At 48.6% G+C, this 288,358-nt stretch overlaps 3 protein-coding genes across 4 annotated transcripts; 2 read left to right on the forward strand and 1 right to left on the reverse strand.

Annotated features, from left to right (window-relative positions):
• Nucleotides 1–40,800: 40,800 nt before the first annotated feature.
• Nucleotides 40,801–168,534, forward strand: LOC149326077 (uncharacterized). 2 transcript variants are annotated; one of them, XM_089562369.1, is made up of 6 exons: nucleotides 40,801–41,134; nucleotides 68,388–68,610; nucleotides 83,486–83,626; nucleotides 88,343–88,405; nucleotides 143,770–143,980; nucleotides 167,975–168,534. In XM_089562369.1, the coding sequence occupies exons 1-6, from the start codon at nucleotides 40,967–40,969 to the stop codon at nucleotides 168,393–168,395; spliced, it is 1,227 nt and encodes a 408-aa protein (XP_089418495.1). In that variant the 5' UTR covers nucleotides 40,801–40,966; the 3' UTR covers nucleotides 168,396–168,534. The 2 variants fall into 2 exon arrangements, with proteins under 2 accessions (XP_089418495.1, XP_089418496.1); XM_089562370.1 differs by having other exon boundaries at nucleotides 143,803–143,980.
• Nucleotides 168,535–177,395: 8,861 nt separating this feature from the next.
• Nucleotides 177,396–179,935, forward strand: LOC149326078 (uncharacterized). Its single transcript, XM_089563845.1, has 5 exons — nucleotides 177,396–177,661; nucleotides 177,738–178,062; nucleotides 178,438–178,611; nucleotides 178,693–178,767; nucleotides 179,186–179,935. Exons 1-5 carry the CDS (start codon nucleotides 177,559–177,561, stop codon nucleotides 179,421–179,423), a joined length of 915 nt encoding a protein of 304 aa, XP_089419971.1. The 5' UTR covers nucleotides 177,396–177,558; the 3' UTR covers nucleotides 179,424–179,935.
• Nucleotides 179,936–233,486: 53,551 nt separating this feature from the next.
• Nucleotides 233,487–237,589, reverse strand: LOC149326079 (sulfotransferase 1A3-like). Its single transcript, XM_089564468.1, has 3 exons — nucleotides 237,276–237,589; nucleotides 236,175–236,466; nucleotides 233,487–233,783 (listed from the first exon to the last, which is right to left on the reverse strand). The coding sequence occupies exons 1-3, from the start codon at nucleotides 237,587–237,589 to the stop codon at nucleotides 233,487–233,489; spliced, it is 903 nt and encodes a 300-aa protein (XP_089420594.1).
• Between the last annotated feature and the right edge of the window lie 50,769 nt (nucleotides 237,590–288,358).

Here is a 288,358-nt window from a genome sequence, read left to right on the forward strand (position 1 = left end):
GTTGGCTGAGGTGGTATGCTTAATTTCTGCAGAAGCTCATTGATAATGTCATTCTTCTCATTCACCATCTTTAACAAATCTGCCATAGAAGGCGCACTCTCTCCTTCAGCCATGCCTCTCCTTTTAACTACAGTTCAACAATCAGCAATTTACATCCGTCACACTCTGATTCAAACAACAGAAAACTCTCAAAACACACGTTAAGCACACAACAAAATGAGGCGATTTGCACTAGCTCGAGTAGAATTAAAGTTAAAACAACAACGAACATAAAGAGGCGAAACACAAAGCAACAAGCAAGATTACGCACAATTGTATCTCGTCAACTTAAACACTGGGCAGTTCGACAAAATTAGGTACACATTGGAATGTCTGCACAGTTATTCTTGAAACAGAAATTTCGTTCACTAGTTAAAATCGTTCATTTTCGGCGACGAACGTGATCAGTCCGCTCGGAGTAATTTCGCTTAGTTCGCACACTCACGTCCCGCTGTTCCGTAGAGCATCGTCGCTCGTCGAGTTTGGGGGTAGTCGATCTCGTCGTTCTTCACGCTTGCATAGGTTTGCTTGAAGGTTGAAGATCCCGTGAAGGTTGAAAATGTCGTGCAGGTGGATAATGCCGCGCAGGTCGAAGAATGCCGTGCAGGTGGATAATGCCGCGCAGGTTGAAGAATGCCGTGCAGGTGGATAATGCCGCGCAGGTTGAAGAATGCCGTGCAGGTGGATAATGCCGCGCAGGTTGAAGAATGCCGTGCAGGTGGATAATGCCGCGCAGGTTGAAGAATGCCGTGCAGGTGGATAATGCCGCGCAGGTTGAAGAATGCCGTGCAGGTGGATAATGCCGCGCAGGTTGAAGAATGCCGTGCAGGTGGATAATGCCGCGCAGGTTGAAGAATGCCGTGCAGGTGGATAATGCCGCGCAGGTTGAAGAATGCCGTGCAGGTTGAAGAATGCCGTGCAGGTGGATAATGTCGCACAGGTTGAAGAATCCCACTTCTGAAGTATGTTAGCTTATTCAGCTAACTAATATACAATGAAGGAATATTTATATATGTAGATAGAAACACGGACTATAAATTACACTTAAGAATATGCAAGTTTAATATATACACAATGTACAAAGCCTACTTATACACACACTAAGAACAACGTTCCGCTCAACGAACCGCACGCGCACACGCTCGGACACACACTGCCGCACTGAAAAAACCCGTCTCGCTCGTTTTCCGCTCTTCTTCTGGGCCCCACAAAGGGCATCTGCTCTGTATCAAAGTTGACACTCTCACAGTTACAAACACACAAATACGCTCAGAAAACACTTAAACACACAGAGAAAAGATGAACACGTGCGAGAGCCTCTCTTCCAAGAAACGCCGGGGAGTGGGAGCGGTCCAGCGTCCGAGCCTCGACCGCCCCTCCGAAACGGGAACGCTGCTTCGGGGCACAGCGCGCACCGCCGCAGCTGCCGCCCACCGACTCTCGCACGGGGGTGTAAGACACGCACCACGTCGCTCGTAAAAAAAAGAAAAGGGACGGACGGTCCTCGCAGAAACAAATAGAAAACACGTCAAAATGGCGCCCGCTAACACATGACTGAAAAGAAACTCATTTAACTTATCGAGAAAATCGGGTGAAGTATTCGGTGGCCTGTAAATTGCTCCTATGACGTACGCAGCACCAGAAAACATAATTTTACACCACACTGACTCCGGCATTTCGCTCGTAATCGTGGAAATTGAGAGCGATGACTTCACAATAATGGCCACACCACCCCCACGGGAATCTCGATCCCATCTGAGCATTGTGTAGCCTGGAGGAACAATGCAATCAGAAGAAACATCACTGTTGAGCCATGTTTCGGTTATGCAAACGACATGCGGGTTCTCTGAGAGCAATAAAAATTCCAATTCTGTGACCTTGTTAAGAATGCAGCGAGCATTCAACAGAACTATCCTGAGCTATGAATTACTTTCACTTCTGAAAGGTGATCCATTATGGCTGCCATCTGCTGTCTCCGATCCGTTGTGGGTGTTTCGAGCACCCTTACGTTGGGTCCGGCAGAGCAAACGCTCGTGTCGAGTGTCGTCCCAAGAGTACAGACGGTCATCTATCTTCAGTTTATCGTGAACCAGCGATACCTTTTGTCCGTTAGATCGTTCGACAGCAGCAGACTGCCACAAATTCCTCCGAACTTGTACAATATCTTTTGCGTAGTCATTGCTGATGCTAACAGACGTGCCTTTAAGTTTGTGGCAGTTTTTAAGAACGCTGTCTTTTTCCCTGGAATCATAGAATTTCATAATTACTGGTCTAGTAGCTCCTGTTTTCTTTCTTCCTAGGCGATGAATTCTTTCGACTGAAGTAACCTGGACACCAAGATCCTTGTGGAAAATATTGTCTACAACCGCTTTTCTCAGATCTAACTCTGACTCAGTGGCTTGTTCAGGGAGCCCAAAAACTAAAAGATTGTTACGCCGGCCACGGCTTTCAAATTCCACTAACTTTTTAGCTTGCTCTTTGATGATATACTCAAGGTTATCAATTCTTGTGCTCATTTCCTTGAATGCCGCTAGAAAGTCCGATAACCCTTCCGTCCTTGCATTCAGCTCACCGATTTCGTCTTGAATAGCTTTCAATTTGCGATCCGTGTCTGCCTGATTCTTTACAATCATCTGCAAGTATTCCTCTTTTGTAGGCCCCGGATTCTCCTCAATATCACCCGACGTCAACAGCAACAACAGCACTGTCCAGCAATCACTCAAAATTGCGCGACACCTGCGAGGGCACGGCAGGACTACTACAAATCTATTGTCATTTCTGTTAGAATGAACATTATGCCAGGAACTAACCTGCAAAACCAGCAGAAGGCGTTTAGCCATGCTGTCCCACAGGCGAGTGCCGTGCCCTCTGAAGAGGCCCGCGCAGGACTGCCGCTTTTGTCGATCCGCTGTAGATGACGTAATTGTCCGGTGGTGTTTCTTCTCGGCAAAACGTAGTTCCACCGTCACGTTTTCCAGATGGGCAAGCGGGAATGCGTGCACGGGTAGTACGCAGGCAGTTGCATCTCGTGTCACACTGCTTTCTAGATGATCCGGCAAGTTGAATGGTAGCCCATGTGAAGTGTTCGTTGTCGCATCCGAAAACCACGACACGACCTGCAAAACCAGCAGAAGGCGTTTAGCCATGCTGTCCCACAGGCGAGTGCCGTGCCCTCTGTCATCTTGCACAGCTTTGACAGCTTGTGAGGAGCAGAGAAGACGACTTGCACGTCGTACCGCTGCGCTACCTTTTTCAGATTGTGTGACAGCTTGTGAATGTAAGGTATCACAGCTGCCTTATGCCTACGCTGCGCGTGGGCGTCACACTTACTCACGTCAGTGCGTAACTTGTTGAGCAGGCCTTCAGCAACCGAAATGAGAAGGTGCTGCGGATACCCGGCACTGCTCAGCCTATCGGCTTGATGGTTGAACGCTTCTGCGGCGAGATGCGGGCAACTTTTGCGAAGGGCGTTTTTAAAGCAGGAGGTGGCGATGGCTCGCTTAACGAGCTTTGAGTGCGCAGAGTTGAAAGGCAGAAGCGATTTAATGGCGCGCGGATCATAGCCCCAGCAGACACCATCATCTTTAAAGTGAAGCCTAATATCTAAAAATCTAATTTGGCCGTTCACTGGGAGTTCGTGGGTTAGGTCAAGAGGCCTCATCACTGTTCCAAAGGTGCCCAATATCTCTCTAGCAGCACGTTTAATTGCCTGCCCTTGTCCTTGTCCTTGTCCTTGTCCTTGTCTCCTTGCGCTGCTATTTATTTATTTATTCAAGTCATGTACCAACACGCCCAATTTTCCGCGTTAATCATGCTTTGTTATCCTGTATTGAAGAATGTATAGACCAGCAAGGGCCGATTGCTTTTCAAAATGCTTCTGGCATCTCGGTGAATGGATTTTTAGAACTTTTGAAATTATATCTCTAGTCAACGTTCATAGTATGGGATGAAAAACCTTATCTTCAGAAAGATGGCATCTGTATAGGTTCATGCATTGCACCCATCCTCAGCGATTTATTTTTAGCCCGTTTGGACAGGTCTTTTGCTGATACTGTAAAAGATACCAGTGTAATCAAGATTTTTAGGTACGTTGACGACTTTCTGATTGTACTTAACAGTAATGACAGTTCCTTTATGGATGACGTTCTTAATGTTCTCACTCTTTTTCGTAACCATTTTAGTCCTCTTGAACTAACGTTTGAACTACCTGAAAATGGGGTTATCCAATTCCTTGACATCAGCATCACAACGCATCATGACCGGACGTTCTGGACGTTCAAGCCTCGTGGCGAAAAACCATTGTTACCTTTTCATTCAGCCCATTCTAAGCTCGTAAAAAGATCTATTGCTATCCTTTCATTTTTTTAATTGTTTGAAGAAGTCTTGCCCGCACCTCATGCATGAAAGTTTTTCTCAGCAGTGTAAGAGGCTTGAGAATGCTGGATGCCCTTCCCATGTCCTGTGGCGGAAGGTGTTTTAAAGAAAGTCGGCAATAAAAAGGCCAGGATACCCAAGAAACCATGAGTAAGAAAGGAAAAGTTGCCGTCATTCCTTATTTTCATAAGCTTTCTCATAATCTAAAAAAAATAGCGCCGAGTTCGGGAGCCAGAGTGGTTTTTTCGGTGCCTAAGAAGTTGTGTCATCTGTGTACGAAACATTTCAAAAAATCTAAAAAGGGTGTTGGTTGTACGAAAAAACATACGAAAAATTTTGTGAATTGTATTGAAAATGTCATTTATCAGATTCCTCTTTCCTGTGGCAAGGAGTATGTAGGGCAAACCGGCAGATGCCTGAATGATAGGCTTCGAGAGCATGGGCGTGACGTAGATGATATGCGTAGAAAAGGGTTGTCAGCCCACTGCCGTGGGTGTCACTGCATATCGCTTCTTGAACAATGCATGGTTTTAAAAGTGCACAATAACCGGTTGACACGAGAAATCATAGAAATCGAGAAATCAAAAAATTAACTCCCAAAAATTGAACTGAACCAATGTTTTACTTGAAATAGTTGGATAAGTTGAATAAAACATGCTTAATCAGAAAAAAATGGTTATTATATAGTTCTGGCTGCTAAATAACAAAAAAGTTTTTTAGTGTATCCTCACTTTTCAGTGGGGTTGAGATAGCTTGAATTGGCTGTAGCACAAGGTATAAATTGAATGTAAGAATAGTAATGAAATAATAATGCGAATCCTGACCGAAGTGACTGGCATTTCAAACCAACTGCGTACAGTTGAGTCAGAAACCTGATGGGTGTGCATTCAGATTTGTTTTTACTACTGCCCGTATTTTTCTTCTTTTTAGGTAAGATAATGTTGCCGTGAAGCGAGCACGAAAACACACAAAAACACGGGCAGCGCTGGCCATGCCTCCAATTTGTAGTCAACAGCAATTTCCAACTTTAAATGCAGTAAGGCAACACGAAATATCGAACGATTGAAAAATATGGAATTCTTAAATTATATCTCACTTACGTTCCCAGGACGTGACAAGCAATATCTACAAGGAGTCTAGGTTAAGGCAGATATAATGTCGTGGATACGTGTCCAGCTTTTCCACGAAAAGAGGTTGGTAGATAAGACGTCTGAGAGATATTGCCTCGGTACATAGCCGTTCAGACCTAATTTGGACATCTCTGGGAGGTTTGTGGTTTGCTGGTGTTAGCAAGAATTGGCCGGATTCTTCTCGAATAAAGCAAACTGGTTTATTTAAGGATACAAGACTGAGATAACTGGATCACAGATACGTAGGAGATTCGGCGGATCTGCAGAGTCGGGAGGGCTTTTCCGTCGGCGTCTCTCGGTCGCTCGAAGCATCGGTGGTCTCCCCGGCGCGTCGGTCGACGGCTCACGTTACTCCGGCATTCTTCGCTTGCGACTTCGGAAATTTACGAGTTCGGAGTCCGAATGCGGGCGCGGACACGCTTCGTGAGTGCGTGGTTTACGCTTCACGGCGCCGAATGTCCCGGGCCGCGGGGTCTGTGTTTAGACAAGCTTGAGAACGAATGTGCCGCCCATCCCCACTTAGCGTGACTCGAGGGCAGGATGGTTGTTCCGCTCGGCGCTCACGGCTTAAACATCAGAGTTGGATGCGGGGCGTTTCGTGGATACTGCGCAGGAGCGCCGTCTTGCGCGGGCGTGTTGAGACCTCGTGGCGTGTAAGTTATGGGAGCGCTAACACGGCCCTTCCAAAAATTTGCTCCTGTCCTCAGGTGCATGTTGTGGATACTACTTCCTCGGTGTCCAAGGCGCGTTTCTTGTACCTTCTCAGCTGTTCGACGTTCACGGTTTTCTCGTTTAACTTTCCAGGAATGTGAGGGATCCTGCTTATGACAGCCATGCTGGGCCCGGTCCATGCTGTTATTTCGAACGGCCCTTCATATCTGGGATCTTATGTAGATCTTGCGCCGATTTAGAGAAGAGCGAGATCTCCACACTGGAAATGCGGCGTCTGACGTCTTTCGTTGTAGCGTCTCGTTGTTTCCTCCTGGCTCCTCTCAAGAGAGTTTTTCATGTCCTGGCGCCCCTTGGCCATTTCATGGAGTCTTTGTGCGGCGTCGATTTCTTCCACAGTGGTTCCAATGTTCAGTTCTCCGGGCACCTTCGGGTCGTAACCGTGCATGAGGTAAAATGGACTTTCGTTGCTGAGGTGGTGCTTTGTGACATTGATACCGAACGTCGCCTTAGGCAGTTCCTTTTTTCCATGATTCAGAGTTGCTGATGACCTTCCTTAGTACTTGTTTCAGTGTTCCCACCATTCTTTCAATCAGTCCGTTTGACTGCGGCCAGTACGGAGGAGAGTTCACGTGCTGAATTCCAAGTCTGTGGTGAACTTGAGATGCTCGTTTGTTTACGAAGCTTTTTGCTTGATCCGTGATGACGATGCTGGGCACGCCGAATCGGGGAATCCAGTAGTGAGAAAATCCAAATAGTGCTTCGAGGAGGTGCTCGGCACTGCTACCGCGTCCATGTACCTTGTTGCGTGATCGATGCATACAAGTACATATCCTTCGTTTCCATCCAGGGGGCCCATATGATCGAGAGAAACGACCACATTGGGCTCGCTCGGAATTTCTGTGGGGTTCAGGCACCCTTCGGCCCGCGTCGTTCGTGAGTTTACGACTTGGCAGGTGTGGCATGACTCGATGTAACGGCGGATGTCCTTCGCTATAGACGGCCACCAATACTTTCTTTGCACCAAGGTCTTTGTTTTCTCGCTTCCAAGGTGCCCGTTGTCGTCATGAAACACCGCCATGACACTGCCTCGGAGCGCCGCGGGAACCACCACTCTTCTGCAAACACGTCCTCTTTCGATAGACCTGTTGAGCACAATGCCATCTTCGACTACATAGCTGGAGCTGTTCGTTCCAGCTTCGGCACGGAACTTTTGGCATTCGGAGTCACGCTCTTGAAGTTCGCGTATGCGGCTATGCTTGCTCACGATTACGGCGAGGCAGGTGAGGCCGTCGCTGGTCACTTCGTTTTCGCTTGGTTCAGCTTCCGGCGTTTGTCTCGAGAGAGCATCAGCAGCAACATTCTGTCGTCCAGGCCGGTGCCTGACGTCGAAGCGGTATTCCGCGAGATCTAGAGTCCAACGTGCGAACCGGCGGTTCGTCGCTCCCTTCTTCACTAGGTAGGATAGACTGAAGTTGTCTGTGCACACTGTGAATTGCGGGCCTCCCCGCAGATAGATGGAAAACTTCTCCGTGATGGCCCAGTGCAGCGCCATGCATTCCAGCATGTTCGAGTGTAGACCTCTGTCATGCTTATTCAGTGATCGGCTTGCGTACTCGATCACCCTTTCTCTTCGGTCTTGCGTTTGGCGCAGTATCGCTCCGAGCCCTGTGTAGCGAAGCGTCCTTCCGTGCCGGGACGAGAGCTCCGCCGCATCGAAGAAGGGGACCTGCAGGCGTCGATAAGATGCCTTGATCAACTTGATTTATTAAAGGTAGATGCGAATCACTGCTCAAACTTAGAAACTGAGGCAAAAATATCACAGGTCACGTAGTAAAACAGTCAGTCATACCCCGGGGCGTGCAGAATCTTTGGAGCGGAGGTCCCGAGCAGCAGCCGGGAGGCAGCCGTTCCTCTCTCGAGTCCCCTTGTTGTTCAGAAACCCGCTTTTAAATACACTTCACCAGCATTCTGGCGACCCGTTTCTTGGCCAATCAAAAAAGCCGTTACCGCCCAGTAAACCATAAAACGTAACATAGACATCGGCGAGATATTTACGCTGGACATTAGACACCTCCATTAGACATCCATTTTAGTGCCGTTTACGAAAAATCTACGTACCTACAACATGAAAATTGGGGTCCAGTTCACGTTGTAAGTACGTACTGCAGACATCATGCTCGACATGTATCAGATATTTGTGAACATGTAAGTACGCCCAGTCTACGTAGTCTAGACGTCTATATAAAGAGAATATGACTATACATAGATCAATACCCAGGTGAAAATTTCTAACTGGTTCCAGTCCAACTGTTTTAAGGGACACATTTCCAGTTGTTGCAACTGGAAATTTGTTCCTTAAACCAGTTGCGACTGGAACCAGCTGCAATACGAGATGCAGCTGACACCTGTTACAATTCCAGATGGAACGTAGACCTACTGCATCCCAGCCACAGACTTCCCTATGGAGTCGTCGGGACGTCCAAGCACTCCAGCTAGCTCAAATACAGTTGAGTAAGCGAGTATATGGCCATCACGGGAGCCCAAAACACTGCAGATGACTTCCGAGTGCGTCAGTATTTTATTGCGCTCGGCGCTTTCACTGAATCTTCTCGTTGAGCATAATCGTCAGGTTTACAGCTGCGGTGGCATCAATACTCTTCTGCCGAGCCCAATAAGTCAGGGTTGCTGCAAAAGAAAGCATAATTGTTAACTTTTACAGATGACAAGAGAATGGCACAGCAACCACAACAAACAAACCCAGTAATTTACGCCACTTTTACCGACGCAAGTCTATGAAGCGTGTGGGCGATTCTTCTGCGCGGGGACGCACAGGCAGTGACTCGAGGCAGATCTTTGTATGAAAAGGTTTAATCTCACATCAGGGGGGCCGGTCGTCGTTGGGGCAGCGGGGTCAGGTGGTCCTCTGGCAGGGCTGGTCCAAGAGAGAGAGAGAGAGCCAGCCTTCGCGGTCGCGCCTTAAGAAGGCTTCCTCCTAGCCTCGCTCCCCCCGCCCCACCACTCGGGAAAAAGGGGTCGAGGCTACCCGCGGTGAGCGGCGCGGGATTTGACCTGCCCGCGAGCAGACCCTACATCTCCCCCCCCCCCCCCTCAAACGTCCGTCCCGGGGTCCGCCAGTAGGCGTTCGATGACCTCCGGGTCCGGGTCGTTATCCATGGAGTCGTCGCAGGGGGGAGGGGAGCTCGCCGGGGGGCCGCTCACCGCTAGCTGGATGGGCTCCTCACTAGCCGCCTGGGGGAGCGAGGCGCCTGGCTCCACTAGGAGCCCTGCCGGCAACGCCCTCCAAAGCTCCTCGGCCGCCGGGGACAGCAGGTCTGGGCGGCTGGACTGGAGGATGCGGAGGGCCGCCTCCTCCGGGCTGACCCTCTGCAGTGGCGCAGCGGGGAAAGGTGCTGCAGTCGCCGTTATGCCAGGTATGGAACGCACCGGCCTCATGGCGGAGCCGGTGCACGACAAGTGTGCCGCAGAGCGAGCACAGGCCGGCCCGCTCCTCGTCGTTGTACAAGCGGCCGATGGCTCCTGGACCGCCTGGGTTGCGGCTGCTCGGCGGCCGAAGCGCCGGCTGGGTGCTGAGGGGTGCCCTGCGCTTGATGATCCCTGGCGCCCTTGCGTTGGCCTGCACCACTGGGAGGTGCTCTCCAGGGGTTAGGCACGTGGTTTGGCTGGCGGTGGGGGCCACCGCGGCCGTGGAACCTGCGCCACTCGCGCGGCTCCTGCCGCCAGCCGGGTGGCGTACCTTGATGGCGGCCACCTTTCGACGGTGGAGTTGAGTTGCCGGGGGTTGCGGCTCAGGGACCCGTTGCGTGCGCACCCCGAGGCCGGTAGCCTGGCCCCCTTGGTTTTGTGTGTGCGTTAGCTGTTTGTCGGGGCTCCTCGAGCAGCCGCCATCCCGGCGCCGCCAAAATGGGTTTGTTTTGAGACAAACGCGGCGGATGGCGGCAACGACGGTTAACCGCAAAGGGGGAGGCCCGTCCTTGCAAGGCCGCGTTCGGGCCGCAAGACGCGGCCGATGCGCGGACCCCTGGGGCTTCGAGAGGGGGTCGCGTGCAAATTTATTGCTTTTGACTGCAGACCGCGTGACGGACGGGATGCCCCAAAGACGAGCAGCGAAGGGGGGAGAGCGCGACCGGGGCAGTGAGCGCGGTCCGGGCTGAGTTTGCCTTCCCTGTGCCGCCGCTGGTGTTTTTGTGTATTTGTGTGTGTCGGTGCTGTAACCAAGCGGAAATGCGTAACGTCTTCGTGGAATTCGCGCGGTGCTCGCGTAAACAACAACCCCGTGAGCACTGCCGTGCTATTGGCTCCTTCAGTTTGAACAAAATTCTCCTGATTGGCTCTGACAAGCGCATTTCCTATTGGTTACAAAAATGGTCCCCAGAATTCTGGGAGAGTGCATTTAAGGGCGAGTTTTTGGCGCGAAACGGGAGGGGAGATCTGACAGGGGACTTGGAGACGTCGAGGAGAGAGATCAGAGATTGGACCGGGGGAGACCGGCGGAGATCGGACCGGGGGATCTTGGAGGTCGGAGCTCGAGAGAGTCCGGAGAGACCGGCCGGCACCGCATTGGAGACCGGGCGAGGTCTGTGAGAGGGCTCGGAGAGAAGTCGCTGATGAGCGCTTGTGAATAAACTACATCGTCCCGAAGAAGTGTCCTGTCTGTTCCGCAACGTGTCGCCGGATCACCGAACCATTAGAAGACTTCGAGATCAACTCCATCGATCATCACTGCAAAATTAACTGGTGGTCTGCCTTGCCTTCTGGAGTCCGAGCCACGGGCGTCGGTCCGCTGGAGCTTCCTACAAGACATACTGAGAGGGCGAGAGCATTGCGAGTGATTATTAATCGAGAGACACGGGTGCTACCTGGTCCTCAGGTTGTAGCGTCGGTTGCGAACCGCACCGCTACCTGCTCGTCCTCCCGGGGGTGAGATCGCCGCATCGCGCTGATTTTCCATCGCTTCGCAGCCATCGTCCTTGCGAAGGTGAAAAGCCTTCAAATCAGCGACATGCACCGGACCGGCGGTTTCGCCGTTTGTCAACAACCGCAGCTGGTAGGTGAGCGGCGTAGTCCGTGCCGTAACTTCGTACGGCCCAGCCCACTTGTGCGCTAGCGACGCGGCGAAACCGCGCGCTGCGTTACTAAGTGGGTGCGTTCTCTTGAGTACTAAGTCGCCCGTGTTGAAAACGACGTGACGGCGACCTTTGTTGTACTGATCCGCCTGCTCCATGCGCGCGACATCGAGGTTTTCGCGGGCTGCTCGCTGCGCTGCCTCCAGGCGCTCCCGGAGCCTTGCCGCGTACTGCGAAAGCGGAGGGGGCGCAGGCCCCGCCTCGTCGAGTAGGGCATTCTCTAGCGGAAAAGCGATCTCTCTCCCAAAATTCAAGTAAGCGGGTGTAATACCCACTGACCTGTTCACGGTTGTCCTTGTAGCGAACGCCAGTTCGGACAGCCGCGCGTCCCAATCTCTGTGCTGCTCGGTCGTCGCGACCAGCATGCTCTTCAGATTTCGATTCACCCGCTCGGTTATGTTGCTCTGAGCGTGGTAGGGACTCGTTCTCCTGTGGCGGATTTGAAGCGCCCGACAAGAGTCTACAAAGACTTTGCTTGTGAAATAAGAAGCATTGTCTGTAATCAGGTCGGAAGGGAAACCGAAACGAGTGAAAGTCTCAGCAAAACGGAAAGTTGGGCAAGTTGGATAACGTTCATGATGTAAAAAATAGCGCACAGGGTTTTTGTTTTTAAAGTGACTACCTTATATTGCGCGCGTCAGCAATAAACCTCAGTTGCGAGTTAGCGCTTGTCTGCGTCGTTTACTTTCCGTCCCGTGTGTTCCCTGTGCGCTATTTTTTACATCATGAGTGAAAGTCTCCAACAGTTTTTCCCAAATTCGTTCCGACACAAGCTTCCTAAGGGGGAAAACCTCAACCCACTTGGCATAGTGGTCCGTTATTACCAGGATGAATTGGTTTCCGCGCGCGGACCGAGGGAGGGGTCCCATGATATCGCACGCGACCACTTGCCACGGGTAGTTGCTAACTACCGCCTTCATCATGCCAGCGGGCTTGCCCGCCCGCGGCTTGGCTACCTGGCATACCGGGCAGGTACGGGCGTATCCCAGCACATCCTTTCTCATGCCTGGCCAGGTCGCGACACGGCATAACTTGTCGTAAGTCTTACTGCCGCTGCCATGGCCTGCCAGCGCTGAGTCATGGAAGTACTGCAGGAACCGTTTCCGCAACCTTCTCGGGACCACGACTCGGAAAGGGGATGGTATCGCCTCTTCCTCGTCAAGTTGGGGAATATAGCGGAGCAGCAAGCCATCATCGACCAGCAGATACGCGTCGTACTTGCTCTCAGCGTTCCCGGTGCAAGCTGCGCTGCTCGCAAGCTCCTTCAGCACCCGCTGGCAAAGACCGTCTGCTTTCTGGGCCTCGATCAGCTCTTCTCTACTTACCGCTACTCCCCAAGACAGATTTCTTTCTGCCTCGCTCCTTGGCAGGCGAGCGGTCGCCGCCACGAGCTGCTGTGCTTCCCTTCTCTCACAGCACCGTGCGGGACCTTTGTCCGCCTCCTCCTTCGCCAAACCAGGCGCGACACTCCCGTCCGCCCTCTCCTCCTCTCTAACAGCGGTGACGCCGCTTTCTACCAAGCTGGGCTGCGCCTCTGAAGCGCTTCCGCCAGCCTTCCACGGTGCGCGCGATAAAGCATCGGCCACCTTGTTCAAGCTGCCCCGGCGGTACTCGATGGCGTACGCGTAACGTTGCAACGTCAGCGCCCATCTCGCGAGTCTGCCTGCGGGGTTCTTGAGCCTCTTTAACCAAGACAATGCCTGATGATCTGTCTGCACGGTGAAGACCGCTCCGTCTAGGTACATGTCGAACTTCGACAATGCGAACATGATCGCCAGGCATTCCTTTTCGGTCACGGAGTAATTCCGCTCCGCCGATGTGAGCGTGCGACTAGCGAACGCGACAGGGCGCAGTTTGCCCTCGTGTTCCTGCAACAAAACAGCTCCAACACCGTAGTCACTAGCGTCTGTCTGCAAGACAAACTGCTTGTTCAGGTCGGGGAGGCGCACACTAGCGGTATTCGCTATCGCGCGAGCCAAGGCAATAAATGCGTCACTCTGTTCCTTGCCCCAGACCCACTTCGAGCCTTTACGCAACAGCAGGTTCAGCGGCCTTGCAAGCTCCGAACAGCGCGGGATGAACTGCCTGTAGAACGCAACCATCCCCAAAAACCTCTGCAAGCTTTTCACATCCATGGGGCAGGGGTAGTTCAGAATTGCCTGCAGTTTGTCATCATTCGGTCTCAGTGTGCCATCATCCACGACAAAGCCCAAGAGGTTCACTCTCTTCGATGCCAACTGCACTTTCTTTGGATTGATGGTTAGACCAGCACGTCTCATTCTATCGAGAACGGAATTCAGGTGAAAGAGGTGCTCCTCGAACGACTGTGAGAATATCACAACGTCGTCGAGGTACGCCATGGCGTAGTTGAACCTTGCATCGCCCAGCACGATGTCCATCAGTCGCATGAACGTGCTCGGGGCGTTAGACAAACCAAACGGGAGTCGAGTAAATTCGAAGAGCCCGCGGTGGCAGGTGAATGCGGTTTTCTCAATGTCACCTTTGGCCACCTCAATCTGCAGGTACCCTCTGCTTGCATCTAGGACTGTGAAGAACCTCGCGTTCCCTAACGCGTACATCACAGCCTCGATCGACTGAAAAGGGTACGCAACCGTAGGCGTCAGTGAGTTGAGCTTACGATAATCAACACACAGCCTGACCGATCCATCTTTCTTAGGCGCTAGAACCACTGGTGACGCCCAGGGACTTTGTGAGGGTCTCACCGCACCGGTATCAATCATTTCGTCAAGGGCACAGTCGAGAAGCTGCCTCTTATGCGCATTTAACAGCCTCAGGGTACACCTGAAAGGGCGCGTATCACCCGTCTGAATCTCGTGCTGAAGCAGGTTGGTTCTGCCCGGCTTCTCCGTGAAGCAATCCGAAAACGGGAGTAAAGTTTCCGCTGACTACTGGGCCCTGAGAAAGACGCAATAATCGCTTCTAACAGGCCGCCGTCTCTCAGCATCTCGAGGGAGCTCACCTGCCTTTCTGTCGCACAGGTGTGGACACCCACCTTTTGTGCCGGACAGCCGGGCAAGGATGCGCTTTCGAAGGGAATGAGGGGGGCGAGCGGGCTGTAACGATAGCCATTCTCCCCCATGTCGAGCACAATGCCTTCGCTCGAGAGAAAATCCCTTCCCAGAATTACTGGTATCGACAAGCCAGGCAGATAGACGAAGCGATGTCTCCGCTTTCTGCCGTCAAAGCGCATCGTAAGACGCACTGCTCCCTTTGCCTTTGCCGCCCCAGCTGCTAAGCTTAACGGGGTTTCGGCCGGTCTGACACGGATGTTACCTATCCGGCAGGCCTCGTACACCTCGTCACCGACCAGTGACAGCGTTGAGCCCGTGTCTACGAGTGCGGAGTAGCATCGACCAGCTAACTGCACTAGCATAAATGGGCTTGAGCCCGGAACGACTCCCTGAGCTCTACAGGCGAGCGGGACAAAGGCCTCCCCGTCGCCGGCGCGGGAGTTCTTTTCCTGACTAGCGCCTTGACAACCATGAAATTCGCCCGCTGACGGTGAAAGGCCGGTGCCACCAGACATCACCGCCAGCGTCTGGCGTTTCCCTGCATACGCCTAGCTTGGAACTCGCGTGCCATGTGGCCGGGCTGGTTGCAATTCCAGCAAAGCCGGTCGTTCACCCGCCGCGTGGACGGAGGACCCCTCGTTTCACGAAGCGGTTCGGGACGACTCTCCCCTCAGGCATTAATTTGCCTTTACGTCTGCCTCCTAGGCACCTATTACTGCTGCCTGAATAAAATGACTTTGACTTTGACTTTGACTTTCTCCGCGCCTTCCTGACGCTCGCTCGGCGCGCGGCCTGTGAGGCCGGCACGACGCCGCTGCTCGAAGGCGTACGGGTCCAGCGCGCGAGGGACAACAGGGGGTTCCGCCAGCCTTTCCACGGCCATTACCTCGGCGCGCCGAGCCCTCATCGCGCATTCTCGGCCTCCATCCCATGCGCATCCCGGTTCTAGCGATTCGGCCGGCCTGGGGGGCGGCTGGTAGCGCAGTTCGGCCAGTAAATCCGCCTGCACGGTCTTGGCCTCCTGCGCTAGGGCCTCGAGGTTTGTAAAACTGCGGCCCCGCAGATACGGCTTGAATCGTGGATGGCACTGCCTGATCACACGCGCAACCTGATCTCGGTCGGTTGCCGTTGGATCTGCCCTCTTGTACAGCTCTTGCATTGCGCGTACGTACTCGAGGAGGCTTTCCTCTGGGTGTTGGGTGCGTAACGCGAGCTCCTCCAGCATCCGGCGCTCATAATCAGGCGGCAAGAACTCGGCGCGGAAACGGTCTTTGAAGTCCTCCATCGACTGGAAAGTCGGCTGGCAGCGCCTCCATCGCGCCGCGCTCTCGACGAGTGCTACAGGCAGGACCTGCCCTAGCATCACGTCATCTGGGGCGCCCAGAGCCGTCTGGTAGTCGTCCAGTTGTAGTAAAAACTCGTTGACTGATTTCGCGTCCGTGTACCCGGAAAAGGAGGGGACCTCCATATTTATCCGCGGGCGCGATGTTGTCGCCGATGCTACCGATGCTGCGGCCTGGCTGGCGCCAGCCACCGAACCAAGCTGACGGGCTAATGCGGCAAACATATCAGTCACCTGCCCCATTACGGCCGCCGCGTCGGCCGTCTCACTACCGGCTGCCCCGCCATCCAAAGCCGTGGCTGAAACATCCTTTCTGGGAGGCATAGTTCGCGCTAACTGTCCGGCCGCACCGGCTAACTGCTCATGGCAACAAGAGCATTCATATACACAACAATCTATCTACAAACACACGGAAATACACAACAGAAAACGCCCGAAAACTACATAAATAACACAAAACACACAAACACACAAATAACACAAACGCCCAGACGAAGACAAGTCCCCTTGTCGAAACGTTGGCTCTAGCAAACTGAGGTTTTCCCCTCTGTTCATTTTGTGATCGCCAAGGACCATCTACCGCACCCTCTCTCTACCACAAAACCCCTAACAAATTTACAACACTACACAAGTCGCTACCCCGCGAACATTCCGCCTGACCCGCTCCTTAACCCTAGCGGTCCGGCGTGGCCCCGAACAAAGAGGGCCTGCCACGAGTCTGGCTGCACGTCCCAAAATCGGCAGAGAAATCGTCCACAAGGTGTTAATTAAAGCCGCACGCTGGGCGCCATTATTTGTGGGCGATTCCTCTGCGCGGGGACGCACAGGCAGTGACTCGAGGCAGGTCTTTGTATGAAAAGGTTTAATCTCACATCAGGGGGGCCGGTCGTCGTTGGGGCAGCGGGGTCAGGTGGTCCTCTGGCAGGGCTGGTCCAAGAGAGAGAGAGAGCCAGCCTTCGCGGTCGCGCCTTAAGAAGGCTTCCTCCTAGCCTCGCTCCCCCCGCCCCACCACTCGGGAAAAAGGGGTCGAGGCTACCCGCGGTGAGCGGCGCGGGATTTGACCTGCCCGCGAGCAGACCCTACAAGCGTCAAAGGTTGCCTTTGCAGCACTAAAAGGCAGTCGTGCTGAGCGGAATGTGCTTGCACACGCACTTCGGCACATAGAGGCCAGTTGCATACATCACCAGCCTTTGTTTCAATACACAGCGAGTTTGGCAAAACAGGCAAACGAGTGAGCCGATAAATATAACGTGCGGATAAATGCGTTAGAATTTTTTCATTACGAACGCAAAAAATAGCATAAAATACACTTCAATGAGTAAACTGAGACTGAGTACGCACCAGGAAAGGTCACGATTCCAGCCGGTGAAAACTTGTAGTCCTAATTCGTACTGACGGGTCCACTTCGCCGAGTAGTAAAAGCAAGCAAACTGTCTTCCTTCAGCTCCATCAAGGAAAGAACGGTTGAACAATCTCGCAAGCAAAAATAAGGGAATAATTAATTCTGTGTCGAGGTTCTTCAAACACAACGTTCCCACGGAACACGATGAGAAATCGCACACGCCGTGCGCTCTACCACTGCCGCCATGGCTGAACCTAGCCTCGTGCGAAACTGACACATATTTTGTATGGCCTCTTTTTTGTACTTAGTCGCAGGCTCGCTGTGGCACGAAAAATAAGTTAATAATTTTTAAATTGTAGCATATTACTTTTTTCACAGCTGCAATCGCCATACGCAGTTTGCGCTATTATTGATAAAATACGATACGAACTACAACGCGTTGGCGGCGTACCCCGCTTTCCCCGCCGCCGCCTGTCCGCGGCATAGAACAGGCATATGGGCAGCGCATGTAGCATGAAGTCAAGATAACCAATTATCATTAGGGTAACGGGCTGGATTCAGAGAGAATGCAAGCACAGCAGAGAGGATCAGGGCAGGTGGGCAGATGAGGTTCGGAAGTTTGCTGGGATAAGGGGGCCGCCCCTGGCACAGGGTTAACTGGAGAAATTTTTGGCCTGCAGTGGACATGATTACAGTGTTGACATGATGATAAAAAGCGGGACTCAAGAAGTTTATTCTCAAGAAATATGAGGTCACACATTCAGCTACACAAATGCCTAAGCTTTCCTCAGTTCAACATTCCAATAGTTAGTTATCATTGCTAGCGCGATTAGCAGATTTAACACGTTTTTGAGAAAAAATTACTCCCAAAAATTGAACTGAACCAATTTTTGTACTTTAAATAGTTGGATAAGTTGAATAAAACATGCTTAATCAGAAAAAAATGGTTATTATATAGTTCTGGCTGCTAAATAACAAAAAGTTTTTTAGTGTGTCCTCACTTTTCAGTGTGGTTGAGATATAGCTTGCAGGCTGTAGCACAAGGTATAAATTGAATGTAAGAATAGTAATGAAATAACAATGCGAATCCTGACCAAAGTGACTGGCATTTCAAACCAACTGCGTACAGTTGAGTCAGAAACCTGATGCATGTGCATTCAGATTTGTCTTTACTACTTCCCGTATTTTTCTTCTTTCTAGGTAGGATAATGTTGCCGTGAAGCAACATTATCCCAACGAAACAACACAACCCAACGAAACAACACAAAAACACAGGCAGCGCTGGTCATGCCTTCAATTTGTATTCAACAGCGATTTCCAACTTTAAATGCAGTAAGGCAACACGAAATATCGAACGATTGAAAAATATGGAATTCTTAAATTATATATCTCACTTACATACCCAGGACGTGACAAGTAATATCTACGAGGAGTCTAGGTTAAGGCAGATATTTATTTATTATTTATTATTAGTACCAAATGCCCCTTGGTGAGGGGTATTACATGAGGGATGGGCATAATGTTCAAGTGAAGAGTGGTTCGATGGCAGTCTTGAAGGAATGTGGGTCGGAGTGGTGCACAGCGTCGACAGGCAGTTTGTTCCAGTCCCGAGAGGTCTGGACAAAAAACGAAGATGGGCTGTGGTCTGTGCTGGAGGCGGATGGACGGCTTTAGGATGGCTGGTGCGGCTTGACTGTCGATGAAGTGGTAAGATTGCTGAAACATTGAGCGGCGAATGGTAGAACTTGTGAAAAAGGCACAGCCTGAAGATGCAGCGTCGCTTTTCAAGATTAGTAAGATTAACCCGTGATTTGAGTGCAGTGACACTGGAATGATAGGAGTAGTCTGAGAAAATAGACCTGGCAGCGCGATTTTGTAGAGCTTCGAGGGTGTTAGAAAGATTAGCTTGATGGGGATCCCAGACTGAGCATGCGTATTCTATTTTAGGTCTGAGTGGGCGCGGCGAGAGCTTTGGAACTATGCGTCTAAAGAATCCCTTCTTATTCTTGATACAGGCCGTGATTTGCATCAGCCACAGCGATGCGGCTTCAGCTACTGAGTGTGACCCAGCTACGGTGAAGCCGACGGAATTGCACGACCACCAGCGCAATGCATCGACAGGCTTTCCTGCTGACGACACACCGGGTCTGCGCAGCTGGACGACGCACTTGGACCGACATCGAGCGCCACCATCCGCTACGTCACCACTGCCAGAGCGTATAAAAAGGACTCAAGCGTGGCAGGCGATCAGTGGGCGCGGCGAGAGCTTTGGAACCATGCGTCTAAAGAATCCCTTCTTGTTCTTGAATTCCCTTCAAGAATCCCTTCTTGCTATCGTAGTGATGATGTGTGCCTTTTGCTCTTGCCGTGCCCACGGCCGTTTACTGATCTGCTAAAAAATGTATACCATTGTTTTGTTAACTTACTGGCTTCCTGCGGGGACGTTGAATTAAATCCAGGCCCCTCTACCGAAAGCATGCTGCAGGCAATTATGAATGACTTGCGAGAGCTCAAAGAAAGCGTGGCCACAACAAACCGACGCCTAGATGAAAGCATTGATAAGTTAGCTTCCATTGACCGAAAAGTGGAGGATATTTCGACCACTGTTAAGACCTACACAGCCAAGGTGGACGATCTACAGGAAACTGTTGACAGCCTACTGTTAAAAGTAGATGATCTAGAAAATCGAAGCCGGAGGAACAATTTAATACTTTATGGTTTACCGGAACCAACGGAAGAACCGTCCCAATCTTTGGAACAAGAGGTTTCGAAAAAAATCTTTCAGGACATACTAAAAGTTTCAAACGTGTCAATGGAGCGCGTCCACAGAATACGGAAGCCTAGGGACGGCAAATGTCGTCCAGTAATACTCAAGCTTTTGGACTACCGAGACAAACTAAAGATACTGAAGGTATGCAGCGCCTTCAAAGACACTGAATATAGCATTTCTGAGGACTTCTCTCCTAGGGTCCAAGCAATAAGGAAAAAGCTTTGGACTTGGACCAAAGAAAATCGAGACAGAGGAGACAAGGTGTTTCTAACCTTTGACAAAGTTAGAATCAATGGCAAGACTTTCAGATGGGACGAAGCATTGGATAAGGCAGTTCCGTCTGCAACGAATTGACATACCCGGTCTATTTCCAGTCAAAAACAGCGCAAAAGTAAAAGTAAATCTCTTTCGTTGGAATCACCCCATGCGTTCAGTCCGCTATTTGTGTTAACTGTTAACGCCCGGAGCGTCGTGAACAAGTCTGACGACCTTGAAAGCCTTCTTCTTAGTTACAACCCGGATGTCACGCTACTAACGGAAACATGGCTTCATGATGCTATTCCTGATTCCGACATAATACCCAGCTCATACAACATACTTCGCCAGGACCGTGGCTCGAGAGGGGGTGGTGTTGCGGCCATAATAAAAAAGGGCATTCCGTTCACATCCATTGCTCACAATACTTGTACTGAGATGGCTTGGATCCTTGTGCCGTCGTTCAGGTGCAACGTTCTTATTGGTGTAGTATACAGGCCTCCGAATGCAGACACCTCAATTTTAGAATCGCTGCACGATTTTCTTTACACCCATAGTAAACGCTACACTCATATTATCTTGTGCGGCGACTTTAATCTGCCCATGGTCAACTGTGATGATCTCTGTGCTCGACCTTCTTGCCAGCACGCTGAATTGTTACTCGATTTGGCATTTTCTTTTAATCTTAAACGGGTAGTAGGAACACCTACACGTGTTACTTCAAACCCCAAACTATCCTCTGAAGCTGTCAGTGAAACAGGATTTACTGTAGAAGTTTTGCCAGGCATATCAGATCATGGTGCGGTCCTGTTTAGAAGCAATCTACCGCAAAAAATGATACGTTGTCCAGACAAAGAATTCATGGATTTTAGGAAAGCGGCAGATGAAAGTGTACTTAGAACAAGATTTCGACACTTTTTCTCAAAAATTTATCCAGGGTGATTTTAGTGTTAATGATTTATGGTTGCATTTTAAACACGCAGACCAAAAATGTATGCACAGGTACATTCCAACAAAACGCAAGAGAATGGCTCGCAACAACCCTTGGATCACTCGTGACATATTGCAACTAAAGCGCCGCTTAAAACGCCTTTCACGTTCCAATTCATCTGTCGACCGTTCTCTGCTACAGTCAATGCGCACAGAACTTAGGAACAAAATAAAAGACTCAAAGTATCATTTCTTCAATGTTAAGCTACATCATTTTTTCACTAACGCTCCAAGGAAGTTTTGGATGCACATAACGGAAAAAAAGGATCCGGTCACCAAAGTTAGAGTGAATGATACCGAGTCAAGCGATAACCAGAATATTGCCGAAGCGTTCAACGAGTACTTTGCCTCGGTATTTCTACGCGGTAGTGAAGACAATAATCCAGAATTTTCAGGTTCTGGCTGTGAACTTCCGGACCTTTTTGTTTCTGAAGAAGGTATTCTTTCGTCCCTACTAAGCATAGATATAAAGAAATCTGCTTGTCCCGATGACATACCAAATAATTTTCTTTTTAGGTACGCGGAGTGGTGCGCAAAATATCTGTTTATAATATTTAATGAAAGTATAAAGCAAGGAGTCCTTCCTAATGATTGGAAAGCTGCAAAGGTAATTCCCATTTATAAGTCCGGAGATAAACTCAGTATTACTAATTACAGACCCGTCTCTCTTCTGTGCACCGCTAGTAAGGTGATGGATCACTTTGTTTTTAAGCACGTGAGTAGCTTCCTGGAAATTAATAGTTTCTTTTCCGAAAAACAACATGGATTTCGGCGTGGCCTATCCACAGTTACACAGCTTCTACACATTACCAATGAAGTCATGGCAGCGCTGGACCGGGGCGGGCAAATAGACGTGATTTTTCTTGATTTTCAGAAAGCGTTCGATCGTGCTTGTCACAATAGACTAAAACTGAAGCTATAATGTGTGCTAAAAAATGAACAAATTCTCCGCTGGCTTGACTCATATTTATCTAACCGAACACAATACGTCCGTATAGGAAACTCAATTTCTCCACCTGCTCCCGTACTTTCCGGTGTACCGCAAGGTTCAGTACTTGGACCCCTTCTCTTTTTGATTTATCTGAATGATTTGACCTTTGATTCCCCGGTACGATGCCGGTTCTTCGCAGATGATTGCATTGTGTATCATAACATTCGATCATTGCACGATCAGACTGACATACACGATTACCTAACTGCAATCAATGATTGGTGTCAGTCCTGGCGCATGAACTTAAACGCCTCAAAATGCACACACATGGTCATTACAAGGAAGAAAAAAACCATTAATTTGTACATATAAAATCAACAATGTAGCAATAAAGCCGGTTGACAAATTTAAATACCTGGGTGTAGTAATCGACTCGAAGCTAACCTGGAGCGCTCATGTTCAATACCTCGTTTCGGCGTCGCTAAGGAGGCTATGCCCAGTAAACCATAAAACGTACCATAGACATCAGCGAGATATTTACGCTGGACATTAGACACCTCCATTAGACATCCATTTTAGTACCGTTTACGAAAAATCTACGTACCTACAACATGAAAATTGGGGTCCAGTTCAAGTTATAAGTACGTACTGCAGACATCACGCTCGACATTTATCAGATATTTGTGAACATGCAAGTACGCCCAGTCTACGTAGCCTAGACGTCTATATAAAGAGAATATGACTATACAGAGATCAATACCCAGGTGAAAATTTCGAACTGGTTCCGGTCCAACTGTTTTAAGGGACACATTTCCAGTTGTTGCAAATGGAAATTTGTTCCTTAAACCAGTTGAGACTGGAACCAGCTGCAATACGAGATGCAGCTGACACCTGTTACAATTCCAGATGGAACGGAGACCTACTGCATCCCAGCCACAGACTTCCCTATGGAGTCGTCGGGACGTCCAAGCACTCCAGCTAGCTCAAATACAGTTGAGTAAGCGAGTACATGGCCATCACGGGAGCCCAAAACACTGCAGATGACTTCCGAGTGCGTCAGTGTTTTATTGCGCTCGGCGCTTTCACTGAATCTTCTCGTTGAGCATAATCGTCAGATTTACAGCTGCGGTGGCATCAATACTCTTCTGCCGAGCCCAATAAGTCAGGGTTGCTGCAAAAGAAAGCATAATTGTTCACTTTTACAGGTGACAAGAGAATGGCACAGCAACCACAACAAACAAACCCAGTAATTTACGCCACTTTTACCGACGCAAGTCTATGAAGTGTCAAAGGTTGCCCTTGCAGCACTAAAAGGCAGTCGTGCTGAGCGGAGTGTGCTTGCACACGCACTTCGGCACACCATCCGAACGCATGCCCACATTTCGGTAGTAGAGGCCAGTTGCATACATCACCAGCCTTTGTTTCAATACACAGCGAGTTTGGCAAAACAGCCAAACGAGTGCCGATAAATGCGTTACAATTTTTTCATTACGAGCGCAAAAATAGCATAAAATACACTTCAATGAGTAAACTGAGACTGAGTACGCACCAGGAAAGGTCACGATTCCAGCCGGTGAAAACGACTTGTAGTCCTAATTCGTACTGACGGGTCCACTTCGCTGAGTAGTAAACGCAAGCAAACTGCCTTCCTTCAGCTCCATCAAGGAAAGAACGGTTGAACAATCTCGTCAGCAATAATAAGGGAATAATTAATTCTGTGTCGAGGTTCTTCAAACACAACGTTCCCACGGAACACGATGAGAAATCGCACACGCCGTACGCTCTACCACTGCCGCCATGGCTGAACCTAGCCTCGTGCGGATGTGTGAAACTGACACATTTTGTATCGTCTCTTTTTTGTACTTAGTAGCAGGCTTGCTGTGGCACGAAAAATAAGTTGATAATTTTTAAATTGTAGCATATTACTTTTTTCACAGCTGCAATCGCCATACGCAGTTTGCGCTATTACTGATAAAATACGATACGAACTACAACGCGTTGGCGGCGTACCCCGCTTTCCCCGCCGCCGCCTGTCCGCGGCATAGAACAGGCATATCGGCAGCGCATGTAGCATGAAGGCAAGATAACCAATTATCGTTAGGGTAACGGGCTGGATTCAGAGAGAATGCAAGCACAGCAGAGAGGATCAGAGCAGGTGGGCAGATGAGGTTCGGAAGTTTGCTGGGATAAGGGGGCCGCCCCTGGCACAGGGTTAACTGGAGAAATTTTTAGCCTGTACTGGACATGGTTACAGTGTTGACATGATGATAAAAAGCGGGAATCAAGAAGTTTATTCTCAAGAAATATGAGGTCACACATTCAGCTACACAAATGCCTAAGCTTTCCTCATTTCAACATTCCAATAGTATAGTTATCATTGCTAGCGCGATTAGCAGATTTAAGACATTTTCGAGAAAAAATAACTCCCAAAAATTGAACTGAACCAATTTTTGTACATTAAGTAGTTGGATAAGTTGAATAAAACATGCTTAATCAGAAAAAATGGTTATTATATAGTCCTGGCTGCTAAATAACAAAAAAGTTTTTTAGTGTGTCCTCACTTTTCAGTGTGGTTGAGATAGCTTGCAGGCTGTAGCACAAGGTATAAATTGAATGTAAGAATAGTAATGAAACAACAATGCGAATCCTGACCAAAGTGACTGGCATTTCAAACCAACTGCGTACAGTTCAGTCAGAAACCTGATGCGTGTGCATTCAGATTTGTCTTTACTACTTCCCGTATTTTTCTTCTTTCTAGGTAGGATAATGTTGCCGTGAAGCGAGCACGAAAAAACACAAAAACACAGGCTGCGCTGGTCATGCCTCCAATTTGTAGTCAACAGCGATTTCCAACTTTAAATGCAGTAAGGCGACACGAAATATCGAACGATTGAAAAATATGGAATTCTTAAATTATATATCTCACTTACATGCCCAGGATGTGACAAGTAATATCTACAAGGAGTCTAGGTTAAGGCAGATATAATGTCGTGGGTACGTCTCCAGCTTTTCCACGGAAAAAGGTTGGTAGATAAGACGTCTGAGAGATTTTGCCTTGGTACATAGACGTTCAGACTTAATCTGGACATCTATGGGATGTTTGTGGTTTGCTGGGTGGCTACTTAAACACCGGCTGAAACATTGCACTAGTAGGACTAAACTCGCTGCCTACACGACACTCATTAGACCATTGCTCGATTATGCCGATGTTGTGTGGGATCCCCACACAAAAAATGACATCAGTAACATTGAAAGCGTGCAAAAGAAAGCCTTAGATTTATTTATAATACTTACAGCAGAAGAGCCTCGGTCACTGATCTCAGAACACGGTCTGGCCTCCCAACATTAGAATTTCGGCGTAGACTCCATCGCCTTCAAACTATGTTTAATATAGTTAACAAACTAACAAAAATGGATTCCGACATCTACATCAATTTCAATAAAAGAAGAGAAACAAGAGGCAAGCACAGCAAAACAATTTTGATGCCACAGGCTAAGACTAGCGCCTATCGCTTCTCGTTCTTCCCTTGAACTATTGCAGAGTGGAATGCTCTACCGCAAGAAGTCGCCAGTCTGACCTCGGTCGAATCCTTTGCGTCTGCCGTGCACTCTTTGCAATGAAGAAAAACTGTAGCGCTCGAGACGAGGACACCACGAAGACGACAACACATGCGCTTCGTGGTGTCCTCGTCTCGAGCGCTACAGTTTTTCATCATGAGCAACCAACTCGCCCAAACATTCACCCTTTGCAATGAAGCGCGTTAGTTTTAGAGTGTCCAGTTCTCCTGTATGTGCAGTTTGCAGATGTGTGTTTTTTTTTGTTCTTTTCAATGACGTCAGTGTCCGTCTTTTTGTAATTTTGTATAAGCTCAATTTACTCACGCAGTAGTCTGTATTGCAAGCCATTTCCTTATGCTTTCTTGCCACTTACATTCTTGTTTACCTTGATTTGTAGTGCCGACTTTGACTTGTCTTTCCTGTACTTACTCACTCCTGCCTGGACTGCCAAGAGGCAGTTGGCAGTATCAAATAAATAAATAAATAAAGAAATAAATTAATAAATAAATAAATAAATAAATAAATAAATAAATGTAAGATAAGTAAGTGTTTTCACGGATGCAGAGGCTAGGTGCAAGTTTCGACGGAGGCAACCAAGAGTGCGATTGGCTTCGTTAGTAATGTTTATTATATGCTCTGACCAGGTTCATGTATCTGAAAGGGTGACGCCAAGGTATTTGTAAGAGTGGACAGATGAGATTACCGAGCCACAAATGGTGTAACTTGATGCCTGATAGTTTTTCCGACGGTGAAAGGAAAGCAAAGACGTTTTCTTAGTGTTTAGGCACATTAACCATTTGTCGCACCAAGTTTCAATTCGTTTAAGGTCATCCTATAAAATTCTAGAGTCAGAGGTGGTGTGGATGGGGCGATAAAGTACGCAGTCGTCTGCGAAAAGGCGGATGTTAGAGGATATGTTACTAGGCAGGTCATTAATATAAATTAGAAACAGCAATGGTCCGAGTACTGTACCTTAGGGGACTCCGGAGAGGACTGGAGAAAAAGACGAGGAGCGTACACAAATTGCTTTCGGTTCGTAAGGAAATTAGAAATCCAATCTAATACAAGGGGGTTAATGCACAATCTTGAGAGTTTAAGTAGTAGTCTCTGATGGGGAACTTTATCGAAGGCCTTTTCAAAATCTAAGAACAGCGCGTCTACAGGTATGTTCAGGTCTAGGTTAGAGCTTATGTCATTTATGAATGAAGCAAACTGTGTATCACATGAGAGGCCCTTGCGAAAGCCATGTTGTCTAGGATTGAAAAAATTACCAGATATTAGAAATTTTACTATGTGAGAGTAGAGGACGTGCTTCATTACCTTGGAACAAACACTTGTTAGTGAAATGGGACGATAACTGGAACATAAATGTGAAGGACCTTTTTTCGGGACTGGAACTATTTTGCCCACTTTCCAGTCTTCCGGCACCACTCCTGATGACAATGACTGCTGAAAAATATTGCATACGATCACACTTACAACAGTTTTTGTGCTTTTTCGTACTTTAGTGTTGATACCATCAACTCCAGATGAGGATGTTAGCTTATGGGGGTTATTCTTGTAGTAACGCTCAAAGGGCTAGAAGCAGTTGTCGCTTTCTAGCACCAGCGTGCCAGCCCTAGCAGTCAGAGCTGTGACCCCCAACCCGCGGTGCGGTGAGTCGCAACCACGGCGGGTTCGGGCCAGAGGGGACAAACACGAGTGTGCTACTCGGAGGAGCATTTATTGCTCCCGAGCAATACAATGCAGCAGCAACAATACAACCGCCGTAACGAGGGAGAGTGTTCCGCTCGCGTACGGGGGTGAAAAACACAAAGGGGCAGAACGCACGCAAAAATGTGGGGGAAGAAGGTTCCGCTCACCTCGCGTGGTTCCTCGCTCACGGCCCGCGGCGGTCAAGTCACACGCGATGGCCGGGCGATAAGGGCAGAGCGTGTGCACGGCTCCCGCCAGAAGACAAGCGAGCCTCCGGAGAAACGCGTCTCCTCCCGGGCTGTGGAGAGGAGGTCTCTCCGTTGTAAGAGGGGAAAGAGGGAAAGTCTCCGCGGCGGCGTCGCCGCGGGGAGCGAAAGGAAGCGGGGGTGGCGAGAGTGCTCTCCCTCGCAAAACCTCCCGAACGGCGCGCGCATAGCATCGCGTGATAATTACGCGCGGCCGCTACAATGGGGCAGGGGATTCATGTGTATCCCCACAAGCTTTAGTGATTCAATTATTTTGGCTATACCGGAGGCATTAAAAGTGATGTCGGACATGAATGAATGGAGGCACTGGGGAAAATCTGGTAAATTATGATCAGGTTCTTTTGTGAAAACAGAGCAAAATGCGGTTAAGTTCTTCGGCTGCTTGACTGTCTGGAATCGGACAATTCTGGCTGTCGTACAGTTTTAATGGCTGAGAGCGGTTTGGGTTAATCGTATTCCAGAATTTTTTAGGATTAGTTTTTATCATGTTCGGAAGAATTTCGGAATAAAAATGGCGTTTTGTTTTGTTTTGTTTTGTTAGCTTGTGATTCGAATTCCTTTTCTGCAACGTAATACTTTTGCCAGGTGCACTGCGTCTTAGTTCGTTTAGAAGAGCGAAAAAGTCTTTTCTTTTTATTATTATGGCGTTTGAGCGCATGGTTGAACCATGGTGATGACTGTTTTTCTGTTACAGTGATAGTGGGTATGTGTGTTAGTACCAGGTCACGTATTTTATTCTTGAACAGCAACCAGTTAGTTTCTACGGAGCGTATCGAAAAGTCACGAAGAAGCCAGATGGCAAATTCTTCGAGTGCTGTGTTAATTGCAGAATAATTGCCTTTCTCATAAAGTGTTATCGTTTTTGTTATTTTCGATGGATGCAGTAAGTTAGAATATAAAGAACCATGAACAAGAGAATGATCGCTAAGACCAGGCAAGTATGTGATTGGGGAAAGCTTATCAGGATGAGTTGTAAGTGTTAGGTCTAACGTATTGGATGAATTTATGCCAGACCGCGTCGGCTGTGAAACTACTTGTGTTAGTCCAAAGTTAAGGCATGTGTTTACGAAGTCGCTTTCAGCATTGTTTTTGGATAGGGTTGAGGCGGGATTTGACCAGTTAATGGAAGGGAAGTTAAAGTCACCGAAAATCAGAATGGGCGATTGATGATAGTTTGCGGTAACAGAAAGAAGCACCTCGTGAAATTCAGCGACAAAAGAACTACTTGCGTCTGGGGGACGATAACAAGCGCCGATTACTAAGGGGGGATAATAGGAGTTGCTGAGAACGAATATTATTTCCAGTGCGGATGAAGTTTTAATTTCGATGCATTGAAGGCTTCTCTGGGCAGCAATTAGAACGCCACCTCCCCTTTTGTTAGTTCTGTCACGGCGAAAAATATTTAAATCGGAAGAGAGAGAAAGGATCTCCGAGTCGGCAATTGAAGAGTTTAACCATGTTTCTGTGAGAATAATGAGGTTAGACTCTGTGGTGTGAATCCGATTACGAAGAGCATCAAGTTTAGACAGGAGGCTTCTAATATTAGTGTATAAAAAGGAAGTGTTGGAAGGGCTAGAGCGGGGACGATTGGCTTCTACGAGTTATAATGTCGTGGGTACAATGTCGTGGGTACGTCGATATAATGTCGTGGGTACGTCTCCAGCTTTTCCACGAAAAAAGGTTGGTAGATAAGACGTCTGAGAGATTTTGCTTTGGTACATAGACGTTCAGACTTAATCTGGACATCTATGGGAGGTTTGTGGTTTGCTGGGCGGAGCCAACCAGAGGAGCTCCGGCAGCATTCTGAGGACACTTTTTGGGACCAATTAGACCAATCAGGAAAGCCGTTACTGGAACCAACCAGAACACATCCTTTCAAGACGTGCCGACAGCAAACTCGTACACTTTCTCAGACTAAAATACACAAAAACACCCAGTGTGCGCCAGCTTGCAACCTTATACGAGTAGGGACGGAATGCGCGCGCGTTTGTGTATGTGTGTTGTGCGCAAACCGGGTGATGACGGAATTAACTGCCCAAACGCATACCGCGGAACGCGGGCCAGAGAGCCCCCCGCGGCAAGACCTGGGAAACGGCGCCAGAAAGCGGTCGGGAATCCACAGCAAAACACCGACTCTGTAACCTGATCCGACCGCGCCTAGCGAAATGAAGTGGGGGACGCACGCGGGACCGCTCCACAGGGGAGCTGTGTCTTCCTCGCAACAAGAGGGCCGCAACTATACGAAAACCGATGGCACCAAGAACACACTCTTCTCGTCGGCTCCCGGCTCCAGCAATTGGCGCGAAAAACTCGAAAACTCGCTATGCGACAGCTGTCTGAGATGCGTCGACGTGCACTTGCGTTGGGCAGTCCGAACGGAAGTTTGCCAGCAGCGGGGGATTCTTAAGTGTGCTCTTGGTTTTGTCCACGATTTCTTGGTGCGCGCTCGTCCAGACGAATGGCGCTTCCTTGGAGACGAGTTGACGCAGTGGGTACGTGAGTTTCGAAAACTCGGGGATGAACTTGCGGTAGCGGTTTGCGAATTGCAGAAACGAGTACAACTTCTTCGCGCTTTTCTCGGGCTCAAACTTGTCGACGGCAGTGACTCTCGCTTCATCCAGGGTTCGCCCTTCAGCGGAGATGACGTAGCCAAGGGATGAGATGTTGTCTCGCACAAATTGGCATTTCTTGATGTCCATCTTCAGGCCATTGATGACGACTCTTCGTAGTGCCTCGTCGAGCAGTGACAATGCTTCCGGAACCGCAGCTGCTCCCTGGCCGACGTCGTCCATGTACGTGGATGTTCCCTTCAGGCCATCAAACGTGTCGCGCATGACTCTTTGCATCGTCTGCGGTGCCTTGCGAAACCCAAACGCCATTCGTAGGTACTCATATTTTCCGTTCGGCGTGACAAAGGCGGTCTTGTGGATATCGTCAGGCTTTACTCGCACTTTGAGAAAGGCCGACTTCACGTCCAAGACAGTGAAGTACTTCGAGCCGTCTCTCATGATGTCATCGATGACGTCTTCCATAATTGGCATCGGATACGGCGGATTTATGATATTCTCGTTCAGTTTTCTGTAATCGTGGACCATCCGTCGAGGCGTGGTCGGATGGTGAGGCTGATCCACCACAATGGTAGGAGCGCTGTACTGGCTCTGGCTGGGTCGGATGATCCCTTTGGCTAGGTAGTCGTTGACTTGTTCCTTCATAAAGTGGCGGCGGTCAGCGGGGCAAGATCTGTACGGTCTTGACGCGACGGGAATGTCGTCCCTGAGTTCAATACTGTGCTCAGCGTGTTCACAGAGCCCCAGAGCATCTGTCTTTGTAGTGAATGCTTTATGGTGGCGCTCCAAATTGTGCGGAGCTCATTTATTTATTTATTTATTTATTTACCCTCAGGGCCGTTAGGCGTTACAGAGGGGAGTGGGAATAACATGCAAGTACAAAAAACAAAACAGCAGCTAGAAAAATTGAATATAGTTACAGCACACACTGGTATAAAATCAATAACAGAATTAACAAAAGGCAGCATTTCACAAAACAAAACACAAAAGAAAACAACAGCTTATAAATTAACAAAGTTGTGGACACATACTTATATAAAATTAATAACAGTGTTACGAAATGCAGCAGTATCAGTAATTACAGCAATATTGTGGGGAAGGTGATTCCAGCTGACACAAGTTCTGGGTATGAATGAATCATGAAAACATCTTGTGTGACACGGAGGGATCCAAACTTTGTGGCGGTGATCAATGCGTGCTGAAATATAGGGTGGTCTTTTCAATAACTTCTCTTTAAGATGGGGATTATGATAAATTTTGTGAAAAGTACATAATGAAGCTATTGACCTGCGATGGGAAAGAAGCTGTAGGGAAAGGTGAGCTTTCATGGCAGTTACACTACTAGTACGATGATAGTTGGAAAGAATGAAGCGACAACCGCGGTTTTGAATTGATTCTAAGTCAGAAATGAGAGATTCGACCCCAGGGTTCCACACCGATGAAGCATATTCCAATTTAGAGCGCACCAATGTTTTGTAAAGTAATAGTTTTAATGAACTCGGTGCACATGAAAAATTTCTACGAAGGTATCCAAGCATGCGGTTGGCGTTATTTGTAATGTAGTCAACATGAGTTTTCCAGGACAGGTTAGAAGAGACGTGAACACCCAGATATTTATAAGACGACACAGTTTCAAGAGTGATGCCATTAATGCAGTAGGTAGAGGGTGTATTAGATAGGCGAGAAATGGGCAAATGCTTGCATTTAGTAATGTTTAGCTTCATATTCCACAGGTTACACCAATCCAGTACCTTGTTAATATCTGACTGAAGAACACATACATCATTATCATCATTAATTTCGCGGTAAATAACACAGTCATCGGCTAAAAGACAAATGGAAGACGATATATTAGTTGGTAAGTCGTTTATATAAATGAGAAAGAGGAGGGGCCCAAGAACGGACCCCTGAGGCACGCCAGAGCAAACAGGAGAGGAATCTGAATTGACGTTATTTGCTGTTACTAACTGACTTCGGTTTGAAAGGAAACAATGCAACCATGCAAGCACTGCGGAATCAATGTTAAGGCTGTTTAGTTTAAGAAAAAGAAGCTCATGTGAAACCTTGTCAAATGCTTTAGAAAAATCCATAAATATAGAATCAGCATGGGACCCGCGATCTAGAATGCAATGTAAGTCATTTGTGAAACATATGAGTTGCGTTTCGCATGAAAACGATTTACGGAAGCCGTGTTAGGCATTAGTGAAAAAGCAATTGGATTCTAAAAAGTTAGCAAGATGAGAGTAGATGACATGTTCCATGATTTTACATGGTATGCTGGTGAGCGACACAGGGCGAAAGTTATCAGGGCAATGTTTATCGCCAGACTTATGCAGCGGAATCACCCTCCCAACCTTCCAGTCATTGGGAATACAGCCTGTTTCCAGAGACTGGTCAAACAGTTTGGTGAGGATAATTGAACTGTACATCTTTGTATTAACCAGAAATTTCGAATTACTGTTATCGACGCCACAGGAGGAAGAAATCTTAAGGTTTTCAATTATTCTCAGGATGCCAGTTGTGTCAAAAAGAATTGGATCCATGGGAAAAGCATCCAAGACCGGACACTCCTGATTGGTAAGGGAAACATTGCCAGAAAAAGCAGCAACAAAAACACTATTAAGGACACTAGCGCATTCATTAGGTGAAAATGCAACGCCGTCAGAAGATGTAAGTAGTACTGACGAACTATCTTTCATGTTCACAGTGTTCCAAAACTGTCTAGGATTATTAATCAGCAAAGCAGGCAAAGTACTGTTAAAGAAAGAGTCCTTAGCATTTTTCAGAGCTAATTTGTACTCAGCGGCCGCAGAAAGGTAACCGTCCCATCATTGTTGCGAATTCGATGATTTCGCCGAGCGAAACAAACGCTTTTTCTTATTGGATAGCCTTTTTAAAACATTATTATACCACGGGGATTGGCTATTACACCGCAAAATTCTAAGCGGCACAAATGTATTAGTGAGACGTTCAACAGTGTCCCTAAACATTTCCCAGTTAGTGTGGACAGAACGGTGCGGAAAATCTGGTAAATAATTGTTTAAGAAAAGAGCTAATTCACGATTAATGGAATCATAGTCCGCCCGTTTATAATCTCTAATGGACTTGAAGATGCTCCGGCGATTAGGAATATTAATTTTTACATCGAAATGAAGCAAGGTGTGATCACTAAGACCAGGTAAGTACGAGATTGAAGGGATAAGATCCGGTGCGTTGGTTAGCACAAGGTCTAATACATTGGAAGATGATGGCGTGACTCGAGTTGGCTTAGTAACTAGCTGCGAAAGGTTGAAGTCCAAACAGGTTCGCAAAAAGTTATTGCATTCGGTAGAAAAGGGGCGAGGATACGGCGATGTATTAGCCCACACGATACTGGGATAATTGAAGTCACCAGCAAGAAGGATTGCCGCACCCGGATAACGTACTGAGATCATGTTAAGAGCATCATGCAAATCTTCAACGAAAGTTGCACACGAAGACGGGGGACGGTAGCATATGCCCAGAATCAGTTTCCTGAAATGAACACGAAGTTCAACCCAAACCAACTCTAAAGTGCTAGAAAGACTAATAGGTGAAGACACAACATTATCGGCGATGGCTATTAAAACACCTCCTCCACTTCTGTCACCTCTATCAGAACGATAAACATTGTAGAGCTTCTTGCAATCAAACAGTTCCTTGCTCTCTATCTTTGCAGAGAGCCACGTTTCTGTCAGCAATACAACATCGGCATCACATGAGTCGATGACAGAGTTTAGATCTTCCCGCTTTGGTATTATGCTTCTTATGTTTGTGAAAAGAATTGATAGCGCTGTCTTATCTCCAGTCGCCCGTCCACTGCCCCTCCCGCACCTCTATGGTGAAGCGTGTGGCGAGCCAGAAGCAGCGCGACAAGGGGCCACTGAAGATCCCGGTGGGCCAGCTAGCTCGAAAACGCTATCGTGAATAGGGTCATAGCCGTAGCATCCTTTTCGTCAGCGTCTGCGTCGCGGGTCATTTTGGATACGGCCTCTTCAACCAGATAAGCGAAATATTCGTCAGGACCGGGGTCTTTCGAGTTCATCCTTACGAATCCGATGTCATTTGCTGGAGCTTCGTCTAGGATCTTGCGATTGCTGAACGCTGTTATTAACGTCTCTCCAACACGGTTCGTGTCGTGTGCGCCTGTCACTCACCGATGGCTGTACGGGGACCAGGGTGACGTCGTTGGAGGGGTGGAACGTGATGGCGACGTTCGCAGCACGGCGCCAATCCGAACCCAGAATGCGCATGGCACTTGGCAAGGGAGCGATCACGACCTCTTCGAGACGCACGGTCGATGATCCGACGGTCACTTCCAAGGCTGCCACGCGCGCTGGACTGATGCATCGGTCAAGCACTTCTATCTTTTCGGGAGACGTCCAGGGTCGGGGTCGAACGTCGGGTCCAACAGAGCTCTCGTTGAGGACGGACACGTTCGAACCGCTGTCTATGCAGACTCTTACCGGTCGGTTTTCGACGAAGCCCTTAACGATGGGCAAGGTGCCGCCCGTCGATTGCAGCAAAACAGTTCGTCTGCCTGTTTGTCGGCCCGATATTGAGGGCTTCGTTAGTTCTGGTTCCTCGCCGTCGTTCTGCACGGATCGTGGCCTCCGTTTTCGGCCTTGTGCAATCTCTTGACAGGTGCCCAATGTTGCCGCAGTTGTAGCAGGCTCGTGCTTGTATGGCTCCTCCTGGTTCTCGTTGTTCCCGCCGCCTTGACTGCTCGCCTGGATCACTGCGTCTGTCGTCCGCCGCAGTTCTGGATTCGTCGCGGCTCCTCCCCTGGTTGCGCTGCCCCAGTGCAGATTGTCGGAATTGCGCCGTTTGCGCCGTTACTGCCTTACGCCGCCTGGTGTCGAGCAGCGCTGCGCGGTCGATCACTTCGATGACGCTAGGCTGTGCAGCGAGGGGATTAGCCCAGGTGTCCTCGTTGATTCCGCTGAGAATCAGCGAAATTCTTTCTTCACTCGCAAGCGGGTAGGGGGACTTGTCCAGCAGAGCATTTTTGGAGTACATATACTCGACGAGGGTCTCCGAACTGCGCAGTATTCGAGCAGCCTGCAGGTCTAGAAACTCCTGCATTGTGAGCCTCCGGTCGAAACGTATGGCGAAGGCATGCTTCCAGAAGTCCCACGTTTCATAAGTCATACCGTAAGAGCTGTGCCAGTCCTTCGCAGCTCCTTGCAGCCGGGTTGCCGCCGTCGCGAGCGTCAGCGATGGGCACCAGTGGGCCAACGCAGCAACGCGCTCCACTTGCGAGATCCAAGTCTTTGCGTTTCGTTGAGCGCTACCGTCGTACTCGGGGATGACGGACGCCGTATCGTTCGTAGACTGGATCAGCACGGGCGAAGCTGGCGCTGACATTCTCGTCAATGCCTCCGTCATCTGTAGCTGTGCACGAGCGAACATAGCCACAACTTCGTTCAGGCTTGGCGTACCCTCGGGAGCTGTAGCGGTATCGTGTTCCGGTGAGGACTGAGGAGGTGTGCCGCGATCGGTCTCTGCCGGACGTTGGTTTGCTGCCGCGGTAGGGGCGCGGACTCCCTCGTGACGTTGGGAGTCCGTTTCGTGCCCAGTTCGTGTCGGCAGCTCGTGTCGTTGTTGGGCTAGAAGCCTTCGTATTTCGTCAACCTCTGCTCGCAGCATATCGATCGCAGCCGGCGCTTTCGAGTCCGCTTCTCCGTGGTCATCGCCATCTGTTTCGCCCTGGCTGGTCGTTGAGTCGGACGTGGTCGGCGGGGCCTGGAGGCGAGCGTTGTCGTGGAGACGAGTCACGAGATCGCCTTTTCGGCCGGTGCACGGAAGTCCACGGGTTCTAAACTCGTCTGCCAGTCGCTGCTTCTTCAAGGCATTGAGAACGTGGCGGCCAGTCGATTTCGCCGGAGACCCGATGAATGTGGACTCAGAGCTCACCGACGGCGTTCTGCTGCGCTCCGCGATGTCCACTCTTTCTTCGTGCACGGGAGGTTCCTCTGCAGATCCTGTCGGCTGCGCCATGTTAGCAAGAAGTGGCCGGATTCTTCTCGAATAAAACGAACTGGTTTATTTTAAGACTTAAGGATACAAGAATGAGATAACTGGATCACTGATACGTGGTTCGGCGGATCTGCAGAAACGACCGAGAGAGGCCGACGACACGAGACGCGTCGGCAAAGCCCTCCCGACTCTGCAGATCCGCCGAACTTCCTACGTATCAATGATCCAGTTATCTCATTCTTGTATCCTTAAGTCTTAAAATAAACCAGTTCGTTTTATTCGAGAAGAATCCGGCCACTTCTTGCTAACACTGGGATGGTAGTTCCATGAAACTGAGATATGGTAGTTGCGCGCAACTACCATATCTCAATATTCACCCTCGCTTTTAAAGACTTTTCAGTGGCTCATACCGCAGGGGGGTCCTCTGCTGTTTATAATATTTATTATTGATTTACCAAACTGTGTTTCTTCACAAATTAGACTGTCTGCGGACGACTGCGTTGTGTGCCGAACAATTGAAACCGACGCTGACCGCCAGCCTTTGCAAACTGACCTCAATTCATTTAACAGTTCATCCAGGCCAATGACCCTAAACCACTCGAAGACAAAGCTCGTCTCTTTTACAAGAAATTCTTGCCGCATCCCAACCACATACACTCTTAATGACCCAACTGTGGAGACAGCTCCCACTTACAAGTATTTAGGAGTTAACCTACAGTCTATCACACTGGCTTGATTCTAGCAGCCGCGTATCTTGGCCTCCTTTCGACATGCTCCTGCGCAGCTGCCTTAATTAGATTCAGTACGCTCAGCCACATGGGACCAAGCCTACCTCATAGACAACATCGAATCCTTTCAAAACCATGCTGCTCGTTTCATTTTTTTTTCTCAGATTACTCACGTTTCACTAGTGTCACAGCGCTAAAAGCTCGTGCTGGACCTTTCCCATCGTCGCAAACTTGCTCGCTTAACCTTTTTCATAAAATTTACCGTCATCCGTTGCTTCATGACGATGTCTTTCACTAAGCGTCAGCGCACTTCCCACGCCGTGACCATACTTTCAAAATCAAATGGATCACATTCTATACATATCATCATCATTATCATCATAATCAGCCTGACTACGCCCACTGCAGGGCAAAGGCCTCCCCCATATCTCTCCAATTAACACTGTCCTTTGCCAGTTGCGGCCACCGTATCTCAGCAAACTTCTTAATCTCATCCGCCCATCTAACTTTTGCCGCCCCCTGCTACGCTTGCCATCTCTTGCAATCCACTCCAGCGGTTATCTTGCCTTCACATTACATGCCCTGCCCAAGCCCATTTCTTCCTCTTGATTTCAACTAGGATGTCATTAACCCGCGTTTATTCCCTCACCCACTCTGCCCGCTTCCGATCTCTTAACGTTACACCTTTCAATTTCCTTTCCATAGCTCGCTGCGTTGTCCTTAACTTAAGGCGAACCCGCTGCCCCATAGGTGAGTAAAGGTAATATACAGCTGTTCTATACTTTTCTCTTGAGGGGTATTGGTAGACTGCCATTCATGATCTGAGAGAACCTGCGATATGCGCTCCACCCCATCCTTATTCTTCTAGTCATTTCCCTCTCATGATCCGGATCTGCGGTAACTACCTGCCCTAAGTAGACATATTCTCTTACTACTCTGTCTCTCTCTCTCTCTCTCTCTTGAAGAATTACCGACAGATCAGCTTATTGTCCGTTGCCTACAAGGTATTTACTAAGGTAATCGCTAATAGAGTCAGGACAACCTTGGACTTTAGTCAACCAAATGATCAGGCAGGCTTTCGTAAAGGATACTCGACAATAGACCACATTCACACTGCAAACCAGGTGATAGAGAAATGCGCAGAATATAGCCAACCCCTATATATAGCCTTCATTGATTACGAGAAAGCAATTGACTCAGTGGAAACCTCAGCTGTCATGCAGGCATTGCGGAATGAAGATGTGGAAGAGTGTTATGTGAAAATATTGGAAGATATTTACAACGATTGCACAGCTACTATAGTTCTCCATAAAGTCAGCAATAGAATTCCAATAAGGAAAGGTGTCAGGCAGGGAGACAGGATCTCGCCAATACTCTTCACTGCCTGCTTACAGGAGGTATTCCGGGGCCTGAAAAGGGAACAGTTGGGAATAAGAGTTGATAGATAATAGCTGAGTAATTTGCGATTCGCTGATGACATTGCCTTGCTAAGCCACTCAGGACAAGAACTGCAAAGCATGATCAATGAGTTAGACAGGCAGAGCAGAACGGTATGTCCCTCTCATGATTCGCATCGGCGGTCACTATAGCTACCCTAAGTACTACTTCCAGCACCTCGCTACCAATTGCGAACTGCTGTTCCCTTGCTAAATCTTTCATTCCCAAAACTATTAATGACTGCCTTCTACAATCACAAATGAAATTAATCCGACAGTGTGTCATGAACCTTTAAAAAGTGAAAGGGATGTGTAATTCCTTTAGTTCTGCTCTTTTCACCCTAAGCGTTTGATTTTTGTGCTTTGCACTATTTATTTGTTGTCATTATGTTATTTTGCGTCTTGTTGTTCCGCCTCATTTTGACACTTGTTAAATGCTCAACGATTCTGCTTTTCTAGTCTTGTTAACTGTTCAGTTTTTTTTATGTTTGAACTTTTGCCCCCCCCCCCCCCCCCCCCCCCCCCCCATGTAATACCCTCGCAGTGAGGGCCTTTAGCGGTTTGTGGAAATAAATACGAATAAATATACCTAGCTGTGCTATTAATTACAAAAGTAACTTACATTTTTTTTGCTATTGCTGCGTCTTCCTTGAAAAGTGGCCTACATGAAAACAATTGTTTTTGGCCATTCCACTATTATAGAGTGAAAGTTGTTGGTATCATAATTATTTTGGTTCATTGCACTGCTCCTGCCTGAATCGATAAAAAAAAAAGTCGGATATTCGCATCGCCTGTGCCGACGATCGGTTTTATGTATATTAACTCTATGGTTTTATGTCCTTGAAGGAATTGGTGAGCGCTAAAAACAACGGAAAAAGGACGAACACACGGGATGAAGCACTTGTTGCTAACTTGCTCAGGCAGCGTGCGTCCCGAAAGATTGATTGCTCCGTGATCATTAGACATACATTTCTTTGATTTTTTTGGAAGACTAGCAAAATTAGTTTTCCATAGCTGTTCACCGCATGCTTCGCGTGTTGGATGAAATACCTTGTCATCTGTCGCGAGGCTCCTTCGTCCAGGAAAGTAGTGCATATCACGTTGATGTGTATTCTGAAGAGCCGTATTTTTCTCCAGCTTTCTGCTCGAAGAATCTTGCAGAGCCGTCTGGAAGTCTTTTGTCCTCGAGGAAATAAAACCAACCGTGATGTCAGCGTTTCCCCGGTGGCGTCATCTCGTTTTTAGGTCGTGGAGATTCGGCAAAGGAGCGGGGTGTTTTGTGGGAGGTTTGAAGACGCCTTTTCAAATGCTCGATTAATGACCACAGTAAACTTGGCCGAAACTTCATTATACAGCATTTCAAGTTGTTCGTGAAAAAACGTCTTCAAACCTCTGGCAAACACCTTCAACCCTCTTACTTCGCCCAATCTCCATGGCCGAAAAACGCCACTGGTGCAATCGTTAAGACTGGTTTTGTTTCGATGCGAATATCAAGACGATGCGAATATCAAGACTTCTGGTCGAATCAGACAAGTGCCCCGAAGAAATGTGGTATAAAATAATTCTGCCGACCATCTGCAATTTCAGGAGGAAAACGGCGCAGAAAAAAAAAACGTGGACAAAAGAGAGACAAACACGACAGGACCAGCGCCAACTTGCAACTGAATTTTATTTCGCGCCAAACCCGCCTTTATTTAAGCCAACACGCCGTTACATCCATGTAATCACGCACACGCAGTATAAATAGATAATTTCCGCAACAGTCTATAAACTGTAACTGCAAAGCAAGTTGCTTTAATACCTTGATTAGGTAAACCAGTATGGTTTTTAAAATAGGCCACTAATTTGGTGTTTGTATCCGGTAGTAAAGTTTTTTTCGCGCGACAATTGCCGCCTGGCTTTCCTAGAATGCGACTGAACCATGCATGGAGGAAGGAACTTCCTTCAAGGAACTATTCAAACAAGGGGAATGAGGGGCTCATTATAAATATGAGAGAAGCCAACAGCCACAGAAACCAAGGAGCACAGGGGAACATAAATACCCCCGAAAGCAGAAGGTTTGACAGCCGTCGCCGTAGCTCAGAGGTAGAGCACCGGACGCGTAATTCGGAGGTCGTGGGTTCGGATCCCACCGGCGGCATGTGGTTGTTTTTTCTTCTGCTTTCCTAATCAATTGGCTTTAAGCGACAACATATTCAGTAATATTCTTACTTGATCAACACCACAAAAAAAATTAACTAATTAAAAAAAAAATCCCCTGTGCTCCTTGGTTTCTGTGGCTGTTGGCTTCTCTCAAGGAACTATGTAATTCCTCGTCTGAGGAACAATTTAGTGCGCAGTAGCAGGCATAGTAGCTTCTACTTGGACACGAGTACTGTAAAACGCGGTCAGCACTTCCGTTTTCTCATCGGCGCGCTCCACGACTCGGGCCGCCCAGGCGTCGCCGCGACGGCCACTCGGCGCTGAGAGGGAGAGGAGGTGCGGTTGCCGCCGCCTTCCCCTGCGGCGGAGGACTGGAGAGGGAGGGAGGAGACGCGCGTGCGCCGTGCCCGGGCCTGTGTCGGGGGGTGCCTCGTCGGCGGCGGCGGCAGCAGCCACCGTCGCCCAGGCGCCGTCGCCGCATACATGAGCGCGTCGCCGCGGAACGGAGGCTTGGCTCGCTTTTTCGCGCGCGCGCTGAAGCACCAAGGCGTGCGCGATGCGATGCGTCGCCGTTGGTTGCAAAACCGGCAGAAAAAGCGGCCTGCGCATTCATTCCTTCCCGCGTGATCCCAAGCGCCGGCTGGAATGGGCTGTCAAAGTGAACATTGCAGAGAACGGCAAACTTTGGGTGCCTCCCAAGGACTGCTGCTACGGTGTCTGCGAGGTAGGTTCCTCGCTAGTTTTTGATGCACTCTGCTCCTTATCGTACTGTTTTTATGCATAGATTGAGAAAATATTTTTGTAACCGTCTCGTTTTCGCGGTAATTGCCGAAAAAAAAAAAAAAACATGTTTCAGTCGTAAATTGGTCAGCGTCAGTAGCCATCTTGTTTCCCGGCAAAATGGCTGCGTACTGCGCCAGGCTTGTCACGAGCCCTTCGAACGGCGCGCTGAGGAGCGAACAGAGCGTTCTCTGACCATCGCCTCTGGGTTTTAGTAAGCGCTGTATTTTTACGTGATTGCAGCCTGGTGGGCATGCAAATCGCGCAGGCATAACAATGCCACGATGCTCTGCTTTGTTCCGCAGTGCGCGGTCCGAAAGCCAGTCGAGATCCTGACAGGCAGTGTCGCATCACCGTTGTCGTGCGCTTGTGCAGGACCTTTTGAATTGTTCACAGACGTGACAGCGGACTCCTGTAGTGCACTGCGATAAGCTCGGTTTCTTCCACCCCCGTGCCTCAGGCTGATTTTGGCGTGGTGGCTAAAAAGGGTTCGTTCATGCATTGTGCCGAACACTGCCTGTATCGAAACTTACGTTGTGAAGAACAAATTCAACTTATTTGACGGCAGCGACTAGCCGCACCTGATGTGCCCCTACGCCCCGAATGCACTTTGGAGCTTAGTTTTATTGAGAGTTGTGAGGGGAGGCGTGTGTTTGGGGAGATGGGTTGTGTCGTAACTTTTTTGCGTGTTGACCAGATAGACGCGGCAGCATTGCATTTTAGTTCGCCTGTCGTGGCTGTTCCATTGCGGGGTGTGCTTGCTGCAGTTTGCACTTAATGGCTTAACCTGAGGTGTATCAGGTGCCACAATATCAGGGTCATGTGACCCTGATGTTGTGGCAACGTCTTTAGTTTAAAAAGGTTTGCATTTGGCATCTGCTCTGACATGTTCTTTAGATTCAAAAGGGCTGCATTTGCTTCACGAGTTGCAGTTGATGGCTTCTTACTGGTACCCTTTGCTTAATTAATGTTAGTGATTTTTGCCTGCCAAACCTTCGCTGTGGGCTGTGAAGCATACGGTGGTGAAGGGCAATGGAATTGTTTTGATGGCCTGGGTTTTTTTTTTTTCTTAATGTGAACTGTAGCTGCAGTACATGGGCATTTTTCATGAAGAGTGCTTAGCCTCCATTGAAAAGTGGCTGTGTTTGAAGGTGTCACATCCTGTTCAATTCCAGGGTGTCATTTCATTGAGCCTATGGTGGATAACACATTTTCATTGCTGCTTTGCTTGTCGTACCGTTCTAAGCTGTTCCGATGTTTTTGTGCAGGGTCATTTTGAATTGGGACATGTTTGAGGGTTTACTCTGTGAGGAGCAGAAAATTCTTTTCTGTATGCATGAGATCAAATGTGGTCTTTGGGGAAAGTTTGGTGTACGGAGTGATAAAGGTGAGTCTTGTGTTTGGACCAAACTCCTGCCTCTTTCCCAACTGTGGTAAATGTTCTCCCTGATTCATTGTTCAAACTCAGCTGTGCCCCAAAAAGCAGCTCTCAGGTTGGAGCCAATGCAGCATGTCATTCAGAAATGTGGGAAAATGGGTGAATAGGGTCCAACTTACCAAAGCAACACCGTAGTGGAGGGCTCCGGGAATTTCAACCACCTGGGGTTCTTTAACGTGCACTGACATCGCACAGCACATGGGCCTCTAGCATTTTGCTTCCATAGAAATTCAACCGCTGCGGCCGGGATCGAACCCGCGTCTTTCAGGTCAGCAGCCGAGCACCGTAACCACTGAGCCACCGCGGTGGCACCATTCTGAAATGTACTCAAGCTTGGTCCTTCATTGTGTGGCAGCGTCTATGAATGCTGTTTGTGTTTTGCTTTTGTGGTATTGCATCCTACTCTAGCATTGCAGGTGTCTGGTACAGATGTATAAATATTGTTGTGTGGTGGCCAGGCGAGGAATGAGACGGGTTGACAGATGGCTATGAGATGATTTTAATGGCCGCTGGCCTAGCGCGAGCGATCGGTCCCGTGCCACTGCCAGCTTCGTCTTCTTCGTCACACTTACAACCTAGGTGTAGCCGTACTGTAGTGCTAGTCTAGTCTGCATTTACAGTAGTCAGAAGTGGAGAAACTGTCACTGATCTGATCTGAGCCCGCATACTTTGTTGTTAATATCCTGTCCTGTCGCGCATCACACGCAAGGTTACTGGTGAAGGCCGCTCACATGTTGCTTCATTCTTATTTTTTGTGATCGCTTCTCTGCTCCTGGACACCTCACTGTTTCCCTGTTTGTCCGGTCCACTGAACCAACCCTGGCCCTCCTCATCAAGGTCTGCATGGATGTACCCATGTGCTGGGCTAGTTGGTAGGACAACTGGGCTCAGCGCAAAAGAAGGAAACATGCTTGTTAGTGAGTGTGACATTGCAACTAGCGCGGAAACACAAGGAACCGACGGGACAGCACGCTAGTTTACTTCAACTGACGTTTTAATGCACACATAACAGATTTTCACACCTGTATTCGGCGCATGCCCAGGAGACTGTACCCCCGCCCCCTTCTCTTTATCACGAAGCAGGTTGTCATAACAAAGAGTAAACATTTAAACCAAATTGACGTGCAAGTTTTTTGACAGATAGATTATCTCTTTTCTCGTGAGGGCTACTGAGGGTGTGCTCACACACTTGTCCCCTGCCTTATCAATGCAAAATGCCTCAAATATCTCCCTATCACCCTGCCTATGAAGCCGCCTCAGCACTCTCGTGTGACTAAAGAGTGGAACGCATTCTTCTTCATCACCGCCTGTTGTTTTTACTTTGCATTTGCGGCAATGTGCGGCCAAATGGCCCCCCGCCATCAGAGCTGCGACTGTAGTCCGGTGTTTTCTTAGCCTGTCATTCAGGCACTGGCCTGTTTGTCCAATGTAACACTTACCACAGGTCAGTGGGATAAGATACACCACACCGATGGTGCAGTGCACAAACCGCGTGGCGTTTTGTTGCGTAGGTTTCTGCCTGGTAAGCATTGTTGACCATTCGGCACATCCTAGACAGCTTTTGTGGGGCTGTCAAAACGACAGGGATGCCGCACTTTCCCGCGGCCTTTTTGAGGCGATGGGACAAGTTGTGCATGTAGGGCACAGGCACCGGACGTCCCCCCAGGCTGTCATTGCAGCAGCCTGCTGTCTTGCGTCCCTGTCGGAGCTCTTTAATAAGGCTCTCAGCGACGGACGCAAGTATGCTGTCAGGGAAGCCAGCGCTACGCAGACGGAGGACCTGCTGCTCAACACTCACATTCACTTTGTGTTCACAAGACTTCTGAAGAGCGGCTCTTAGGCAGTTCAGTGCTATCCCTCTTTCTACGGTTCTCGAATGGGCAGAATTATAGCTAAGAACAGGCTTTTTTGAGCGAGGGAAGTATGTCCAGCATAGTGAGCTACTACTAACGCTAATGCTGAGGTCAAGGTAACGTAAGCAACCCTCATCAGGAACCTCACGAGTAAAACTCAGACCCTTACCACATTTTTGGAAAACACTAAAAACACTCTGCACAATGTCATCTCTTCCATCAGGCGTCACACTTTTTAAAACAAGATAATCATCAACATATCTAAAAATTTTGGCAACAAAAGTCGTGTCCAGACGCGAAAAAATTTCTTTGTCAATAGACGCTAAAAACAAGTCGCTTAAAACCGGTGCAATACGCGAACCAATACATATGCCTTCCTTCTGCAAGTAAGAAGCATTGTCAAACTCAACAAGTGTAGAAGAAAGGTAAAAGCTAAGCAATTCTAAAAAGTTATCTACTGAGATCCCAGATGAATTTTGGAAGACAGTCACACCCAGCGCTTCAATTCGCTCTCGGACAGCTGTGCAGAGTTGTGTCTGTGGTATAGAGTAGAAAAGATCTACTACGTCAACGGAAAAGGCATAAAACGCATCACAGGTTTTTTCCTGTCTCGAAAGGAAGTCTATTACCTGATTGGAGTTCCGAATTAAAAACGGGTCATCCGGAGTCAACAAGTTAAGGTGTTTTTGTAGAAACTTGGAAAGCTCTCCCTGCCAGCAGTGTTTTTCAGTAACTATCCCACTGACCTGTGGTAAATGCTACATTGGCCAAACAGGCCAGTGCCTGAACGAAAGGCTACGAAAACACCGGACTACAGTCGCAGCTCTGATGGCGGGGGGCCATTTGGCCGCACATTGCCGCAAATGCATAGTAAAAACAACAGGCGGTGATGAAGAAGAATGCGTTCCACTCTTTAGCCACACGAGAGTGCTGAGGCGGCTTCATAGGCAGGGTGATAGGGAGGTATTTGAGGCATTCTGCATTGATAAGGCAGGGGACAAGTGCGTGAGCACACCCTCAGTAGCCCTCACGAGAAAAGAGACAATCTATCTGTCAAAAAACTTGCGCGTCAGTTTGGTTTAAATGTTTACTCTTTGTTATGACAACCTGCTTCGTGATAAAGAGAAGGGGGCGGGGGTACAGTCTCCTGGGCATGCGCTGAATACAGGTGTGAAAATCTGTTATGTGTGCATTAAAACGTCAGTTGAAGTAAACTAGCGTGCTGTCCCGTTGGTTTCTTGTGTCTCTGTCCTTGTGCTTTCCGCGCTAGCTGCAATGTCGCAGTCATTAACGAATTCCCAACTGTCTTCCATGATCTCTGCTTGTGGGCCAAACATGACAGCAGATCTTGTAGCCAGTATGGAGTAAGACTGAGTGCAGCCATGCATTTGCCATGCCAGTCACGCTGTACCCACGCAGGGATGGAAGTGCTGCTCCACTTGCACCAGGCTTGCGCCAAAGGTAGCTAAAAAAAAAAATTATGCATTGGATGAATGAAAGGTACTGTTGAGAGGGTGAGGTGGTTGAGTCATGACGGATTTGTGTAACCTTTGGAAGCAGACAGGTGTGGCACCTGGCACATAATTCTCATGGTGCACAGTTGAGATGTGTTCAGGCCCGCTGGCTGGGATGTGCTAGTACAAGTACTCCAGTGCCAAATTTCGCTGGAAACAGTCTGTCACACACCAGGCACAAGTGGCCGAATGTATTCACACGCATATCATGCTGGTATTTACAGCTCACATTGCATACTCTGGTGTCTTTACTGGTGGTGGCGCATTGCTCATCCCACTAGCATTCGCCCCGCCGCAGTGGCTCAGTGGTTATGGTGCTCGGCTGCTGGCCCTAATGACGCGGGTTCGATCCTAGCCGCGGCGGCCGAATTTCGATGGAGGCGAAATTCTAGAGGCCCGTGTGCTGTGCGATGTCAGCGCCCGTTAAAGAACCCCAGGTGGTCGAAATTTCCGGAGCCCCTCACTACTTCGTCCCTGAGTCGCTTTGGGACGTTATACCCTATAAACCAAACCAAACCACTAGCATTCGTCATCTCCTTCTTCCTGGCGCTTTCGACGCTCTCATGGCTCTGCAGTCTTGCAGGGACGCGTCTCGTCATTGAATGATTTTCTATGCTTACCTGCTGCTCAACCATGGCTAAGGCCGACAACAAAGCCTCTGCTTTCAATGTTGGCTTGTAGCTGGGGACGATGCTTGGTCTGGCCACTATGCTGATCAGCATCACCGCCTCTCGCGGTGGGATCTTCCCTGCGCTGATGCATGCAGTGTCGCTGCAGAGCACACCACCAGCTAGCGAGAGCTGCTTCCTTCGTTGGCGTCTCCCACCAGGGCATTCTTCCAAGAAACTGCTCTTCATCCGGCAGTGTGCTGCATTGAAGTGGGCAATGCAGCTGGACGCGGTGTAGTCATTCTGGTTTCAGTGCCCACTTCAAAAGCCGAACCATAAAGACCTTTGCAGAAATCAGTGTTTCTACTAAAGGGGGCCTTGCTGTTCATTGAATACCTGTCATTATTCCAGTGAGGTGGACCTCTGCATTATGTTGTGTAAGAAGTGATGGCACCTTGCTGATCAAGTTAGCTTGAGAAGAGTGGCTATTTGGCCTTGTTGGCACATGATCTATGAACAAGAAATGTGAGCTGTGTGTTCCCGTGATCTCAGTGTTTCTTTTAATGATGTCACGTGGCATCTTGTAAGATTCTCTCCTTGCCAGCTCTGTAACATTGGACTGTTGGCGCACGCTCGTGTTTTGTCTCCCATACACTGCCCTTTTTTTCGTGCTATTTCTTGTTTGTGATTGAGGTAATTCTCCACCACTTTATGCATGTGGATGTTTACCGTGGCCTTGCAATGCAGGAGAAACAGTGAAACACCTTGATGTGGGGTGTTTGGCTACCTAGAAAGTGGTGGTTGAGATCAGTGGAGACACCAAAACTGTCAAATTGGATGGGTGAAGGAAAGAAAATGATGACATTTTAATGGTGCACGGGCAGCTTTTCGTCAGAGTTTAAAGGGCCACTGATCACTCTCTGGTTGAAAATATTTTCTACCTCTGTGGTCGTGAGGCATCGTCCCCAAAATGCGTGGCTGCAGACATTTGTTGAAAAGACTCACTAATAGCGGAGTTACAGCCATTGCAGTCAAGCTACTTTGCTGTGAACGTCTGAGTCCCTTCTTTCTCGCCTGCCTGGTTGGCTAGCCTCCGCAAGCGAAATTCGCCCTCTGGTGTGAGCAGGAGGAGTCTGGTAGGGAAAGTATTCTTTTCTTCCTACCCAGGGGAGGGGTTCTGTGCCTGGTCCTTTTCTTTGATGCCTTCCCTCTTGTTCAAAGCGGCCAAGTGCGGAACTGTTTTGTTTTCTTTTCTCTGTTTCCAAGTTTGTGGCTTTGAGTGGAGCAGAGAATGAGCCAGGACCAGAGGGATGAGTGAGAAGCAGTCTGTGTGGGACAGCTTGCAGGACGCGCTAGAGACACTTTAATGGGGACGTGTAATGGAATGTAAGCTTAATGTAATTTTGTGCGGAAGGCGCAGTGGAAAAGCGTGCTCGCACGACTGAGCACGTTGGCTGCAGCTTCACCCTTCAGTCAGAATGACGGACCAATGGAATGGCTTTCGCTAAGATGAGGTTATCTCCAAGGCTCAGATGCCAGCGTAGGGTAGGTTGGCTTCCCAACGGAAAGCACAAAAAGGCTTGGATTTGAATTTTTACTGCCTTTCAGGGCGCGTACGTCTCTCTTATTTCGTGGAGGCTATGTTCAATGCATTCGGCTTGTTTGCTTAAAGTTTCCACACCCTTGTCAGTGGCCCTTTAATTCAAGGTGGGCTCCAAGGTCCATTTTTGAAGCAATGCACACCAGGGAACATAAGATAAGAGGAAAGTGTGTGGCCATTGTATCGCCAGTGGGTATCAAACCTCCTGCGTAAGGTGGTGCTCAAATTACTCGGCCACCAATGCGGTATTGAGTGAAGGAGCTTCCATGGCAAGCCCCCTTGGTTACTGACTTTCGAAACTGCCCTTTGATTACATTTTGTTGAGGGATTGCAAGTGTAGGTGAAGGAGACTTGTTGTCATCAGCAGCAGCAGCTTTACTAAGCAGGGCAAAGGCCTCCAAGTGACTGTTTGCCGGTCATTATCAGCATACCATCCTCACCTTTAATCATCCAAAGGTATACTTAGCCGACTGGTCATTCTTTCGAGAAAAGGCCAGCCCAGGTAAAATATTTTCTGATATTGTGATAATGGACACATAGCGTAATATTGCCCGCAAACCTCATCCACTTCCGCCTTGGTACGGCCTGCTCTGTGTGTGTGAATTCCTATTAACTTCACATTTTCAGGGAAACCGGTATTCTTCAAAAGCTGTAATGTTCACAGAACCTTGAGGTACTCCAGAAGTTACGGAAATAAGAGGCGAGTCGTAACCATTAACTGAGACATATTGGCTTCAGTTAGAAATATCATCATCAATATTTAGAGCCTTGAGTTTAATAAGTAGCAATTCATGCGAAACAGCATCAAATGCCTTGGCAAAATCTAAAAACATACAGTCCAAAACAAAGTTAGCATCCAGAGCTCAAAATAAATCGTTAGTGAAAGAGAGGAGTTGTATGTCTCTCCAATGAACCTGTGCCAGCCACCTTTCTTCTGCCCCCCTGCTGCACTTGCCTTCTCTTGGGATCCACCTTTAATGATCATCGGTTTCACACTGAATGCCATGCCCATGCTTATTTCGCCTACGATGTCATTGACGTGTGTTTATTCCCTGGCCCACTGTACTAGCAGTCTTCCTGTCTCCTACTGTTGCACCTGTCATTTTTGTTTCCATAGCTGTCTGCGTTGTCCTTGACTAAGTTGAACCCTTTTCGATAGCTTCCATGTTTCTGCCCTTAGGTGAGTACCAGTAAGGTACAGCTGTTAGCCCCGCAGGGGCATCTGCTTCGTGCAGATGTTGGTGAGTTGCGACACCATGGGTTCCTGAGCATCCGCAGGGGATGATGGTGAGCAGTGTGCCACCACGGACCCGAGCATCCGCGCTCAGCCGTGCGTGGCATCGCCGTGTCCGGGGAAAAGGGGATCCTGGTGGTTGAGCTGATGCCGAGCGTTTGGACCCTTAAGGCCCCTCGGCGGAGGCAACACACCACTTTGGCCCCAGCTTCCTGTAGACGGCACCTCCGGCCTGACCCGACCGGGGGAAATCGGCAGTCGCCTTTTCCTGTTCTCCTCTCCATCTTTCACTTTCCTATCTCCTTTCTAACAACTTTCCTGTATCCTCTCTTCTTGGTTTTTCCCTTTTCACGGTGGCTAGAGTTAACCTTGTGTGGAGTAGCTACCCTGAGTTGCCCTATACTGGGTTATAGTTGGGGTGTACAGCTGGCGTGGGCAGGTCTTGTGAGTTCCCGTCCCCTCATTGGGCTCCGTGGTGGGCGGCTGCCACCGTGGCTGAACAATGTACATATTTCAGGGCTCCCCCTTCCCAAAAAAATCATTGCCCTCACAAAAGAGGGCGGACCGATGTCCGCCCTCATTATTACCTTTTACATTCCTTGAATCTAACAACTTTTTCAATTCTTGTCAACATAATTTTCGAAGATCTTTTTCGTGCGAAACACAACTCCTCTCTTTCACTAACGATTTATTTTGAGCTCTGGATGCTAACTTTGTTTTGGACTGTATGTTTTTAGATTTTGCCAAGGCATTTGATGCTGTTTCGCATGAATTGCTACTTATTAAACTCAAGGCTCTAAATATTGATGATGATATTTCTAACTGAAGCCAATATGTCTCAGTTAATGGTTACGACTGGCCTCTTATTTCCTTAACTTCTGGAGTACCTCAAGGTTCTGTGTTAGGTCCACTCTTGTTTCTAATTTATATTAATGAAGTTCCTAACAATGTTTCTTCCCACATTAAACTTTTTGCAGAAGATTGTGTGCTGTATCGTATAATTACTAATCCCTGTGATGAGGCATGTTTGCAGACGGACCTGGATGCAATTTCTTCATGGTGCAGTGATTGGCTTATGAAACTTAACACTACTAAGTGCAAACACATGTGTATTTCTAGCCAAACTGATGATAACACCGCTCTCTATCTTCTTAATAACACTCCGTTATCACCTGTTTCATCATGCAAATATCTCGGTGTTCACATAACTCACAATCTCTCCTGGAAAATGCATGTGAACTATGTATCTAACCAGGCTAACCGCACACTTGGTTTCTTGCACCGTCATTTCACAGCTGCAGACAGTTCCATTAAGCTTCATTTGTACAGGACGTTAATAAGACTGAAACTAGAATACGCATGTTCTATTAGGGATCGTAATCAAATATCTCTAACACTTTAGAGTCCGTTCAGAACTGTGCCGCCCGCTTTATTGTTTCAAATTGCTCACGAACAGCAAGCGTATCTGCACTAAAGTCAACCCTTGGTCTTCCAGCTCTTTCTTTGCGCCGTAAATATTTTGTCTTATGTCTTTTCCAATGGATTTATTGTACTAGCCCTATTCCTGCTTCCTCCATCCTATGTATCCTCGCGCACTGATCATAGAGTGATCTGCAGAAGCACCCTTTGCTTGAATTCATATATTCCTCCAACTACAAATGACTGGAGCCACCTCCCTGCTTTCATCGCTGCAGTCACCGATGCCCCTCCTCTCTATAATGCCTCCAGGCCTTGAGAGTATTGAAAATAAATAAATAAATAGCTCAGTTCCTCACGAGAAAAGAAACATTCCCCAAGTACAGGGAAATAACAGAGCATCCAGCCAGAAAGATATCCCCGTTCATAGTGGCTAAGAGTGGTGACAAATGCCTTAAATCTAGCAAGTGGTGACCTACTGCTCGAAATGACGCGCAGCATGAAAATCTCCCAAACATTGTGTGTCCTTCGGAGAGATCCTTGAACACTGTGCAATTTCTCAAAATGATTTTCTCCTTCTCACGGAAAAAGAGATGGTGGAAGAAGGACTGAGTGACCAAGACGTGGTAAATGTGCACCGAATAAAAATCAGAAAAGATGACGAGGAAATAGCAACCAAACACTTAGTACTCACTTTTGCCTGCAGCACACTTCCTGAATCTATTTAAGTTGGCCATAAAAAAATCCGTGTCTGCGTCTACATTCCAAAACCCCATCGGTGTTTTAATTGCTAGAGGTTTGGCCATGGCTCCCAGAGTCGCCATGGCCACCAAACATGAACAAAATGTGCCCCAAGAGAACATAAATCCGAGAACCGCAGTGCACAAACTGTGAACATCCAGCACATTCCAGGTCTTGCCTGTCATGGAAGATACAAAAGGAAATAATAACATTGAAAACAAAGAAAAACATTTCATTCAAAAAGGCACAAACGATTTTCACAGTCACAGCCAGGACAAGCTTCGCGGATGCGGTGCGCAGGGGCCTGCCCAAGCCCCGTTTAGTGGGACACAGGCCCTCCCAAAAAGGTCCGGCCGTCCCTCGAGTCGGCGGACACTGCACATGCGCGGTTTCCTCACGGGCTTCCTCCAAGGTGATGGATGGCATGTCTATCCCGCACAGCTCACTCGAGCGTCAAAGCAAAGGAAGGGCCAGAAACTTAGGTTTCAGCTCTGCCATTAAAAGAAAAACAATGAAAATGGCATTTTTAATCCAGTCGAACTGTAGGGGGCTCATAAATTAACTACGTGATGCAACGGATCTTTTAAATTCACTTTCTCCAGTCATTTTTGTTTACAAGAGACCAATTTAGGACCGCAATACAAAAACATTCTGAAAAAGTATAAAGTATTTTGTTGCGACCGAGAGCAAGCATGCAGGCTCTCTGGAGGTGCTGCTATCGTTGTTCAGAGTGGTATTGCAGCTCGCGAAGTCAAACTGTAGACTAAGTATGAAGCTGTTGCAGTCACTGCTCTTCATTGTAAAACCATCACAGTATGTTCCGTCTATCTTGAACCACATGTAACAGTTACACTTGAGGACATGGACATACTTTAACAACAACTACCAGAGCCACACATCTTTTGGTCTGAGGTTTTAATGTCCAGTTGTACTTTTGGGGAAGTGAACAAACTGACACTAGAGGTCGCATTTTAGATTTTATACTGTGCAACAATGTCTGCCCATTGAATACAGGGAAGCATACCTACTGCTCCCCAAGTACTGGAAAAACTAGCCCCTTAGACTTTTCTTTTAGTTCACCATCAGTTTTTACATATTTTGAATGGTATGTCCTGGACAATCGTTATGGAAGTGACTGTTTGCCGGTCATTATCAGCATACCATCCTCACCTTTAATCATCCAAAGGTATACTTAGCCGACTGGTCATTCTTTCGAGAAAAGGCCAGCCCAGGTAAAATATTTTCTGATATTGTGATAATGGACACATAGCGTAATATTGCCCGCAAACCTCATCCACTTCCGCCTTGGTACGGCCTGCTCTGTGTGTGTGAATTCCTATTAACTTCACATTTTCAGGGAAACCGGTATTCTTCAAAAGCTGTAATGTTCTGACCCTGTGCTTCTCTACTTAGAATGATAAACCTCAGCCACTTTCTGAGCCTCGAGAGATCCTTGCCGAGCTAGGGATGGCTGCAGAGGTTACCCAACCTTCAACCCAACGGACATTTCTAAAGAGTTTGTCCTTGATGAACTAGGTAGCAAAAATAACTTTTAGTCCTTTACACCACTGCTTTTATGCACTTTGTTTTAAAATTCTGCACAAAACAATTTTTCTACACCTTGAGCTTGGCGCATGATAGCCTAAGATGCTTATGTGCCGTAAACCCAACACAATGCAACACTCCTCACATATTGCTTGGACTTGGGCGCCACATGACAACTCCCTCCTCGCCTTCATTAGATCGGCCCACCTTTTCTCATTCATTTAACACCCCCCCCCCCCCCCCCTTTTTTTCTTTCTACCGTCCCAACTTCCTTTATGCCCTGAGGCAATAAATAATGTTACCAAAAAAAAACTGAACTATGGCTTATTCGGATTAATCGTGGGGTCATGAAAATCGGTCGACACTATTAGCTGGACAGCCTTCTTTTAATGGCATCTGCCGCATCACGAGCATGGCTGTGGCCTAATGGCTTGGCCTGGGCCGCACAAGGCCCACTCCCGGGGATGTCTGTGAGAATACATGAGAATCAGCTCACGTGTCCCCTCCAATTTTTGTGTACCAAAGCAGCAGTGTTCTTAGCAGTGACTGTTGTGTGATCTTCTGTTGGTTTAAATTTTGCAGGTGATAAAATAAAATTTGATGCTGTTTGAGGCAGGGATCTTGTATGATATGAAAACTTGTCACTTCAGTGCTGCATCATTTCTGCATTTAGAAGCTTATTTAAAGGACTAATAACCCTGTCGCACGGGTGCATTTAGTGTCACTTTCAACAAGTGTCACACGATGCGCTTTAGGGAAACTCTCTGGATAACCAACTTTCCTCGTGGCGTGTTTGGTGAACTCACTCCACTTGGTCCGGCAAGGCGAGTGTGCATTCTCAATAGCAGTGCTCTGACATTAGAAAAATTTGTTTAGAGACTTAAAAAGTCTTAAAATTTCCATCTTATTTTCTTGATAGTGCCTTTTAATGAGAACTTGCTTTAAATCATCGGGAACTAATCTGCACACTTGAACAGCTATTCACGGTCTGCGAGTGATGACAAGCCCCTTCGGCGATAGGCCTATTAAGTGTGTGTTGGGGATTGTGGAAAGAGAATTCGCAAGTTTTAATGAACGCAAATGGACAGCGAGTGTAGTTTTGACAAAAGTGACCTGAATTTAGTAAGTAAGTAATCTTTATTTCAACATCGCAAAGATGCTAGAGGCGCAGCCTGTTAAAGGTGCACTGAAGAGGAATCTGAACTCATCTTTTTGCTGCGGGAACTCGATCTACATGTTCTGAGCATTCTTAGAAACTGCCATTTATTGCCCTATGTGGCTGATTTTCCTAATTAAATCGAATTAACATTTGGCTCCCGCCTTTATTTTTTGAATTCTCCCCGTACGGTGGGCGGAGTCGACCAACGCGTGGAGTGCCTTGCAGCCAGCTCCGGGGAGGCTTTGCTTTCGCTTTATTTTGTTTTTTAGGTTTCCGTGAATAAATAGTTTCATTCGCAGATAATATAGCCGCAAAATAAGCCCGCAGAAATAAATATACGCACGGACTATTTGCTTCTACGGACTACTACGTATTACTCCACCGATGGCAGAGCGGCAAGACGCCACGGGACTGGGTGAAAGGCACTCCACGCGTTGGTCGACTCCGCCCACCGTATGAGGGAGAATTAAAAAAAAAAAGGCGGGAGCCGGATGTTAATTCGATTTAATTAGGAAAATCAGCCACACAGGGCAATAAATCGAAGTTTCTAAGAATGCTCGGAACGTGTAGATCAAGTTCCCGCGGCAAAAAGACAAGTTCAGATTCCTCTTCAAGGCACCTTTAAGCCTGTTAAAGGCTTGACGAGGGGCTGCGCCCTGTACAAAAACTTTGTAACTTCGGCGTAAGAGTTGGCTCTGCAATCAAATATATTTTTAACAGAAACAACAGGGCGAAATGGCACTTTCATATAATGTTTAACTAAAGACTAGAAAAGGGGACGTACAATTACGGCAAAGAAGAAAAAGCATACACGCTGTGTGGAAAACATTTTTACAGAAATGCACACTTTCAGTGAGGTAAAAAAAATAATTTCGTTATCTGCACACTGTAACTAATCAATTGTGTTTAGAAGAAGAGGCAAGGTGTAACTAATGCTCTGCCGTCTGTAATTTGTTCGGGTTTGCGGAATGATGAAATGATCTTTTGTACGCGTGCTGTAATTGTGAGACTTGCGTTCAAGCCTGTAGAGTTCCTTGAAGAAGATAGCTGTATTTATGGCTGTAGTCCTGTAGCGCCTTAATAAGGTTTGTTTGTATTGCTGCGGGATAGGAGTTATGTTCAGTTTATGAAAAATCGCTTCTGTTGGTGCGTCTCGAGAAACGTTGACGATGATTCTAAGGGCTCGTTTTTGTAATCCATGAAGCTTGCTAACATTCGAAAAGGTGGTGGTCCCCCAAACCAAAAAGCAGTAACCTATAACGGAAGAAAATAGGGACTGAAAGATAATTTTTTTTACACATTGTGGTAAACAATACCGAAGCCTAGAAAGAATTGCTTTCAGGCTGCGCATGCACTGAACAGGAAGCGCCGCTCAGTGTTTTAGGCAGCCAGCAGCAGCCGTCGCTTGTGGGTAACAAATAAGGCAGTTTCAATGAATGAGAACGGTCACCGAATATTTTTATGATAAACTGATTCAAATGAAGTATTCGTCTCATCTGAGAAAGCAGGGACGAGAAGCGCTGGTCCCACGTGATGTCAGCATCCCGGCTACCAAGTGCGCTTCCTACAGAGTTGTTGCACTGCGTAAACAAGCAAGGGTACAAAAATGAGATTTTTTAAGATATCTAATGTGCAGCTTTCGTTTTATGCCATGCAAACGAGCACTTTGCATACGGCGATGTAAACACTGTAGCGCAGTCGGTGCATTCCTGTGGAAATTTCGCACTGATGAGGTTCAGTGGTTTATGATGATGTTCAAGCACTCATTTAGCCTGTACACGAAATATTTTCTAAGAAAGCAGAAAAAGCGAGCAACATACATGCAGGTCAACATCCACAGGACTGAAGCTTTGCGGTGGGCGGGGCGAAGCGGTGGTAGCGGCTGCTGGTCAGTGCCGGTAGTGCGGGCTATGTTCAAGTTTCGGAGGCATCCCAAAGTCTCGAATGTCTTTGCACAACTCCATTGACTGGAATGTATCACAGTTGGATGCTGATAAAAAATTCGTCTAGATGCATAAGGCGGCAGTTGAGTCGAATGACATTTGGTTGGAAGCACGGTGTAAGAATATATTTAGGTGTTGACACTGGCCGCCCGCCGCGGCGGAGAGCGCGCACAGATTGTGTTCGCCCTCTAGTACATGCGCCGACCGCAGCGGCGCGGAGGCGCTGCGGAGCAGAGGCCCTTCGCTTTCGGTGCGGCAAGCGGCGTGCCCAGAGCCGTATATTCCCTTCTCCGGCGTGCCCTGCTTTAGGTGCCCTTTTAGGCTGCGTTGGTCGATGTTTTGGGCTGAGAGAGTGCATCACAAGCTGTGAACACCACGATCTCAGCTTCCACGTCGTCAGCTTCCATCGTGGACGAGCAAATTTTGCTAGAACTAGCTTTTTGTATCGCGGTTTGGCACAAGCCGGATTGACAGTTGTGGAAACGCACGTGGTGGTGCGGGCCGACGCCATGGACGGTCTTCGCGGCCTATGTGCATTGTGTCTGTGATCTGTTGTTTGTTGCTGTGACACACCTGTCAACTTCAGCTGGGTCCAGAAGTCTGCTAGACGCAATTATGGGTAAGAAGTGCTTCGTACCCAACTGCAGTTCGGGCTACCGGAGTTGTCCGGATCAAGTTTCACTTTTTAAACCTCCGTCGGAGCCTGCTCGCTTAGAACTTTGGCGCCGGGCAATTCCCAGAGCAGATAGGATATTGCAACCGAGTGACCACGTCTGCGCGAAGCACTTTCCCGAGCATATGATATCAAAATCGTACTATGCCGAGTTCAATGGCAAGGTACTTTTAAATGTACCGAAGAAGATCCCGGTGCTGTCGGCGAATGCTGTGCCCAGTATTTTTCCCGGGTGTCCGAAATATCTGACAAAACCGACAAGGTCAAGAAAGCCTCCTAGAAAACGACAGTCTACGGCCACGTGTGGCGATCAGTCAAGCAAGCGGCCCGCTCCCGCCGCTGTCGCACTGCCCGTTGGGACGGTCTGTGAAAAACAAAAAGGCACCGATCCATCATCGAGCCCTCAGAAGAAACTGCAGACATGTGAGTGGAGTGATCAAGGAACGTGCCCTTCTCCCACCATGGAACTTGGAGGCACCTCCTCAAGTGCCACCTCCGTCTTCCTTGGCGTTCATGACGTTAAGGTTTGTTCTCTTCTGCACTGCTACGGGTACTTAATATTCTAGGTGCTTAGTGTTCCCTGTACATAACTTTCTGCTAACCGTATCGGTCCTCCCGGCATGCCATAGATACCTATAGGTGTCCCTGGATAACGAGATACAGTTGCTTGCAATACAGGTTAATAGTAACTGCCCAGCCCAGGACATTAAATAATTTAGCTGTTGTTAACATACAGCATGATTAAGCCCTTAGCTTTTGAAGCAGTCCGCGAAACTTTTGCCTGTAGCTTTTTGGGTTTGGCTGCTTTTGATAGTAGCATATGTTTTATAACAATACCTTAAATCCATTTCCACTGATATAATTTCTCTCATTTTTCGTCAGGACAACCGCACGAGTCCACATCAGGGTGGTCCAGATGGATTGTGTCACGTCCAGACTGAAGCACCATTGGCAGCATGCAGCAGCCTCGGATTAGTTGAGGAAAGTCACGAGGGAGTGTCTGTCAGCGGCCAAGATGAAAAGGAACCGCTCACATTTTCATGTCTCTCGAGTTATGTATCCAGCATTCAACTTCCAGGAACCTCGTGGGCAACACAAGTTGTTGATAGCTTTGGTGTGGAGGCTGTAGTCTTCACGGAAGTGGCTTTGGCGAAGAAACGCGACCAGGCACCTTTCCTGAGGAAGTCATTAGATGCTACAGTTTCATCCAGCGGAATGCTGTCACTGCGTGCCTTCATTTATGGTCACCCTATAACTGTCAACGCCATAAGCGGCGATGTTGTTCCATGCGGCCTAAGCGACTTGGAGAGTGTGATTCACAAGTTTCACAACCTGCACGTATGCGCTGGTGGCCCCGGTGGCGAGATGTACCACAACATCCAACCCGAGTGTGCATATATCGACGCATGTGGCGTGTGGAGGCACAGAAACTGCATGTTATTTTCTGAACAAGCAAGTTGCGACCGTTGCGAAAGATTGAAAGACACACTCCGGATACATTACTCCCGTATGAAGAAGAGAGGAGAAATGCAGCACATTCGTCTTTTAAGCAGCCCTTCCAAAAAAGCCCGCATTGACCTTATGCGGAAGGCAAGAATTTCCTGCTACAGGTCCAAAGTGCGACTTCTAAAAGGAAAAAAAAAGCTTGAGGCGGAACTGAGCAAATGCAAAGTCAAGCTTAAACAATTAAGTGATGAAACACTTGACCGCATTTCTCGTGATGCGAACCTTACTGAGGCACAGCAGCTTGTGTTAAAGGAATGTGTGGCTGCTGGCAAGACTGGTTCTAAGAAGGGACGACGATACTCGGACAGCTGGATCCTGCTTTGCTTGCTCCTTCATATCAGGTCACCAGCAGCCTACAGGTTCCTGATGGAAAACGAAGTGCTCGCATTGCAGTCAGTCCGAACAATACGCCGGTATGTCTCTATGGTGGGATTTAAGTCGGGATTTGACAGCAAGTTCTTTTCTGCTCTGAAAAGGAAAATAGAAAAAATGGACGACTTCAAGCGACATGGGATTATCATGTTCGATGAAATGCAGGTTAGAAAAAGTAAACGTGTCAATTCTCGCACGATGACATATGTAGGGCTGGCAACAGACGATGGAAACGCTGATGAGCTCGCTTATCACGCCCTCGTTTTCATGTTCTGTCCTTTTGGCGATAGCTACGCTCAACCTATAGGGGTGTTCGCAGCAAAAAATGCAACCAAAGGCTCCATTCTCGCTCAGTTGCTTCTCCAAGCTATTGTGATGCTCGAAGAAGCCGGTGCAAAGATTCATGGGTTTGTCTGTGATGGCGCGTCAACAAACAGGAGCATGTGGAACATTCTAGGTGTTAATGGAAGCCTCAAGGAGAGCTGCAACTCGTTCACGCACCCAGTTGACCCTGAAAGAAAAGTTTTTGCGTTTTCTGACACTCCACACTTGTTTAAGTGTGTGAGAAATAGACTTAAGCAGCAGCGATACTTGAAAAACGAAGGACAGTGGATCAAGTGGGAGTACTATGCTGAAGTCTACAAGGAAGACGTTGCCAACGCGGGGGGCCTAAAAGTCTGCCCGAAAATAACGCACTCTCACATATACCCGAGTAACTGTGAGAAGATGCGTGTGAAGTTAGCCACCCAAGTCTTTAGCCGCTCCATGGCGGCGGGTATTCAGTTTTATCGGGAACAAGGTATCCGCAAACTCATAGGCAGCGAGAAAACTCAAGAATTCACGTTGTTTTTAAACAATTTGTTTGATGCACTGAACAGGCGATTTCCAGCAGAAGGGATCACAAGGAACAGCCGAGACCTCGCAATTCTCAAGCATGGAATTGACTGGCTGGACAGCTGGGAAAGAGAACTGGAAAGTGGCAACATTATAAAAGACATGTTCTTGACAAAGAGCACTTGCGAGGGGCTTCGAGTCACATTGAAGTCCACTTTGGATCTTTGTGAGGTGCTGCTTGATTGCCACAACTTCAAATATGTCCTAACCAACAAAATGAACCAAGATCCTATCGAGCGGTTCTTTGGCAAAATACGGTTGGCAGGAAGCCAGAATGATCACCCTTCGATGCCCACCTTTATGCAGCTTTACCAGACGCCGTCGATCTACAGTATCCTTAAACCTCCGAAGTATGGCAATTGCAAAGTCGTCGAGGGTGAGGAACCATTGCTGGATGCGTCATATTTCAGGGTCCTCATTAGTACAGACGACAAAGTGGCATCATGCCCTGGATTCATCAATCAAATTAAAGAAAAGCTAGACGATCTAGTTTCAGTAGAAGACTGGGAATGTGAAGATATCGTTCGGAAATACAAATCAGACGGAGGGCAAATTACAGACTGCATACTTTATTATGTCACCGGTTTTTTGTGCAGAAAGATGCGAAGAGTTACCAGCTGCGCTGCTTGCTTGTCAGCCTTCAGCGTAAAAAATAATTCTTTTGCTGAAGCAGCTCTAACAAATGTGAAGACCAGAGAGGGTCTTACCCACCCTAACGTCAACATATTTGACCTTCTAAAGCATACGGAGCGGTTTTTTGTTGACTATGCAGACTGCCACACGGTGTACTGGGACACCATAGACGCAGTGATAGATACATACACGATGACATTCCCATGTGCTGATCACAAGGAAGAAGTACTCGCACAGCTCCTCCACTATTACGTCAGCATGCGTATGAGGCAGCATTGTAAGCACACCAATGCAGTCATGACAAAGCAGTGTCAAGAAAAAAAGAAACAGGCCAAGCTGTGCTCATCCTAGATGATAGAGGATGATTCGCTCAGTGTATCGTCCAAATAAACGAATGCAGTGATGATCACAATTGCAGTCACGGTCTTGGCTCTTGATTACACGAAAGTAGCCCAGTAGGTTGTGATTCACTGTGTTTTGTGCGTAACCTAGTGACTACAGGAAATCACATCTCTCAGAGAGGCTACTTGTAGTAATAAATTTGTTTGTTCAACAGAATGGCTATTCAGGCCGCATTTGAGCAAAAAAAAAAGCAAATTGTGCTGTTAATGTCCCGAAGGGGCATATGGGCATTAATAGATGCCGCAATGGAGGGCTCCAAACTTAGACCACATGGGATTCTTCACATCACACAGCACACGGGCACCTTTTGCGTTGTTTCGCGGCCACCGCAGCCGGCATTACACCTACGTTCTCGGGCCTAGTGCTAGAGACAACCACTCAGCATCGTCGGTGCCGACCTGAGGGATAAGATTGGCAGAAACAACGCCAGTGGCATTTCCAGTAACTATTTGCGTTTCGCGTACCTAATTGTGGACTGCACTTGCTATTAAAAAGCCGCAAATGCACACTTGGATTTTTGTTTTGGTCCCGGCGTTCGCGTGTATAGCGGCAGTGGCGTTCTGCAATACAGCACAAGAGCGCGGGTTCTATTCGTGGCTGCGGAGTAAGTATTTCTGATGCAGGCGAAATGCGGAAACGTCCTTGAGGTTTCTGTGCAAATTAAAGAACTCCAGGTGGCCGAAGTTAACCATGCTCTCAACACGGCGGTCATCTCGCAGCATTGGCGCAATACACTGCTCAAGCAATGTTTGAATGTACGCGTAGGCTCTTCAGGCCAAATGTGGGCGCGTTGAGTCCGACCTTTTATATTTAGGAGGCAGTGTAGTTAACTATGCTCACAGCAGTCATGCGGATGAAGGAAAAAAAAATTTGCTATGAACGCATTTCGATACGAGCTCGGAAGCAGCACAGGGCTGCGTCCTCGCTGCTGTTCCGCCCATTCATGCAGTCTCAGCAAGAAAAACACGAAGTAGCCCAAAATTATTTGGTGTCGACAGCAGTTTCAATCCTTCGTTGTCTTGCCGCACTTCACAAAGCACGCGTACACGCAGCGGCACCGAAAGATCCCGTGGCATCTGCATTACGGCTGCCGAAGCTCGGCGACTAGGGGCCCCGGGTGCGTAGCGCCATCTGTCAGCGTTCGAGAGAAGCGCAGGGAGCGGCGAACAAATCCTGGTCGCACCGCCGAGCGCAGTGTCAACACCTAAATATATTCTTACACCGTGGTTGGAAGGCATTCGAAGGGCTCGTGTAGCAGGGGTATTACCTGTCTCGGAACACGGTGTTTTTTGCAGTTTTGTTCAGATGTGGATATAAAACTTAAAATTAACTCGAGGAGTAATTTGATCTGCGATAAAATTGTATTTTACAAATGAAATTCTGAAAAGTGCTGCAACATCCATCATCTCCACTGCCATCATTATCAAGTGACACTTCTTTTTGCCGTGTGACAACGCGCACCGAAAGTGTCAGGGGAAGTGCACTTCGTGAAAGTGTCACCAAATTCGTGTGTGTGACAAGGGCACCTCATTTTAGTTCCATGGTTTCTTCTCTGTAATGAGCATGCTTCTGACGATGCTGCACCACAGTGTGCGAACTGTGACTGGGAGCACTCCATGTCATTTGGAAAAATGAGAGGTTATTACACTGAAGACCAAGAAAAACATAAAATGATCGATAAAATATGTGATTATCTTTAAATTCGATACTGAGTAAATGAACAAAGTAAAGTAAATCATGGACATAGGAGTGTTCATCAGCTCTTGTAGTGAAATAAAAATGTACATGTCCATGCAGTTAAGTGGGCGTCTCAGCGCGACATTTCCTCATGCTTTAATCACTTTGAAACTCTTTTGTGCCTGCGGTATTATGATTTAAGAACCTGAAATCTAGATGGGAGCTTTCACCAGTGTATGGTTGGGGTCCAAAGTAACAGACCCCCGTGTTCTGTCCCCGTCCTTTCTTAGTCGTTTTGCGCTAAAAGCTCTTACTTTACCAAGATGAACCAACTCGCCCAGCAGAACGTGTTACAGACCCTTGTCCACTGCACTGGTATTGACGTATGGAATGCTGGATTCAGAGGTGGGGTTAGTTACTTTTGCCCCCGATAGTACTTCTTTCTGTGTCTGTATGAAAATTTTAAATTTAAATAACTGCATTACTTTCTTGTGAAGTTATTGCGATTTCATTACTCTTTGTGAGCGATAGCTGGTAATAAACTCATATTTGCGTGATCCTGGGGAAGTAGTTTTCCAAGGGTAGTTTTGCCATCTATGCCTACACATGTCCACGTACACATCCAGTTGCCATGCTTTACCTCTACCACCCAGCCACTTCGTTCCTTCTTTCCTCAACTTTTGATTTTCTTTGGAGGAGAAATTCCGGAGGCCCGTGTGCTGTGCGATGTCAGTGCACGTTAAACAGAATCACAGGTGGTTCCGGAGCCCTCCACTGCGGCGTCTCTCATGGCCCAAGGCGCTTTGGGACCCAACAAAACCAAACCAATCAACTTTTGATCAGGCCTGTTGTTGAAATACTGAAACAGATCTGCTAGGCACATAGGTGGTGTAGTATAGGTATAGGATGCAACACAGGAGGCACACAACTGTATGTAAACAGTAAAAGCCAGCATACTTGTGGTGATATGCCCTAGCTCACCCGCATTTCGGCCAGGCAAACGAACCTGCACACCTATGTTGTGCATAATGCTACGGCTAGATGCTTGTATAGCTGTTCCCTGTGGAGCATCTGTCTCCATTCCTGAACTTCTGGCAGCAATCGGAGAGGCTTGAGGTAATTAAATAACAGTCTGTGATTGTTCTTCAGCTGCATTTCCAGCATACGCAATTTTCAGATGCAGAATATCCGACTTGTCAAATGCAAGTGGATGAATGATGGTGCTTCATAAAAAGCTTACCTCAGTGTGTTCTTTGGAAAGTATCGTCATCACTTGTGTCAGGGTTAGCCTGGAAGCCTCAGGAGGCCAGATGTAAAAATGCAGTATACTATGCATTATGATAAGCTGACACACTGTTTAACAAGCACACATAGATGATGATGCGTGGTGCAACTTACCTCTTCATGTCCTGTGGAAGACTTACCAGCTCACCATCTGTTGTCACCCAGGGTCCATGCGGGTCCTTGAAAACCCTTGAATTTGGAAGAAGTGTTTTCAAGGGCCTTGAGAGTCGGGGAATTTTTGTGGGGTCCTTGAAAACCCTTGAATTCTGGTGTGATGAGGGAGACGGCCGCAGAAAACGCCAGCATCTTTTAATTTCTTTTTTCACAAATTATCTTGTTGGAGATGACCAGAACTCCACCTCTGCAGCTTTGATCGCCGTCCCTTTGGCAAGAGCTCTGCATAAACGCAGACTGCCCGACGCCGCACATGGCTACCCCGTAACCAAGAGCAAGGTTTGGGTGCGAAGTGAAAAGAGACACAGTGCGAACGTGGTTTGGGCAGGGAACCTGGCGTGCCGTGAGCGTAGCGAGTCGGTGCAGTTGCGACTCAAGCAGTTCACCGGCACACAGCAAGCATGCGTGCGTCGCTCCGCTAGCGCAACGTAGTGTTCCTCCCGCAGAGAGCATATACAGGAACACTAACGCAACGCAGGATTCACCTAAAGCCATTCTGTAAAATTTTCTGTCCACCATAAAAAAGCCAAGTTATAGGGGCTTCAGCATAGCCCACAGCTGTGCCGCCATGCAGGAAATTTTCCTTCATGCGGGCAACAGGGATCGAGCACCGCTTGGCCCCGCTGTACATACATAAGGTTCGCACCGGAAAAGTTGAAACAGCTTTGTTATTATAATAAGGGAGTAATTACTCATTGGCATCCACCCGAGCGCAGCCATACGGCTACAAAGGAAAGCTATACACAGCTGTCTCAGAAACTTCGCAGTTCAAGAAAATTCGTCCTGGTCCGGGGTCCGAATTTTTCTTTAACTACGAAGTTTCTGAGAAAGCTGTATAGCTTTCCTCTGTAGCCGTATGGCTGCGCTCAGGTGGATGCCAATTAGTAATTACTCCCTTATTACAAATTTACTCCACCTTGGGGGATTCCCCTAAACATTTGACCAGCTTTGTTATTAGAATGACTTCGAGCAAATACTGAGCATGCTGGCTCAGGTGCCAGTCTTTTTGAAATGATGCCGCGCGCAGGCACGTCTGGCAATGGACTACGCTGCTGCTTGGCTGCCGTAGTCGTTCCTAGGCCTAGCCTGTTTGGCACCGCAACCGCAGCTGACGGTGCGTCTAAAGCAGCCAGAGCTGAATGAAAGGTCTGCTTTTGGTACGGCTAGATGTCAGATCCATCAGCTTATAATAAAATAAAAATGTGGTCAAGTTCACGATGCTTTCAACAGCGAAGCTTGCAGACGCAGGACAGATGTGAGGTGCAGCTGCGGGTAGAAACGACAGAAATTTGTTGGTATCGCAGTTACCGCTCTTACTAGCAACTCTGCTGGAAAACAGTCCTCAAGAGACGTTTATTTTTGACGTTAAAGGTCTGTTGTGTAATAAATGCTAGATACGTGAGATGTAAGAAATGTTTCTTTAATAAAATGCTGTGTTGCTAAGTCCTTGAAAGAAAAAGTCGGGGGGTCCTTAGAAGTCCTTGGATTTCATGGCTGAAAACCAGCATGAACCCTGGTCACCTTAACGTTGGCCTGGAAGCCAGAGGAGCCCAGATGTAGAAACACAGTAGAGTGTGCATTGTACCAGGTTAGCGCACAGCTTCACAAGAACACATGGATGGCAATATCTTGTACAGGTACCCCCTGTCCTTCGAAAGATGTTCCATCTCCTTCATCTGTTGTTGTGTCAACCCTGGCCTGAAAGCAAAATGAGCTCAGTTATAACAACACATGAAACTGTGTATGTCATTACAGATTTTATGAATGACAGAAATACTTCAGCAAGGTGTGTTGCTGGGCGAGTTGGTTGGGATTCATCTTCAGAAAAAACAGCGCTTGCAGACAAAGGACCAGAACAAGAAGGACACACAACTGCGCTGACTAACAACTTTTATTTCGGAAGGGGGCCGATCCGCGCCTTTTATACAAACTAGAGGGAATGGTGCGCACGCGCACAGGTCAGCAAAGTGGGAGCATGGAAAGAACTAATACATAGACCAACTATTCTTATCGTCACTGATAACCAACAACGCAGCCAAAGCAAGCGAGAGAAGAAAAAAGAAAAAAGAGATAGAAACAACGGGGAAACAAAGGCAGGGAGAGTAAAGAAACAATTCCAAAAAGTTCTAAAAAGATCCCGAAGAAGCCAACAACCAACACGGCTAAACGAATGACGATGAAAGGTGACAAAGATGAACAGACAAGCATAAAAAGTGCAGGAAAAGCCTTCGGGATCTTTTTAGAACTTTTTGGAATTGTTTCTTTACTCTCCCTGCCTTTGTTTCCCCGTTGTTTCTATCTCTTTTTTCTTTTTTCTTCTCTCGCTTGCTTTGGCTGCGTTGTTGGTTATCAGTGACGATAAGAATAGTTGGTCTATGTATTAGTTCTTTCCATGCTCCCACTTTGCTGACCTGTGCGCGTGCGCACCATTCCCTCTAGTTTGTATAAAAGGCGCGGATCGGCCCCCTTCCGAAATAAAAGTTGTTAGTCAGCGCAGTTGTGTGTCCTTCTTGTTCTGGTCCTTTGTCTGCAAGCGCTGTTTTTTCTCAGGAGAAATACTTCTGCAGGCAAAATTATTCTCCAGGTCAGTCAACGTGGACAAAAGGCAAGGAGCATGAGGCTTGCTCAAGATGCAGACATATTTTATAAGAGGTGGACTAAGTTTACAAGCTTACTGACACCATCTGATTTCGCTGAAAATGCAGTTGACTTTATTAAACTTGCTACCTGCACTCCTCACTGTGGGCCTTTGGGACCACAGAGAGGAGTCGTATTTGAGGCACATTTTTATCAAAGTGCATGTCATGAAAGGTGTTATGAATGAAACAAACACAGTAGAGCCCACTTATAACGTCCTCAGTTATAACGAATGCTCGTTTATTACGAACGAGGTTGGGGATAACAGTAATTCAAAATATGTATTCGAGCAATGCCACTGTGTCTCAGATCAACGAACGACTGTGACAGTACAACAAAGCTGTGCAACAGCTTTTTCGCCCGGGGGCCTTCCACCTCTAGTTGAAAATGAATGAATTGAACTTGATTAGAGTGAACGTGTAGGTGCTGCATATTCGGCCTCGCAGTCGAAAAACGCGCGCTTCCTGCCAGTGTACGTGGATACCGAAAAGCATTTTCTAGCTTCCGTGACACGCCCACCCTCTTCTGAAACCACGTGTCGACCACGAAAGAGCGATAAAAAGCGCGCATTGACGGGCTGCAGTGTCAGTTGGTGCTTATGCACCTGTGCCGGTTGGCCTAAGTGGAAACAGAAGAAAGAGTGGTAGTGTACAATCACTGACCATCGTGGCATCGTAGTTTTTCATCGACCGTGGCGATCATCTGACTAGCCTTAATAGGCTCCTTCAGAAGCTAACTGGCACTTGTAAATTGAAGCGTGTCAAAAACGAAACCACGCGGGCACGCAAAGTGCATAGACACGAAGCACAGTAGCATACCAAAACTCACTTGGCCGCCTGCGGCACTACCAAGTATCGTTTCTTTTCTTTTTTTTGCTTCCAACATTCGGGTTGTCTGTCTTCATTGTGGGATAAAAGTGTACTATAGATTTCAAAGCAGTATTCAACCGCGCAACCTTCCTTTGTCAGCCTCAGTGATTTGTGGCACCTATTGTCCCAGTGCATGCTTGTGCTTGCGAGATTGGCCTGTGGCAGCGATACCTGTATTTGGTTGCTCTTTTCTACGTTACAAGAGGTTTGTTGTCAGTATGAGTGGTGTTTTTGTAATCAGGAGCTGGTACTCTGCCGATACAAGCCAACTTCAATTTCTCCTCAGTGTCCCTTTGAGAATTTTTCCTTGTGCGCTTGTGCTCTGGTCACAACTGAACACGGTTCGGTGGGATCTGAAAAGGATGCTGCGCTCTCGACGATCTCTGTTTCAGGCGTTACCTCTTCTCCAGCCCTTGCTGTCTGTGTAACCACTCAACGAATAGTAAATGAGAAGCTCACAAACTATTATTTACACAGACTCACTAAGTTTACTTACTGCTCTCCACTCTAGAAATGCAATCACTCCGTTACTTGGTGACATCATACATAACATAGTAATAGCCATAACATAGTAATAGCCACAGGTCAAGGACAAAACGTGACACTCTGCTGGGTCTCGAGTCATGTCGGAGTAAAAGGAAATGAGAGAGCAGACTTCTGCACTGCTCAAGCTCGTGACAAGCAAATCTGAAAAGCAAATATATCGTTAAAAGATTCATTGTAACAAAAGACAGAAATGGCAGTCCGTATGGAACAATGAAGCAAATAGCAAACTACACTTAGTGAAGCCAGTTCCAGTGAAGCCAAAGCTCAGTGGTGAGTACTAGTAAACATGAGAAATTGGAGCGCTGCTGATGATGCTTGGTACAGCTGGGCGATGACTGTGTAGCCATAAATTGGGTCTAGAAGAGCTGAAAAACCCTTCTGTTGTTTCCTCAAGTGTAATTATTGTTTGAGGCATAAAAGGTTTGTAAGAACTCTGCAAGATGGGCACGTGACCGCTGTTGTACCCTCTGTCACTGCAGGCGCACTTTGAAGAAGATCAGTATGAGCCAAGGCGCACAGATCGCAAGCTCAAGCCATTTGCCGTACCCACCCTGTTCAGCCACCGGAAAGTTCCCAAACGGCGCCGGACGCTTGTGCGTGGCAGCCCAGCCGAAAACAGCAGTGATGCCACGACTGTTGCCGCCACTGGAGCGGCCCCTTCTGAAGCCGTGGCCACCAGCCAGCAGGCGGGCGTGCACTCAGGTGGGTTGGTGGGTGAGCCCCAAACGTTGGGGAATTGCTCACTTCAGCTGAGAGCACACACTGGCTGGACTTGATGCAAAGTTCCCTCCTCTGAGCATGAAAGGGCACTGGACCTCCTGGAATTGGTCAGAGCATCTCAGCTTGGAAGTTGCATGTCTATGCGCCAGCATTGCACAGTATTTGCTACGCTCTGCCCAGTTTATGTTCTTTGCCCTGGCACATACCAAAACCAGTTAATGCCAGTGTAGGTGCACAACTCTTCACATTCTCTTTGCCTTCTTTTTGAGCTGACCGAAAACCTTGTGTTGGCGCTCTTTGGCCTTAGACGCCCTGGTGCGAAAAAAGGCATCATCATCATCTTTGCCTTCTTTTGCTGTCACCCTTCTTGCGGTAGCTTGTGCTGCTTTGTATAGTGAATGAATTTAGTGAAATGTACATTATTAGCCAAAATGGCATTCAGAGAGCTGGGAAGAATGACTCAGGTTTGGAACGGCAAGCAATTTTCAAGCGCAACTGTTGATCCTGTGCCATCATGTCATGATCTAATGATTGTCCCTTGGTGACCCATGCATTGGAAGCGTTGGATAAGAGTTGCAAACTTGTAGCATTTCATCCCTCATTGCCCCCTCATTACCAAAATGTAAAAAACTGTAAGATTTATTAAAAAAAGAAAATTTTGATGGTTTTTGAATGTCCAAGGATGATAAAACTGCATTTCAATAAAACTTTGGCTGGGCCTAGTTGGTACATGATGTTGTGAAGGAGTAGGTTGCGCAACCACGGGACGAACCACGAAGAAAAGACACAGAGACACACACAGGCGCTCTGTGTCTTTTCTTCGTGGTTCGTCCCGTGGTTGATAAAACTGCAGGCAAATGCGCAGCTGTATCAAAAGCAAAGTTTAAAACTGCTCCGTCGCCTGCAAACGCAGTGTTACAAACACAGGGAAGTTTAGGCTGTTTTGCCATTAGGGTTAGCGTTTGCATAAATTTATCTTTCAGATTTCTGGCAGTTTGATCTTGCTTGAATAATTGTGTTGGAAAAGGCTGTTTCTGCAAATGGGTTAGCACTTTGTGTAGTTCTGTCAGCATTTTCACTTGACATACCATAAATAGCATAAAATAAATATTGCTGCGAACGGATCAGCTTCGCTGGCCACCCCAGCACATTCTTGGGCGGCTGTGCACTGCACATCGTCGTCTTCTTCGGTTATTACTACTGCTGACTCTATCGCACTGTACACTGCGCATCGCTTTTCTTCAACTACTAGTACTATCAAACTAGTGTCGTCATCATACGACCCAGCAAAGCAACACCATGAGCCAGCCTGGCTAAAGACAGGCTTTCGCACGCCTACTCGGTTTAACCTTGTTAAAACCCTACCACTTTCTTGTACTGTCTCATGTGATATGAGGGGCCATGTTGGGTGTGAGGGAAATTTATGTGAAATGTATGGAATATTGATTAGAAATAATTACTGGTATGTCAGTGCTTTGAGGCCAGTCAAATTAAAATATGTAATGCATAAAAAAGGTAATTCGGAGTGGCTTAACCGTGATGTGGTGATGTAATGTTGGCATCTAATGCTGTTCATCTGTATTTCATGGGTAGTGGCCGAGACTAGCAGGCTTGCGTTGCATGTATCTTAATGACTTGTGCAGCCTTCGCCCTGCATGAACCTTCTTTTTCCAGGGAGCGCAGAAACAGTGTGCAGTGCAGGAAAGTGTGAGATGGGATGGTGAGCATGCCCTGGTATCTGAAAACCCATAAAGTGGTAGTAGCATTTGTAAATGCAAGGTAACATTTCATTTCGTTGTTGGTTTATTCTTTTACTACTCTGGGACTATCAGAAAGTGGTTGCCGTTTATAACAATGCAAATGAATGGTGCAACATAAAGACAGGAGGGATTCTGACCTAGCCTTATTAAAAGCAGAGAACCCCAATGGCACAGAACAGCAGTGAAGACACACAACTATGCGGTGCAGTGAAGTTATCTTTGTACTAAGCCCTGATGTTATTTATTTTATCTTATTTATTTCCACAATACTGCAGACCCTCATTTGGGTCCAGGCAGGGAGGACGGAAAAATACATTCACTAAATACAGCTGCATCGTAAAACACAGAACAGTAAAATTGTCTATTGCAGCACATACTATACAGTCTAAAATAGCTCACAAAGTGCGTTGTCAAAATCAACAGTTGATATCACCTGTTATGATAGAAATTGTGCTAAACTGCTTCAGCACTGTGAGCTGGTTATTCAGTCAGACATAACCTTAATTGCTGGCACCATTTCGAAACAGAAAGGCATTCACTTGTAGGGAACACGACCGTCTCCCGATATTGCACCAACTCGCTCAGTTTGTGGTATTCCTTGTCCCCAAGTTTGTAGTAATTGGACTGATGAAAGACGGCATATCCAATTATCAAATAAGGTGGATTACTGTCATTATAATGCAAATTAATGGTACATTGGAGGGAATTAATTGTGTATTAAATTGAATGCATTGTGAAATAATTGTGAATAAAGGTGAATTATGTGATTAAAACAATTATGTGCTAAATACAGGATAAATTAGTGATAAGTGATTGAATTAAAGTGAATCAGTTGTGAATTGAGGTGAATTAATTATGAATTAATTGCAAATTAAGGTGAATTATGAGGTTCAAATGATTCTGGTTTAAATAAGTGATTGATCTTTAATTAAAGCATAAGATAATTACACCAATTCAGTAGCTGAATTAATTAACAAACAAAAAAGAAATGATAAACAGAGGCAAAGAGAGGTGACGAGTGCCAAGGAGGCATCAGTATTGTCTTTCGCGTTCTCCTGATGCGGGTCGCTGCAGTGATGTGTAATGTTTCCTAGTAGGCGAGCGATGCTGTGTTTGCATTTCGCTGTCCATTTCATTTGTGCAACATGTGAACTCCAGCCCTTTGCCATCCATTAAAGAAAAGATGAAGGTAATATACATTATATAGGGTTAGTGCAGGCGTGCGGCTGGAAGAATTGTCAAAGACAATGGTTCAACCGGGACAGGGACTGATCAAAACTGGTCTTGCTGCAGGGTTATGGGGGCAATTAAGTCTGTTTAGTTGCTTCTGACTAAGGCAAGCCTAGGTATGGACGAAAATGATAGAACTGGCTAAAATAAATGAAAAACTGGAGAAGTTTCAATATGGAGATTTATTGATGTCTTTCAAGCTTTGTAAGGAAGTATGGAGGGCCACCTAACAGTACATGTGAGCTACTACTGTTCTTGCGAATATATGCGAAGTATGTGCTTGGGAAGCTACAAGGTACATGCTCCAGAGTGCTTCAGAATGAATTTTTCATTCCTCTAAAGTGTTACAAATTGGAAATTTTAGTTCTTCAACAAATGCTCCAAATTGAAATTTATTTTATGGGTGTGCAAATATTTGAAATCGTGCATAGTTTCCTCTAAAGTGCTACAAATTGGAAATTCTAGTGCTCCAACAAATGCTCTAAGTTGAAATTTATTATATGGTTGTGCAAATACTTGAAATTTCGCATAGTTTGTGAATGCTATTTGCTATTCGATTCGCACAGCACTTTAACTGCTGAAATTGTTCAAAACCTCTTAAACATTAAGAAATTAGGAATTTTCTGTTCATATAAACTCGTGGTGAAGATTTCCAAACGGCAATATCTTGTCGCATGGAAGAGTCAGTTAACTGGAAGCCTGCGGCAAAAGCCTGTTACGCTTTGCATAAAACCACCGAAGGCCATTGTTGGGCAAGTTGGAAGACAGAGGGCAGCACCATGTCAGTGCGTTGTGCCATGGTGCAGTCGACAGCTGGCTGTGAACCTGACGGGCACAATTTTTTCGTTTTAGACACGTGGCGCATGTGGAAGGGAAAAGCTGCTGTGGTTGTTTTGCAGTCACCGCTTTGATCGCTCACGCTATTTCTCAATTAAAATAGTATAACTGCGTATCTTATTAGACCATAGAGGATTAGCAAGAAACGTTTGACAGAAACATAGGCCTAGAACCTGGAAGCTGTGACTTGCATAATGAGGGGTTTTAATTGGGGAGGTAAATGCGTTCTCCCCGCTTAACCGCGGCTGACACAGTTCGAACCGCATGAGCCCACCCTGGGGTTGCGAGCGCTACCGAGGGCACGCCGACCACGGTGGGCCTTGCTCTGAGGGGACAAAGGAACTGGCTGGCACAAACAAGGCATGTATTGCTAACACAACAACAACGCCAGCGCGCTTCCCCGGTCCCCAGCAGAAGAGGCCAGTCTCTCCCCCGCGCGCACGCAGCAAACATGCCATCCCTGGCGCGACACCGCCCTCCCCTGTTAGTTAAAGTAACACAACTAAAGAGGGGGTGCATCGCGGGGAAGCTAACCACCGGGGACGAGTTGAGGGTTCACTGCAGGGAAGCAAAGCACAGGGGACGAGTAAAGTGTGTCCCCACAATATAGCACGGTTTGTGCGCTTTGGTGTCTAAAAGTATGGTTTCGTGTTTGGGTCTTTAGTTTGTGTCGTGTCCGGTCGCTGTGTTCAATGCAGCGAAAGACGCACACGGTACTTTAAGACGTTGTATATTTAAAGCTGATGAGGGTGCGACCAGCGTCGACCGAGGCAAGAGCCGAACTGGCCGCCCGAAGAAAGGAGGGAGCGGAGAAGCGTCCACGGGAGGGAGTGGCTTCCCAAAACAGGAGGAGGATGCGGGGGCGCACCGTGGGGGGGGCATCTGGCGACAGGGCGCGAGGAGGGGGCAAGTGGCCGTTAGGACGGAACATTGCACTGGTAACACACACACAAAAGCAGTAAGGGGACACAACACTTCCTTCCCCCTTAGAAAGTTGCCTGGTAGCGTGCAGGGGGTCGGCGCTCACGCGTGGAGGCGCGCTGGCTTTGTGCACTCGGGGGAGAAACACTTGCAGGCTGGCTGTTGCTCGCTGTGTCTCCTAGGTCTGTCCTGGGCGAAGTCTCTTCTTCCGGGGAGAGGTGCCACGCTATGTGGGAAGATGGCGCACGTGTTTTCTCCGCTGCCGGACGGCTCTCAGACGGCGTCATAAATCTACGCAGCTGGTTGAGGTGTCGGCGTGCTACTGTGCCATGTATGTTGACGAGCCAAGAGCGCAGGCCTATGCGTCTGACAATCGTAGCTTCCTCCCAGCGTGGCTTTTTGAGAAACTGGCGAGCGAGGACGCGCTGCCCCTCATTAAGCGTGCCGCAGCGCGGAATTGGTTTTTCTTCCCGGAACGTCTCTGCCTTTGGCTCGGGGAGGATGGCTGTGAGCTGGGTTCGCATTTCACGCTCGAACATCTTTTTCGCTGGGGTCTGGCCTGTTGTGCTCTGAACCGTCGCGTGCTGCTTGAAGAGAAAGCGCGCAAGGCGGCGCTGCAGTGAGCCTGTCTGATCTCTTTCAAGGGCGCGTTTTAGCTCGGTCACGTAGCGCTCAGCTTGTCCGTTTGTCGCTGGGTGGTAGGGGGTCGATGTAACTGATGTGATACCGTTCTCGCGATAAAACTTGAGCATCTCCGCAGACACAAATGGTGTTCCGTTGTCCGATACTACCTTGCGTGGCAGGCCGAACGTTGCGAATAGTGATCGGAGTTTGTCAATGACTGCTGCCGAAGTCGTCTGTCCCATTTGCCTTATCTCAAGCCACTTTGTGTAGGCGTCTACGACCACAAGGAAAGTGCAGCCCTCAATTGGTCCAGCAAAATCAATGTGCAAGGTGTGCCAGGGTGTGTCTGGCTTTTCCCATTCTGGGACAGGAGCTTTCGGCAGGGCGCTCCGGCTGCTCTGGCAAGGCTTGCATTCTCGCCCCACTGTTTCGATGTCGTTGTCAATGCCAGGCCACCACATGTAGCTTCTGGCACACTTTTTCATTGTAACGATGCCCCGATGTCCAGCGTGGATGAGAGACATAGCTTGTGTGCGTAGTTCTCTCGGAATCACAACTCGGGACCCAAATATGATGCAGCCGCGATGAGTGCTCAACTCAGTAGCTCGCCTGCGGTAAGCGTCGAAGTTGTCCCCTTTGAGTTTGTGGGTGTTGCCTTGTTGAACAGCTGTGTAAACTAGCCGGAGAGCTGCGCTTTTCTGCGTAGATGCTGCAACTGTGCCTGCTGTAAGCGGAGGTTCCGGCAGTGCTTCGAGCATCAGAACGCCTCCTGCTGGAAATGGTTCATCAACAGTTGCGTCTAGTGGCAGGCGGCTTAGCGCATCGGCGTTTGGATGTTTATTCCCATTGCGGTAGACCAGATCGTAGTCGTACGCTGAGAGTTTGATGCACCAACGTGTCATTCGCGGAGACAAGGTTGGTGGCATAGGCCTTTGTGGTCCCAGAATGCCCAATAGCGGTCGGTGATCCATTATAAAGGTCACCTTTCGGCCGGCAATGTACTGGTGAAAGTGTGTCGCCGCGTAGACGATGGCTAGCCCTTCTTTGTCAAGTTGCGCATAGTTGCGTTCTGCTTGCGACAACGTACGTGAGGCGAAGGCGATGGGGGCCTCCCTTCCTTGGTCGTCAGTTTGCAATAGAACCGCGCCGACTCCGTACAGTGATGCGTCGCAAGCCAAAAGCAGAGGCTTCCTTTCGTCGTAGTGGCGGAGGACTGTACATCTTCGAATCAGGTCTTTCAGGGCATCGAATGACTGCTGATGGCGTGGCGACCATGGCCATGTCACATCTTTCCGAAGGAGTTGGTATAAGTCGTTGGCCACACTAGCTCTTTGTTCCAAGAACCGGTCGTAGAACGTCAAGAGTCCGAGGAAAGCCTGTAGCTCCTGCTTGTTTGTTGGAGCTCGTGCTTCTGTGATCGCTCGCACTTTGGCCTCGGTAGGGTGAATGCCTTCCGCATCAATTCGGTGTCCCAGAAATTGCACCTCTGGCACCGCAAAACAGCACTTCGATTTGCTTATGCACAAATTAGCGTTTGCTAGCCTTTCGAGAACGAGCTCTAGGCGCACTGCATGCTCTTCAGAAGAAGTGCCACTGATGATGACATCGTCAAGGTAGGCACAAACTCCTGGGATGCCCTGAAGCACTGTCTCCATGAATTTTTGAAATATGGCCGGGGCTGCAGCTACGCCAAAAGGCAGTCGCTTGACTTTGTACAAGCCTTTCAGTGTATTAATTGCCAATAATTCAGCAGTTGACTCGCTCACCTTCAGCTGCTGATATGCCTGGGTGAGGTCCAATGTGCTGAAGACTCTTGCGCCACACAGTACACTGAATACTTCTTCAGGTGTTGGTAGCGGGTACGAGGACGCCTTAGTCGCAAGATTGGCGGTTCTCCGGTAGTCTCCGCAGAGGCGTATGGTTCCATTCTTCTTGCAAACTACGACAAGTGGTGTGGCCCATTCTGAATGCTGCGTCGGCTCGATGACACCTTGCTGCTCCAGTTTTTCCAACTCCTTTTCCACTGAAGCTCGGAGAGCAAACGGCACCGGCCTGGCCTTCAGAAATTTGGGTTGCGCGTTGTCCAACAACTCCAGTGTGACCGGGGGCCCTTCGTTTCCTGGAATCTCTTCCGAGAATACTCTTTCGTATTTCTCTTGCAGTTGCTCAACCATGTTCTGGCTCGGCGTCTGGTGTATGCCGCATATCATCACGCCTAGTGGAGAAAACCAGTTTCTCCCTAGAAGGCTTGATCCTGAGCCCTTCACAACAAGCAGAGGTAGCGTATGGGTCTGGCCGTTGTAACCAACCTGCACGTTGGCAGAGCCCAATAGTGGCAGATCCTGTCCTGACCACGTTCGCAGGTGCGTGTCGTCTTGTTGCAGGGCTGGTGCGTCAGATGGCCACGAAGTTCGGAACGTGTCCTCACTGATCAGAGTATAGGCTGCGCCGGAGTCCACCTCGGACTTAATCAGCTGGTGATGTACGCTTACTTCTGTAAAAATCTTTGGTCGCGTGCCGAGATTCATGGTGTTCAGGTCGTACAACACAGATGGTGTTGCTGATTTTGTTCCATGGAAATCAGATCGCGCCGTATTCTCTGAGGCGTCAACGCTGTGATTAGGCTGGGAAGGTGACTTTATCTTGGCAAGTCTCCGCTTCGTAATGCATGCTCTTTCGATATGCCCTCACTTGTGGCAAAAATTACACGTGGCTGACTGGAATCGACATCCCTGGGGGTTGTGTTGGTCGTCAAACCGCCAGCAGCGTTGTGCCTTTTTGACCGATTTTACAACAACAGAAGGTTTGCGCACCTGGTTGCTTGTCTGGTGTACCGGCTCGGTGTTCCGGCGAATCCCTCTCTGCTGGTGACCGGCGCTCTCCGCTCGAACTGCGATGTCGTAGGCATTGCTGAATGTGAGGTCCTTTTCAGCGAACAGGCGCTGCTGCAGTGACTCGTCACCCAGTCCGCACACAAATCTGTCGCGTAACATCACGTCCAAGGGAAGCATGGTGGTGTTAGCAGACGAAGCTGCGTCCATTTCCTGCCCGGTAGCTGTTGTGGTCAGCGTTCCAAAATTGCAGTCGGCAGCGAGCTTCTTGAGCGCGGCTACGTACGCGCTCACAGTTTCACCTTCCAGTTGATCTCGTCGTTGGAAGCGAGCCCGGCTGTAGACCTCTGATGGCCTCGGGTCGTAGTGCTTTTGCAGTGCTGATACGATGTCGTCGTAAGACACTGCCGCTGGTGGCCTTGGCTGAATAAGGGCGCAGACAGTGTCGTAGGTCTGCTCCCCGCACAGCGTCAGCAGGTTGGCCCTCTTCAAGGCAGGGTCTGTGATGTTGTTAGCTTCAAAGTAGAACTGAAGGCGTCCAACCCACGATGACCACGATGAGCCGTTGAATTCTGGTATCTGATTGGGAAACCCTCGCGTAGCCATGGCTTGTCAATAGCTTTGCGTAGCGCGTGTCGAATCCACTTTCTCGTCGCCACTGTCGTGTCCGGTCGCTGTGTTCAATGCAGCGAAAGACGCACACGGTACTTTAAGACGTTGTTTATTTAAAGCTGATGAGGGTGCGACCAGCGTCGACCGAGGCAGGAGCCGAACTGGCCGCCCGAAGAAAGGAGGGTGCGGAGGAGCGTCCACGGGAGGGAGTGGAGGAGGGTGCGGGGGCCACCGTGGGGGGGCATCTGGCGACAGGGCGCGAAGAGGGGGCAAGTGGCCGTTTGGACGGAACACTGCACTGGTAACACACACACAAAAGCAGTAAGGGGACACAACACTTTGCGACAGTCCGGAGAAGCCGATATGCGAGGGCTAAGCTGGCTATGTGTCATTGGGAACACTACGTTTGGGGCGGCATTCCGCAACTGATGCTTTTTCTTCGGGCATCGTGAGGGAGAGTGTTGCAGCTTAGACTGCTGCTCATGTGTCCATTTCATGAGCTGTTTTGTTGCAATAATCGACCACTGACGACGTGGCCACTCCTCCGGCAAGGATGGCTGCCTTACAGGGCTTCACTGCAGCATTCAGTGTGCTCCTTTCTCACTCAGTACTATAGACATCCGAGCTAGTTGGTGGTTTCTAACACTGATTCATATTTCTAGTGGAAAAAAGAAAACATTGACAAAAATTAAATAGGCACCATGGACGGCTTTGTCATGCAAGCAATAAGTCAAACTGTGGTATTAGATTTTTTTCAACTGTATGCAACAGTTATCCAAAGAATTATAAACAAAGTATTAGTCTACAAAGTAAAGCTTATTACAATTCCTACTACGATTTCTCACCAGTATTGAATGCTTGGTAGGCCTTACAGGTATAGTAAATTATGTTGATGGTGGGTGAAAATGTTTTGCAATATTGCTGTTTCTTTTCACAGTTGTGTTTTGTAGGAGATCATTTGTTTTTAGTTTAACTAGCTGTACACTTGTTCAAAGTTATTTGAAAATATTGGAAAATTATTGATTTGCAGCCAGTTGTTATTATTCGTATTCACATCGGAACCAAAAATTGGATATTTGAATATCAAATTTCAATCTAGAATATATCTATCTCTGAATATCTATTGAATCTAGAATATATCTGTAGCATTACTGATGATGCCTTCCCTAACTACTTATGCTGATCATCGTAGCAGACCTTTACTGTTGTTGTTGAGAGAGGTTCCTCCTCAGGGTTGCTGAATCTGTCAGTCTGGGCCTGCAGCTGATGGTGCGCTTGTTTTAAGGTAATAGCATTGGGAGCGTCTTTGGGGCAAAAAAAAAGATGCATTGTTAATTCCCAGGACCAGAATCAACATCACCAGACCGCTAGTGTCAACTTGGATCTTCATTGTGTCCATGTTGCCACCTCGGTAAACCTTTGGAAAAACATCAGACCACCAGCTAGAGGACCCGAAGAGGTGTCTACTTCTGTGCAGACAGACACAACCAAGAAAGAATGACACAAAGCTTGATCCAAAGGCATCAACAGGTTCTATGCCAACACATAATTTAATTGGGTGTCCCTTTAGAACAGTCCTTACGCCGCCGCGGTGGCTCAGCGGTTATGGTGCTCGGCTGCTGACCTAAAAGACGCGGGTTCGATCCCGGCCGCGGCGGCTAGAATTTCTTTGGAGGAGAAATTCTAGAGGCCCGTGTACTGTGCGATGTCAGTGCACGTTAAAGAACCCCAGGGGGTCGAAATTTCCGGAGCCCTCCACTACGGCGTCTCTCATAGCCTTAGTCGCTTTGGGACGTTAAACCCCATAAACCAAACCAAACCAGAACAGTCCTTACAACATGAATAGAGGATTTCATTGTCAGCTGATCTGTTACAATGGCCAGTGCTTGTAATCAGCTTACCAGATATTCTCTTTTTTTTTTTCAGTGATTTTTCCTCTGCAGAAGCAACAATTGGGATTTTCGAATATGTTTGAAATGAAGGAGCCCTGAAGTGCCTTTTTGAAAGTGATACAGTTCTTGAACAAGTTGATGGCCACTGACCATGTCAGGGTTACGATTGATGTTTCGGAACTTGTACGGGTTCCTTATTCACTGAGGTGGCCAAGGTTCGGTTGTCTGTTAAAGTTGTTGAGACGCCAAATTTTGAGGCTATAAAAAGCTTGTTATGGGCTTCATCTGTATGTAAGGTCAACTACGGCCAAGTATTGGATGCGACCAACACTTAAAATATATTTTAATTCAACTCTAAAGAGTCCTTAAGGGGGGACACTGGTCTTAGACCTATTTTCCTTATTTTTAGTCCAATCCTAATGAAGCTTCACCACCTTGCTCAGTTTTTTATACTGATTTCAGCAATGAAATTACCTTTCTCATAAATAAGTCGGTTCCCAAGATAATTAATTTTAATGAGTCATTTATTAAGTACCTCGATGCAAAAAAAACTGCTCAATAAAAAATCATTTTTAATCCATGGCTACATAGTATGGTGAGTAACGAGTGCAATAATCAAAGCCACTTTTCCATTTTTACCTTCATTAGCAATTTCACAGCACTTGGAATATTAATATACAAGGTCTGAATGTAATGCGTCTGTAAACTGTGCGGAATTATAAATTTTTGAAGTGCGAGTGAACAAATCTTCTTTGATTATTGCACACACTGTGCCGTCAGCTTCCCTTAGCAAACAATATGACGTCTCCATCTGTCCTAGATGTTGAGATATCGACATAATAAGACAGCCTGATGTCCAAAATTTTCCATGCCATTAAATTGTCTGCTCCTGCATACATTCAGCCCACGCGATGATCTGAGTTTAATATCGTGGTCAAAATGCTAATTTCTTGAAGGAAAAAATTGGAGCAGTTGGAAAATACTAGCTGTAGATTCCATAAATGTCATTGTTTGAAAATAGATTTTTTGGTCATTTTTTGGTCTCAAAGACCAGTGTCCCCCCTTAAATGCTCTTTTGCACGATCGAGACCCATCACTAGTGTGGTAGTGGCCGATGTATAGCCATGGGAACGATATCAATGAATATTAGTGACATCACAGCACAACATGACTCACTATGAACGGCGACGTGTGACATCGGTCAGGTGCTGTGTCAGTGGCTCGGCGGTCGGTGTGCTGATTGGCACATATATGCCATCGCTGACGCACGAGTGGCCCCCCGCAGTATCGGCAGCCGAGCGAAACCTTCACGTCCATGAGATGATGACTAGTTGCTCTTGTCTACACCTTCTCCGCACTATAAATAAGTGAAATGAGCAACTACATTTCATATGTTCCCCCTTCAACACTCACCAGCGGTACGAATAGGCCTAGCGAGTCCACGGGGTTTGCAATTGTGGAGGGAGAGTTGACAAGTTTTACAAATGGGCATTGAGCATAGTTTTTCAACAGTGACCTGAAATCGAGTATTGCTTACTACATCTTAGGATGTGAATGCACCGGGCAGGAAGCACCACTGCTTCATGGTGTGACAACCCAGTCTGCCGACTAGTGCTGCAGGCGGCTTGACTACAACAAATTCAGCTATTTTAATGATTGCAAATGGGCGCCAAACATACTTCTAGATAACCCAATCTAAATCAAGTGCTGGAAAAAGCAGTTACAAAGAGCAAGAAACTCCGTTCCTGGCTCGGAAGCATTCCCCAGGCCAGTGCTCGCATTCGGCGGTGATTCTGGCCGAGTTATCGCACTGCTTGAATAAGTGAACCTACAACTGGCGCAAAAGTTTAACCTGAATAGAACACAGCTTGCAATTCATGCCAAACGCGCAATTGAGAAAATTGGTTTTTGAGGAAAGGATATGGCACAGAGTCTGCCTCACATATCTCGGCATCCGCGCCGTGAGGGAAGGGAGGAAGGTGGGAGTGAAAGAAGAAAGGGGTGCCGTAGTGGAGGTCTCCGGGTAATCATTTCGACCACCTGGGGTTCTGTAACGTGCACTGACATCGCACAGCACACGGGCGCCTTATTCCGTTTTGCCTCCATAGAAACGCAGCCGCCACGGCCAGGCTCCGCAATTGCTGCCTGTATACAGATGCAAATCTATGTAAACAAAAGTAGCGCTGAGGTGCAGTCGTCATCACGAGTGCACTCAGTTACAAACTTGCAAGGTATATGCTGTGCAATTATCTTGAAGCATTCATTTAGCAAATACACAAACTGTTTGCTATGCAAGCAGCAGATATCGGGATCAGCAGCCACAGAACCCTGAGCAGTCTTGCAGTGCGGCTGCGTCGGTGGATCCAAGTGAAGACTGCGACTGGTATTGGTCGGTACGGACAGTGAGGCATCGTGTCGCTGATATGTGAGCAGGGAATTGGTCGACTGGTGCGCTGTCAGCTACGGGTCACCGACACAGACGTCTGCCGAGCATCGGCGTAGTGTGGCAAAGTGAAATACAATCCAGAAACTGCGTTGGCATATGCGGTATGGTGACTGAGATGGCCCATGTGAGCCGCTTGGTTTCAGAATTGCAAAAGAACATGGCGTGACAGATGAAGACAAAGGAGGCACACAAAATGACTGGAATGGCGCCTTTTGTGGGCAGTTTTGTATGCCTCCTTTGCCTTCGTCTGTCGCGCCATCTTCTTTTGCAATTCTCATGTACCAACTGGCCCACACAAGAGGTCTACTTTGTTTCAGAACTTGGTGCTGTCCCTTGCTTGCCTGGCTTCTCTCAGCATATCACAGTACCGACCAAGTTTGCCAGCATTTTGAAACGTGCTGGTATGCAGCATGTGTACGAGAGCAGACAACTCAGCAGTCCGTGAGTCACAACTTTTGGGTGCTGCTCTTCCCTGATCATGATGTCACAGCACACCCTGGTGCTGAGAGCTGAAGTCGCTCATTATAAATAATGCAATAATGAATTATTTACCGTGCATATATGAATTGCGAAGCATGAATTATGCATCCTGGGGCAATGCACAATGTTTGAAACAAAGAACACGCTAGCGAAAAACTTGGATGTCTCCACCTTTTTAAGTATGTATAGTACATGACGTAATGAGCGTAAGTAGATTGGCGGAAGATTTCCATTTGTCCTATTTGTATAGTTCAGTGGTTGCCTGAAGGATCAGTGATTCTAGTAGCAGCCTTGATGACATATTCTTCTCTTTAGCTATGATGGTGGCTGTCATAGCTAAAGAGAAGAATGTGTCATCAAGGCTGCTACTCGGACCATTGATCATTCATGCAACTACTAACACTACAAATCGGGCAAATGGAAATCTTCCGGCAATCCACTTACGCTCATTACGTCGCATACTATACATAGTTAAAAAGGGGGACTGAACCGTGGCCACATTAGTGAACAAGGAACCCGTACGTGTTCTGAAATGTCAATAGTAACCTTGACACTGTCAGTGACCTTCAACTTGTTCAGTATCACGCCTCAACTTTCGTAGAACCCTAGGCAATACCCTAGACAGTTCTTATATTTGCCCGTTATGCTGGGAGCTACAAAAGTAGCTGGCGAAGACATGGCTCGTACACGTTTGCCATCGCAGCCCATTTCACCACTTGTGTTGCAGTTAAGGGAATGAAGGAAAGTGTGTGTCACTGCAAGTGGAGTCCCTGTTGCTTGGTGGCTTGCTCTGTCAACAAAAGGTATGTGTGAAGGTAGTTTAATCATGCAGTCTTGGTCTGTTGGTTGCCTGAGTCAACACGGAGCACTACATGCACGGGCCAGCCGTAGAATGATATTGGTAATGATTTGTAGTTTACTATTGTTTTGCTTCTGGAATCTCAGTGTTGTGTTGTTGTTGTTTCAGAGTGTTGTATATTCTGTACAATGCTGTCAGTGCTGCTAGCACAAGTACAGTGAGCTCATCATTCTTCCTAGCAGTGTCGTGCAGCACAGGAATGGCTAGGTCGCTGAAGTGTCCATGCATTGCGTCAGCAAGGGAGTCAGGGCTGGTTGATGCGCTTGGCTGAAGGTTGGAGTGTCTCTGCAGTTTGAAGCGTGACACCAGTGCTGGTTGTGGCACTGGAAAGGGACGACCTGAGGTGCTTTCTTCGCCCCCTGCAGCGGCCTGGGCCCAGCCGGCCAGGGCGGAGCCGGCCTTCACGGTGGCCACCTCGGGTGGTAATGTCGTCCTCGTGCCGGCCACCACCCTGGGCCAGGACCGGGGCCTCATCATTGGCCGGCCGCCGGTTGCCACCACCTCCAGTGAGTGACACGGTGGCTTTGGCCAAGTTCTTTCTTTATAATGATGTGCAAGGCATCACGTGAAATTCACCACACACTGGTAAATAGCTTGCAATCTTCTAATGCTGGGTATGACATCACAGATTAGTTGTGACAGTATTGAGTTTACATACAAAACTGTTCATGTAATAGCTGCTGGTTCACTTCTCTTGTCAGAATTAAAGAATCAAATGACTTAAAACAACGAAGCAACAATTGTGTTCATGTGACCTCATCTTGTCTTAACTTGTTTGTGACACACCATAGCCACTAGTCAGCTGTTATATTTTATTTTTTTATTTACCTATATTTACTCGCATAATGATTGCACTGTTTTTTTATTTTTCAAAAAATTTACGCAAATTTAGGGGTGCGATCATTACGTGGGCTAAATTTTCTACAAAAAATTTTTGAGCGCCAAAAACGCAAACAAGTTGCAGGTCAGACTCCACTACTAATAATACCCCTGTCACACGGGCATGCTTAACTGCAGTTTTCGCTATGCTTCTTGAATAAACAGTGCGAACGACGAGCACAAAAGACAAGGAAACGGACGACACAGTGCTGTGTTGTCCATTTCCTTATAAAGTCTTAGCTGGCTCACAAGGATATGAGGTGACAGTCTGGTTAATTGCTTTGAGTGAGTCAAGCACAAGTGTGCAAGAACGCTTGGTAGAACTGGCTGACATAAATGAAAAGTCAGATAGGTTTTATCATCATCATCATCATACGCCCGCTGCAGGGCAAAGGCCTCTCCCATGTCTCTCCAATTAACCCTGTCCTTCGCCTGTTGCGGCCACCGTGCTCCCGCAAACTTCTTAATCTCATCCGCCCACGTAACTTTCTGCCGTACCCCGCTATGCTGGCCTTCTCTTGGAATCCTTTTATTGTGGAGGAGATTAAATAGTCTTTTGAACTTTGTAAAGAAATGTGGAGAGGCACACATCAGCATATTCAAGCCACATGTGCTTGCCAGTGTATGCACAGTTTGTGCTGTTAAGGAAACATCCTATGACACATTTTGCAAAGATGTCTCCTCTTCAATTATGCAGAATAAATTATAGAATTGACCATTTGCGGAAATGTGTAAGTCAGCTTTTCTGCAAGGCTTTGTTTCCAACCAAAAGGTGTGGTTCCCAGACTGCATAGTGTGTGGAAACGAAGAGAAGGGAGTGTTCTGGGCAAACCTGGGAGCGTCGCCAGTGGACTTCCTCCTGGGAGCTGTCGAAAGGGTCAGCCCCTGGAGTGGGCTGCCTCTCTGGTCAAAGTTGAACAAGTTAGACTGACCCTGCCCAGCCTGAGCAGGGCGACAAAGGGCAGCAGTCTCCCTCCTTTTTCTGCCTAGCCTCTGCTGCGGCCACCCGGAGTTTGTGGTTCCACAAAGAATGTGAGAGTGTCATCTCGGTTCGAGATCTTTGGGTTGGAAAACAATAGTTTGGTTTATGGTTTTTGGCTTATGCGGGTTTAACGTCCCAAAGCGACTCGGGCTATGAGGGATGCCGTAGTGGAGGGCTCCGGAATTTTCGACCACCTGGGGTTGCCTCTAGCATTTCACCTCCATCGAAATTCGGCCGCCGCGGCCGGGATCGAACCCACGTCTTTCGGGTCAGCAGCCGAGCACCATAACCACTGAGCCACCGCGGCGGGGCAAGGTTGGAAAACAAATCTTGTGGAGAAACTGACCTACAGATTTTTGCAAATGGGCAATTGAAGGCCCATCAGGTGAGAGACTGTGCCAACAGCGACTTAATGGTGCAGCACATCTTTACATAACATTCAGACTTTTCAGCATTGTTTACCAACCTAAGAGATTTGGAAACTGAAAGCTTCATGCTCCAGAGCTCTACTAACCAGTGTTCAACTGCTCTAAACAGCTCCAGGTTGGGAATTTATGGGCTCCAGACTATTCCTAAATCGACGCTCATATACTCCAAAGTGATCAACAAATTGCTCCAAGTTGCATTTTGCGAGTATGGTCACTGTCTGAGTAAAAATATGTATTAGAAAAGTTTTGTGGAGCTATAACAGTGGAATTTTGCGAGAATAGTCATAATTATTTGTGATGTGCTCAAAAAAATATACAGATACTTTAAGAAATAGGAAAGGTTTTGCTAAAAGTCACATCTCCCCTTAAGTTTGGTCTGTTTTGCGAGTCAAGTTTTGTGTTTTGTAGCAATGCATTGCTCTGTCCCTCTCGCAAGTGGCCTTATCACTCCACCAATGAGGGGATATCTAGCCTGTTCAGCCACTAAGTTTGTCTTTTCTGGGTGACGGGAAGTGAACCTGTACTTGCAGAACGTATTGGGCAACTTACAATGTTTCAGTCATGTAAACATTACTTGCTCAGTTATGCCTTGCCTGAATTGTACTCCTTTTACATTATTTCACCTAGCTTATTATGTGATGCCTGATGGCACCAGGATATGAAAAATGATGATGAGAAAGTAATTGTGGGCAAGGTCTGTTTCTGTTCATCACTGTGTCCTTTGGAAAAATTTGTCTTTAAATTAAAGCTGTTTCAGTATTTTAACTGCTCAGGAATACCGTATATACTTGCGTAATGAACCCACTCACATAATGAAGCCCAGATTTTTTTAACCTGTAGCTTTTTGTAGCGGGTTCCTCAGTTTTCGCGCTGTCCGCAGTGCAGACCTTGGCAGTGCTGCCAGCAGGGCATCTTTTGAGGAGAGCTTCTGCTGCCAGAGGGTTGTGTGAGGGGAAGAAGGCGTTGTGCATTACTCACATCCTGTGTGCTTTTTTACCCTCGCGTAAGAAATGCGCACCTGATCCTCAGGACTGGTGTGTGCTTTGTCTCGTGGTGGGGCAGGCTGCCACAAAATTGTTGGATTGCATCAGAGTGAGCGGTGCTAAACACCAGATGTGTCTGACCGTGTGCGTTTGTTGACGACGGAAGGATGGACGGGCGTACATGAAAGTTGGACCCTCCCAAAAAAAACCGCTGAAACTTTTTTTTCCTCTCTGCAAACTGATGTCGACTTTCCTGGAAAAAGCGGGTTCATTACGCGAGTATATATGATATTCATATCTGTTTGTGGCCAATTTTTATTACCTTTGTCTGCTTGAAAACAAAACAAAGAAAGAAGAATAACCCATATTAGAGAGCTGGAAGACCTAAACCTAAAGTTATACTTGCTTCAGGAAGAAATCAGCTTTCTCAGACAGGAAGAGAAAATCTGATTTTAGCATCTTAGGTACCTGTTGCGATATCAGCTGGGGCAGGCTATTGCGTGCAGATTCGTGAAACAAAAAACAAGACTGGGCAAACAAAGCATTAAAGCTGAATTATAATTAAATTGATGAAACTAATTAATTGCATGTCAGATAACAAGTTAAACCGTTACACTAAACAAAAGGAGACTGTGTCCCTGGCGAAACGGAGCTGTGGCCGGTAAAGACGCATTGCCAGCATCTCGGCACGTAGGCTGAGCAGAGGTTGAGCGCAGCCTTGAAGATGCAGGATTGCGGGGGATCTGGGAATGCGCCCTCAGCCCCGTATCCTCATCTTCTCTTTTGTCGACCACAGCTCGGCCAGCAGGTGCACACTTTGCTCGCACATTGTTTCTGTTCAAGAACACCAGTTTTGCAAGTAAATGGACCTAATTAACATGGTGAACATGAGCACTAAAACATCACTTCTGTGGCTCTCGGCAGTTTTCAGCCCACAGTAAATACTGTGTAAATGTGTGTAAGGGGCACACCCATGTTTTCCAAAAGGAAGTATAAAAAAAACATCCGTGTAAGGGCTGCACCCAAACTTTCCACGACTCATGAAATGCACGCACCGTGGCCTCTGTGGTCAGCTCTGGCTGCAAGCAATGGTGCACTCGATCGCGGAGGCCACTCACGTGCACAGGAGCTTGTGGGTGCCGCCCACCGCGTCTCATCATCATCATCATCAACTTTTTCTCCCGCTGTGTGCACCCACTATCCATATCAGTATCACAGCCCCAGCTTTTTGTGACTGTCAAAGGCATGGTGGGCTCGGATGTTGTGTTAGTCCGCCGTAGTTGCGGGTTTCATGTGCTGTCGCCGAGCATTGCAATTTTAGCATGATGGGCAAGTACCTTAATAGCTACACGAATGGGAGCTTGGTATCAAACACAGCAAGCATGCGGCTGGCAGGAATTTCCAAGTGGCCGAGAAATGCGTCCGACGATGGGGCAACCAAAAGGATGCATTGAGGAGCACAAGCTGCAAAATGCGCGCTTTCCGAGGCAAGCCGTGCGAGTGTCCTGAACTGGAAGGAGAGCTGCTCTGCTGTGTGCTGGAAGTGCGGAACAAGGGCTACACGTTGACAGTGGATATGCTGCGCTGCTTCTTGTGGGATGAGCGTGCACCAGAGCACAGCACCAGCTCAGAGTTGGAAGATCCGCGAGTGACGGCTGAACATAGAGTAAATGCCACTCATTCCCTGATTCGTGTGTTTTAGTTAAAATTTTTTTTTTCCGCACATTGTGTGTGTGGGCTGCACCCTGAAAATTGGCCCTCGAATCTGGGGGAAAAAAAAGGGTGGTCTACATGGTATCTAGGTGCTGGCTGTACAGGATGTGACCAGCAGTTTGCCTTCCTTTTCTGTGGTGTGGCAGAAAAGACGCAGCTAATCTGTTTACTGGTGCAGTGAAATGTTTCTTCTCAGCTGCAGTTTCAGTGTGCCAATGGAGATGTACTCTGTTGCAGATGCCTTTGCGTCAGTGCCTGTTCCCCGTGCTGCGGCAGCTCCTGCCCGGCCCCACAACATAGGTGAGGCATGGCTCTTGAGCTTGTGCAGTCATAGAGCATAAAGAAAGAGGACGAAAGATGGCGAGGAGGAAAGCATAACTGTGAAGAGGAGAGTAGGTGCGCTGTCATCTGCTGGCAACTGTGGGGGAAAGCGGAGGGAAGGCGAAGAGAAGAGCACGCTGGTCGTTTGCCTGGGGCGATGCTTATTACCGACGGAACTCTCTGCGTGCTGCCGTGTTCTGTGTGTGGTTTGGCTATCGCAGCAGCTGTGCTTAAAAATCGCATTACCGCTAAGTGCAATCGTTGGCAAATTTTTTATGCAACTTAAGCTTCCAGTATGTTCTCACTGACCCATCTTCATGCATTGTGTGCCACGGTTACACCACTCTGCCATGGAGCATAGATCCTCATAGTGGATGGTTTGGCGGTGGAAGCTGTTCGCACTTCTCCCGAGTCCCTGGCACCATGCTAGGGGAGTAGTAGGCTGGCAGCAGTCCAGCACTGCCACCCCAATATTGCTGATTGATTGGTTGCTCGTGCATTGTCTGTTTATGATCAGTGTGCTGAAACAATTTTTGTGCAACTCGGGCCGCATGAAACAAATCATTCACCATGCTTTTTAACTGTACGTGTCTCTGCTGTGTAGTCAAAAATTAACATGGTCACACATAATTGCACTTTTGAAAAAGACTTGGGACAACGCAGGGACAACACAAGCAGTGGTGCGCAAACAGGGACGACACTGGTGTGTTGTCCCTGTTTTGTCCCAAGTCTTTTTCAAAGCGCAATTATGTGTGACCATGTTAACTGCCAACCAGCCCAATTTAAAACCCTATTAATGATCAAAAATTGAGTGCAGTGCTGTTTGCGTGCAAGAGGAGTGCACTGTCAGCTGATAATTGTGCAAACCCCGTCATCTAGCAAGGCGTAGAAAAAAAACTCAAGTCCATGCTGACCTGGCTTTGACCTCGGCAGACAGCCTTCAGCACAGCAGCCAGTGTGGCAGTTTCTGTATGCTACGGCGTTGGCATCACTGTGCTGAAACTGAAAACTCTTCATGTGCTGACCAATGCAAGTGCTCCAGTACTCTGCCAAATGAAGGCTGCTGCATGCGGTGCACGGTCGATGAAGTTGCAATACTTTTTGCTGCTTAGTTGGCTACATTACGCACATTGTGTACGACTAGCTCCGATTTCTGCATTGCACATTTTTAGCGACATGTGCCATGCTGGCACGCTAAAAGAACTTGTTCCATAACAAGATTCCTCTTTTCATGGTTAATCAGTGCAAAAAGATGACTAAGGAAGAAGACGACGACACAACACAAGCGCTCACTTACAAATGTACGTTCACAGTTAAACCTGGACGCAACGAACCTCCATATGGCGAATTTCTCGATATTACCAAGTTTCTCAATTCCCCAATGCCACCACCATTGAAGCGCGTCTATTTGAGACCTCCATCTAACGAAGGTGTTGCGGCGGTTGACATTGCTATAACGGACTGGCTACACCATCTATCTGTTCGCTAGTGTTGAGCCACTCAAATGTGTCATTACAACCGTTCATGTTTAAAAGCAGCGAAAAATGAAACTAGCTGCTCTTCAACTGCTGCTGAACCTGGTTATAGAGTGAAAGCTATGGCGTATTGGGCCACCCTAAGTGGCTGTAACGTCGAGTGCATTCCGGACACTGGCTGGGCAGCACTCCCACCCTGGCAGTTAATGGTTGAAGGCTGCTCACCCAATGAACGCAGCGGCCTACAGCCGCAGTGTCTGCCACAACGTTGTCAGGGACAATGCAGCCCTCATCTCTCTCTGTCTCCCCACCCCACGTGTGCCTCAAGGCGTCCACTGACCCAGTTATGCCCCCTTCCTCTCCTCAAAATCATCAGAGTCTAGAACGCCAATGAACTTATGCCTTCAGTGCAGCAGTGTCTGCCACAACGTTGTCAGGGACAATGCAGCCCTCATCTCTCTCTGTCTCCCCACCCCACGTGTGCCTCAAGGCGTCCACTGACCCAGTTATGCCCCCTTCCTCTCCTGAAAATCATCAGAGTCTAGAACGCCAATGAACTTATGCCTTCAGTGCAGCAGTGTCTGCCACAACGTTGTCATTGATAATGCAGCCCTCATCTCTCTCTCTCCCCACCCCACGTGTGCCTCAAGGCGTCCACTGACCCAGTTATGCCCCCTTCCTCTCCTCAAAATCATCAGAGTCTAGAACGCCAATGAACTTATGCCTTCAGTGCAGCAGTGTCTGCCACAAAGTTGTCAGGGATAATGCAGCCCTCATCTCTCTCTCTCCCCACCCCACGTGTGCCTCAAGGCGTCCACTGACCCAGTTATGCCCCCTTCCTCTCCTCAAAATCATCAGAGTCTAGAACGCCAATGAACTTATGCCTTCAGTGCAGCAGTGTCTGCCACAAAGTTGTCAGGGATAATGCAGCCCTCATCTCTCTCTCTCCCCACCCCACGTGTGCCTCAAGGCGTCCACTGACCCAGTTATGCCCCCTTCCTCTCCTCAAAATCATCAGAGTCTAGAACGCCAATGAACTTATGCCTTCAGTGCAGCAGTGTCTGCCACAACGTTGTCATTGATAATGCAGCCCTCATCTCTCTCTCTCCCCACCCCACGTGTGCCTCAAGGCGTCCACTGACCCAGTTATGCCCCCTTCCTCTCCTCAAAATCATCAGAGTCTAGAACGCCAATGAACTTATGCCTTCAGTGCAGCAGTGTCTGCCACAAAGTTGTCAGGGATAATGCAGCCCTCATCTCTCTCTCTCCCCACCCCACGTGTGCCTCAAGGCGTCCACTGACCCAGTTATGCCCCCTTCCTCTCCTGAAAATCATCAGAGTCTAGAACGCCAATGAACTTATGCCTTCAGTGCAGCAGTGTCTGCCACAAAGTTGTCAGGGATAATGCAGCCCTCATCTCTCTCTCTTCCCACCCCACGTGTGCCTCAAGGCGTCCACTGACCCAGTTATGCCCCCTTCCTCTCCTCAAAATCATCAGAGTCTAGAACGCCAATGTACTTATGCCTTCAGTGCAGCAGTGTCTGCCACAAAGTTGTCAGGGATAATGCAGCCCTCATCTCTCTCTCTCCCCACCCCACGTGTGCCTCAAGGCGTCCACTGACCCAGTTATGCCCCCTTCCTCTCCTGAAAATCATCAGAGTCTAGAACGCCAATGAACTTATGCCTTCAGTGCAGCAGTGTCTGCCACAAAGTTGTCAGGGATAATGCAGCCCTCATCTCTCTCTCTCCCCACCCCACGTGTGCCTCAAGGCGTCCACTGACCCAGTTATGCCCCCTTCCTCTCCTGAAAATCATCAGAGTCTAGAACGCCAATGAACTTATGCCTTCAGTGCAGCAGTGTCTGCCACAAAGTTGTCAGGGATAATGCAGCCCTCATCTCTCTCTCTTCCCACCCCACGTGTGCCTCAAGGCGTCCACTGACCCAGTTATGCCCCCTTCCTCTCCTCAAAATCATCAGAGTCTAGAACGCCCATGAACTTATGCCTTCAGTGCAGCAGTGTCTGCCACAAAGTTGTCAGGGATAATGCAGCCCTCATCTCTCTCTCTCCCCACCCGACGTGTGCCTCAAGGCGTCCACTGACCCAGTTATGCCCCCTTCCTCTCCTCAAAATCATCAGAGTCTAGAACGCCAATGAACTTATGCCTTCAGTGCAGCAGTGTCTGCCACAACGTTGTCATTGATAATGCAGCCCTCATCTCTCTCTCTCCCCACCCCACGTGTGCCTCAAGGCGTCCACTGACCCAGTTATGCCCCCTTCCTCTCCTCAAAATCATCAGAGTCTAGAACGCCAATGAACTTATGCCTTCAGTGCAGCAGTGTCTGCCACAACGTTGTCAGGGATAATGCAGCCCTCATCTCTCTCTCTCCCCACCCCACGTGTGCCTCAAGGCGTCCACTGACCCAGTTATGCCCCCTTCCTCTCCTCAAAATCATCAGAGTCTAGAACGCCAATGAACTTATGCCTTCAGTGCAGCAGTGTCTGCCACAAAGTTGTCAGGGATAATGCAGCCCTCGTCTCTCTCTCTCCCCACCCCACGTGTGCCTCAAGGCGTCCACTGACCCAGTTATGCCCCCTTCCTCTCCTCAAAATCATCAGAGTCTAGAACGCCAATGAACTTATGCCTTCAGTGCAGCAGTGTCTGCCACAACGTTGTCATTGATAATGCAGCCCTCATCTCTCTCTCTCCCCACCCCACGTGTTCCTCAAGGCGTCCACTGACCCAGTTATGCCCCCTTCCTCTCCTCAAAATCATCAGAGTCTAGAACGCCAATGAACTTATGCCTTCAGTGCAGCAGTGTCTGCCACAACGTTGTCAGGGATAATGCAGCCCTCATCTCTCTCTCTCCCCACCCCACGTGTGCCTCAAGGCGTCCACTGACCCAGTTATGCCCCCTTCCTCTCCTGAAAATCATCAGAGTCTAGAACGCCAATGAACTTATGCCTTCAGTGCAGCAGTGTCTGCCACAAAGTTGTCAGGGATAATGCAGCCCTCATCTCTCTCTCTTCCCACCCCACGTGTGCCTCAAGGCGTCCACTGACCCAGTTATGCCCCCTTCCTCTCCTCAAAATCATCAGAGTATAGAACGCCCATGAACTTATGCCTTCAGTGCAGCAGTGTCTGCCACAAAGTTGTCAGGGATAATGCAGCCCTCATCTCTCTCTCTCCCCACCCGACGTGTGCCTCAAGGCGTCCACTGACCCAGTTATGCCCCCTTCCTCTCCTCAAAATCATCAGAGTCTAGAACGCCAATGAACTTATGCCTTCAGTGCAGCAGTGTCTGCCACAACGTTGTCATTGATAATGCAGCCCTCATCTCTCTCTCTCCCCACCCCACGTGTGCCTCAAGGCGTCCACTGACCCAGTTATGCCCCCTTCCTCTCCTCAAAATCATCAGAGTCTAGAACGCCAATGAACTTATGCCTTCAGTGCAGCAGTGTCTGCCACAACGTTGTCAGGGATAATGCAGCCCTCATCTCTCTCTCTCCCCACCCCACGTGTGCCTCAAGGCGTCCACTGACCCAGTTATGCCCCCTTCCTCTCCTCAAAATCATCAGAGTCTAGAACGCCAATGAACTTATGCCTTCAGTGCAGCAGTGTCTGCCACAAAGTTGTCAGGGATAATGCAGCCCTCGTCTCTCTCTCTCCCCACCCCACGTGTGCCTCAAGGCGTCCACTGACCCAGTTATGCCCCCTTCCTCTCCTCAAAATCATCAGAGTCTAGAACGCCAATGAACTTATGCCTTCAGTGCAGCAGTGTCTGCCACAAAGTTGTCAGGGATAATGCAGCCCTCATCTCTCTCTCTCCCCACCCCACGTGTGCCTCAAGGCGTCCACTGACCCAGTTATGCCCCCTTCCTCTCCTCAAAATCATCAGAGTCTAGAACGCCAATGAACTTATGCCTTCAGTGCAGCAGTGTCTGCCACAACGTTGTCATTGATAATGCAGCCCTCATCTCTCTCTCTCCCCACCCCACGTGTTCCTCAAGGCGTCCACTGACCCAGTTATGCCCCCTTCCTCTCCTCAAAATCATCAGAGTCTAGAACGCCAATGAACTTATGCCTTCAGTGCAGCAGTGTCTGCCACAACGTTGTCAGGGATAATGCAGCCCTCATCTCTCTCTCTCCCCACCCCACGTGTGCCTCAAGGCGTCCACTGACCCAGTTATGCCCCCTTCCTCTCCTCAAAATCATCAGAGTCTAGAACGCCAATGAACTTATGCCTTCAGTGCAGCAGTGTCTGCCACAACGTTGTCAGGGATAATGCAGCCCTCATCTCTCTCTCTCCCCACCCCACGTGTGCCTCAAGGCGTCCACTGACCCAGTTATGCCCCCTTCCTCTCCTCAAAATCATCAGAGTCTAGAACGCCAATGAACTTATGCCTTCAGTGCAGCAGTGTCTGCCACAAAGTTGTCAGGGATAATGCAGCCCTCATCTCTCTCTCTCCCCACCCCACGTGTGCCTCAAGGCGTCCACTGACCCAGTTATGCCCCCTTCCTCTCCTCAAAATCATCAGAGTCTAGAACGCCAATGAACTTATGCCTTCAGTGCAGCAGTGTCTGCCACAAAGTTGTCAGGGATAATGCAGCCCTCATCTCTCTCTCTCCCCACCCCACGTGTGCCTCAAGGCGTCCACTGACCCAGTTATGCCCCCTTCCTCTCCTCAAAATCATCAGAGTCTAGAACGCCAATGAACTTATGCCTTCAGTGCAGCAGTGTCTGCCACAACGTTGTCAGGGATAATGCAGCCCTCATCTCTCTCTCTCCCCACCCCACGTGTGCCTCAAGGCGTCCACTGACCCAGTTATGCCCCCTTCCTCTCCTCAAAATCATCAGAGTCTAGAACGCCAATGAACTTATGCCTTCAGTGCAGCAGTGTCTGCCACAAAGTTGTCAGGGATAATGCAGCCCTCATCTCTCTCTCTCCCCACCCCACGTGTGCCTCAAGGCGTCCACTGACCCAGTTATGCCCCCTTCCTCTCCCAAAATCATCAGAGTCTAGAACGCCAATGAACTTATGCCTTCAGTGCAGCAGTGTCTGCCACAAAGTTGTCAGGGATAATGCAGCCCTCATCTCTCTCTCTCCCCACCCCACGTGTGCCTCAAGGCGTCCACTGACCCAGTTATGCCCCCTTCCTCTCCTCAAAATCATCAGAGTCTAGAACGCCAATGAACTTATGCCTTCAGTGCAGCAGTGTCTGCCACAACGTTGTCAGGGATAATGCAGCCCTCATCTCTCTCTCTCCCCACCCCACGTGTGCCTCAAGGCGTCCACTGACCCAGTTATGCCCCCTTCCTCTCCTCAAAATCATCAGAGTCTAGAACGCCAATGAACTTATGCCTTCAGTGCAGCAGTGTCTGCCACAAAGTTGTCAGGGATAATGCAGCCCTCATCTCTCTCTCTCCCCACCCCACGTGTGCCTCAAGGCGTCCACTGACCCAGTTATGCCCCCTTCCTCTCCTCAAAATCATCAGAGTCTAGAACGCCAATGAACTTATGCCTTCAGTGCAGCAGTGTCTGCCACAAAGTTGTCAGGGATAATGCAGCCCTCATCTCTCTCTCTCCCCACCCCACGTGTGCCTCAAGGCGTCCACTGACCCAGTTATGCCCCCTTCCTCTCCTCAAAATCATCAGAGTCTAGAACGCCAATGAACTTATGCCTTCAGTGCAGCAGTGTCTGCCACAAAGTTGTCAGGGATAATGCAGCCCTCATCTCTCTCTCTCCCCACCCCACGTGTGCCTCAAGGCGTCCACTGACCCAGTTATGCCCCCTTCCTCTCCTCAAAATCATCAGAGTCTAGAACGCCAATGAACTTATGCCTTCAGTGCAGCAGTGTCTGCCACAAAGTTGTCAGGGATAATGCAGCCCTCATCTCTCTGTCTCCCCACCCCACGTGTGCCTCAAGGCGTCCACTGACCCAGTTATGCCCCCTTCCTCTCCTCAAAATCATCAGAGTCTAGAACGCCAATGTACTTATGCCTTCAGTGCAGCAGTGTCTGCCACAAAGTTGTCAGGGATAATGCAGCCCTCATCTCTCTCTCTCCCCACCCCACGTGTGCCTCAAGGCGTCCACTGACCCAGTTATGCCCCCTTCCTCTCCTCAAAATCATCAGAGTCTAGAACGCCAATGTACTTATGCCTTCAGTGCAGCAGTGTCTGCCACAACGTTGTCAGGGATAATGCAGCCCTCATCTCTCTCTCTCCCCACCCCACGTGTGCCTCAAGGCGTCCACTGACCCAGTTATGCCCCCTTCCTCTCCTCAAAATCATCAGAGTCTAGAACGCCAATGAACTTATGCCTTCAGTGCAGCAGTGTCTGCCACAAAGTTGTCAGGGATAATGCAGCCCTCGTCTCTCTCTCTCCCCACCCCACGTGTGCCTCAAGGCGTCCACTGACCCAGTTATGCCCCCTTCCTCTCCTCAAAATCATCAGAGTCTAGAACGCCAATGAACTTATGCCTTCAGTGCAGCAGTGTCTGCCACAAAGTTGTCAGGGATAATGCAGCCCTCATCTCTCTCTCTCCCCACCCCACGTGTGCCTCAAGGCGTCCACTGACCCAGTTATGCCCCCTTCCTCTCCTCAAAATCATCAGAGTCTAGAACGCCAATGAACTTATGCCTTCAGTGCAGCAGTGTCTGCCACAAAGTTGTCAGGGATAATGCAGCCCTCATCTCTCTCTCTCTCCCCACCCCACGTGTGCCTCAAGGCGTCCACTGACCCAGTTATGCCCCCTTCCTCTCCTCAAAATCATCAGAGTCTAGAACGCCAATGAACTTATGCCTTCAGTGCAGCAGTGTCTGCCACAACGTTGTCATTGATAATGCAGCCCTCATCTCTCTCTCTCTTCCCACCCCACGTGTGCCTCAAGGCGTCCACTGACCCAGTTATGCCCCCTTCCTCTCCTCAAAATCATCAGAGTCTAGAACGCCAATGAACTTATGCCTTCAGTGCAGCAGTGTCTGCCACAACGTTGTCAGGGATAATGCAGCCCTCATCTCTCTCTCTCTCCCCACCCCACGTGTGCCTCAAGGCGTCCACTGACCCAGTTATGCCCCCTTCCTCTCCTCAAAATCATCAGAGTCTAGAACGCCAATGAACTTATGCCTTCAGTGCAGCAGTGTCTGCCACAACGTTGTCAGGGATAATGCAGCCCTCATCTCTCTCTCTCTCCCCACCCCACGTGTGCCTCAAGGCGTCCACTGACCCAGTTATGCCCCCTTCCTCTCCTGAAAATCATCAGAGTCTAGAACGCCAATGAACTTATGCCTTCAGTGCAGCAGTGTCTGCCACAAAGTTGTCAGGGATAATGCAGCCCTCATCTCTCTCTCTCTCCCCACCCCACGTGTGCCTCAAGGCGTCCACTGACCCAGTTATGCCCCCTTCCTCTCCTCAAAATCATCAGTGTCTAGAACGCCAATGAACTTATGCCTTCAGTGCAGCAGTGTCTGCCACAAAGTTGTCAGGGATAATGCAGCCCTCATCTCTCTCTCTCTCCCCACCCCACGTGTGCCTCAAGGCGTCCACTGACCCAGTTATGCCCCCTTCCTCTCCTCAAAATCATCAGAGTCTAGAACGCCAATGAACTTATGCCTTCAGTGCAGCAGTGTCTGCCACAACGTTGTCAGGGATAATGCAGCCCTCATCTCTCTCTCTCTCCCCACCCCACGTGTGCCTCAAGGCGTCCACTGACCCAGTTATGCCCCCTTCCTCTCCTCAAAATCATCAGAGTCTAGAACGCCAATGAACTTATGCCTTCAGTGCAGCAGTGTCTGCCACAAAGTTGTCAGGGATAATGCAGCCCTCATCTCTCTCTCTCCCCACCCCACGTGTGCCTCAAGGCGTCCACTGACCCAGTTATGCCCCCTTCCTCTCCTGAAAATCATCAGAGTCTAGAACGCCAATGTACTTATGCCTTCAGTGCAGCAGTGTCTGCCATAAAGTTGTCAGGGATAATGCAGCCCTCATCTCTCTCTCTCCCCACCCCACGTGTGCCTCAAGGCGTCCACTGACCCAGTTATGCCCCCTTCCTCTCCTGAAAATCATCAGAGTCTAGAACGCCAATGAACTTATGCCTTCAGTGCAGCAGTGTCTGCCATAAAGTTGTCAGGGATAATGCAGCCCTCATCTCTCTCTCTCTCTCCCCACCCCACGTGTGCCTCAAGGCGTCCACTGACCCAGTTATGCCCCCTTCCTCTCCTGAAAATCATCAGAGTCTAGAACGCCAATGAACTTATGCCTTCAGTGCAGCAGTGTCTGCCACAAAGTTGTCAGGGATAATGCAGCCCTCATCTCTCTCTCTCTCTCCCCACCCCACGTGTGCCTCAAGGCGTCCACTGACCCAGTTATGCCCCCTTCCTCTCCTGAAAATCATCAGAGTCTAGAACGCCAATGAACTTATGCCTTCAGTGCAGCAGTGTCTGCCACAAAGTTGTCAGGGATAATGCAGCCCTCATCTCTCTCTCTCTCTCCCCACCCCACGTGTGCCTCAAGGCGTCCACTGACCCAGTTATGCCCCCTTCCTCTCCTCAAAATCATCAGAGTCTAGAACGCCAATGAACTTATGCCTTCAGTGCAGCAGTGTCTGCCACAAAGTTGTCAGGGATAATGCAGCCCTCATCTCTCTCTCTCTCTCCCCACCCCACGTGTGCCTCAAGGCGTCCACTGACCCAGTTATGCCCCCTTCCTCTCCTGAAAATCATCAGAGTCTAGAACGCCAATGAACTTATGCCTTCAGTGCAGCAGTGTCTGCCACAAAGTTGTCAGGGATAATGCAGCCCTCATCTCTCTCTCTCTCTCCCCACCCCACGTGTGCCTCAAGGCGTCCACTGACCCAGTTATGCCCCCTTCCTCTCCTGAAAATCATCAGAGTCTAGAACGCCAATGAACTTATGCCTTCAGTGCAGCAGTGTCTGCCACAAAGTTGTCAGGGATAATGCAGCCCTCATCTCTCTCTCTCTCTCCCCACCCCACGTGTGCCTCAAGGCGTCCACTGACCCAGTTATGCCCCCTTCCTCTCCTGAAAATCATCAGAGTCTAGAACGCCAATGAACTTATGCCTTCAGTGCAGCAGTGTCTGCCACAAAGTTGTCAGGGATAATGCAGCCCTCATCTCTCTCTCTCTCTCCCCACCCCCTCAAGGCGTCCACTGACCCAGTTATGCCCCCTTCCTCTCCTCAAAATCATCAGAGTCTAGAACGCCAATGAACTTATGCCTTCAGTGCAGCAGTGTCTGCCACAAAGTTGTCAGGGATAATGCAGCCCTCATCTCTCGCTCTCCCCACCCCACGTGTGCCTCAAGGCGTCCACTGACCCAGTTATGCCCCCTTCCTCTCCTGAAAATCATCAGAGTCTAGAACGCCAATGTACTTATGCCTTCAGTGCAGCAGTGTCTGCCACAAAGTTGTCAGGGATAATGCAGCCCTCATCTCTCGCTCTCCCCACCCCACGTGTGCCTCAAGGCGTCCACTGACCCAGTTATGCCCCCTTCCTCTCCTGAAAATCATCAGAGTCTAGAACGCCAATGTACTTATGCCTTCAGTGCAGCAGTGTCTGCCACAAAGTTGTCAGGGATAATGCAGCCCTCATCTCTCTCTCTCCCCACCCCACGTGTGCCTCAAGGCGTCCACTGACCCAGTTATGCCCCCTTCCTCTCCTCAAAATCATCAGAGTCTAGAACGCCAATGAACTTATGCCTTCAGTGCAGCAGTGTCTGCCACAAAGTTGTCAGGGATAATGCAGCCCTCATCTCTCTCTCTCTCTCCCCACCCCACGTGTGCCTCAAGGCGTCCACTGACCCAGTTATGCCCCCTTCCTCTCCTGAAAATCATCAGAGTCTAGAACGCCAATGAACTTATGCCTTCAGTGCAGCAGTGTCTGCCACAAAGTTGTCAGGGATAATGCAGCCCTCATCTCTCTCTCTCTCTCCCCACCCCACGTGTGCCTCAAGGCGTCCACTGACCCAGTTATGCCCCCTTCCTCTCCTGAAAATCATCAGAGTCTAGAACGCCAATGAACTTATGCCTTCAGTGCAGCAGTGTCTGCCACAAAGTTGTCAGGGATAATGCAGCCCTCATCTCTCTCTCTCTCTCCCCACCCCACGTGTGCCTCAAGGCGTCCACTGACCCAGTTATGCCCCCTTCCTCTCCTCAAAATCATCAGAGTCTAGAACGCCAATGAACTTATGCCTTCAGTGCAGCAGTGTCTGCCACAAAGTTGTCAGGGATAATGCAGCCCTCATCTCTCTCTCTCTCTCCCCACCCCACGTGTGCCTCAAGGCGTCCACTGACCCAGTTATGCCCCCTTCCTCTCCTGAAAATCATCAGAGTCTAGAACGCCAATGAACTTATGCCTTCAGTGCAGCAGTGTCTGCCACAAAGTTGTCAGGGATAATGCAGCCCTCATCTCTCTCTCTCTCTCCCCACCCCACGTGTGCCTCAAGGCGTCCACTGACCCAGTTATGCCCCCTTCCTCTCCTGAAAATCATCAGAGTCTAGAACGCCAATGAACTTATGCCTTCAGTGCAGCAGTGTCTGCCACAAAGTTGTCAGGGATAATGCAGCCCTCATCTCTCTCTCTCTCTCCCCACCCCACGTGTGCCTCAAGGCGTCCACTGACCCAGTTATGCCCCCTTCCTCTCCTGAAAATCATCAGAGTCTAGAACGCCAATGAACTTATGCCTTCAGTGCAGCAGTGTCTGCCACAAAGTTGTCAGGGATAATGCAGCCCTCATCTCTCTCTCTCTCTCCCCACCCCACGTGTGCCTCAAGGCGTCCACTGACCCAGTTATGCCCCCTTCCTCTCCTGAAAATCATCAGAGTCTAGAACGCCAATGAACTTATGCCTTCAGTGCAGCAGTGTCTGCCACAAAGTTGTCAGGGATAATGCAGCCCTCATCTCTCTCTCTCTCTCCCCACCCCACGTGTGCCTCAAGGCGTCCACTGACCCAGTTATGCCCCCTTCCTCTCCTGAAAATCATCAGAGTCTAGAACGCCAATGAACTTATGCCTTCAGTGCAGCAGTGTCTGCCACAAAGTTGTCAGGGATAATGCAGCCCTCATCTCTCTCTCTCTCTCCCCACCCCACGTGTGCCTCAAGGCGTCCACTGACCCAGTTATGCCCCCTTCCTCTCCTGAAAATCATCAGAGTCTAGAACGCCAATGAACTTATGCCTTCAGTGCAGCAGTGTCTGCCACAAAGTTGTCAGGGATAATGCAGCCCTCATCTCTCTCTCTCTCTCCCCACCCCACGTGTGCCTCAAGGCGTCCACTGACCCAGTTATGCCCCCTTCCTCTCCTGAAAATCATCAGAGTCTAGAACGCCAATGAACTTATGCCTTCAGTGCAGCAGTGTCTGCCACAAAGTTGTCAGGGATAATGCAGCCCTCATCTCTCTCTCTCTCTCCCCACCCCACGTGTGCCTCAAGGCGTCCACTGACCCAGTTATGCCCCCTTCCTCTCCTCAAAATCATCAGAGTCTAGAACGCCAATGAACTTATGCCTTCAGTGCAGCAGTGTCTGCCACAAAGTTGTCAGGGATAATGCAGCCCTCATCTCTCTCTCTCTCTCCCCACCCCACGTGTGCCTCAAGGCGTCCACTGACCCAGTTATGCCCCCTTCCTCTCCTGAAAATCATCAGAGTCTAGAACGCCAATGAACTTATGCCTTCAGTGCAGCAGTGTCTGCCACAAAGTTGTCAGGGATAATGCAGCCCTCATCTCTCTCTCTCTCTCCCCACCCCACGTGTGCCTCAAGGCGTCCACTGACCCAGTTATGCCCCCTTCCTCTCCTCAAAATCATCAGAGTCTAGAACGCCAATGAACTTATGCCTTCAGTGCAGCAGTGTCTGCCACAAAGTTGTCAGGGATAATGCAGCCCTCATCTCTCTCTCTCTCTCCCCACCCCACGTGTGCCTCAAGGCGTCCACTGACCCAGTTATGCCCCCTTCCTCTCCTGAAAATCATCAGAGTCTAGAACGCCAATGAACTTATGCCTTCAGTGCAGCAGTGTCTGCCACAAAGTTGTCAGGGATAATGCAGCCCTCATCTCTCTCTCTCTCTCCCCACCCCACGTGTGCCTCAAGGCGTCCACTGACCCAGTTATGCCCCCTTCCTCTCCTGAAAATCATCAGAGTCTAGAACGCCAATGAACTTATGCCTTCAGTGCAGCAGTGTCTGCCATAAAGTTGTCAGGGATAATGCAGCCCTCATCTCTCTCTCTCTCTCCCCACCCCACGTGTGCCTCAAGGCGTCCACTGACCCAGTTATGCCCCCTTCCTCTCCTCAAAATCATCAGAGTCTAGAACGCCAATGAACTTATGCCTTCAGTGCAGCAGTGTCTGCCACAAAGTTGTCAGGGATAATGCAGCCCTCATCTCTCTCTCTCTCTCCCCACCCCACGTGTGCCTCAAGGCGTCCACTGACCCAGTTATGCCCCCTTCCTCTCCTGAAAATCATCAGAGTCTAGAACGCCAATGAACTTATGCCTTCAGTGCAGCAGTGTCTGCCACAAAGTTGTCAGGGATAATGCAGCCCTCATCTCTCTCTCTCCCCACCCCACGTGTGCCTCAAGGCGTCCACTGACCCAGTTATGCCCCCTTCCTCTCCTCAAAATCATCAGAGTCTAGAACGCCAATGTACTTATGCCTTCAGTGCAGCAGTGTCTGCCACAAAGTTGTCAGGGATAATGCAGCCCTCATCTCTCTCTCTCCCCACCCCACGTGTGCCTCAAGGCGTCCACTGACCCAGTTATGCCCCCTTCCTCTCCTGAAAATCATCAGAGTCTAGAACGCCAATGAACTTATGCCTTCAGTGCAGCAGTGTCTGCCACAAAGTTGTCAGGGATAATGCAGCCCTCATCTCTCTCTCTCTCTCCCCACCCCACGTGTGCCTCAAGGCGTCCACTGACCCAGTTATGCCCCCTTCCTCTCCTGAAAATCATCAGAGTCTAGAACGCCAATGAACTTATGCCTTCAGTGCAGCAGTGTCTGCCACAAAGTTGTCAGGGATAATGCAGCCCTCATCTCTCGCTCTCCCCACCCCACGTGTGCCTCAAGGCGTCCACTGACCCAGTTATGCCCCCTTCCTCTCCTGAAAATCATCAGAGTCTAGAACGCCAATGTACTTATGCCTTCAGTGCAGCAGTGTCTGCCACAAAGTTGTCAGGGATAATGCAGCCCTCATCTCTCTCTCTCCCCACCCCACGTGTGCCTCAAGGCGTCCACTGACCCAGTTATGCCCCCTTCCTCTCCTCAAAATCATCAGAGTCTAGAACGCCAATGAACTTATGCCTTCAGTGCAGCAGTGTCTGCCACAAAGTTGTCAGGGATAATGCAGCCCTCATCTCTCGCTCTCCCCACCCCACGTGTGCCTCAAGGCGTCCACTGACCCAGTTATGCCCCCTTCCTCTCCTGAAAATCATCAGAGTCTAGAACGCCAATGTACTTATGCCTTCAGTGCAGCAGTGTCTGCCACAAAGTTGTCAGGGATAATGCAGCCCTCATCTCTCGCTCTCCCCACCCCACGTGTGCCTCAAGGCGTCCACTGACCCAGTTATGCCCCCTTCCTCTCCTGAAAATCATCAGAGTCTAGAACGCCAATGTACTTATGCCTTCAGTGCAGCAGTGTCTGCCACAAAGTTGTCAGGGATAATGCAGCCCTCATCTCTCTCTCTCCCCACCCCACGTGTGCCTCAAGGCGTCCACTGACCCAGTTATGCCCCCTTCCTCTCCTCAAAATCATCAGAGTCTAGAACGCCAATGAACTTATGCCTTCAGTGCAGCAGTGTCTGCCACAAAGTTGTCAGGGATAATGCAGCCCTCATCTCTCTCTCTCTCTCCCCACCCCACGTGTGCCTCAAGGCGTCCACTGACCCAGTTATGCCCCCTTCCTCTCCTGAAAATCATCAGAGTCTAGAACGCCAATGAACTTATGCCTTCAGTGCAGCAGTGTCTGCCACAAAGTTGTCAGGGATAATGCAGCCCTCATCTCTCTCTCTCTCTCCCCACCCCACGTGTGCCTCAAGGCGTCCACTGACCCAGTTATGCCCCCTTCCTCTCCTGAAAATCATCAGAGTCTAGAACGCCAATGAACTTATGCCTTCAGTGCAGCAGTGTCTGCCACAAAGTTGTCAGGGATAATTCAGCCCTCATCTCTCTCTCTCTCTCCCCACCCCACGTGTGCCTCAAGGCGTCCACTGACCCAGTTATGCCCCCTTCCTCTCCTCAAAATCATCAGAGTCTAGAACGCCAATGAACTTATGCCTTCAGTGCAGCAGTGTCTGCCACAAAGTTGTCAGGGATAATGCAGCCCTCATCTCTCTCTCTCTCTCCCCACCCCACGTGTGCCTCAAGGCGTCCACTGACCCAGTTATGCCCCCTTCCTCTCCTGAAAATCATCAGAGTCTAGAACGCCAATGAACTTATGCCTTCAGTGCAGCAGTGTCTGCCACAAAGTTGTCAGGGATAATGCAGCCCTCATCTCTCTCTCTCTCTCCCCACCCCACGTGTGCCTCAAGGCGTCCACTGACCCAGTTATGCCCCCTTCCTCTCCTGAAAATCATCAGAGTCTAGAACGCCAATGAACTTATGCCTTCAGTGCAGCAGTGTCTGCCACAAAGTTGTCAGGGATAATGCAGCCCTCATCTCTCTCTCTCTCTCCCCACCCCACGTGTGCCTCAAGGCGTCCACTGACCCAGTTATGCCCCCTTCCTCTCCTGAAAATCATCAGAGTCTAGAACGCCAATGAACTTATGCCTTCAGTGCAGCAGTGTCTGCCACAAAGTTGTCAGGGATAATGCAGCCCTCATCTCTCTCTCTCTCTCTCCCCACCCCACGTGTGCCTCAAGGCGTCCACTGACCCAGTTATGCCCCCTTCCTCTCCTGAAAATCATCAGAGTCTAGAACGCCAATGAACTTATGCCTTCAGTGCAGCAGTGTCTGCCACAAAGTTGTCAGGGATAATGCAACCCTCATCTCTCTCTCTCTCTCCCCACCCCACGTGTGCCTCAAGGCGTCCACTGACCCAGTTATGCCCCCTTCCTCTCCTGAAAATCATCAGAGTCTAGAACGCCAATGAACTTATGCCTTCAGTGCAGCAGTGTCTGCCACAAAGTTGTCAGGGATAATGCAGCCCTCATCTCTCTCTCTCTCTCCCCACCCCACGTGTGCCTCAAGGCGTCCACTGACCCAGTTATGCCCCCTTCCTCTCCTGAAAATCATCAGAGTCTAGAACGCCAATGTACTTATGCCTTCAGTGCAGCAGTGTCTGCCACAAAGTTGTCAGGGATAATGCAGCCCTCATCTCTCTCTCTCTCTCCCCACCCCACGTGTGCCTCAAGGCGTCCACTGACCCAGTTATGCCCCCTTCCTCTCCTCAAAATCATCAGAGTCTAGAACGCCAATGTACTTATGCCTTCAGTGCAGCAGTGTCTGCCACAAAGTTGTCAGGGATAATGCAGCCCTCATCTCTCTCTCTCTCTCCCCACCCCACGTGTGCCTCAAGGCGTCCACTGACCCAGTTATGCCCCCTTCCTCTCCTGAAAATCATCAGAGTCTAGAACGCCAATGAACTTATGCCTTCAGTGCAGCAGTGTCTGCCACAAAGTTGTCAGGGATAATGCAGCCCTCATCTCTCTCTCTCTCTCCCCACCCCACGTGTGCCTCAAGGCGTCCACTGACCCAGTTATGCCCCCTTCCTCTCCTGAAAATCATCAGAGTCTAGAACGCCAATGAACTTATGCCTTCAGTGCAGCAGTGTCTGCCACAAAGTTGTCAGGGATAATGCAACCCTCATCTCTCTCTCTCTCTCCCCACCCCACGTGTGCCTCAAGGCGTCCACTGACCCAGTTATGCCCCCTTCCTCTCCTCAAAATCATCAGAGTCTAGAACGCCAATGAACTTATGCCTTCAGTGCAGCAGTGTCTGCCACAAAGTTGTCAGGGATAATGCAACCCTCATCTCTCTCTCTCTCTCCCCACCCCACGTGTGCCTCAAGGCGTCCACTGACCCAGTTATGCCCCCTTCCTCTCCTGAAAATCATCAGAGTCTAGAACGCCAATGAACTTATGCCTTCAGTGCAACAGTGTCTGCCATAAAGTGTTCAGGGATAATGCAGCCCTCATCTCTCTCTCTCTCTCTCTCCCCACCCCACGTGTGCCTCAAGGCGTCCACTGACCCAGTTATGCCCCCTTCCTCTCCTCAAAATCATCAGAGTCTAGAACGCCAATGAACTTATGCCTTCAGTGCAGCAGTGTCTGCCACAAAGTTGTCAGGGATAATGCAGCCCTCATCTCTCTCTCTCTCTCCCCACCCCACGTGTGCCTCAAGGCGTCCACTGACCCAGTTATGCCCCCTTCCTCTCCTGAAAATCATCAGAGTCTAGAACGCCAATGAACTTATGCCTTCAGTGCAGCAGTGTCTGCCACAAAGTTGTCAGGGATAATGCAGCCCTCATCTCTCTCTCTCTCTCCCCACCCCACGTGTGCCTCAAGGCGTCCACTGACCCAGTTATGCCCCCTTCCTCTCCTGAAAATCATCAGAGTCTAGAACGCCAATGAACTTATGCCTTCAGTGCAGCAGTGTCTGCCACAAAGTTGTCAGGGATAATGCAGCCCTCATCTCTCTCTCTCTCTCCCCACCCCACGTGTGCCTCAAGGCGTCCACTGACCCAGTTATGCCCCCTTCCTCTCCTGAAAATCATCAGAGTCTAGAACGCCAATGAACTTATGCCTTCAGTGCAGCAGTGTCTGCCACAAAGTTGTCAGGGATAATGCAGCCCTCATCTCTCTCTCTCTCTCCCCACCCCACGTGTGCCTCAAGGCGTCCACTGACCCAGTTATGCCCCCTTCCTCTCCTGAAAATCATCAGAGTCTAGAACGCCAATGAACTTATGCCTTCAGTGCAGCAGTGTCTGCCACAAAGTTGTCAGGGATAATGCAGCCCTCATCTCTCTCTCTCTCTCCCCACCCCACGTGTGCCTCAAGGCGTCCACTGACCCAGTTATGCCCCCTTCCTCTCCTGAAAATCATCAGAGTCTAGAACGCCAATGAACTTATGCCTTCAGTGCAGCAGTGTCTGCCACAAAGTTGTCAGGGATAATGCAGCCCTCATCTCTCTCTCTCTCTCCCCACCCCACGTGTGCCTCAAGGCGTCCACTGACCCAGTTATGCCCCCTTCCTCTCCTGAAAATCATCAGAGTCTAGAACGCCAATGAACTTATGCCTTCAGTGCAGCAGTGTCTGCCACAAAGTTGTCAGGGATAATGCAGCCCTCATCTCTCTCTCTCTCTCCCCACCCCACGTGTGCCTCAAGGCGTCCACTGACCCAGTTATGCCCCCTTCCTCTCCTGAAAATCATCAGAGTCTAGAACGCCAATGAACTTATGCCTTCAGTGCAGCAGTGTCTGCCACAAAGTTGTCAGGGATAATGCAGCCCTCATCTCTCTCTCTCTCTCCCCACCCCACGTGTGCCTCAAGGCGTCCACTGACCCAGTTATGCCCCCTTCCTCTCCTGAAAATCATCAGAGTCTAGAACGCCAATGAACTTATGCCTTCAGTGCAGCAGTGTCTGCCACAAAGTTGTCAGGGATAATGCAGCCCTCATCTCTCTCTCTCTCTCCCCACCCCACGTGTGCCTCAAGGCGTCCACTGACCCAGTTATGCCCCCTTCCTCTCCTGAAAATCATCAGAGTCTAGAACGCCAATGAACTTATGCCTTCAGTGCAGCAGTGTCTGCCACAAAGTTGTCAGGGATAATGCAGCCCTCATCTCTCTCTCTCTCTCCCCACCCCACGTGTGCCTCAAGGCGTCCACTGACCCAGTTATGCCCCCTTCCTCTCCTGAAAATCATCAGAGTCTAGAACGCCAATGAACTTATGCCTTCAGTGCAGCAGTGTCTGCCACAAAGTTGTCAGGGATAATGCAGCCCTCATCTCTCTCTCTCTCTCCCCACCCCACGTGTGCCTCAAGGCGTCCACTGACCCAGTTATGCCCCCTTCCTCTCCTCAAAATCATCAGAGTCTAGAACGCCAATGAACTTATGCCTTCAGTGCAGCAGTGTCTGCCACAAAGTTGTCAGGGATAATGCAGCCCTCATCTCTCTCTCTCTCTCCCCACCCCACGTGTGCCTCAAGGCGTCCACTGACCCAGTTATGCCCCCTTCCTCTCCTGAAAATCATCAGAGTCTAGAACGCCAATGAACTTATGCCTTCAGTGCAGCAGTGTCTGCCACAAAGTTGTCAGGGATAATGCAGCCCTCATCTCTCTCTCTCTCTCCCCACCCCACGTGTGCCTCAAGGCGTCCACTGACCCAGTTATGCCCCCTTCCTCTCCTGAAAATCATCAGAGTCTAGAACGCCAATGAACTTATGCCTTCAGTGCAGCAGTGTCTGCCACAAAGTTGTCAGGGATAATGCAGCCCTCATCTCTCTCTCTCTCTCCCCACCCCACGTGTGCCTCAAGGCGTCCACTGACCCAGTTATGCCCCCTTCCTCTCCTCAAAATCATCAGAGTCTAGAACGCCAATGAACTTATGCCTTCAGTGCAGCAGTGTCTGCCACAAAGTTGTCAGGGATAATGCAGCCCTCATCTCTCTCTCTCTCTCCCCACCCCACGTGTGCCTCAAGGCGTCCACTGACCCAGTTATGCCCCCTTCCTCTCCTCAAAATCATCAGAGTCTAGAACGCCAATGAACTTATGCCTTCAGTGCAGCAGTGTCTGCCACAAAGTTGTCAGGGATAATGCAGCCCTCATCTCTCTGCTCTCCCCACCCCACGTGTGCCTCAAGGCGTCCACTGACCCAGTTATGCCCCTTCCTCTCCTCAAAATCATCAGAGTCTAGAACGCCAATGTACTTATGCCTTCAGTGCAGCAGTGTCTGCCACAAAGTTGTCAGGGATAATGCAGCCCTCATCTCTCTCTCTCCCCACCCCACGTGTGCCTCAAGGTGTCCACTGACCCAGTTATGCCCCCTTCCTCTCCTCAAAATCATCAGAGTCTAGAACGCCAATGTACTTATGCCTTCAGTGCAGCAGTGTCTGCCACAACGTTGTCAGGGATAATGCAGCCCTCATCTCTCTCTCTCCCCACCCCACGTGTGCCTCAAGGCGTCCACTGACCCAGTTATGCCCCCTTCCTCTCCTCAAAATCATCAGAGTCTAGAACGCCAATGAACTTATGCCTTCAGTGCAGCAGTGTCTGCCACAAAGTTGTCAGGGATAATGCAGCCCTCGTCTCTCTCTCTCCCCACCCCACGTGTGCCTCAAGGCGTCCACTGACCCAGTTATGCCCCCTTCCTCTCCTCAAAATCATCAGAGTCTAGAACGCCAATGAACTTATGCCTTCAGTGCAGCAGTGTCTGCCACAACGTTGTCAGGGATAATGCAGCCCTCATCTCTCTCTCTCTCCCACCCCACGTGTGCCTCAAGGCGTCCACTGACCCAGTTATGCCCCCTTCCTCTCCTCAAAATCATCAGAGTCTAGAACGCCAATGAACTTATGCCTTCAGTGCAGCAGTGTCTGCCACAAAGTTGTCAGGGATAATGCAGCCCTCATCTCTCTCTCTCTCCCCACCCCACGTGTGCCTCAAGGCGTCCACTGACCCAGTTATGCCCCCTTCCTCTCCTCAAAATCATCAGAGTCTAGAACGCCAATGAACTTATGCCTTCAGTGCAGCAGTGTCTGCCACAACGTTGTCAGGGATAATGCAGCCCTCATCTCTCTCTCTCTTCCCACCCCACGTGTGCCTCAAGGCGTCCACTGACCCAGTTATGCCCCCTTCCTCTCCTCAAAATCATCAGAGTCTAGAACGCCAATGAACTTATGCCTTCAGTGCAGCAGTGTCTGCCACAACGTTGTCAGGGATAATGCAGCCCTCATCTCTCTCTCTCTTCCCACCCCACGTGTGCCTCAAGGCGTCCACTGACCCAGTTATGCCCCCTTCCTCTCCTCAAAATCATCAGAGTCTAGAACGCCAATGAACTTATGCCTTCAGTGCAGCAGTGTCTGCCACAACGTTGTCAGGGATAATGCAGCCCTCATCTCTCTCTCTCTTCCCACCCCACGTGTGCCTCAAGGCGTCCACTGACCCAGTTATGCCCCCTTCCTCTCCTCAAAATCATCAGAGTCTAGAACGCCAATGAACTTATGCCTTCAGTGCAGCAGTGTCTGCCACAACGTTGTCAGGGATAATGCAGCCCTCATCTCTCTCTCTCTTCCCACCCCACGTGTGCCTCAAGGCGTCCACTGACCCAGTTATGCCCCCTTCCTCTCCTCAAAATCATCAGAGTCTAGAACGCCAATGAACTTATGCCTTCAGTGCAGCAGTGTCTGCCACAACGTTGTCAGGGATAATGCAGCCCTCATCTCTCTCTCTCTTCCCACCCCACGTGTGCCTCAAGGCGTCCACTGACCCAGTTATGCCCCCTTCCTCTCCTCAAAATCATCAGAGTCTAGAACGCCAATGAACTTATGCCTTCAGTGCAGCAGTGTCTGCCACAACGTTGTCAGGGATAATGCAGCCCTCATCTCTCTCTCTCTTCCCACCCCACGTGTGCCTCAAGGCGTCCACTGACCCAGTTATGCCCCCTTCCTCTCCTCAAAATCATCAGAGTCTAGAACGCCAATGAACTTATGCCTTCAGTGCAGCAGTGTCTGCCACAACGTTGTCAGGGATAATGCAGCCCTCATCTCTCTCTCTCTTCCCACCCCACGTGTGCCTCAAGGCGTCCACTGACCCAGTTATGCCCCCTTCCTCTCCTCAAAATCATCAGAGTCTAGAACGCCAATGAACTTATGCCTTCAGTGCAGCAGTGTCTGCCACAACGTTGTCAGGGATAATGCAGCCCTCATCTCTCTCTCTCTTCCCACCCCACGTGTGCCTCAAGGCGTCCACTGACCCAGTTATGCCCCCTTCCTCTCCTCAAAATCATCAGAGTCTAGAACGCCAATGAACTTATGCCTTCAGTGCAGCAGTGTCTGCCACAACGTTGTCAGGGATAATGCAGCCCTCATCTCTCTCTCTCTCCCCACCCCACGTGTGCCTCAAGGCGTCCACTGACCCAGTTATGCCCCCTTCCTCTCCTCAAAATCATCAGAGTCTAGAACGCCAATGAACTTATGCCTTCAGTGCAGCAGTGTCTGCCACAACGTTGTCAGGGATAATGCAGCCCTCATCTCTCTCTCTCTCCCACCCCACGTGTGCCTCAAGGCGTCCACTGACCCAGTTATGCCCCCTTCCTCTCCTCAAAATCATCAGAGTCTAGAACGCCAATGAACTTATGCCTTCAGTGCAGCAGTGTCTGCCACAACGTTGTCAGGGATAATGCAGCCCTCATCTCTCTCTCTCTCCCCACCCCACGTGTGCCTCAAGGCGTCCACTGACCCAGTTATGCCCCCTTCCTCTCCTCAAAATCATCAGAGTCTAGAACGCCAATGAACTTATGCCTTCAGTGCAGCAGTGTCTGCCACAACGTTGTCAGGGATAATGCAGCCCTCATCTCTCTCTCTCTCCCCACCCCACGTGTGCCTCAAGGCGTCCACTGACCCAGTTATGCCCCCTTCCTCTCCTCAAAATCATCAGAGTCTAGAACGCCAATGAACTTATGCCTTCAGTGCAGCAGTGTCTGCCACAACGTTGTCAGGGATAATGCAGCCCTCATCTCTCTCTCTCTCCCCACCCCACGTGTGCCTCAAGGCGTCCACTGACCCAGTTATGCCCCCTTCCTCTCCTCAAAATCATCAGAGTCTAGAACGCCAATGAACTTATGCCTTCAGTGCAGCAGTGTCTGCCACAACGTTGTCAGGGATAATGCAGCCCTCATCTCTCTCTCTCTCCCCACCCCACGTGTGCCTCAAGGCGTCCACTGACCCAGTTATGCCCCCTTCCTCTCCTCAAAATCATCAGAGTCTAGAACGCCAATGAACTTATGCCTTCAGTGCAGCAGTGTCTGCCACAACGTTGTCAGGGATAATGCAGCCCTCATCTCTCTCTCTCTCCCCACCCCACGTGTGCCTCAAGGCGTCCACTGACCCAGTTATGCCCCCTTCCTCTCCTCAAAATCATCAGAGTCTAGAACGCCAATGAACTTATGCCTTCAGTGCAGCAGTGTCTGCCACAACGTTGTCAGGGATAATGCAGCCCTCATCTCTCTCTCTCTCCCCACCCCACGTGTGCCTCAAGGCGTCCACTGACCCAGTTATGCCCCCTTCCTCTCCTGAAAATCATCAGAGTCTAGAACGCCAATGAACTTATGCCTTCAGTGCAGCAGTGTCTGCCACAAAGTTGTCAGGGATAATGCAGCCCTCATCTCTCTCTCTCTCCCCACCCCACGTGTGCCTCAAGGCGTCCACTGACCCAGTTATGCCCCCTTCCTCTCCTCAAAATCATCAGTGTCTAGAACGCCAATGAACTTATGCCTTCAGTGCAGCAGTGTCTGCCACAAAGTTGTCAGGGATAATGCAGCCCTCATCTCTCTCTCTCTCCCCACCCCACGTGTGCCTCAAGGCGTCCACTGACCCAGTTATGCCCCCTTCCTCTCCTCAAAATCATCAGAGTCTAGAACGCCAATGAACTTATGCCTTCAGTGCAGCAGTGTCTGCCACAACGTTGTCAGGGATAATGCAGCCCTCATCTCTCTCTCTCTCCCCACCCCACGTGTGCCTCAAGGCGTCCACTGACCCAGTTATGCCCCCTTCCTCTCCTCAAAATCATCAGAGTCTAGACTTATGCCTTCAGTGCAGCAGTGTCTGCCACAAAGTTGTCAGGGATAATGCAGCCCTCATCTCTCTCTCTCTCCCCACCCCACGTGTGCCTCAAGGCGTCCACTGACCCAGTTATGCGGCCTTCCTCTCCTCAAAATCATCAGAGTCTAGAACGCCAATGAACTTATGCCTTCAGTGCAGCAGTGTCTGCCACAATGTTGTCAGGGATAATGCAGCCCTCATCTCTCTCTCTCCCCACCCCACGTGTGCCTCAAGGCGTCCACTGACCCAGTTATGCCCCCTTCCTCTCCTCAAAATCATCAGAGTCTAGAACGCCAATGTACTTATGCCTTCAGTGCAGCAGTGTCTGCCACAAAGTTGTCAGGGATAATGCAGCCCTCATCTCTCTCTCTCCCCACCCCACGTGTGCCTCAAGGCGTCCACTGACCCAGTTATGCGGCCTTCCTCTCCTCAAAATCATCAGAGTCTAGAACGCCAATGAACTTATGCCTTCAGTGCAGCAGTGTCTGCCACAAAGTTGTCAGGGATAATGCAGCCCTCATCTCTCTCTCTCTCCCCACCCCACGTGTGCCTCAAGGCGTCCACTGACCCAGTTATGCCCCCTTCCTCTCCTCAAAATCATCAGAGTCTAGAACGCCAATGTACTTATGCCTTCAGTGCAGCAGTGTCTGCCACAAAGTTGTCAGGGATAATGCAGCCCTCATCTCTCGCTCTCCCCACCCCACGTGTGCCTCAAGGCGTCCACTGACCCAGTTATGCCCCCTTCCTCTCCTCAAAATCATCAGAGTCTAGAACGCCAATGAACTTATGCCTTCAGTGCAGCAGTGTCTGCCACAATGTTGTCAGGGATAATGCAGCCCTCATCTCTCTCTCTCCCCACCCCACGTGTGCCTCAAGGCGTCCACTGACCCAGTTATGCCCCCTTCCTCTCCTCAAAATCATCAGAGTCTAGAACGCCAATGTACTTATGCCTTCAGTGCAGCAGTGTCTGCCACAAAGTTGTCAGGGATAATGCAGCCCTCATCTCTCTCTCTCTCCCCACCCCACGTGTGCCTCAAGGCGTCCACTGACCCAGTTATGCCCCGTTCCTCTCCTCAAAATCATCAGAGTCTAGAACGCCAATGAACTTATGCCTTCAGTGCAGCAGTGTCTGCCACAACGTTGTCAGGGATAATGCAGCCCTCATCTCTCTCTCTCTCCCCACCCCACGTGTGCCTCAAGGCGTCCACTGACCCAGTTATGCGGCCTTCCTCTCCTCAAAATCATCAGAGTCTAGAACGCCAATGAACTTATGCCTTCAGTGCAGCAGTGTCTGCCACAACGTTGTCAGGGATAATGCAGCCCTCATCTCTCTCTCTCCCCACCCCACGTGTGCCTCAAGGCGTCCACTGACCCAGTTATGCGGCCTTCCTCTCCTCAAAATCATCAGAGTCTAGAACGCCAATGAACTTATGCCTTCAGTGCAGCAGTGTCTGCCACAATGTTGTCAGGGATAATGCAGCCCTCATCTCTCTCTCTCCCCACCCCACGTGTGCCTCAAGGCGTCCACTGACCCAGTTATGCCCCGTTCCTCTCCTCAAAATCATCAGAGTCTAGAACGCCAATGAACTTATGCCTTCAGTGCAGCAGTGTCTGCCACAACGTTGTCAGGGATAATGCAGCCCTCATCTCTCTCTCTCCCCACCCCACGTGTGCGTCAAGGCGTCCACTGACCCAGTTATGCCCCCTTCCTCTCCTCAAAATCATCAGAGTCTAGAACGCCAATGAACTTATGCCTTCAGTGCAGCAGTGTCTGCCACAACGTTGTCAGGGATAATGCAGCCCTCATCTCTCTCTCTCCCCACCCCACGTCTGCCTCAAGGCGTCCGCTGACCCAGTTATGCCCCCTTCCTCTCCTCAGAATCATCAGAGTCTAGAACGCCAATGAACTTATGCCTTCAGTGCAGCAGTGTCTGCCACAACGTTGTCAGGGGTAATGCAGCCCTCATCTCTCTCTCTCCCCACCCCACGTGTGCCTCAAGGCGTCCACTGACCCAGTTATGCGGCCTTCCTCTCCTCAAAATCATCAGAGTCTAGAACGCCAATGAACTTATGCCTTCAGTGCAGCAGTGTCTGCCACAAAGTTGTCAGGGATAATGCAGCCCTCATCTCTCTCTCTCCTCACCCCACGTGTGCCTCAAGGCGTCCACTGACCCAGTTATGCCCCCTTCCTCTCCTCAAAATCATCAGAGTCTAGAACGCCAATGAACTTATGCCTTCAGTGCAGCAGTGTCTGCCACAACGTTGTCAGGGATAATGCAGCCCTCATCTCTCTCTCTCCCCACCCCACGTATGCCTCAAGGCGTCCACTGACCCAGTTATGCCCCCTTCCTCTCCTCAAAATCATCAGAGTCTAGAACGCCAATGAACTTATGCCTTCAGTGCAGCAGTGTCTGCCACAACGTTGTCAGGGATAATGCAGCCCTCATCTCTCTCTCTCCCCACCCCACGTGTGCCTCAAGGCGTCCACTTACCCAGTTATGCGGCCTTCCTCTCCTCAAAATCATCAGAGTCTAGAACGCCAATGAACTTATGCCTTCAGTGCAGCAGTGTCTGCCACAACGTTGTCAGGGATAATGCAGCCCTCATCTCTCTCTCTCCCCACCCCACGTGTGCCTCAAGGCGTCCACTTACCCAGTTATGCGGCCTTCCTCTCCTCAAAATCATCAGAGTCTAGAACGCCAATGAACTTATGCCTTCAGTGCAGCAGTGTCTGCCACAAAGTTGTCAGGGATAATGCAGCCCTCATCTCTCTCTCTCCCCACCCCACGTGTGCCTCAAGGCGTCCACTGACCCAGTTATGCCCCCTTCCTCTCCTGAAAATCATCAGAGTCTAGAACGCCAATGTACTTATGCCTTCAGTGCAGCAGTGTCTGCCACAAAGTTGTCAGGGATAATGCAGCCCTCATCTCTCTCTCTCTCCACCCCACGTGTGCCTCAAGGCGTCCACTGACCCAGTTATGCCCCCTTCCTCTCCTGAAAATCATCAGAGTCTAGAACGCCAATGTACTTATGCCTTCAGTGCAGCAGTGTCTGCCACAAAGTTGTCAGGGATAATGCAGCCCTCATCTCTCTCTCTCCCCACCCCACGTGTGCCTCAAGGCGTCCACTGACCCAGTTATGCCCCCTTCCTCTCCTGAAAATCATCAGAGTCTAGAACGCCAATGTACTTATGCCTTCAGTGCAGCAGTGTCTGCCACAAAGTTGTCAGGGATAATGCAGCCCTCATCTCTCTCTCTCCCCACCCCACGTGTGCCTCAAGGCGTCCACTGACCCAGTTATGCCCCCTTCCTCTCCTCAAAATCATCAGAGTCTAGAACGCCAATGAACTTATGCCTTCAGTGCAGCAGTGTCTGCCACAAAGTTGTCAGGGATAATGCAGCCCTCATCTCTCTCTCTCCCCACCCCACGTGTGCCTCAAGGCGTCCACTGACCCAGTTATGCCCCCTTCCTCTCCTCAAAATCATCAGAGTCTAGAACGCCAATGTACTTATGCCTTCAGTGCAGCAGTGTCTGCCACAAAGTTGTCAGGGATAATGCAGCCCTCATCTCTCTCTCTCTCTCCCCACCCCACGTGTGCCTCAAGGCGTCCACTGACCCAGTTATGCCCCCTTCCTCTCCTCAAAATCATCAGAGTCTAGAACGCCAATGTACTTATGCCTTCAGTGCAGCAGTGTCTGCCACAAAGTTGTCAGGGATAATGCAGCCCTCATCTCTCTCTCTCTCTCCCCACCCCACGTGTGCCTCAAGGCGTCCACTGACCCAGTTATGCCCCCTTCCTCTCCTCAAAATCATCAGAGTCTAGAACGCCAATGTACTTATGCCTTCAGTGCAGCAGTGTCTGCCACAAAGTTGTCAGGGATAATGCAGCCCTCATCTCTCTCTCTCTCTCCCCACCCCACGTGTGCCTCAAGGCGTCCACTGACCCAGTTATGCCCCCTTCCTCTCCTCAAAATCATCAGAGTCTAGAACGCCAATGAACTTATGCCTTCAGTGCAGCAGTGTCTGCCACAATGTTGTCAGGGATAATGCAGCCCTCATCTCTCTCTCTCTCCCCACCCCACGTGTGCCTCAAGGCGTCCACTGACCCAGTTATGCCCCCTTCCTCTCCTCAAAATCATCAGAGTCTAGAACGCCAATGAACTTATGCCTTCAGTGCAGCAGTGTCTGCCACAACGTTGTCAGGGATAATGCAGCCCTCATCTCTCTCTCTCCCCACCCCACGTGTGCGTCAAGGCGTCCACTGACCCAGTTATGCCCCCTTCCTCTCCTCAAAATCATCAGAGTCTAGAACGCCAATGAACTTATGCCTTCAGTGCAGCAGTGTCTGCCACAATGTTGTCAGGGATAATGCAGCCCTCATCTCTCTCTCTCTCCCCACCCCACGTGTGCCTCAAGGCGTCCACTGACCCAGTTATGCGGCCTTCCTCTCCTCAAAATCATCAGAGTCTAGAACGCCAATGTACTTATGCCTTCAGTGCAGCAGTGTCTGCCACAATGTTGTCAGGGATAATGCAGCCCTCATCTCTCTCTCTCCCCACCCCACGTGTGCCTCAAGGCGTCCACTGACCCAGTTATGCCCCCTTCCTCTCCTCAAAATCATCAGAGTCTAGAACGCCAATGTACTTATGCCTTCAGTGCAGCAGTGTCTGCCACAATGTTGTCAGGGATAATGCAGCCCTCATCTCTCTCTCTCTCCCCACCCCACGTGTGCCTCAAGGCGTCCACTGACCCAGTTATGCCCCCTTCCTCTCCTCAAAATCATCAGAGTCTAGAACGCCAATGTACTTATGCCTTCAGTGCAGCAGTGTCTGCCACAATGTTTTCAGGGATAATGCAGCCCTCATCTCTCTCTCTCCCCACCCCACGTGTGCCTCAAGGCGTCCACTGACCCAGTTATGCCCCCTTCCTCTCCTCAAAATCATCAGAGTCTAGAACGCCAATGTACTTATGCCTTCAGTGCAGCAGTGTCTGCCACAATGTTGTCAGGGATAATGCAGCCCTCATCTCTCTCTCTCTCCCCACCCCACGTGTGCCTCAAGGCGTCCACTGACCCAGTTATGCCCCCTTCCTCTCCTCAAAATCATCAGAGTCTAGAACGCCAATGAACTTATGCCTTCAGTGCAGCAGTGTCTGCCACAATGTTGTCAGGGATAATGCAGCCCTCATCTCTCTCTCTCCCCACCCCACGTGTGCCTCAAGGCGTCCACTGACCCAGTTATGCCCCCTTCCTCTCCTCAAAATCATCAGAGTCTAGAACGCCAATGTACTTATGCCTTCAGTGCAGCAGTGTCTGCCACAATGTTGTCAGGGATAATGCAGCCCTCATCTCTCTCTCTCTCCCCACCCCACGTGTGCCTCAAGGCGTCCACTGACCCAGTTATGCCCCCTTCCTCTCCTCAAAATCATCAGAGTCTAGAACGCCAATGAACTTATGCCTTCAGTGCAGCAGTGTCTGCCACAATGTTGTCAGGGATAATGCAGCCCTCATCTCTCTCTCTCCCCACCCCACGTGTGCCTCAAGGCGTCCACTGACCCAGTTATGCCCCCTTCCTCTCCTCAAAATCATCAGAGTCTAGAACGCCAATGTACTTATGCCTTCAGTGCAGCAGTGTCTGCCACAAAGTTGTCAGGGATAATGCAGCCCTCATCTCTCTCTCTCCCCACCCCACGTGTGCCTCAAGGCGTCCACTGACCCAGTTATGCGGCCTTCCTCTCCTCAAAATCATCAGAGTCTAGAACGCCAATGAACTTATGCCTTCAGTGCAGCAGTGTCTGCCACAAAGTTGTCAGGGATAATGCAGCCCTCATCTCTCTCTCTCTCCCCACCCCACGTGTGCCTCAAGGCGTCCACTGACCCAGTTATGCGGCCTTCCTCTCCTCAAAATCATCAGAGTCTAGAACGCCAATGAACTTATGCCTTCAGTGCAGCAGTGTCTGCCACAATGTTGTCAGGGATAATGCAGCCCTCATCTCTCTCTCTCCCCACCCCACGTGTGCCTCAAGGCGTCCACTGACCCAGTTATGCCCCCTTCCTCTCCTCAAAATCATCAGAGTCTAGAACGCCAATGTACTTATGCCTTCAGTGCAGCAGTGTCTGCCACAAAGTTGTCAGGGATAATGCAGCCCTCATCTCTCTCTCTCCCCACCCCACGTGTGCCTCAAGGCGTCCACTGACCCAGTTATGCGGCCTTCCTCTCCTCAAAATCATCAGAGTCTAGAACGCCAATGAACTTATGCCTTCAGTGCAGCAGTGTCTGCCACAAAGTTGTCAGGGATAATGCAGCCCTCATCTCTCTCTCTCTCCCCACCCCACGTGTGCCTCAAGGCGTCCACTGACCCAGTTATGCCCCCTTCCTCTCCTCAAAATCATCAGAGTCTAGAACGCCAATGAACTTATGCCTTCAGTGCAGCAGTGTCTGCCACAATGTTGTCAGGGATAATGCAGCCCTCATCTCTCTCTCTCCCCACCCCACGTGTGCCTCAAGGCGTCCACTGACCCAGTTATGCCCCCTTCCTCTCCTCAAAATCATCAGAGTCTAGAACGCCAATGTACTTATGCCTTCAGTGCAGCAGTGTCTGCCACAAAGTTGTCAGGGATAATGCAGCCCTCATCTCTCTCTCTCTCCCCACCCCACGTGTGCCTCAAGGCGTCCACTGACCCAGTTATGCCCCCTTCCTCTCCTCAAAATCATCAGAGTCTAGAACGCCAATGAACTTATGCCTTCAGTGCAGCAGTGTCTGCCACAACGTTGTCAGGGATAATGCAGCCCTCATCTCTCTCTCTCTCCCCACCCCACGTGTGCCTCAAGGCGTCCACTGACCCAGTTATGCGGCCTTCCTCTCCTCAAAATCATCAGAGTCTAGAACGCCAATGAACTTATGCCTTCAGTGCAGCAGTGTCTGCCACAACGTTGTCAGGGATAATGCAGCCCTCATCTCTCTCTCTCCCCACCCCACGTGTGCCTCAAGGCGTCCACTGACCCAGTTATGCGGCCTTCCTCTCCTCAAAATCATCAGAGTCTAGAACGCCAATGAACTTATGCCTTCAGTGCAGCAGTGTCTGCCACAATGTTGTCAGGGATAATGCAGCCCTCATCTCTCTCTCTCCCCACCCCACGTGTGCCTCAAGGCGTCCACTGACCCAGTTATGCCCCGTTCCTCTCCTCAAAATCATCAGAGTCTAGAACGCCAATGAACTTATGCCTTCAGTGCAGCAGTGTCTGCCACAACGTTGTCAGGGATAATGCAGCCCTCATCTCTCTCTCTCCCCACCCCACGTGTGCGTCAAGGCGTCCACTGACCCAGTTATGCCCCCTTCCTCTCCTCAAAATCATCAGAGTCTAGAACGCCAATGAACTTATGCCTTCAGTGCAGCAGTGTCTGCCACAACGTTGTCAGGGATAATGCAGCCCTCATCTCTCTCTCTCCCCACCCCACGTCTGCCTCAAGGCGTCCGCTGACCCAGTTATGCCCCCTTCCTCTCCTCAGAATCATCAGAGTCTAGAACGCCAATGAACTTATGCCTTCAGTGCAGCAGTGTCTGCCACAACGTTGTCAGGGGTAATGCAGCCCTCATCTCTCTCTCTCCCCACCCCACGTGTGCCTCAAGGCGTCCACTGACCCAGTTATGCGGCCTTCCTCTCCTCAAAATCATCAGAGTCTAGAACGCCAATGAACTTATGCCTTCAGTGCAGCAGTGTCTGCCACAAAGTTGTCAGGGATAATGCAGCCCTCATCTCTCTCTCTCCTCACCCCACGTGTGCCTCAAGGCGTCCACTGACCCAGTTATGCCCCCTTCCTCTCCTCAAAATCATCAGAGTCTAGAACGCCAATGAACTTATGCCTTCAGTGCAGCAGTGTCTGCCACAACGTTGTCAGGGATAATGCAGCCCTCATCTCTCTCTCTCCCCACCCCACGTATGCCTCAAGGCGTCCACTGACCCAGTTATGCCCCCTTCCTCTCCTCAAAATCATCAGAGTCTAGAACGCCAATGAACTTATGCCTTCAGTGCAGCAGTGTCTGCCACAACGTTGTCAGGGATAATGCAGCCCTCATCTCTCTCTCTCCCCACCCCACGTGTGCCTCAAGGCGTCCACTTACCCAGTTATGCGGCCTTCCTCTCCTCAAAATCATCAGAGTCTAGAACGCCAATGAACTTATGCCTTCAGTGCAGCAGTGTCTGCCACAACGTTGTCAGGGATAATGCAGCCCTCATCTCTCTCTCTCCCCACCCCACGTGTGCCTCAAGGCGTCCACTTACCCAGTTATGCGGCCTTCCTCTCCTCAAAATCATCAGAGTCTAGAACGCCAATGAACTTATGCCTTCAGTGCAGCAGTGTCTGCCACAACGTTGTCAGTGCCGACGCATGCAGCGCACATCTGTCACTACTGCCACGTAGCTTAAAGCGTGACTGAGGGGTCCACTGTCCCAAAGGGGTAGTTATGCACCTTTCCTTTGCTCTCGAAGCTGCTGCTCTTGGTAGCTTAAAGTGTGACTAAGGTGTCCGCTGTTCCAGGGGCCCAGTTATGCACCTTTCGTTTCCTTTGCTTTATCTGTTGGCAACGTGGCATGGGCTTTGGTTATGAAGGTCATTTGGAGGTCAAATTTGGGGCCACCGCGAAACTCGCTTTACCTGATCTGACCTGGCGTAAAGCTTTACCTGACCTACTGAAGGCTTTCGCTTCAGTAGGCTATGGCAAAAAGAAACAACATGAGCAGTGTGCGGCCATTGCTGCTACGTGGTTGCTTGCATGATTCTGGCGTCGATAGCTCTCTCGCATCGGGAGCGGGGATGGCAGAGAGCGCTGAAGATGCAAGGTGAAGAGTTCGTTTTCTGCGGCAACGGCGAGGGGAAGACAGAGAGAGGGAACAAGCACATTTCTCTGTGTTTGGTATATGACAGCGGTCGCATGCGTTCTCTAACTAGGCCGCTGTGCCTCCCCCACCCCACTCTTAGGGGCGTTGCGCGGGCCGCAGCAGAGGTGGCGGCGGCTGCTGCTGCCGCGGTCGCGCTATCAGCGTGATCACGAAGCATTCCCTTGCTTTTATGACTTCCAGTAACGCTATTTGTATGAGATAGCGTTGGGGAGCGTGTGTCGCGGAAAAGCCAATATCAGTGTTGTGGGCCATTGTTGGTGTTGTTGGCTTTGCAACACAAAACTCGAGGATGTCCAAATAAAAAAAATCTTGTGGAGATACGGGGAATCGAACCAGTGTCTTTCAGATTGCGAGGCGAGCACGCGCAGAATACGCTACGAAGGCTTGTTGGTTCAAACTGAATATAAAGTGGACCTAGTGCGTTGTGGTCTTTGACTTCTTGAAATGTCTTTGTGTGCTTATACATACATGAATAATTATAAGTATGGAAATTTTGAAACGGGACGTGATAAAAGTCGCGTTCTACTCAGTAATGCATTTCAATTGGCTGCCATGAGCTGTGGAACGCAGCGCCATCTATGTTGTAGAGGTGAAAGTAAAGACAAATAGCTTGTGCTGAGGTACAATAGGTGGTGTTATGACTATGTTCGGTTTGAGTTTGGTTTTATGGAGTTCTTCATTCCAAGGCAACTGAGGCTATGAGGGACGCCGTAGTGGAGGGCTTTGGTAATTCCAGTGACCTGGGGATTTTTAACGTGCACCAACGCCGCACAAGGGTTGTGGATTTGAATTTGGAGGACCGGCACACGAAACTTTTGCTGGAACATGAGATGCCTGTCCTCGAATAACCCTGGAAAGACTCATCGCCATCAAGAGCAGCCAATCCGCCAGCTATAAAAGAAGAGCCACCGTCGACGCAGTTTTGTGGGCTGGGAGACTGTGCCATGGCGCAGTTTGCTAACCACTTCCCTTTCGCCATGCAGGTCAGTCAAACATGCGCACTGTACGCTAAAAAATCGAGCAATTATTTCTTGGTACAGCTCCCGAGCCCACAGTGCTGTGTTGCTATTGCTTCTGAATGTGCCCATGTTGTCCGCCCTATCCGGTTATGTAGAAACAAATCCTGGCCCTGGTAACCTAGACACTGTCCTGACCGAATTGCAAAAACTAACCGCAGGCCAAGCGCTACTTGTAGAAGAGATAAAGGACCTTAAAGTACAGCTGACAACAACAGACAAAACAATAAACCACCTTAGCAACCGCATGATCGATTTAGAGGCCCACTGTCAGACCCTCATGCCCCTACGCCAAGACATAGAAACCCTGCAGGCGACGTCAACTGAAACAACTCTCCTTGTTTCAGAGTTAGAGGCTTGCATTGATGATGCTGTAAACCGATCACGCCGTTGTAATCTGATCTTCTATGGTATCCCTGATACCACTACAAAAGAGACATATGCTCAGTCTGAGGAACTAGTCATCCTGATTTGTCATGAAAACTTACAAACTGATATTAACACCACAGACATAGAACGGGCACATCGTTTAGGGCAACATTCAGATGGTCGGAATCGCCCAATAATAGTAAAATTCACACACTGGAAAACTAAAGACGCGCTTCTCTCAAATGGCCGAATGCTGAAAGGAACAAAATACAGTATATAGGCAAAGACTTCACTCAACCTGTTCAGAAAGCAAGAAAACATCTACTGACATTTGCTTAATCCAAATTAGTAGCTTACTCTCTGCGTTACAAAACCTTGTGCATCTGCTCAAAGCGGTACATTTTCGACAAGGCGTCAAACTGTGTCACAGAAATTCAGTAGCAATCATCGCGTTCCTTAAAAGTGAAAAACAAACCAATACCCACATCTGGATTTGACCTTTCATTTTCCGCAATTTGCACCAACGTTCGCAGTTATCTTCCGAAGCGAGAGCTTGTGTCCAACATCATATCATCAACAGGCAGCAATCTGCTCATCTTAACAGAAGCCTGGCTAAAAAATTATGTCACTGATACCGAAGTTTTGGCAGACCTACCTGACTTCCAAGTTTTTCGAAATGACTGCTAAGGATCAAGGGGTGGTGGTGTTCTCATAGCCGTTCATCACCCAATTTTGTGTACTATGATAAATATCAAATCAAAGCTTGGAATACTCTGGTTACTATGTCGTGCATCACCAAAAACAGGCCTCCCCATTCCACTCCCAACTTTTGCAACGAACTCAGTAATAACTTAATTCATCTCACAACAAGCTACCCAAATGCCTCTGTTCTCCTTTTCGGGGCTTTTAACTTCCCAAGCATTGACTGGTGCAACCTCCCATCTTCTTCAATAGTAGGTCCTGCAGAGGAATTTCATTGACATCTGTTTGAACACAATTAGTATCACAACCAATGCACGTCACACCTGAACCTGAAACCATTCTGGATCTTATTTTGACAAATAACCCGGATGCCCTCTGTTTAAGCTAGAGGCCTACGGCGCCAGTAGCTGAATTCCCCCTGCCGTGTCCGTCGGAAGTCTGGAGGGGTTAGGAATGGTGACAGCGGGTCGCGCGCTTCGGACGCTGTCCAAGGCCGAGAGAAACGGGGACCAAGGGGCTGATGACCGTTTCCCTTTGAATCAAGGGGTGGGGGTCAGTGGGCTCGGCGACTTCTGAAACGAACAAGCGGTGGACTTTACTGGCGCCTCGTGAGAGTGCATATTCCCGGAAAAGTGCCGAGTCGGGCTCTGGCGAGCACTGGGCCCCGCCCACTTGTATGTACAGTGTCATTGCAGCAGTATTGGTTCAAAAGTGGGCGAAAGCAGATTTAATAAAGCTCCGGCCAATTATCAAAGGTATTAAAACCCGCTGCAAACAAAGAGCGGGGGCAGCGCGCCGAGTCCCAGTCTCGGCCGCTTTTAAACAGCCTTTTCTTTTAATCGCCTTTTTCTCCCACTACTTGAACTTTCGGTCTCGTCTTGAATAAACTAGTTTTGCTACTCAAGAAGTTTGGATTTGCTGCCCCAACCGGCAACGTGTCGCCGGACGAAGGCGCGAAGTGTCCTTCGAACTGCTCACCACGTACGATCATAGACGAACCGGCCATTCCGACGACGATCCGGAGGAGAAACATAACTGGTGCCGTGAGGATGACCAGTGTTGCAAGTTAACTCCCTCCTTTCCGTTGCATATTGTCGAGGAATTAGTGACCACAATGTCATTCATGCTACCTTCTCATTTCCTGTAACACCAAATAAGACTCAGAAGAAAACTATGACACTGTACAAAAAGGTAATTATGACGTGATAAATCTTGATACCTTCTTTCCCAGCTTCGAAGCTGCTTGTCACACTCAATTAATCCAAGATAACTGGGCGATGTTTAACTGTTAACATTCACATCAGCAACCAAAAACCATGGTCCTTGAAAAGACTAGAAAATAAATCTATCGGGCAGCTAAAAACAACTCATCCTGATGGCAAAACGAAGCTGGAGATGAATATTTGACTGCAGGGCAGAACGTTCATTTCCGAATTTGTTGCGTAGTAACCCAAGACAGTTTTGGCAAGTAATAAACCCTCACCCACAACGCGCTATGATTTACACCAATGATTTACAAGAAACCATTACCGATGCTGAATGTGCTGACGCTTTCAATTCCGCATTTGCCACAGTTTTCACGAAAGAAATCGAAACGCCCTTTTCTTTTCCTTTTTCCAATATGGAAGGTACCATGCCAAACATCACTTTTTGTGAAGACGGAATTTCATCCATAATCTAGAAGACTAAGCTGTTGTCATCATTTGGCATTGATGGTATCAACTCTAAAATTCTGAGGAACAACACAAGACACACGGTTGGTTCATACTTGTCATTGCTGCTCTCCCAGTCACTTTCTTCAGGAACCATGCCAGATGATTGGAAAGTGGGGAAGGTTGTTCCAGTCTACAAAACAGGTAACAGACACTCCATTAAATTACCGACCTATCTCCCAGGCAAAATCATGGAACATGTCATCTACTCTCAAATTATTTCTGTCTTAGACTGTAACAGCTTTTTCATCCCTCGCAGCATGGGTTCCGCAAAGGTTTCTCCTGTGAAACCCAATTAGCTGTTTTTGTTCATGACTTACATACTAACATAGACACTAATGTGCGAACTGATGCAATCTGTCTGGATTTTTCGAAAGCCTTTGAAGGTATCTCACCAGCGCTTGTTACTAAAACGTTATATGTATGCAGGAATTTTTGTCCAATCATACGCAAATGGTTTTAGTCAACAGTAACTTATCTAGACCCCTCCCAGTAGCTTCCGGCATGCCTCAAGGATCTGTCCTTGGCCCTGTGTTGTTTTTAATATACATTAACGATTTACCTCAGTGTATTTCTTCTAATATACGCATGTTCGCAGACGACTGCGTCATTTACCGCACAATCAATGACATATCTGACCAAGCTGCTCTGCAGAACGATCTAATCAGCGTTACAGAATGGTGCAACAATTCACTAATTACGCTAAATGCCAACAAATGTAAATGCATGTACTTCTACCACCGGCGCAGTCCCTTTTGTTTCCCTTACACAATCCTTAACACACCCCTGGAACTAGTGCAGTCTTACAAATACCTAGGCGTAACCCTCTCTCACGATTTGTCTTGGAGCACACATGTCACTAACATTATTTCCACAGCTAACAAAACCTTAGGCTTTCTGAAACGTAATATGTGAAATGCCCCCGAATATGTGAAATTACTAGCTTTTAAATCACTTGTCAGGCCAAAAACTCGAATACACGTCGCCCATTTGGAATCCGCACTAAGTATATCTCGCCGACACATTAGAATCAGTTCAAAATCGCGTTGTTAGATTTATTCATGCAGCGTACTCATATAATATCAGCGTTTCATCTCTCAAAGCAGAATCTGATTTATCACCGCTTTTCGGTCGACGTCGCACTGCCAGCCTTTCACTGTACCACAAGTTCTTTTTTTCGTCCCTTAATCAAGCACCATACATCACAGCAGCAGCACGCAAATCATGTGGAACCAGCCATCCACTTCAAGTTGCGCGCCCACGTGCCCGAACCACCACCTTCACTGCCTCATTTTTTTTCCGAACCGCCACAGACTGGAACGGCCTTCCCCACGAAATCACTTCTACTACCTGCCCATCTTGGTTTTTGCAACTTGTATCGGACCATTTTTTTCAATAACTGTTTACCATGATCCTTACTGTTTGTATAAAAACCCACCCCTTATGTGAAGGGGGCTTTTAAGGTCCCCCTTCACACTGAACTGAACTGAAGATGTCAACTGGGCTGAACGTGGAGCCCAGTGATATGACATGGCGATGTCGCCCCTGCTGGTGGCAGCGTCGGTGGAACCTTTTGCGACCTCTTCGGGCTTGGGCAGGCAGCGGTGACCGGACTTGTGTGCATCATATTTTGTGCGGGTGTCAAACATTGCGATGTCATGGAACTCGCACCACCCGAGCGCCTGTGATGTATGCGTCTACGTGCTGTTGTGGTCAACGAACGCGACACAGACCTCCATTACGGCCTCTCTTTCACTACAAACTTCCTTCCTTCCCTCATGTAGTGGTTGAGGTGTCGACTGACTGCGCCTTTCCTAAGTCGCAATCACAACGGAGACGCACAGCGGCTAATTCAGCGTCACTGCTGCCCGTTTGTGATCTCTTCGGGTGGTGGATAGGCTGTTTCCAGAGGCCTCCTAGAGACTCGAGCGATTTGTCCAGTGGGCAAGGCGTCGCGCCGGGCGATGGCATTCCATGGACGCCCTGGCGCGTGGACTCCGTGGACTCGCGTTCTACTGTTCAAGGCGAAGCTTAAGCGTCCTCTAATTTTCTGTAAACATTTTCTAAACGATTTCACCTACATTTATTTATTATTTTGGTTTCCATTCTGCGGTGTCCTTTCGACTCTTGTCGTGAAAACTGCATGTAAAAATCTCTTAAACGAAAAATGAGAAATCTAGGATTTTTTTCAATTTCGTTATGAGAAGCTTTAACTGTATTCGAAATATACGCGCAAAAAGGCAAAGATACAGTGTCATCTACTTATCACGATATAGCACTTATAACGATCAAATTTTTTAGATTCATCAATTCTCTCATTCCCCTATGCAAAATTGAACCATATATAACAATAAAATTATCAGCGAAATAACAGCTCCGACAATAGAATTCTGGCAGCCCTTGTTTACCAACAAAATGTCTGATTGCTTGATTAACAAAAAAATGTTATGAAACGAATGACAGGAAAAAAACTAGCAGCAGTTTATGTTAAACTGAATGGTAGAGCAGTAACTGTTCCCGCTAGTCTATCACGTGAATGTTGTTAAACGACATGCTTTGGATTCCATTTAAATGTCAAGGCCTCTAGAGGTCAAACCAAGGTCATACCAACGGAATGACTAAGGTCAGATTAATTAATTTATTTATTTTCCACGTTTCGATTGCCTTTTGAAAAATTGATAACTTGAACGTGTTACAATGCGCCCAGTATGGCCTAATGCATTTAGTATGGTTACCTCGGATGGAGTGGCGGTGTGGATTTTTTAAGTAATCCTCCTTAACTATATTTAATACGTTATGATAAAGGTTGAAAAGGAATTTCATTGCATCCGTTTTACGACGGCAAGACAAGGTCGGAATTTGAGCACTGATGCGCATGGTTGTTCCGCTTTCATGACGCGAGTACTTGGAATATGTGAGCCGTATACTGGTTCGGAATGAATTTTTCTAGCTTTTCTATCGGGTACGCTCGATGAGGGTCCCAGATTATATTCGCATATTCAAGAATAGGTTGGACTAATGATTTGTAGGCAGTTAGTTTTACGTACAATGGAGCCATTGATACTCGGCGACGAAGAAAGCAGATGTTGGTGATTTGCGACACCATGGGTTCCCCGCAGGGGGATGTGATGGTGCACCACCACGAACCCGAGCACACCATTTGGCCGAGCGTTTAATGGACCTTTGAAGGCACGAACGAACTAGTGTAGAAAACCGCGCGGCACAACCCCACAGCAAAAGGGATGGCGGCAAGCAGTGCACGGGAAAGCGCCACAGCGGAAAGCCAAGCAAAGCTGCCAATCTGGTTGAGGTCCGTAATTCTGCAGGGCCGTGCACCGCTGCTGGCATGTGACTTTACTCCTTGAAGCAACGCAAACAACTACGTTTATTCTTGAAATTTATATGTATATATAAACATGGCGCCCCACCGCGGTGGCTCAGTGGTTATGGCACTCGGCTGCTGACCCGAAATACGCGTGTTCGATCCCGGCCGCGGCTGCTGAATTTCGCTGGAGGCGAAATTCTGGAGGCCCGTGTGCTGTGCGATGTCAGTGCACGTTGAAGAACCCCGGGTGGTGGAAATCCCTCCACTGCGGCTTCCCCCCAATAAACCAAACCAACTATAAACATGGCGTGATGCGCGAGAGGTGGCAAGCTGATACAATGCACAAAAAAAAAGTGAAAATGCTAGTTATGTTGCATGCAGCCCTTGGCTTTGTCCCAGGACTACTGATACGACTAATCATAGAGAGCTTACGCGGAGCGGTAAAGGCTATGCGAGCATCTGAACGTTGGGCTAACTTCTTTAGGTTGCAGGACACTGTATGCATGTAGGGAATTACTGCCGTCTTTTTCTGCTTCCTTGATGACTCTATCTCGGGGCCATGTTTGTGTTTCTGTTCAAGGCCTCTGCAACAGATATCTGTACATGCTTCTGGTAGCCTGCTGCCGATAGCCTGAACAATTGCTGAGCGAAACTGTAGTCTTGTTGGTGCTCACATGATTTGTTGACGGCGTTCTTGAAACATGAATTGACAGTGGCTCTTTTAACCAGTTTGGAATGCTCCGTTTGAAGTTTAAGTAGTGGCTTGTTGGAGGAGGATTCATATGCCCAACAAACGTGGTCATCAGTGAATACAGTCTTTAGACCTGAAAAGCGAATTGTGGCGGCCGCATTTAAGTTGGAGGCGGAATGTAAAAGGCACATTAAAGATCCCCAGGTGGTCGAAATTATTCCGGAGACCTCCACTACGGCACCTCTTTCTTCCTTTCTTCTTTCACTCCGCCTTTATCCTTTCCCTTACGGCGTGGTTCGGGTGTCCACCGAGATACGTGAGACAGTTACTGCATCATTTCCTTTCCTCAAAACCAATTTTCATTTTTCATCTTCCAGAAGTCCATGCATCAGAGTTAGTAGGTTGAGACCCTCACGAAAAATGGTGAGTGTGTAAAACCTTGCTCGTAAAACCCAGAGCTGATGTTAAAAATCACTAAAATGTCATCTACAAATCTAGAAACTTTAAAAAAAAAATTGGTTCCCCAAGACTGTTGTGCAGTAATCCATATTTGGCTAAACGTAAATCACGAAAAATGGGAGCAGTGCAGGATCCAATGCAAATTCCTTCTTTTTGGAGATAAAAGCTGTTTTCCCACTTTGCGAAAGTTGAATTCAGACAAAAATTTGAAAGTTCTAAAAGGCCACTAACAGATATATTCCTGCAGAGTTCTGAAAAGTCACCACTCCAAGTTCATCAGTGCATTCCTCAATTGCACTCTAACAACTTATCCTTAGCCAGGGAGTAATATGTCTTTTTCTTTCTTTCTTTTTTTTTTGTCTTTTTTTGTTTTTTTTTGTTGTTGTTATGTTAGTTTTCTGATGTATTATTGATATGCTCACTCCTGCCTAAGGCCTCAAACTGAGGCCGGCAGTATCCTGTAAATAGATAAATAAATAAATAAATAAATGTAAATGGACATAGCACTGAGGTGTTTTTCAGAACAGGAATTAAAAAAGTCAAAGACTTTGTCAGGTTTGTAGATTGCATTGAAGCGCTAGTTGATGAACTTCCACTATCTTGTAGCAAAATGTACGGTGGACAAACAGGGCATTGCCTGAATGACAGATTAAGGGAACACAAAAAGGATTTGACTAACTCCAAGGGCCGCAACCTGCCGCTGCACTGCTCTGAATGCACAAAGGAATGTCAGAAAGTGTGCAAACCGATGTTTGATAAGTGCAAAACTTTCAAAAGTAGCAAGAACTGAACAACAAGGCAAATAATTGAAGCTCAAAGGACCTTAGCTCTGGATGACCTTTATGCCAGCACCTCTTCTCTTGCGTTGTCTGGAAAAGAATGGGCGCACTTGGCAAAGCGTACGATGCGTAACTAGCATTTTCACTTTTTTTTGTGCATTGTGTTAGCTTGCCACCTCTCGCGCATCATGCCTTGTTTATATATACATTTCGAGAATAAACGTAGTTCTTAGCGCTGTGTGTGTGTCTTCAGTCTGTGTCCCTGTCCTTTGCGCTGTTTCAAGTAGCGTGGACCACCAACTAGCCCGTACGTCTACCCTTGTATGTAACTTTAGTAGGAGCCAAGAGGAGCACAGACGCTCCCCACATGACTAAGCCGGGCACCCCTCGTTGGTCTCCCCGCTCCGCGGCAAGCCGCTGAAAATGGCTCCTCGACCCATTGGCTGTGCGGCAGATCAACCCGCCAGTATGTCCATACCTTAAGGGCGAGGGCAACACAAGACATTTAGAGTGCTGCTGCGGTGGCTCATTGGTTATGGTGCTCGGCTGCTGACCCGGAAAGACGCGGGTTCAATCCCGGCCGCGGCGGCTGAAATTCGATGGAGGAGAAATTCTAGAGGCCCGTGTGCTGTGCGATGTCAGTGCACGCTAAAGAACCCCAGGTGGTCGAAATTTCCGGAGCCCTCCACTACGGCGTCTCCCATAGCCCGAGTCGCTTTGGGATATTAGACCTCATAACCAACCAAACCAAACGACTTTGACCCCAGCTTCCCGTAGACGGCACCCCTGGCCTGACCCGACTAGGGTGCCTTGATGCCTCCGCTTTCAGGGTGAGGACACCCTTTGTCCCGTTTCACCCCCCGCAGCGGCATGTTGGGTCCCACGCGCCGGCCGCGTACAGAGCGCTATGCGTGTGGCGTGGTTTCTGTGCGGTTGTGTGGCGACTGGAGTGATGCGACTGAAATGGAAATATGCAGCACATAGTTGTTTCACTCGTAGCAGTGATATTTTCAGTGTGTATTATGCATGGCGCAGGCGCTCTAACCACACCGTAACCGGAAAGTAATGATGGACTGCTATGTTCCCCAGTCACTGTTTGCACTGAAAAAGGGCAGCGGTTATTTGGTGTTCCTTCGCAGTTGTAATTTCGAGTGTCATAGTTGTCGAATTCAGTAGAATTCTGATGCAGTTGTTGTTCGTACGTAAGGACTGTTCACAGGGCCCTAATCTTCTCGCGTGTGCCAGCAGCGTGGAGGATGACCTGCCAAATATCTCTGCCTAGTTAACACCCGTTTTTTCATCATTTTTTGGGATCCCTTTGTCTTATTACTGCACCATATGTGGAGAATTCCACGCAGTGGTGGCAACTTTCTCTTCCAAATGGTCCGTTGCCGCACTGCTCTGAGGTATACAGCTGTGACATGTCTGAAGCCTATTGATAATACCTATTGATAAAGCCTATTGATAATTCTCAACTGCTTGTTCCACAGAAAAAGCATGCAGATGGTTGAGGTTCCCTCTAAATGGTGTTGACTACTTGTAGGTTGATGATACAATGAGATGTCATTTTGCTGATTTGTAGTTGCTAAGTAGCCTTATTCCAGGACAAAGTTAACTGACACATTTAGTTTTTCTTTTCAAAACTTCAAGAAAAAAAATCATTAAAAGCGACAGATTCAAAAGTAACCTAAAAAAATCAGCCTGTTTGTTTGGATTTTGCCAAGCTAAACTAAAAAAGGGGAGTCGGAGCAACGCGGGCCACCTTCCTCGCTTTCGCCGAACTGTTGGCTCCAGTTTCCAAAAGACGCTGGCTTGTCGGGCAAGGCGATAGATCTCTCATTGGACCCTCGGCGACATGATGGCCAAGCACATTTCTGCCGATCACTCCGACTGATACTACGTTCTACCTTTTGTTATCTACGCTTACGCAACGCAAGCCACTACTGGTTTTTCCCCGTATTTTCTTCTCTACGGACGTGAGCGTTCCTCCATCATGGACATCATACTCCCTTACCGCCCCGATTCGTCCAAATTTGCAACCGTCTCTCAGGCCGTTGCACATGCCGAAGAATGCCGTCAACTCGCCCGTTCCTTTACTTCTCACGAACAGCACCGTCAGAAAAGCACCCGCGCCACTTCTCCCGGTTTGCCGCCGTCCTATCTTCCTGAATCTTTGGTTTGGCTTTGGGTGCCCTCCTCCAGCTCAGGACAGTCTACAAAACTGCTGAGCAAATACCAAGGTCCCTATCGCGCTGTTCAGCAGACATCCCCAGTTAATTATCTCGTCGAGCCCATCACGCCTTCGTCTGACCGTCGCCGCCGCGGCCGTGAGATTGTGCACTTAGACCGCCTGAAGCCCTCCTACGACCCAGCTATCGTCTCGTGCCCTTATAGGCCGCCAGGATGGCGCCTTTTCACCCCCGGGGGTATTGTAAGCAAGCAAGAGAGTTGGGGTTTGATGCCCCAGCAGCTAGCGCCGATGAAGGAGAGGAAGAAGACAGAAGACGAAGCTGATGAAGTCCGTGTTTTGCGCTCACAAACGCTGGACTACTGAGCTGCACCGTACTAACAAAGATTGTGGCCGTCCACAGTTATTGTTTGATTTGCCTCTTTACAAAACGAAGTAAATATACCCTTTATTGATTTCATGAATACACTGTATATTAAGGAAAAAATGGCAGTTAGCATGGAACAACGAAGTAAATAACAAACTACACTTGATAAAGCCAGTTTTAGGCGAATGGAAGTCTTGCACACAGCAGGAACATTTCAAAGAAGTAATTCTCTGCCGGCTTCTGTAGGACAGACACACCTTACTCATAACTTTATACTGACAGAACAAGAGAAAAGTCCTTGTGAAAAATGTGGAGGAGAATTAACAGTAAATCACATTTTGTTATCATGCACTAAAGTAGCTAAGGAAAATGTATTTTACTCTGTTTTATAATAAGCACATTCCTTTACACCCCATGTTACTATTGGGAGAAGATGCGATTGTTGACATGTCTTGTGCGTTTATAGCTTCTTAAAGAGAAGCAGGCTTCCTATACGAATTCTAAATTTTTACCCTCTGCTTCACTTGTTCTTTTTTTTTTTATAGACCTCAGCCACCTTCTCATTCCTGAGATGAAGGCTTTTATTTGATTGGTTGGGACACTCAACATCCTTGCCCAGCCAAGGATGAGGCTACTCGACCTTTTTTAAAGTTAAATAGCGGTTACTATTTCCACTGCAGTTTGGGCAGCCATAGCTTGATGCACATTGTGAGTGTTCCACTGCAAGCTGTGGATCAGCAGCTTTTCACCTGTGTGCACCTGTACATGGGGAGTCGTGGTTAGAACCTGAGTGTGGTATTCTGGCTTGCTCCTTTTGTGTGGAACTGGACTCCTTGCTGCATTTGTTGAGCTGGAACGATGCCTAGATGGCACAATACACACTGCCCTGGTTACCAGTGATGGCTGTGTTGTGCAGCAGCTGGCTTATGTCAGCTTCTCGCTGCTTGGAATTTGCAACACTTGGTTCCCTCGTCAAGAAGCTTGCTATTTCTGATGCCGGTCAGTTTGGGTGGTCTCGTCTGCAGTCCTTCTCGTCAGCACAGACATTTTGGTCGTAGGGACTGCAGTTACAGACAGAGCCTCCTCCTCATCGTGTCTTGGTGCTGACATGATGCAAGGCAGCCATTCGAGAGCATCAGTTCCACTCGCCTTCTCTTTGGCCTTCTCCATGTTTTCAATGACAAACAAAAATACCGCAGGAACAGAATAGGGACAAGCAAGGACACACATGGGCACTAACACCTCCAACAGTTTATTGTGAGCCGCAGGGCGGTAAATATGTACGACGTGACGATACATTGCGCAGGCGCAGAACAAACAATTTTCAATAGTTTCTCAGATAATCTAGTTCTGTTCGAGATAGTCCTATAGACGGTTTCGCGATGCACAAGTTACCTAGGCTATCTATGGCTTCTGCTTCAATGATTTCACGGGTAAGTTTGCTAGGGTTCTTGGTGATGACTGCATGCTTCATAGATAGGTACACAATCTTCACAGTGTCTGCAGTGGACATCAAGAAAACCATCTCTTTTTTCTCTTGCATTGTAACGATGCTCACGAAGATGCTCAGGCACCTTCTGCTCTGACCTATATATTTCTTTCCACATGTCAATGGTATGCTGTACACAATTGATTCCATACATTCAACGAATTTTGTTACATGCTTCGTGGTACACCCACTCTTTTTCGCAGACCCAGGTCTTGTCAACTTGCAGAGTTTCTGCAGCTTTTCAGGAGCTGGAAAAATGCCCGTTGTCCAATCTTTTTCAAGCGATGAGACAAACCGTGAATGTATGGAATAATAGCAACTTTTTGCTTATTTGCTGAAACAGGAGGTGGAACATCTATAGCGTGGAACAGATCTGCTTCAGAAGGATTTCAGCAATACTTGCTGGGTTTCCTATGCATGTCCTTGCATTAGTTAGCCTCTGTACTTGTTCAGCGAAACTTGCTGCCATTAGCTGAGGACAGGACTTTTTTATGGCGTTAGAGAGGCATAACTTTGCAATTCCCCTCTTGGGAGCAGTGGCTTGTTGGCACGTGGCTGATATTTCCAGTAAATCTGATCGTCCTGGAATAAAAGGTTGATATCAAGGAACTGTTCCCTGATGGCAACTCATGAGTAATGACTAAAGGCGAGAAGCCTGTGCGTACGAAATCTAGTGTGTTAGGGGCAAGTGATTCGAAGGAACCAGAATCACAGTCAAGGAAGATTAAATAGTTGTTGCATTCTGGAAGGGAATGACTCTAAACTTGTCAATGCAGGTTTGAACACAAGAAAGCAAATGAGCTTGCGGCAATGAATAAAACAAATCCTTGATATCCATAGAGAAAGCTTTTAAACCCCGGAGTGGTGGGGACTTTACATAGGTTATGACAGCATTGGAGTCCTTGACTAGGAAGGGATCATCGATTTGCAACAGGCTGAGGTTTTCTTGAAGAAAAAGAGCAATTTGCCACGTGTCACTCTCGGAGACAATCGCCCTGAAAGGAACGTCCACCTTGTGCGTTTTAGCACTGAAGAAGATGTCAAGGTGATCCTGTTTGGATGATTCTATGCCCTTTAAAACTCTTTGTAGCTGCAGCCTGTTACAAAGCTCTTTGGATTTAGTTTTCAGCTTAGAAATAGACCGCTTTTGGTGAGCTTCGAAAGCATTAGCGACTGCTTCAAGGGCTTTTGCATTGAACAGCCCGTGGGACATGACAGCAAAAGCGCCCTCTTTGTCTGCAGGCAGCGCACAAAGTTCGTGGTTCCTCAAAACCGAAGCAACGCATTTTACAGATACCTTCGGCGCTGGGGCTTTTCCATGGATCAAGGCATCCACACCGTCGGAAACACAGCGTGAGGAATCCTCTGCAGAGGCACCGAGAGACACTTCTCGTACAAGCAACAGGAGTTGCGGCCCCGTGACAGCACCTGGTGCACGTCCTGCGGTAGGCTCACACGTTCCAGGAGGTGGACGGGGCTCTTGGTAGCCGGACGCTTCTGGGGAAGACGATCTCGAAGTTGCTTGAGCTGAAACTACAGGAGACACTACTTGTACAAGCCCTTATGTGCAAAGGCACTGGCAAGACAGGAGGAATGTGAGCTTCATGTCCAATGCCTTCTTTTTTGTTGGCTTGATGTGTGCTTCTCACAATGCAGCTTGAGGTGCCCTCCTGTTTCTCTGCCTGTGGCTAGGTGGAAAGTTTTCAGGTGGGACACATTGTAGAGATAGCGTTGCTTGCCACTACCGTGAGTGCATCGCACCATTTTCACCTCCTGATCTGCTCAGTTTTCCTTCCTGAAGCACTGATAAATTTCACCACATTGCCAGCCTCCTTGGAATGGCCACTGGTCTGGTTAGGGCTAGCCAGTACTAGACAGCTGCTGTCTTTCGGATATTTTTTAGCACTAGCAGAAAACAACTTCACAGCTTGATTAACATGCTTAGGTCGTGTATATCCATATGAAACGCCCTTCAGGATTGCGAGTCAACTTTGCATGTTACGCACTATGATTTAGACACTGCTGCTGACAAAACCATCATCATGTTTGATCCACAGAAGAGTTTTCTCATTGTGGGAACTGATTATGCAATTGTATGTTAACATAATTCTATTGGTGTCACATATACAGTCAAACCAACTTATAGCAATACCGGTTAGAACAACATATCGGATATAACAATGAACATCCGCAGCACCGTCTGCTTCACCGTGTGCTCTATGGTAAAATAAACCGCTTATAACAGTGCTGTCATAGCACATTATCGGTTATAACAATTGAATCTGGTCACTGATAGCCAACCTTAAAAGATACAAAACCATGGAAATGCTAGAACTATACCAGTCAAACCACGCTCAGCACAAAAGTGCACATTGTTGCAAAAGAGCATAGACCTCCAATTAACCAGCGGACTCTTTCTGCTTTCATCCAGATTGCGTTGGTGCTCACATAGACTAGTTAGCCACACCACCGTAGACTGGCGAGTCATGGGGGACCACTTCTGCGAAAAAAAGCTTTGCTTGCTTGCATTCGGGATTCCTACTTCTGTGGAATTCCACCAAAACAGCCAAGAGAGCTCATCCCAAACCAGCCCGTTCAGCGAGCAGTGCACGCTGTGATGAATAAAGTCTGTCCGGTCCGGGGACGACCCGCTCCCCTTTCTAGCTTCGCTGTCCACTGTGTTACTGTCACTCCTGGAAGCTTGAGACTGGGAAAAGTTCCGAGAAAAAGGAAGATTCCCATTGGGATATGTATTGACCACTCTGCCCAAGGGCCTTGCCCAGCCAGCTTTGCCTCGAGCGGTTCCAGATGATGGACACCTGATGCTTCTTCAAGCATCAGTGAGTGTCTGACGGAGTTTTATCCAGCTACCTGGCTGAAGATTCTAATGTGTCACGTGGCAGCAGTGGAGCACTTGACCAGAATGATGCAAGCTTTCATCAGCGACAGCAGCTGAGGTCGTTGACTCCATCAAAGGGACTCTACCAACAGTGAGCTCCCGTGACATAGTAAGCCATCCCTTTATCCTTACTTGGGACTAAATTGCAGTGAGAAAGCAAACTAACCTGTCTAAAGAATGCAACTTGGGAGAGTTCCTAGGCAAAGCTAAACTCACAGGCATCCCGGACTGTTTGAAGCTATGCCTTCTTGCTAACCCATGGTCGCCAAAGGTTACATATGGCTTTAAGTATGATCTAACACCTGACAGGAGAACTTTTCGCTACCAATGGCTGGCAGATTACGCTCCTTGGCTTGCGTACTCAGTGACAGTGAAAGGCGCTTTTTGTTGTTTTTGCGTTACTTTTCTTCCGAATGTTCACCGGCGTGCTCAAGGCAGCTGTATCGTCTGCTCTTTCAGTAACTACAAAAAAAAAAAATGCATGAGGCGTGCAGGGATCACATAAAATCCCAATGGCACCAGGAAGCAAAGGCTGCATCGTAGAACATTATGGCAATGATGACTGGCAAGTAACTACCTGTTGTATAGCAGTTGAGCCGAGCACTACACTAGCAAGTTTAAAGGAATTGCGAGAAACTATTTCGTATAGTTTCCACCATTATCTTTTGTGCAACGCATGAGTTGCCAATTCGCAGGAAGCGGTCTAACAGTGGAGTCTTGAGTGATCTCCTTTACTTTTGGATAGAAGCTTCAGGAACACTTAGTTTCTTCTGCTGGCAATGCTAAGTACACTTCAATCCGCGTTCAGAATGAGATCATCACAATCTGTGGCGACATCCTGAGAGAGCATTTGCTTTTTCCTGCCGTGGTGGCTCAGTGGTTACGGCGCTTGGCTGCTGACCCGAAAGACACGGGTTCGATCCGGCCGCAGCGGCCGAATTTCGATGGAGGTGAAATTCCAGAGGCCCGTGTGCTGTGTGATGTAGTGCACGTTAAAGAACCCCAGGTGGTCGAAATTTCCAGAGTCCTTCACTACGGCGTCCCTCATAGCCTGAGTTGCTTCGGGACGTTAAACCCCAATAAACCAAACCAAACCAAGCATTTGCTTTCTCTGTCCTTGTGGACGAAACAGCTGATATTGCGGGAACAGAGCACGTCTATAGGCATTTGCTTCATTGGCAAGGTAGGAACCGAGGTTTGTGTTCAAGAGTAGTTTTTGGGATTTATAGAGCTGGAGCAACTGAACTCTGCTTTCATCGCCACTGCGGTCTTGAAGTTTTTAATGGACGTCGGGCTGATTGTTTCAAACCTCGTTGGACAGGGGTATGATGGACGCTGTACAATGGCTGGAAAAGAAGCTGGAGTGAACAAAATACTACAGAAAGAGCTTCCAAAGGTGCTATTCTTCCACTGCTCAAGTCACAGACTGAATCTCAGGGTCAATGATTTGAATGAGGTTTCTGAAATTCGAAACACAATAGGGATCATCAAGCCATAAATTTCTGTGAAAGCATGCTCTGAAGGAAATGGGTGCCCAACATTTGGATGCTGTGTGAAAGAAGATTGCAAGATACAAGTCAATTATGATTACCTCTTAACATTATGTGGCCATAGTCTAAGCACTCGAGGAGCTCACGTCAGTGGAGTCAAGCTCGAACGCTGCAACTGGGCAACGAGCTCACATCCTCTGTTGTGCTACAACAAGCTCATCTTTCATTGTTTGCTTGCACAGTGTAGCGAAGTACAGCGCACGAGTGTATCCATGGACTTCCATTCTGTACATGACCACATTACTTAGTTAAAGAATATTTTTCGCAGCCACTGGACTAACGCTGAAGAGTCGTTCTCTGACAACATGAACGCAGCATGTGAAGCAGCCAATCGCTTAAACATGTTGATGTCTGTACCAAGACGAGCCTCTCGTCGGGCCCATTGAGACAACTACAGGATTCACTCACCGGAGGCATACTATCACGTGGCAATATACGTGCCCTACTTGGACTCTCTCACTGCCTCTTTGGCGCACCGCTTTTCTGAAAGCAATGCAAAGGGCTTCAAACTTCTCCAGCTACACCCAGCAAAAATGAAGTACCGTATTTTCCGGTGTATAAGACGCATCCCTTTATAAGACGCACACGCCATATATGCAGGCTGTCATTGAAAAAGTTGGTATATAAGACGCACCCCAACTTAGCCAGTTAGGCTAGTGAGGCTTAATTAAACATGTTTGCACAACCATCGCGAAATTCACCGTACCTGTGAGAAATTCAGTGATCGCAAAAGGCAACACTCACGCCATACCCGCCCACGTTTTAGAAAAAGAAATAAAGAACGAAAGAGCTCTCTCATATGTCCATAACAACATTTTATTTCTACTTAAAACCTTCGAAGTCTTCATCTTCGAATGTGCTATCAAAAGGTTCGCCCATTTCTGGAGGCAACGCGGCTGACACATTCCCTTCTCACTACATACACGGAGCAAAGAAAGTTGCACAGGGTGGCTAAAAAAGAACGCCGGCTTGTCCTGACAATGGCGAGAAGCGTGTTTGTCGCCATCTCTTGGCATTTCGCATTATTTTTGCTTGGGGCCTCCGAAATGGTCGCGTGTTTGTGATCCCGGAAGTCGTCATCCCCGCCGTTTCATGATAAAGTTCACTTAAAAAAAGTGGCGCATGGTGGTGTCCGTATTGAAGCATTAACTGTCTTACAACCGCGTCATTGGTAGTGATATTTTTTCGGTGAAAAAAACTTGAATAAGAGCCTGATGAGTAATTTCTGAACTCACAAAAAAAAACCCCGAAAAATTAGCGTATAAGACGCACCCTTGTATAGGACGCATTAGCAAGAATTTGTGAAAGAAAGCTGCTTGTTATACACCGGAAAATACGGTAGTTGAGCCGTGTTGAGTTTGTTGCCCTCGCTAGAAAACTCCAAGGCTTCTACTGTATCGAAAACTTCAAGGAAGAGGGTATCTCATGGTACGAGATGGGGAGAAGCAAAACGGGGGACTTATCAAAAATAACCTACTCTGAACGTCTGCTCGAGGCCAAGGCATTCTTCCCCGCTGTTGCAGAAGCCATTGAGGTGGCTCTGGCCTTGACAGTTACCACTTGCACTGTTGAACGCTCCTTCAGTACAATGAGGAGATTGAAAACCTGGCTACGCTCAACAATGACTAACGGCAGACTGCACGGCCTTTGTATGATGAGTGTGCATCGAGAGTATGTAATGAAGCACAAGGATGACTTTATCACCTGTGTCATCACTTAATTTGCCCAGAAAAACCCAAGATGTCTGCAGCTAAGTAAGACTGACAGACTGCAGTTACATGCTGGTGACCATATTATAGAAGGGTTTTCTGGCTTCTCGTTCATGATCAAACTGCGCGAAAGAATGGGGACAGAGACAGGAAACGCATACACACAGGGCGCAGAACTTCCAACCTTTTTTTGGAAAACGCTTCGAGCATTCCTTTTTTTTTATACGCTCCAAACCACCACATGACACAGCCGGGGTCAAACAAAACAGACAAGTTTAACAGATCAGTGTACCTAAAGCACAGACCAGCTGGAGAGCCAATCTAAAAACACCAGTGCGTGCATGCCTACACACCCTTGACAACCGAGCAAAAAAAAGGGGGGGGGGGGGGAGATAAAGAACCGGAAGGTGAAAAGATAACGAATGATGGAAACGATGGAACCATGTATTACGAGCTAAAGCTTGCTAAACAAAAGGGATGAGACGTGGAACCAACAGTAACAGTACAAGATGATGGTGCAAAGCACTAAAAACTTAGCAGAAAAGAAATAAAAGTTAAACCATAAGAATGATACAAAACAAGACTAAATGTAAAAAGTGTCTGGGAATCATTAATAACGAGGCTAAAACCATGAAACCAAGACAACAAAAAATGAAGGGAAAGGCGACGCGAGAATGGAAAGGCTGAAAACCAGGAGGATGGAAATAAGTAACAAGAGTGAAGGTGCAGAGAAAAAATGGACAGTTTAAAGTGTTACTTTCTAAAAACGAGATTTCTTTATCAGAAAGCATAATGGACAGTGTGCTCAGACAATTATTCGCATTCTTTGCGATTAGGAAGGTCTCAATTATTTCTCTTTCTCTTTTGGCTCTAGCCGTAGCTAGGAACTTTGTGCTTTCGAGATGCGGGGGGCAGTCACTTTTTTTGCACTTGCAATGTAAAGCAAAATTGCCTTCTGAGTTGGCAGAGAGATTGCGAACATGTTCAGCCACCCTTTCATTGAAACATCGCCCAGTTTGGCTGATGTACGTCTTTCGACAGGATAATGGAACCTGATAAATAACTTCTCTGGCTCAATCTATGCACTCAAGGCTGTCATTTAAGGTGCATCTTTGCTGTCTATCGTTTCTATTCATGATAGCACACAGTTTAGCGGGCTAACACAAGCGCGAGTTGGACGCCGTATCTTCCTGCAACTTTCTTTATATTGTGAGACACTTGGTGCATGACTCACACTGGCTTTCGTTCTTGTTCGTTCGCTTGGCGGTTAATATTCTTCATCCTCTGTTGCAGGCAAACACAGGCTATCAGTTTCTGCGGATACCACAGCTACATACAGCCTCTCAATCTGACGGTTAAGACTTGAAATCATTCTGTGCTCACACAACTTCTCTAGGGCAGAATGGCAGGCAAGGTGAACAATCGCACTTTTTACCAACTTTGAATGTGTACTGTCAAAGGGTACGAGCTGCTTGTTCATTCTCCGGTTGTAGAACCAACAGATATATGAGGGCATAAATTCTACACTGATATCCACAAGCTGGATTTGGTTGCTTTTAGGCAATTCATGCTTGAAATGAAGCCCTTTTTCTTCACAATGAAAACATTAAGGATGCTACTAACTGAATCAGGCGGACTAGAATTAGAAGAGAGGTTAACCATCACGAGGTAATCATCAACATACCAAAAAATGCACACAATATTGTGGTCGTAGAGACAACATTTCAAGCGGTGGTCCTGAGAAGAGAGAAAAATAACCACTTAACACAGGTGCCATGGATGAACCTATGTAATACCACTTTTTTGACTGTAAAACTGTTCTTTGTGGCAAATTGCAGTCGAGGCAAGGTAAAATTTCAGCAATTCAAGGAATTGTTCCAAGGACATGCTAACTGCGTTACGAAAGCTGACTTCACCATATTCTTCTACGGCTGCAAACAAGGCTTCATGCAGAATAGAGTAGAACAGGTCCTGTATGTGCTTTTTTTTTTTTTTTTTTGCTGGTTGTCAAGGGTGTGTAGGCATGCACGCACTGGTGTTTTTAGATTGGCTCTCCAGCTGGTCTGTGCTTTAGGTACACTGATCTGTTAAACTTGTCTGTTTTGTTTGACCCCGGCTGTGTCATGTGGTGGTTTGGAGCGTATAAAAAAAAAGGAATGCTCGAAGCGTTTCCCAAAAAAGGTTGGAAGTTCTGCGCTCTGTGTGTATGCGTTTCCTGTCTCTGTCCCTGTTTTTTCGCGCAGTTTGATCATGCACATATTATGTTGTGTTGTGCTGGTCATCAGTTCACGCGAGTCAAGAACCCACACACAGCGACACTGACCATTCTTCACGAAGTGGTAGTAACTTTTCGGATCTTGCTTATTAAGTTTAATTCTTTGTTCATTAATAAAATTTAACGTATGTTCTCCAAGCCTAGCACTAATTTGCTGTTTGTTATTTTTATTTCTTGTGTGTAGTTTAGACCACAAATAGTGCCTTTTTGGTGCTAACCTACTGTTTCGCTCACAGCACAAGAAAGGTGGCACGAAAGATGATGGTAAAGGCGAACAAGTGCCGCCTTCGTCTTTCCTGCTGTCTTTTTTTTTTTTTTTTTGCTGTGAACTAAGTGAATACGTACCAACTCGCCGAAATTTCTGCTAACCTACTACCTCCCCATCCCCAACCGTTGGGTGCCCCCACCCGCTGCAAAAAGTTCTGCGGACGCCCTTGCTATCAGAGCTTTAACAAAAGGAGTACATGCCTTACTGACTGACTTTCTTGTTACATGAGATGGTTAAAATGGAAGGATAGTGCTGGAGTGAACCCAAAGAGGGAAGAAAAATGGACGGGGGGTAACAGCGGCTGTACTTCACCACAGGACCAGAGAGAACGTTTGCCCAGGCAACGTTCACTTTACCCAGGAGGTGTTGCGCAAGAGTTGAGGAAGCGTGGGTTCTTTGTTTTGTGTTTCAGTGCTACCGCCACTTGGCTGCCTTCCCAACGCAGGCCCCATCATCCTGGTGCCCATGAGCCAGCCAAGCTTGGTGGTGCCCAGAGCCCTGCCAGACTCGGCTGTGAGCAGTGCAGTGCCAGGCTCTCCTCCCATGCCCATCATCCTGTCTGTTGAATCACTCTCGGCAAAGACGACCAGTGCAGTGGTTGGACCACCGCCCCTGATTGCGAGGTGAGCAGCTAAATGAGAAACCGCATTGCAGTGCAGACAAGCATGCACATGCCAAGGCCTTCTGCTTGTTAGTTAGCCCTTTGAGGCTTCATTTAACTTCCAGGTGGCTTTGTGGGGTTGGTTTCAACTTTCTGGCAGCAGTGAGGCTGTCTCCATTTCAGAATGTGAATGACATGGAGGGATCGAAACAGAACAAATGTGGACATAATTAGAAGCCGCGGCAAACAATACACTCATTGCAAGCACTGCACCTGCATTATTTCCTGTCATTAGCCTTGGGCATGCTTATAGCAGACGACCAATTTTGAAGCTTTTTTGACGTTATACACCTCACCCCTCACCTGTAGATCCCAAAGCAACATTGGGGCTATGAGGGATGCCATAGGGGAGCGCTCGGGATTAATTTAGACCACTTGGGGTTCTTTAGCTTGCGCTGACATAGCATGGCACACGGCCATTTTTGTATTTCGGCTTCATCGGAATGTGGCTGCCACTGCGGGGATCAAACCCACGACCTTGGGACCAGAAGCCCAGCACCAGAGCCACCAAGACACCCTGGGGGGTCGCATTGCCTGCAGCCTCCCTAGCAGCGGCTGCTGGGAGCAGGGTCAGGGTCCTTCTGTTTCCCTATCGCAGCATACTGTGTGAATGAAGCCTACAGTCACCGGAACCAAGGAAAGCATGGCAGATGTTTCTTTTTTTATTTGTGGTGTTAATCAGTGAGGAGCAATAATAGTGTAGCTATTTTCACGGCGAGGGAAGTGCTCGCTTTTCCTACGGCCTTTCGCGTTTGTCGCGGAAGCAATAGTAGTTTTTCTCTCGGAGTTGCATCGTCCTCCACTGCTGGAGGCGTAACGACCCCATCGCTCAATCCCCGCCTGCTTCTGCAGCGGTGGTTGGCATCTGCCTGGCTTCGTGCTATCGGTTGTTGGTTCAGGTGAGCGCAGCTCTGAAACCAAAGAAAGCAAAAAAACAGATGCTTAACCTGCATGTCTTCACCCAGTTGAAAATTTCTAACTGGTTTCCAACTGGTTCCAGTCTTCAGCAGCGTCAGTCAAAATGCGCTCGAGGCTAATCAGCTGCTCCATGCCAGGTTGTTCAAATCGTTGTCGGATCTCAGTGGTAATACGATCGATAGCGGAAAAAAAAAACTATTTTCTCTGTAATGACTTGCCGTCAAGCGCGGCAAGCTCCTCAGGCTTGTCTGTGAATGGAAGCCTTCTGGGCGGCTGCGAAACTCTGGGCGCTCGAGGTTCCTTTAGATCTTACTCTGTTGCTCTTGAGTTCGTCCGCTGCCACAGGACGTCAAATGAGGTGTCAGACCGCAGCCCTAACAAGCGGTCACAAAGAGCCTCTGCTGCTTCTTTCGCTCCTGCAGCGCGGTAAACTGGGCGTTGAAGCATCCCCGCCAATTCCTCGCACGGGCAAAACAGGGCTATAGAAAGGTTGATACCCAATAATAATGTTTCCAACTTCTTTAATACTTTCTCATATCCTTTTAAGGCTGTCTTGCCGGTGCCACTGAGAGAGCTTGCACCAGTTCCTGCAAAGTTGCCTGCACCCTTTCATAGATCTCAACGAACCATTCTATTGATTCCACTCTTACTGTCCGCCGCCGCGGTGGCGCAGCGGTTATGGTGCTCGGCTGCTGACCCAAAAGACGCGGGTTCGATCCCGGCCGCGGCGGCTAGAATTTCTTTGGAGGAGAAATTCTAGAGGCCCGTGTACTGTGCGATGTCAGTGCACGTTAAAGAACCCCAGGTGGTCGAAATTTCCGGAGCCCTCCACTACGACGTCTCTCATAGCCTTAGTCACTTTGGGACGTTAAACCCCATAAACCAAACCTAAACCAAACCACTCTTACTGTCCACCTCGTTCGACACAGTGGTAGCAGTAGGGTGTTCTGCCTAGAACAGTCTTGCTCACTGCATCATTACCCGGGGGAAGTACAACGCTCGAATAACAGTCTTCCTGTTATTCGACTCGAGTATTGCATTGGAAACATCCTTTACAATGTTGAGAGCGTCGCCGGTGACATTGTAGTTCCTTGTGACCTCCTGGAGTGCCAAGTCTAGGTAGTGGTTACTGCAGTGTACAAATATTGACCGTGGTTCAGATTCCGTAATCCTTTTCTGCACGCCAGTAAATTTGCCTGCCGTGTTCGCGGCCCCGTCGAAACAGTGCCCCCTTAGGTTCTGAAAGTCCAGGCCCAGACGCAAAATCATGTCCCTCAAGGCTTTATACAACGCCTCGGCTCTGCTGTCTGGTGCATTGTACGTGCCAAGAAATTTCTCACACACTTCCAGTGTTATCCCGTCTACCCAACGCACACAAAATGTGAACTGCTCATTGCCTGTTACGTTGGTGGTACCGTCAGCAAAACGAACTGCATCTGATGTCTTTGATGATGCCTCGCTGAACGCTGTGCGCCATAATTTCTATGAGCTCGTTCTGTATGTCGCTGCTCAGCCACCTATCTCGCTTCTCCAGCCATTTCTTCAAAGCAGGCACGTCTTGCGATCGTTCATCTAGCAGACCAAGGAGGTTGCGTTCGTCCTTCGTTTGCCCTTGTAAAGCTTGACCTGTGCGGCATGGGTAACGCACTGAACTCACTATTGCAATCAGTGCCTGCCTAGCTTCCTCCTGCTGTCTGCTGCTGTGTTGCGATAATAGCTGCACTACACGCTGTTGTATCGCCGGCTGCCACACGCAGAGCAGCAGCCAGCCAAGCAAGCACGACGCCAGTAGCCGAACGAAGAAGACCTCTTTAATAGATTAGTTGCGTCATTATGTACACAGCTAGGGTAGCCCGTGGCGCCCTCCAGGATAGGTTAACATAACTATAACATCCACCGTTCTAAAAAAATGAGCCAAGGTGGCGGCTCATTTGACTACTTCACATTGTCAACAATCACATCTCATAGTGCGCGAACCACGAGGGTTGCCTTCGCTCTAGCGTTGATCGTCGCAAAGTTACGGGTGGTTCCGTTCTCGCTGGTGGTGCTTGAGCTGCGCAGCTTTCTGTTGACGGTGCTGTTGTCGAATGAGGCCCAACGAAGTTCCGGGTAGCGCCGAACTGAAAACTTGCGACGGCAGCGGGCAGATGCTTCCTAGGGTACGGCACTAAACGCTCTCGGTTCCACCTGCGGCCATCTTCCAGTTCGTAGGTGTCTTGGTGCCACTGCTTAACAACCGTCAAGGGCTGGGAATACCTAAGAGCACCTTTGGGAATGTGCCCTGGCAACTTGACCCGTACTCGTTGGCCTGGCTGAAGCGCCGCGTGCTTGGCAGCTCGTCGCCTATCCGTGTATTGTTTGCTTGCCTGCTGATGTTCGGCCACTCTGTGACGCAACGCTTGCAACTCAATGTCTGGCCTCTGGAAGAACTGGGCACCTGGAGCTCCGACTACATCTAGCTTAGTTCTTGGGCGACGCCCATGCAAAAGCAGGGCAGGTTTTTCTCCTGTTGTCGCGTATGGGGTGCACCGGTATACTCCAAGGTACTCTGCGATGGCATCCTTTAAGGGCCGCTTTTCCTGCAAACACACCTGGACGTAATCCTTAAGCACGCGGTTAAACCGTTCGATCTGTCCATTCGCTTGTGGATGGTAGACAGCGGAAAAAGTATGCTTTATACCTCTCTCTTGCAGGAATTCTTCAAACTCGGTTGATGTGAACTGAGGCCCATGATCGGACACAAGTTCTTCGGGGTAGCCTTCCCTGCTGAATACATACTTGAAGGAATTGGTGAGCGCTAAAAACCAAGGGAAAAGGACGAACACACAGGACGAAGCGCTTTCTAACAACTGTTTTAATCTCAAAAGGAACATGACTATATACACACATTTGACGTCATATCATGCACAGAAGAGGGAGGTACGCACGCGCTGACAAGAATGAAAATGAAGGAAAAAAAGGAAAACAGGTAAAAACTACGCACGCTTAAAACAGCCGAAGATTGCTATTCTTGAGATAGGTTAATTCAGTTCCCCATAACATCACCGAAGGGGAGCTGACGCATTGCTTATCCGGAGCAACGTGCATTGTGAAAGCTTCGATAATTTCTCTTTCCCGTCTGTTTTGAGCCCTACCTATACAGTCGCCGACCGTTTATTCGGACCTCACGGGGACCGCAGAAATGTCCGAATAAACAGGTGTCCGAGAAAACAAATTCAGAAAAAAAAGAGAAAGAAATCGTTTATTTACATGCACGGGCTGATCCCGGGCTGGCGTTGCATATGTCTCCTCGCCCAACGCCGCCTCTCCTCCTCCTCTTCTCCGTTCCTTCTTTCACCACCTCCTCTACTTGCCTCCTCCCCGACATCGTTTCGAGAGCCGTCGGGCCTCATCGCATCTGCACCGCTGCGTGCTACCACGGCGCTCTCGCGGGCTTGCTGCCGCCGGCCTGGCATTGCATAAGTCAATGCTCACGCGCGCTTCAACGAAACATCTTGATACTGCTACTCGGGGTTCAACAGACCCCTTTCGATGACAAAACACCGGCTGTAAGCCGCCCTAGGCTAATATCGCATCTCCAGTGCTGCGTGCTATCACGGCGCTCTCGCGGGCTTGCTGCCGCCGGCCTGGCATTGCATAAGTCAATGCTCACGCGCGCTTAAACGAAACATCTTGATACTGCTACTCGGGGTTCAACAGACCCCTTTCGATGACAAAACGCCGGCTGTAAGCCGCCCTAGGCTAATATCGCATCTCCAGTGCTGCGTGCTACCACGGCGCTCTCGCGGGCTTGCTGCCGCCGGCCTGGCATTGCATAAGTCAATGCTCACGCGCGCTTCAACGAAACATCTTGATACTGCTACTCGGGGTTCAACAGACCCCTTTCGATGACAAAACGCTGGCTGTAAGCCGCCCTAGGCTAATATCGCATCTCCAGTGCTGCGTGCTACCACGGCGCTCTCGCGGGCTTGCTGCCGAATAAACAAACAAAGCGGCTCCTGGATTGCCTTGAGATGGCTTACTAAGCTGCGGCCGGAACTGGTGTGGCGCGCCACCATGCGGCGCGCTACCGAACCACGCGGAAACGATGATGATGAGCGGGAATTTGCAGTAGCGCCACCTCGCGGGGCAGCAAGGAGGCTCAGTTCAAAACAAAAATGGCGTTGAGTGAAGTGAACCGCGCGTCGGTGAGCGTCGGTGCGGCAAGTGCTGCCGGTCGAGTTGGCTCAAGGAGTGTCCGAAAAATCAAACGAGAGGCTGCAAGATGTCCGAACTTTCGGCAGTTGTTATACATTACGGTCTATGGGGAGAGTGGCGGTGCCACGAAGCAGTCTGAATAATCGAGCATGTCCGAATTTTTGGAGTCCGAAAAATCAGTCGGCGACTGTAACCTTGGTGTTTTTTAGCAGTGGTATGCATTTACAGTGTGCACAATGAGGTGCCAGATTCCCGGATTTTGCAATTTGTTCACATAATCTTTCGTGTTCCCGGAGCCTCTCGTCCTTTTCCCTTGGTTTTTAGCGCTCACCAATTCCTTCAAGTATGTATTTCCAACTAGCCCCAGTAGTATCTCTTTTGTCTGCTGAATACACTGCGTAGAAATGATGTAACGGTTGAAGACGTGACGTTAGCCGTGAAACACACTTCGGGCCATTTGCTAAAGTAGTCGATTAGTGTGATGGCAAACCGGTTATGTGCGGGTGCATACGCAAATGGGCCAACTATATCAATGTCCAATTTCTGCCATGGACATGAAGGGAACTCTACCGGCTGTAACGGGGGCACTACTAGTCGCGCAGATTTGTCCACGGATTGGCAGACAGCGCAAGACTGAATCAGATGTTCCACCTGTCTGTCCATTCCTGGCCACCAGTACTTCTCACGTAGCCGTTGTTTAGTCCGTGAAATACCTGGGTGCGACTCATGGGCTGCTGACAGGAGGCGCCCAGTTAGCGATGCCGGCACAACAAACTGCTCGCAACGAAGAAGAATCCCTCCAGCGACAGACAGCTCGTCTCGGATACGGTGAAAGGGGTGTGCCCCTGCTGGTAGATCCTTACTTGGCGGCCATGACGAGGTAGTCCACTGCATGACGTCCTGCAGCATTCGATCCTGCGAACTTTCAGCCTCGAACTCTTCATGGCTTATGCACGACGAAACGACGCACACTGCGTCATCAGGCCATTCCGGTTCCATGTGCCCCCCGAGTGCAGATTGGGGCATTCGTGACAGCGCATCCGCCACAACGTTTTCACTGCCCTTCTGAAATTCTATTGTGTAGTTGTAATCGAGTAGCCGAGCATGCCATCTAGCAATTCTGAAGGGCCTGCGACCCACCCCTTTTGTTGTCAGCAGAGTTACCAGGGCCTGGTGATCCGTGCGCAGAATAAACGAACGGCCCCACAGGTACACACGCCAATGTTCGCAGGCCCATACACACGCTAAAGCTTCAAGCTCGCCAGTGGAATACTTCTTTTCCGCATCTGTCAATCTCCTGGAAGCGAAAGCAACAGAAACCAGCAATACTTTGATTTGAGCTAGTTGGTTGTAGCATGACATGTTTACGCAAAAGGCGTACTGGCGCTAAAAAACGAAGAATGGTGCCAGTCCTGTCCTGTTGTGTGTGTTGTCTTTGTTTTTTAGCGCCAGTACGCCTTTTGCGTAAACATGTGAAACAGAAACCACTTCGTGACCACGCCGCTGCTGCAGTACTGCTCCGAGGCCAATTCCGGACGCATCAGTTGTAACAATGGTCTCAAGGGCAGGATCAAACAGCTGCAAGCATCTGTCAGACAAAAAACGACGCATTTCATCAAAACAAGTTTGGCACTTCGAATCCCATTGGAACTCTGAATCTTTTCGCAGCAACTCACGAAGAGGTTCGACCATCTCGGCGTATCGCGGAATGAACTTCGCGTAATAGCTCGTCATTCCAAGAAAGGAACGTAACATCGCCTTGCCCGTCGGCGCAGGCGCGTTCTGAATGGCTTCTATGTTGCTCTGCGATGGTCACACGCCCTTATCACTCACGAGGTGACCAAGGAATGGAAGTTCGCTCACACTGAAAATGCACTTTTGATTTAACTTCAGCCCGTTGTCACTGATGCGATGCAAAACTTGTTTTGATGAAATGCGTCGTTTTTTGTCTGACAGATGCTTGCAGCTGTTTGATCCTGCCCTTGAGACCATCGTTACAACTGATGCGTCCGGAATTGGCCTCGGAGCAGTACTCCATCCTCGTTGCCATCTGTTGTATCGCCGGCTGGCACACGCAGAGCAGCAGCCAGCCAAGCAAGCACGACGCCAGTAGCCGAACGAAGAAGACCTCTTTAATAGATTAGTTGCGTCATTATGTACACAGCTAGGGTAGCCCGTGGCGCCCTCCAGGATAGGTTAACATAACTATAACACACGCATTCCTTTTTCTTTCGACAGTTGGCGGCTTGCGGAAACGCAGTGAAATTCGCTCTTCTCATGACACTGAAATTTTTCAGCAGCCTTTTTCTAATTACTGAACCCGTTGTGAATGAAACACAGTTTCAATGCTGTAACGTTTTCTCCTCTTTTCCTTGAAAAGTAGACCGCGCTACGTTTCGCCACCGCCGTGCGAGATCAACGCGGCTGCAGTTGGACGCAGGGGTATCATTCCGAGCAACGGACAATTCGCTTGGCCGATTGCCGCCCAGAGCCGTCTCGGGAATCGTGTCCAGACAGATCCACTTGCCACGTGTCGTAGTGTGCTTGCGTGCGTGTGTGCAAACGCTTGTGAGAGCACGGCGCTCGGGGAGAGAGTGTTCGCCTCGGGCCAGTTGGATCCGGATCACAGCGCTACCGGGTCTGAGTCGGCGACGCTTGCCATGAACATGACCGCTGGTTTGACACGTACGCGTCTTCGGAACCTTCCTCCTTTACCTCTGAAGGATGCTCCCGCCGCTAGGTCACCGTCGAGACACCTGCTGTGTGGGCGTGTCAGATTTCTCTCTGGGGCCAGCTTCTCTTGCCGTTCGTACGAGATTCAGCATTAAGCCTTGTTCTTGTTAGACGATGCCATCGTCCTTTGCCGGAACCTGCCGATGCTCTCCGCGGGACACCGGACCGCCAGGTCAACGCTACCCTTGGGGCTAGCGCGCGACAGCGGTGGGATGTCGCAGGCGAGCCCCATATAATAGCCGGTATAAGTCTACGTTTGGTACGTCTATGTGCTTAGACCGAAGCGGCGAGCACTGCCGATTGGGCGAACTGCATCAGCTATCGAGAAAGATCCGAAGGGGGGGGGGGTGCCCCCCCCCCCCCTCCCGGTTCCGGAGTCCCTGTGACTGGAACGAGTTGCAATCCCAGATGCAGTTGGAACCGGCTGCAATGCCTGATGCAGCTAGGACCCATTGCAAAGCCAGATGCAACGGGTACCTGCTGCGTCCCAGTTGCAGACGTCCCGACGGAGGCGTCTGGATGTCCAAGCACTCTAGCTAGGTCAAATACATCACTTCATTTTCCCTAAAGACCCTTAGTGGGGTGTTACATAATGGGGTGAGAATTGCAAGGTGCAGGCGTTAACAGCAGTTATAAATGTTGATGGGCAAGTTATGGCATCGTTGTAGTGGGGAAGTCCGTTCCAGTCAGTTGCTACTCCACAAGAAAATGAGTTCGTAAAGACATGGGCACGTGGGTGCAGATCTTGGAAGAGGGTGACCGATGTGATGGGATCTGCGTGGTGGTGGTGCGCAGATGGATGGTCTGAGCGGTGAATAAAAAAAACTTGTGAAACAAGACAAGACTGGCAGTGCAACAACGAGCAAGAAGATTACACAAACCTGATTGCAATTTTAGGGGTGATATGCTAACGTCATATGAGTACGGAGAGTGAATGAATCTGGTGGCTCTGTTTTGTACGGCTCCAAGGGCATTTGTTACCGTATTTACTCGCGTAATAGGCGCACTCGCATAATAGGCGCACCCCTAGTTAGGGCGCGAAAAATCAGATTTTTTTATTTCCGCGCATAATAGGCGCACCCCGAACTTGGCACTGTGATCAATACTGTATTTACACGATTGCAAGCCGACGCCTCGCCACCCCCCGCTTCCCAATCTTTATTTTAACAAAGTTTTTGCTGAACTGACTACTAGTCCCTACTAGTGCTGCTGCCGTCGCAGCTGCTGCGGACCCACAGCACGTACAACGACATCGCGTAGAACAGCCGCACACAGTTTTCAGGGATGCTCACTTTAAATGTCTGTTTGGAAAGCTTCATCTCCAGCCGGAAACGTTCCCGACTTAGGCCCGCGAAAACCATGGAGTCGCGTACGAAAATTTAAGGACGCCGCAGTCGCAACTGCCACACTTCTCGGCCACGTCGTATTTTCCGACCTGCCGCACGCTTGCCGCGTTCGAGAGCAAACTCCCAGCCGTGTAGCTGTTAAGGTGCTTGCCCGTCGAGCTAAAACATCAACGCTCCGCGGCAAAGCCATAAACCACGATAACTATCGCGCTACCGCAAATCCCGGCACTTGACAGCAACAACAACAACAAAAAAAAAACGAGCTGGAGAAAGCTCGCGGCGGAGGAAAACGATGATGATGATGATGAGCTTGGCCTTGGGCGGCGTCTGGAAGCTCCTGTGCGCGTGTGTGGCCTCCGCTATCAAGCGCCCGTTGCGCGCAGCCGGAGCCGATCGCGGAGGCCTCGGCGCGTGCATTCCGAAAGTTTCGGTGCGGCCCTTACACGGACTTTTTTTTTTTTAACATTTTCTTCGCAAAAACGGGGTGCGGCCCGTACACGAGTGCGTTTACGCGGTGTGTTCAATTTTGCGAGTCGAAAAATTTCCGGAAATTTTACCCCGCGTAATAGGCGCACCCCGAACTTTGAGCCGGATTTTCTGGAAAAAAAGTGCGCCTATTATGCGAGTAAATACGGTAAATATGCCTGATGAGGGTTCCAGATGGCTGACGCATATTCCAGTTTAGTTCTGATGAGTGAAATGTATGCTTGTAGTCGTACATGTTGAGGGGCACCCTGCAGGTGACGTTTTAAGAAAAAGTGTTTTATTGGCCGATGGTATCAGGTTAGTCACCTGCAAATGCCAGAATAAATTATTAGAAATGATTATACCGCAGTATTTGTATGTCTGGGGAGTTAGAAATTGTGTACTGAAAAATAAAAGGATTTCGTTGGCGGTGAAAATACACTTAAATGTGTTAGGGTTGAGTGTCATCAGTCACTGTTTTGCACATCATTTAGGTCTGCCTGTAAGGATTCGTGGTCAGAAGGGTTAGTGAGTGAACGATAAATAACACAGTCATCAGCAAACAAGCCGATATAATCTGGGGTAAGTCGTTAATGGAAAGGAGGGAAAAAAAAAGGACTGAGGATGGAGCCCTGCGGGATGCCGGAGGTTACTGCAAGCAGATGGTAGCATTGGTTATTAATGAAGACAGACTGAGAGCGATGCGTGGGGAATTCTTTATTAACTTTGATACCTCTGCTAGTTCTGTTCTCTCTGTAGAGTTAGACGCCCTCATGCTTTGGCGTATCTTAATCAGATCTTTCGTCTCCTGAGGTAGCTTGCCAGTATTCTGTCGAACCGTCCTACTGCCTACTTCTACGGCTCACTCCGTAACGATAGCTGTGAGATTATCATTCCTTGTTTCAACATCACGGTCGTCTTCCTCTGTTGAAGCGGAATATCTGTTCTGCAGCGAAATCCTGAATTCCTCTACTTTCCCTCTTACCCTTACTGCTTAGTGGGCTTCCGCTTCTGTGCCTTTCTCTACCACTCTTCAGGTGATAGAGAAATGCGCAGAATATAACCAATCCCTATATATAGCCTTGATTGTTTACGAGAAAGCATTCGACTCAGTGGAAACCTCATCTGTCATGCAGGCATTGAGGAATCAGGGTGTGGAAGAGTGCTATGTGAAAATATTGGAAGATATCTATAACGATTGCACAGCTACCATAGTCCTCCATAAAGTCAGCAATAAAATTCCAATAAGGAAGGGTGTCAGGCAGGGAGACACGATATCGCTATTGCTATTCACCACCTGTTTACAGGAGGTATTCCAGGGTCCGAAATGGGAACAGTTCGAGATAAGAGTTAATGGAGAATATTTGAGCAATTTGCAATTCGCTGATGACGTTGCCTTGCTAAGTCACTCAGTCACTTGCTAAGTCACATGAACTGCAAAGTATGATCAATGAGTTACACTGGCAGAGCAGAATGATAGGTCTTAAAATTAACATGCAGAAGGCCAAAGTAACCTTCAACAGCCTAGCAAGGGAACAGCAGTTTGCAATTGGTAGCAATGGGCTGGAAGTAGTAAGGGAATATGTCTACTTACAGCAGCTAGTGACCGCTAATCCGGATCGTGGGAGGGAAATAACTAGAACAGGGGTGGAAGTGCTGCGCCAATTGCGGCATGCTGCGCCAATTTGATCTCCTGCACCAAGCTACGCCTAAACGGCAATTTACGCCCATTGCAAGTATACTGAGCCAAATTTAGCCGAGTGTTTTTGTCGACTGGGCAACACTGGGCGTTCGCCACGAAACGGGCGCAACTGCATTGGCATCGACACTTGGGAACTTGGGTTCACTCTTGGAGGAAGGAAAAACTCTGGAGCATTTCCTTCCTCCATGCTCTGGAGATAAACGGCGCTAAAACGGCGTCCTCGCAATAGGCCTGGCTCACTAGCGGCAGACTGAACTGACAACGGTTCGGTTGTTTAGGATTTCGGACACCTTGTCCTGGAAAGTGACCGCCAGCGCGAGTGGGCCGGGTAAACGGCGCGCGAATATAATTTTCTTTACCGGAGCTAATTTAACAAACGAATTACGAACTTCTTGCACGTGGAGCTGCCAGGGAATAGACACCGGGCTTACTACCCGTTGTGCGAGGTACCGTCGTGCTCGTACCGAGCTCGCGCACAGTTGATGTTCCTTTGGCTTGGCCTGGCCAGTTACGGGGTTACATTTTCACAGCGGCGCGGCCGGCGTCTCCTCGCTACTCGCACCTTTCACAGCCGTTCACAGCAACGCGTTCGCGCCGATTTTCCACAGCCTTGCATGCACCCGCGTGCGCGCTGGTGCATTTTTTTTTCGTATACTGTTGGGTGATAAATTCTTGGTGCACATTTACGCGAGGGCGCAAATTATGTGAGTACCTTCTTGTTGGTTTGGCTGCGGCAATTTTCCGAATTTTAAAATCCACCGGTTGGCGGGTGTTGATTCTTTTTTTTTCAATCCTGACATAGTATATTCGATATTCTGCTGCACTCTTTTGACGGTTTTGACAAACTGTCGCTGTTATTTTGTTTTCTTTTTTTTTTCTAAACAGCTAATTTGCTGCAACTATTGTTTGTAGCAGCTGCCACATGTATATTTTTTTATGAACTCTAGCAATTATCTTTAGAACAATTGCAGTCCTTTTAAAGAATTCTGGCCTGTAGGATTGATGATCAATATTTATGCAGTTTTTGGACGAGTTGCAAACAAAATTGCTTTCAGTCGCATTTAAATGTCGCCAGTCTGCTCCAAAAGTGCTCCAAAATAGCCTACAAATTGCTCCAAAGCTGCTCCAAAATGGGCCTTTTGCTGCTCCAAAGCTGCTCCAAAATAAGACTTCTGCTGCTCCCGTGCCTGCTCCAAAAAGCTGGAGCCTGCTTCCACCCCTGCTAGAAGGATAAGAATGGGGTGGAGTGTGTATGGCAGGCTGTATGAGGTCATGAATGGCAGTTTACCAATATCCCTCAAGTGAAAAGTATATAACAGATATATCTTAGCGGTACTCACCTACGAGGTAGAAACGTGGAGGCTAGCGTAAAGGGTTCAGCTTAAGTTAAGGACAACACAGCGAGCTATGGAAAGGAAAATGATAGGTGTAACGTTGAGAGATCAGAAGCGGGCAGAGTGGGTGAGGGAACAAACGTGGGTTAATGACATCCTAGTTGAAATCAAGAGAAAGAAATGGGCTTTGGCAGGGCATGCAATACGAAGGCAAGGTAACTGCTGGTCCTTAAAAGTTGATTCACATGACGGACCGAATCGCTGATCTCGCGGACGAACCGCATATCATGTGACTTGGCGTCACAGATTCAGGCCAACCAACTCACGTCTGCGGACGGCAAATCCAAGGCGCTTCGCTTTTTCGCTTTGGGATTTTGGCGGGAACTAACACGAATTCAGACTGCAACATCTCATTGACTGGCCACCCTGCTACTTTTTGCGCAATTTTTTGCGACAGCTGCATGGGAATAAACATAGTAGCTGTTTACAGGCGAAACTTGTGCATGCGTGCGTACGTGTAGTTGTGTACGTGTGGTCATTCGCCGTTGTCGTACTGCTGCCCCCACATGCGCGACATGACTGTGTGACGACGCGTCGCTTTTTTAAATTATTCTTGTTGAACAGTTCCCAACACTTTGGGACATTGCTCGCGTAACAACAGCTGCAGGAATTACTCTTCGTTTACGCGGAGCAGCCGATGGCATTCGACTGGATCTACATCAAAAAGCTCCTCGTACAAGTAGTTTTGTAATCCAAGCTCCTTCTGGCCAGCAACTGTGTTTCGCGTAGTAATTCATCATCTAAGGGCGCTTGTCCAAAAATGAGGCTTGGCGCAAAAACCTGTTCTCATCTGGCCGCTGCTGTTTCTTGCTTTTGCACACCGCTCGTGGCATGCACGGATAGAGTGAGAACAGAGCATAAATTTACGCTGTCTACAAGGCATATGCATGCTTACGTACGCGCATTCCCACTTTTAGTTCAGCATATGGTAGTAGAGACAAAAATAAACTCAACCTGTAGTGGCGCCATCTGGTTCTCAGGACGGCAACTATTACTGTAAACAAAACGACTCTCCTCTTAAACCTAGCAGGGGCCGAATCCTCTAAATAAAAAAAAATAACTTACACGTTTTCTAGTAGGCAAGGTGGGACGGAAGTGAAAAACCGGTGCCCTATTTATGGCCAGTTAACACACTGAAAAAGGCAGCAACAATGAGAGTTCAGTTTGAAGCGAGGGCTCCGGCTTCGAAGGGCGCCGCCGTGTTTGTCGCCGCACGGTGACAACCGGTCTGGACCAATCGGCCTCGCCGCGCTGCTTTCCGCCCCAGTCAGCGTCAAAAGCGGCCAAATCCGCTTTGCTCGCTGGATTTTCGGGCAAATGTGAACGCTCATTAACTGATCTAATTCGAACCCCACTGCCGCGATCGCTGCCAACCGACGCTTCTGCTGCACCTCCATTTTTGACGACTACTCTCAAAACAGGTCCCAGCTGCCGTTCGCTGCCAACCTGGTGTCGAGAGCTTGGCTGCTTCTTCTGTTTCCGTCCGCTCTGTCGTCTGCAATTCATGTCCCTCATGTGAATGCTTTTAGGACGTGGACGGCCCTCTGACGTGACGTGACGTCACGGATTCGTTCCGCGAGATCTGCAATTCGGTCTGTCATGTGAATCCATCTTAAAGGGGTGGAGACACCAAATTTGTGGTTGGCACGTTCTTTGTTTCAAATGTTTCTTATGGCTCCAGGAAGCATGATACACACTCAAAGATTCATATATTCACAGTGTATAATTTTATTATCGCATTTTTAGGTGAACGATTTTCGGATTCGGAACGCCGAGTTGGACAGTGACGTCACAGTGTAGGACGATCAACTACTTCGCGTGGTCACGTGGGCCCACAAAAGTTGTGACGCACCTACTGCTGCATCGTCTGCTTTCTCGCACGCGTGCTGACCAGCGCATGAAAACAAAGAACGGCATGGCTAGTCCTAGCATCTTGGATTTTGACGAATCTGATTCCAATGAGGACATCGTCATTTTTTTGATCGCACGATACCGTCTTTGCGGGTTCGCGTTAGGATGCGAAGCACTTTGCAAAATGCCAGTAAGCATCACTGCGCTGCTCTACCCAAGCTCCGCCCACAACTGGTGTCACACTTCGCCGCTGTGCAGCAGTACCTGAGCGCTGCTTGGGATGGTGTACAAATATCACAAGAAAAGACAAGATCGCCTTGTTATCAGAAAGACTGCCAGCTATATTCAAGCAGCGACAAAGCATGCCTGCTTATATGTTGGGAGCTTCCGGCAACGGCACCGCTCGCGGGCGCTTCGAGCGACGAGCTCTGCTGCTGCTGCCTGGCTGTTGTAGCTGTCGCTAGGCCTATAGCCGGCTTCGCATCAGAGCTGCAGCGGCCGGCAATTAGGAAGTCGCGTGCGCTATAATAAAAGGCCTACTCTTCACATATAGCTTTTGTGTCAACAGCATCATCTCACAATAAAACAATAGTATGGTCAATCTCCGCGACGCCTTCGGCAGCGGAGCTAGCGGGTGCCAGGACCAGACCCCAACGTACGTTGGGCCAGCGGCAGCTGCGAGGCGGTTGTGGCCAGAAATTTGCTCACATCACAGTTGTTACCTCTACCAGCAGCTCAGTATTGGTCAGCGATCCTCAAAAATGACACTTTTTTCACATTTCTCATCCCAGGGTTTACTATTTGCGTCGAGCACTCTTTAGGTCGTTTTTATGACGTTGGCAGGCGGGATCCAGGCTGGCCGGCCGGCCGGCAGGCTCGGCGTGCTTCATGTCCGCACAAGAAAATACAAAACAGCCATGCTACCAGAAAGGATGCTTCCTAGATTCGAGCAACGACAGCATGCCTGTGCAAAAGTGGATCTTTCGGCAACGACACCGCCTGCGGCAACGCCGGGCGACGACCTGCGCGCTGGTCAGACTGCCCTAGTTGTCGCTAGGCCTAGCTGGTTTCGCATTGACGCCACAGCTGAGGGCGCTTCGGGACTGGCCAGCGCTCAGAAAGGTGCTTTGCTCGGCACCCCTTTACTGTGAACTCGTCCCATAATAGAAGATATGCTCGATTTCCACGACGCCTTCAGCAATGGAGCTAGCAGATGGCAGGCGAACCGCACCAGGTAGCAGCAGCACCAAAGCGGCTTCCCTTCTACCAGCAACTCGGTATTGGCCAATGATCGTCAGAAACGATGTATTTTTGACATACCCCAGGGCTTGCTATGACTGGGAACAAACAATACATGCCGTAACTGGCACGGTCGTGTGCATCAGTGGAGAGATTTAGCGTAGCGTGATCCGCTTCCGCACGCCGCCAGTGTGCTGGTTTATCCCGACGGGGCAGGCATGCAAACAGCTAGCCAGCGCCTGGCACTTTGTGGTGTCCTTAGGGCGACTGCCTGCAGAAGTGGATTGGGCTGCGTTAAATCGGAGAATGCACGGCTCCCTTGACTTCCGTGGAACAAGTCTGAACTAACTGCAGCTGCCCAGCCACTTTCTGTGCGTGAAATTTGGGAATCACACGCTGAGCTCGCTAGCGCGAGACATGTGGAGATGGGTGCGCTGCCTTTCAGACGCCTGGCGCAGGGTGCACATTGTGTGCGCCTAACTGGTCTCATGGAGGCACCGCTTGAAAGCAATAGCTGTGTAACAGTTGGAGACCCACTTGTAGGTCTCACAACCCACAGCTGGTACGTTGGCACCGCATGTAGGTCGACTCCCCGAATTTCCGACAGCCATTTTTGCAGAAAGTGTACACAGCTTCAATGAGCATGGCAAAGCTTCAATGCATGCTTAGCTTTTTTATGTAATGGCCTTGTGTGTTAGAAAAATACATGATTTTAAAAATGTCTTTTGCACCGTTCAACATTTTGCGTGCCAGAAGTATTCAAAATATTCGCTTCGAAATTATTACAAGAAAATTACTATTCGCACATGCCTGGTTTATAGATGTACTTCAGTTTTGAAACTCTCCCACTGGAGTTGGGCGCGACTTGCTCCTAGGAGTGAGGGCACTGCAGTTGACACTTGTGCTGTCACGGCCGTCGCGCTGTGCTGGTGACAGTGTGCACCTCTTTGGATGTGGTGGTAGAATGTTTTGCTGTTCGTTTGGTTTTCTTGACATGCCATTCCATTCATGGCTTTTAATAATGGCAATCAATGAGAAGTTTGAAAGGTGTCATGATTGGCATGGTGAACTAGTACCGCTCATGCAGCCGTTCTTTGTTAGGAAGTGCTATTCTTATCAAACTTCCGAGCGTTTAAGCAATGTGGCTCCTCTAAGACGAGCTGAAATTCAACTGACCTGCTTCATGCACTGTTGGACTGGCAGCTAAGGAGATATTTGATTCCTATCTATCCTCAGAAAGGGGAAAAAGGTCACTCCCAGTGCGGGCAGGCTGCTCGAGAAAACGCCGAACAAGGGTGCATTCACATTTTCCGATCCTGCCTAGCTATCTGTCATTTAGTGGCAATCGCCAAAGTGTATGGACGGATTATAGCAGCATGCAGCCAGTATCGTTTCAGTCAGGCTGAGAAGAGCTGCGGCACAAGATCATTTGGAGGCCTTTGTCCTGCTGTGGTGTGGCCGGGCTGAGGCTGATGATGGCTAATCTCACAGCCAGTACTGAAAAGGGTGCTTGACTGCCTTGCAATTGGCAGATCGAACTACCTTGATGTTGTTCTTAGAACCAGGTCCTGATCCCCAGGAAGTGCATTTTCTACGAAACGGAAAGGAGAGGCTGTATTAATCATCAAGAGTAGTGAGCCTCACTTTTCGGTTGGCTGTCCTGTAATGGATTTATAGCCCAGTTGGTTCATTTTTATTTGGCAACATGCAAGCATTTTTTGTTTATTTATTTATTTAAAATGGCAAGAAAGAAGAAAAAAAAGTCTGTGTAGTGAGGGCACCTATAGTGGTGTTACGTTGCCTTGTAATTTGTGTGGTGTCGCTTACTTTCCGTGATTGTGTTTGTCCCTCATACAAGGTGAATGGCTCACAAGCCCGACTGCACAAGTGTTGCTTGGCACAAAGCTTGCGCACAGCGGGACGGCCAAAGACTTTCGTGAGGCTGGTTTTAAGATCTGCCCAGCTGGAGATGTCAGCCTCGTGGTCAGTCAATATCGCCGCCAGTGAATGGCTCTCTGATGTCGGCGCCAACGGCTACAGGACGGTCTAGCTGCGCATCGACGGCGCATTGCCACAAATCTATACGTGCGTCTGATAATGTGGGTGTTCAGTAGCGTCCTGTATTGTTAATTTGATTATAAACTCTGTCTTACGGAAGAAATTCTTGATCACTACGCAGTCATTGCTACTCACGCGAATTTATTCCACGGCAGAGAACAGAGTTACCCGAACTGGGACATCGACACCTGGTCAGTCAGTTACTGTCAGTAACCTCAGACACCTCGAGCACATTATGCCAGTGTGAAGTGGCAGGTCTGGCTTGTCGCCTTCGGTGGCATTCAGAGAAGGCAGCATGTGGTGCTCCGCATGGTTGTCGAGCACAGACAGGACATTCCTGTTTTTTTTTTTTTTTTCCAGGCTTGGCGAACAACTCGCCTGTCATCCCCATACCCCCCCCCCCCTTCTAAATAGTGGCACACCGGCCGAAAACCAAAGTCGCGCATGAGCTTTCATAGCACTGCGGCTTGCTAGTCTTCCCGAGGCAGCACGGCCCCCCCCCCTCCCCCCCACCCCACCTCGCTGCTGTCCATGCTCATGCATAGGGTGGTAATGCTAAGCTTGCTGCACTTTTCACCATTCCGTTGGCATTCTATACATCCCATTTTTAGAGTTCACGTTGTTTCCTTAGAAAGGAGGCCTGGAGGAGGCATTCATTGCTCCTGAGAGAAGGGGGGTTCCGGGCACAAATTTTACATGGTTTCGCTGTAATTGATTTGTATGGCCACATTTGTTTGTTGCCATAATCGTAATACATATTTTGACAGTAGCACCACACTTGTTCATAATAAGCGAATGTTCGTTATAACTGCGGCCACTATAAGTGGGCCCGACTCTGTAACAGGCACTCTAGCATGTACGAGAAGCAGTTTGTAGCCGGCTGTTTATAGCAGTATGGTGTCGTGCATATGTGAGCAATGTAGGTTGTGCGTGCATGGGTGCATGCGTGCGTGCGTATCTTTTCACATGAAAAGGTTGCTCAAGTTTCTGAAACGTATATAACCACCCCTTCTTCTGTGACAGCCTTATTGTGAACAAGGGCCCCGTATGGGACCCGAAACGTCATTTTTCATCTTTTGACTTGGTCAGTGACCCAATTTTCATTTGTGAATTAGTAATGAGACAATGCGTCCATCAGTGCATCTCCGTTGTTTTCGTTTTCGCCGCCCTGCAGTTGCTCGCGTAGCCCGGGATACATGTGACTTTTTTTCAACGATATTCGTGCGGCAGAAAATGTGGTGTTGCGACGCCCGGCTGGAGATACACGGAGCGAAGAAGCACCACCCTCGACGCGAAAGCAATTGTGATCACTACACTTCACCGCATGTCTACAAAAGTAGGTGCAACAAACACCCAGTTTGGGATCTGGCACTGACATGGCGGCCAGAGATTCATGCTTGGTCTTTTAAGCATTGTCAGCATTGTGGTGACGTCACGCCGAGACCGAGAGCCGTCATCCGGGCACTGAATTCCACTCATCCGGGCTCTGAAACGAGAACATCCGGGCACCGTACGAGATTTAACGAGTTTAAACGAGACTCTCTAAGCCCTCCTACGGGACCGGCATACAAGCGCCGGTTGCTCTCCAAACGAGTCACAAAAAATAACTGCTGCAAGTGTCTTCTCAATGTTCATCAAGATATCACTCGAGCTGTGCATTTGATTGCATGGAATTATAATTTCCAATTTCTAATAATGCGTGCGAAAAGCACATAAATGTCACGATAATAATAATGCTTTATTTCCACCAAATCAAATACAATTTGATGGAGGAGGGGAGAAAAAAAGCGGCTATCCGCTTGACGGAGTTCTCCTCTCCTGTTCAGACGGCAGTGACAGAAAACGAGGAACTAAATTGAACATCAAGTCATCAAGTCATTAAGAACATAAAAGGAAGAACTAAATTGAACATCAAGTCATAGATGAACAAAAACATCAATATAAGCAATGCCTGTAACCGAACAGAATACACAGAAATCAAAAGGGGGTATCAGCAACGAAAAAGGGGTATCAGCACAGTAGACGACCAGTCATCAAATAACAGAAAGGGTGGAGAGCAATTCATAAAACAGGAGTTGATGTATTAGCACTTAACCAAATGAACAATCATGCTACGCAGAGAGGAGGTGGTGATTTCACGGAGGTTTACGCCTGCTTCAATTAACTGGTTTTGTAAATACGGTAGTTGGTAATTAAGTCTTTGACGACCGTAGCTAGTTCTTGTGAATGGTAAAACCCATTGTTGTTTGTGGCGATGCGGATATGGTGAATCGGACTGATGCAAAGGAGCCATAGAGGAAATGGTGTCAACATGGCGCTTTTGCTCAACTGTATACACGCGCAGCAGTCTGTAAGCATAGAGGTTTAATATGGTGATAATGTTGAGGTTAGTTACCAAATCCTGAGTTGTGTGTCTAACGGGCAAGTCATAAACTATACGAAGGACTTTTTTCTGAAGTACTAATATCTTGTGTAAGTTAGTATGTGTTGTTGCCCACACTAATGTGCAGTAGTTTAGGTGTGAACAGAACAGGGAATTATATAAGAGAAGTTTGGCTGTCTGTGGTAAAATATGTCTGTGGCGTGATAGAAAACCTATAACCTTAGATGTCTTCAACATGACATGACTGACATGGTCATCCCACAGCATATTTTCGTGAAAATAAACACCAAGTGATTTGAATGATTTTAGTATTTCAATTTCTTGTGGTTTATAAGAGAGAGCTAGTTCTGCACTACAAGTTTTATTCTTCGGACGGAAAATTACAACTTTGGATTTTGACACATTTATTGAAAGAAAATTTGAGTCTGACCATTCCTCTAGATTCTTTAATATGCGATTAGCATGCATGTTTAGATCGTCACAGGTATCACCAGGTATAAGGATAGTAGTGTCATCGGCATAAATGATAAAGCGGGCGGAAGTGTCAATAGTTACAATGTCATTAATGTAGAGATTGAACAGCAGAGGGCCAAGGATGCTGCCCTGAGGGACACCGGTATTAACTGAGCGTTGTGATGATTTGAAGTTTCTAATCTGAACATATTGTTTTCGAGATGATAAATAAGATTTCAAGAGATGCAAAGCTTGTCCTCGTATCCCGTATAGTTCAAGCTTTTCCAAAAGAATACTGTGACTAATCCTGTCGAACGCCTTCGTGAAATCCACAAATATGCCTAGTACTAACATTTTGTTTTCAAAATGTTCTTTTCGTGAAGAAGGGCAAGCTCTGTTGATTTATTCTGTCTGAATCCATACTGTGAACTAGTAATTATGTTATGAGATTGCAAAAATTTTTCCATTCGTATTAGCACGATTTTTTCTAAACCTTTAGAAAATACTGGAAGAATACTAATTGGTCTGTAATTACCAAAGTCATTCTTATTACCCTTTTTATACAGGACAGTCACCTTTGCTATTTGCATATCTGAGGGGAAGGTTGCGGTTTCTAGACATAAGTTATATATATAAGCAAGAGGAGTAGAGATGTATTCAATGATATATTTCACTGGGCGAATCTGGATGTTGTTGACGTCACAAGAAGTGGAGTTTGATAATTCATGGAATGTATGTATAATTTCGCTTTCATCAACAGGTGCAAGGAAAAGAGTGGCAGGGCACCTAGAGATAGATCTATGGTGCAGTTCAGATGCAGGTTGAACATATTGTGTGAAATGAGTGTTAAATGCTTCGGCTAAGTTTTCTCCTACATAATCTTTTCCGTCATGGGTCACCTTATCAATGGTAGCGTTGACATACTTGGCATCAAGGGATCGCAGCTTTTTCCAAAGTATGTCAGGACGGTCGACTGAGCCAAAGTAATTCTCATAATAATGTCTCCTTGCATTGCGGATGTCATTGTTTGACTTATTTCTGTATTTCTTAAATTGTTCAAGAATAGAAATGTTTTTTGATGCAACAAAAGAACTGTACGATAAACTTCGTTGTCATACGTGATCTCTTAGGGGCTTCACGCATCGAAGCAAAGCCGTGCAGGCGCACGGGGCCCGGGGGAGGAGCTTCGTGTCGTCTGCTACCGCGCTGGCGCGCACCTCGCTTGCACCTCGCTTGAGGTGCGCGCAGGCGCAGCGCTGTAGCAGACGACACGAAGCTCCTGCCCCGGGCCCCTGTGCGCCTGCGCAGCTTTGCTTCGATGCGCGAACGCGCCGGATCCGCTGGCGCTCCGCGGAGCGCGGCCACGTGGAGCTGTGTTCGCACTTAGAGTGGACCACCGTGTACATTCTTGTCAGGCCTGCGTCTCGTCGTGCCCACGTACGCTTCTGCATCGTCCTGGATTTCAATGCCGCCACCGTCACAGCTGCTTAAGCCGAGCAATGGAGCCTGTGTTAGGCCCGTAAACATTTCATGCTTACTCTACTCTCGGTTACGGGAGAGGCGCAATTTTTTTTCAGCCTGTGCAGATGACGGTGGCCCTTTCTGGTTTTGGATCGACACAAATGTCACTGTATTCCGGTATCGTTTGCATTTCGGATGAATTTTGGACGAATATCCTCCAGCAAAAGTTTTTTCAACGCGTTTCGTATGAGCTCATTTATCTGTAGTCAAAATGTGGATTGCAGAAGAACTGCAGATTGGGCTAGTTGGTGTAGATTCATAGTGATGGTTCAACAGCGCAAACACACACAGACCAAGAAGGAGAGCAGACACACACAGCGCTGAACTTACAACTGATTTTTTATTAGGAAGAAGCATGTCATTATATACACACACGAAAACAACACACATGAAAAAACAGCGCACATGCGCAATGTCAACAATCTCATTGTTGAGATTGTTGACATTGCGCATGTGCGCTGTTTTTTCATGTGTGTTGTTTTCGTGTGTGTATATAATGACATGCTTCTTCCTAATAAAAAATCAGTTGTAAGTTCAGCGCTGTGTGTGTCTGCTCTCCTTCTTGGTCTGTGTGTGTTTGCGCTGTTGAACCATCACTGTGGATTGCAGCGTCTTCGCGCCTCTCCTCTGGCTACTTTTTGCACCCTCAAAGGCCGGTGCTGCTCAGCCGGCTGCTGACGCGTGCAGGAATTACTCAGGAAGGGGGAGGACTTCTTGACCTGCCTGAGCGGCTGACTGGCTGTGATCATGGTAGCTGCGGGACGCCTGAAAGGCTATAACCAATAGCCATCTATGAACAGAATTACGCAGCAACTTGCGACGAAGGAGGGCATGAGCATGAAAAAGTTGCCGGAAAGGACTTGCCAACTTCCATGCGTGATTGTGGGGTCTCTGCTGCGTGTAGAACTATTGTTTGGCGCAGGTGTTCATGACGAGAGAATGTTGTGACTGAGCAAATTTATGTACTCTCTGCAGAAGGTGTTTCCGAGCCCCTTTAAGTATGATTCTAGCAGAGATAAAGGAACTCGTCGTATTTCGTAATGTTCCAAATTTTGTAATAGCAAGTTGTTAAGAAAGTCAGATGCATTTGAAAAATCAGCATAAATGCCAAGGATAATCTGTTTCTTCTCAAAGGCATTAATTATTACATATGCAAGGCAATTTGAGTCTAAAACTTGTGTGGTTGGCTAGGTGGTATTTCTGCGACGTTTGATTTCCACGAGCGCGAGGGCCTGCGGTGTTGGCCGAGTGATCAGCTTCGCTCCCTGCTGCTTTAGGCCACTCGGCCACCGCCGCAGCCTCCCGTCTTCATCTCTCGTCCCTTCTGCACTGCATATGTCTGCGTAAGAGCACTTCAAATAATGGTGCACGAGGCGTAAGGTATCCCACTCATGTACACAGGCTATCCCATAGACCACTCCCTCCACCACATGCGAGACTGAAGCCGCCAATTGATGCCGGCTTCTAATATCTTCCCCAGCCTCTCCTGAGGAGGACACCCAGACTTTTAACATTTCTCGTGGCAGTGCACCGATCCCGCCACCCATACCCCCCTGGACCACCTGAGGGCGAAATAGTTTTTCAGTCGGTACAATCTCCTCATCCCAAAGGGAAAACATGCAAGAGCGAGTCTGCAAACTCAAATGTGCCTGTCTTCTTTGCAGTCCCTATCGTCAGTGTGTCGTGCTGTGCGCAGGCCTCCCACCTACGACGAGCTGCGACGGGAGGTGACGGCGTTGAAGCAGCAGAGCGCCGACCTGCGGCGCGACATTTGCGAGGCGGCGCGCCAGGCGGCACGAGTCAAAGCAGCTCTGTCTCGTCAGTCAGAGCGGCTATCCCGCTTCCTGCGGGCGGATCAGGTCGAGCGTCTCGTGAAGCAGCCCGGCGATGCTCCTGTGCACTGGACGGAGCCCACGCTGCGCTTTGCCCTGGATGTTTACCGCTGTTCACCCAAGGCGTATCGCACCATGCTGGCGGCCCACTACCCGCTTCCATCCGAAGGTGCGCTGCATGCATTCTGCGTCGAGCACGGCGTACGCGACGGCGTGCCACCGGAGCTTCTGCAAACGGAGCTAGGAAAAGACCAAGAGGATGGTGCAAACATAGTGTGGCTGTGAGTGCATCCACAGCTCATAATACATGTGCAGTGACCCAGTCCCACCACTAGGGGTTTTGGCAGTGCCCGCAGTTCATGAGGCCACCGACCGCTGTAGGGGCGGCGGTCGGATTTAATAAAAACGACGCATTACGAATGTGCGACACTCTCTTCTTAGCCTTGTTGGAACATGCAGCTTCCAACGGCTCTATGGACGCATAAGCTTTAAAATCGTTAAATGATTTGAGCTCCCATCCTTGGTAAATTCAGGCAAATGTCTTCCAGAAACTACTGCGAGCCTGAGGCCAAACGTAAAGCTGAATGGTGAGCTGGTGTCTAGTTTGCTATGCCTGCTTTCTTGGTATCGATGAATCTGTCGCGATTATCACGTGCCGAATTGCAAAGGCCAAACTACAGCTGTGGCGCTTCTTGTACTGCTTTCTTTTTACAACATGCAGATTTGATTATGTCATCTAGCCAAAGGCAGCGTGCTTCTACCACGTCCTCAGCTTCACTCCAAGTTTGGAGCTGAAGGTGGCAAGGATCGGCACTGGGAAGTGCGTTGGAAAGTAGCACTTGGTGTGGTTGTCGCTGTAGTGTCGCGCATTATTATGGCTGTTTTATTTTCAAGTGGATGGAAATAGTGAGCCGTTATTTTGGGCTGTGTGGGTTCATGCTACAAGGCACAAGAGTGGACAGGACGAACGAAGAATGAACACTGACACGGCGCTTTGTTCATACGCAATGCCTTATGACCTCGAGCCTACCATAAGCTTGGAAAGAACGCTAACATCATCTTAATCCGTAAGAAAGGAGACGTCAAGGACTTGAAAAATTACAGACCACTCAGCTTACTCTCCCTTGCCTATCAGGTATTTACTAAGGTAATCACGAATAGAGTCTAGTACAGCGTCAAACTTCAATCAACCAAAACATCAGGCAGGCTTTCGTAAAGGGCACTTGACAATAGACCATATTCACACCATCAGTCAGGTGATAGAGAAATGCGGAGAATACAACCTCTATATATAGCCTTTATAGACTGTTTACAGAGAGCAGTTTGCTCTGTCCACTGCAGATGGCGCCACTAGGAGGTTTGCCACTTCTGGCCTTCGAAGCCGGCGTTAGCAGCATCACCGCGCAGTGCGAAACGCTGTTGCACAGCTTGTGTACGAACGTCAAGTGACTCTTAACCAACCCAGCTGTGATACGGATGTCATGCAAATTGTTGAATTAATTTAGCAGTGAATGAATGTAGCTGTTTGTTGAATTAATATCTAGAGCTAATACCCCTGTGATATAGCGTCGGAAAAATAAGACGCGCTTGTTACAAACCGCGACACAACTGCCGCCGTTTCTGGAGGAGCTGTCTTGCGAGTTCATGCTGCTTCCAAGCAGACAAGAACGTTAATGTGTTGTTCCACGAAAAAAATAAACATATCACAAACGCCGCGCGCCAGTTTAATTCAACGCCAGCAGTAGCTGCGGGAATGGCAGAACGAGTGTACATATGCCTGTAACCTTTCTCACCTTTGATAAACACTGATCCAATACATCGAATGATCGGTGCTTTTTCTTACCTTTGCAATAAGTGCTTCCTTGGCGTCGGCAAGGTGCTCACTAAATTGTCGTGCCTACTTAAAGGGACACTGAGGAGAAATTGAAGTTGACTTGTATCGACAGAATACCAGCTCCTGATTACAAAAACGCCACTCATACTGAAAACAAAGTTCTTGTAACATAGAAAAGAGCAAGAACCAAAATACAGGTATCGCCGCCACAGGCCAAACTCGCAAGTACAAGCTTCATGACGTCATAGGACAAAAGAATGTTGTTAGAACCAATAGTTCTAGCAACACTAGGACACGAGAAGCCACGAATCACTGAGGCGCAGGAAATGCATGCGCAAATCTCCTTGACGTCGCCAGATGGCGCCACGTACCCGACAGATACGCGCGCTCCTGCAGCGCCGGGACAAATCAGCGCCTGCTCGCAGCGGTATGCGGGCTCCCGGTATTCCGCTAACGGTAACAAGGTACACGGTATGCTAATGGTGTCTATTTGCGAGAACTTCGTTGACGACTTCAAGAATGGGATCCATTGTAACGCTGGCAAAACGTCGGTGCAAACGTAAGTGAAGCGACTGTAGCGACGGCCGCAATAGCCGATAGATGCCTTCAACGTGCGGCCGGCGGTAGCTTTCGTTTCGGCTGCTGCTGGGCCGCAGAAATCACGGAGTCTGCGTTACGTCATGTGCACGTCATGTTTCACGTCACTTAGTCCTGTGTCGTCATAGGAGAATCCCAAGTTTGAATCAGAGCGGCGGGAAAAACTTTTTCAACTTGGAATCCAAATTTCTTAGAAATAAATGCATCTTTCGCTGCCGGCCAAGTGGCAACAAAGCCATGAAATGCCGAACTATTGGATTTTGCTATAAAAAAAATATTAATAGACGCTAGCTTTAACGCTAGCACGGCGGAAGCGGCAACTGAGCGTCCTCAAAGGAGGCGTTTCGATATGCAATTCTGTCGCCCAGTGAAAAGCTCTACAGAAGTGCGCTAATGCTAGGGACAGCGGTGAAATTTATCATTACAGGACTTCGAATATTCCAGCTTATTCCGACTGTTTACATCTGCGGGTGCTGAACTCCGAGCAGTTTTCAGTTTTACTTAGCAAGAGAGCACGGTCGAGCGTCGCTGAGCTTCTGAAGGGGTCCTTGCAAAACATCCATACTCTTTCTTTGGAAGCCGGAATGTTAACGGAAGATAAAGTAAATATCTAGACAATCGGCCGGCCATCATACGCACGCGGAAGTTCGGCTGTAAGTCGCGTGCACAGTGCTGAGCAGCGAGCGTTCTTGATAGCCGTGAACACATATTCCTCCATTCGGCAAAAACATTGAGCTCTAGAAAGCACGCTTGCAGGCATTGGCCCGCTATAAATCTGCAGTTCAACAACAAGTTATGCAGTCCACCAATTGTGTTAGAAGGTGAACTGACTGAATAAATATGAACGCGCAGGTAGCTGACCGCGGTCTGTTGACACATTCGAACCGATGCGGTCAGTCTGAAGGAGACGAGTAAATCAGCTGGAATTTTCCAGCACCAACACGTTCTGTGCGCACTCACAAGAAATTTTCGTGCCGTCCGGCAGCTCGTTATCCACAGCGAGAGCCGGAGAAGAGTCTTGCAGCCGGGCGCACCTGCGCGCCGGCAGCCGTCGAAACGAGAAGGCCCGAAGGCCAGCGATGGCGGAATGGTCATGTGACCAAATATGCCGGCGCCCATGCTCCCGCGCTGTAAAGCGTCTATAGATTATGAGAAAGCATGACTGTGTTGAAAACTCGGCAGTCATGCAGGCATTGCGGAATCAGTGTGTTGAACAGGCTTATTTAAGTGTACTGGAAGATGTCTCTTGCATAGCTACGATAATCCTCCGCAAAGTTGGCAATAAAATTGCAATAAGAAAGTGTGTCAGACAGGGAGACACCATATTGCCAATGCTATTCACTGCCTGTTTACAGGAGTTATTTAGAGGTCTGGTTTAGAGGTCCGGTTTGGGAACAGTTGGGGATAATGGAGAATACCTAAGTAATCTGCGATTCACTGATAACATTGCCTTGCTAAGTCACTCATGAGATGGAACTGCAAAACATGATCAATGAGTTAGACAGAGCAGTACTGTGAGTCCAAAAATTAATATGCTGAAAACCAAAGTAATGTTCAACAGTCTAGCAGCAGTTCGCAATTGGTAGCGAGGTGCTGGAAGCAATAAAAGAATATGTCTACTTAGTGCATGTTGTGACTGCTGATCCGTATCACGAGAGCGAAATAACTAGAAGAATAAGAATGGGGTGGAGCGCATTTGGCAGGTTCTCTCAGATCATAAATGGAAGTTTGCCAATATCCCTCAAGAGAAAGGTATACAACAGCTGTATCCTACCGGTACTCACCTATGGGGCACAAACGTGGAGGCTAACAAAGAGGGTTCAGCTTAAGGACAACGCAAGGAGATATGGAAAGAAAAATGATAGGTGATTTGTCGAAGAAAACATACACTCGCTAAGGTTCAAAGAAAAATAAAAAATTGACGTTTTGGCGCCCGTACGGGTGCCTTGATCACAAAGAAGCGAAGGACGGGCCTTTTTTATTTTTTTATTTAAAAATTTTTTTTAAAAAATTTTTCTTCGAACCTTGGCAAGTGTATGTTTTCTTCGACAAATCAGTATGAATTTTCCTCGCCAGACAGGATTCCGTCGAACCCTAGACTTCAAAAATGATAGGTGTAATGTTAAGAGATCGGAAATGGGTGGAGTGGGTGAGGGAACAAACGCAGGTTAATGACATCCTAGACAAAATCAAGAGGAAGAAGTGGGCTTGGGCAGGGCATGTAGTGTGAAGGCAAGATATCCGCTGGTCCTTATTAAGGGTAACGGAGTGGATTCCAAGAGAAGGCAAGCGTAGCGGGGGGCGGCAGAAAATTAGGTGGGCGGATGAGGTTAAGAAGTTTCCGGGGATACAGTGGCGGCAACTGACAAAGGACAGGGTTAATTGGGGAGGCATGGGAGAGGCTCTGCAGTGGGCGTAGTCAGGCTGATGATAACGATGGTGGTGATTCCTTTAATTGCAATGTGCGATGAGCATGTGTGTTTTGTTACAGAGACTGGCGCAGTAGGAAGTGTTGATGCAGAGCGAGAAGTTGGGCATGTCGGTACTGGTATGGTGGCTGGGAGGGGCCAGTGTGACGGCGGGAGCCAGCGGGGCGCACAGAGGAGCGATGAAAGTTGTAGATGGCGCTACTTGCAGCTGCTGTGCAGCTGTCGTGACTGTTGAAGGGGGCGGCGCAGGGCAGCTAGCACGCATGTTGCATCACGTTTGAATTTTGATTGTGATGCGCGGTGCAGACATCCCGAAATGTCTGCAGCTCAGAGATGCATTAATAAGAAGAGTGAAGCAAAGAGCAGAGAATGAAAAGATGCGTTATTTGCTACATCACAACGTGCAGCAGAAGGTTAGCCATGCTAATGAAAAAAAGAGGAAGATCTCATTTAACATTTGGACGTGCAGCAGAATTTTCTCTCTGTACGCGCTGGTTTTTGCTAAAGGCTTGGTGTTAGCGCAAGTAAACGTGGAGAGCGAACAACTTGGAACACTGACTTGTGATTCGGCCATCTGCCGCAAATATAGTGAGTGCCCACAGAAAAAAAAATGCACTAGCAATGCCGCGCGTGATAACACACGGCAACGACACATATTCGTCGTTCTGTTCACTGTCCGCGTGCCCAACAGCATGCCTTTTATAGAAGCTGTAGCTTTTTTAAATGGAAATAGGTTGCATATGTGGGTGCTTTGGCAAACCTCAACATGCGCTGATATTTTCCATCACTGGTTTTGTTGTACAGGTCTACAAGACCAGAGGAAACACTTTACTACATAGCAAAGCAGTCCACATACACACAACATCAAAAAGACCATGAATGATGTTTTTATTAAATAGTGCAGTAATCCAGATTCACACATCAGACCGAGCGAAACAGTGGTCTCTACTTGACTCAGGGAAGACAGTTGGAATCTTGTCGACAGTCAGCTGCGGCTGATCACGTGGAATTTTGCCGACTTACCCATTTATCGCATGCCGAAAAGTCCTTTCGATGTACTTCGATCCGAAGTGGCGTTCACAAACGACACACTCTGTTGTCAGCTCCTTGTCAGCAAGTTTGATATTTCGCGGCCACAGTTCATGTCGAGCTGCGTCTTTAGGTGGTCTGAAAAGGGAGGCCTTGGCTCTGTACCCGCTTCTGCACCCGGGCACAAAACATGTGCACGCTTTCGACGCCATGAGTGCACGCAGCGTTATCTACTGCACAACACAGGATTAGCGCATTATCACCCACTTGTGAAGAAAGAGGCAAAAAAATGGCTGAGGCTTAGCTAAGGTTAAGCCTAGTCAGATGCGAAGCATATTGATGGCTAGGCTTGGTAATACATGGCTTTGCTTGGTTGAATACTTGGTCATTTTAATACAACCAATAGAAGTGTAGCAAGGATTGCCGTGGCAGCAAGGATCATCGGTGAATTCAATGCAGAGTGTACAACCGCTGCCCCAGCACCGGCTACAACAGCATTCTTGGCACCCATGGAAAGTACATTGGAAACACCCTTAGTTATTCCACCACCGCCACCATTCCCTATAGACTGTATTGATGTACCCCCAGCAGCAGCAGGCAGCGCCTCTGATGTGGAGCCTCCACCGCCGCGGCCGACCGCGCGAGCCGGCAGCCCATCTCTCCTCTGCTGTGACGTCACGTGGTGTCACGTGGTCACACTAAAGGTCAATGGTAGCTCCACCGCCGCGTTCGACGGGCTGTAGTGTAGCTCTAGTAATATGCTTCGCATAATAATCACAGTGGCACACGTGCGACGCTTCCCAGCTTGAAAACAAGCGCAGTCTACGCTTGCCCAGCAGACCATCTACTACACAACACAGGAACAGCACAATATCAAGCACTTCATGCATCAACATGATCACAGTGGCACACGTGCAAACAAGCTACGCTTGCCCAGCAGACCTTGCCTGCGCTACTGCACCCACCAGCCTTGCACGATGGATGGATAGGGTGGTGGCAATTACCACCTTTTTCTTCTTTATTTTTGTTCAACTGTGTTGTCATTAAGATTCGCTATCTTCTTTACCTACGGTTTCCTACAATTCTAACTTTATGCCACCTCTCTGCTTTTCAGCCACCAATCCTCCAATCGCTTTTTGCTAACTTCCACTGCAGATTTATTTACATGACCATTGTTATCTTTAAAACAGTGACTGTGCCTGCATTGGCATCCGGATGGATACCATCACATTTGAGTATGAGGTGTTCAATTGTTTCCACAGATCTACCACACACTGCACATGTGTCATCTTCTTCGTTAAATTTCTTTTTGTAGCTGCGCGTTCTAAGACACCCTGACCTAGCTTCAAAAAGTAGGGCACTCCATCTTGAGTTATCATAGAAAAATTCTTTCCTGATCTGCCTTTTCCAGTATCGATATAGTTCTACACTATGTTTCTTTTCCATTGAATTCATCCAATTTTTAACTTCCGCGTTTTTAACCTGTCGTTTAATGCTCTTTCTTTCTCCGTCCTCATGACCGGCATACTTACTGGTTAATTTTCTAGTTCTTTTCTGCCACTGTGAGTCAACGCTCTTTCTGTATAAATATGTAAATACCTTAGCTGTCCACCTGTTTCGTCCAATTTCCTCAGGTGTTCTTCATATAGACAAGCGTCAGGCCATGACGTCACGGAGATGCGGCGGCGCTGGAGTCAGCAGTGACTTTCGTTGTGTAGGCAAAAGCCGGTACCGTGTGCCTTGGGTATGCCGCGCTTGAGCGTTTTTGAATGCATTTTGCAATATTCTGGCGAGCTGTGGTGCCGGTGGTTGAACCACAATGCTGAAGAAAGGCAGCGGCACACGTTTCCGCAAGTTTATTGCATTTAGATGTAGGCCAAAGCGATGCGCAGCGGCCGTGGAGCGGGAAAAGTTGGACGACGGATCGGCTGTGCAGCTGGTATTGCCTTTCTGCATCGAAATATGATAGTTTGCGTCTCTTAATCCGCATGTTTGCTCTTCAGTCGCGCGGCGAACAGTGCAAGAATCGACGTCGGCAGCTTGTTCGCGTTCTGTCGGGCTCTCGTTATGAGAAGTCTGGACGCAACATTCCATGTGGGTGTGACCGTAAATTGAATGCAGGGGACCGTTTTCAGGCGACAGTCACCCGGACTACGTCCTGGCCATCTCTTCGCGCTTAAAAAAAAAACAGCTGCTGCCACTCGCCTTCAGCATTCATCGGGCCACTGAGCGCGACGTTTGAAGCAGCACTTGTAGTCCGGTAGTAGGAATATACGACGCATAGTTTTTTCTCTATTTTCACTTCCACGAGCTTCAACCTGTACGTTTTTTCCCCACCTATCCTAGAAAACGATTAGACGGTATCGGCAATCATGCAGCATTATTTCCCATTTTACCTGAATTTTACAATTACTGGTCAATCAGAATCTGGTAGAAACAGCAAATACCAGACCAAAAACCAGTTATCAAGCAGAATAAGGCCTGCAATCAGAATGACTTATAATATTTAGATGTGCAGAGCAAACGTAACTTCGTTGTAGCTCGAGGTAAACTTCTGTCCATTCGCCTGTGCACCTCTCTTAAAGCCAAGCGAATAAAAAAGCATTTTTTTCAGACATTACCAGTGAAGGTCACATTTGCATGACTCATTTAAAGCAACTGCATGGCTTCAGTGTCCAGTAGTGTTCAGCGTTCTCCGCACTGAAGTGGCTGGACAAGAGCAAGCACATCACAAAGGTTCGTCATGGGAAAAAGCTGCCTCCCGTCATCCTTCTTCTTGCACTTAGCGATCGGGTATGCTGTATCGCCCCAAATGTTGAGACTGCAGACCTGTATACCTCATGCTTTCTCGGTTTCATTTAATAAGTCAACCTAGTCGACCGCCGTAGCCGCGCCGTTGCTGCCAAACATAGGAGCGCAGAAGGAAGCCTATGCAGCGCTTCACCAGATAATTCCGTCTGGCGAACAGGTTGAAAAAGTGCTGAACTGCTCTGCGGTCACCAACAGAAATGTTTCTTACCACAAGCGACGCGCACGCTTTGAAATATGCACGCACGCGAGTTGGTTTCGAAGGCAGCATCGCTTGGCGCGAAGTAGGCATGCTATGTTTTTGCCTACACCCCGCGTCGCTGCCGACCGCAGCGCCACCTTTGTTTACAAACATGACGCTTGTCTATAGTATTTTATACTTAGCTTCCCGTGCTTCGAACGATGCCCAGCCCATATCTCCCTGTACTGCCTCGTTTGTGGTTTTACGGTGGGCACCTAGTGGTAATCTTCCAACAGCTCTCTGATTTACGTCTAATCTCGATTGAACTTGTGCCCTTAAAGGGGTGGAGACACCAATGGTCTCCTCGATTTGGCTACACTTTCTACACTAGTGTAGGCAGTGTTACACTCGCGCACTCGATTTGTTAGTGTAGCCAGCGCCACCTACACTTCGGCACTCGATTTGGCCAAGCGCTACACGAGTTCTTCTACACTTCTGCACTACCGTTTCGGAGAGTACACGTCGTGTAAGCGCTTAAGTAAGTACCTAGCAGACGCTTCCGCAGCCATCATGCTGGTGCTCATAGACGGCGTCGAGACACAGGCATATGCCGTGCTTGATGAGTACGGCTCGCATATGCAAAGCGATGGTGGTTTTCTGTACGAGACTGAAGGTGAGTAACGTTGTTGGTTAAGCACGTGGGCTATGTCGCCGTTTGTGATGTGCTGCAAGTTATTTTATTTGTCCAGGCGGCCTTCGCATAAGTGTGCTGCATGTGGCAGCACCCAGCTCGCCTTCACCCACGACACCGGCTGTCGCTGAGGGTGCCAGTCGGCTCACGCCGCCGCCTCTTCGGCAGCCCACGCCGTCACCTCTTCGGCAGGCCACGCCGTCACCTCTTCGGCAGGCCACGCCGTCACCTCTTCGACAACCCACGCCGTCACCTCTGTCTCGTGGTTCGCCGCCACCGTCCGGCGACGGTGAACGCGAGTCGTGGGGCGACAGGAAATCGCTATTCCTGATCGCAAAATATAAAGAAGCTAAACGTGGCATTGGCAGAAAGGGTGGCTTTAGGTAAGTCGCAGCGTGTGAAATGCCGTAATGACGCGTGCTTATACACCAGATAGCGCAGAAGCCCGATCTCTGCAACGCACCATAGGCGTACTTTGTGGCGTTAACCCCTTTGATTTTGTTGCTGAATTTTTGATGCACGTTTTCTCAGCCTTAAGTTAGGGCTCGACGTAGTGGCAACGGATATGTTTACTATCTACTTCTAGAAGCACATCATTCATTGTTTCTCGGTGTCATCTCTTCAGCGTTATTAAAAGTTACACAAAAGCACACAGGTCCGTGGTGTAAGCTTGCAACGTGCTGTAACTTATGTTATCCTTATGCAAGAACTTATATAATAGTGAGGTACTAACGCTTGGCGAAATCTTTCTTTCTCAGGACAAAAAAGGCCATGTGGGAGAGACTTGCAGCGCAAGTCAATTCAGAATTCGGCTGCCGCGTCACGCCTCTGCAGGCGGAGAATAAGTGGAAAACAATGGAGAGAGCTTATAAAAAAGTCAAATCTAAGAATGGTTCATCCGGCCATTCGCGAGCAACCTGCATGTACGAACGGTATGGACAGCAAGCATTTCAGTTGTTTGTTCAAGTAGCTATCCTCTAAAGATAATCTCTGACCTTGTATTTTCTTGACAGCGAACTCGCCGAGGTGCTGGAGGTCGAGCACCATATTACTCCAGTGGCATTGCTTGCACCAGGAAGAGTAGTTGCGTAAGTCTACAACTTGGCATTTTTTTTTCTAGGATGCAATATTTTAAAGCTGTGCCATCTTATTGTGTTCACATAATGTTAACTGGCATGTTTTAGTTGTGGTTCTAATTTTCTTTCGCATGCTTGCATGCCTGTCTGTTGTGGGGCCCCATACAGAGAAATCTTGACTAATTAATGAATTCTTATTATTGTACAATTTAGATAAATGACTTTCTTGAATCTGCAATTCATTTTTTTTCTTCGCTTTGTAGTGACCTCTCCAGCTCTCAAATATGCTATGTACGCTGCTCTGCTTACAGGAATGGCGAGAAACCAAGCTACCCAACAGCAAATTTCTCTGCCACTTCTCTTATATAGTTACAGCATGGAACAAACAATTTCTTTTGTGTTGAAATTAATGAACCTTTATTAATGAAAGCAATAGGGAAGAAGAAAACATGCTGCCCGACAGTGGGCCTGCTGATGTTGCGGAGGGACCAGCCGTACCCTCCCGCAGCACCGAAGCAACACCAGCTCGCAGACGTCGGCAGGACAGGACTGCAATTGGCAGCCTCGTGAAGGTGCTGGAGGAAGCGATGGCGCAGAAGAAGCAGCAGCACGAGGAGAAAATGCGTCTCCTGGAACGCTTAGTGCGAGCTGCTGAAGCTAATAAATGAGTGTCAAGTTCACATTGCTCCTGTGTGCATTCTTTTTCGGTCAGCACTGGTGCTGGGCTATTAGCTTCCCTCGGCTTTCACAGTGTCCTGCATGCTGCCAGAAAATGGTCCTGCTGACGACGTTCAAGATGAGGCAGCACCAGCACCCTGCAGCAGCGCAGTGACAGCATCGAGGAGAGTCGGCAGAGAGGCACATGCATTGCCAGCCTGATTAGAGTGATGCAGGATGCCAAAGCTGCAAAGCAGAAGCAGCATGATGAAAAAATGCTCCTTCTGCAGTCTCTTGTACTTGTTGCCGAGGCAAATAAATGAGTTCAACTAGTTTCTTTTCGCATGTTGCTCAGCATTGATGCTGGGCTATGTGTCGTCTCCGGCTCTCGCAATGTGCTGTGGATGTGTCACTTTCCCTTGGCTCTTCATCATTGCCAACTTCGTCGTGAGCAGGCAGGTCTGCAAGCTCCGATATGAAATCCCTTTCAGAGTTGCACATGTTATGAAGCACGCATGCTCCCATAACAATGCGACAACACTGCATAATTGTCTTTGAATCGACCAAATAAAGTCTTCTGAAACGTTGCTTCAGAAGGCCAAAGCAGTTTTCAATGGCCACCCTCTGCTGGCTGTGGTATTTGTTAAATCCTTTTTTCCACGCCGGAAAACTGGAACCATTGTCTTTGTACGGCGTCAAAAGCCAAGGTAGCATGGGGTATGCGGAATCGCCTAGTATATAATTATCACCGCACTTGTCTGCAGCCTCTTCGAAGAAGGTGCTTTCTCTCAGTACCCGGGCATCATGTGCAGAACCAGGAAAGCCAATGAATACATCCAAAAACCTGTTTTGATCGTTGCAGACTGCTTGAAGGATTATTGAAGGCCACTTTTTCCGGTTGATATATGATGCAGTGGAGTCGTCTGGCTTTAGGATCTCAATGTGGCTGCCATCAATGCACCCCACGGCGTTGCGGGGCCCTTTCCCACCGCTTTTTTTCAGGAAGGCAATTTTGCTGCGGGCCATGTCGGCAGCGCTTGGCCAGCATATTACCTCACCGCTAACTGCTTGCAGAAAGTTCAGTACCCGTTGCATGCACAGCACAACCGACGATTCAGACACGTCAAATCTGTCAGCTACCGAGTACATGCTTGTTTGCGCTCCAAGGTAGGTCAGAGTTATAAGGCAACTCTCTTCTGCAGTGATTTGCGGACGACCGGAGACACTTTTCGGGTAGAAGGGCGACTGCCGGAACCTCGCGCACAAACTGTCAAATGTCTCGCGCGACAGCCTGAACAGCCTCTTGAATTCAAAGCCCAAGTATTGAGTTGTCACCTGCTCAAAGTAGCCGTTGATTCGGTGACGGTCGACCCGCGCCACTTTGCACAGCGCGACAGAAAGCGCACACTCAAATTCTTCATCGCTGTCGGAGTCAACGAGTTCCATGGCCGCTGCCAAATAATGCGCCATTTTGACCAACTGTACAGTGCTGAGTCAAGCTGAGCGTTGAAATATCACAATACCGCGCACATGTCAACACACGCAACAAACGCCAACATAGGTACAAGAATTTACCGCAGCAGACGAAGGCCTGCACGTTTCTACACTTTTGTCCTCGATTTGACCGCTGCACCGAAGGCGCTAGTGTCGAGCTACACTCACACTGGAAGAAGTGGCGCTGCACTAGCACGGCACTTTTGGGAACTAGTGTAGAAAGTGTAGCCAAATCGAGGAGACCTCAAATTTGTGGTTGGCGCGATGATACACACTCAAAGATTCATATATTCACAGTGAATAATTTATTATCGCATTTTTAGGTGAACGATTTTTGGTTTCGGTTTCGGAACGCCGAGTTGGAGAGTGACGACACAGAGGGGGAAGATCAACTACTTCGCTTGGTCACGTGGGCCCACAAAAGTTGTGACGCACCTACTGCTGCATCGTCTGCTTTCTCACACACGTGCTGACCAGCGCATGAAAACAAACAACGGCATGGCTAGTCCCAGCAGCTCGGATTCTCACGGATCTGATTCCAATGAGTGAGAACATCGACTTTTTTTTTGATCGCACGCTAATACAGTAGAACCCCGTTCATACGTTTTTCACCGGACCGGGGAAAAAAAAACGTAACAGCCGGGAAAACGCAACAGTGAGGAAAGCACCGAAAATTAATGAAAACAGTGCAGCTTTGACTTGAAACAATTAATTTCCACAAATTGACCCTAGGACTTTAAAAAATCGAGAATGGTGGATTGCAGTTTCTTTCGCTCGCTGGAAAGAACAACGCGTTTCTCAATAGCAAAGGCCGCATTGCTGTCAGCGTCGCTTTACAGTGCGGCCACACCGCACGCACGCAGCAGTGCTGTGCAGTTCACGCGCTCACTGCAGTCCACGCTGAAGCGACGTTGTGCACAGCGTCAAGCACTGAAATGTTTGTAGGCTGCTCGCCGCGCTGCTCCGCGTAAGCCGCCCTGGCTGCCTGTCGACTGCGTTTAGTACGTCCAGCTTTTCCTCAAGGGAAAGCCCCTTCCGCTTACTCAACGCTATCACGCCATCAAAGCGACTGAGAAGGATGAAAAGGAAATTGCACGGGCCTACCGACTGGCTGCAGCAGAGCCACCACCGCTGTCACTTGCAGATAGAGGAGAGTTAAAAGATAAAAAGAAAGAGTGAAAGAAAAGACGCGCAGCCGCGGGCTTCCTCCTCACCACTTCCCACGATAAAGATCGCGGCGTTCGGGGTGCGAGGCAGATAGCCATCTAGTGGCGGCCTCTCCAACTCGCGTGCGGCTTCTTGCAGCCAGTTCCGTAGCCAAGCCTGGCCAAGACTCGTCAAAAATCAAAATGCCGGTTGGCGCGCATTGCCCGGTTGGGTTCGGGGAGCCGGTTGCGACGTATCATGCGGGATCGTTTCCTCGGCTACGACGTAACAGCGGGGTTCCCAATACATTGGATCCTATGGAAGCTATGCCGGGACCCGAAGAAAACGACGTAACAGCCGGGAAAACGCAGCAGTGAGGAACGTAACAGCGGGGTTCTACTGTATTGCCTTCGCGAGTTGGCGTGAGGTTGCGAAACACTTTGCAAAATGCCAGTAAGCATCGCTGCTCCGCTCTACCCAAGCTGCGCCCACAACCGGTGTCACACTTCACCGCCGTGCAGCAGTACCTGAGCGCTGCTTGGGATGGTGTACAAATATCGCAAGAAAAGACAAGATCGCCTTGTTATCAGAACTGTCAGCTATACTCGAGCAGCGACAAAGCATGCCTGCTTATGTTGGGAGCTTTCGGCAACGGCACCGCTCGCGGGCGCTCCGGGCGATGAGCTCTGCTGCTGCCTGGCTGCCGTGGTCGTCGCTAGGCCTATAGCCTGTTTCGTAAGCGGCCGGCGCTTCGGAAGTCGCCTGCGCTGCGATAGAAGGCCTACTTTTCACATATAGCTTTAGTGTCAACAGCATCATCTCACAGTAAAATAATAGTATGGTCAATCTCCTCGACGCCCTTCGGCAGCAGAGCTAGCGGGCGCCAGGCGAGCCGGACCCCAACGTCGGGCCAGCGGCAGCTGCGAGGTAGTTGTGGCAAGAAATTTGCTCATATCACAGTTGTTACCTCTACCAACAGCTCAGTATTGGTCAGCGATCCTCAAAAATGACACTTTTTCACATTTCTTGTCCCATGGTTTATTATTTATGTCAAGAACCCTCTTTAGCTCGCTTTTACGACGTCGGCAGACGGTATCCAGGCTGGCCGACCGGCCGGCAGGCTCGGCTTACTTAACGTCCACACAAGAAAATACAAAACAGCCGTGCTACCAGAAAGGATGCTTTCTAGATTCGAGATACGACAGCATGACTGTGCGAAAAGTGGATCTTTCGGCAACGACACTGCCTGCGGCAACGCCGAGCGACGACCTGCGCGCTGGTCCCAGACTGCCCTAGTCGTCGCTAGGCCTATTTGGTTTCGCATCGACTCCGCAGCTGAGGACGCTTCGGGACTGGCCAGCGCTCAGAGACATGCTCCGCTCGGCACCCCTTTACTGTGAACTCGTCCCATAATAGAAGATACGCTCGATTTCCACGACGTCTTCAGCAACGGAGCTAGCAGACGGCAAGCGAACCGCACCAGGTAGCAGCAGCACAAAAGCGGCTATGGGATGAAATTTGCTTGCATCGCAGTCATCACTTCTACCAGGAACTCTTTATTTGCCAACGATCGTCAGAAACTATGCATATTTGATATTCATATATCCCAGGGTTTGCTATGAACGTGAACAAACAATACTATCGCACTCTTCAGATGCCGGCGGTCGGCACGAAGACTGGCGCAGGCCGCCCGGCTCCAAGGAGTGCGCCCTATGTCATCATGATGCTGCCGCTTCCCGTCGCCTTTGCCGAGAGCGGCACACCGTTGACATCTAGCAGGCCGGACGCAGGCGACGAGCTGCAATCGGACGTTGCGACGCTGTTTGCAGCAGCGCGCTGCAGACCGTGCTCACTTTTCGCACAAAACTAACCGAGCGAGGGGCGGTTAGCAGCAAATGCGGCTCGCTGGTGCGTCGACTGCGCTCACGTGGCTCTGGCTGTGCCCCGCTCATCGTACGTCACTGTATTTTGGTATGACGTCACTAAAACTTTGTTTTTCTACATACCTTGTGACGTCACCGTTGATGGCACTAGCGATGGGTCTAGATCACGAGAAGTGAGTATTTAGGTAATCTTTGGAACCGAATTAAAATATTTTTTAAACGTTTGTTGTGTCCAACACCTCGCTGTGAGTGCCCTTGCATACATAGGAATCCCATAGCAGGCTTTTTATAGCTTCAAAATTTGGTGTCTCCACCCCTTTAACCACATAATCGCATTCCCGAAAGTAAGCCCCGGCACCATTATTCCTTTCCAAATACCTCTCAGTACTTCATATTCGTTGAACCCCCGTAATGCCCTATGTTTCATTATCCCGGCGTCTCTTCGCCCTTTTGCCCTAGAGCCTGTTCATGCTTTTCCGTGTATATCTGTCCTTCGTTTAGCCATATCCCAAGGTATTTGTATTCGGCCAGTCTGGGTATTTCGTGGTGTTGTATTGTAAGTACCTGATCAGTTGTATCAGTAAAAATCATCACACCTGACTTAGTTGCGCTAAAACTGAAACCTAGAGCGTCTCCATCGTCTCCACAACAATTAACCAGAGTTTTCAAATCTTCCTGGCTATCTGCTAAGAGTGCAGTATCGTCTGCATACATTAAACCCGGGCGCCGCTGCTCAGCTACATTTGCGCCTAATCTGTACGACAGATTATAACCTAGATTACTTTCTTCTAGCCTTCTTTCCATATTTATGAACAGCAGCGGTGATAGAGGACAACCTTGCCTTAATCCTTTGTGCACCCCCACAGTTGTGGTACTTTTTATCCCTTCCCATGTAATTTCAACTTTATTATCTCGGTAGATTTCCTGTAGAAGTTACCTCGTAACCGATACCTACATCTTTTAATATGTTCCAAAGGAGTTCCCTGTTCACGTTGTTGTATGCACCGCTTATGTCCAGAAAGGCTAAATACTATAGAGGTCTGTTTTCCACCTTAGCTATTTCTATGCATTGGGTAAGCACGAGCAGGCTATCATTTAAGTGCCTACCCCTTCTGAACCCATTCTGAAGTTCTCCGAGTATCCTACCCACGACTGCATTTTTAATTTCACCGCCTGCATTGCCAACCTGTATATAACAGATGTTATCGTAATTGGTCGGAAGGATTTTATGTTCATCTTATCTCCTTTCCGTTTATAAATCAAATTCATTTTACTCTGTCTCCAGCTGTGCGGAATTTGCTTATTTGTTATGACTGTCTCCAACGTCTTTATCAACGTTTCCTTGCTTCTTGGACCAAGTTCATTAATCAGGTTGATTGGAATTTCGTCTATCCCTGCGGATGTGGTTTTAGGAATGTTTGCTTCTGCCTTTTTCCAGTTAAGACTAGTCAGTTCTAAGCTGTTCTCTATTGTGCTGTCCTGTGTTGCTTCCTCACTTGGGGAGATTATCGTATTGTCGTTGCTAAATGACGCAGCTATAACTGACATAATGTAGTTCACAACATCGTTTGCCTCTAAACATTTTCGCTCAGAATCTTTAATCTGTTCCTGCTTTCTTTGATTTGTTTTTCCCAACCAGCATATCATCATCATCATCAGCCTGACTACACCTACTGCAGGGCAAAGGCCTCTCCCTTGTCTCTCCAATTAACCCTGTCCTTTGTCAGTTGCCGCCACTGTATCCCCGCAAACTTCTTAATCTCATCCACCCACCTAACTTTCTGCCGTCCCCTGCTACGTTTGCTTTCTCTTGGAATCCACTCCTTTACCCTTAAAGGTGCACTGAAGAGGAATCTGAACTCGTCTTTCTGCCGCGGGAACTCAATCTGCACGTTCCTAGCATTCTTAGAAACTGCGATTTTTTGCCCTGTGTGGCTGATTTTCCTAATTAAATCGAATTAACGTCCGGCTCCCGCCTTTTTTTTTAATTCTCCCTCGTACGGTGGGCGGAGTCGACCAACGCGTGAAGTGCCTTTCAGCCAGTCCCGCGGCAGCTTGCCGCTCTGCCATCGGCGGAGTAATACGTAGTATTCCGTAGAAGCAAATAGTCCACGTGTATATTTATTTCTGCAGGCTTATTTTGCGGCTATATTATCTGCGAATGAAACTATTTATTCACGGAAACCTAGAAACAAAATAAAGCGAAAGCAAAGCCTCCACGGAGCTGGCTGAAAGGCACTCCACGCGTTGGTCGACTCCGCCCACTGTACGAGGGAGAATTAAAAAAAAAAAGGCGAGAGCCGGACGTTAATTCGATTTAATTAGGAAAATCAGCCACACGGCAATAAATCGAAGTTTCTAAGAATGCTCAGAACGTGTAGATCGAGTTCCTGCGGCAAAAAGACGAGTTCAGATTCCTCTTCAGTGCACCTTTAAGGACCAGCGGTTATCTTGCCTTCGCATTACATGCCCTGCCCAAGCCCATTTCTTCCTCTTGATTTCAACTAGGATGCCATTAACCCGCGTTTGTTCCCTCACCCACTCCGCCCTCTTCCGATCTCTTAACGTTACACCTATCATTTTCCTTTCCATAGCTCGCTGCGTTGTTCTTAACTTAAGCTGAACCCTCTTTGTTAGCCTCCACGTTTCTGCCCCATAGGTGAGTTTCGGTAAGATACAGCTGTTATATACTTTTCTCTTCAGGGATATTGGTAAACTGCCACTCATGATCTGAGATAACCTGCCATATGCGCTCCACCCCATTCTTATTCTTCTAGTTATTTCCCTTTCATGATCCGGATCTGCAGTCACTACCTGCCCTAAGTAGACATATTCTCTTACTACTTCCAGCACCTCGCTACCAATTGCGAACTGCTGTTCCCTTGCTAGGCTGTTGAACATTACTTTGATTTTCTGCATGTTAATTTTTAGCCCCACCGTTCTGCTCTGTCTGTCTAATTCATTGATCATGCTTTGCAGTCCATGTCCTGAGTGGCTTACCAAGGCAATGTCATCAGCGAATCGCAAATTACTCAGGTATTCTCCATTAACTCTTATCCCCAACTGTTCCCATTCTAGTCCCCGGAATATCTCCTGTAAGCAGGCAGTGAAGAGCATTGGCGAGATCGTGTCTCCCTGCCTGACACCTTTCCGTATTGGAATTTTATTGCTGACTTTATGGAGGGCTATGGTAGCTGTGCAATCGTTATAAGTATCTTCCAATATTTTCACATAACACTCTTCCACACCCTGACTCCGCAATGCCTGCATGACAGATGAGGTTTCCACTGAGTCAAATTCTTTCTCGTATTCAATGAAGGGCACATACAGGGGTTGGTTATATTCTGCGTGTTTCTCTATCACCTGATTGATAGTGTGAATGTGGTCTATTGTCGCGTATCCTTTACGAAAGCCTGCCTGATCATTTGGTTGACTAAAGTCCAAGGTTGTCCTGACTCTATTAGCGATTACCTTAGTAAATACCTTGTAGGCAATGGACAATAAGCTGATTGGTCTGTAATTCTTCAAGTCCTTGACGTCTCCTTTCTTATGAATTAAGATAATGTTAGCGTTCTTCCAAGCTTCTGGTACTCTCGAGGTCACAAGGCATTGCGTATACAGGGTGGCTAGTTTTTGTAGCACAATCTCTCCTCCATCCTTCAACAAATCTGCTGTTACCTGATCCCCACCAGCTGCTTTCCCTCTTTGCATTGCTCCTAAGGCTTTCTTTACTTCCTCCTTCGTTACTGGCGGGATGTCCCATTGCTGTGCTCGAGTGCCTCCCTCAGTAACTTGGTGATTACATTCGCTACTGTATAGATTTGTGTAGAACTCTTCGGCTAATTCAACTATCTTATTCATATTGCTGATGACATTGCCCTGTTTGTCTTTTAGCGCATACATCTGGTTTTTACCTATGCCCAGTTTTCTCCTCACTGATTTTAGGCCACCTCCATTCCTTAGAGCATGCTCGATTTTCTCCATGTTAAGCTTTCTTATGTCGGCTACCTTGCGCTTATATGGTTCCAGAATTTTCTTGGCCCCCCTTTATTTGCATCGCGAATTTCAGCCAGCCATTATCAGAGGACTGCTTCATTTTAGCCTGGACTAGGACCTGGACTTGCTGTTTCTTTTGTCGATAAGATTCCCATTTTTCGCCTATTTACTCTTCAGATAACTGCGCCCTCTTTGCTTCTCTGTGTTCCCTTGAAGCTGCCCGTCGTTGCTCGATGGCTTCCTTAATTTCCATATTCCACCAGCTTCGTGGCTTTCTCTTTCCTCTCCAGCGGTTTACTCCTTTCACTTGTTTCATTTTTGTAGCGATGAGCAGTTCTAACTGATTATAATCCCACTTTTCCATGGGGCGTTTCTCGATTGCTTTCTCTGTGTCGGCTGCTATTTGCGCTATTTGTTCGTCGTTTAATTTTGCGTTGTCTTTTTGACTTCGCTGCATTTCTCTTTTGACTAGGGTTCCCAACTATAGGCTAATACGTTTATGACCACTTCCTAGGCTGTACTTCCCCTCTTCGTCTTTTCCATTATTGCGAGCTTGCTATAGATGTCCTGCGACATTAGACAGTAGTCAGTGGTTGTCTGCCCGTTACGGGATTCCCACGTGAGTTGTCCCTCACATTTAGTTTCTCTATTGACAATAACTAGGTTGTGCCGCTCACAGAAGTCTAGCATTAACTTCCCGTTACAATCTGTGTATCTATCCAGATCCTCGATGTGGCCATTCATGTCTCCAAGCAGAATAATATCGACACCGTCTCCAATCTGCTTTATATCGTCATTGAGGCACTTAACTAGCTCCTTGTTTTCTTGCCTGCATTTGTCCCCGGTCCCTAAATAAACTACCCCTAGCCATGTCCTTTTGCCAGCAATTGTACCTGATACCCAGACATGTTCTTTGCAAGTTGATTTTATCCTTTGCCAATTTGTTCCTTGATGTATCAGCATACCTACTCCCCTCCCTTCTTCTCCGTTGTTGTTCTGTTGCACCCTTCCCAGACATAGCCATCGATGAAAGGTGGATCTGCTAGATCCCTCAGATGTGTCTCGCATAGAGCGTACACACCTACTGCTTCGTCCTTTAACTGCTGTTCTATTTGTAGCCATTTCTCTCTCTTTCTACCCCCTTGCATGTTTATCCCTTTCAGGCGCTTTGTACACAATTGTGGAAGCAGCAAACTTACAGCTTTTTCTGAGGAACTGGAGCACTTAGCAGTGATTTCATTATTTCAGGGAAATTGAGCGCCCTTTTTGTTGCAAATAAGTTGCTTTTTTGTAGCATATAGTGAATGCAGTAAATAATATTTCACATAAGAGTGAACTACAGTCAGATACAACTTAAGAAGGCAGCGGCTTTTCCCCGTCAAAGGATCCCCCTCCAGCCACTGGCGTCGGCCGATTCTCATTGTCCTGCTAGCGTGACAAAGCAGGGAGTGGCAGATAAAAGGGGACAGTCCCCTCTGTCCATAGTCGGGGCTAGACCTCTCTCTCCACCGCTCCCTGCAGTGTCACCTAGCAGGGTCATGAGAATTGCCATCAGCGGGAATGGGGAAAAGCCGCTGCCTTCTTAAGTTGTATCCGACTATAGGTAGCACTTTGTCCGCCGTTTTTATGTAGACAGATTTTGCCGCGAGTGAGAACATCGATTGTTTTTGCTCAATTTCGAGCGTAGTGTGAATCTTCAAAACACAAAGCGATTCCACGATCCCTAGGGTGTTTACCTGACACACGAGAACATTTTGATGTTACTGTTTCTAACAAATCTGACACTTTGTACGGAATTATTCACATCGTTGTAAAAACTTACCTCCTGGTCTTTCAAACAAATGCGCTTTTGAGTATGTTTTTGCGGGCTAGTTGGTGCCTATGCATTCTGGGTTTTTTGCGCAAAAGACACGACACAAAAGAAACGAGGTAGACAGGACAAGCGCTGAGGCCTGAATATGTTACTTAGGTGAAAAAATATATGATTTAAGTCAAAACAAAAAATGGCGCCTGAAAGGATTATGTAACTGGTACTGGTGTTAAATTTCTTTTTCGTAGTTTTCTTTCTGGGCCTCCTAGTAGCTATTTTGTTGGGCTCAGCCGCCATTGTTACACTTTCTACTTCGCTTCTACCTACCCCTACGCCCTGAGCCACCGTGGACCCCCTAAAGAAGCTACCGCTCGGCCTCCCAGGCGCCAGCCTATCTCTGCTCCCACCCTTCCACTAAAGTGGATGCCATCTCGTCTAAAGCCTCTGCCAAAGCCTGCTGTGTGCACTTCCCTGTTTCTCTACCACCTCAAAGCCTTTCTCGAGGCCTAACTGCCTTATCTCTCGATTAAGATTCACAACGTCGTTAGTAACCTCTACATTCCTTCCTTGTACCTCCCGCACTGTACACACCATGATCTGTGCTTGCTGTGCTATCGCCCTTATACCGTCAACTCCCTCAGCTAATGTTTTCCCTACTTGTGCAGCGTCACCATTCAGGACATCACTTAGCCCCGCCGCTACCACTAGCCTTCTCGGAAAGTTCACTTTTAGTCGCTCTCAGAACATCGTCCATTGTCCTTCCTAGAAACACCCCGACTGCTACCCACCTATCACCCTTCACCCGGTCCAGAATAGCTCTTTTGCAGCGCCCCATGTTTGAGTCACCAGCGATAAGCACTAGGGTACTCTCCCCCTCCTTCTTAAGTTTCGGATTTTGCTGCCTCTTATCAGCGACTGTCACTTCATTCCTTGGGTTTAGCTTCTTCCCCTTCTCTCTAACGCCTCTAGGCTGCCCAGCTGCCACCTGTGCGTAGCTGTTCCTGCCTGAACATGTCTGACCTACTGCCTTCTCGCTGTCCATGCCAGTGCAAGCCCCATCCACGTGGCTGGCGCTGGAATGCCCGCCATTGTGGCTTCCGATGGCAGCGTCAGCCGTTTTTGACTCGATCTGACAAAGCTGTACTTGAAGCTTACGCTTGAAGTGTTAGCTGTGAAAAAAAAACCATGCCTAGCACGGCAATCCATTATTATACATTTGAGGAATCGATGTGCATCGAACTTAACGCTCTCCTTGGCTACGTTTGCAAGTGGCCGCGCACGAATCGCGCCAAGCGCAGTGCTATGAACGCGTATGATGTCTTATTATCAAAAGCGTCTAATGCGAAAGCAATATAGGGAGATATCGTTTCCTGCCAGTACTTAAAAAAAAAATAACAAACACAGCTAAAAGTCCATTGACAACAGAAGTATATATTTCACAGTGTTGGCATTTCACTTAATCTAAATAGGACATATACCTCATTAGCATGCTCTGGGGCACCCATCTTTTGCTTTGTGAACATTAACTATGAAGTGTGCCTGCAAGCAGACTTCACGGACTTTATATAAAAGCACCTCACGAATGCACGGCATAGAGTGGCAGGTATATTATTTCATTCAAATAAAAAAAGGCTCTCAATAATGCTATTTATTTATTTACTTTATTTATTTATTTACATGATACTGCAGACCTTTTTGGTCCAAGCAGGAAGGGCAAAAGCAAATTGTACAAGAAATGCTTACAGAACATCTTACGTACATACATATGTTTAAAATTCATGCATGCAGATATAAAATCACTCCGATATACATCTTCGTCACATCTAAAATAGTCACAAATGCACGTTTCAGAAGGGCATTTTCAAGGGTTAAAAGACATTGGTAATGGCCTCTTTGAAGTTAGGGCACGTAAAAACCTCTTCCGGTAGTGAGTTCCAATCACTGATTGTTTTCGGAAAAAATGAAAACTTATGGGAGTTTGTTTTTGCGAAGTGAGGAGTTAAGCTGTAGGGGTGTGTGTGTCGCGTTTTTCGAGCTGATGATGGGGTAACATAAGGACTTGCCGAGATGCCAAACTTTCCCTGAATTAAGCAGTACAAAAATTCTATTCTTGCTATCTTTCTTTGGATGCTGAGAGGTTTTATCTGGTTTGTTTTCATAAGGAGAGATGGAGATTCGGAGGTTTTATATTTATTGTAAATGAAGCGCACAGCACGCCTTTGAACTTTCTCTACCTGTGCAATGTCCTTTTTCGTGTGAGGGTCCCATACCACGGCAGCGTACTCGAGTTTCGGCCTAACAATGGATTCGTAAGCTAATTTCTTTACATTGCTTGGTGTTCCCCTTAACTTATGTCTTAAATATCCCAGTTTTTTCATTGCAGAAGAAGTTATATGACTAATGTGGTCACTCCATGTGAGCTGGTCGTTAATGATTACGCCTAAGTATTTGTACTTGGTTACCTGAGTTACAGTTGTAGAATTGAGGGTGTAGTTAAACATTTGAGGCACCTTCTTCCTTGTGATACGCATAAGTACAGTTTTTTTTAGGGTTTAGTGACACTCCCCATTTCGTACACCAGGATGAAACATCATTTAAAGCAGTATTAAGCAGGGCTTGGTCCGAAACCGAACGTATCTCTTTAAATAGCATACAGTCATCAGCAAACAGATTAACCTTTACATTTTCATCAATGGCAGAAACTAAATCATTTATATACACCAAAAACAGTAGGGGACCCAACACACTCCCTTGCGGAACACCTGAGGTGACCTCGAGAGGAGGGGAACTAAAACCGTCAATCCCCACATACTGTTTCCTATGCCGTAAGTAAGCAGCAATCCATTCTATGAGTGGTGGAGGTACTCCTATTATTTTAAGTTTGAGTAGCAGTTCATTGTGCACAACCTTATCAAATGCTTTACTGAAATCGTGGTAAATGACGTCTACTTGTGCGGAGTTATCTAATACGGCACTAAAGGTATGGATAGCTATGACTAATTGCGTAACAGTTGAAAATCCCTTTCTAAAACCATGCTGACATGGACTAAGCGCTGAATTTGTATTTAGAATCTGCATTATATGATTTGCAACCATGTCTTCAATGAGCTTACGTGAAGAACAAGTTAAGGAGATAGGACGGTAGTTCCCCACCGAAAAACGGTCCCCGTTCTTGTGAATAGGCACGATTCTGGCTGTGAGCCAATCAGGAGGTAATGAAGCTAACATCAGTGATTCACGGAAGGTTTTGCATAAGAAATTGGCTAGGGATTCTGCATAACGTCTTAAGAATGCATTTGGAATACCATCAGGACCAGTAGAACACTTTGGATCAAGTCTGAGAAGCATCTCCACGATACCCTCATAAGATACCAAGATAACAGGCTCGAATGAGGAATTAGGAACATTGTTCAGATTATTACCATCATCGTCATCATCGTTAATGGAAAACACAGAATGGAAATACGAGTTAAAGTGCACTGCCATTTGTTGTGGACATGTTATGACCTCATCATTCACAATTATCTGCAATGTTATCTGCAATTATCTGCAATCTGCAACTTAACTGCAATGTTTGAAAAGGCCCTCAATCTCATTAATTCTGTCTAACAATGAGCACACAGCACAATTACCAAGGGCATATAGGCAGCTACACCACTCGTGTGATGCAAGTACGCACCAAAATGTGAGAGGTGAAACAAAACTTGTCAAGCCCATCCCTTTGCTGTAGGACAACAGTAATGCATCTACACCATCACCAGGCAGCTCCTTTGCAATGCAGCAAGATTCCTTGTTAAAAGAGGGCAACGTGTGATGTCAAGAGAGGTAAGTCGGCTGGAGAAAAATGTCTTCACATATGCTGCTCAACATTGGGGAACGGGACGAATGTAGAGGTGGATAGTGAAGGTGGAGGGTGATGCCACATTACAAACAGCTAATGCAGTGTGTAAGACACTTGCTTTATTTGCTTCATGCAAGTTATTATCATAGCATGCACATACATGCGTATTATCTAGTGCACATGTCATATTAAGCCTGAACGTATATAGAGTGAGGTCAAGGAGCTGAAGGAGAATAAAAACAATGGTAAAGTTAAGAAGGAAGAACAGCAACACAACAAGAAAAGCACAAGCATGCACAGCACACAAAGGGGGCAAGAAATGCAAGGCTAACGTGGCCCTCAGTATTTGAGGGAGGCAGCATCACAGAAAAGCAGTGGTATTCTGGCAAAAGTTCCATTAATGCAGCATGATAACACTGGATGATGTGGATTGGTTTTGGCGAGCCCTGTGCACTCCACGAGCAATCTACAAGAGGCCTCAGTCATGTTTCTAGCCTGATGTGCAAGTGCATGACTTTCCCTCTGTGCACACTCCTGACCACATACATATCAGGGCCATTGTTGGTTCTCTTTGAGCGGTGGATCACAATGCCGTTAGGCAACATTTACACCATACCCTGATGCAATAAAGACCCTGTGATGCCACTGTTGTGCCCTGCAGGAGAGCAATGCTTAATGCGTTCACTCTCGAAGTACTTTCCTTTACTGTGCATTAAAATAGACAAGAGGCGAATCGGTCATACATACTTAAACAAGGGAATTGCGCTAAAAAAGGCACGGACGAGAAGCCCGTCCGTGTCCTCTTCTCGTCCGTGTCTTTTTTTAGCGCAATTCCCTTGTTTAAGTAAAATAGACAACCCTCTATGTACACTCAAAATATGACATCTACAGTTCAGTGAAGGGCACCATACCAGATGTAGGTGCTGAAATGTTGGCAAATGCCTGAAAGGGTTTGAGGACCAATCAAAGTTTTTCTGCAGCAGTAGATTAGTACCACATTCCAATAACAAAGGGCTTACCTGTACTGAGAACAAAGCTTGTGTACAGCTCAGAGATTATTTGTTCAAAGAAGCAGTTCAAAATTACCGTGGTGAACTGCGTTGGCAAGAAGGCAGCAGAAGACAGCCCTTGGTTGGTAATAACTTTATTAGTCCCACTTCAGTGGATCAGGTGAGGGTGGGTGAAGGGGTGTTGAACAGGTCGGCGACGGGCCCTCAGGCCACTCTAGATGACCAGGCACTGTTTGGCTGCGGCGACCTTCAAGGCCCAGGGCATGATGCAAAGCTGTAGCACCGGTTGTGAGCTGCACAGAGCAGCCTCCCATCACTCCTGTGATTCCATCCCTTGGAAAGGAGGTTTCGGTTTGTTTGGGCAAGCCTGATAGGTGCGTTTAAAATCCGCTCTGGTGCTCGAGCATAAGTGACAAGTTGGAGATTTCTCCCCTCTGTGTATGTATTGCACTCCTTCACTGCATGAAAAAAAAAAAATAGAACACTTAAAATGCCTAATGGTGTGTGCACATGGAGGGTAAACTGGTTTTTTGAGCATGATTAAGGCAGCTTGAAAAATGGTAAGCAACTCTGACTCAGAGTTTCCACAAAGAGAGTGGTCAATTAATGAAACTGAACTATTTATCACCAATATAATGATAGCACAGGTTGCAAAATGTTGATGAAATTGGAGTCACTGCAAGTGCCTGTGCATAAAATTTAAGCCCCCCGAAAAATTACCATCTTATACTACAGCTTTGCTGGCTATTTTCTCTTCAAGTTCAACCAGAAGTATGAAATCAAACAAAGTCAGGTGGAAATAGGCTGCTATTCTTTTTTCACACTATAAGGATAATTTTTTTTTTCTGATTACTACCAAGTAATATTAGTGCTGTATGGCATGTGATGGCATTGTAATTAGTGCTGAGAAGTTATTGGGTGCCATGTGCAACCAGAAAAGAAAGGTATCGAAAGCCTGCATACACCACTGTCAAGGAGAGAGGCTACCATTCAGCAAAAAACCCAGTGTTATCCAGCCGGCATTGTGTCAAAAAACATGCTTCACGCGTGTATGTCCACAGTGAAAGTCACTGAAGAGAGGATTTGTAATCTGAATCAAACGTCAGCACATGTCTGAAACTACTTCACTTTATATAAAGTAATACCTTTTACATACAAAAAATTTTAATAAATTTGTCTGCCTTGAAACCCATGACCCCTGCATCGCCAGCCAGGCACGCTACCAACTAGGCCGTGTAGGCACATTGACTTTGCTGAGGTACAAAGAATTGATGTGTGGGTACTGTTGGCCTAATTTGTAGCTTAGTAATGTAATTAGTGCAGTGAACTAGAGATGTGCCAGTTGGTGGGAAAGCAATTACAGCAACATTATGCAGGTGAACTGCAGTGTGGAAGAGTTCAAAGAACCTGTGTTGAGGCAACTGTGATAAATGTGTGAACAGGAAAGAAGAACAGCGACTGTGTGTGAAGAGAAACCGCTGAAGGGAGCCATAAACACTGTCGCGTCATACCCGTGAATGCTGAACTTAAGTGTCCCCCTACATTTTTGGGGAGTTGCTATGCTTGTTAGAGTGTAGCAGATGGTCTAAGTGGACTGAGGTGTCTTTTGCACGCACAGTGAAAAGTTTGTGGAAGCCAGTATTGGCAAAATAAATGATTTCCATCCCTGTCCTTCGTGCTTTCTAAAATTCATTATGCTGCCTAATTGCAAATCATTGCCTAGTGCAACATTATATAATGATGAATATGTCTCATGTACAATACGAATTTTTGCGGGACAGACCCGAGTTTCATAAACGTTTGACAGTGGTGTACATGCACATTAGTGTTGCCTAGTTTGCAAAGTGAAGTAGCCAGCAGTTGCCTTTGCTAAACAGAAAAATGGCAGCACGGACACTGATGGTCCAGTCACACTAAGGGTGTGGAGGGTGTTGCGACCCGGGTAGCATGGCCGGTGACCGGTGATGGACGAGGAGTATGGGAGACTGGGTTTAACGAGGAAAGGTAACGAAAAATTTTATACACTTATATACATTATTTACATAGAGCGACTGAGAAAGACTCTCAGTGGAAGGGGAACGTCTTCATCAACCGTAGTCGACTGGAGCTAGCAGGCTTCCCTCGGCCACACTCACAGCCGAGTTAAATATGGTTCGGATTCCCCAGATCCCTGGCTGGGGAATAATGTTCGAAGAGCACTGTCCAATCGGATGGACCGAAGTAGAGGCTGGTGTTACCACCCACGGCCGGGCAGGTGCGGGCTTTTCCACTCTATCGCAGCTGGGTCGATGAGAGGGGGAGATGCTGACTCATCCAGCCCGGCTGGAAAGGAATCTCCCGCAGTCTTCCAGCAGGTGAATGAACCTGCCTCCCCGCCTGTTGTCCAGAACACGAGACGGGAACACAGAAGTCTTCAATTAACCGCCAGCGTGACTGGCGCCGCCACGTCGCCTCCGCATCCGCTGTGGTTGCTCGGACAATACCCCCTGGGCATCTCCTGCCTTCGTCGCCGCTGCCACAGTCACCTGCGCTCCGCTTCCGCTGTGGTTGCTCTGACAATACCTCCGGCGCGTCTCCGGCCTTCGCCGCTACTGCCGTGGTCACCTCCGCTCAAGGAATTTCGCTCGGAGGGCGGCATTCCAAGCACCCACTTCACCACCGCCGTCGCGAGGTTGTCGGCCTCATCGATTGTTCACGGTAGCTGCTTGATCGGGCCCACGTGGTCAGAAGTACGGTCACGACAAGGGTAAACAGGTTGTCTAGGATTTGTCATAAAATGACCAAACAGCATCCCCAATTTACATGAAGCAAAGTGCAAGGGGACGAGTGAATGAAAATGGGATCTAACAGAGTTTCACTGGAAGGACGGGTGGGCAGTGATCTTCCAATCCATGCATTCAAGGTTGATAGCCCAGCATAAAAAAAAACCCAGACCAGAAATCCTGGAAAGAGAAAAAGATCCGGACCTGGGAAGACCGTCTGAGTAACCCAGAAAGATCAATAAAGTTTACTACTGAATTTCGAGCTGAATTATCGAACTGGATGATGCCCTTCCATTTACAAAATGCCATTTGGAGCTTTATTATTGAAACACAAATTACGTCGAGCTGCATAATTTGTACTTCCAGTTACCTTCAACTGAATTAATGTACAATTTGCAGGTTTTCGTCAGGGGTACAAATTTAAGCTAAAAGATGGGAATGGGTACTGTCATGTTCGTCGACCTTTGCGACTCAAGGCCGCTCCAGCAGCCCTTGCCTCCTCCGCGCATACCCGCCGCCCGCTTCCAAGAAACAAGCGCGGGCCGGCCATTCCCCACAAAAGCAGGCAGGCGTCTGTCTCCCCCGACGACGTCTGATCCCCACGGCCCCGTCGACTGGCGCATTCCCAATTTCCTTGCCATGACCGTCTGCATTCCCACAGCGGCGAAAGTGCTTTCTTGTACACTCGCCATCCCTCTCTCTCTCTCTCTCTCCCTCTACGGTAATAAACCCCCAGTCTCCACCCAGCAACTGCCTTGAGAGGTTCCTCGCATGCGGGGCTCCCACGCCCCGAACTACCACCACCATTAACACTGGCGACGAGGATGGGATGTAGAGCGTACGCAGTTCGAGGTGTCGCCGATGGCTACTGGAGGACTGCACGTGTCATCGAGCCTTTTCGTGGATTCAGCGCCTCACATTCTACCTCGTGGCAAACGATGTCGCCGACGAAGCCAAGAAGCACGCGCTCCTCCTGACGCTATGCGGACCAACACCTTCGAGACTGCTCGCGTGCTGGTCACACCGAAGACTCCCGGAGAAGTCATCTATGGATACCTATAGTCACACTTCTCCTGAAGCACTTCGATCCTAGACCACCCGGAGAAGTCAGCTATGGAGACCTAGTCACACTTCTCCAGAAGCGCGTCGATGGCAGACCATCCGAGCTGTACAGCCGGTACGCTTGACCATGCGAGCTGTACAGCCGTAACGTTTTCCAGCGACGTGACCAACTGCCGTAACAGTTGATCAGCAGCTACGTCGCAGCCCTCAGAAGTTTGACAGCCGACTGCAACCCTGGAGTGCTGACGACAACGCCTGCAACATCGATGACGCCGACAGAAAGCAAATCGATCAGCAGCTACGTCGCAGCCCTCAGAAGTTTGACAGCCGACTGCAACCCGGGAGTGCTGACGACAACGCCTGCAACATCGACGACGCCGACAGAAAGCAAATCGATCAGCAGCTACGTCGCAGCCCTCAGAAGTTTGACAGCCGACTGCAACCCTGGAGTGCTGACGACAACGTCTGCAACATCGACACTACCAGAAGCGTGCTTTGGACCTGGCCCTGCCATCAAAAAGTGCGTCAAGGCAGCATCGAGGACTCAAGGGAGTGACGAGCTCCGCAGAAGTCCACGAGACTTCTCAACACAGAAACGGAACGGTTCATAGGCACCTTGGTCACATTAAACCAGGTGCAGCAGCCTACCCGACGGAAGATCCGCCGCCACACGATCGGACGAACGGACCAGCAGCAAGTGAACAATACACTGTGCCAGCTACGTTCGTGATCACACTGCCAGCGGAGACTTTGCCTGTGCTCGACCTGCCTACAGCGCCCCCCTCCGAACATGGAGAACCGGCGGCAAGTCTGGACGACAGTGCGACAGAACCTGGCGGAAACCAACCCAACGGGTCCACGCAACAGCAAGCGCTACGACCCCAGCGTGAACGGCGCCCGCCCGACCGATACGGTGATCCCAACTAAGGAGGAAGGGATGTCGTGTTTGTCGACCTTTGCGACTCAAGGCCGCTCCAGCAGCCCTTGCCTCCTCCGCGCATACCCGCCGCCCGCTTCCAAGAAACAAGCGCGGGCCGGCCATTCCCCACAAAAGCAGGCAGGCGTCTGTCTCCCCCGACGACGTCTGATCCCCACGGCCCCGTCGACTGGCGCATTCCCAATTTTCTTGCCATGACCGTCTGCATTCCCACAGCCGCGAAAGTGCTTTCTTGTACACTCGCCATCCCTCTCTCTCTCTCTCTCTCCCTCTACGGTAATAAACCCCCAGTCTCCACCCAGCAACTGCCTTGAGAGGTTCCTCGCATGCGGGGCTCCCACGCCCCGAACTACCACCACCATTAACAGGTACACGCGTCAGAACGCTGACCAAGCCTTGCATTTTCGTCTGGGAAAATGACCATGAAACAATTACGTGACTTTTCCTTCAGGAAAAATAGTTCACTGCTGTATAACTATGTGCAGCATGTGAAAGAAGAAGTCTAAAGCAAGCACACAGAGGCAACCAGATGCCATGAGGCAAAGCATGTTGCGATCTTATCACACAAACAGTGCCACACAAGACATGTTGCACCCTGAAGAAGGGATGTTGTAAATGACTAAAGACACAGCAACCATGCTATATGTTGAGCATGTTGTGGACTGCTGGCTCTTAGCAAACACCAAAGCAAACAGAAAAACAGTGGCGAAAGCATGTCCAGTCAACTCTGGTGCTAGAAGGAAAACGTTTTGGTGCCTTCCTGTCTTTCACTGAACTTAAGCACCAAATAAAATGTGCTTTGCATCCAAGCAGAACACATAGGGAGGCACCACACGAAGGAATGGCACTTCTTCACAATCACCAAAGCATGTGTTGAAGCACGCACTCAGCAAGTTGGCGACGGTAGACTGAAAACACTTGGGACACTTCCTGACTCACAAAAAACTGCAGCACCAGACAAAACTGATTTCTACTGTCATGGATACCACCAATATGGCCCTATTTGAAGAACAGCACCAAAATGATGAAGACTTCACCGGCTTCCTAGCAATATGCAATCAAACTTGAAGCAGAGCAAATGTACTCTGATTACTTGTGGCACAGCTACACATGACAACCACGGCAGTGAGTGCAATTCCCGCACGCAGCTGCTGATCATGCACTTCCGGTCTGTCAGGCAGAATCCAAATGGTGCTGTGTCCTCCTCCTTGTTGTAGATGTTGGTGCTCCTGCTATATCACCACTTGCCAGTGATGTTATGGTCCTGCAGCTGAGTGTGGATGAATATGTTGGGTTGCACAATGCAAGCTGTGCTGACCTTCGCAGAGAACTCTTGACCATGACACCTTTGCAGACATCTCATGTAATCGTTCAGGAGCCTGGTATCACCACCTAGCTAGGTAACCAGTCCAGCTGAGGGGTGAGCGAACCTGAATCTGGCATCATGGCTCCCGAGCACATGAGACCCCATGGTGAGAGTGGTCCGCCACATCTGCATAAGATGCACACCATCACCTGCACGTTAATCAATGCTGTGCACTGAAATCTCCCAACGAGCTAGACATTGCGTTTCCAAATATGTGAAATTGTTGAAGCTGCGAGTTCAACTAGATTCTAGTTTTACGTATAAATGTAAAATACGCTCACTACAAAATCAATCATTAGTATCAAAACAAACTGTTGCCATATAGCTAGAGGTACTTGATGGCAGATTTCCCAAACTGATGGACACAAATAATTATTAGAGTCTTTTTATACTCAAGAAAACCACTACACAATGCACTGCAAGGAAATGCACACGTTTAACGGTTTATGACTACCTTGACCTTTTTAGTATATGCATGCTTTTGTATTTTACACCAATCAAAATGAGGCTACCTTGACATTGTGGTCACTGAGAGAAATTCAAAGCCACAGAACAACACTGCATGTCACCCACACTTATCTCTGCAGTCACCTGAAAAGTACAGACATGATTAATTTACATGTGGTTCTATTTACACTATTCTTCCTTGCTCAGTAAACTGTATATAAATGCAATCAGACGTCATTGGCCGTATGCAATCTTACTGCAGGCAAACATGTTATCCCTTCATGCCTGCCCCAACACACTAAGCACGTGCTCACCAGTTTGACGATTTCCATGCGGGCAGCACATGAAGCGAGGCTGCACACAAATGGGTCGTGGATGGATCCCGCACAAACTTCTTGTGAGCTGGAACCTTCACCGGCAGGAACACCACACCTGTAAATAAATTGCACAAGAGTCATATATGTTTGCCCTTAGAGAAATCATTTTTTTTTCACTCTCATACGGTCATTTCCACGTGACTGCTGTGTAACTGGTGATGTAACACTGTTGTGAAAATTACAGCTTGAATAGCAAAATCACTTTTGTGTGCTTCTTTAATAATGCTTAAGCCAGGTTATAGTATTCTTTCAGGGTTTCACGCATTTTTTTTTCCACACTTAAGGAAACGACGCCTTCCAGCTGATTTCACCTATAGGCTCCCAAAGCATCACCGAGTGGCGCTGCTACGCCTGATGTGCAGCGCCATCTATGGAAGAAAAGTAAAAACTCGGATGTTGATCGCTACTTGCGCTGCTTTCTCCACGCTTCCACAGCTTTTGTTTTGGTGGACGCACGCATTCAGATTTCTTGGTAGAGACCAACCGCTTTACGATAAAGCTAAATAAAAAAGACACGCATCTAAAAGCCCCAGCTTTCACAGCAAACTAGAGCCCAAGCAGCACATTAGAGACAAGTTTACGTGTTAAATCCAGCCAGCTGAGCAGAAGGTGAAGTGGAACGCTTTTTGTACACTTGGGATTATTGTAGGTGCAAGGAGAGGGCTGAGTCGGGCTGGTTGGTTCATGTTGAACGGTACCACGAGACAGTGCTGACGGACAGGATGGAAGACGAAGAGACAGACACATGCGCTGAACTAACAACCAAAGGGTTTATTGCGAAAAAGGGGGAGCAGTATATAAAGCAGCAGGGCAAGCCAAAACACAGAAGGGAAGCAAATACAGGACGAAGATGATGTGACATACATACGGGAGCTATCAACGCATTACTGACAAGGAAAGGTGAGCTGCTATGGGAATAGAGCCACCGATGGTTGGTTTACACATGAGTTACCAAATTCGTGAATGTGAAAAGCCTCTTTTTTTTCTTTTCTTCAAATTTAAACAGTGCTAACTTTTCAGACAGATAGACATCGACAAGACAACATGTCTATTCAACATGTTCAACGAAAATACGTGTCAATAAACATAGTTGGAGTCAGTGCCCGTCCTGTCATGTCTATCTGTGTATTTGTCTGAAAAGTTAGCGCTGTTTAAATTTGAAGAAAAGAAAATGCATCACCGACTAGCCCCGCAACGTGTTTTACTAAGTGAAAAGCCTCTGATATCAGAAGCGAGGTATGATCTCTATACTTGGCGATGATAGTGGTTCGGTTCAGAAATGCCTCACAGTCTTTGCAATCTGTGGAATGAATGAAAATGTTATTTCGGCGTGTCTGGTTTTCCACATCTTTCGCAGGTTTGCATAGTCGTTCATTTACGCACCGTCCGGTCTCCCCGATGTAAAAACGGCTGCATGACAGTGGGACCTTCTATAGACTTTGTAGTAACCATTTGGTTTTAGTTTACCGCATGTGTCTGTCTCTTCTTCTTCCGTCCCATATTTCAGCGCTGTTTCGTCGTACCAATTAATTATTGTAGGTACATAGCCAGGGCGGCTTTCAAAAATTGCGCTCTTTTCGCCATTCACAAAAAGCTTGGAGCACACCAGGGAGGTTATACTAAAACATCTGGAGTGGAGGAGGCGCTCGAAAAGTGAAGCCGGTGCTCACTGACCCGGCACCATGTTGCCAGAGGCAGAAAACAGCCAGAACGTGTAGCATCCGCCGTGTAGCTTAGTGTTTCCGTGGTGTTTTGTTGTAGTTGTACTAGTGCACTGTTTCTCTGTGGTTCTCTATGTTGCAGGATTTGTCGCTGCAAAAGTTGCTGCTAGAGCACAATGTGAGGACTGTGTGGCAGCATTGCATTCTAGTGAGCTGACCGGCCTCATTCATGCAAAGAGCCGTAGTGGGCTTATAGCACTATCCAAGGACGTCTTGCAGATCTGCGAGGCTGCTGAAAATGGACTCAGAGTGCTGCAAGTGCAGTACAAAGACTGCGTGCGCAATGCGAACACTCTGTAGTGGAGATTCTGACCGCAGTTCTGAGAGTTCTTGGTTTGCGCAACTTGAACCTCACCTGTTGGACTGCAACCCATTAGACAATCACGTTTACAACTTATCCAAGAAATTGCACAACTCTATTTGAAGATCAGAATTCATCACACTGCTCAGGAGGAGGTGAACCGAGGAAACTGCAAAGAGAAGGTGCGCACTCTATTGTCCAGACTGATTATCTTTTAGTGCTGCACTCATTCTTTCTTCCACTTCCTTGTACCATATTGCATGAGTGCCACACTAAGCACGTAGACAGGTTCGTTCCCTGCAAAACTGGGGTGGTGTACAAAATACCCCTCACATGTGGGAATTGCTACATAGGGCAAACAGGACGTTGCCTAAATGTTAGACTTCAGGAGCATCGCGCAGCCGTTGAATCATTGGCGGGGGGCGGGGAACTGGCAAAACATTGTCGCCATTGTTGTAACTGCACGCCCAGGTTCCGCGACACAATTGTGTTGAAAAAATTGACGACCCAGCTTAGCAGGGAAATTGTTGAAGCCTACTGCATAAAAAAAGAAAATGACCGTTGCATCAGCTCCACTTCAGTATCGTTATCCAAGAAAGAATTCAACTATCTATGTGCTAACTTGTGCCATGCGCGCCCACGTGCCTGTATAATGTGATGGTGTCGGCTGTTTATCAGGTGTGACTACGTATCCTGTATAAATGTGGTTTTCCTGTAGTAAACCTTAGTTGAAGTTCCGCGTCTTGTCCTGTGCTTTGCTCTCTTCGTCCCTCGTCGTTTTGCGCGGTTGAATATGCACTCCATTGTAAACCACCAACTAGCCCGCCTTCACTTGTTACTACAGATAAAGCCAGAGATACTGACTCCAAATAAGTTGTAGAAGTTCACCTTTTCACCACCTTGGTCAATGTATCCAAAGTCGAAGCAATGACAAAATAGCAGCCGCAGAAGAGGCATTAGAAGTGTTTTTTGTTATAACTGCCGTAACAGTTCCACAATGTCGTTCAGCTATTTGCAGAGAACACACCGCTTTCGCTGTATGCTTCTAAAATTCCTTCAATCTGCGAAATTCTTGCACTTGTTTGCCAAAAGGCAGAAATAATTTCTCTTCTGTTATTTACATTATGAGAGTTATGGCTCTTGACACTGACTATAAACCGTTTTCATGCGCAAAAGAATTTTTTTTCCATTTTTTCCAAAATTTCGGAAAAAAACATGAAAGAAACCGTTTTTCCCGATTGTTCAAAATTTCCCGAAATTTTGCATCTCTAGCACCGTGCAACACAGTTTTGGCGGGAGCGTTTTCCCAGCTTTGACGGTGTCTACGCGCTGCGGCGACGCCGAGCTTTTGTTGCGCTTGCGGGTGCAACAGCCCAGGAGGCAGTGGGAAAGGTTTTTCGTCATTCCGTCCGCAATAAGCAATGCGGCAAATGCATAGGATCGGCCGGGAAAGCATTGATAATGAGCTGGATTCCTGTCTTCACGATCCGAGTGCCGCTCTTCAGTTGTCAGTCGCGTTTTTTTTTCGGAGGATTAATGGTGTTTAAAGGGGCACCGCGATGATTTTCTCGGTACCGATTTGTAACATTAAATAGATTCATTATGCGTTCCAGAGACCAGTGCAAAAAGAATTATTGAAATCGGAGTATGCAAACAAAAGTTATTCCACTCTGAAAATTCAAAATGAAAAGATCAGACGAAAACACGTTTCACTCGCCCATTTCACTCACCCAGTACTGAGATTGGGCACTACGAATCAGAACCGTGCCCAGCGCACACACAGCGGAAGCGCGTATTTTGACGACGTCTTCCCCCGTAGGGCAGGGGTGACAACAGCCACGGCCGCTTGATGCAAAGCGCAAAGCGAGGTGCGGCCCGCCACGTCGCACAGAAACTGCGTCTTGGGCCTAGTTCTCCGTGCGCCCGCCGCGGCGCCACTGCTCGGGGACAACTGTTCATGCTTTACGTGATAAATATGGAAAGAAGGCTAGAAGAAAGTAATCTAGGTTATAATCTGTCGTACAGATTAGGCGGAAATGTAGTTGAGCAGCGACTCCCGGGTTTAATGTATGCGGACGATATTGTACTGTTAGCAGATAGCCAGGAAGATTTACAAACTGGTTAATTGCTGTGGAGACGAAGGAGACGCTCTAGGATTCAGTTTTAGCGCAAGTAAATCAGGTGTGATGATTTTTAACGATACAACTGACCGGGTGCTTACAATACAAGGCCACGAAATACCCAAAGTGGACGAATACAAATACCTCGGGATATGGCTAAGCGAAGGGCAGATATACACGGAAAAGCATGGACAGGCTCTTAGGGCAAAGTGATGAAGAGACGCTGGGATAATGAAACGTAGGGCATTATGGGGGTACAACAAATATGAAGTACTAAGAGCTATTTGGAAATGAATAATGGTGCCGGGACTTACTTTCGGCAATGCGGTTCTGTGCTTAAGGGCAGAAGTTCAGTCGAGAGTAGACGTAAATCAGAGAGCTGTTGGAAGATTAGCACAGGTGCCTACGGCAAAACCACTAACGAGGCAGTACAAGGAGATATGGGTTGGACATCGTTCGAAGCACGGGAAGCTAAGAGTAAAATACTATATGAAGAACGCCTGAGGAAATTGGACGATAACAGGTGGGCAGCTAAGGTATTTAAATATTTATACAGAAAGAGCGTTGACTCACAGTGGCGGAAAAGAACTAGAAAACTAACCAGTAAGTATGCAGGTCATGAGGACGGAGAAAGAAAGAGCATTAAACGACAGGTTAAAAACAGCGCGTATGGCAGGTTCTCTCAGGTCATGAATGGTAGCTTACCAATATCCATGAAGAGAAAAGTATATAACAGCTGTATCCTACCGGTACTCATCTATGGGGCAGAAACGTGGAGGCTAACAAAGAGGGTTCAGCTTAAGTTAAGAACAACGCAGCGAGCTATGGAAAGGAAAATGATAGGTGTAACGTTAAGAGATCGGAAGAGGGCGGAGTGGGTGAGGGAACAAACGCGGGTTAATCACATCTTAGTTGAAATCAAGAGGAAGAAGTGGGCATGGGCAGGGCATGTAATGCGAAGGCAAGATAACCGCTGGTCCTTAAGGGTAACGGAGTGGATTCCAAGAGAAAGCAAACGTAGCAGGGGACGGCAGAAAGTTAGGTGGGCGGATGAGAATAAGAAGTTTGCGGGGATACAGTGGCGGCAACTAGCAAAGGACAGGGTTAATTGGAGAGACATGGGAGAGGCCTTTGCCCTGCAGTGGGTGTAGTCAGGCTGATGATGATGATGATGATAAAAACACTGAAGTTAAAAATTGAATGAATTCAATGGAAAAGAAACAGTGTAGAACTATATCGATACTGGAAAAGGCAGATTAGGAAAGAATTTTTCTATGATAACTCAAGAGGCAGTGCCCTACTTTTTGAAGCTAGGTCAGGGTGTCTTAGAACGCGCAGCTACAAAAAGAAATTTAACGAAGAAGATGACACATGTGCTGTGTGTGGTAGATCTGTGGAAACAATTGAACACCTCATAATCGAATGTGATGGTATCCATCCGGATGTCGATGCAGGCGCAGTTATAGAGTTTCTTACTATTACCTATAGGGAAAGCTGGCGGCGCTGCACTTCAGCCACCATGGACGCCCAAAGCATCATGGGGCGGTGAGCTACTTGTTGCGGCACAGTCGTAATTTTTCAGAAACATGGAGTGGCACTACTAAGACGTTTAATTCCGAAAACTCTGTTCGTGTGTGCGCAGACGACTTTTCTGCGAACGCAGTGTGCAAAAACCGTAGTAGTGAAAACGCGACGACACACGACGCCAATAAAAGGTTTCACTTTTTCGAAATGCCATTAAAAAACCTCTTATAGCATTTAAGCAACAGCATCTTTTTTGAAAACATATTTGCTTTTAAAAGTGCGCCTGTTAATTACGAAATATTAGTTTTTATAGTGTTCATTACTAGGCCAATAGGAGAGCGAGTCGTCTCTTATTTTGGGCAAACTTTGCACTTAAATGCTTTTCTGCTCGTTTGTTGCAATCATTAGACAAGATATTGAATATTAGGACGTTTGTAGCTATCAAACAGCTTAATTTTTCTGTTATTTTTTGGCCAAAAGTTGGAGTTCTGCAACAAGTAGCTCACCGCCCCATGATGCTTTGAGCGCCCCATGGTGGCTGAAGTGGTCTCGAGGGGTCGCCATGCAAACTCCCATAGACGAGCTGCCAGCTTTCCCTCTAGGTAATAGTAAGAAACTCTATGGGCGCAGTCACTCTTCCTGAGGCCCTAGGGTTTAAAGATAACAATGGTCATGTAAATAAATCTGCAGTGGAAGTTAGCCAAAAGCGATTGGATGATTGGTGGCTGAAAGGCAGAGATGTGGCATAAAGTTAGAATTGTAGGAAACTGTAGGTAAAGACGATGGCGATTCTTAATGAGAATTGCCAACACAGTAAACAAAAAAAATAATAAAAGAAGAAAAGCTGAGCATGGTGGCAATTGCCACCACCCCGTTTCAAAGGGGGCACTCCTATCCATCCATCCATCCATCCATCCGACCGACCGACCGACCGACCGACCGACCGACCGACCGACCGGCCGGCCGGCCGGCCGGCCCGGCCCGGCCCGGCCCGGCCCGGCCCGGCCCGGCCCGGCCCGGCCCGGCCCGGCCCGGCCCGGACCGGACCGGACCGGACCGGACCGGACCGGACCGGACCGGACCGGACCGGACCGGACCGGACCGGACCGGACCGGACCGGACCGGACCGGACCGGACCGGAGTACTGCTCGCAGGGAAACGCTGTGACAGCTGCGTCGGTACACCCGTTGCTCACTGTTTGAGGGCGTAAACAGTGCGCTTTCGAGTTGCTCATTAAAGACTGCATTTTTAAGTGGTCATTGAAAGGGCCGATTATGTCACAAATCACCGCAGCAGGTGGGAATCCCCCTTCTAGTGTATGCCTGAATACTGTCCATAACGCACGACCGGGTGAGCGGCTTGACCTCAGGATGTTGCGTTAATGCGCCTGAAGCTTTTTATCTACTTTTAAGGCGAAAGCCTTTTATGGCTCATGACTCGCCAGAGTGTCCGTCCGTCCGTGCGTTCGCAGCACCTGTCAATCGTCAGTATGGCAGTACGAATGGTTACTTGCAAAGTCAGTAATTATAGTTAATGGTGTAGTAGTGGATGTACAAACAGTAATAATAATTAGTTAATGATACCCACTAAACGCGCACACTGCGCAGTTCCCCCATGCACAGTCCTCAGGTAATAAGGGAGTAATTACTCATTGGCATCCACCCAAGCGCAGCCATACGGCTACAAAGGAAAGCTATACAGCTTTCTCAGAAACTTCGTAGTTAAAGAAAAATTCGTCCTGGTTCGGGGTTCGAACCCGGGACCACCGCTACACCGGAGCAGTCGCGCTACCAACTGAGCTAACCGGGACGGCAAGCTTATGGTAGGGCGAGAGCGAATTGGTCAATAACTCGAAGTGGGAACAGTGTTGGTGAAATGTTTAGGGGAATCGCCCAAGTTGGAGTAAATTTGTAATAAGGGAGTAATTACTCATTGGCATCCACCCAAGCGCAGCCATACGGCTACAAAGGAAAGCTATACAGCTTTCTCAGAAACTTCGTAGTTAAAGAAAAATTCGTCCTGGTCCGGGGTTCGAACCCGGGACCACCGCTACACCGGAGCAGTCGCTCTACCAACTGAGCTAACCGGGACGGCAAGCTTATGGTAGGGCGAGAGCGAATTGATCAATAACTCGAAGTGGGAACAGTGTTGGTCAATTGTTTAGGGGAATCCCCCAAGGTGGAGTAAATTTGTAATAAGGGAGTAATTACTCATTGGCATCCACCGAAGCGCAGCCATACGGCTACAAAGGAAAGCTATACAGCTTTCTCAGAAACTTCGTAGTTAAAGAAAAATTTGTCCTGGTCCGGGGTTCGAACCCGGGACCACCGCTACACCGGAGCAGTCGCTCTACCAACTGAGCTAACCGGGACGGCAAGCTTATGGTAGGGCGAGAGCGAATTGATCAATAACTCGAAGTGGGAACAGTGTTGGTCAAATGTTTAGGGGAATCCCCCAAGGTGGAGTAAATTTGTAATAAGGGAGTAATTACTCATTGGCATCCACCCAAGCGCAGCCATACGGCTACAGAGGAAAGCTATGTCATGCATGACATACGGTCGAGCTGGCTCTGGAATGACCACACGACTGCCCCACAGCAAACTACCTTGGTACACCGACAGTTGATGCTTGCGGCTCACAAACGCTGCAAACTCTCCTGGCAGCTTGCCCTCTGGCCACCCATGCTGCACCCAATTGCAGACTCTAGCCAACAGCTTATCCCTTGACGTGAATCTTGCCACCTTCCTAGAGTTCCATGCTACTTCCGGCGCCATTTCCAGCATCCCTACTTCCCCAAGACGCTGCTCCTCTTCCTCTGCCCTACTGGCTCTCAGTGGTAAACGACTCAATGCATCAGCATTGGAAAGCTTCTCCGCTGGTCGATACTTAATTTCATAGTCATAAGCCGATAACATGAGGGTCCAACGCAGCATCCGTGGTGATAGCACCTGGGGAATGGGCTTGGCATGGTGCAACAGTCCTAAGAGGGGTTTGTGGTCCGTCACAATTTTGAAATGTCTCCCATATAGAAACTGATGATACTTCTTTATGCCAAAGCCGATGGCGAGCGCTTCTCGGTCTGTCTGGGCATAATTCCGTTCTGCCGCACTCATAGTTCTCGACGCATATGCAACCGGTCTCTCGCTGCTATCTTCGCACACATGACTCAACACAGCACCCAGTCCGTACGGGGATGCATCACAGGCCAGCACTAGGGGCTTGTTGACATCATAGTGCACCAGAACATGTGATGACTGCAGCAGATCTTTCGCCTGGCGAAATGCTTCTGCCCCAGCTTCCATCCAACGCCACTCGCGACCCTTGTCCAACAGCCGGTAAGGTGGCTCCAAGGCATGAGCTGCTCCTTTAAGAAACTTGTTGTAAAAGTTCAGAGCTCCTAAAAAGGCTTGAAGTTCCTTTTTGCATGTCGGCTCTGGGGCCTTGTGAATAGCTCGCAACTTGTCTTCTGTCGGCTGCACACCTGCAGAGTTCACACGGAATCCCAAGTAACACACTTCCTCAACACAAAATTGACATTTGTCAAACTTTAGTCGCAGACAGCCTTCATGAATGCTTTTGAGCACTTCTTGTAAACGAGCATTGTGCTGCGCCTCATCCTTTCCACCGATCAAGATGTCATCCAAGAACACAAGAACACCATCAATTCCATGCAACAGTTCTTTCATGTACCTCTGAAAAATAGCCACTGCCACGCCAAATTGAAGACGGGTTACGCGGAACAGTCCCCGATGTGTTGTAACCGTCAACAAGTCAGCTGTTTCTTCATCAACAGTCTTCTGTTGATACGCCTGTCCGAGGTCTAGCCTTGAAAACTTCGAGCAACCTGCCAGCCTGGCAAACAGCTGCTCCGGTGTCGGCAGGGGATACGTTTCCCACTGCACTACGCGATTGACTGTGCTCTTGTAGTCCCCGCAGATCCTTATCGATCCATCTTTTTTGACAACTGGAACGACAGGTGTTGCCCACTTCGAGTTCCGCACAGGCTGGAAAATGCCTTGGCTCACCAACTTGTCCAGTGCTTCGTCGACCTTCGGCCTCAATGCAAACGGTACATGTCGTGGCTTCAGAAATCGCGGCGGAGCTGCCGGGTTCACCTCTATGCGTACAGGAGGCCCTTTACTTGTCCCGAGTCCAGGCTCAAAGACTGAAGAATACTTCTTGAGCAAGGCTGTTCCCCTACTGCCAGTTCGACTCGGCTCGTACACACTGTGAACACCACTCAGACTTATTCCCAAGGACTTGAACCAGTCCCGACCGAGAAGTCCGATACCAGCACCCTTAACTACCACCAATCGCAGGCGATGTTCCTGCCCCTTGAATTCCACCTTCACGGTCAGTTCACCCAACACTCGTAGTTCCTTGTTATTGTAAGCTCGGAGATGAAGATTACTTGGGCGCAACGCCCTTTTCGATATTCGCAGCTTCTGCATAGTCCGGTCGTTGATGACTGAACACACTGCACCAGAGTCCACCTCCATCTCTAGGGGACTGCCGTTGACGCGCACTTCCACTCTCACGGCTGGCTCTTCACCAAACAGCACGAACACGTCGTAAACGTCCGACGCAGCATTCTTGTGACGGCCTCCACTGGCCCGTTTTTTGTTCTGAGAGTTGGGTTCAGCCGAAGCGCGAGCTGCAGCCTTCCTCCTGCATGCTCTCACTATGTGCCCTCGTTGCTTGCAGAAGTGGCACTGCATATTAATGAATGGGCAACTGCTTGGCGAATGCGCACCCTTGCAGCGGAAACATCCGCTTGTGCTCCCAGGCGAACCAGCCTGCTTCTGGGTACTGTTAAGAGTGGACAACGTGGTCCTAGGAGCCGGGTGTGACTCATCGCAAAGCAAGGGATATGACGAGGCCTGGCGCCGGCGGCAGAAGCATAGACGACGACGGCCGGGGCTGTTGCACTCCAAATCACCGAACCTCCGAACCGATCGAAGGAGGCTGTCTCCCACCGGCCTGGGAGAAATTACTGTCAGACGAGTGTCGTCGTTAGGCAAAGCTGCGGCGAGGAGCTTGCGACGGCCGCAGCACGGCAGAAGCACCGGTATACGTTGGCCGAGTCGACCTTCGGGTCACCGGACTGGATGATGCTACGCAAGGTCACGCTGAGCGAGGCTGCTAATTGAAAGACGCTGTGTCGAATGGGTCTCGTGCTTCGGCCATCCGGCGGGGGAGTTCGAGAAGGTTCAACCACGTGCGAGGAGACTGCGGGATTCTGCTTTCCCACGGAGGCAACGCACAGAAATCTTGCGGCAGTGGTCAAGGTGACGCATCTGTGTTTGATGACTGTCCTCCCCTTCTCATCCCCCGAGCTGTGAGAGAGCGGGAGAGCTTCAGCACCGCCCCGTGCCGTGGGTGGTACCGCCAGCGTCATCAATGGCCCATCCGATTGGACAACGTGATTCGAACTAAGTTCCCCAGTCAGGGATCTGGGGAACGCGAACCGTATTTAACGGGATGTTGTTGTGTGATCGGAGCATTGCATTCGCATTGCATTCGATTCGCATTCGATTCTCATCTGTAAATATGTAGAATAAACCCTTCTGTACAGTTTCCTCGATAACGCAGTCCGACAACGTCATTCGGAGCCGGTACCTGTGGGGCTAAACGAGTTAGTCATCTCCAGGACCCCTCCGTTCCCAACACTGGTTGGCAGCAGCTGGGATGGACCGTGCGACATCGTACTTTCTTCACGGGTGAGCGTTTTGGCTTTTGCTATGGGATTCGCCAGGCTTTAAGATTCAGAGAATAATCTTGACTGGGAATCAGGGCTTTGTCGTTTGAGAGGGGTTATTCTCAAGGCATTGTTGTGTTAGCAGAGCCAAAGCGGAGAAAGCGTTGTCATGGACCTAATGAGGTTGTACAAGTCGGACTTGCTGTTGATATGCGAGGAACTGTCGGTTGAAGTGCCTAGCAAATTAACCAAACTTGAATTGGGCGAATTCATTCTTAAACAAGTCAAGCATAACGATCAGTTGCTGGTAGATACGTGGAATTTGGTACAAGGTGAGAAAGCTGATCAGGAGGCTAAAGAAAAAGCCGACCAGGAGGCTAAAGAGAAAGCCGACCAGGAGGCTAAAGAGAAAGCCGATCGGGAGAAAAAAGCACGTAAGGAGCAAGCTGATCGAGAGTGGGAAAAAGAGAAGGAACGGCAACGGCAACAGTGGAAGGTTGAAATTGAAACAAGGAAACTAAAGATATTAGAACTTCAAAACGAAATACGAAGAAAGGGCGGTAGTGTGAGAGCCGGAAGTCCTGAAAGAGCAAGCGATGCTTATGAAATAGGTCCGCAGATAAGACCCGAAAAGTCTGTGACCGTAGCCGCGTTGGTAAATCGCGACACCACGAGGGAAGTGGCAGAGAACGCGTTCAACCGGTGCGGTAGTCCAAGGAATGCCGCAGAATCCGAGACCGTGTCCAGTGTAGTTGGACGTAATGCTAAGAAAGAGCATTCCGAGATAGCGTCTCAACGACACGAGTGCGAGGATTCTCCTCCAGGTGAGGTAGGAGTGGCAACGGACAACTTTGTCGGGACAGTTGCGAGCACGACACTTTCAGTAGAATCGATACAGGCGTCAAACCGGCAGGACCGCGAAAAGGGAGTTTTTAATAACGGAAAAGGTTTCGAGGTAGAAACAGCGGAAACCCCTTTTGAGAGTAACAACCGCGGTAAGAGCGAGTTGGGATGTCACAGTGGCTTCAGTGACAAAGGCTCCGGAGAGGCTACCTTGGTAATACTGGCACAAGAAGAGTGCAAGGCTGCCGAGGAAAAAGATAGCCATAAGAGCCAGGCGGGCTCAGTTGTAGCTGAGCACTGCAGTGCAGAGAATGGCGCGCAGAGCGACAGCCAGGCGGGCTCAGTTGTAGCTGAGCACTGCAGAGTAGAGAATGGCGCGCAGAGCGACAGCCAGGCGGGCTCAGTTGTAGCTGAGCACTGCAATGTAGACAAAGACGCACAGAGCGACAGGCAAGCGGGCTCAGTAGTGGCTCAGCACTGCGATGTAGAGCATGACGCACAGAGCGACAGCCAGGCGGGCTCAGTTGTAGCTGAGCGCAGCAATGCAGAGAATGGCGCGCAGAGCGACAGGCAAGCTGGAGAGGACAACCCCCAAAGGAATGAGCTAGGGATCTCAGGGGCAGTTTCATGTCCGTCTGTCAGCTGCGTGGAGCTGGCACTCTGCTACAAAGCCGGAGAGGCCAGTTTTGAATTCGAGGAAAATTTCCAAAGTGCGACGGAAAAACTAGAGATAGCTAGTTGTCATCAGGAGACGCACGCGACACAGTCTAGGCGCAGAAAAAGAACAAGGGCAAGAACCAAGAGAAAACGAATCAAATTCAAAGCCCTAAATTCGGTTGCGCGGACAGGTGCGAAAGAAAGAAATGCGGTGGAAGGAAAGGCGAAGCCTTCCCGCGTTGCGCCTCATAGACTTGCAACTGCAGTTAATGATCTGGCGACATGTGCAGCTCGTTCGAAGGCTGACTACAGCAACGGAAAAGGAAGTGTGCGTTTTCCGACCAGAACAGGCGCGAAGTGCTTCAAGGGGCATCGGCCTGTAATAAAGAATAGACCGCGCCGTCCGGACAAACAGCCAGTTAGGAAAAAGGCAAAGCGGCCCAAGAGATCAGAAGGCGCAAGGTTGCGCGGTACTCAGCGCATGCGAACGCAGGCGTCGAACAACCGAGACGACACATGCAGGCGTGTTCGGCGGGCGCACCTGAAAAGGAATCGTCCTTCACATTTGGCACCGCATTCTAGGAAGCGCGCATGGCGAATGAGTAGCCGAGCTTCCTGCTTGGGGCGAGAGAAAGAGGCACCTTCTCGCGCTGGTCACTGCTCGTCGTCCAGAGCCAGAGTCGGTTATAGACATTGTAGGCGCGACCAAGGTTTTCGTAGAGCCTCGAGGGGGCGCGGAAACGACCGTGAGAGTCGGGGATCGTTTTTTTCTGCAGCCTTTTGTCACGAGTTGACCGCAGTACAATCAGTCAAAGCGCGACCCCGGCGGGCACGTCTGAAAGACTAATCCTTTCAACTCGGCGGCGGGGAGTCAGCTTTCCCCCCCCGCGTGGCGACTCGAAGTGGCTGTTTCGTTTTTTTTATTCCTCTTTTTTTTCTGTGTGTGTTTATGAAATCAGGCAGGGAAAGGCTACTTTTGAGTTAAAACGAGTTGATCGGAGGTTACTGTTTTTTTTTCCTTACCTTAGACAAGGGCTATGGAGTCACTGAGTTAGAAAGGCTATGGTGTCACTGAGTTAGAAATCACAGGTGTCGATTTCCCATGCTACCAAGAGATAAGGGCACTCACAGGAGTGCAGCTCGAGTAGAACTACGCTTAACGTCGCGTAGACGGAGCGTAGATCCCTTGATTGACTGACACCTTACGAAAGGGGGCCTCACTGACATACACTGAAATGACCGAAGAGAAAACTCTTGAAGGAGCCGAAAGGATGCGCGCGTGTCCCGACCTTTGCTTCGGACCGCTGCCTATGGTAAAGAGCTTAAGTTCAGTGTGACGCCAGTGATAGAGGACTGGGTGCTATTTTAAGTCAAGTTGGCGACGGCCACGAAGAGCACCATGTTCAGTACATCAGCCGCAGGCTGACATGTAGAGAAGCGTTAAGCGCTTTAGACAAAGAGCGCGCGTTTGGTTTAGGCGGCACAGATGTTGTCGGGTTACCAGAGTTACTTGAACGGCGCGAAGTTCATATTTGAGACTGACCACCGTCTCAAACGTGCTTATGACAGTTTTGTCCCCCCCAAAAATGGTCGCTTGCTTAGACGGAGTGCTGCTCTCTAAAAACAGAATTTCTCGGTGCATTTCAGGAAGGAAAAATCGCACGGAAATGCTGATGGATTCAGCCGATTGTTGTAGACAGGAGTACTTGGTAGGACCACCTACTGTGTGTGGGTTTTTGATTTTAACCTTGGTCCAAGCAGTCCGTCTTTGGCGATTTCAAAGGGGATATATTGCGCTTTCTCGGCACCAAAATTACGCCAAAATTCAGTCATGTTTTAGTAAACATTTGTTGTCATTGTGGGAAGCCTGGTGGGTCTTTGGCAGATTCCGAGCGCTTGCTTGTGGGTCAGTGCCCTGTCTCGTGGAACAGTCCACTGATGCCATTCTTTGTTGAATGTTCGAGCTTGGATGCCATTTCTGGAAACCAGCCCTTCCACCCGACTCCGGCCTCATCTCTTCCTGCCCAGCGGTCGTGAACGCTGGCCATTCGAGATTTTTCGGGCCGCGGACGAGCTGTTAAGAGTGGACAACGTGGTCCTAGGAGCCGGGTGTGACTCATCGCAAAGCAAGGGATATGACGAGGCCTGGCGCCGGCGGCAGAAGCATAGACGACGACGGCCGGGGCTGTTGCACTCCAAATCACCGAACCTCCGAACCGATCGAAGGAGGCTGTCTCCCACCGGCCTGGGAGAAATTACTGTCAGACGAGTGTCGTCGTTAGGCAAAGCTGCGGCGAGGAGCTTGCGACGGCCGCAGCACGGCAGAAGCACCGGTATACGTTGGCCGAGTCGACCTTCGGGTCACCGGACTGGATGATGCTACGCAAGGTCACGCTGAGCGAGGCTGCTAATTGAAAGACGCTGTGTCGAATGGGTCTCGTGCTTCGGCCATCCGGCGGGGGAGTTCGAGAAGGTTCAACCACGTGCGAGGAGACTGCGGGATTCTGCTTTCCCACGGAGGCAACGCACAGAAATCTTGCGGCAGTGGTCAAGGTGACGCATCTGTGTTTGATGACTGTCCTCCCCTTCTCATCCCCCGAGCTGTGAGAGAGCGGGAGAGCTTCAGCACCGCCCCGTGCCGTGGGTGGTACCGCCAGCGTCATCAATGGCCCATCCGATTGGACAACGTGATTCGAACTAAGTTCCCCAGTCAGGGATCTGGGGAACGCGAACCGTATTTAACGGGATGTTGTTGTGTGATCGGAGCATTGCATTCGCATTGCATTCGATTCGCATTCGATTCTCATCTGTAAATATGTAGAATAAACCCTTCTGTACAGTTTCCTCGATAACGCAGTCCGACATCGTCTTTCGGAGCCGGTACCTGTGGGGCTAAACGAGTTAGTCATCTCCAGGACCCCTCCGTCTTCAGCACAGGCGGCAGCAAGGGTTGTGTGGCCCCCCATCTTCAACAGTACCCTCCTTGGCTGTCACTGGCGCAGAGACCTTCGCAGCACACGGGTCGAAACGCTTCCCGCTCACGCTGCCAACTTCACACGATGCGGCACTGCCGCGAATTTGCTCGGTCTGTCGCTGCGCAGATTCCATTGCAATGGCTTTCTCCCGAGCTGTCGCAAACGTAAGCTCCGGCTCCGCCAGCAACCGACGCTGAAGGGTCTCGCTTCGCACTCCGCACACTAGCCGGTCGCGCAACATGTCATCGAGCGACGCACCGAAATCGCAATGTTCCGAGAGACGTCGCAATTCTGCGATGTAGTCGGCAATTGACTCACCGGGCTGCTGTTGACGTGTGCCAAACTTGAAACGCTGTACCGTCACCGACGGTCGCGGCGAGAAGTGGTTTGAGAGACGCCTGACGATCTCATCGTAGGCCACGGCCGACGGCGCATCCGGAGAACAAAGGGAGCGAACGATGGCATACGTTGCTGGGCCGCAAACGCTGCAGAGCGTTGCTCGCTTCTTCTCGTTACCGTCGATGTCGTTTGCTTGAAAGAAAAATTCGAGGCGCTCCAAATACAAGGGCCAAGACGTCGCCTCCGTCGGAACGAATTCCCCAATCGTGCCCAGCGCAGTTGCCATTTTTACCTCGTCGCCAATTATGTTACATCCTTTTATTGATGGTGGCAGGGTACAGACTGGCGGGAAAGCCGCCAACACGTGACACATGGTAACTCAGGGTTGCTTGGCCCTAAAGATTGTCCCGCTATAACACTTTCCTGCCCTAAAATAAACTAAAGCTGAGATGAGTAGGCGCCTACGCAGAGCCGATTTTACTAGCAAACGCGCTTTTGAGAGAAAGATTTTTTTTAGAAAGTTCATTCATTTACTTTATTTCTACTCTTGCCATACATATTATCAAAACACTTACTGAACCCATAGCCAGACGCTAGTGTGGGGTTCAGAAACAAAATACATGATGGCAATGACACAACACTTCTGTAAAATGAAAAGCACAAAATCACGGCGAAAGACCAAAATACAGCTTACAACGAGGAAAAAATAAAATAATGTGCATTTTACAGCAGAATGAATAAAAATCTGTCATGAACAACATGGTACAACAGACACAAACCGAAAACGACAGTCACGTGTCAAATAAGGCTCATAAAGTAAGTTTCTATTTGTTTCATGGGACTGTTTTATGGCAGTATTACACCGCCATCCATTCATATAAAGCCTAGGCTGCTCGTCTAGTCGTATATCGTACCACTTCCTATTGGCGGAGTTATTTTTTGATTAAGATTGGGGAAAAGACGCCGGTCGAAAAACAACATTCCGAGAATATTCACTGCTGCGCCGCGTGCTCGCGCGCGCATGCTATTTCCGCAGTATAAAAAGTTCCGATAAAGCGGTGAAACATAGGTCGGAACAGTTGTTTGAGTTTACCTATAATTTTTTTTATTCTCCCATACCATGATCGCATTGCGGCTGAATCGAAGGCAGAAAATGCAAACGATTGATTCGAGCGCGCGGTCCACTGTGCGCCAAAGCGCGAGCGTACTCTTGGCCGCGCACGCCACCTCCACCGCTTGCACCGAATCAAATCGATCGCAGTACATAAAGTTTCGATAAATGAATCCAACGCTGCTGGGGGGGGGGGGGGGGGGCAGTTATTTGAGTGACTAATTTTATATCTCCCATGCCATGATCTCATTTCGAGTGAAGCCAAGGCAGAAAACGCACGCGCGGTCTACTGCGCGCCACAGGGCGAGCGTTGGGAGCTAGCTTCACCCGGCTTGGGAGCCGCCACCGTCGGCGCCCGGGAGGAGCCGAGAGAAGGAGCGCCGGCATGGGAGGAGGAGGGACGAGATGTTTATTGAGGGGTTCTAGGTCAAACTGCATTGCAGGAAATCGACCAACGTACTAGCATGGTAGGCTTTGTTTTCTCAACTTGGCGCTGTGTGCAAAAACTGAAACACAATATGATGCAAAAAGCAACGCGAAATGCCGAATACAAATTTCGGATTCGCAGCATGCATCCTGCACATGCTCCTATGCTTGCTTTAAAGTCATTTCCAGCCTGCATGCAAAAGGAATGAGTATGACGCTGCACACACACGGATGTCTCGTCGAGAAGCCCGACACACTCCTGGACTTAGTTGCTCGGCCGCGCGAACACCTGTCGTGTCATCCACTCATCACGCGCGCAAAGCCCATCCGTTCAGCGACGTTCACTGCTGGCGATCGCCCCTCAGAGCTCGACAGTTCGGCACTGCTTCTCGCCGCAATGCATCCTTGCATAGCCACCACACCATATGCCTCGTCAGGTGATTGCACAGACGAGCTGTCTAGTCAGAGACAACACCGAAAGCATCGTGGTGACCTCGAAAGTCGCCCACCTTTCCCACTTCTAGGGTTTAACAAACGACAAATAAATGCAACGAGCAGCAAATCACAGCGCCGGCACCGCCATTCAAGCAATTTTCGCGCTGCACTAACCGCACGGACCGATGATTTCTCACTGCGAGCGAAGGGTTTGCAAAGGGAGAGCAGTTAGCGCCGCTATGCGTCTGTACACTTAAGCCTTTACTGTTAACGCTCGCAAGGGGTGCTTATTTCAGATGTGCCCTTATAACGCCATATAATTGCATTGAGCAATCAAAATAAGACTTTGGTAAGCTTAGTTTTTTCTTGAGATAAATACCTGCTAAAATGCGGCCACCTAACGCCGTATAAATCAGCATTTCATTAACTCATTTGCATGATTCGGGTACCGTTCGCCGGGCAAAATTATGGCGGCGAATTTTATCCATTTTTTGCAATGGCGGCACAATGTAAATGTAATGAAACGTCAGTTCGCCATCACTCCGAAATGTGTGCGTATCACGTGCTTCACGTGGCATTGTTCCAACCAATCAGATTTTAGGAAGTTGCCATTTCCGGTGTGCAGCTATTTCCTCCAAATTGCCAAGTCGAGCGCAAGTGCTCTCGCACGCACCACTTGTAGCTTATTTTCTCTTCACAATCACATATATGAAACCAGCCTGGCACCAAGAATAGCGCTGCAAAAAAAAAATTGGCAGAGGGTCAGCTTGGTTAAGCCCGGAAATTGCGAAAGCAACTTCAGCCGTTTCTTCAGCCCGCCGTCGTTTCTTAGCTTGAGCGAATCGTTGCAGCCTTGCCTTGTGCATGTCGGATGACATGGCCCGGCTGAAACGCACAGCGTGGTTACGTCGGGACGACTGCGACGAGCCGGGTCGGAGCCCCATATATCTCCGTCTGGCGTGACGTGATCAGAGTGAGCGCCTCCTCGCGGCAGCGCCGCGCAGCTGCTGCTCGGCGCACCGTGGTTACGCTGGGACGACCGCGACGAGACGAGTTGGGCCTCTGTCTCTCTCCGTCTGGCGTGACGTCACAGCGGAGGTCATGCTAAAGGTCAAACATGGTTACATCGCCGGGACGACGCTGAAGGGCTCAAACTGCGAGCAGTATTGCTTTCGCAATAATACAGTTTCAATGACACGTCAATCGACGTCAACGCGAAAAGTGCTTCTGTTGTAGACAGTTTTAGCTGTGCGTCCACAACAGCTGTGCGTACGCTACGGGCGCACCTTACGCGCACTGCCACCCGTCCTGGCAACGACAGTTTTAGTTGGGAGTAGCTAGTGTAACCATGGAGGAAAAAAAACTGAGGAGGGAGCGTCCGGCGACAACCTTGAAGCCTAGTCTTAACAAGTAAAGATATAGCAAAAAAAAGAGAGTGTGTCCCCCCGTGATCGCACCACGTGATAGCGTGCGGTAAAGTATAGCCCCGCTGCGCGCGCGCATGCGCCGATTAGCGCGGCAGACTAACTGTAGATCAACTTCCTTGCTGTAGACGCCCGCGCCGCGGGTCGCGCATACGCGCGCACTAAAACAGACCGGAATCAAAACATAAAGGACCGGCTCGGAGAGCGAAAAACTGAGGGAGAAAACGACTTCAAAACACTCGGCTTGCGAACGCTGGCCGCGTGACGTAATGCTCCCTCCTTAGTTTTTTTTCCTCCATGAGTGTAACGCCCGGGAAGCGTAACATACTGTGGCGCCATCTAGCGACAGCAAACCAAAGCTCTTGAACTATGTGCTGAAGAAACTTTTTCCTGTGTTATTAATGACCATGGTGTTTGCATTCGAAGGCTTTGTTTTTTAATGTAAATCAATTGAATCAAATGAAAACAAATTCTAGTGCAAAGTTGGAGAAGTACTTTACCGGGGTCGTTGCTATGACGACAGTTTACGCCTTGATAGTTGGGCTTAACATCAAGAAATTCTTGAATTTATCTAGAAAACGATTACTATTTGTCACCTATATCATTACCGAGGGGTGAGAATGTGCAAAATAAAAGTGAAAAATTACGAGGAACTTTAGCGGTTAAAGTGGTGAAAGGCGAAAGCCTGAGTGCTGCATTCTGCTACGCGATTGTTGAGTTCACATTCTGTTGGTGCATTTTGGTGGATTTCGTGTTTTCTTTGGCTTGGAGAATGCAAACACTGATGGTACAGCCGTGTCAGTTAGCATCCTGCGCCCACTATAGCTATGTTCCTCAGGAAGTCATTTTCTGTGAAATTCTTTAAGCAGGTGCTGGCAGCCGCAATATTGAACGGGGGATCCCTCTTTATGGTGATTAGCCATGCTTTGCGCATCTCGAGCTCATCTGGGATGCAGTGGAAAGACACCTGCAAAAGAAAAACGCACAGTAAAATATTTATTTATTTATTGTTAGCACCTCAAATGCCCCTTGGTGACGGGTATTACATGAGGGATGGGCATAATGTTCAAGTGAAGAGTGGTTCGATGGCAGTCTTGAAGGAATGTGGGTCGGAGTGGTGCACAGCGTCGACAGGCAGTTTGTTCCAGTCCCGAGAGGTCTGAACAAAAAACGAACGAAGATGGGCTGTGGTCTGTGCTGGGGGCGGATGGACGGCTTTAGGATGGCTGGCGCTACTTGATTGTCGATGAACTGGTAAGATTGCTGAAACATTGAGTGGCGTATGGTAGATCTTGTGAAAAAGGCACAGCCTGAAGATGCAGCGTCGCTTTTCAAGATTAGTTAGATTACCCCGTGATTTGAGTGCAGTGACACTGGAATGATAGGAGTAGTCTGAGAAAATAAACCTGGCAGCGCGATTTTGTAGAGCTTCGAGGGTGTTAGAAAGATTAGCTTGATGGGGATCCCAGACTGAGCATGCATATTCTATTTTAGGTCTGATAAATGTAAGATAAGTAAGTGTTTTCACGGATGCAGAGGCTAGACGCAAGTTTCGACGGAGGCAACCAAGAGTGCGATTGGCTTCGTTAGTAATGTTCATTATATGCTCTGACCAGGTTCATGTATCTGAAAGGGTGACGCCAAGGTATTTGTAAGAGTGGACAGATGAGATTACCGAGCCACAAATGGTGTACCTTGATGCCTTATAGTTTTTCCGACGCTGAAAAGAAAGCAAAGACGTTTTCTTAGTGTTTAGGCACATTAACCATTTGTCGCACCAAGTTTCGATCCGTTTAAGGTCATGCTGTAAAATTCTAGAGTCGGAGGTGGTGTGGATGGGGCGATAAAGTACGCAGTCGTCTGCGAAAAGGCGGATGTTAGAGGATATGTTACTAGGCAGGTCATTAATATAAATTAGAAACAGCAATGGTCCGAGTACTGTACCTTGGGGGACTCCGGAGAGGACTGGAGAAAAAGACGAGGAGCGGTTGTTAGCGTACGCAAATTGCTTTCGGTTCGTAAGGAAATTAGAAATCCAATCTAATACAAGGGGGCTAATGCGCAATCTTGAGAGTTTAAGTAGTAGTCTTTGGTGGGGAACGTTATGGAAGGCCTTTTCGAAATTTAAGAACGGCGCGTCTACAGGTATGTTCAAGTCTAGGTTAGAGCTTATGTCATTTATGAATGAAGCAAACTGTGTATCACATGAGAGGCCCTTGCGAAAGCCATGTTGTCTAGGATTGAAAAAATTAACAGATATTAAAAATTTTACTATGTGAGAGTAGAGGACGTGTCCATTACTTTGGAACAAACACTTGTTAGTGAAATGGGACGATAACTGGAACATAAATGTGAAGGACCTTTTTTCGGGACTGGAACTATTTTGCCCACTTTCCAGTCTTCCGGCACCACTCCTGATGACAATGACTGCTGAAAAATATTGCATACGATCACACTTACAACAGTTTTTGTGCTTTTTCGTACTTTAGTGTTGATACCATCAACTCCAGATGAGGATGTTAGCTTTAGTGATTCAGTTATTTTGGCTATACCAGAGGCATTAAAAGTGATGTCGGACATGAACGAATGGTGACACTGGGGAAAATCTGGTAAATTATGATCAGGTTCTTTTGTGAAAACAGAGCAAAATGCGGTGTTAAGTTCTTCGGCTGCTTGACTGTCTGTAATCGGACAATTCTGGCCGTCGTACAGTATTAATGGCTGAGAGCGCTTTGGGTTAATCGCATTCCAGAATTTTTTAGGATTAGTATTTATCATGTTCGGAAGAATTTCGGAATAAAAATGGCGCTTTGTTTTGTTAGCTTGTGATTCGAATTCCTTTTCTGGAGCGTAATACTTTTGCCAGGTGCACTGCGTGTTAGTTCGTTTAGCAGAGCGAAAAAGTCTTTTCTTTTTATTACTGAGGCGTTTGAGCGCATCATTGAGACATGGCGATGACTGTTTTTCTGTTACAGTGATAGTGGGTATGTGTGTTAGTACCAGGTCACGTATTTTATTCTTGAACAGCAACCAGTTAGTTTCTACGGAGCGTATCGAAAAGTCACGAAGAAGCCAGATGGAAAATTCTTCGAGTGCTGTGTTAATTGCAGAATAATTGCCTTTCTTATAAAGTGTTATCGTTTTTGTTATTTTCGATGGATGCAGTAAGTTAGAATATAAAGAACCGTGAACAACAGAATGATCGCTAAGACCAGGCAAGTATGTGATTGGGGAAAGCTTATCAGGATGAGTTGTAAGTATTAGGTCTAACGTATTGGATGAATTTATGCCAGACCGCGTCGGCTGTGAAACTACTTGTGTTAGTCCAAAGTTAAGGCACGTGTTTACGAAGTCGCTTTGAACATTGTTTTTTGATAGGGTTGAGGCGGGATTTGACCAGTTAATGGAAGGGAAGTTAAAGTCACCGAAAATCAGAATGGGCGATTGATGACAGGTTGCAGTAACGGAAAGAAGCACCTCGTGAAATTCAGCGACAAAAGAACTACTTGCGTCTAGGACCAAAATATGCTGCATACCTGGAAATAATTAGTAAATTTCAGGTTCTTCTACTCTCCTTGCACCAGCGGTGCCCCGCCAGAGACGGGTTGGTTTCAACTCGAAGACTGAAGCTCTTCGCACCAGCGGTGCCCCGTCAGAGACGGTCTCTCGATGATTCGAGACGCAGGGATAAAGGGAAAACTTATGTACAGTTTATGTACAGCAATTTACAATAGATACAAGTTAAGGCACTAGAGACAAATTAAAACAGCAAAGGACAAATAACAACAAAAAGGTGGATCTGGCTAATACTAGGGGAGGCCCCTAACTCGGCGTAGCCGAAGATGCGTTGCATCTGACCTTAGCGCAGAACCCGCTTACGGCTCCGGGGCCCAGTTTTAAAGCCCTAAAGGCCCGGCCCACATTCCGTAGCTTCCAATCATGTTGTGCTCTCAACATGATTGGTTCTTCAAGAGCCTGGCCAGCCCTCCAGCTGCCGTAAAGTAGAGCACTCTCTCCACCACAAAATAAAAACAAACACAAATAGACATCCGTGCCAGCACGTGTGCGAATCAGTACCGCGGGTGGGGGGACACCCGTATACCTGCCGGCGCGTTCGCGAGCAGCCGCGTTCCAAGAAAGGAGACGCTTCGCTGTGAGCACCCCCAGCCGCGTTCCGATGACCCCCGCGAACGCTACCGAACCCTTACACGCCCTTCCCAAGATTCTACAAAGGGCTCAAATGCCACTTTTAGAATTCTAACAAAGGGATCGGTACGGGTCACAAAACCACCCTGTGGGTGACATACCGCAGCTACACAAACACTGGCACGAACAAAACCAAAAACAACAAATGTACACAGGCACCAACACAAAATTACGCAAATTGCACACTCAAATACATACAGCGGCATGCCTGCCGTGCGCCGTAACACAGCGTCCAAGTTGGTGCGTTGCACCCAGTTCACCAGCATGCACACCCGCGTCCTACTCGACACACACACACCGACACTCGCAACTGGGGCGTTCAGTAGCACTGATACGGGCCACGTGAGCCTCCTTGGTCGCACCGAGCGTCCCTGTGTGCGTTCGAGCCACTACGCGTCTCAACACAACGCCTAACTGCCACTCGGCTCATTAGGCTGGTGCCACAGCGGGGCAAGAATTCAAAAATGCTGCCCTCCAGGATCGAAAACAACGTCCTGATCCTCGATAAGTGAAAATCTCTGACCATGCGACGCACTTGAGAGCACTCTCTCTCCGGCGCACCAGTACGACACGCGTGGTGCGTAAAGAGCATAGCCCCTGGCCCGTCCAAATATAGCAGTACAGTCAGTCTTGCTACACTTGATATGCCGACCTCTAGCACGGAACATACTGTTCCTCGCGTCGACTTTCAGTGTGAAAGCCACGCACCTGCCTCCTGCCACTCCACCTCGCCCGGGGCCATCTGCACCTTTACTGCACGAGCAAACTTTGAAACCGCCGCTCCGTGCTTGATCAGCGCCCGCTGGCCCCGTGGCATAGTCTGACTCCGAGGCTCCATGAGCTCTCTGACAGTCACTTGACCCGGGCTTGCCTTGCGGCAAGTCGCCACTCATTTCCGGGTCCTCAACTGACCTGGTCGGGCACACACCGGGTGCGTTCAACTGCGCGGCGTTCTGCCCGGTCGGCCCAACAGGCCCACCTCCGCTCTTTGCCTCGGATGAAGGGCTCTTGCCACCAGAAACGCTACGGGGCACTTCATGCTCCATACCCGACACAGTGTGCGGTTGCGGCAACGCCAGATTTTCACTGGCTGTTACTAGCTCCGCGTCAGAGGTCACAATCTTAGAGCCTACAGAAATTCCACCGCTGTCCTGTTTGTTATCGGACACCTTGGTCACGATTGGCCCTAGATCACTAGAATTGGGCTGCTCCTGTTCTTTGCTAGACGCCCGTGGTGGCGGAAAAGCTGTGGTACTTTCGCGTCCTTCAGGAATCCTGTTTTCACTTCCTGAACCTTTCGCGGCGTTTCCTAAGAAAGATGCGTTCCCGCATACCGGCTGATTGCTTTCAGCGTCTTCACTGCTTTTTCCCTGACCTGTGCATGACAAGCATAATCCTTTGTCTTCCAGCACAGGCTGCCTCACCTCTCGCGACTCGGAGCAGTTCTCCCTGGTTAGTTCACTAGCTTTCCTAGACGCCTTGAGCTCAGCGAGCTCCAGCGCTAGCTGCTGGCGCTTTGCTTCTAATTCATCCAAGACGCACTTAACATCCTGTGCTTTCTCCTCGCACAGCGGCGCCTTTCCTCTATTCACTTTCGCAAGTTCGGCCTGAAAGTACGCTAACCGCGCCTTCGCTAATTGCACTTGGTACCTCACATCGAGTGAGGGCCGGCATGGATAACCCTCCATACCGCTAGCTGTACTCCTCAACTGTCCTACCGGCTCGAACACATGCACAGGAACGCTAACAATGCGACGAAGGAAACTCACAGTTTCGATGCGTCGATCCGCATTGCCAGCTCCTTGGCGTCGCAGTCCGCCGCCACTTTCACCGGACGCTGCGATGAGCTGTCGCACGCCGCTGGTCCTGTGCACGTTGTCGCCACTTGCTGCGACCCGCCGGTGACCGTCGAGTTCTCGACGCGCTGCCTTCCTTGACCGGACGCAGTCCTCGCGTCGCTGGACTACTGCCGTGGTCCTTGCGTCCTTGACGCCGTCTCTCCACAGGTCCTGTCTCGAACGCTGACCTGTTGCCTTGTCGTCGCCTTTCTCCCTGCCTTCAAGTCTTCTTCCTGCGCCGTCTTCCGATGGCCGCAGGATCCTCGTCGACTGCGCCAGTAAAGATCAGGTTCTTCTACTCTCCTTGCACCAGCGGTGCCCCGCCAGAGACGGGTTGGTTTCAACTCGAAGACTGAAGCTCTTCGCACCAGCGGTGCCCCGTCAGAGACGGTCTCTCGATGATTCGAGACGCAGGGATAAAGGGAAAACTTATGTACAGTTTATGTACAGCAATTTACAATAGATACAAGTTAAGGCACTAGAGACAAATTAAAACAGCAAAGGACAAATAACAACAAAAAGGTGGATCTGGCTAATACTAGGGGAGGCCCCTAACTCGGCGTAGCCGAAGATGCGTTGCATCTGACCTTAGCGCAGAACCCGCTTACGGCTCCGGGGCCCAGTTTTAAAGCCCTAAAGGCCCGGCCCACATTCCGTAGCTTCCAATCATGTTGTGCTCTCAACATGATTGGTTCTTCAAGAGCCTGGCCAGCCCTCCAGCTGCCGTAAAGTAGAGCACTCTCTCCACCACAAAATAAAAACAAACACAAATAGACATCCGTGCCAGCACGTGTGCGAATCAGTACCGCGGGTGGGGGGACACCCGTATACCTGCCGGCGCGTTCGCGAGCAGCCGCGTTCCAAGAAAGGAGACGCTTCGCTGTGAGCACCCCCAGCCGCGTTCCGATGACCCCCGCGAACGCTACCGAACCCTTACATAATTTTTCCGCATTTGGCTCAATGCATGTTTTGCTCAAGATTTTGTTTACATTGGAACTAGGAAGAGATTTTGTAGTTATGTTGCAAGATAACTTCGTGTACCATGCTACAGTGAGGTTAGTTATCTGAAATAAGTCAGAACAACAATTAGTCGAGCATTAGGGACGTTATGAGCTGTTTTCAAATTCACATGCCTGGTGATAGCATAGCCACCTGATCAACCCGTTGCGGTGGCTCAGCGTCTAAGGCGTTGTGCTGCTGATCCGAAGGAGGTGGGCTCGATCCCGGCTGCAGCGGCCGTTTTTCTGATGGAGGCGTAAAACGAAAACGCCAGTGTATCGAGGCTTCGGCGCACGTTACAGATCCCCAGGTAGTCAACAATAATCCGGTGCCCTCCGCTACTGCGCGCCCGTAGCCCAGGTGTAGCTTCTGCGCGTTAAAATAAAAAAGAAACGACCCGAACATCTGTGTTGCTCGCATTTCTGCGCTCCACGGTTCGTATTCGGCGAAGTGATGGCCCGAACATGACTGCTGACGCTGCACTGTGGGTCACACCACCTCCTGGAAAATACGATCTTCACAAAATACGGGACGATCGAACCGCCGATCACGAACGGTAAATGATCGATTTACGCTGCGCGTACGCAAGTCACTGACACGGGCTACGCGAAGGTCCGTTGCGGAACGGTTCCCCTGTGACACTTCGCAAATTTAAGATTGCATAAGACTTGCATAAAAGCAAACCGAAGGCTCAGGATAAAAAATACGGGCACATGAAGCCGAGCGGCAGACGCAAAACTGATCCCGCGTGAGAAACTACTAGCTGACCAACGCAGTGCGCCGTAACTGCTAGCAGGTTGGAGCGCTCCTCGGCAAAAACAAGATAAGCAAACAGCCCACTTATTAGCCTTTTTGGTTCTGCAAATTTTATTTGTGTTGCGACTTCGTCTACGATCTAATTATTAAGTCTCGTAAAGCACTCGACACCCGCTAGAGGCTTCCCGTTGCCTCGCATTGTGCTCCAGGCGAGAAATAGAAGGAAGTGCACGAAGCTGGCACTCTTACCTTGTTTCCTTGGTTATCCTTGAGTCCTCTTTGGGAACAGCAAGGTACAGAGCAATATTTGGGCATCTCGGACGACGATAAATGCCAATGTGCGCGTCGCTATTCCCGTACTGCCATATACTGCGGTATCCGCAAGCCCCCAACATGGCGGAAACGCGCGCGGCCAACGAAAGGGGCCGCCAGTTTTTGCATAAGGCCTACGTTCGAGTTGTTGTACGGTAAACTAAAAGTGCTAAAAGTGAGAATCATGTTGACTTCCCACTAGCCCGAACCCTGACCCTTCTAAAAGTGCTCTTGCGACTTCCACAGTAATCTCCCGCTAAATATTGCGTATAACGTACGTAAGCGCTCATACACTATACTAAAAGTCTCTACTTTCTTGCAACTGACCCTGATTGACACGCCCGTTGACGGCGATTGACAATTCTGACAGCCAATCAGAGAGGCAATATGGCGCCGACAGGCGAATGTGAATATCGAGAATCGGGCCCCTGGTTGATCTTGATTGAAGGACGGCGCAGAAAAAGACGAGACACTTGAAGGAACACACGACGAGCGCTTACTTGCAACAAATGCGTTTATTTGTACCGCTCGGAATAAATACGGGTAAGAAAAAAAAAACAAATCAACTAAGGAACAAAAATAGATCAAAGATTAGCTGTGACACTGTAGAAAAGAAATTTCTTTCTCCGTCAACGCAAGTGATGGCTCACTGATACATTGATCTGTCTTGGCAATGTACCCTAAGCAACCACCAATATCCTTCGGACAGCCGACAGAGGTCTGTTTCGGATGTTCCGTACGTCCGCTGAACATCCGCAAACAGCCGGTAGACGTCCGTCTGCCGTCCATACGTTTTGCCCGCCGACGGACGTCCAGTTGAGTACGTCCATTGGCGGATCTTTCTCGAATATTCGCATATATAGTGCATGCGTGCTTTTTTCACTTCGCGCGATGCATAAAACGAAAAACAATTTGATGCACAGCAGGCATATTTTATTGTGGCTGACGATACATCAGCAGAGCAACGGGTTATATTCGGAAAATTTCTTAAATGTGACTCTTCAAATGTGGCAAGCTTGGGACACATCCATAATCTTCCCATAATGATGGTGATAGCAGAATGCGCGGGAGTTTTGATATTTACGAATGGTTTCAATGGCAAGTTTAGCTAGAAAAACAGTGGACATGTCGCACAATTCCAGTAATTTGTCGAAGTTTTATAAATATAAAACTAGTCATTGAGTTCCTTAAAAATTCTGCAATACCTGCTTCTCCTCGTAGATAAATCTAGCTCGTTGGCTGCTCTTGCACTGCAGGTAGGAGTGGAATCGCACCAATTTACAAACATCTTCGCGTCAGAACCTCCAACTGGTGCAAATAAAACAGTATACATACACGAAAGGCGCGAATTTTCTGTCGAAAAAAAAAAAACGTCCATACTCATGGCCTGGGAAAATACTCGGCCTTACATCCTTCGGACGTACACCTCGTCTCTCATGCGGATATACAAAAGTGGACATTGTCCGTACCTTTGACGGACGTACCGAAAAGGATATCCGAAGCCGAATTGCGTTTGTATGTCCGACGGACGTCCGATCTCGGCTCACGACGTTAGGATCTAGCTCGGACATACGACGGATATCTTTGGTTGCTTGGGGTGGTATGCTTCAGCAATCTCCCGAGTCTTTTTTTATGCCCACTAGTAAAGAATACTGATGTTTGGCCCCGGAGGGCTTCGCAGGTTTTATCAGTTTCCCCGTGTTTTCGCACATGACATGCGAGGTGAGTGCCTGTGCCATATATACGGCGTTCAGTGAGGCGCGTATTGATGCAGTGGCCGGTTTGGCCGATGTACACCGCACCGCATGACACAGGAATCTTGTAGACATTTTTTTTTCTTGCAGGCTGCCATCGGCTTTATGTCGCATTCTCGCGCTTTCCTTTTCGGCGGCCTTTTGTTCTACTGCACGCAAAAAAATGGCAAAAAAAATGGCTGAGGCTTAACTTGGTTAACCCTGGTCAGATGCGAAGCATATTGATGGCTAGGCTTGGTAATACATGGCTTTCCTTGGTTGAATACTTCGTCATTTTAATACAACCACTAGAAGCCTTCATCGTGGGGGAAGACAACGGCATGGCTACAGTGGAACGCCGACTAACCCCGAGACGCGCGTTGGGTGGGCGCCTGGATTGCCACGGAAGCCGCGTCCGCCTGCCCGGTGGAGCGAGCGTTTCACCTACACCGAGTGTGAACGCGCGTTCGAAATGCGCGGGAATGCCGCTCGAGGACATTCCGGTGTCTGTGCGGTGGCATCGTTCTCCCTCTCCCAGCGCGTGACAGCGATCTGTCGTGACGTCATGTGTCACGTGGTATGTCACGTGGTGTGACGTCACTGTACCACGTGGTCTGCACGGCGTGCAACCACAGCGACGGCGCGAGGTGGACCCCCATCTTCCTCTATCGTGACGTGATGTGTCACGTGTATGTCACGTGGTGTGACGTCACTGTACCACGTGGTGTGCACGGCGCGTAACCACGGCGAAGGGCTGTAGTGTACCTCCGTCTTCCTCTGTCGTGACGTCATGTGTCACGTGGTATGTCACGTGGTGTGCACGGCGCGTAACCACGGCGAAGGGCTGTAGTGTACCTCTAGTAATGTGCTTCGCATAAAAGAAATTCCTTCAAGTGTCTCTCTTTCTGCGCTGTCCTTCAATCAAGGAAGTGTTGATTTTTGCTATCTTCTAGCGCCACATATTAAATGATGAAGGCGCTTGTGTAGCAAATATATCAGTGATAGCAGTGGGATAGTCTGGGCGCTTACCACACAGGTGAAGTGGCATCTGTCAATCAGCACCTTATGTTGGGATGCGATCGTGTTACATGGTTCAAAGAAATGGGTTCAATCCGTCCGTCCGCCCATCCCGGCCGGCGAGATGCATACGGACATGGCATTTCCAGTGCTAAACGTGATGCTTGGCGGGCCAAAGGGAACGTCCTGGTTTCGGCAGGTGGCGCTACGTGTTCGCTCCGAAACAGCAGCGCGCGAGGCGTATCCACTGAAGAGCAAGTTTTTGCTGCAGCTTGTTCTGAAAAACGTACGGGGCGCCTCTAATGAAGCTTCGGCAACTTGTTTCAGCGTGCCACTCAAAAAGGGTTTACTGCGTAATTTCGCTCCGGAAACTCTACTAAAATTTCAGAAGGCAGGCCATATGGACTCCACCTCCTTCAATGTATTGGGAGTGTTCTGCTTGAAAGGAACTGGTGCGGCACCGGCGCTTTTTTTTTTCTGTAACGCTTTTATGGTGGCAAGAAACTGACTTTCAGAGCGAGAGAAGTAGCGAACGCATGCTGGAGAATTTATTAGTTGTGGAATTGCCTTAATGCCTTTGTATTTCGATTGCCGCTTGAAGTAGTTCAAGGTGCACGTATACGAACGAAGCCATACTTTCAGTCCAGATTTTCTCCTGTGTGTATAAACTCTTATCAAACGCTCAAAACTTCACTCATCAGTTAAAAATCTTCTGGCATCGGCTGCGGCGATAGCATTGTGCCCTCGTGGAGTGGCCAGTGAAGCTGATATGTTCGCGCCGTCGCGGGTTCGAAACCCAGTCGCGGCAACATTTTATTTCTGCATGGACTGTTACTATGCTAGGTTTGGTCGAGGTCACCATCAAGGTCACCTTCCCGTTGGCTACAGCTGGAGCGACGATCATGCGAACATATTCGAGCTTACTCGAGTTACTCTGAGGCTTCACAAAAGGTTCTTGGTTGGGACCGCCTTAAGTAAATTGTAGCGACTACCACCAGTAACCACGCAAACAGGGAGGTTCAGAGTGGCGACAGTGATTTGTTCTAAACCTCTGCAATGCACGGTGTGGAAACATTTTAGAGGCAGACTATTATGTTTTTCAGGAGTCAATTTCAGTTGTGACTGTAGGTGGTATCTTTAGATTGGATGTCAGGCAGACCCATGATGTCCTGACGGCGTACGTCCTGATAACGTCGTACTCCACGCGCTATTGCACTGTTGTGTTGCTGCGTATGCTAAAAGAATACAGCAGCACCTACCAATTGTGACAGTTTGGCCGCTGTGCTGTGCAGTTCACAAAGTGCTCCTTTATGTCATCGAAAAAAGCTACGCTTTATCGACAACTCTGCATCTAACCGTACTTACTAGTTGCTTGTCGACCTTTCGCACAGCAATGAACAAGGCCGGAGGCTACAAATCGCATATGGCCCCTTTATATGCCGCTCACGTCGGCGCCTGGGCACCGATGCGGTTGCGAAATTTGTGCGGATCAGATCGGGTGAGAATCTTCAGCCGGTCGACGTGACGAAGAGGTCTTCGAGAGAGGTGCCCCTGGTCCGCTCGGCGAAGCGCTCGTTCAGCGTGGCGGCCTGCTCGCTGCTGAGCGTGGCCTGCCATCGGCTGCGGCAGTGCAGGCAGTTGATGTAGCACTTGCCGTCGCGCAGGTACTCGGGCGGCGGCAGCTGGGCGCCCTCCGTGGTGGAACAGTCGTAGGTGCACAGCTCGCGCAACTCCTTCAGGCGGCAGTCGTCGCGCACCAGACGCCCCGCCGGACCGTCCAGGAATTCGCCCAGGTCGGCCACCACCTGCCGGACATGGATAGAACTGCAGCTAGACCGTCACGGGCCAAGTGTTTTGAGGCTGACAAATGTGCACGAAGGGTATGCGTCCAAATATTTTTGTTTCGCAACCACTAGGGCACTTTCATCACACAAGGAAGGCGCAAAAAAGACAGCCTAAATAAGTGCTGGAAGCCAAAGAGGCCTGCTTCGTTGCTCTATGTTTCGGGGCTGTATGCCAGCAATGCGTGCCCGCGTGGTTTCATTTTTGAGGCGACCCGATTTACAAAGCAGCAGAGGAACTGGCCCTCGGTTCATGCCTCGGCACGCAGCTGCTTGGCTTCTACCGCCATGCGCGCACATATATACTACAACAGCCCTAGATGGAACGCAACGACAGTAGTTGTGGGAGTATTCTACCAGTAATGCCCTCAAGTAAGCGGACGTCAGAACACTCTGATGATGCGACTCTAGGTTACCTCTGCTATGCATTCGTCGCAGTCGTGGCGTTGTTCAGTGCGTCTCTGCTCCCCGAGGGCTAAACTGTGGAGCGCCCATGTTCGCCTTCTCCTGTTCGTGTGATGCCCAACTAGGCCGACAGTTTAATGGGGTTCAGGCCACAATTGCTGAGCAGACTGCATTATCAGCGTAATCAGGCAGTGCCAGTAAGGTTAGTTCGCGTCCAGCCGATGATTAATTATCATCATCATCAGCCTGACTACACCCACTGCAGGGCAAAGGCCTCTCCCATGTCTCTCCAATTAACCCTGTCCTTTGCTAGTTGCCGCCACTGTATCCCCGCAAACTTCTTAATCTCATTAATTATCACTTAATTAATCGCTTAATTATCACTGCTACTAAATAAGACGGCACCTCGTATGTTCGTATCGATAGCTGAAGCGAGGTTTTAAAACGTTGCTTTCGCGAACTGTGCTTCAGAGAAGGCTGAGGAAAAAACCTGTGGCTAGCTGATGTTCGCTTCGCGAGCGCTGGGCTGCATAATCAGCGCTGCGAGGACTTCCACCAGAGAAAATATCCGTACAGTCTCTACTCATCAGTCGTGACGGTAGCTCGCCGCTGACAGCTGCCACGCTGACACTGCCGACTCATAGGCGCTCGGATATTCTTGGTATCCAGCTAGTACGCCTTATAACCCTCAAAAGCATCGCACGCTTTGTGGGGTCGCTGAAGTGCGCGCCGGATTTTTTTGCAATAGCTTCGTTGTCGTGATTGGGAACGGGACCCACAACAAGACTAATTCGAGCAAAGCGACGGTTGATAAAAGATTACTGCAACTTTCGGCCGGCGGAAGCTTTCATTTGGGCACCGCTAGCCCCTAGCAATCATGCAGTCCGCGTTTACCTTCTTCAGCTTCGAGTGAAAGCAATAAATCCGTATTTTGCTGGCGGGCAAGCGACTACACGTTATGCCGAACTATCGGATTTTGGTAATTGTAATCAGCGTCCCTTTCAAGGAGCGAAACAACTGAGAAAATTTTTGAGACCCTATCAATGCAAATGAAGGTGGCTGCGCTGCAGCCTCGATGACTGCCAAGGAAATAAAATTCCTCAAGGCCATATTGACGCGTGCGCTTTGGTGATTTTGTAGGGAACTCATGCTGTTTTTTTTCTGTTTTCCGGCCTCTTCCGTGCGTTCTCTTGTGGTTAATCGTTTTCTTTATTTCTTTGTGACCCCACACGTACGACTGCGAGCCACAAAAAAGGGGAAGGCATTTAAACATGCAATCACGCGTACTTTTTACTTTTCGGCACGCTTGATTCTTCCCAACTGCTCTCTCGCGGCATCTATGATCGCGTCTGCGCATTTAGATTGAGTTACGTTTCAGTAAACTATCAGTTGAAGTCCAGCTGCTATCCTGCGTGTATGTGTTCCTTACCTTGTTCTGCGTCTAAATTTTAATGCCCTCAAAACATGCACACAAGTCTAGCTACTGCGTGGCAGACGCCTTGCGAAAGTTGTACTTTCGGGCAGCGTAGTAGGTATAAGGTCGATGAATCGCGTGTGAAAGGGTTATAGTGCTGCTGCTAAGTACGTGATAAGGATATGGTCCTGTCAAAAGCGTGTTCCCTACCTAACCTATGAAATCGTCCCTAAAAGAGGAAAGAAGGTTGTCAAACGTAGAGCGACGAATGCGCTGAACGCTTTGAAGTTTTCTAGCACCTTTACCCTTTAGCGGACAATAGGTTGCCTTGTGACGTTGTTATATACGACGGAAAACAGTCACCTGGTTTGCGAACATTGTGTGACCTTTACTGGGCCAGCCTTCAAACGTCATTCAGCCACCTGCTTCATCTTTTGAAACTCAGCGGTACAAAGAGCCCTTCCACGATGTGAATGAAAAGCTGGTTAGCTTTTCGGAACAGCGCCAAATAAGGCGCTCATAAAACTCTACACAACCTGTTCGAAGTTCTTCTTGAGATTCTCCAGAAGAACGAAGAAGTAGTTTGGGCTACGGTGGTGCTCCCACCAGGAGGTGACGTGGTCGAAATAATCGTTGCTCTCCACTTCGCCGGCCACGAAGCGCTGGAAGTAGTCGTCGAAGGTGGCATCCGCGAAGCGGTAGTCGGACGCCCTGGCTGCCATCTTCTCGTAAAGCGAGACGCAGCAGTCGCGGTAGTCGCGCACCACGTACACGTACTTGGCAGCCTGGCTCAGCCGCAACTTCTTGGCCGGCAGGTGAGTCTTCAGCCTGCGACGTGTATGTTTTGCCGTTTACGAATGTTTTCTTTTTTGATAGATTTGCCGAGTTTTTTTTGTGTGGGCCTTATCCGAAGCCCCCGAAATATACCGCTGAAACAGTACTTGCGAAGCAGTTTGCTCTAATCAAACAAGTGACCACGTGCTGGCGAAGCTATGAACAGTGCTGCCACCCCAGAGAACAGCGAGGACAAGAGCATCACTTTGCTGGCAGGCAGGCCGAAGAGACAGGGAGATTGGAAAGCTCAGTGCAAATTATTTGAACGGAGCAATAACCGCCACGATCTTTTCGGCAGTATATGATAACACGCTCTTCAACGGGAGATAACACGCATCTGGCAATATGGAAAGAAATCGCACTCATTAAACTATTTTTACTTTTGCAGCGAACCTGAGAGAGCATCAAATGAATTATGCGCCGTGAGATAAAATTCCACCGCTCACTTCCACCGAGGGCTCCCCTCGGTCTGAGAGCTTCGGCCGCGTAGCCGGATTAACAATGAAGAGATAATCGCATTGCTAAGCGCAACAACTTCGAATCACTTGGTTGCGGAAGCGAACAGTTCGATCAGCGGCGCCCACGGCGCTATATAGGCCTTATTCAATCTGTGGCGCGCCCATGCAGGCAACCGTGGCGTGCAACAGCATGGCGGTCGCATCGTATCGCGGCCATGACCCCCGCCTCAAGGCGTGGACTTTTTTGTCCTTCCGTATTAGAGGAGCGGGGTGCGCTGCCCCCTCTCTTTTTGCGGCCTTCTTTCACTTCCGAACCTCGCAGCAGTCTGGCGGGAGGGTCGGTACCTGCGAGGCGGCGCGATGTCCTCCACCTTGCGGCCCAGGCCCTCCAGGAAGAGCACGTCCCGCGAAAGCTGCGCCTGGTCGGCCGGCATCTTGCCGCTGTGGGTGAGCGCGTAGAGGAGCACGCTGACCCAAGTGCCTCCCGAGCACGGGTAGCAGGCGACGAACACGTCTCCCGGGTACGGACGGTACATCATGGCGAACAGCACGTCGCTCACGTTAGAGTTCCACGGCTCCAGCACCCCCTGGACCTCGACGAAGAACGACTTGCTCCTTCTGGGAGGCGGAGAGGACGCGGACGCTGCAGGGTCAGTCATGCCCTCAGGCCGTCTGTACTTGCGTCTTCAGAAGGTCACCGCGAGTTGCATGTCCGCGTCCCTGCCGGCTGGAGGCCAAGCGGCGCTGAGGAGCGTCACGCTACGTCTTCTTCCTCTTCTGCGCAAATCCTCAGTGGTGAGTTAAGCAAACAGCGTCACTGCAGCATGTCGCAACCGAAAACGTTTCCGCGTTCACTTGTGCGCTAAAGACAATGTAGTGCTCGAGTCGCAACACATGGTTGCTCTCGAGAGCGCGATATCTCCAGTGACGTCATCTATTAATTATTTAATCAAAGATACCCTTAGATGCCCTCAGGGTACTACATAAGAAGGGGGGGGCAGTAACACACTAGGCGCAACCTAACGTTCAAAAACAAAAAAAAAAACATTCACTTGATTTTGCGAAAAAGTTTTAAATTACAACGCAAGCATTATCACAAGAAAAAACAAAGATCAAAACTAGTAAATCACTAAAACTAAACTAATGCATTGCAGCAGCATTAGAGGGTGTAGAATGAATTACCACAACAGGCGCATCTTCAGGTCAGAAAAAAAAACCGACAGAAAGGATGGCACCATGAGGACTGTTCCAAAGTACTGGCTTCAATCTTTGATTTTCCTAGAGAGACGCGTTCAGCGCCTTTGCCTTGGTCTACCAAAACAGTGAAAAATGTTGTGCTGCTCTTGGAGGCACGAACACCTGATTTAAACTCACGGATTCAGCTTCTAACTGTGCTAACTTTTCTGAGAGGTCTGTGCGAACTTTTCTGAGCCTATTCCAGGATTAGCTAGCCCAATATTTACAAGGGCAGCGATGGCGTAGAGGTAGAGCATCCGCCTCGCGTCCAAGAGGACCGGGGTTCGAATCCCGATGCCACGCAGTTCTCCACCGGGTTTAAAAAAATGGCAGTGGTTTAGCTCTGGTTAAACTACAGAGGCTAGAAGGTATTCCTAGTGTCGTGAACGGCCGCCGTTTCAAGGGGCCCCTGTGAAACCGGTTTGGATGCACAGCGTAGGTGGCGCTGCAGCTGCCAGGCGTGCGGCTTTTGGCGCGCTAAGCAAGCCGCGCCGTTCGCCCAGCCAGTTGGCAAGTGCGCGCGGGCGATTTGTGACATTGAAGGTGATGCCACACATCACGCAATCACATGTGCATCCAAACGCATTCGAAAAAATGCGAGTAAACCTTGCACTTCAGCTGTTCAGTCAGGAGGTACTAAAGGGTATTTTCTTTTACCGGGACCATTTGCAAAGGGGCAACGTCAGAAACATCGAACCGACAGAACGGTTTGTAAAACTAATGGAAAGACTAATTTTTATAATGTCATCTAGAATCCCATCAAAAGGCCTTAGTGCTGATTCAAGAAGTGCACAGTTTTTGAATGAGTTCATTGTTTTTCTCAAGGAATGGGAGGAACATGCTGCACAGTATGGTGGCGGCTTTTTAAGTGCAGGAACTGCCCTTGGCCTGCGTGTAACGATGCAAAGCACACTGTCGCTTGTAAAATACCTGACCACGTCGCTGCAATACAAATACTTGTTGACTGCAAACCTAAGCCAAGACAGGATGGAGAATGTATTTGGGATTGTGCGCCAGTGCTTCGGTTGCAATGATCATCCAACTGTGGGGCAGTTTTTGATAATTATCAACAACCTTTCTTTCTACAGCCTCGCAAAGCCTCCAAAAGGAGCAAACATACCTGCAGAAGTCGTGACTGCCCTCTTGCAACCATCTGATGTTCCCAAAGAAAAAAATGAACGAATAACTGAACTTGTCGATAATTTACTGGATGGCGGAAGCTTGGCTTCTGCTGCAGAGCTGCTCGAGGAGCACAGCAGCCTGAGCGATCATCAGGGCTGTGTAGACAAAAAAAGTGACAGCTGACTAATTTTTTATGTAGCTGGGTATGTTGTCAGAAAAATCCTTAAAAGATTTCCTTGCCCCGAATGTGCAACTTGTTTCAGCACTTCGCCTTTGCAAGCCGAGTCAAACAACAATGCCTCACTTACTCGAAATTTTGACCATGGAGGCTTAGTTTATCTATCAGGGCCAATTGAACAGCTCATAGCTAAGCTTGAGGACGCATTTACGGTGTTTTCAGCCGCAATGAGCTATACGCAGATAGCATGGTCAGCTTTCTGCATTTTCTTCAGGGACGTGAGCTTCAAGGTGTGGGCTGCGCGGAGCATGGACGTCGAATTACGACAGAAGTGGTCAAGTTTTACGCCTTGACTAGGATGCATTTCCTTTGTAAAGTAGGTAAACAAAGAGCGCGGCGCGCAGCGCGAAAAGAAAAAGTTGCTGAAAATGAGGCGCTGTCAGTAGCCTCGCACAGGGCACTTCGCACAAAAAAAAGGCATTAGTACAGGGTCGTCCACTCTTAGTTAGAACCCGCTAGCGCATGGCCGCACACTTCTGAGGGCCACCGCGTGCGACACAGTCGCTCATCGCAGCAAAGTGGCGCAGGAGAAGGTGTACCTGGACGTGGTGCCTCGCGTCATCTGCCACTTCGTTTCGAAGCGCAGCCGTTTCGGACGCAGTGACCGTCTAAAGAGCATGGCCATGCACTAGCGCATTCTAACTAAGAGTGGACGACCCTGTACATTGTTGTCATGGAACCTTGTGTAATAAAGACGTTCCACCCTGCAATTTGTGCCGCTTCCTTTTCTCATTTCGGTATCATCTACAAAATGCGTTTTTACGCTTCTTTACGGCGCAGTAGGTGAGGCCCGACGTGACGCTTGCATTTGCTCCTGCCGCGGCACACTGCCAGTGTTACAGCTAGTCCGTGTCGAATCTAAATGAGAAGAGAACCTATGCCAATGTTTGCACCGTCTTTAACACTTTAACGCCTTGTCAAAGCAGTGATAGCAACCCGCACACGATCAACCGACTGAACCAGCGAGCACTACCCAAGGGCGTCCGCAGAATTTTTTGCAGGGGGGGCCCCATTGGTTGTTGGCGCCGGAGGGGGGGGGGGGGTATATTCGTAGCAAAAAGGCACTATTTGCGGAGTAAATTTATTTATTTATATATAAATAAAAAAAATAAGTAAAATACGCACATGAAAGAAAAATTACAAACAGCAAATTAAAGCGCGGCTAGGAGAGATACATTAAAGTTTATCAACGAAAAAACAATTAAAATTAATAAAAAATACAAAAAGATACTGTCACTTCGTGGAGAAGAGTGCTCAGTCTTGCTGCATACGGGTTCTCGACTCACCCGGATTGATGACCAGCACACAGCACAATATGTTCACAAACACGCAACTACAGTCACTCAGTCAGTCTTCCTTGAACAGCAACTCTAGGCGCCTCGGATTTTTCTGGGCTGTGAGGCGGAGGGGTGTCCGGGCAGACTAAGACACAGGTGCAAAAGTATAACTGTTTATTTGAGAACGGCCATAGGCGTCCGGCGAGCCCGGTGGCACTCAACCGACTGCCTAACTGCGCTGGCAAGCCAGCGGCCTCCCTCGGGATATGCACGATATGCGCGTACCACTCTCGACTGAACTAAATGTGAGGCGCTGGCGCGCGGCATGCCGTCGACGCGTAGCGAGAGAGAGCAAGTCCAAGGTGCGCGCGGGGCGCGGCATGCCGTCGACGCGTAGCGAGAGAAAGCAAGTCCAAGGTGCGCGCGGGGCTGGCGCGCACTCGTGCACTCGAAGGGGCGTCGGAGAAGTTATAATATGGTAGTCCTCACAGGGCGAATTGTGTAATTACACGGGTGATAAATTCATTTCTGTGCTTCACTACACGCTCTCGGTGCATACTCATCATACACATTGAATGGAAAAACGGTTGAACGCGTACGTTGAAAACAAAAGACAACTATATTCGACCATTCCAGCTCCTATAGGTGGCGCGGCGGCAGTACGACATGGCGGACGAGGCGGTGATCGCGCCGCTGACATGGCGTGCGCATAGTAGAAGCAAAGCGCCTTCTTGACGTTGTGGCGTTCTCGTGCGAGGTTTAGTGCCTAGGTAAGCAGCCGTAAGACATTTTCAGACAACAATAAAAGCTCATGCTTGTGTTTGGGAGCATTAGAGGCTAGAAATAAATTTTCTTATGAGCATGGAATTGCTAGTTCGCAAGTGCCACAAAAACTTCGTCGGCGTTGACACATGAACCAAACTCTGCACAGTAAAGTGGGACAAACACTTTGAACTAATTTTTTCGCGCTCTCACTTTTTTTTTTCTTTCGGCACGTTTCTGTGCTGCGATTACCATCTATACGCGAGTAAGGACCCGACCGTTATTCGCAATTTTGGTTGTTTTCGGCGCTAATCCGAAAGCGAAATTCTACAGTCCAGTTTTTAAGCTATTGTCTGAAGAAGCTACTGTAATGGCCCAGACCATCTGACGCTATTTTTTGTGCCTACATGAGTGCGGCCCTTACACGCATAAATGCGATATGTGTGTTTATTTCTGATCTTTAAGGACACCATTAAAAAAAAAACAGCAGTTAGTAGCACTGGCCACAGTCCGCGGCGTCCTGTACTGTTTTACTTACCAATTACAGCTGTGAATAAAATCAGCTCTTCATTGCTTGGCTGTATCAAACAAGCCAGATACATCAACATCCTTGGACTGATACTTACGTCCTTTCAGCGCTCCTGAATGTGGGCGGAGCTTCTCTTCGGATGGAGTTTTATCCGTCTATAGTTTATCTGCAGCGTCCTTTCTTCACATATACGGTAATAGAAAATGCAGTGTATACTGTTGTTCGAAGCTGCAGCCAGACGGCCGTTTAAGCTTAATGGAACAGCCGATTCTTGCGCTCGAATCTGTTTTCGACAAGTGGAATAAAAAGCGCTGTGTTCGAGTGAGCAGACGACATTTGTGAAGAAACGTTTCCGATTATTCAGCCACTTTCTGCATTATATCCGAAAAACGAAGAAACCATTCTGAAATTCTTGCCATTTATATCGCCATTTAGTAATCACGTTGCGGCCAGAACGCCGTGTTTAATCCAGAACTGAATGGACAGAAGTTTGACGAAATATTTTGAAGAACGTCAATTTGGGCTAGATGGTGCATTATTTGAGAAAAACGTAGCGCATGTCCTGTGGCAGTCTTTCTTGTGTACGTCTTGCTGTAGTGCTATTACCGTTTCCGTCTCAAATTGATGAAAAATCTTCGTTTGCTGCAAACGTCTGCCTGAAATTATAACCAATATACTTCCCATCAGCTCGGAGTTTAAGCACTGCCCTGCTTTCATGCATCTCTAAACAGGAATGCAGTGGCGAGGCGGTGTCGTGGCGTCAACAAAGTACGCCGCTGAGAAACACACTGGTCATGCGGCTGAAACGCCTTGTCAGCCTGCCGAACGCACTTATTCACTGCTTTTTGCACTCTTTACGTGTTGGCAGAAACAACATGTCTAATTTTTCGAATGTTCGCACACCGTAGAATAGCAGATTATTCTCGTTTTTGACGCGTATCTTCACGCTCCAAACCACTGCGATCGCATGCGCCGCGAGGAGCGATCACCGGCTTTCTGCTTCCCGAAGAGGCCGCGTGGTGCCGCCACCATAGCTGGAACGACCGAATATACAACAAAAACTTCTTTACAAGATAAATGCACGCTCGCCGCTTCATACACCTCGCTCCATCTTGCTCGCGCATCCGCACAGTCGAGCAACCGCACACACACTGCTCGCCGCTCGTCGTTTTCTCGTCCGCTGTCTTGGTTGTTCTGACCTTCGTTGACAACCGGCCACTAAAAACACCGAAGCACAAACACAGAGGCGCGCACACGTGCAAGGGCTTACTTGCCGCAATATCCCCGAATGCGCACTTTGGGGGGTGAAAGGAACGCCGCGCGACTTCCGAGGGGAAGGAACACTCGCCACTCCGGTCGGAAAATTTGTTGTGTTTTTATGGGGTTCAGAGCCCCAAAACGCATCAGGCTATGAGGGACGGAGTAGTACAGAGTTCCGGATAATGTCGACCACCTGGGTCTGGGTCTCTTTACCGTGCACTGACACGCACAGTACATGGGCGCTGTTGTGATTTGAGACCCAGCCAGAGGTTACAGGCGAGCCAGGCAGGCACCATCGGTCTGCGTTGACCAAAGGCGCTGGTTTTCGGAGAAGACGCAAGAAACGCTGGTGTGGGGGCGCCTCTGGAGACTGCGTCGCCGTGAACAAAAGCAGCTAATCCCCTTTGCCGAAGATTCTGAAAGCGGCGCTTCTACCGAACTGCGCTCTCCCGTGGATCGGAGGAGACAGCGAGCGGCGGCTGCGGCGCCAACCCACCGCCCGCTTGACCCTGAGCAGCCCGACAAAGCGGGGGTGGATACGGCTGATTTGTCCTTCCCTCCTGAAGAGTTCATCGGTGGCCGGCGTACGAAGGCGAAAACAAGATGCTCTGTGCACTGTCTGCCTCCGTGCCGCTCTCTCTCTAGAGATCAAAGAATGTTGGTCAAATGTTTAGGGGAATCCCCCAAGGTGGAGTAATTTTCTAATAAGGGAGTAATTACTCATTGGCATCCACCCAAGCGCAGCCATACGGCTACAAAGGAAAGCTATACAGCTTTCTCAGAAACTTCGTAGTTAAAGAAAAAAAAAAAAAAGTTCGAGTTACTGATCAATTCGCTCTCGCCCTACCATAAGCTTGCCGTTCCGGTTAGCTCAATTGGTAGAGCGACTGCTCCGGTGTGGCGGTGGTTCCGGGTTCGAACCCCGGACCAGGACGAATTTTTCTTTAACTACGAAGTTTCTGAGAAAGCTGTATAGCTTTCCTTTGTAGCCGTATGGCTGCGCTTGGGTGGATGCCAATGAGTAATTACTCCCTTATTAGAAAATTACTCCACCTTGGGGGATTCCCCTAAACATTTGACCAACACTCTTCCCACTTCGAGTTACTGATCAATTCGCTCTCGCCCTACCATAAGCTTGCCGTTCCGGTTAGCTCAATTGGTAGAGCGACTGCTCCGGTGTGGCGGTGGTTCCGGGTTCGAACCCCGGACCAGGACGAATTTTTCTTTAACTACGAAGTTTCTGAGAAAGCTGTATAGCTTTCCTTTGTAGCCGTATGGCTGCGCTTGGGTGGATGCCAATGAGTAATTACTCCCTTATTAGAAAATTACTCCACCTTGGGGGATTCCCCTAAACATTTGACCAACACTCTTCCCACTTCGAGTTACTGATCAATTCGCTCTCGCCCTACCATAAGCTTGCCGTTCCGGTTAGCTCAATTGGTAGAGCGACTGCTCCGGTGTGGCGGTGGTTCCGGGTTCGAACCCCGGACCAGGACGAATTTTTCTTTAACTACGAAGTTTCTGAGAAAGCTGTATAGCTTTCCTTTGTAGCCGTATGGCTGCGCTTGGGTGGATGCCAATGAGTAATTACTCCGTTATTAGAAAATTACTCCACCTTGGGGGATTCCCCTAAACATTTGACCAACACTCTTCCCACTTCGAGTTACTGATCAATTCGCTCTCGCCCTACCATAAGCTTGCCGTTCCGGTTAGCTCAATTGGTAGAGCGACTGCTCCGGTGTGGCGGTGGTTCCGGGTTCGAACCCCGGACCAGGACGAATTTTTTCTTTAACTACGAAGTTTCTGAGAAAGCTGTATAGCTTTCCTTTGTAGCCGTATGGCTGCGCTTGGGTGGATGCCAATGAGTAATTACTCCCTTATTAGAGATCAAAGAAACAGACACCGATTGTAAGAAGGCTCAAACACATGCTCGCCGGTGCCGCTGTATGTCTGCAACAGGTCGCCTTTTAGTAGAGCTAACGATGGCGTGGTTTGAAAACGGCGGAACGACGCCCGCCCGGACGCGGCATTTCGCAGATGTGACCCAAAGCGTGGAAGCGGGGCTGCTTTTACCCTTTTGGCTGAGCGCACCACCGCCCCTGGCGTGCGGCCATCACTCACGGTTCGAGTGAGTGATTTTCCAGGGGGGTGCAGCCGCCCCCCCCTTGCCCCCCCCTCCGGACGCCCATGGCACTACCCATAGGGGCTTCTTGCGCCCACCCGCACGCCAGCGGGCGGCAGCGCCATCTGCCTTGAGCATAGCAAGTTATTTCAGCTGCGCCGGCCCGGTCGCGACACTAGGAAAACCTTCTAGCCTCTGTAGTTAAACGGGGAGGATTGCGAAAGCAACGAGAAGAGAGAGAGAGAAGCGATGGAGAGCGCGCGGCAGCGGCGGCGGCCCCGGCACGCCACTATGCGCGGCTACTGCGCATGCGCAACTGGCGAGGGCGATGGCGGCGGCACCTCTGAGTCACCCGCGCAGCGACGGCGGCGGCGCGCCAGCTGTGCGCCGTGTGAAGTCACCGCTTCTCGCGCATGCGCAGTATGGTTTTTTGTCAGCTCCGCGGACTGGCTCGGCGACTCGTGTAGTGTTGCTTTCGCAACAAAATAAAAACTGCGTGTCGATGGAATCGCATGACCAGGCCTGGAGTGCGGCCTGATCTCGGTGACCAGAACCGACAACGCACTTCCTCACCAGTACAGGATTTGGCCACCCTGGTGTAGTACTTGGCCACAACCTTCTATGAACAAACCAGTTAACCCTCGGCCCTCAGTTCCCAGCGGCTGCGGAGCAACTGACCACGGCGGCGGTCAGAGCTGTGACGCAGTGGAAGGTGCTAAGAATCACAGGCTCCCGACAGGCCGCCATTGGAAACTGAACTTGGCAACGTTTAACGCTGGAGCCTTATCCAGTGAGGCTAGCTTAGCAGTGCTGTTGGAGGATTAGCGGGTATTAAATGGAATGTCATAGGGCTCAGTGAGGTTAGGAGGACGGATGAGGCGTAACAGTACTAAAGGGCGAGCATGTACTGTACTGTCGTGGATTAGCAGACAGACGAGAACTAGGTGTGGGATTCCTCATCAATCAGGATATAGCTGGCAACGTACAGGAGCTTTACAGTATTAACGAGAGGGTGGCAGCTATCGTAATTAGGCTTAATAAGAGTTACAAGCTGAAGGTGGAGCAGGCCTACGCGCTTACATCAAGCCATGATGACCAGATCATTGAAAGCTTCAATGAAGATGTTGAATCGGCAATGACTAAATTAAAATCTCAGTACACTGTACTGATGGGCGACTTCAATGCAAAGGTAGGCAAGAAACAGGCTGGAGACCAGGCGGTAGGTGACTATGGCATAGGTTCTATGAATAGCAAAGAAGTGGACGTGGCAGAGCCCCAATTTTGAGACTAAGAATGAAATTCATACTGTGCGCTCACCCTGGCATCGTAGGGGATGTGGCGGTCCTCGGAAAGATCCGTTGTAGCGACCACAGAATGGTAAGGTTTCGTATTAGCTTAGATTTGAAGTGGAAACGGAGGAAACTAGTGAAGCGGAAGGCTATTGACGAGTTAGCGTTAAGAAGGAAAGTAGAAAAATTCAGGATTTCGCTGCAGAACAGATTTTCCGCTTTAACTGAAGAAGACGACCGTAGTGTTGAAACAATGATTGATAATCTCCCAGCTATCGTTACGGAGTGCGCCGCAGAAGTAGGTGGTAGGATGGTACGACAGTATCCCGGCAAGTTGTCTCAAGAGTCAAAATACCTGATTAAGAAACGCCAAAGCATGACGACGTCTAACTCCAAAGACAAACTAGAACTAGCAAAGCTATCGAAGTTAATAAATAAGCTCAAGGTAGCCGACATAACGAAGTTCAACATGGAGAAAATCGAGCATGCTTTAAAAAACTTAGGTAGCCTAAAAGCAGTGAAGAGAAAACTAGGCATAAGTAAAAACCAGATGTAAGCGCTAAGAGAAAAGAGGGCAATGTCAGCAATGTGGATAAGATAGTTAAAGTAGCCGAAGAGTTTTACACAAATCTATACAGTAGCGACTGCAATCAGAATGTTACTGAGAGAGGCAGTCGAGCACAGCAATGGGACATCCCACCAGTAACGAAGGAGGAAGTAAAGAAAGCCTTAGGAGCAATGTAAAGAGGGAAAACTGCTGGTGAGGATCAGGTAACAGCAGATTTGTTGAAGGATGGAGGAGAGATTGTGCTACAAAAAGTAGCCACCCTGCATACGCAATGCCTTGTGACCTCGAGCGTACCAGGAGCTTAGAAGAACGCTAACATTATTTTAATTCACAAGAAAGGAGACGTCAAGGACTTGAAGAATTACAAACCGATCAGCTCACTGTCCGTTGAATATAAGGTTAAGCTAATCGCAAATAGAACAGTCCAACCTTAGACTTCAATCAGCCAAATGATCAGGCAGACTTTCGTAATGGGTATTGGACGATAGACCATATTCATGCTATCAATCAGGAGGTAGAGCCTTCATTGATTACGGGAAAGCATTCGACTCAACGGTAAACCGCAGCTGTCATGCAGGCATTGCGGAATCAAGGTGTGGAAGAGCGTTATGTAAAAATATTGGAAGGTATCTATAACGATTCCACAGCTACCATAGCCCTCCATAAAGTCAGCAATAAAATTCCAATAAGGAAAGGTGTCAGGCAGGCAGGCAAGATCTCGCCAATGTTATTCATCGGCTGTTTACAGGAGGTATTCCGGGGGAACAGTTGGGGATAAGAGTTAATGGAGAATACCTAAGTAATTTGCGATTCGCTGATGACATTGCCTTGCTAAGCCACTCAGGACATGGACTGCAAAGCATGATTAATGAATTACACAAGCAGAGCAGAACGCTGGGGCTAAATATTAACATGCAGGAAACCAAAGTAATATTCAACAGTCCAGCAAGAGAACAGCAGTTCGCAGTTGGTAGCGAGGTGCTTGAAGTAGTAAGATAATATGTCTACTTAGGGCAAGCAGTTACCGCTGATCCGGATCATGAGAGGGAAATAACTAGAAGAATAAGAATGGGGTGGAGAGCATATGGCAGGTTCTCTCAGATCATGAATGGAAGTTTACCAATATCGCTCAAGAGAAAAGTATACAACAGCTGCATCTTACCGATACTCACCTACGGGGCAGAAAGGTGGAGGCTAACAAAGAGGGTTCAGCTTAAGTTAAGAACAACGCAGCGAGCTATGGAAAGGAAAATGATAGGTGTAACATTAAGAGACAAAAAGAAGGCGGAGTGGGTGAGGCAACAAACGCAGGTTAATGACATCGTAGTCGAAGTCAAGAGGAAGAAATGGGCTTAGGCAGGGTATGTAATGCGAAGGCAAGATAACCGTTGGTGCTTAAGGGTAACGGAGTGGATTCCAAGAGAAGGCAAACGTAGCAGGGGGCGGCAGAAAATTAGGTGGGCGGATGAGATTAGGCTTGCTGGGATACGGTGGCTGCAGCTGGCGGGACAGGGTTGATTGGAGAGACATGGGAGAGGCCTTTGCCCTGCAGTGGGTGTAGTCTGGCAGAAGATGAAATGGTACTTACGACAAACACGGCTCTGTTTTTTGGTATTAATTGGACTGGGTATAAGCGCCCACAGATTGTGTTTATAAATTCTCAGTCACCATCAGTTCTGTAGTACAGGCTAACAACGTGTTGACTGATGCTGCAATTCACTTTAACTGCTCTCTCCCAAGAAACGCGGAAAAATTGCGTTCAAATATGTTAAATGGGTTTTATAGAAGTATTCGGAGAATTTTTCTGCTCATACTGCCGTTTACACAGATGCCTCCTAGGAGAACGAAAAGGCAGCTTTTCGCATTTATTTCAGGGATTGGAGTAATTCTTTCTTTTCGGGCCCCTGATTAGCTTCTATATTGGTTGCCCAATTTCTACCGATTCATTTCGCCTTCCAAAACATTCCTTGCAATCAGGTCATTACACTTGCCTTCCTGTACTGGCTGCTCTCGAAGGCTCGAGAGACGCTTTTCTGAGCCGTTCCCTTCCTTCCGCCAGACGTTAAAGAAGTGCGTTTTCACTGGGTACCTGGACATTGCGGCATTGGTGCTAATGTAATGGCTATTTTTTTTAGCCAAGTCTGCCCTTTGCGGATCTGTGGTGCCATTTATTCGAAAAACTGTGTATTTGACAACAGTCCGCTTTCAACGTTTTTTACCACTGCAGTCCTTGAGTCATAAGCCACTCCTTGCTATTTTCAGCATTTGGCCGCGGCAGTGCGAGGTGTGCATGACCCTCTCGCGATGCAAAAATAGCACGATTAAAATTTTATTTGTGCCGATTGGGGTTCTCTCTGTCGATCCTGCGTGAAAAATGGGGGCGAAATTGTATCACTTGATCACTTTCTCCTCTCCTGTCGACAGTTTGCTTCTCTGCGATGAACTTATCTGCAGATTCTCCTCGCTCAGTTAGGGCTTCATCTTTGTACTTCTCTTGTATTGTATTGTATTTCTCATTTATTCACTATCACCTGACCTAGTCTGGGGAACGTGCAACAAGGTAGATTCTGAGTGTCTTCTTTGCAAAAAAGATCCCTAAAAATGATATCTTTTCATTAATCCTCATCAACAAACCCCCTGTATATGAGTTTGAACATATTACCATTTCAGCAGCTCTATTATTTTTGCTTAGCCACACTGATTTTCTACGAAATTAAACATCATTATGCCGCCTTGTCAAACACATACTTAAACAGAGGAGTGGCATACAACTTGCGGACTATTTCACTGATGGGGTTAAGACCAACAAACTATCATACATAATCAAATAATAGAACCTTTAGAAAATTCAGTCTGGCAACTCGGCAGGCATCATCATCAGCAACTTCCGTCGGCGCCGTGCGCCATTTTTTGGACACCTTTGGCTAGAAGACGCGCAGCTATAGTGCTCTGCACAGCCTGTGCACTAGTTTCTACCTTGTGGCATGTCTGGTTGTGTTTGTTACAGCGATGGCTTAACATTTGCAGTGGTCGAGGGACCAGACTGTCATCCCAGGAGGATTTTCGGAAAGGCTTTTGGACTCCTATTGTCCGGCCGCACCTCTCAACGAAGCTACAAGCCGGTATGACTGCGATCCGTCGACAGTGCGCGTTGCCGTGCCATCCTGCCGGTCGAATCTTCTGTCGATAAAGGAGGGCTGACAACACTTGCACCGGACTCGTCTACGAGCAGGCGCACTGCAGGGCGAAGTGCGCGTGGATCCGGGTACGGGCGCTCGATCAGCAGTGCCGGTGCGCTGGCCGTCGGTGCAAAAGCACTCGCGTTGTTGCTGTTCACACGCATAGTTTGCTCACTTCAGATCAAGGTGACAGATTACGGGAGTGGTTGCTAAGCCGCAGGCACTGACCCGGCGAAAACAGCTGTGTCGCCGTCGTTTGCTCAAAACAGGTTGGCAACGGAGAGAACGACGGCGCTCCTCGGCGCGCCGCATCGTCGCGCTCTTTTTCGCGCACACGGAACTCACTACGAACGGTTGAGACGCGGATGCGAGGAAATCAAAAACAAGCGCGCTTGAGCAACGTTCTGATTTTTGTGACGCACCGAAACAGTCGCCAGCATCGGAAACAGTGCATACCCTCGAGTGCGCCGAAGGTGGCACCTTTATTTTTGTGCTCACTACACAGCGGAAGTGCTACACGGTAGAAAGGGCTTTTCGCTTCTCTTGCAATACTTATATCGTTTATTTTAATGTGAAAACGAACAGGTCACGGACGAGAAGAAAGAAGCATGCAGCTACTCCGTGCTCTGGATGCGCAGCTTGTTTCCGTGCGCGTCTCTTACACCGCGCTGGCTGCAGAAAGGCGCACAGCAGCATGCCGGCATCGAGACTACAGCTTGGAGCACAGAGCCAATGTCAAGGGAGATGGCTAGGACACAGAAACAAGAAAATTGCGCTTGTGGTGGCTTCGCCGGGCGCCATACTTATCAATCTGGCCCGAGCGCAGAGCAGCAAGCGTATGCCCAAGTAATGGCGCAGGCACCGCGGTTCGCGCACCACACACCAGATGGCGCTGAATATTCTAAAGGGTCTATTGCGGTGTGTAATGCATATCCACACTTAGTTAATCTCGCCAAAGAAAGCGTAACTATGCCTCGTTCAAAAAAACAAGTAAAGCTACTCCTGCTTCCTTCAAACGCATAATAGCTTTTTCCTGATGCCCCAGTATCCAAAATTTCCCCCGTGGTTTAAACTGCATGATTCCAATTGCTGTATTGTTGCTTTGTGAAATGCTTGTGCAACGACTGTTATGAACACTGTTAGAAATTGTATAACCGTCTTCACAAATAATTCTGCTCCAGTGTCTTCATATATGCTAATTCTTGCGCGCATTCCTTTGTATAAGCTTTGTAAGTTTCATTGCATCCAACATACTTTTAGTGATTTTTATTTATTTTATTTTATTTATGCCATACTGCAGGCCGTGAGGCCCAAGCAGGAGTGGATACAGAAACAGACCACAAATTGAGCAATAATATCAAAGTGCAAACAGAACACGAGGAGCGCGAAATGACATGGAAGAGAAAAAGAAACTAACGAAACAAACTAAAAACAAACTAACAATGGTCACTTATCAGGTCAAGAGACCGTACACACGAAGCTCGTAAGCTGTTCCAGTCACTGATAGTTTGCGGAAAGAAAGAGTGCTGAAATAAGTTAGTCTTTGCAAAGTACGGGGCCAGAGAAAGGGGGTGGGAGTGTCGGGTTTGTCTTGTGTTCTGTAGATTAAGATACGGCGAAGAATTTATTCCAAGTTTATGGTTAAATAACAAACATAAGAATTTCAACCGAAGAAACTTGCGCCGGGACTGAAGGGTTGGTATTGAAGTCGACTGCATTAATGCAGAGACAGAAGCAGTTCTATTGTATTGCGAAAACATGAATCGCACAGCACAGAGTATACGGTTCCCATAAAATGCACGCATATTCAAATTTAGTCCTTATAAAGGTTTCGTATGCTAGACTTAACCTGAAATGGTGAATCTTTTCAGACGTGTACGTCCGGGGTGACGGTCTCGTCAGGAGACATAGGACTCTACTTTTGCTTCACCTCATGGACATATTTCACATCGTGTGTTTACGTCCGAAATAAATTCGAAATTGAAATATTCCCGTCGTCTTCTTTCGGGCAGGCTCCAGGGGATGTGTCCTACTACCACTGTGTGATTATCTTAATGACTGCATCATTGCGTCAGGGAGATGCCTTTCTTAATTATGATCTTAAAAATTATATCAGATTTTCAAACCACGTCTTGCAGCAATGTGCAAGGCACACTGGCCTATCCCCCCTGTGGGGGTGTGTTACTCCACCAGAGGCCGACAATTGAAACGACTGTGGGTTTAGTTTGATGTCATTCATATCGCTGGTTAGCTTTTGAAATTTAGTTATGTAAGAGGACTCGGTAGCGATACTTGAACATTACTTTGGTATTCTGCGTGTTACTTGTTAGACCCACCGTTCTACTCTGCCCGTCTGATTGATCATGCTATGCAGTTCATCTCCTGAGTGACTTAGCAAGGCAATGCCATCAGCGAATCGCAGATACTTACGTATTCTCCATTCACTCTTATCCCCAACTGTTCCCAATCCAGGCCTTAGAATACCTCCTGTAAACAGGCGGTGAACAGCACTCATGAGATCGTGTATCCCTGCCGGACACCCTTCCTTAATGAAATTTTATTTCTGACTTTATGGAGGACTATGGTAGCTGTGCAATCGCTATATTGTAGCGCACTTGTTGACGAAGAGGGGCTTTAATACCAGGCACGGAGACAGACAAGGCCAGGCAAGCTGGGGCAGCAAAGGCGACAGATTCCTCACGGCGCGAGCCCTACTTCGTCGTCGTCAGCTATGCGCCACCTGGCAATACTAGGTGGCATTATTCCCCCTTATGAAAAAAAAAAGCAACGCGGTCGCTGTCGACGTAAGGGCAAAACAAAATATAAACAAAAAACGAGCAAAGTGTCGCAACTGAAGCTAGCGAAGACATCAGCACGGTTGCGTCACCGTGTATAGTACGGCTTAAGCCGCACAGCGTGCACAATGCCACAGTCGGGCTGTCGGCGTCGCGGTTGCGCAGCACCGTCCGGAACCGCTTCATACTTAACCTCACTCACACGCCATGCCACTCTGTAAGGGCCAAAATAGCGGCAGAGCAGTTTCTCACGCAAGCCTTGGCGACGAACGTCCACACCCAGACTTGGTCACCGGGTTTGTAGTCAACCTGTCGGTGGCGAAGGTTGTAACGGCGCGCATCCGCGCTCTGCTGTTGCCCGATGTGCACGCGGGTTAGCTGACGGGCTTCTTCAGCACGTTGGGCAAATTGTTGGGCGTCTGGGGCGAGTTGGTCATCCTCTGGGCACGGGAGCATGGCATCAAGCATGCTCTGGACTTCACGTCCGTACACAAGGTGAAACGGGGTGAAGCGCGTAGTTTCCTGCAGGGCGGTGTTGTAGGCAAAGGTGCCTACAACACCGCAGGACCTCATACGGCAGGACATACGGCAGGACCTCATCCCAAGTTTTGTCAGTTGCAAATAAATCAGTTCAAATAAATCAGTTGCAAGTCCAGCGGTGTGGTGTGTGTTCCTCCTTTTTTCTTGTCCTGCGTCTGTGTTCCGCTGGTTCCACCCTGACAACATTATGAACCAACTAGCCCAGCAATTTACGCGACTGCATTTACAATCGAGGGCCCTAGGACCATGGTTCATGCTTCTAGGACCATGGACTAGGTTCATGCTTCAGCAGCGTAGAAAACAGGACAAAAGGGAGACGACACAGCGCTCGTGTGGTCTATCTCCCTTTTGTCCTGTTGTGCGCGCTTCTAACGCATATGAACCTCACCTCTTAAATAATTCCCCAGCAGTTCAAGAACACAGAGCAAGGATAACCAGAAAGTAGTTCGGACGGCGCGAAAACAACAAAGACAAAGGAGACGCGAACACATCAGGACGGGCGCCAACTTGCAACTCGCAAGTTGGCGCCCGTCCTGTTGTGTTCGTGTCTCCTTTGTCTTTGTTGTTTTCGCGCCGTCCGAACTACTTTCAAGATATGAACCAACTAGCCCAAATCAAAGTACTTCTTAAGGATAACCAACTATAAAAAAAACATGAAATACGAGAAAGACCACAGAGGCATTACAGGCAAAATATGCACGTCGCGTTGCATAATATGAATCATTACCTTCGTTGTTCCCAAAGGACAGTTGCAGATTTTCGGCTGGGAATCGGTGCACCACGCTGTAGTGACGAACCAAAATTTCCAGCCTTGGCAGTCGGCTGCTGCATTGATCGCAGTGAAGGAATGCTCCATCCGTCTCCAACTTGTGGACATTCCTCATATGCATGTTCTTCCGCTGAGTGAAGACTTTGTCGCAGACGCTGCAACGTCGATCATGATCGTCGTGATGAAAATCACGGTCACCGTGCGCAGGTTTTTGTCACCCTGGTTAGCAAACGCTGACGCCATTCCGGACAGAAGCAGGCATGCAATGTGAGAGCGCAGAGCGTCAGGTGCGCTTTTTAATCTCGCGCGCGCTCTGAAAAACATGGGGAATACAGAGAAAAATTTAGGGAAAACACGCCTGTCCCTAACCGGACATGACGTCACTAACTATCATGTGACCGTTGACTTCACACGTATGACGTCACATTTTTTTTACCAATCAGCGTTTCCAGCTTACCTACCCGCAAACGCTTGTGATAATATTGGGCTTAATGTAAGTGCCATGTTTTTTAAGTATTTTGGTATTAAACCCGATGCGGTCTGAACATGACGAAAGCTTGAGACTGCTTAGCAAGGAAAAAATACCAACTTCAGTGGTTATTACTTCCGGCATAGAGCTATCGAAGTTGTATTTTATGTGTGGGCATGAGCTGGCATTTTCACGAGTGAACACAGATACAAAAGTACTATCCAGGAGTTCAGCGCAGTCTGATTTGGGAACTACTTCGCCGTCGTTCTTTGCAAGAAAGATATCAGGACATCAACGAGGGTTGATTACGCGCCAGAATCTCGGAGGGTTAGTTTCAAGCATGTATGATAAATCATGGCTTAAAAATTGACGACGCGCAGATGTTAGCACAGACTAATACTGATTATGGCTTATTTGTGTTTAAGCCACGATCCAGAAAACTGTTTTTACCCGATTCTCTTTTCTTTTCTTGCCCTTTCCTTAAGCTTTTTTTTCTTTTCGCTTTGTTATTCCGACGACGTAGTTTTTGATTGAACCAGGGCGCTTGTTGCGGTATTTTAAAGGTGCAATTAGGATAAATTTATCAAGTAGACAAGTTGGTGTATTCTTGAAGGGAGTCCGATTTGCCCTAATTGTTCTCGTTAGGTAATTGTCTATGAAGTCGCGAGTAAAAACTGACAGTTCCGTATTCATGGCATCATAATTGGCCTTCTTAGTGATTGAATATTCTTAGTGATTTTCGTTCGCTCAGAGGGCGTAGAATTTTTGCAAGAGAGGGGAATGTGTTAGCGAACCATCTATTTTGCTATCGAGGAAAGAACTTGCATTTTTGGATAGTAACAGCTGATCATATTTTTCTGTCTTGTTTCTTGGCTTTGCTTTTCTATTTTCCTTTGTTTTTTCCCCGAATCCTATATGATCTGAGCGTGGAAATAAAACGCTTTTATTGCCAGTAGGCGCTTGTCGTGTGTGGCCTTTCTCCCGTGTGCTCGTATTTTTGTGCTTACCAACATGCCCAGCTTTATGCCCTCCTTCGTAGGACTTGACATGCAATAATGCGAGGATCAGACATGCCGTCGAGGTGAGTTATATGAGAAACCATGTCGGGGTCATTTGTAAGAAATACATCAAGAAGCTTTTGGGCTAGTTGCCTCATAATAAATTTGAATGGCGCAAGGGAACGAACAGAGGAAGACAGGAAGATAGAAAGAGTGCCTGCTGCAAACAGAACAAGGTATGAAAAACATTCAGAAGCAATAACATGACCAATAACAGAGCAATAACAGAGCGATCTACACATGCCCATCTTAAAAATCCAGTTCGCGGCTGCTGAGTTCAACCGACGAAGTGCACGTGAACCCACTTTTCCGTATCGGTACAGGCAGAGAGCGGTTGCCGGGAGAAAGGACAGAGCTGGTTTAGAGGACCGGCGCTGTAGTTCCTTCGTTTTTTGTCCAGGGCCGGGAGAAAGGACCGAGCAAGTAGAAAGGACCGACGCCGCACTTGCCCTGTCTTGTGTCAGTGATGGCATAAAAGGGCTAGTCAACAGCACCGGCGCTATACTTGCTGCGCCTTTTGTAATGTACCGGGACAATAGAAAGAGCTAGTGGACAGGACCGGCGCTGTACTTGCTCCGCCTTTCGTCCAGTGCTGGCGCAATGAACAGAGCTAGTAGTGCTCTTTTGTCAAGTGCCAGAACAATGGACATAGTAAGCAGGGAGGAGCAACGATGTACTTGCTCCATCTTTCGTCATGTGCTGCGTCAATGAACAAAGCTAGTAAGCAGGACCGGCGCTGTACTTCCTTCGTTTTTTTTGTCCAGTGCCGGGAGAAAGGACTGAGCAAGTACAGAGGACCGGCGCCGCACTTGCATCGTCTTGTGTTAGTGCTGGCATAAAAGACCTAGTCAACAGCACCTGCGCCCTACTTGCTTCATCTTTTGTGAAGTGCCGGGTCAGTGGAAACAGCTAGTGTAGAGAACAGGCGCTGTGCTTGCTCCGTCTTCTCTCAAGTGCTGGCGCAATGAACAGAGCTGGTACACATGACCGATGCTGTAGTTGCTCCTCTTTTGTCAAGTAAGTAGAAAACCAGCGGAAAGGACGCGTTCACAAGGAGGAGAAGTACACAGGACAACGCTGGAATGAACAATGGACAATCACAAGTGCCAGAACACTGGACAGAGCTAGTAAGAGGACCAGCCCTGTGCTTGCTCCATCTTTCGTCATGTGCGGCGTCAATGAACAAAGCTAGTAAGCAGGACCGGCGCTGTACTTCCTTCGTTTTTTTTGTCCAGTGCCCGGAGAAAGGACTGAGCAAGAAGAGAGGACCGGCGCTGCACTTGCACCGTCTTGTGTTAGTGCTGGCATAAAAGTTGTCAACAGCACCTGCGCCGTACTTGCTGCGTCTTTTGTGAAGTGCCAGGGCAATGGAAAGAACTAGCGGACAGGACTGGTGCTGTACTTGTTCCTCTTTTGTGAAGTGCCAGAACAATGGACAGAGCTGGTAGAGAACATGTGCCAGGAAAATGAACAGAGCTAGTAGGCAGGACCGGCGCTGTACTTCCTCCGTTCTTTGTCCAGTGTCGGGAGGAAGGACTGGGAAGTAGAGAGGACCGGCTCTGCACTTTCACCGTCTTGTGTCAGTGCTGCAACAAAAAAGCTGGTCAACGTCATCTGCACTGTACTTGCTCCGTCTCTTGTGAAGTGCTGGGACAATGGAAAGAGCTAATGGAGAGAACCGGTGCTGTGCTTGCTCCATCTTTTGTCAAGTGCTGCGGCATTGAACAGAGCTCAGCATTCCCTTTGTCTTTCTTCCAGTGCCTGGACAAAGGACAGCACTGGTAGACAGCACCTTTGCTGTACTTCCTGTCTTTTCAGTGTCGGGACAAAAGAGGGAGCTGGTAGAGAGGACCGGCGCTGTTCTTGCTTCGTCTTTTTTTCATTTGCGGGAGAAAGGACTAAGCAAGTAGAAAGGACCGGCGTCGTACTTGCTGTGTTTTGTGTCAGTTCCTGCAGAAATGAGCTAGTAGACTGGAACAGTGGTGTACTTCGTCCTTTGGCCAGTTCCGGGAATATGGAAAGAGTCACTAAGCAGGAGGAAAACGGAACCAACTAGCCCAAACTAGAGTTCTTCTTGAGCACTAAGCAGGACCGGTGATTAATTGGTTCGCCTTTTGTACTGTGGAAGGACAAATGAGAAAGCTGGTGGACGGGATTGGCGCTGTACTTCTTTTGTCTTTTGTTCAGTGGCGGGAGAATGGCTTGCGATTGTTTCTAACTCCCTGCAATCTGCCTTAAACAAATCTTGCCCCCACATGTTGTCGACCAGCTTTCGCACTCAAGTTGAAAGGCTAAAACAGGCAGGTTATCCGCCTTGTCTAATTTCGGCGGTGTGCGAAATGCTTTTGCAGAAACTCAAGCAACTCACTTGCATCAGGGAGCCGGTATCGCATTCATCAGTAACAGTAATACCGTATATTCACAAGGTGTCGCATAACATTAAGAAAATAGCGAGCAGACATAATGTTCAAGTTGTATTCTCTGCGCCTTGTAAGCTTTCAAGACTTTGTGCCATGACCAACAGAGAAAAGCGGCCGGCTTGAACCATAAAACACCAAAAAAAGTTCACGCAATGTAGGACACAAGTGGTTTACGAGATACCGCTTAGCTGTGGCCTCGTTTACATCGGGCAAACAGGTCGTTGTTTTAATGAGCGTGCAAGTGAGCATTCCCGAAACTTGCGCAACAACGAAAGAACCTTCCTAGTTGACCACTGCAAGAGCTGTTCTAATTGCCGTCCCGAATTCGAGAAAACTAGATTTTTAAAGAGTGGGAAAGATAAAACTGAGAGAGAAATTGTTGAGGCATATTTCATCGAGAAAGCTGGCAACAAATGCGTTAGCAGGCCTTCCATTATGCTTAGCAGCGCCGAGACGTCTTTTATAGGTTTTTTGTAGTTCGCAGATTTCCCTTGGTTTTGTGCTCTTATTTCGTCCTTTCTTTCGGTGTTTTACAATTTTTAGATTCTTAGACGCTAAGACGACTGTTCTTCAGGAATGACGTTCAGTTTTTATCACTTGACGCTAGGTGCTGTATCTTCAGACTTCATCCCTCCTTATTGTTATTGTTGGTCATGTTTTTTCCGGGTTATTGTTGGTCATCATTTTTAGCGTGGTTTTATCTCATAGTCGTTCGATTTTTTGCTCTTTTTCGCCTTCACCACGCGTTTCATAATTCGTTAGTGTGGACTTGTCATGCCCCAGTGCCTTGTTTCTTTTTCTTTTTTGCCTTGCTTGATGTGTTTCTGCTGGCCAGAAAATAAGTTGGCTTCCCAAGCTCTGTTTAGATTAGATTCTGTAATGATCAGCGTTACTTTATTGCCAGTGGTCGCATGAATTGCCGTTTTATATGTACGACGCTTACGCTTTCGTTGATATGGCTTGGTTGTGGTATAAAAGGCAGGCTTGGTGCAATAAACCCCAGTTGCAAGTTGGTGTCAGTCCTGTGTTTTGTGTGCCTTCTATGTCCCCGTTTCTTGCGCCATGCCAGCTTTTATTTCATCATGAACCAACTCGCCCAAACTAGAGTTTTACTTGAATGGACTGTGCAGGTAGGAAGGACTAGTGCCATACTTGCACCGTCTTGTGTCAGTGCCAGCACAAAAGTGCTAGTAGACAGGGTCGGCGCTGTATTTGGGTCGTCTTTTGTCAAGTGCCGGGACAATGGAGGAGGCCAGTAGGGACGACCGGCGCTGTACTTGCTCCGTGTTTTTTCAAGTTCCGGGTCAATGAACGCAGTTGGTGCACAAGAGCGGCGCTGTGCTTGCTCTGGCTTTTGTAAAGTGCCGGGATAATAAACAGCCATTCTAGACACGACTGACGCTGTGCTTGCTCCGTGTTGTTTCAAGTGTCGGGTCAATGGACAGAGCTGGTAGACAGCAGCGGCGCTGTACTTGCTCAGTCTTCCAGCGCCGGGACAAAGGACAGGGCTAATAAAGAGGACCGGCGCGGTAATTCCATCTGTTGTCCAGTAGGGTAGAAAGGACTAATCAAGTAGACAGGACTAGTGCTGTACTGCCAGCGTGCAGTGTCTGTGCCGGCACGAAAGACTACTCGACAGGACCGGCGCATTACTGGCTCCGTCTTTTCCAGCGCCGGTGCAAATGACAGCTAGTAGACAGGACTGTATCTGTACTTTCTCGTCTTTTGCGCAGTGCGGGACAATGGACAGCGCCAACAAGCAGTACCGTCGCAGCCGACGTCTGGTAGGGGACGCACCTGAGTTCGGGACTCTCCCGGAGCCTAACCGGAAGCGAAAGCAAACAGCAACGTCCACCATGAGCTTGCCCCAGGCGTCGACTCCAGTCATTCTGCAGCAGCCTCTGGTGCCACCAACCTTCGACGCTTCGCCTGGCGCCGACTCCGAAGAATGGCTGGAGCAGTTCGACCGTGTGGCTATCTTTAACAACTGGAACGATGCCACGAAATTTAGCTACGTCAGCAAGAATCTGGTTTGAGAATGAGGAAGCTAGCCTTACGAACTGGCAAATCTTCAAGGTGCAACTCTGAAGACTTTCACAAACGTCGTGTGAATGGAAAGAGCCCAGCAGCTGCAACAGTCTCGCATGCAACATACTAACGAGACCGTTGCAATGTACACTGAGGAAATGAAGCGTCTCTTCCGGCGTGCCGACGCAAACATGAAGAAGAAAAGGTAAAGCTGCTTATGCGAGGAGTTAAAGAGCAACTTTTTGCCGGCCTCGTCTGCAAGCCACCAAAAACCGTCGCGGAATTCGTAGAAGAGGCATCCACCATGGATGCTTCTGCTCTTAGTGCCCGAGCCCGCCAGTATGACCGCCAGCAGCGCGTTCTCTCAGCAAGCTGCCCGTACACCACTAACAAAGATAGCCTGCGGGAGTTTATACGTCAAGTTGTGCGAGAGGAGCTCCGACGATTGCTGCTAATGGGAACGCAGCCGCAGCTTACATCGCTCACTGACGTTGTCCGGGACGATGTTCAACATGCCTTGGGTGTGACGCCGACAACCACGCAGCCTCGGGAGCCCCCAGCCATGACCTACGCCGCAGCAGTGCGCCATCCTGCACCTCGACGACGGAACCCAAGCCCCTGTCGCCCTCAGCCAGCTGCGTTGGACCGCCGCCCACTCGCGCCAACCCGCCCGTCCTACGAGAGCCGCACTCGGCCGAGGAAATGCGACGAGTGGAGAACTCGCGACTAGCAACGCCCACTATGCTTCCACTGTGGCGAAGCCGGCCACATCCTCCGGTACTGCCCATACAGAAAAATGGGCATGTGAGGGTTCTCTTACGACGCACACGACCCCGACCCTGCCAGCGACCAGCCGAAATGAAGGAGTTTTTGCGTCGGGAAGAATGCTCATCGCCGAGCCGCCTATCACGTTCCCCGTCGCCATCGTCACCGCGCTTTGTATCTCGTAGCCGAGGCTATTCAAAGCAGCGATGGAGTAGAGGTAGAGCATCCGCCTCGCGTGCAAGAGGACCGGGGTTCGAATCCCGGTGCCACGCAATTCTCCACCGGATAAAAAAAAAAAAACTCCGCGTGTCGATGGAATTGCATAACCAGGCTTGGAGTGCGGCCTGATTTCGGTGACCAGAACCGACAACGCACTTCCTCATCAGAACAGGATTTGGCCACCCTGGTGTAGTACTTGGCCACAACCTTCTATGAACAAACCAATTGACCCTCGGCCCTCAGTCCCCAGCGGCTGCGGAGCAACTGACCAAGGCGGCGACCAGATCTGTGACGCAGCGGAGGGTGCTAAGAATCTCTGGCTCCAGACAGGCCGCCATTGGAAACTGAACCTGGCAACGTTTAACGCAAGAACTTTATCAAGTGATGCTAGCTTAGCAGTGCTGCTGGAGGAATTAGCCGGTATTAAATGGGATGTCATAGGGCTTAGTGAGGTTAGGAGGATAGATGCATATACAGTACTAAAGGGCGGGCATGTACTGTGCTATCGTGGATTAGCAGATAGGCGAGAACTAGGTGTGGGATTTCCCATAAATCAGGATATAGCTGGCAACACCGAGGAGTTTTACAGTATTAACGAGAGAGTGGCAACTATCGTAATTAGGCTTAATAAGAGGTACAAGCTGAAGGTGGTGCAGGCCTACGCGCCTACATCAAGCCATGATGACCAGATAGTTGAAAGCTTCGATGAGGATGTGGAATCGGCAATGACCAAAGTAAAATCACAGTACACTGTACTGATGGGCGACTTTAATCCAAAGGTAGGTAAAAAGCTGGCTGGAGACAAGGCGGTAGGTGACTATGGCATAGGTTCTAGGAACAATAGCGGAGAGTTATTAGTAGAGTTCGCAGATAGAAATAATTTACGGATTATGAATACCTTCTTCCGCAAACGAGCAAACAGGAAGTGGACGTGGAAGAGCCCCAATGGTGAGACTAAAAATGAAATAGACTTCATACTGTGTGCACACCCGGGCATCGTAGAGGATGTGGATGTCCTTGGTAAGGTCCGTTGCAGCGACCACAGAATGGTAAGGTCTCGTATTAGCTTAGATTTGAAGAGGGAACGGAGGAAACTGGTGAAGCGAAAGGCTATTAACGAGTTAGCATTAAGAGGGAAGGTAGAGGAATTCAGAATGTCGCTGCAAAACAGATTTTCCGCTTTAACTGAAGAAGACGACCGTAGTGTTGAAACAATGAATGATAATCTTACAGCTATCGTTACAGAGTGCGCCGCAGAAGTAGGTGGTAGGATGGTTCGACAGGATACCAACAAGCTATCTCAGGAGACTATAGATCTGATTAAGAAACGTCAAAGCATGAGGACGTCTAACTCCACAGACAGGATAGAACTAGCAGAGCTATCTAAGTTAATAAATAAGCGCAAGGTAGCCGACATAAGAAAGTTTAACATGGAGAAAATCGAGCATGCTCTAAGGAATGGAGGTAGCCTAAAATCACTGACGAGAAAACTGGGCATAGGTAAAAACCAGATGTATGCGCTAAAAGACAAACAGGGCAATGTCGTCAGCAATATGGATAAGATAGTTGAATTAGCTGAAGAGTTCTACACAAATCTATACAGTAGCGAATGTATTCATCAAGTTACTGAGGGAGGCAGTCGAGCACAGCAATGGGACATCCCGCCAGTAACGAAGGAGGAAGTAAAGAAAGCCTTAGGAGCAATGCAAAGAGGGAAATCAGCTGGTGGGGATCAGGTAACAGCAGATTTGCTGAAGGACGGAGGAGAGATTGTGCTACAAAAACTAGCCACCCTCTATACGCAATGCCTTGTGACCTCGAGAGTACCAGAAGCTTGGAAGAACGTTAACATTATCTTAATTCATAAGAAAGGAGACGTCAAGGACTTGAAGAATTACAGACCGATCAGCTTATTGTCCGTTGCCTACAAGGTATTTACTAAGGTAATCGCTAATAGAGTCAGGACAACCTTGGACATTAGTCAACCAAATGATCAGGCAGGCTTTCGTAAAGGATACTCGACAATAGACCACATTCACACTATCAATCAGGTGATAGAGAAATGCGCAGAATATAACCAACCTCTATATATAGCCTTCATTGATTACGAGAAAGCATTCGACTCAGTGGAAACCTCAGCTGTCATGCAGGCATTGCGGAATCCGGGTGTAGAAGAGTGCTATGTGAAAATATTGGAAGATATTTATAAAATGCGGCAGACTGCTTCTCCTTCTATGTCTTTGTCCTAGTTTTATGCACTAGTCGTTTAATTAACGATCACCTCCATACCACACTCTCGGGAAACCAAGTTAGGATGCAGTGGGTACGCGTGGTTGATTTTATTGAATGGATAGAACTTTATATAACAAGTAGTATCGATACGGCTATCGATTGTACTATCAATAGAAGTATGGAAAGTACTATCGATAGTTTTGCATTACTACTGTGCAACGCTAAGTACTTCTCATCGATGGACCTGAAGAGCGGCTTCTGGCAAATTGTAGTCGACGAAAGAGATCGCGAGAAGACTGCCTTCATCACACCAGACGGACTCTTCGAGTTCAAGGTGTTGCTATTCGGCCTGTGCTCTGGCCCAGCGACGTTCCAGCGAGTAATGGATACGGTGCTCGCAGGCTTGAAGTGGCAAATTTATCTAGTCTACTTTAGATGACGTTGTCTTCTCCTCAAGCTTTGAAGACCGCCTCAGAAGGCTTCGTACAGTGCTGGAAACAATCAAGTCTTCAGGCCTAACACTGAAACCAGAGAAGTACCACTTCGCCTACGAGGAGCTGCTGTCACGTCGTAAGCAAGGGTGAAGACACCCAGAAGACGGCTGCGATTGCAGAGTTTCCACAGCCTAATGACAAGCGATGCAGCGATGGCGTAGAGGTAGAGCATCCGCCTCGCGTGCAAGAGGACCGGGGTTCGAATCCCGGTGCCAGGCAATTCTCCACCGGATTAAAAAAAAAAACTCCGCGTGTCGATGGAATTGCATACCCAGGCCTGGAGTGCGGCCTGATTTCGGTGACCAGAACCGACAACGCACTTCCTCACCAGAACAGGATTTGGCCACCCTGGTGTAGTACATGGCCATAACCTTCTATGAACAAACCAATTAACCCTCGGCCCTCAGTCCCCAGCAGCTGCCGAACAACTGACCAAGGCGGCGGTCAGATCTGTGTTGCAGCGGAGGGTGCTAAAAATCTCTGGCTCCGGACAGGCCGCCATTGGAAAATGAACCTGGCAACGTTTAACGCAAGAACCTTATCAAGTGAGGCTAGCTTAGCAGTGCTATTGGAGGAATTAGCCGGTATTAAATGGGATGTCATAGGGCTTAGTGAGGTTAGGAGGACAGATGAGGCGTATACAGTACTAAAGGGCGGGCATGTACTGTGCTATCGTGGATTAGCAGATAGGCGAGAACTAGGTGTGGGATTCCTCATTAATCAGGATATAGCTGGCAACATCGAGGAGTTTTACAGTATTAACGAGAGAGTGGCAGCTGTCGTAATTAGGCTTAATAAGAGGTACAAGCTGAAGGTGGTGCAGGCCTACGCGCCTACATCAAGCCATGATGACCAGATAGTTGAAAGCTTCTATGAGGATGTGGAATCGGCAATGACCAAAGTAAAATCACAGTACACTCTGCTGATGGGCGACATTAATGCAAAGGTAGGTAAAAAGCAGGCTGGAGACAAGGCGGTAGGTGACTATGGCATAGGTTCTAGGAACAGTAGGGGATAGTTATTAGTAGAGTTCGCAGATAGAAATAATTTACGGATTATGAATACCTTCTTCCGCAAACGAGCAAACAGGAAGTGGACGTGGAAGAGCCCCAATGGTGAGACTAAAAATGAAATAGACTTCATACTGTGTGCACACCCTGGCATCGTAGAGGATGTGGAGGTACTCGGTAAGGTCCGTTGTAGCGACCACAGAATGGTAAGGTCTCGTGTTAGCTTAGATTTGAAGAGGGAACGGAGGAAACTGGTGAAGAGAAAGGCTATTAATGAGTTAGCATTAAGGGGGAAGGTAGAGGAATTCAGAATGTCGCTGCAAAACAGATTTTCCGCTTTAACTGAAGAAGACGACCGTAGTGTTGAAACAATGAATGATAATCTTACAGCTATCGTCACAGAGTGCGCCGCAGAAGTAGGTGGTAGGATTGTTCGACAGGATACCAACAAGCTATCTCAGGAGACTAAAGGTCTGATTAAGAAACGTCAAAGCATGAGGACGTCCAACTCCACAGACAGGATAGAACTAGCAGAGCTATCGAAGTTAATAAATAAGCGCAAGGTAGCCGACATGGGCGTCCGGATGGGGGGGGGGGCAAGGGGGGGCGGCTGCACCCCCCTGGAGAATCACTCACTCGAACCGTGAGTGATGGCCGCATGCCAGGGGCGGTGGTGCGCTCAGCCAAAAGGGTAAAAGCAGCCCCTCTTCCACGCTTTGGGTCACATCTGCGAAACGCCGCGTACGGGCGCGCGTCGTTCCGCCGTTTTCAAACCACGCCATCGTTAGCTCTGCTGAAGGGCGACCTGTTGCAGAAATACAGCGGCACCGGCGAGCATGTGTTTCGAGCAGTCTTGAGATGGGTGTCTGTTTCTTTGATCTCTAGAGAGATAGCGACAGGGAGGCAGACAGTGCACAGGGCATCTTGTTTTCGCCTTCGTCGCTCGCTACAATCAGGATACGTTCGTACGCCGGCCACCGATGAATTCTTCAGGAGGGAAGGACAAATCAGCCGTGTCCACCCCCGCTTTGTCGGGCTGCGCAGGGGCAAGCGGGCGATTAGTTGGCGCCGCCGCCGCTCGCTGTCTCCTCCGATCCACGGGAGAGCGCAGTTCGGTAGAAGCGCCGCTTTCAGAATCTTCGGCAAAGGGGATTATCTGCTTTTGTTCACGGCGACGCAGTCTCCAGAGGCGCCCCCACACCAGCGTTCCTTGCGTCTTCTCAGAAAACCAGCGCCTTTGGTCAAAGCAGCCCGATGGCGCCTGCCTGGCTCGCCTGTCACCTCTGGCTGGGCCTCAAATCACAACAGCGCCCATGTACTGTGCGATGTCAGTGCATGGTAAAGAGACCCAGGTGGTCGACATTATCCGGAACTCTGTACTACTCCGTCCCTAATAGCCTGAGTCGTTTTGGGGCTCTGAACCCCATAAAAACACAAACAAATTTTCCGACCGGAGTGGCGAGTGTCCCTTCCCCTCGGAAGTCGCGCGGCGTTCCTTTCACCCCCAAAGTAAGCCCTTGCACGTGTGCGCGCCTCTGTGTTTGTGCTTCGGTGTTTTTAGAGTTATACTGTATAACTCTAGGTGTTTTTAGTGGCCGGTTGTCAACGATGCTGAGAACAACCAAGACAGTGGACGAGAAAACGACGAGCGGCGAGCAGTGTGTGTGCGGTTGCTCGACTGTGCGGGTGCGCGAGCAAGATGGAGCGAGGAGATGGAGCTGCGAGCGCGCCTTTATCTTGTAAATAAGTTTTCGTTCTATATATAGTCACCTTTTGTTTTCAACGTACGCGTTCAACCGTTTTTCCAATCAATGTGTATGATGAGTGTGCACCGAGAGCGTGTAATGAAGCACAGAAATGAATTTATCAGCCGTGTAATCACGCAATTCGCCCAGAAAAATCCGAGGCGCCTACAGTTGCTGTTCAAGGAAGATTGACTGAGTGACTGTAGTTGCGCGTTTGTGAACATATTGTGCTGTGTGCTGGTCATCAATCCGGGTGAGTCGAGAACCCGTATGCAGCAAGACTGAGCACTCTTTTCCACGAAGTAATAGTATCTTCTTGCATTTTGTACTGATTTTAAATGTTTCTTCGTTCATAAACTCCAATGTATCTCTCCTAGCCACGCTTTAATGTTGGTGATCCACCAGGAAAGAATTTTCAGTTGTGTTTCCTGCGTTGTCCTGTGTACTTCTCCTTGTGAATGCGTCCTTTTCGCTGGTTTTCTACGTACGTGCTTTAATTTGCTGTTTGTAATTTTTTTCATGTGTGTATTTCACTTATTTTTAGTTATATATAAATAAATAAATAAATTTAATCCGCAAATAGTGCCTTTTTGCTACGAACATACCTCCCCCCCCCCCACTCCGGCGCCAACAACAAATGGGGCCCCCCCCCTGCAAAAAATTCTGCGGACGCCCTTGTCCAGGGAACCCCCCCCCCCCCCCCCCCCGGCTTTCACTTCACTTACCAGCAATGTTGTCGAGTGCATTTTTGCAAAGAGAGAGTTGCAAAAGTTAAATGTTTATTGCACAGATTAATACAAATACTAATGTGATGGGTGGTACTGCTTCCCTTTTAAGAGCAAGTCAAAGCGTGGCTCAGTAGCACTCAGTGCCAGTCTCATATCAGCTGCCGGGTCAGGGCCGGTGAGGGTTCTCGCGGAACACAAAAAGACAGCCCGCGGAACCCAGTTTGAGAACCCCTGTACTAAGGTAATCGCTAATAGAGTCAGGACAACCTTGGACTTTAGTCAACCAAATGATCAGGCAGGCTTTCGTAAAGGATACTCGACAATAGATCAAATTCACACCATCAATCAGGTGATAGAGAAATGCGCAGAATATAACCAACCCCTATATATAGCCTTCATTGATTACGAGAAAGCATTTGACTCAGTGGAAACCTCAGCTGTCATGCAGGCATTGCGGAATCCGGGTGTAGAAGAGTGCTATGTGAAAATATTGAAGATATTTATAACGATTGCACAGCTACTATAGTTTTCCATAAAGTCAGCAATAAAATTCCAATCCGGAAAGGTGTCAGGCAGGGAGACACGATCTCGCCAATGCTCTTCACTGCCTGCTTACAGGAGGTATTCCGGGGACTGGAGTGGGAACAGTTGGGGATAAGAGTTAATGGAGAATACCTGAGTAATTTGCGATTCGCTGATGACATTGCCTTGCTAAGCCACTCAGGACAAGAACTGCAAAGCATGATCAATCAGTTAGACAGGCAGAGCAGAACGGTGGGGCTAAGAATTAACATGCAGAAAACCAAAGTAATGTTCAACAGCCTAGCAAGGGAACAGCAGTTCGCCATTGGTAGCGAGGTGCTGGAAGTAGTAAGAGAATATGTCTACTTAGGGCAGGTAGTGACCGCAGATCCGGATCATGATAGGGAAATAACTAGAAGAATAAGAATGGGGTGGAGCGCATATGGCAGGTTCTCTCAGATCATGAATGGTAGCTTACCAATATCCCTGAAGAGAAAAGTATACAACAGCTGTATCCTACCGGTACTCACCTATGGGGCAGAAACGTGGAGGCTAACAAAGAGGGTTCAGCTTAAGTTAAGAACAACGCAGCGAGCTATGGAAAGGAAAATGATAGGTATAACGTTAAGAGATCGGAAGAGGGCGGAGTGGGTGAGGGAACAAACGCGGGTTAATGACATCCTAGTTGAAATCAAGAGGAAGAAGTGGGCTTGGGCAGGGCATGTAATGCGAAGGCAAGATAACCGCTGGTCCTTAAGGGTAACGGAGTGGATTCCAAGAGAAAGCAAACGTAGCAGGGGACGGCAGAAAGTTAGGTGGGCGGATGAGATCAAGAAGTTTGCGGGGATACAGTGGCGGCAACTGACAAAGGACAGGGTTAATTGGAGAGACATGGGAGAGGCCTTTGCCCTGCAGTGGGTTTAGTCAGGCTGATGATGATGATGATGAATGACAAGAAAACTATACGCAGATTCCTTGGGTTGTGCGCTTATTACCGGAGATTCGTCAAGGACTTTTCGCGCATCGCTGAACCTTTGACCCAACTAACCAAGGCTGTCGTGCCTTTTAAATGGGAAACGCCGCAAATGGAAGCTTTCAAAGAGCTGAAGCTTACAGTCCCCTCATATGCTCGGGCACTTTGATGAAAATGCCGAAACCGAAATTCATCCCGATCCAAGCAGTGTGGGCTTAGGAGCGGTCCTCGTTCAGAAAAATGGTAGACAGGAGAAAGTTATCGCGCACGCTAGCCGTTCGCTATTGAAAGCCGAAGCCAACTCTTCGACGACCGAGAAAGAATGTATCGCCATTATTTGAGCCACGTTGAAATTTCGCCCCTACCACTCAAGAGTGTGAGTGATCACCATGCTTTGTGCTGGCTATCCAATTAAAAGATCCCTCCGGCCGCCTTGCTCGTTGGAGCCTGCGTCTTCAAGAATTCGACATAACTGTAGTTTCCGCATAACTGTAGAGTTCCGCATGCCAGAAATCTACGCGGAGGTACAACTAGCTGCCAACCAAGAAGCGAGGCGCACAACAGAAAAGCACGAAGTTTCGCAAAGGAGCAAACTATGCACTTTGCTGGGGGAAAAAAGGAACGAGTCTAGAGGACCAGTCTTCAAGGTTAAAAACTTGTCGTCGTACACCATGAGTGCCACCGAAGAAATGGTGCTAAGCCGAGGCTTGAATTTCAATCAGGGGAAACCGCCGGATACGCGGAAGATGATTTGCGCTGTGGAAAGAGCCATTAGTCTTCTTGATAAAGACGTACAAGAAGATGTCAGAATGAATGCGATCGGTGTTCTTAAAGGAATGCGGAAACAGCACCGTGAGCACATTCTTTCCGAAGGTGAACGGAAGGCCCTGGAGTCGCTGAGAAAGAAGGAGGATATTGCAATTCTGCCCGCAGACAAAGGAAATGTGACTGTTGTGCTTGACCGGTCTGCGTACCACTCAAAAATGTCAGAGATGCTCGAGGACGCGACAACCTACTGTAAGCTCATTAAGGACCCTACGTCGAAAATACAGTCCCGCTTGCAAGTGATCCTGTCTGACATATTCAGTGGTCTTCCGCCTTCTCAAAGAAAGCTGTACTACAGGCTTCTCTGCACTAATGGATCCGCTCCCGCAATATATGGCTTGCCAAAAATTCACAAAAGTGGAACTCCGCTAAGGCCAATCGTGGATTTCACCAGGTCGCCTCTTTTCCGTCTGTCCGGTTATCTGCACAAAGTGTTGGCTCCTTTGGTGGGACAAACAGCGACGCACATCAAGAATTCGCAAGACTTTATTGAAAAAGTCAAGGATATCGTCCTCGAAGAAAGCGATGTGCTGGTGTCCTTTGATGTATGTTCCCTGTTCACAAGTGTCCCTGTCGATCTTGCTGTGGAAACCTGCAAAGAGCTCCTAAAAAGCGACCCCTCATTTCCCGATCGCACGCCGTTTAACGTCAGCGAGATTAGCGAATTGCTTCATTTCTGCTTAGCCAATACGTATTTCACTTACAACGGCACAGTGTACAAGCAGATCTTCGGAACCGCAATGGGAGCGTCAATTTCAGTCACGGCTGCCAACCTGACAATGGAGTCTATTGAACAGAAAGCCCTGAACTCGTTCACACATCGTCCAAAGGTGTTTCTGAGGTATGTCGATGACTGCTTTTGCATTTTAAACAAGCAGCATATTCACAGCTTCCTTGAACACCCGAATGCCGTAGAGCCATCCATAAAATTCACTTTGGAAGAGGAAGCGAACGGCATGATCCCGTTCTTGGATGTGCTCGTCAAACGTGATGCGCATCGGTTAGCCTTCAGCGTCTTCCGAAAAGCAACGCACACGGGGAGATACCTGGATTTTGATTCCGCTCATCCTACGGCTCACAAGCGTTCAGTGATTGCGTCACTTGTAAACCGTGCTAAAAGCATCTGTTCGGACCCGGACAGCCTTGGCAACGAGATGAAGCTTATACAGCACGATCTTGAGCGAAACGGCTACCCTAGAAATTTTACCAGCAAAGTCACCAAGAAAGCCACCTACACACGAGGAGCACAACAGCTGACAAAAAAGATAAAACGTGCTGCGATTCCCTACGTGCGTCAGATCAGCGAGGCCATTTCTAGGATTTTCCTTAAACACGGAGTGCACATTGCACACGTGCCAACCAGCAAGCTGCGAGCCGATGTGGTCAACGTGAAGGACCCGCTACCACGTGCCAAGTTCCCTGGCGTTGTTTATCGGATACCTTGCAGCGACTGCCCCTCCGTCTACATTGGGGAAACCGGGAACTTCCAGCGGCGCATGAAGGAGCACCAGGGCGACGTCAGAAACAAGCGCGCAGCAAAAAATGCAGTTGCAGAGCACGTGCTGTCCACTGGCCACGAGATAGGCTGGGATGAGGTGGAAATCTTGGCGACAGAAAGAAACTTATCTGCAAGACTGCATCTAGAATCCCTAATCATCCAGACAACGGCCAACACGCTAAACAAGAATCAGGGCACGCTACATCATACTTACGTGAAAAGATTGCAGAACATTCTGAAGCGTATATAACCATCCCTTCTTCTGTGACAGCCTTATTGTGAACAAGGGCCCCGTATGGGACCCGAAACGTCATTTTTCATCTTTCGACTTGGTCAGTGACCCAATTTTCATTTGTGAATAAATCATGTAGTCTACAAATCTCGTCGCAAGCATTCCGACGCAGACTGCTGGTCGCGAGCCCCCGTCGACGCAGCACCGGAAGAGAGAGACGGCGACGCTTTCTTAGGACCGGTAAGCGTCCGCAGTTTTGCGCAGGAGCAGCGCACGGAGCCTGAGTTACAAGGCCTAGTTGATTATCTGAAAGGCAAGACCGCATCGCCTCCCCGAGGGTTCAAGCGCCAACTGCCGTCCTTCGCCTTTCACAATAATGTATTCCTGAAGAACTTCGCGCCCAACAGGACGGTGCATCTTCTTGTCGCGCCCAAAAATCTCAGGCAAGAAGTTATGCAGGCATGCCATGATTAGCCGACTGCAGGACATCTCGGGATTGCTCGCACGTTGCACCGCATCCAGGATAAGTAGTATTGGCCGCGGCTAGCTACCGACGTTTCCCATTACGTGAAAACGTGCCGTGAGTGTCAGCGACGCAAAACGCCTCGGACTAGACCAGCCGTACTCCTGAACCCCATACCACCTCCAACTAAGCCCTTTCAGCAAATAGGAATGGACCTACCTCCTCGACCCCTTTCCGACTTCGTGATCAGGTAACAAGTGAATCATCGTGGCCGCCGACTACATGACCCGCTACGCGGAAGCAAAAGCGTTGCCTAATGGTACCGCAACAGAAGTCGCAAAATTCTTCGTCGAACGAATTCTCTTGCCACACGGCGGCCCCGAAGCGCTCATCACAGACAGAGGAACGGCGTTTACAGCGGAGCTGACGCAAGCCATCTTAAGGTACAGTCAGACGAGCCATCGGAGGACAATTGCCTGTCATTCGCAAACCGACGGCCTCACAGAGAATCTGAACACAAGCATCGCACATATGCTCGACGTCGAACACAAGACGTGGCACATCATTCTGCACTGCGTGATCTTCGCTTATAACATTGCTGTCCAGGAGACAACCAGGTCTCCAGATTGCGACAAAACCAGATCGCGATGTCCGAAAAGTGCGGCGGTGCTATAAAAAACCGGTGTACACTTTTTTTATTTTGCTCCTCTTTTTGCTGCATTTGCGGCAATGCTCAGGAAGGTTCCCGTAATGATCTTTTTGGGAATTACGGTGTTCACCCAGCCTAATGTCGAGGTCTCGCCCCGTTAACCCTATATAGACAGCTCCGCAAGACAACGGCAGTTTGTAAACTGCACCCAAGCTGCAGGGTACAAAGGGGGCACGATGCTTAACGGTGCACCCATGCCTATTTCGCTGGTCGCCGTCACCTTCTTGCCTGTTCCGAACTTGCGAGCTCAAACTGCTCAACATATTCGGCCCGGAAAAAAACACTTGGACACCATAGCGACTCCCTACCTTCATTAGCCCATGCGCCATTCACCACGCCAACCTTCTGGCGCTCCCGTCCAACATCTTGGGATTTGTGCCCCCCTTTAATTCATCACACCAGTTTGTCGCAAGTCATGAAGACAACATGCATGGGATGCCCCGATTCCTTGAGCCTGTTTACCAGTGCAAAGACGCTCTTTTGGAAGGAATGAATACAATATTTTGTGACGGCTGCCTTAATGCAGGAAGTCGCGATGCCATCCATGATGATTTTTTAGTGCCCCGAGGCATAATTAAGAAGAGCTTTGGCCGACCGGTGGCTATAAGGACATCAGATGTGATCCTGGCACACGGACAACGCCAAGTCTGAGAACTGTAGATCCCGTTCTTTGGGTGATTCAACGGTGAACTTCAACCCTGAGGTGCATTCTTCAAAAACCTTCAAAATGTCAGCAATGCTCAGATGTAGATCAGACTGAAAAGAAAACACAAGGTAGTCATCAACATATCTGAAAATTTTTTGGACCAACCTTATTGAATTACGTTTAATATTTCGGTCCACCTGTGCGAGGAAGATGTTGCTCAGTATAGGGGCTACGCAGGTACCGATATAAACGCCTGTACTTTGATGAAGAAGCCTCCTTTCCATCCGATGACAGGTGAGGAAAAATAAAAAGACAGTTTCCGTGAAGAACTCTACTGACACACCGCATCTGCCCATAATGGTGACTTCATCATTATCATTCGTGATACACACCTAAACACTTTTCATTAACTCATGAGGCATAAAATGGTACATCTTCAACGTCTATGCTAAGACACGACACTGTCCTGGGTTCATGGTTCTCAGAAGGTCGACCACAGCGTCCGAAATAGGTGTCACGTAAGAATCCTGGACATCCGACGATATGAGATGTTTCCGCAGGTAAAGGGCGACCGATTGCTGCCAGGTATGACGCTCTGATGCAATGGAAAGAAAGGGCATGCCGGTTTTGTGAGTCTGCAGAGAAAAACACCGCTAACTGCCAACCGTATGCTTTTTCAAGGAGCTCGCAAGATTGTCCAAATTGTGACTTAGTAATAAGGAAACTGCGTGTTCTTGCCCTTGAAAACAATCCTTTCAAGGTTCTTGATGGCAGGTGCAGCCTTTTCACGAAAGGTGATATCCGACATCACAACGAAACATTCTTCCTTATCAGCGCATACTACTCTGAAATTCTTCGAGACAAGGAAGTCAACGAGAGGGCTTGTGCTCTTTACCTTTCTTTCCCTGCCTAGTGTCTTTTCGAGGACACCGACGAATTCTTCAGCGCAACTGGGTCGAACGTTGACACGGGCGAGACGGGATACCGACTTGGCTGCTGCCAACTTTTCGGCAGGCTTAAGGATGGTCTCAAAGCCGCATTTCGGACCTAGTCTGAGTAGACCTCTGTGCCCCTCTGGGATGTCCGTATTGCCTAGGATGACGACGTTCCCTCGTGCCTTGTTTGAAGGTTTATTAAAACGAAATACAAATGAGTTGTTTCATAAAAAAGTTAGTACAGTAAGAGGTCCCAAAGTGAAAACTGTCTGGGGGACCTCCCATCAGGAATTCACAAGAAAAGTGCACAATAAGTTTGGCAGGGGAGCTGGAACATAAGTATACAATGAAGTTAAATCTATTAGTGTAATTTTCGGCAATGAATAAGTTATACAATAGTTAGCGGGCATAATTTAACAAAAAAGGCATAAAACAGCAAATCATAAGAGCAAGAGAAAGAACCCAAAAAGACATCAGATAACAATGGGCATTGAATAAATGCAGATATAAAACAGAGGCGGAGAGAAAAAAAATTCCTAGTTCGTCTTGGTAGCGTTGGAATTACAGAATTCCACAACTCCTTGATGTCGGACGAAGTTGCGCACCAGCTCCTGAAGATCCTGTCCTTCTTAGTTTGGCCGCACGCGACTCGAAGCTGATCCTTGAAGAAACGGGCCAGCCGCCACCACTCAGACCTCAAGAGTCTGTAGTTCAGAATGGCGCAAAAGACACACACACAGGAAAAAAGGGGATGACACAAAGAGCGCCTACTACCAACTGAATTTATTTCAGAAACACCCTCTTTTATAAGGCAAGACATATCAACCACGAACCGGAAGCAGAAAAAACACATATTCATGGTTTGAATTCATATTTCGAAACACCATCGGCAGAAAAGAAAACCACAAGAACAAAAAAAAATATAGAAACTAGAACTACACGTGCCCGTCCAAGAAACCCAGCTCCTGGCGGCATAGTTTAATCGATGAAGTGCTAATGCACGTGGACGCAGCTGTACAGAAAGCTTACATGGAAAAGAATTACATGGAAAAGAATAGGAAGTGGCCAGATGAGATGTATGGATTCCGACCACATCTCAGCACACAAGATGTCATGCTGCGATTAAAACATGATATCATTGACTCCAGAACCAAGGATGCAAAGGTTATCCTAGCTGGCTTTGGCAGCTGTACAGAAAGCTGCGTCCACGTGCATTAGCACTTCATCGATTAAACTATGCCGCCAGGAGCTGGGTTTCTAGGACGGGCACGTGTAGTTCTAGTTTCTATATATTTTTTTGTTCTTGTGGTTTTCTTTTCTGCCGATGGTGTTTCGAAATATGAATTCAAACCATGAATATGTGTTTTTTCTGCTTCCGGTTCATGGTTGATATGTCTTGCCTTATAAAAGAGGGTGTTTCTGAAATAAATTCAGTTGGTAGTAGGCGCTCTTTGTGTCATCCCCTTTTTTCCTGTGTGTGTGTCTTTTGCGCCATTCTGAACTACAATCATGAACCAACTAGCCCCAAAGCAAGTTCTTCCTCAAGAGTCTGCATTCAACCTGCAGGTGTTTGTATCGGTTCCTGCGTAGCCCCCATACTGAGCAACATTTTCCTCGCACAGGTGGACCGAAACATTCAACGTAATTCAATAAGATTGGTTCGAAACATTTACAGATATGTTGATGACCACCTTGTGTTTTATTTTCAATGTGAACTACATCTGAGCATTGCTGACATTTTGAAGGTTTATGAAGAATGCAGCTCAGGCTTGAAGTTCACCGTTGAATCACCCAAAGAAGGGGATCTACAGTTCTCAGACTTGGCGTTGTCCGTGTGCCAGGATCACATCTGATGTCCTTACAGCCACCGGTCGGCCAAAGCTCTTCTTAATTATGCCTCGGGGCACTCAAAAATCATCATGGATGGCATCGCGACTTCCTGCATTAAGGCAGCCATCACAAAATCTTGCATTCAGTCCTTCCAAAAGAGCGTCTCTGCACTGGTAAACAGGCTCAAGGAATCGGGGTATCCCATGCATGTTGTCTTGATGATTTGCGACAAACTGGATTAAAGGGGGGCACAAATCCCAAGACGGGAGCGCCAGAAGGTCGGCGTGGTGAATGGCACATGAGCTAAAGAAGGTAGGGAGTCGCTATGGCGGTTTTTTCTGGTCCGAACTAGTTGAGCAGTTCGTGCTGAGACAAGTTCGGAACAGGCAAGAAGGTGATGGCGACAAGCGAAATAAGCGTGGGTGCACCGTTAAGCACCGCGCCCCGTTTTGTACTGTGTAGCTTGGGTGTAGTTTACAAACGGCCGTTGTCTTGCGGAGCTGTCTATACCAGGTAAACAGGGTGGACACCTTAATTGCCTAAAATATCATTGCGGGAATCTTCCTGAGCATTGCCGCGAATGCAGCATAAATAGGAGCAATCGAAGATAAAGTGTACACCGGTTTTTTCTAGTACCACCGTACTTTTCAGACATCGCGGTCAGCGCGTACGCGAGATAATAGAGGTATATCATATAAGGAAATGTCAAAATCTGTGTGTCAGCGAGCCGTCTGTTACCATGGCAGACTGTGAAATTGATTTTTTTGTCGCAGTACATTGATATTCTTTTCGATAACGGATCTTTTTGCTGAATTTATTCTTTCATAGCAATAAGTGGCGCCTGCTGCTTACAATTACTTTTTTCCCTCTGACTTGGGCCTCCGAGGAGGGGCTGCTTGTTTTATGTTTTTTGAGAGTGACTTGTATAATACAACTGCGTGCTTCAGCAATAAACCCCAGTAGCGAGTTAGCGCTTATCTGCGTCGTTCCCTTTGCGTCCCTCATGTTCCTTATGCTCCATTTTTGGATCAAGAACGTTGCTTTCCTTTCGGCTGTGCTGCGCTGTTTTTCCATCGTTTTTTACAGCGTCCGGACTAGAGATGTGAAGGCCTGCAACTTTGAAAAAAAAAAAGTTTTTTTTTTCAGACGAAAAAAATGGAAAGAAACATCGAAAATTTCACAATGCAATTTCAAGGTTTTATGATTCCTTGCTTTTAGTCAGGTTTTTGTTTTTGCTTTGAAAACCACTACAGCGTACGTCGTTGAGCGATTGGAGAGCAATCGTCATCGCCGGTGCCAGGTAGTGGTCTTAAAACGTTCGTGCTGCGAGTACGCGGGTTGAAGGCCAGGTCACATATAAGATCCAGGCTTGACTTAAAAGCACACTAATACTTGAACCCACGGCTGAAGTACAAAAATATGACTGCAAATTCTACAGCGCTGCACACATGGCATAAATAACACTGGCTGCTGTGCACGTAAGCGGTTTTACCCAAATACAAGCCTAGCTTCTTGATTTCCAACGTAGGAGAGTACAGGACATCCGCAGGAATTTGGTCCTTGACAGGGGTCTTCAGCGAAACACGTGGCCCCATCTACCTAGTGGCAAGGCCTTTGAACCAACCAGCCGCTAACTCGTCTGGCTTGCCGACTGCTGCAGATACTGGTCCAGTTTCGGAAACGCCCATACAAGGATTCGCAACAGGCTTTCAGTGGAATGCGTTCGAAAGCTTGTGTATGTGCAGTCCAACCTAGTTGTGGACACAGCTTCAATCTATGCTGCTGCGCGTAGTGCCGCATCCAGCGACAGTGAGTCCGATATGGAGTGACTTATAGATCAGTTTTCATCTTTCCTTTCTCGGTGCAATAGAGCAAGAGGTTCGTGCCACAAATATGATATTTATATCTCCATATTCGCCTGAAGTGCAAATCAATATTTATCTTCTCGGTGCAATAGAACAAGAAGTTCGTTTCACAATATGACATCTATAACTGCATATTCGACTGAACTTCGGACGGAGCAATATTATTGATCGTTGTGCTGTTGCAAATAAATCTGTTTTTGTCATGTTTTGCAAAATTTCCAATTTTTCATGAAAAAAACCCTGAAAAAAACTTTTTTTCATGCCATTCAAAATTTCTTGAAATTGTACATCTCTAGTCCGGACACAGTACAGAGCTACTAGAAAGGACCGGCGCTGTACTTGCTTCGTCTTTTCTCCAGTGCGGAGGCAAACGACAGAGTTGGTAGGCAGAGACCGGCGCTGTGCTTCCTTCGTCTTTTGTCCCGTTCCCAGACAACTGACAGCTGCTGGACAGGGCCGGCATGTCTTCGTATTTTTTTCCACTACCGGGACAAAAGACAAAACTGATAGTCAACACCTTCGCTGTACTTCCAACATCTTTTGTCCAGTGCCGGGACAAAGGACTGAGCAAGTGACAGGACCGGTTCTGTACTTTCTTTGTCTTTTTTTCCTGTGCAGGGACAAAGGACAGCACTCATAGACAGGACTGGCGCCGCCGTCTTTTGCGCAGGGCGCGACAGTGAACAAAGCTAGTAGACCGGAGTGGCGCTTTACTTGCTCCGTTTTATTTTCAGTGCCGGGACAATTTACAGAACCTCTAGCTAGGACCGGTGCTGCACTTGTTCCGTCTTTTGTCGGTTGGCGGGAGGAAGGACTAAGCGAGTACGCAGGAGCGGCGCCGCAGTTACAGCGTCTTGTGTCAGTGCCAGCACAAAATAAATAGTACCGGCGCTGTACTTCCTGTGTCTTTTGTCCAGTGCTGGGACAATGGACAGAGGTAGTCGACACAACTACCGCTGTACTTGCTCTGTTTTTGCCAGGGCCGGGACAATGGACAGAGCCTCTAGACAGGACCGGCGCTGCACTTGCTTCGTCTTTTCTCCGGTGGCGGGAGAAAGGACTGAGCATGTAGAGAGGACCGGCTTTGCATTTCAAGCGTCCTCTGTCAGTGCCGGCACAAAAGAGCTAGTAGACAGGACCGACACTCTATTTGCTCCATCTTTTATCCAGTGCCGGCACAATAGAGACAGCCACTAAACAGAACTGGCGCTTTACCTGCTGTCTTTTGCGAAGAGCCGGGACAATGGACAGAGCTAGTAGACAAGACCGGCGCTGTATTTCCTCCGTCTTTTTTCCTGCGCCGGGACAACGGGTAGGGCTAATAGAACCAATGCTGTACTTGAATTGTAGGAAAAAAACCGCGACTTCAAACAGCACAAAGACAACTGCACAGGACGAAAGCGGCTCGTTCATCTAAGGAGTTCCTTTGGAATGACCCGCGGATGGGCTTCCCGAAGAAACGCCGACGATTTTCAGCTGAGAAGGTACCTGTTTTCTGCTTGTCTGGAGCCTTGCTCACAGAAGAGGTGCGAAGGTTGCTTGAACGGGAGCGGAAATTTTGTTTGGATGCTCCAGTCACTAAGTATGGCATGCTTGCGCTGCTGCCGCGGATTACCGACAAAGCAGCGCGATAAGAGCGTCAGCTCTGCCACTTGGACGGTGTGGATGTGTTAATGCGGTGCTTTCCGCGCGAATCGCAGAGCCAGTCCGTCTCAAACAAAGGCGTTAACTATTTGCGCAGGCACGAACTCTTCTGTCTGACAAGGAAGGCCTTCCAAGCAGTGTGCCTTGCAAAAAGGCCCTGGAGGCAACGACCAAGAATTTAAAGCTATCTAAGACCAAGTAGGGTGCTTTAAACCTCCTTCAAGAGATGGACCTTCGAGCTATGGACAGCCGAGTGCAGGGTGATATCTTTTTCTTAGCAGAGATGCACAAGGTCTCGTGCCCGCTACGATCCATATTCACCGAGAGGTGGCTGGCAGGGCACTTAAGCAAACACCTCATGGAGCACCTAAACTCCTGAAGATCCGTACAAGGTCTCTAGTTCGGCTATCATGGCGGCTGCGCTGCAGGCAGGCGTTTTTGGTGCCAGTCACAGCATTTCGTTGGACATTGAAGAGCTCTTCTATTGCGTTCCTCATGATGATTTTCTCCTCGCGGTCAGCGACCTTATCGATGTGTCAGGTGTCGTGCCATTTCAGAATCTGTGCGGCGTTACCAGAGACGTTTTTTAGAGCTATTGAGGTGCTACCTGAGAGCAACCCTTGCCAAGTTTGAAGGGAACCTGTACATCCAGCAGTGGAGGCTGTACATACAGTGTACACCAGTGGAGGCTCCATTGTACCGTCTTTGTCAAAAGTAACCAGGCTGCCGCGAATGCTGCGGGAGCAGGCGCGCGGCGGCGTTGCGCTCGCTGTCGCTGGCCGGCGCTCTCCCGCTCCGAGGGTGCAGCAGCTGACGTAACGTTGCACCCTCACCCTCGTTTCTTAGACATGATAAAACGAGGCGCGCAAGATGTGCGCGCTGCGCTTTCGCGTGTTCGGAGCATGGTCGCGCCGACCGAGGGCGCACTGTGTAGCAGCGGTGCTCTTCTCTCGTTACGGGCAACTGCGCTGAAATGGATACCTCGGATTATTCGCTATAAAAATATGCCTGCTTGTGTTCTATACACCACAGCTGCAACGGATAAGAAAAATATCATTTTTCTGCTCGTTTTGATGCGTCTAAATTAAAGCACGGTAACGGACCTCGAAATTTAAATGCGTTTTTAAACCAAACCTTTACGCCACCGTGACCTCGGTTTGTTCGTTTCTAGGCGAATGTAGAAGTGGTGACTGTGTTTTTCTGAAATAGAGGATGTTGCGCATTAAACCATTTTCCACGTGCGCGTACACTCTGCACGTTAGAGAGGCGTCATCACAGTTTCTTTCTTAAAAAGAAACAGCCACAAGCAAATGCAAGAAATTCTTACAATGAAGCATTGCACTCAGTTGTGGGCATAGTAACCAGGGGGCTAAAAAAACATTTGCAGATAAAAAAAAACAGATAAGTGGCTTCGAAAACCGCCAAAGGCTAAAAAGCTTCCCCATATGCTTGCACTCAAGCAGCATTAAGTGGCAGTACGCATTGCAACCCGGGAAAAGCGTATTTAAATTTCGAGGTCCGTTACCCTGCTTTAATTTAGACGCATCAAAACGAGCAGAAAAAATGATATTTTTCTTATCTGTTTCAGCTGTGGCGTATAGAACACAAGCAGGCATAATTATACCGGGTGTTTTTTTAGGAGGTCCAAAATTTTTAAAGAAAGGTAAATTCCTTTAGACTTATTTTAACCCTGGGGCAATACTGAGGGCTACGGCGGAAGCCAGGTAAGAGGCAAACTACTTTAATTAGTTCGCTGATTAACTGAATACGTTAATTAACTTTTATAATTTTTATTTTAGGGGATATGTTGTATTAGCAGAATTGGAGATCGTCTTCCAAACAGTCCAGCCAAGAAAAAAAATTTCATGAAAAAAATTTTTGCGCGCGTTACGAAGCGAGAAAAAGTCACCCTGGTAGGCAGCTTCACACTGTAACACAGCGCGTGTGAGCATCTGTGACGTAGTTCGCTCCGCCCTGCGCTTTGTGTCAGTGCGTTTTTGTTCCAACGCGGCATTCTGTGAGGCCGCAGAGCGAATCGAACCAAGCAGCGATAGCGCAGGCCGCCCGTCCGGGCTTCAGGTGATATCAGCCGTGTGACGCAAAGCGCAGGGCGGTGCGAACTACGTCAGAGGCGCTCCCCGCCGCTGAGTTACGGTGTGAAGATGCCTACCAGGGTGACTTCTTCGCGCCTCGTAACATGCGTGAAAAATGTTTAATTGAAATTGTTTTTTCTCGGTTGGACTGTTTGAAGGACGATCTCCAATTCTGCGAATACGACATACCCCCTAAAATAAAAATTTGATAAGTTTATTAACATATTTAGTTAATCAGCGAACTAATTAAAACAGTTTTCCTCTTTCCTGGCACCCGCCGTAACTTCCAGTATAGCCCCAGTGCTAAATAAATCTAAAGCAATTTACCTTTTCCTAAAAATTTTGGACCTTCTAAAAAAAAACACCGGTATAGCGAAGAACCCGAGGTATCCATTTCAGCGCAGTTGCCCGTGTTGTGTTTCTACCCCCCCCCCCCCCCTAACTCTCTTTGTGTGTTCCCGTCACACCTGTGTCCACTTAGGCCATGCCCAGAGGCAGTGCGTCGTTCTGCGAAAGTGGTCTTCCTGCACGCGCTCCCATGCAACCTCATGACAGGTGGAACCGAACACGAGGGACGTATTCAACTCCTGGATTCCTGGTACCACCACTTCTGCCTAACTGCCACGACGTGTCTTCCGGAGTTCCCCTTAAACGTCACCCAAGGCACCCAAGTATTGACCCTGCGACTTTGTGTGTGCATCTGTCAGGGTAACAATGACTCAAACGCCAGCTGCCACCTGCGGAGACGAGCGTCTGCCAAGCGCCTGCCATTCAACCCGTCCTCGCTCTTTTGTCAACCGCGGGGTGACGCCGCGGCAGGTGTTCGCCTTTGGGGCATTTCCTTGGAACAAGATATGGAATCCACCTGGCCTGACGGGCCACTTCCGAGTACCCAGGGGCCTCAGCCGAGGAAGACGACGAAGCGGTGAACGACCTTGGAGCACCCGGACGAAGTCCCTACGATTGGTTGAAAAAGGCGGGAAGATCTCGGGAGGGTCTATTTAAATCGCTCGAGCCGTTCATCGAGAGCCAATTCCCGGAGCGACTCCCTGAGCGAAACGCTCAACGTTTCCCTGAGACTTCTCAGTTTTTACCTTGTTTGTCAATTTTGTAAATAATCATGCAAATATGTGAATACAGTTTTTCCTTCACTTCCCCTACTCCCCGTCTCCGGCCCACGTTCCTTCCTCCTTCGGCACGGCGGTGCTCCTGGACCCGATGCCTGGTGGTACACGCTACTAGCTCGGCAAAACATATCAACTGGTGGCAGCGGTGGGATCATCCACGCTTGGTCCTGGCTTCAGCAGTGGTGAGCGCTTGACTTTCTTTAAGAATCTGCCAGGCTTGATAACTGTGGAAATTTATCACTACCTGTAGATTGTTTTTCTGCACGTGCTCGCTTATGCATTTCACGTAGCATCTTGTATTGAAAGTCCTCGTTCGAGAATTGCCATGGATTTGAGCAAACTAAAGAAGCCAGAGTTGATGTTGCTGTGTGAAAAGCTGGGTATTGAGGCCAGGAAGAGTCACAGAAAGCCGCAGCTGATTGAGGCTATTAAGGAATGTGGTGCTAAGGAGGAGGGAGACAAAATTTTGGAGACCTGGGAAGTCATTCAGGAGGGAATCAGGAACGCTAAGGAGGAGGCCGACAGGGTTGAAAAAGAGCGCAAGGAGCAGGCCGACAGGGTTGAAAAAGAACGCCTTTACCGCAAGGAAGCCGCTAAGGAGGAGGCTGACAGGATAGAAAAAGAACGCCTTTACCGCAAGGAAGCCGCTAAGGAGGAGGCCGTCAGGATAGAAAAAGAACGCCTTTACCGCAAGGAAGCCGCTAAGGAGGAGGCTGACAGGATAGAAAAAGAACGCCTTCGTCTCAAGGAAGCCGATGAAAGGCAACTTGCTCTAAAGCGTTTAGAGTTGCAGCAAATTTTAGAGGCGAAGCGCGCTGATAAGAATTCGACAAATCAGGATTTTTCGGCGCGAAAAGAAATTAAAATCGCGAATGAAAACTGCGTGTCTTTGCCCATTGCCCGCGTCGCGATCTAGAGCCCGCTCGGGGTGCGTCTGACCGGGGCAGCCGTCTCCCAAAACATGCCTAAGCAGCATCCCTCGATTTTCTCAAATCGCTTGGATATGCTGCCCAAAGAGAAGGGTTTTGGAGATAACGCTGCGCAGGTCCTTACCACTTCGAAGGCTCGTGAATTCGCAGCGCCAGCAGAGCACGTAGTTGAAGAGGGCAAACCTGACAGCGACTGTGGAGCCCCAAGCCAGAGCGCGGCGTTAGCTGAAAAGCGCGATGCCTAGCAGATTTCCCTTGCAACCCAGAAAGACGTAGGCGCAGCGCAAAAATGTAGTCCTCCAGAAAGCAGTCGCGCGCTGAAAGCGGCAACTGCAAGTTCTATTGTAAGCGAGGAATGCGCGTCAGCGCTGCCTCGAAACAATGATCAGTTCAACGATGAGGGAACGACAGCCGCCCGCGACCAAACACCCGAAATTGAGTTATGCTCCACTGAAACCAGCGCGTCTTTGCCCATTGCCCGCGTCGCGATCGAGAGCCCGCTCGGGGTGCTTCTGACCGAGGCAGCCGTCTCCCAAAACCTGACTAAGCAGCATCCCTCGATTTTCTCAAATCGCTTGGATATGCTGCCCAAAGAAAAAGGCCTTAGTTTTGGAGATAACGCTGCGCAGGTCCTTACCATTTCGAAGGCTCGTGAGGTCGCAGCGCCAGCAGAGCACGCAGTTGAAGAGGGCAAACCCGAACCTGTAAGCCCGAAGCCTGTAAATTCTCACGTTGATGAGCCAGAGCAGGCTGGATCACATACTGACGATGAGGAGGACGCCGGCGACTTAACCCGTGACGGTTCCGCGATTCCTAGTGGCGCGCAAGACAAATAAACAGTAACCGGAAAACTGCGCCATGTTCTCGGCGACTCGGCTGCCACCATCGATGTTATCGACTCGGCAGATATTAAGCCCGAAGACTTCACAGGCGAGTATGCCTGCATAAGGGAAATAAAAAACGAAACCAGCGTGTCTTTGCCTATTGCCAGCGTCGCGATCGAGAGCCCACTCGGGGTGCTTCTGACCGAGGCAGCCGTCTCCCAAAACCTGCCTAAGCAGCATCCCTCGATGTTCTCAAATCGCTTGGATATGCTGCCCAAAGAAAAAGGCCTTAGTTTTGGAGATAATGCTGCACAGGTCCTCACCATTTCGAAGGCTCGAAAATTCGCAGCACCAGCAGAGCACGCGGGTGAAGAGGGCAAACATGACCCTGTAAGCCTGATAAATTCTCACGGTGGTGAGCTAGAGCAGGCACTTTTACAAACTGACGAAGAGGCGGACGCCGGCGACTTAACAGTTCTGTGATTCCTAGTGACGCGCCAGGCCAATCAACAGCGCAGGTTTCCACGGAGCGGCAGCGCACAGAGGTGGCCAAACGGGAAGAGTTAATTAAGGGGAAAGTGCGGCTCTTGTTGACTGCTCGACTGAAATCCGAACCGCGTAGCCGCCCCAATTTGGCACCTCGGTGCTCAAGAGTTCGCACCCGCCCCGTGGGAACACAAGCCAAGAGAACGCCACGCGCGAACCCAATCCGAGAGAGACGGATACGCTGGCACGGCATTCGCACTCGTTCGTTCCCTTCTCGCGTTCTGCTTTCTGAGCGTCAGCCAAACTTCAGAACCGAGAGACTTGGACGAGGGACAGTTAAGGGTCCCAAGCTGAAGTTCCTAACCTTGTGTCGTGTTGCACCTGCTAGAGCAGCTATCGGACCGCGGCCGCGCAGGGGGCGGCTGAAGAATAGGAACCAGTAAATTCCTCTGATCGTAACGCTGTTTCTGGACGGTTTCGAGGAATAATCCTATTCAGTTTACTGCTTGTTTCTTTATGTTCATTTAACTCTCCTGTACAGAAATGCATGCTGAAATTCCTAGCATTATGTAATGCCTCATCTGCTAAAGCACCTAGCGGACCGCGGCCGCGCAAGGGCCGGCTGAAGAATAGGAATCAGAACATTCCTTGAGTCGCAACGCTCTTGGAGGGCGGATTTATTTATTTATTTATTTATTAATACTGCAATCCCAGGAAGGGATTTTCGCACGGTGGGCATACAGAAAATAGGTAAGTACAAATATTAAGAAAAAAAAAGTAAAAAGGCCACAAATTAATATTCAGCAACAAAAACACAACAGCAAAAATGAAAGGCTCAATGACGTAACACAGCAAAAAAGTACAATAAGGTTTGGGGCATATAAATACACTACTATCAAGTCATCAGTGAACATGGTCAACAGAGAATTAATTAAATGAAGAAAGAGCACCAAAACGATCACAATATTAAAGTCAGGTCATAAAAAATGGGAAACGGGAATGCATGACAGAGGACATTATTGTGTACTGAGGTTGCCGATAAATGATGTTACAGATAGCTGTAGGACTTCGTCGTTAGTAAGTTGATTCCACTCCGTTACTGTTCGCGGAAAAAAAGAATATTTAAAGCAGTTATTACGCTGGGTGAAAGGGGTGATTGTAAGATTGTGACGTTGTCTTGTTGAATAACCTGAAGAGAAGGATATTAGTCCATCAATGTTAATTTTAAAATGACCTTTGACCAATTGGTATAAGAACTTTAGTCGAGCAACGCGATTCCTTTCGGTTATAGATATTAAAGCAGCCCTGTTTAAGAGGTCACTTACTGATGTGCGTCCATAGCTATTGTAAACAAAACGTACTGCTTTCTTTTGTATTTTTTCAATTTTATTTACGTTTGTTTTGGTGAATGGATCCCAGATTATTGCCGCATAATCTAGTATTGGAAGGACAATCGATTTATACGCTAAAAGCCGAACTCGGGGTGTGGAAAGTCTCAATGCACGCCTAAGAAAGAAAAGTTTACGGTTTGCATTATTTACAGTTTGATCAATGTGTTTAGTCCAGTCAAGGTTGTTAGTAATCCATAGCCCTAGATATTTGTAGTGTGAGACTTCGGAAAGAATGTTGTTATCAAATGAATATTGGAACATCAGTGGACTTTTCTTGTGAGTGATTCTCATATACACGGTTTTTTGAAAGTTGATAGGCATCTGCCATGCATCACACCAGGCATTAATTTTCTGAAAAGCCTCATTAAGTTTTACCTGATCTGACATGTTTTTAATTTCGGAGTATAGCACACAATCATCCGCATATAGTTTAATATTAACAGGAATGTCTTTCACGATGTCGTTAATGTAAATGATAAACAAGAGTGGCCCAAGCACTGAGCCCTGAGGGACGCCAGAGTCAACAAAAACAGTTTGAGAGGAATGTTCCCCAAAAGAGACATATTGCTGACGGTTATTCAAATATGCTGAAATCCAATTAATGATTTTGTTATTTCTGAGTGTGCTATTAATTTTGGAAAGCAGTTTTTTGTGAGAGACCTTATCAAATGCTTTGGCGAAATCCATAAAAATGGCATCTGTTTGGCTACTATTGTTAATAGCATTCGCAAAATCGTGTATAGTCTGAACTAATTGGGTACAAGTAGAATAACCTTTCCGGAATCCGTGTTGGAAATTTGTAATAAAATTGTGTTGTTCAAGAAAATGGGAAATGTGGGTGTGTATTATGTGTTCCATAATTTTGCAAACTGTCGATGTTAATGAAATCGGTCGGTAATTATTAATGTACTGTTTGTTTCCATTTTTATGAATTGGTTGGACTATGGCTGTCCTCCAGTCGCCCGGAACCTGTCCTTCGTTTAGAGACCTAGAAAAAATTATGAACAAATACTTGGACACCCATTCTGCATACCTCGTTAGGAATGCATTGGGTATTTTATCAGGCCCAAGGGATTTTTTTACGTTAAGATTCAAAAGCATTTTAGTTATACCCTGTTCACTGATGACAAGATCAGGCATCGGAGGTAAGCATGTTTCGAACACAGGTTGTATGCCATTATCCTTAGTAAAAACGGATTTGAAGTATTCGTTAAAGGCGGTTGATATTACCTTTCCGTCATGTGTTAATGTGCCATTGATTTCAAATGCGTGAGAATCCCTAGATACTGGTGAGATTGTACGCCAAAATTTTTCAGGTGAGCTAGTTATAAAATTAGGCAACAAATCGCCAAAATAATTTTCTTTATCAAGTGCTACTTGTCCTCGTAGTTGACTTGACAGAGCGGAAATTTTATCCAGCAGGCCTTCAGGTTGGACAACTGCTTGCCTTTTCTTTTTCAACTTTTTTAATTTTCTACGCATTTGTATTGAAGTGCGGGAAATCCAGGGATTGTCACGTTTTGTCTTTTTAACAATGCTTGGCACAAAACGGTTAATACACATCATAACCAGATCCTTGAAA

Source organism: Amblyomma mixtum, chromosome 10 (genome assembly GCF_055824585.1).
Source record: "Amblyomma mixtum isolate Tamu chromosome 10, ASM5582458v1, whole genome shotgun sequence".
Taxonomy (NCBI): domain Eukaryota; kingdom Metazoa; phylum Arthropoda; class Arachnida; order Ixodida; family Ixodidae; genus Amblyomma; species Amblyomma mixtum.

Excerpts from the sequence above, each read along its gene's own strand:
- LOC149326078 (XM_089563845.1), top strand. The coding sequence starts at position 177,559 with ATGCTGGTGCTCATAGACGGCGTCGAGACACAGGCATATGCCGTGCTT. Across the intron at positions 178,612-178,692 it reads GCAACCTGCATGTACGAACG|CGAACTCGCCGAGGTGCTGG; the intron begins GTATGGACAGCA and ends TTTTCTTGACAG. Across the intron at positions 178,768-179,185 it reads GCACCAGGAAGAGTAGTTGC|CAATAGGGAAGAAGAAAACA; the intron begins GTAAGTCTACAA and ends TATTAATGAAAG.
- LOC149326079 (XM_089564468.1), bottom strand. The coding sequence starts at position 237,589 with ATGACTGACCCTGCAGCGTCCGCGTCCTCTCCGCCTCCCAGAAGGAGC. Across the intron at positions 236,467-237,275 it reads GACATCGCGCCGCCTCGCAG|GCTGAAGACTCACCTGCCGG; the intron begins GTACCGACCCTC and ends TACACGTCGCAG. Across the intron at positions 233,784-236,174 it reads TCAAGAAGAACTTCGAACAG|GTGGTGGCCGACCTGGGCGA; the intron begins GTTGTGTAGAGT and ends CATGTCCGGCAG.
- LOC149326077 (XM_089562369.1), top strand. The coding sequence starts at position 40,967 with ATGCGATGCGTCGCCGTTGGTTGCAAAACCGGCAGAAAAAGCGGCCTG. Across the intron at positions 68,611-83,485 it reads GCAGGCGGGCGTGCACTCAG|CGGCCTGGGCCCAGCCGGCC; the intron begins GTGGGTTGGTGG and ends CGCCCCCTGCAG. Across the intron at positions 143,981-167,974 it reads CCACCGCCCCTGATTGCGAG|GCCTCCCACCTACGACGAGC; the intron begins GTGAGCAGCTAA and ends TGCTGTGCGCAG.